The following is a 287,394-nucleotide window of genomic DNA, read 5'->3' on the forward strand; positions in this document are numbered from 1 at the left end:
AGTCATTACTTATTCCACACTGCCCTGGACTTAGGGAACCACTAATTTACATTCTATCTCTACAGATTTGCCTAATTTAGAATTTTCATATAAGTGATACCATATAAAATGTAACTTGCCAAATGTCACAAAACCTGGGAGTGATATAGATTAAATTTAATGCCACTCCTCTTGGTTCTCACAGCAGTCTCTACACTTAGAGGTTTTCTATGTCATTATAATTACATTATCTCCTATCTGCCTCCAATTATTCAATCATTCATTCACTCACCAAACTATTCATTCCCCAACTATTTATTTTTATAAAAAGATGTGCTTATTTATTTATTTATTTATTTGGAAGGGAGAAAGAAAGGAAGATCTTCCACCCACTGGTTCACTCACCGATTGGCAACAACAACTTGGCTGGGCCAGGCCAAGGAGCCAGGAGCCAGAACCTTCATCCAAATCTTCCTCAGGGGTGTCAGGGACTTAAGCAGTTGAGCCATCTTCTGCTGCTTTCCTGGAGCATTATCAGGGAGCTGGATCAGAAGTGGCGGGGCTGGACCAGCACTGTGATATGTGATGAGGGCGTCCCAAGTGGTTGCTTAACTCTGAGTCACAGCATCTGTCCCCTGAAATATTTATTTATGGTTTACTTTACATCAGGCACTATGGCAGGTGTTAGGGGCATGGTGCCAACAAGGTACACAGTTGGGGGATAGGGAGGCCCTGGAGTTGTGATGCAATGAGCTTAGCTGCCGTCTGCCATGCCAGCATCCTGTATTGGAGTACTCGTTTGAGCTCCAGTTCTGATCCACCTCCCTGCTAATGTGACTGGAAAAGCATCGGAGAATGGCCAAACTTTTTGGGTCCCTGACACCCATGTGGAAGACCCAGAAAGAGCTCTAGGCTCCTGGCTTTGGCCTGGAGCAGCCCTAGCTTTGGTGGTCATTTGGGGAAGTAAAACAGTGGATTGAAGATCTCTCTCTCTCTCTCTCTCTCTCCTTCAAGTAAATAAAAAATATTAAAAACAAAAGCAAAAACAAAGTATACATGGTCTCATACAGGATCTTATTGAACTTAGAGTTTAATGGGGTAGCCTTACGAACAATTTAATTAAATGAATACATGCTATGGCAGCAAATAGCAACTCAGTTGTTAAGGAAACCAGAAAATGATTTTGAAACTGATAAAGATAATTGTGGGTTAGTGAGATAAGTCAAACATTTTGTGATCTTTTGCTTATAGATAATTGGTAGCATACTATATTACTTATTTTTAAGTCCCCAGATTTAGCGGCTTAAGAAACAAACATTTAATATCTCACCATTTTTGTGGGCCATTGGGAAGTGGCTTAATTGTGTGGTTCTGTCTCAGGGTCTCATGAGATTACTATCAAGATATCATCCAGGGCAGCCATCTTCTGAAGACTTGACAAAGCATCACTGGACCATATGCTTCCAAGATGGCTTTGGTCAGGAGACTTGATCACTACAGAAGTCTCTTCAGGGCTACTTAAGTGTCCTGGAGACCTGGTAGCTTCTCCAAGAACAAACCATCCAAGAGAAAACAAGGAAGAGGGCACAATGCCTTTTATGACCTATCTCAGAAGTCAGCATCATTACTTCTACTACATTCCATTCATTAGAAGTGAGTCACTAAGTCCACCCCACACTTGCGGGGAGGAGAATTCGGCTTCAACTTTTTTTGAAAGGTGGCATATCAAAGGGTTTGTCATCATATTTTAAAGCCATCCCATGCATCCAGGGAAATGACCAAAAAATTTCAGCATGGCCAGGTTTAGAGTGGAAGGAGGCTGATGACTGATGACGAGACAACTGGTGAGTGATGATGGAAAAATTAGTAGAAGTCATGTTACATATTGTCCTCTTCATCTTATTGATTGAGCTTCTTATTTTAAGGGCAATGAAAAGCCATTGAAGAGTTTGGGTTTCTTTTTGGTAACAGCTTTATTGAGATTATAATTAATAAATCGTCCAATTCAACCATTTTAAGTGATAAATTCAATGGCTTTTAACATATTCACAGAGATATTCATCTAGGGGTAGACATTTGGTGCAGTGGTTCAGACACTGTTTGGGACTCCTGCATCCCATATCAATTGCCTGTGTTTGAGTCCTGGCTCTGCTTCCAATTCCAGCTTTCTGCTAATGTGCACCTTGGGAATCAGTAGGTGATGGCTTAAGTGATTGAATCTCTGTCACCTACATGGAAATGTAGATTGAGTGCTGGGCTCTAGCCTAAGCCTGTCCCAGTTTTGGCTATTAAGAGCATTTGAAGAATGAACCAAGGGATGAAAGATCTTTCTCCATCTCTCTGCTTCCAAATAAGAATAAATAAATAAATGGCACAGAAGATAATTTTTTAAAGATTTATTTATTTAGTTGAAAGTGTTACAGAGAGAGAGGATGAGATAGAGAGAAAGAGAGATCTTCCATCCACTGGTTCAATCTCCAAATGCGCCAACAACCAGGGCTGTGCCTGCACATTGGTGCAGGGACCCAAGCATTTGGGTCATCTTCCACTGCTTTCTCAGGCACATTAGCACATAGCTGGATAGCAAACAGAGCAGCTGGGATTCCAACCGGTGCCTATATAGGATGCTGATATCTCAGGCAGCTTTACCCACTACACCACGTTGAGGGCCCCAGGATAATTCTTAATAATAATAAAGATAATAGTACATCTATATCCACATTCAATTTTAGAACATTTTCACTATCCTCCAAATAAACTCAGTGTCTGTTCATTGTTACCTTTCACCCCTATCCTCCCTATCCCTACACAGCCATCACACTATTTTCTTGTTCTATAGATTGGCCTATTCTAGGTCTTTCATATAGAATCATATGACATGTGGTTCTTGGTGACTGACTTCTTTCACTTAGCATAATATTTTCAAGGTTTATACATGTTGCAACATGGATTAATATCTCATTCTTTTTTTAAAAGATTTATTTATTTATTTGAAAGAGTAACACAGAGAGAGAGGAGAGGCAGAAAGAGAGAAAAGTCTTCCATCTGCTGATTCACTCCCCAATTGGCCACAACGGCTGGAGCTGCTCCAATCCAAAGCTAAGAGCCAGGAGCTTCTTCCAGGTCTCCCACACGGGTGTAGGGGCCCAAGGACTTGGATCATCTTCTTTTTTTTTTTTAAAGCCTTTATTTAATGAATGCATTTTAATAGGTACAACTTTAGGAATATAGCAGTTCTTTCCCCCATATGCACCCTCCCGCCCCGACTCCCATCCTACTTCCTACTCCCTTTCCTATCCCCTTCTTCATTATGGTTCATTTTGTTTGATTTTATATACAGAGGACCAACTTTATGTTAAGTACAGATTTCAGCAGTTTGCACCCACACACACACAATATGTAGAATACAGTATGAGACAAGATTTGCAGTTGATTCTCATAGTACAGCTCATTAAGGACGGAGGTCCTACATGGGGAGTAAGTGCACAGTGACTTCTGTTGTTCCTTTAACAATTAACACTCTTATTTATGATGTCAGTTAAATCCCGAGGTTCTAGCCATGGGCTGCCAAGGCTATGGAAGCCTTTTGTGACCATAGACTCCATCAGTGTTTAGACACGGCCATAAGCAAAGTGGAAGTTCTCTCCTCCCTTCAGAGAAAAGTACATGACTTGGGCCATCTTCTCAGGCCATAGTAGAGAGCTGGATGGGAAGTGGAGCAGCCGGTACTCGAACCAGCGCCCATATGGGATGCCAGCATTACAGGCAATGTGTTTACCCACTAGACCACAGCACTGGCCCCTCTCATTCCTTTTTATGACTGACTAACCTATTGCATAGACTTGCCACGTTTTATCTATCTTGCAGGGGAGGGAAAAATTTTCTTCCACCCTTTCATGGCCAGCAGGCCTGGGAATTAAACTGACAAAAAGCAGATTAGAGAAAAGCACACACATTTATTCATTTTTAATCTTACATATGCAAGGACATCACAGAAAGAACTGGGTAGGGGCTGGCACTGTGGCATGATGGGTTAAAGCCCCGGCCTGTGGCACCTGCATCCCATATGGGTGCCGGTTTTGTGTCCTGACTTCCAATCCAGCTCTCTGCTATGGCCTGGGAAAGCAGTGGAAGATGGCCCAAGTTCTTGGGGACCTGCACCTGTGTGGGAGACCTGAAAGAAACTCCTGGCTCCTGGCTTCAGATTGGTGCAGCTCTGGCTGTTGCCATCATATGGGGAGTGAATTGGAGTGAACCGGCTGATGGAAGACCTCTTTCTCTGTCTGCCACTGCCTCTCTGTAACTCTGTCTTTCAAATAAATAAAATAAATCTTAAAAAAAAGTGAACACCCAAAGGAGTGGAAAGATTTTTTAGTTTATTTCCACCTTAATAGAGGAAAGGGAGGGAGGGGTTGGGGAAGAGGAGAGCAAATGAATTCCAGGAAGGATAAGGGGTCCTGGAGAGGAGAAGTGATGTTGGTGACAATGTCCGGCCAGGTGTGATGCCAACTCTGAGAAGCTATTCCAGCTGCTCCAGGGGAGGGGTTATGACACTTGAGTTCTTTTAGGAGATTCTGCTTTCAGGCAGAGAATTTCAGGAACTCAAACACTTTCAGTTCAAAATAATTCTTATACCAAATAATCGTATTTTGTGTGGCATATTGTAATCATATTCATATTAGTTGATCAGTTGATAGACATTTGGGTTGTTTCCTCATGAATAATGTTGCTACAAGCAAAGATTGTTTTTATTTTTATGGGGTGTATATCTAGGGGTAGAATCTAGGTCCTATGGTAACTCTATGTTTGACTTTTTGAGGAACTGTTAGACCATTTTCCAATTGGCTGCACCATTTTACATTTCTGCCAGTAACAGAGGAGGGTTCCAGTTTCTTCCACTGGTTAACTCCCCAAATGTCTACAAAGCTGGGATTGGGCCAGGTCAAAGCCAGGAGACTGGAACTCAGTCTGGGTTTCTCACATAAGTAACAGAACCAAAGAACTTGATCATCATCTGCTGCCTCCTAGGGTGTGTATCAGCAGGAAGCTGGGATTAGAAGCAGAGCCAGGACTCCAAGCACTCTGATATGAGATGTAGGGATCCCAAGCAGTTACTTTGCTGCTGCACAAAACTCCTGTCCTGTCCATCTTTTTTATTATAGCCACTGTAGTGGGTGGAACTTGATGTTGTAACTGTGTTTTTGATTTCTGTTTCTGACTTAAAGGATAGATTTTTGTATTATTCAGATATGGCAAGTTAAACAGATATAAAGATGGTTGCCCTTCAAAAGATAGTTGTTACACTCACAGGATCTTGGGATCAAGAGGAGGGGAGCTTCATGCGGGGGAGGGGGGGGGCAGACATATAGTGAAGCACCAGGTCCAGTGGAGAGGCTGGGAGGAAAGAGTGGGATATGAGCAAGAGCCTTTATTGTAGTTTCTGTAGTAGGAAGCAGGCAAGGCAGGGTAAACAAGTTTAGAATTGGGTAGTTTGAATAATTTCGTCAAGGATGAGGAGTAGGGACTGTCCTTAGTTGTTTGGGACTGGACCCAGGGGGAGGTTAGGGCAGGGGAATAGTGGCCTGAAGTGTAAAAGCTCCATAAGGGAGGTGACTGGGTGTATAGGATCTGAATTGCTTGGGTGCATATGAAGGGTGTGCTCACAGGCAAGTTCTTTATTATTTCTAGGAACTAGCTAATCCTAGGACAGACAGAATCAGCAAGGCTCCAAAATGCCAGAGCCTGGAGAACACGTGGCTAATACAATTTTCCTGATGATTAATGATGTTGAGCATCTTTTCATGTGCTTATTGGTCATCTGTATATTTCATCTGTAGAAATGTTTGCTTAGATCCTTTGCCTCTTTAACAATTGTGTTGTGTTTTTATTGTTAAGCTTCCATAGTTCTTTATATATTCTAGATTTATGTCTCTTATTTGTTATATGATTTGTAAAAAATATCTCCAATTTTGAGAGTTGTCTTTTCACTTGGTTGATGGTATCCTTTGAAGCACAAAAGGCAATGTTTAATAGGAAAATGATTTAACCAGATTTACATTTTAGAAAGAATACTCTGCAGTTTTGAGAATTCTTTGTGGGTAAGACTAGAGAAATAAAATCAATTAGTAGGCAGTTGCAATGATCCAAGAAAAAGAGACTTGTGGCCCAGAATAGAGTAGTAGCACAATAACAGAAAGAAGTGGGGTTTAGTAGGAGCCAGAATTTTTGGAATTTAGAAATTGATTGCCTATTGATGAAGTAAAGGATTGTAATTGAGAAGAATCATGAATGAAAACACGGATATCCTTGGCTTAGGCAATTTCAGAACACATTGCGACTATAATTAAATGAATGATGGAAATGGGTTTTCCTCATATATTTGGTACTTCATATATTTAAATCTGATGGTGATGGGACAGGCATTGTGACATAGTGAGTTAAGCCACTGCTTGGGACAACCACATTCCATATCTGATTGCCTGAGACTGAGTCCTACCTCTGCTGCTATTCCAGCTTCCTGCTATTGTGCATCCTGGGAGGTGGCAGATGATGGCTCAAGTACTCTGCCATCTATTCTGGGAGACCCAGATGGAATTATTGGCTCCTGGCTTTAGCCTGGCCTAGCCCTGGCTGTTGCAGGCATTTGGGATATGAACTCGTAGATGGAAAATCTTGTTCTCTCTGTGTCACTCTGCCTTTCAAATAAATAAGAATAAATAAATAAGCATTTAAAAACTGATAAAGGGTTAACATCCAAAAATATATTAGAAAAAAAACCCAAAATATAAAAGAAGCTCAGGCCGGTGCCGCGGCTCACTAGGCTAATCCTCCACCTGTGGCGCTGGCACCCCAGATTGTAGTCCCGGTTGGGGCGCCGGATTCTGCCCCGGCTGCTCCTGTTCCAGTCCAGCTCTCTGTTGTGGCCCGGGAAGGCAGTGGAAGATGGCCCAAGTGCTTGGGCTCTGCACCCGCATGGGAGACCAGGAGGAAGCACCTGGCTCCTGACTTCGGATCAGCACAGTGCACTGGCCATAGCAGTCATGGAAAAGAAAGACCTTTCTCGCTGTTTCTCTCTCTCACTGTCTAACTCTGCCTATCAAAAATAAAATAAAATAAAATAAAGAAATAAAAGAAGTTCAAATAATTGAATAGTAAGAAAGCCAACAATTTGATTAAAATGTGGGGAAAATATGTATAGATATGTCACATAAGAAGACATACAAATAAAGGATGAGTGTTTAGCCTAGTGGCTAAGATACCGTTTAAGACACCTGTGCCCACATAGGGGTGCTTAGGTTCAATTCCTAGCTCAAGCTCCTGATTCCAGCTTCTTGCTAGAAAGCAATGATGGCTCAAATAATCAGGTTCCCCTACCCATATCGGGAATATTGATTGAGTTTTTTGCTCCTGGTCCTGGCCCAGCCCTGAGAAGTGTGGATATTTAGGAAGTGGACCAGCAGATGGGGGCTCTCTCTCTGTCTCTCAGATAAATATATAAAAAATAAAAACAAAAAAGATACACAAATGGCTGAGATATATATGAAAAATGTTTAATGTCACTAATGGAAAGAGAAATGCAAATTAAAACCACAACGAATACTGACAGGGATGTGGAGAAAGGGGAACCCTTACACATTTTTGGTGGGAACGTAAATCAGTACAGCCATTAGGGAACAGTATGGAAATTCCTTGAAAAGTTAAAAATGAACAACCATAATTAAACTTGCTGAGTCAAAGTTCAATCGAAGATTGGCTAATAGTCATTTGGATATATGATTCTGGTGCCATTGGAAAAATCTAAACTGTAATTAGATTTTTGAGTCATTTTCATATAGATGATAATTTTTTTAATTAATTAATTAATTAATTTATTTTAACTTTTATTTAATGAATATAAATTTCCAAAGTAGAGCTTATGGATTACAATGGCTTCCCCCCCATAACGTCCCTCCCACCCGCAACCCTCCCCTCTCCCACTCCCTCTCCCCTTCCATTCACATCAAGATTCATTTTCGATTCTCTTTATCTACAGAAGATCAGTTTAGCATACATTAAGTAAAGATTTCAACAGTTTGCTCCCACACAGAAACATAAAGTGAAAAATAATAGATGATTTTTTAAATGATGATGAAATCAGATCAGACCTATTGTCATGTTTAATCCCAGTGAGAGTCAAGCTGGGAATTGATCATTTCTTCTTCTTCTTCTTCTTTTTTTTTTTTTTTTTTTTTTACAGAAGATCAGTTTAGTATACATTAAGTAAAGCTTTCAACAGTTTGCACCCCCACAGAAACACAAAGTGAAATATACTGTTTGAGTACTCGTTATAGCATTAAGTCTCAATGTACAGCACGCTAAGGACAGAGATCCTACATGAGGAGTAAGTGCACAGTGACTCCTGTTGTTGACTTTACAAATTGACACTCTTGTTTATGGCCTCAGTAATCTCCCCATGCTCCAGTCATGAGTTTCCAAGGCTATGGAAGCCCCTTGAGTTCTCCGACTCTTATCTTGTTTAGACAAGGTCATAGTCAAAGTGGAGGTTCTCTCCTCCCTTCAGAGAAAGGTACCTCCTTCTTTGAAGACCTGTTCTTTCCACTGGGATCTCACTCACAGAGATCTTTCATTTAGGGTTTTTTTTTTTTTTTTTTTTTTTTTTTGCCTGAGTGTCTTGGCTTTCCATGCCTGAAATTTTCTCATGGGCTTTTCAGGCAGATCGGAATGCCTTTAGGGCTGATTCTGAGGCCAGAGTGCTGTTTAGGACATCCGCCATTCTATGAGTCTGCTGAGTATCTCGCTTCCCATGTTGGATCACTCTCCCCTTTATTTATTCTATCGGTTAGTATTAGCAGGTACTAGACTTGTTTATGTGCTCCCTTTGACTCTTAGTCCTTTCATTATGATCAATTGTGAACTGAAATTGATCACTTGGACTAGTGAGATGGCATTGGTACATGCCACCTTGATAGGATTAAATTGGAGTCCCCTGGTATGTTTCTAACTCTACCATTTGGGGCAAGTCAGCCTGAGCATGTCCCGAATTGTACATCTCTTCCCTCTCTTATCCCCACTCTTATGTTTAACAGGGATCACATTTCAGTTAAATTTCAACACTTAAGAATAACTGTGTATTAATTACAGAATTAAACCAGTCATATTAAGTAGAACAGACAAAAAAAACTACTAAGAGGGATAATGTATTAAGTTGTTCATTAACAGTCAGGGCTATGCTGATCAAGTCACCATTTCTCATAGTGTCGATTTCACTTCAACAGGTTTCCTTTTTGGTGTTCAGTCAGTCGTCACCGATCAGGGAGAACATATGGTATTTGTCCCTTTGGGACTGGCTTATTTCACTCAGCATGATGTGTTCCAGATTCCTCCATTTTGTTGCAAATGACTGGATTTCGTTGTTTCTTACTGCGGTATAGTATTCTAAAGAGTACATATCCCATAATTTCTTTATCCAGTCTACCGTTGATGGGCATTTAGGTTGGTTCCAGGTCTTGGCTATTGTGAATTGTGCTGCAATAAACATTAGGGTGCAGACCACTTTTTTGTTTGCCAATTTCATTTCCTTTGGGTAAATTCCAAGGAGTGGGATGGCTGGGTCGAACGGTAGGGTTATATTCAGGTTTCTGAGGAATCTCCAGACTGACTTCCATAGTGGCTTGACCAGTTTGCATTCCCATATAGATGATAATTAACATTGGTTAGATATAATGAGATGATTCAGGGTGCTGGTGAGTCCAGTAAGCATTGAAGAAGGTGATGAAAGAAATAGGGCAGAATCAATGTGCAAGGGATAAGAATTTGGAAAAATAAAAAGTCAAAAGGATTTGTGGCCAGCGCTGAGGCTCACTAGGCTAATCCTCCACCTGCAGCGCCGGCACACCGGGTTCTAGTCCCGGTCCGGGCGCCAGATTCTGTCCCGGTCGCTCCTCTTCCAGTCCAGCTTTCTGCTGTGGCCCAGGAGTGCAGTGGAGGATGGCCCAGGTGCTTGGGCCCTGCACCTGCGTGGGACACCAGGAGAAGCACCTGGCTCCTGGCTTCAGATCAGTGTGGTGTGCCGGCCACAGTGGCCATTGGAGGGTGAACCAACGGAAAAGGAAGACCTTTCTCTCTGTTTCTCTCTCTCACTGTCCACTCTGCCTGTCAGGAAAAAAAAAAAAAAGATTTGCTAGAGAAGTATTAGAAAAACCATAGCATCAAAGTCAAAAGAAAAGTGTGATGGTTAATTTTAGGGGTCAGCTTGACTGGCTTCAGGGTATCTAGAAAGCCAGGGAAGTATTATTTCTGGATATGTCTACAAAGGCATTTCTGGAAGAGGTTGGCATTTATAATTTCTTTTTTAAAAAAATTTATTTAAAAGAGTTACACACAGAGAGAGGAGAGGCAGAGAGAGAGGTCTTCCATCTGCTTGTTCATTCCCTAATTGGCCGCAACGGCCGGAACTGTGCTGATCAGAAGCCGGGAGCCAGGAGCCTCCTCCGGGTCTCCTACGCAGGTGCAGGTGCCCAAGGACTTGAGCCATCTTCCACTGCTTTCCCAGGCCATAACAGAGAACTAGATTGGAAAAGGAGCAGCCGGGACTAGGACTGGCGCCCATATGGGATGCTTTCACTTCAGGCCATGGCATAAACCCGCTGAGCCACAGCGCCAGCACCAAACATTTATAATTTCTTAGCTCTGTTCACTAAGATGGCCTAGGACCAGTAATACCCCAGTAGCAATGAGCATACCTAGCGCCCAGCTCTTGGTTCCTCAATTCTAGTCTTTAATAAAAGGAACCAGGGGCTCTTTGGAGAGGAGTTTGATTCCAGGGCTTGGACAGGATGAACCTAGAACATTTTGTAAAATAAGAAAACAAAGAAATGCTTAAAAAAGTAAGGATTCAGGGGGCTGGTGCTTTGGATAGAGTGTGTGATGGAATTCCAGGCTTCATTGCAGCCTTTTGGGGAATGAACCAGCAAATGGGAGATTTCTTTCTTTCTTTCTTTCTTTCTTTCTTTCTTTCTTTCTTTCTTTCTTTCTTTCTTTGACAGGTAGAATTACAGGCAGCGAGAGAGAGAGAGAGACAGAGAGAAAGGTCTTCCTTCCGTTGGTTCACCCCCAAAATGGCCGGCTGGCGCACTGCGCCAATCCAAAGCCAGGAGCCAGGTCTTCCATGCGGGAGCAGGGCCCAAGCACTTGGGCCATCCTCTACTGCCTTCCTGGGCCACAGCAGAGAGCTGGACTGGAAGAGGAGCAACCGGGACTAGAACCCGGTGCCCATATGGGATGCTGGCGCCGCAGGCGGAGGATTAACCAAGTGAGCCACAGCACCGGCCCCGGAAGATCTCTTTCTATTTCTATCTCTCCCTTTCTCTCTCTGTTCATTCTGCCTTTCAAATAAATAAAAATAAATCTTTAAAAAAGTGAGAAAAAACAGGGTGTTTGCATAGTATTATACTATCTCCTCTATGATATTTATAACTACAGGGGAGGAAACAATAGCACAACTTAACCACAAGGTTAATATTAGCAGTTAACGATGTATTGACATCATGTACCTTCTGATGCACTAAGCAAATGGTATCGTTTCTACCAGACTTAAAAAAAAATTTATTTGAACAGAGAGGTAGAGATACAGAGAGAAAAATCTTCCATCTGCTGGTTCACTCCCCAAATGGCTGCAATGGCTGGAGATTGGCCAGGCCAAAGCCAGGAGCTAGCAACTCCATCCAGGTCTCCTATATGGGTTCAGGGGCCCAGGCACTTGGGCCATCATCTGCTGTTTTCCCAGGCACATTAGCAGAGAGATGGATCAGAAGTGGAGCATTCAGTTCTTGAAATAGTGCCTATACAGTATGCTGGCATTGCAGGTGGTGGCTTAACCTGCTGTACCATAACAGTGACCCTAATTTCTGGTGGATTTTTCTAGAAACCTATTACCTCAACCTAATTATGAGAAAATATCAGAGAAATCAAATTGAGAAACTTTCTACAAAATGACTATAGGTGCTCCTTGACTTATGATCGGGGTATGTCCTGATAAACACATCTGTGATGGTTAATTTTGGGTGCCTGCTTGACTGGATTGAAGGATGTCAAAGACTAAAACAACAGCATCACTTCCGGTTTGTCTTTGAGGGTGTTCCTGGAGAAGACTGCATGTGGATCAGCAAATGGAGTGGGGAAAGAACTGTCCTTAAGGTGAGCAGGCACCATCCAGTTGACTGAGGATCCAATGGAAAATGAAAGGGAAGAGGAGAGAAATGCTTTCTGTTTCTTTCTTTAGGTGCTGCATCTGTTTTCTCCTGCTGTTGCCCTTGGACATCAGACTTCAGGTCTTTTGGCCCTTGCACTCTGGGACTTGCACTAATGGCACACCAGGGATCCTGGGGCCTCGGACCTAGGGCTGCAGCATCTGCTTGCCTTTTCTGGGACTGCTTAGACTGAGCCATGCTACTGGCTTCTCTTTCTCCAGCCTACAGACATCCGTTGTGGAACTTCTTAGCATCTGTGATTCTGTGAGCCAATCTGCTAATAAATCCTCATGTATACAAAGTGCTTGTATGTACAAATATAAGAGGTCTTCAAAAAGTTCATGAAAAATGGGTATTATGGAAAAAATTGCACGCCAAAATAAGCTTATTTTTAAACCCATTTTTCCATGAACTTCTTCTCTTTATAAAAAAAAAAGATTTTTATTTATTTATTTGAAAGGCAGAGAGAGAGAGAGAGGAGGGAGTGGAGAGAGAGAGAGAGATCTTCCTTCTGCCGGTTCACTCCCCAAACAGTGGCAATGCCTGGGGCTGGGCCAGGCTGAAGCCAGGAGCCAGGAGCTTCTTCAGGGTCTCCACGTGGGTACAGGGGCCCCAGGATTTGGGCAATCTTCTGCGGCTTTTCCCAGGTGCATTATCAGGGAGCTGAATTGGAAGTGTAGCAGCCAGACTCAAACTGGTGCCCAGATGGGATGCTGGCACTGCAGGCAGAGGCTTAACTTTGTATGCCTCAGTGCGGCCCCAACCATGAACTTTTTTAAGTACTTTGTTATTGGGACGTACTAGAAGGTTGGCTTTGTAGTGTAGCTGGTAATGCTGCTGCCTGCATTCTATAGGGGCACCTGTTCAAGCTCTAGCTACTCCACTTCTGATCCAGCTCTGTTAACGTGCTCAAGAAAGCAGCAGAGGATGGCCTAAGTACTTGGGCCCATGCACCCACATTGGAGACCTAGATGAAGCTCCCAGCTCTTGGCTTCTGCCTGACCCAGGTGCAGCTGTTGTGGCCATTTGGGGAGCAAATTAGCTCTCTCTCTAACTCTGACTTTCAAATGGATGAATAAATCTTTAAAAAGAAATGCACTGAGTACTTCTACACTGCCTTACAGCACAGCTGAGGAACACACCATGCCGTAGGGCATTGGTCATCTTCCCTTATGATTGCTGGGGCTGACTGGGAGCTGTACCTTCTGCTGCCACTCAGCATTTTGAGAATATGCTGTGCATATTGTTAGTCTGGGAAAATATTAAATTCAAAGTTTTAAGTATAGAGGCTGGTGCTGTGGTGGAATGGGTTAAGCTGCCACTTGCAGTGCCAGCATCCCATATGGGTTCTGGTTCAAGTTCCAGGTGCTCTACTTCTGATCCAAATCCCTGCTAACGGGAAGGTGGTCCAAGTGCTTGGGCCTATGCACCTACATGGGAGACCTAGATGAAGCTCCCCACTCCTGGCTCCACCTGGCCCAATCTCAGCCATTGTGGCCATTTGGGGAGTGAACCAGCTGATGGAAGATCTCTCTCTGTCTCCCTTCTCTCTGTAAGTCTGCCTTTTAAATAAATAAATAAATATTTTAAAAAGTTTTAAGTATAGTTTCTTCTGATTCATATTGCTTTCACACCATCAGAAAGTTGAAAAATTGTAAATCAAGCCATTGTGAGCCAGGGACTATACTAATACTCATCAAGAGTGTCAAGGTAAAGAAAGAGAAGAAAAAACTGAAGAATTGTCATAGATTGGAGGACACAACGACAAAGTGCATTGTGAGATTCTGGATTGGATTTTCAAATAGAAAAAGGACTTCAGGTGAAAAAATGGCAAAATCTCAATGAGGTATATGATTATTTCATAGCAGGTTTGCAATGTTAACGTCCTGGCTTAGTGATTGTACTATGGTTATGAAAGTTGGTAACATTAGCAGAATCTGGGTGAAGAGGTGTATGTGGATTCAGCTATTTTTGTAGTTTTCCTGAAAGTATAAAATTGTTTAAAATAAAATGAAAAAAAAAAAGGAGGGTGGTGTTTGGTATAGTAGTAAAGATCTACATCCCACATTGGAGTGCTGGGTTTGAGTTGTGGCCCTGCTGCTGATTCCAGCTTACTGGTAATATGCACCCTGGGAGGCAGCAGGTGGTAATTCAAGTGGTTGGGTCCTTGCCACCCACATGGGAGACCCAGATTGAACTCCTGGCTCCTGACCTGGCCTCAGCCTGACCGGACCCCAGCAGTTGTAGACATTTAGAGAGTGACCCTGTAGATGAGAGCACTCTTTTGGCCCTTTGCCACCCAAACAAATAAATAAAAAGTGTAGAAAAAAGGAGAATAAGGAGAGGTGGGATCTAGACCACAGGAGAAACAGGAATGTTCCTTAGGAGGAGCAATGTCTCTTCCATGGAACTGAAAGAGCGGCACAAAGCATAAGTGGTCATGTGGGTAGGCTTACTAGTGTGGTGGCAGGAAGCTGATGGAATTCTTCAGTGGCACAATGTAGCTGCACACGTGGTGCCAATTCACAGGGTTTACCACAGAGGGGAGACTCAACAATGTTTACTGAATCAAACTGGCCTGAGTTTGAATCATGACTCCATTATGATTAATATCATGTGTCCTAGCTATGGGGCATTGGGCAAGTTACTTAACTCTGCCTGCATCTCAGTTTCTTCTGAAAATGGGAATAATCTGTCATTGGGCAGAGATTAATTTGTACTCACTGTAGCTGACTGGTACTTCATTACCTTCATTGTACGTTTGTTGAAAGAATAAAGCAGCTATTTCGGGCATTGAAAGCTGACACTGTGGCAAAAAAAAAAAAATGGCCTACATGAAAGATCTCCATGAGTGAGATCCCGGTGGAAGGAAGGGGCCATGAAAGAAAGAGGTACCTTTCTCTGAAGGGAGGAGAGAACTTCCGCTTTGATTATAGCCTTGTCTAAATAAGGTCGGATTTGTGGTCTCAAGAGACTTCCATAGCTTTGGTAACTCATGACAAGAGCCTCGGGTGATCACTGACATCTTAAATAAGAGTGTCAATTGTTAAATCAACAACAGGAGTCACTGTGCACTTGCTCCCCATGTAGGACCTCTGTCTGTGATATGTTGTACTATGAGAATTAGTAAAACTAGTAAAAACTAATCTTCAAACAGTAAAACTAGTAAAACTAGTCTTCAAACAATACTTTATACTTTGTGTGTCTGTGTGGGTGCAAACTGTTGAAATCTTTGCTTAGTATAGAGTTGATCTTCTGTATAAAAAGATAACTAAAAATGAATCTTGGGGCCGGTGCTGTGGCTCAGTGGGTTAACGCCCTGGCCTGAAGCGCCCGCATCCCATATGGGCACCGGTTCGAGACCCAGCTGTTCCACTTCCAATCTAGCTCTCTGCTAAGGCCTGAGAAAGCAGTAGAAGATGGCCCAAGTCCTTGGGCCCCTGCACCCACGTCAGAGACCTGGAAGAAGCTCCTGTCTCCAGGCTTTGGATTGGTATAGCTCTGGCCTTTGCAGCCAACTGGGGAGTGAACCATCAGATGGAAGACCTCTCTCTCTCTCTCTCCCCTCTCTCTGCGTAATTCTGACTTTCAAATAAATAAATAAATCTTTGAAAAAAAGTGAATCTTAATGAAGAATGAAATGGGAGAGGGAGTAGAGGTGGGATGGGAGTTGGGGGTGGGAAGAAGGGTATGAGGGGAAGGACCACTATATTCCAAAAGCTGCACGTATGAAATTTATATTTATTAAATAAAAGCTTTCAATAAATAAATAAAAAGAATAAAGCAGTTGACTTGCTCCATGATAAACCTTGTTGGGTTGCCAGTTCTTCTTTATCTTGATCCAAGAGGAAATTTTGTCTGGCCGTGGAAGTGGTTAAGACTAAATGAAAATTTCCAACAGATAATTTGTCATAAGGAATATGACTGGTTTTACCTAGAACTAATTGCTAATGACTAATCCTTCCCTAATTATGAGCCATGGAGAAAAGTCATGTGTTTTTTTTTTTTAAGTCATGTATTTTTAATTCCCTGACATTGGGCAGAACTGGAAGAAAATGATAGTTGTGGAAACGTTTTGCTGGAGTGTTTTCCTCCCCCCTCCCCCCCACTCCGTAGCCAATTTGAGTGCATGGGATTATGAGAGACAGTATGAGGTATGTTGTGGTTAGAGAATGGGAAAATTGAACTACAACTCATAAGAAAATTGCAGGCCACTTAGACTGGTCTAGGGTTGTATAACCTTGGAATAAGTCATCATGGCTCCGATTCAACTTTTCCAGCACAGTAACAATACAGTTAAATGAGCAAGTTAAATATTCATTTAATGGGTTCTCATGCCAACCAGAGTTATGTGAGTGCTGGATTCAAGTTCCAGATCCAATCCTGATTCCAACTTCTTGCTAATTTGAACTTCTGCCTGTCTGTCTCTGCATTTCTTTCTTTCTTTCTTTTTTTCATTTTATTTATTTATTTGAGAGACACAGTGACAGAGTGAGGGAGAGATAAAGAGAGTTCTTCCTACTGCTGGTCATTCCCCAAGTACCTGCAACCCAGGTTGAAGCCAGGAGCCCGGAACTCCATCTGGGTCTCCCACATGGGTGACGGGAACCCAAGTACTTGGGCTGTTAACTGCTGCCTTCCTTTGCTAGACAGGGAGCAGAGCAGTAGGTTTCAAACTGGCATTCTAGTGTGGGATGGAGGCTTTCCACAACACCACAACACCTGCCCTACTTTCTGCCATTCAAATAAGTGAAGTAAGTAAATATTTTAGAAAGTTAGATGGGTAATCTTAAAGGCCAAGGTTACCAAGTTATGATAACTAAACTCATTTCGGTAGTAAGAATAGAATTGCTAAAATAGAGTTGCCTTTTCTCTCCTTTTCTACTCCTTTTTGTCCACTGTTTCAAGGTTGCTTTTTCTCTCCTTGTATTCTCTGTCATGTCGATTGAGCTAGAATGGTGTAACTCCTAGCTGCTTGCTATCCCTTTATCCATTTCATACCAGGGACTTATCTGATTGCTAAATCAGAAAGAACAACCTAGGCTTGCTTGTCTCAGAGTGTACACTCTCCTTCCAGGATTTAAGCCCTGGTCCTATGTATTAGCCAGGGCCAAGTTCTCCACTATAATACTTTCAGAGGTCCATTAAAATGTTTTAATTTCTTTTAAAATAAGCAGGAAAAATGAATTTGTAGGTCAAAGAAAAATGTTTTAATATATAATGTTAATATTTATACCAGTGTAGTCATAAAATATAATTTATTTAATTTTTATGGAGGAATATTTATTTATTTTTTATTTTTTTGACAGGCAGAGTGGACAGTGAGGGAGAGAGACAGAGAGAAAGGTCTTCCTTTGCCGTTGGTTCACCCTCCAATGGCCGCCGTGGCCAGCGTGCTACGGCCGGTGCACCGCACTGATCTGATGGCAGGAGCCAGGTGCTTCTCCTGGTCTCCCATGGGGTGCAGGGCCCAAGCACTTGGGCCATCCTCCACTGCACTCCCTGGCCACAGCAGAGAGCTGGCCTGGAAGAGGGGCAACCGGGACAGAATCCGGCGCCCCGACCGGGACTAGAACCTGGTGTGCTGGCGCCGCAAGGCGGAGAATTAGCCTATTGAGCCACAGCGCTGGCCCTATTTATTTATTTTTAAAATGTTCGTTGAGTACGCCCTGTGTGTTAACGCCACGCCAGGGATGGGTGTATCTGGGCACTGGTACCAACAGCCATATGCATTTTTTTTCAGATTTATTTGTTTATTTGAAAGTCAGAGTTACACACAGAGAGAAGGAGAGGCAGAGAGAGAGAGGTCTTCCATCCAGTGGTTCACTTTCCACAATGGCTGGAGCTGGGCTGATTCAAAGCCAGGAGTCAGGAGCTTATTCTGCATGGATGCAGGGGCCCAAGCACTTTGGCCATCTTCCACTGCTTTTCCAGGCCATCAGCAGGGAGCTGGATCGGAAGTGGAGCATCTGGGAAGCATCCCATCTTCGCACCAGGTGCCGCAGGCAGAGGGTTAACCTACTATGCCACAGTGCTGGCCTCTAGGAATATTTTTCTTAAGAAAAATCAGTATATTACTTATCCCTCCTCCTTACCTAGTTTACCTCATTAAAAATTCTGTAAATAAAAATAAATAAATAGGAGGCTGGCATTGTGGCATAGTGGGTAAAGCTGCTACCTGCTATCCCGGCAACCCACATGGGCATTGGTTTGAGTCCTGGCTATTTTGTTTCTGATTCAGCTCTCTACTAATGCACTTGGGAAACCAATAGAAGATGGATCAAGTACTTGGGCCCTTAAACCCACATGGGAGACCTAGATGAAATTCCTGGCTCCTGGCTTCAGTCTGATCCAGCCCTAACTATTGCAGTCATTTGGGGGAGTGAATCAGTGAATCTCTCTGTCTCTTTCTCTCTCTCTCTCTGTCTTTCTCTCTCTCTCTCTGTAACTCTGCCTTTCAAATAAACAAAAATTAATCTTTAAAAATAAATAAATACATTTTAAGGAAAAAATGCTGTATGCTTCAAGTTTTAGTTTTAAGGCAATTAAAGTTTTGATTCTCAAAATGATTAAAATTTTAGCTAATTTCAATTTCAAAATTCAATAATAAATAGAACTAAAATATTGTTTATAAATAATTCAACTGTGGAATAAAATAATATGTTTTTAAAATATTTATTTATTTGAAAGTCAGCGTTACAGAGAGAGATGAACAGAAAGAGAGTGATCTTCCATCTGCCGGTTCACTTCCCAGAAGGCCCCATGGCTAGGGCTGGGCCAGGTGGAAGCCAGGACCTTCATCTGGGACTCCCATGTATGTGGCAATACCCCAAACACTTGGGCCATCTTCTGCTGCTTTTCTGAGGCAGGGAACTGAATGGGAAGTGGAGCAGCCAGATCATGAACCATGCCCATATTGGGATGTTGGCATTGTAGGTGGCAGCTTTAACTGCTGTGCCACAATGCCAGCTCTTAAACTGATATTTTTCAAGCACCTGACCTGTAGCAAGAATTTACTCAGAGAGACCAGGGCTGTGCTGTAGTGGCAGTGCGCTTGCAGTGCCGGCATCCCATATGGGTGCCAGTTCGAGTCCCGACTGCTCCACTTCTGATCCGGCTCTCTGCTATGGCCTGGGAAAGCAGTGGAAGATGGCTCAAGTCCTTGGGCCCCTGTGCCCATGTGGGAGACATGGAAGAAGCTCCTGGCTCCTAGCTTTGGATGGGCCCAGCTCCAGCCATTAAGGCCATTTGGGGAGTGAACCAGCAAATGGAAAACCTCTCTCTCTGCCTCTGCCTCTCTGTAACTCTGCCTTTCAAATAAATAAATCTCAAAAAAAAATTTACTCAGATATTTTGCATTGCATCTAAACTGTCACATTTAATTCTTTTTTCCTTAAAGATTATTTATTTATTTATTTGAAAAATTAACAGAGAAAGAGAGAGAAAATGAGAGAGAATCTTCCATCTGCTGGTTCACTTCCCAGTTGCCCTCAACAGCCAGGGGTGATCCAGGACAAAGCCAGGAGCCAGAAACTCCATCCAGATCTTCAATAGGATGGTAGGAACCCAAGTGCTTGGGCCATCACCTGCTGCCTCCAGACACGTTAGCAGGAAGCTGGATCAGAAGGTGGAGGCAGGACTGCATCCCAAGCACTCCGATTTGGGGTTAGGGTGTCCCAAGTGGCCACAACATCTGCCCCTGTCCAATTTAATTCTGACAATAGTTCACAAGATTAGCACCCTTATCCCCACTTTACAATCAAGGAAATTGAGGCTGAGAGCAGTTATGCATTCTTGCAGAGATCATGCATTGATAGCATGGCAGAACTAAAAATTCAAACTTACACCTAAAGTTTTGTGGCTCCCCCTCTTCGTGGAGGAACGACACAGGACCCTGCGCTGTTCTTTTGTCTGCTCGGCCCTCCCCGGGTTTGCTGCTGGTTCTTCCCGGGTTGGCTACCGTCCCTTCCACCTCCGTGGAAGGGCGGTTCCCCCTGCCACATTCCCCACTTCTGCGGGGGAGCGGCACACCGCCGGCCGGCTCTCTCGGGGGCTGCTCAGGTGTTCCTCTTAGATGTTCCTGGTGCATGTTGTCTCTCTCCTCCTTTATAGTCCTCTTCCACCAATCCCAACTCGGCTGCCCACACGCCGAGTACGCTGCTCTCCTCCAATCAGGAGCAGGATCAGCTCCTGGAGGTCATCACTCAAGTTGGCAAGAGGCAGCTGTGTAGAAGCTGTTTTCTCCTCTCCCAGCGCCATATTGTGGGAAAGCAGATGCATAGAATAAGTCTTAATTCCAGTAACTCAGTCCAGTCCGGGTTGCTCCCCACAAGTTTAAAAGCCTATGTCGGGGCCAGTGCTGTGGCTCAGCAGGTTAAAGCTCTGGTCTGAATCCCATATGAGCACCAGTTCAAATTCCTGCTGCTCCACTTCCGATCCAGCTCTCTGCTACGGCCTGGGAAAGCAGTAGAAAACGGCCCAAATCCTTGGGTCCTTGCACTGGCATGGAAGACCTGAAAGAAGCTCCTGGCTCCTGGCTTTGGATGGCCAGTTCCAGTCATTGCTGTCATTTGGAGAGTGAACCAGCAGATGGAAGACCTCTCTCTGCCTCTGCCTCTCTGTAACTCTGCCTTTCAAATAAATAAATAAATCTTAAAAAAAAAAAAAAAAGCCGGCGCCACGGCTCACTAGGCTAATCCTTTGCCTAGCGGCGCCAGCACACCGGGTTCTAGTCCCGGTCGGGGCGCCGGATTCTGTCCCGGTTGCCCCTCTTCCAGGCCAGCTCTCTGCTGTGGCCAGGGAGTGCAGTGGAGGATGGCCCGGGTGCTTGGGCCCTGCACCCCATGGGAGACCAGGAAAAAGCACCTGGCTCCTGGCTCCTGCCACCGGATCAGCGCGGTGCGCCGGCCGCAGCGCGCCGGCCGCGGCGGCCATTGGAGGGTGAACCAACGGCAAAGGAAGACCTTTCTCTCTGTCTCTCTCTCTCACTGTCCACTCTGCCTGTCAAAAAAAAAAAAAAAAAAAAAAAAAAAAAAAAAGGGAGGGGGACCGGCGCTGTGGTTCAGCAGCTTAAAGCCTTGGCCTGAAGTGCCAGCATCCCATATGGCAGTGGGTTCTAGTCCTGGCTGCTCCACTTCTGATCTGGCTCTCTGCTTTGACCTGGGAAAGCAATAGAAGAAGCAGTAGAAGATGGCCCAAGTCCTTTGGGCCCCTGCACTCATGTGGGAGACCCGGAAGAAGCTCCTGGTTCCTGACTTTGGATCAGCTCAGCTCTGGGCATTGCGGCCATTTAGGGAGTGAACCATCTGATGGAAGACCTCTCTCTCTATCTCTACCTCTCTCTGTAACTCTGTTTTCAAATAAATAAATATATCTTAAAAAGAAAAGAAAGCCTATGCTGTGCGGCTGGTGTTGTGGCTTATCCTTATCCGTCTACACTGGCATCCCATATGGCTCCAGTTCATGTCCCAGCTGCTCCACTTCCCTTCCAGCTCCCTGCTAATGGTCTGGGAAAGCAGCAGAAGATGGCCAAGTGCTTGGGCTCCTGCTACCATGTGGGAGACCTGGAAGAAGCTCTTGGCTCCTGGCTTCGGCCTGACTCAATCCTGGCTGTTGTGGTCACCTGGGGAGAGAACCAGAGAATGGAAGTTCTCTCTCTATCTCTCCCTCTCTCTCTGTAATTCTGACTTTCAAATAAATAAATATTTTTTTTAAAAAAAAGGCTTATGTCATTTTCCACTTCACTACATAGTTCTCTTAGAATAATGATGTTCTTTGTATGTCTTATCACACAGCTAAATTACCCAAAGCTCCATAAGGACAAATGACATACCTTATACTTTTACAGAATCCTTAATAAATTTTCAGGGAATGTTGCTTGAAGGAAGAATAATATCTCCTGGCATTTATATAATGTGTAATTTTCAGTGGGATTTAAATGATAGAAATTTATTAGGCTCTTTTTTTTTCTTTGAAGATTTTTATTTATTTATTTGAAAGTCAGAGTTACAGAGAGGGAGAGCAGAGGCAGAAAGAGAGAGGTATTCCATTTGCAGGCTTACTTCCCAATAGACTGCAACAGCCAGGGCTGGATCAGGCCAAAGCCAGGAGCCAGGAGCTTCATCCGGGTCTCCCACATGGGTGCAGGGGCCCACGAACTTGGGTCACCTTATGCTGCTTTCACAGGTGCATTAGCAGAAAACTGAATTGGAAGTGGAGCAGCTGGGAATTGAACTGGTGCCCACGTAGGATGTTGACACTGCAGGTGGCAGATTCATCTGCTAAGCCACAGCACTGGCCTCTTCTATACCTTGACATTTATAATGCAATTATTCTTATTTAATATTAGAGATTTCATGCTGTTTAAATTCACCTTATATAAAAGATGTATCCACCTATGTGGAGCTTCTATGCTGTGATTTTTAGAACGTACATTGTGATTCCGTGTTCATACAAAATATATTTAACTCTGAGTTGCTTTATAAATACCATTCTGGGGCTTGCAGGAATTTTCTTAAGCACTTCTTACCTGTTCAGTGAAAGGATAGTTCTATCTATAGATTTGAAAACATGCACAGGGAAATGGATACTACCTTCCGAATGGAGTTAGCCTCAAAGTGTTAAGTAACCCTAGATCTTGTAAGCTCATGTTTAAATATGCTAAAATGATTATCAGCCAAGGAGGTTTCTTTATCCTGGGATTGGTACTCTTCCCCTAGCCCAAATGCCTTTCCTATCAAAATACAAACTAGGCTAAACCAACCAAAAATGCCCTTCAGTCTTTCAACTGCATCCTGCTTAGCAAAATTCATGAATTTATCTTTCAGGCAGGACCTCATTAGTTGGTGTTAGTTACCAAATATTAATTGAGAAGTCTAAGAGTCTAAGAGTCCTAGAGGAAAGTCTAGTAGGTGGAATGTGCTAGTTGGTCCCAGGCCCAGTTCATATTTCCATCAGCAAATACTGCCTTAGCTTAGGGTGAATGTCTTTCCAAATACCCTTGGACTTGTGGACTTGGTCTATTTATTTGACAGGCAGAGTTACAGACAGGCAGAGGCAGAGAAAGAGGCAGAGAGAGATATCTTCCATCTGCTGGCTCACTCCCCAAATGGCCACAACTCCTAGAGCTGGGCTGATCTGAAGCCAGGAGCCAGGAGCTTCTTCCAGGTTTCCCATGCCGGTGCAGGGGTCCAAGCACTTGGCCCATCTTATACTGCTTTCCCAGGCCACAGCAGAGAGCTGGATTGGAAGTGGAACAGCCAGGTCTCGAATTAGCACCCATATGGGATGGAGGCACTTGCAGGTGGCAGCTTTACCCTCTACACCACAGCACTGCCCCTCCCCCCCCTTTTTTCTAAGCAACAACAATAACATTGAATTGTTACTTTTAGAGAGAGAAACCGATTCCTATTTGTTGGTTTACTCCCCCAACAAATGACCCCAACAGTGAAGGCTGGGCCAGGCTGAAGCCAGGAGCCTGGAACTCAGTTTAGGTCTTCCTTGTGGGTAGCAGGGATTCAACCACTTGATTCAATACCTACTGCCTCCTGGGTTGCACGTCAGCAAGAAGCCAGAATCAGAAGCAGAGTAGGGCCTTGAAGTCAGGCACTCCAGTATAGGACTTGCGCATCCCAAATAACATTCTCAGTGCTTCATCAAATACCTGTTCCTACATTTTCATTTAAAAAAAAAAAAAAAATTTGAGGGCCGGCGCCACGGCTCTCTAGGCTAATCCTCCGCCTGTGGCGCTGACACCCTGTGTTCTAGTCCCTGGTTGGGGCGCTGGATTCTGTCCTGGTTGCTCCTCTTCCAATCCAGCTCTCTGCTGTGGCCTGGGAAGGCAGTGGAGGATGGCCCAAGTCCTTGGGCCCTGCACCTGCATGGGAGACCAGGAGGAAGCACCTGGCTCCTGGCTTCGGATCAGCATGGTGTGCCAGCCGCAGCAGCCATTGTGGGGTGAACCAACAGAAAAGGAAGACGTTTCTCTCTGTCTCTCTGTCTCTCATTGTCTAAGTCTGTCTGTCAAAAAAAAATTTTATTTGAAAGTCAGAGTTACAGAGAGTGAAGAGATAGAGCTAGATCTTGTATCTGCTGGTTTACTCCCCAAATGGCCACAATGGCCAGGCCAAAGACAGGAGTTAGGAGCTTCATGTGGGTCTCCCACATGGGTGCAGGGGCCCAAACACTCGGATCATCTCTGCCGCTTTCTCAGGCACCTTAGCAGGGAGCTGAATCAGAAGCAGAGCAGCCTGGACTGGAATCTTTTATCTGATTTGGAATGTCGCCTTGAAGGTGGTGGCTTAACCCATTGTGCCACAATCCCAGCCCCTAGCTGGATTGTCTGTGGATACAACTATCAGAAAGCGACTCAAGTCAGCTTAGGCAGAAAGAATGCTTGTTATAAAATCATAGGAATGTTTTAAAGAAATATTTACTAAATAAAAAAAATTAAAAAAAGAATTATCTATATTGATCATCAGTAAATATTTTTTCTTGATACATTTAAAAAACAATTCTTTTTGGAATTTGAAAACTCAAAAAAAAATATTTATTTATTTATTTATTAGAAAGCCAGAGTTACAGAGTGGAAGACACCAAGAAAGAGCTTCCATCCACTGGTTCATTCCCCAGATGGCCTCAACAGCCAACATTGGGACAGGCTGAAGCCAGGAGCCAGGAGCTTCCTCCTGGTCTCCCATGTGGGTGGCAGGGGCCCAAACATTTGGGCCATCTTCCACTGTTTTTCCCAATCTATTAGTAGGGAGCTGGATCACAAGTGGAGAAGCTGGGACATGAACCAACACCTATATGGGATGCTGGTGAGCAGGCAGTGGCCTTACCACTATGCCAAGCGCCAGCCCCAAAATAATGTCTGCAGTGGTCTTTCTACTTACTAATTGTCAAATTTTTTATTTAGTGTAAAATTAAGCTTGTGATTATAAATTAAATAGAAAGTATGTCATTGCGGCCAGCACCGCGGCTCACTAGGCTAATCCTCCACCTTGCGGCGCCTGCACACCGGGTTCTAGTCCCGGTCAGGGCGCCGGATTCTGTCCCAGTTGCCCCTCTTCCAGGCCAGCTCTCTGCTGTGGCCAGGGAGTGCAGTGGAGGATGGCCCAAGTGCTTGGGCCCTGCACCCCATGGGAGACCAGGATAAGTACCTGGCTTCTGCCATCGGGCCATGGCGCACCGGCCGTGGCGGCCATTGGAGGGTGAACCAATGGCAAAAAGGAAGACCTTTCTCTCTGTCTCTCTCTCTCACTGTCCACTCTGCCTGTCAAATAAATAAATAAATAAATAAATAAAAGAAAGTATGTCATTGCAAAAATTAAAAGAAAAATAAGAAAATAGGGGGGAGGGTGGGAGCTATAATTATGCTCTTAAAACTTTACATATGAAATACGTGAAATCTGTTCTGCTTATACAAATAAACAGAAGTGACAAAAAGAACAAAAAAAAAAAAAAAAAAAAAAAAGAAACCAAGGAAAGCTGGCCCCCAGAAAAACTGGAACCAAGTTGTTGAGAGCCTAGATAGTGTTTTCTCTCCATTTTTTTCTCTGCTTGTCTGCTTGATTCTTCCGTAGAACAGCTTCCTGCGCTCTCCAGGCCGTTCTGCTCTCCATGCAGAATACAGCTGACCCCAGCTTCTAAGTTCACTTCATTCAGGCTCAGTAGCAGAAAGGACCAGGATATCTCTAGAACTCCACATATTTTATTCTAACTTACATGTTTATTTATATAAACATATCAAATAGATTCACTTGATTCAAAATTGGTACAGTGAAAAGTCTCTCTAACTTCCCTCTGGTCACCTACTTTGCTTTCTCAAACCATTGGAGTGGTTTGTCCCATCTCTCTCCAGAGATATTTTACGTATATGTTAATGTCATACTTCCTTTTCCTCCCTTCCTATCTATTCTCCTCTGTTTTTTTTTTCTTTCACATGAATGATTGCATACCACATATTCATTTTTCACTAAGCAACCTACCCTGGAGATGGCACAGTCTCAGTACTTAGAGAATGCCATCATTCATTTATGTTATGGAATTCCTTGATTTTGTTGTAACATCTGGATTTGTAATGTGTGGATTTAACCAGTTCCCTATTGATGGGCATTCAGTTTTCTTCTCAGTCTTTTGCTATTACAAATAACATTGGGATGAAATTCCAGGCATATATGTAATTTAAAAATATGTTTAAGAGTAATTTGAGGCCCAAGTGCTTGGGCCCTGCACCCCATGGGAGACCAGGAGAAGCACCTGGCTCCTGCCTTCGGATCAGCGCGATGCGCTGGCCGCAGCACGCCAGCCATGGCGGCCATTGGAGGGTGAACCAACGGCAAAAGGAAGACCTTTCTCTCTGTCTCTCTCTCTCACTATCCATTCTGCCTGTCAAAAAAAAAAAAAAAAAAAAAAAAGAGTAATTTGAGTTTCTTTTTATGCAGTCAGTCTTTTTTATGTTTTGTACTTTTTTTTTCTATTGGGTAGTTGGTCTTTACTGATTTCTAGGTCTTTCTGTAGTAGAAAAATCAATCTTTTGTGTCTGATGTGAATTGAGTTTTTTATTATTTGTTTTGATTTTCCTATAGTTTCTGCCTCAATTTTCTCTATTAAGATTTATTTTTATTTATTTGAAAGGCTGAGTCACACACAGAGAGAAGGAGAAACAGACAGAGGTCTTCCATCCACAGTTTCACTCCCCAGATGGTCTCAATGGCTGGGGCTGGGCCAGACCAAAGCCAGGAGCTTCTCCTGTGTCTCTCACATGGATGCAGGGCCCCAAGGACTTCAGCCATCTTCTGCTGCTTTCCCAGGCACAGTAGTAGGGAGCTGAATTAGAAGTGGAGTATCTGGGATTTGAACTGGTGCCCACATGGGATGCCAGCATTGCAGGCGGTGGCTTAACCAGTTATGCCACAGTGCAGGCCCCTCTTTGTCTCAATGCTAAAATTTCTCAGAACGAGAATAAATACATACATCCTTGGTTAGATAATTGTGGTCAGGGAGGGAAAGTGATTTTTCAAAACCTTTGAGTCCATCCTTATGTAAAGGAGCAGGTACAACTGAAGGGGAAATTGTGAGCCAGGAAGGCATCTATCAGATTTCTCTGTGGATACATTTCCATGTCTGATGGAAAAGGGGTCACAGTTTTAGTGAAGATATACATCAACAAATAATCACTGTTGTAACTGAGAAAGAGAAGTATGAACACATCGCTATGGGCAGAGAGGAAGAGACAGTTCTTTTTGGGCCGTCCGGGAAAGCTTCACAGGAGAAAGTGCACTTGAGCTGGGTTGTATAGATACAGAGAAGCGAAAATGAATGACCAAGTGGGCCAAAGGGTCAGCATCACTGGGAGTAGGAAGTGCATGATAGTCTTGAATGAATGCCACCCACAGAAAGACATTAACAAGTATATTTACAGGATATAAAGTTTCCTTATTGGCAAACAATGTGAAACTTACATAAAGCTATAACTATTACAGTATGCTTCCAGACTGAGGTATGGCTTCTTAGAACGATACTCACAAAGATGGAGAACTTACTTACAGAAGGAGGTTTGTCCCAGGAATGAGGAAGTTATTCTTGGCATTATTATTTAAAAAAATAAAAAATAAAAGAACTCACTTTGCCAATTCCATCTCCACCCTTTCCTGTCAAGTTTGTAGACTGTCTCAGGCCCGCCCACTTAACTTACAGGGAAATTAGGTAAAACCAAGGCCAATTTCTCAGACCCAGGTGTAAGGCCTATGAGGTCCCTTTCTTGTAGGAGGAGTAGCAGGGTTTGGAAGCAAGGACTAAAGATGCTGGATTTTATCTTCAAACATACAGACAAATGGTTCCTCCCGCAGGATGCCAGTTTATATTATATCCTAGGGGTGGGTAATTTAGCAGAACTGTTAAGTCACCAGTTGGGATTAGGATCCCACGTTGGAGTGCCTGGGTTCCATTCCCAGCTCCACTTCCAATTCCAGCTTCCTTCTAATGTGCATGCTGGGGGCGGGGGTGGGTGGCTCAAGTACTAGGGCCCCTGTCATCCATAGGGGAGACCTAGATTGAGTTCCAGGCTCCTGGCTTCAGCCAGGCCCAAGACTGGCTGTTGCAGGCATTTGGGGAGCAAACCAGATGGCAAATCATTTTGTCTCTCTGCCTTTCAAATAAATAAAAGGTTGAACTGCTCTTAAACTTACAAACCATATGTCCTTGACATTTTCCATGAATAGACGAGTTGTGGTCAAGTATGTTTGGAAATATTTACTACTACATTCCTTTCTTAGAATTCATAAGCATTTTGCCATATTAAAATCTCTGAGACTTTATTCAAAGGAAAAGCAGAGTGCAATGAGAAGCCCTCCAGTTTAAAATAAGTGTATAACTTATTTACATATTTTCTGACATGTTTATTACAATTTTCAGAAAAGTTTATATTGGGTAGCATTTTTTCATTGTTTTCATTCAGATAGATGCCATAGTTCTTTTAACATTTTTATTCATTTGAGAGGCAAAGGGAGAAAGGGAGAGGAGAGGGGAGGAGAGCGAAAAGGAGAGAAGGGGGAGGGGAAGAGAGTAGAAGGGAGAGGAAAGGAGGAGAGAGAGGGGGCTCTCATCTGCTGGGCCTTCAATGGTTGGGACTGGGCCCGGTGGAAGCTGGGAATTCAATCCAGGTCTTCCATGTGGGAGGCAGGAACCCAATTACTTTGGCCATCATCTGCTGCCTCCCAGGGTGTACATTAGCAGGAAGCTGGAGCCCCAGTTGAATTCAGGTACTCCAATGTGGGAGGTAGGCATCTTAACCACAAGGGTAACCATCCACCCCGTTTTCCTTAATTCTTTAAAATTCTCTCTTCTTGGTAGATGTTCTTAGTACCCCATTTCCTCCTTCAGGAGAATTAATTAAAAAAAAAAAAAAAAAACAAAAAAACCACAACAGCCTTAGGCCGGTGCTGCGGCTCACTAGGCTAATCCTCTGCCTGAGGCGCCTCACCCCAGGTTCTAGTCCCGGTCTGGGCGCCGGCTTCTGTCCCGGTTGCTCCTCTTCCAGTCCAGCTCTCTGAACATGCAAACACATGGAGACTAAACATGCTCCTGAATGAACAGTGGGCCATAGAAAAAAATCAAAGGAGGAATTCGAGAAACAAATGAAGATGACAACACAACATATCAAACTTATGAGGTACAGCAAAAGTAGTGTTAAGAGGAAAGTTTATAGCAATTGGTGCCCACATCAAGAAATTGCAAAGTCACCAAATAAATGAACTATCAACGCCATCTCAAGGATAGCGAAGCCGGCGCCGTGGCTCAATAGGCTAATCCTCCACCTTGCGGCGCTGGCACACCGGGTTCTAGTCCCGGTTGGGGTGCCGGATTCTGTCCCGGTTGCCCCTCTTCCAGGCCAGCTCTCTGCTATGGCCAGGGAGTGCAGTGGAGGATGGCCCAGGTGCTTGGGCCCTGCACCCCATGGGAGACCAGAAGCACCTGGCTCCTGGCTTTGGATTGGCACAGTGCACCAGCCGCAATGCGCCGGCCGTATCGGCCACTTGGGGGGGGGGGGTGAACCAACAGAAAAAGGAAGACCTTTCTCTTTGTCTCTCTCTCTGTCTCTCTCTCTCTCACTGTCTAACTCTGCCTGTCAAAAACAAACAAACAAACAAAAAACAAACAAAAAAACAACAGCCTTCATGCCTGCCTTTTATAGACAAATAATTGCACAAAGAAAATTATTTTTTCCTTCATGATTGAGTCCACTAATATCGATAAGCAATAGGACTGCCATTTATGAAGCCTCCACTTTTACATGTATTCATTATTTTAACGAATCAGAAAGCAGATATTGAGAATGCCATTTGATCGATGAAAAAACTGTGTCTTAGAGAGTTTAAGTAACTTTCCCAAGGCCACAGAGCTTGTAGCACCTGTTGAGTGAGTGTGGTAAAATGATTTTAGATAAAGATAAACCCATTGAAACTTACTTTAGATAACAGCAATATTAGCTACTATCCAGTTTCCGTCTGACTTAAAATCAAAACATACAGGAGTTCTAGCATATGTTGGCAAAGTTCTAGGAACAATGCTATTCTAAGTTTGATTGGGAATGAAAATGATTTATCAGCCGTTACGCAGAGGAGGAGAAAAAATCCCGAGACAGCTTTTCTTTTGATTTGCCATATGCTGTGTCATAGAGTAATGTTCACTCATTCTTTCACTTAGCAAACATCCACAGAGTATTTGCGTTGTACTAGGCTCTGAGATTGGCAATGAGGAATATAAAGCTGAATGGGGAACAAAGCCTCTTTAAGGGATTTATGATCTAGTAAGGCGAATTACAAAATATGTAAATAATTATAACTAAGTGGAATGCCTCAAGTCAAAATCAAAGTAACAAATATGAAGGTGGCATTGATTACTTCTGTTTGGAAGAAAATCATAGTCATACTAAACATAAACAAGCGCATTTAGAATTTTGTCATTCAATCTAGCCATTTGTCTAAGGCTGGCTTTAGATAAACATAAAAGGCTTATTTGTGCCACCTTGGCAATTATTTTTAGAAAATTCCAAGACATTTTCCAAAATATGTTATTTCTTTGAGAGCCAGACTAAAATGCCAAGATTCACCTTAAAATGTTTTACTTTTGCCATTCCTGAATCATTCCGCATTTTAGAGAATTAAATATGTGCATTGTGGCACCATTCTAGTGTGGCCAATTGTGATACCAACTGAAGACTACAAAGTGGAGTCGGAGCAGAAATAGCACCCCCATCAAAATAGTGTTCAGTAATTCAAATATTCCAACATCTTTGCAATGAACATACATGACCTTGGGTGAGAATGAACATGATAAACAATCCATTTATCCCATGTGTTAACTTACAGCGAGGTCTCAGGCTTTCAAAGATGTGTTGTACTTTTCCCATTGGCTTAGAATTTGAACCAATAAGGAAGGAGGAAATCTTGATAAATATTCATAAAAGTCTGGCATTGTGAATGTTGAGCAAAGATTGCTTTGTTCTTCATTTGAGTCTGACTTTAAGAGCTTTATGGTACTGCTGTCTTCCTTTTACTGACACAGTAAGCAGATTTTTAAATATTTAGCCTGGTTACTGTCTTTGTGCCCTGAAATATATTCACCAATGTTAAGAACACCTTATTTCTTAATGTTCAGACTTAATGAATTCTTGTGTTCAAAGGAAAATCGAGAATTTAAATGCAAGTTTTTATTATCATGCTGAACATATTTCATATGAACAAAATTAATATTAATTTGCTAGACCTGTTTAAAGTTTATAATTACTAGGGTTCTTTCATTTCGAAAGTGCCATATATTACAGTTATTAGTCTCCTTTAATGGATGTTTAGAGGCAGAGTTAATGTTAGGTTCTCAGCAACAGCTATTTATATCTTGAGTCTGGGTTATAACAATTTTTTTGTCTTTTTAAATTTGATAAAAGTATTACTACAGGTGTTGGCATAGTCATTTCTTAACACTGGAACTCAAGGGATCTATAAAAAGACCAAAAATAAATACAAAAGGAAATCTTTCCCCCTTTGAATTTTTCTCTGGATTGGTAATTTTATCAGACTTGCCATCCTTAGGTTTCTGCTGAAATATTAGTGGTTTCTAGAAAAAGAATGTTCTCATTAAGTATGAGTAGGTGTTCCAGTTAGCACTAAACGAAGAAAAAACTCACCTGCCCTCTCCTCGAATTTACTCTAGGTTTAAAGCAGTTACCATAACAACACTGACAGGTAATGTTTTCTTCACGCAAAGGAATACTTTGCGTGTATGTTTGATAAACACTGAAAGTAGAATAAAAATTAACTGCAAAGGGAGGGAGCAGAGGAAGGCCAAAATAGGCAAAGCCACCACCACCATATCCCAAAAAGCGAGGGCAAAAATCGGCGTACTTTTCAGACACTAAATATTTAAGAGCACACAACACTAAACCAAGGAGAGCAGTTGAGGGGGGAGAAAAATGGAGCAGGCGTGGGGGACGGGCTAGTAACACAGCGACGGCAACAGAGAAATAACACCGTGAAACTGGTGTTGTGTGTGTGTGTGTTGTTTTTTTTTTTCCCGGCACCCGAAACTCCAGCTCCGAAGCGGGGCAAAGGCCAGCGCCCGCGGCCCTCCGAGCAAGCGTGCACACATTTCTGGGTCTCCGCCAGCGAGTTGGGACCGAGCGCCCGCAGCCTTCGTCCGGGCCGCGGCGGCTGCCGGCCCTTTTGTCTCCCGGCCGGGCTCGGGGCGGCCACGCCGAGTCCGCCGGCCGAGCGCCCGCCGCCCTGGCCTTCGGGGCCCCGCGCCAGCAGCCCCCGCTGGGCGGATCGGAGGTCGCCGTGCTCTGCCCTCCGTCCCCTCCAACTTGCCGCCGGGACGCCGCGCGCCCGCGGGCCAGTCCCGGCTCCCGTTTCCTCCCTCACCTGGAGCGGCCAGGTCGACCTTGTGTTTGTTTTGGTTTTCGGGCTAGAGAGAGTGCGAGGAGGGCCAGAAGCAGCTGCGGTTTACCGCGCCGCTTTTTTTTTTTTTTTTTTTTTTGGCACAAACTCCGGGCCCCTTGGCTCCTGCCTGCTCCCAGGACCAGACACACAGACAAGGGGCTTTTGCTTCCCCCGGGTGACCGCCTGCGGCCGGGGGTCCGATGCCGCAGAACCGGTCAAGCCGGGACTCGCGCTCCTGAGGGAGCCCGAGAGGTGGCAGCGCCAGCGGGCTCGGGTCGCCCAGGCCGGCCCCGCGGGGCGGGCCGACGCGCCCCGGCGGAGCTCTGGGACGAACCAGAGGTCGCGGCGGGAAGCCGGCGGGTGTGGGGAAGGGCGGAGGGCGGCGATCCACCTGGGCGACGTGGCAGCCATTACCGACTCGCGGAGACCCTCCCCACTCGGCCGCCCACCCGCCCTCTCGCGGCTGGCTCCTGTGAGGCTGCTCTTCCCCGGCCGGACGGAGAGCGGCAGTGTCTCCCCGCCGGGCGCGCTCGCCGCGCGTCTCCCCCCCTTCGGCCGCCCCAGCTCGCCAGCCCTGCGCCGCGCCGGAGAGCGCAGTGGCGGCGGCGGGAAAGGGCTGCGGACCCGCGGCGCCGCGTCGCTCACTCGACGACGCGGCCCCGGCCTCGACGCCCTCTGCCGGCTCCAGGAGCAGGTAAAGGCGGCGGGTGGGCGGCCGGGCGGCGGGTCTGAGGTGAGGGCCCCCCGGGGGTTGGAGCGCGGGTGCTGGGAAGGGGTCCCGGGGCGACGAGCCGAAGCCGAGGGCCCGAGGCAGCGGCGGGCGGCGCTTGCGAGCGAGACCCAAAGCCCCGAACGTGGGGGCGGGCGCGGGCCGTCTCTCGTCCGGTCCGCGGGCCTCGCAGCCCGGACGGAAGGGAAGTGAGGCGTCGGCGAGAGGCGGGCCCTGGCGCGCAGCCGGAGGCCGGGCGAAGGTGGGGGCCGCGGCCGCTTCCCGGGCCTCTCTGCCTGGCGGACCTTCAGGCCCCGACACACCCCTCTTCTCGCCCCCCGGGGCCTCCTCCCTGTTTGTTCCCGCCGGGACTTGACCTTGCGCCTCTCTGGGCGCCCTCGGTGTTTCCCAGGCGGCGTCGCCTTCTGAGAACTTCAGGCCACGTTCCCGAGCACGGAGTGCGAGCAGAGCTGTTTATTTACTCACTTCTTCCAGCCCCAACACACAGCCACTCACTGCACGCGTTCCGGGTTCGGATCCTGCGGGAGACATCGCGCTCCCCTGGGATCGCCTCGCCCTTCCCCTCTCGGGGACTTTGGCCCTCGCTGGGACCCTCCCTGAGCCCTGCTCCGCGGGACCCTCTCGGCGCTCTCTTGGAGATCAGCCTTGCATGGAGTGAGGCATCCTAGCAGGGGCACAGCTTGCCCCTCAACGCTCTTTGAGTTAAAACAGTTTTCTCCCCGCGCAAGAGTCATCTGACAAACGTGGGTGGCTAGGGCGCGGGCAGCCTCGGCCGGCCCAGTCCTGCGGCCGGCGGCCGGCGACCGCCTTTGGAACTAGGCGCCGGTCTGGGCGGCGCGGACGGGTTTGTACACATTCTCGCCATGCAGCGGTTGTACGGGCTCCATGGCGCAGTTGTGACTGGAAGGCGGGATTGGCTGGTTTTTCTACTCGGCATCTCGGAGCCAATCAGGAGGCGCTGCTTGCCCGGAGACTGGTTAACTCAGGACCGGCGGCGATTGGCTGAGCCGGAGCAGGGGCTCCTGGCGACGAACCTGGCCTCTCCGAAAACAATGACTGCCCCGCAGCTGCCTCTCCTGGTGTTTTGTTTTGTTTTGTTTTTAAATGTTATCTTTTAATCCCCACAGCAAGCTTTCACTTCCTATCGATTATCGCTAGTGTTTTTCTTGCAAACATCAGCTCTCTCTTGTAACTCATTTTAGCTCGCACCTTTTAGTTTTTTTTTTTTTTTTTCCCTGAAAGCATCCTTACACGCTGTAAGAAAGGTAACCTGCAGTTTTGTGTTTTGATGAGTGTGTTCACTTTATCTCCTTACGTTGGTCGTTTTGGAAAGGTGTGAAGTGCAGGCGATTTTTAGGCTCTGTGCCTTTATTATAAGTGCTGTTGCTGGGATGGAGGGGTGTGGAGATGGTGGGAAGGGAAGGAGGCTACAGTTTAGTTAATGACACAGACCACAGACCAACAAAAACAACAACACAACCACAACAATGAAAGCCCCTGCAGATGGGCACAGGGAATGTCAGTTTGGGTACTTGTTGACTTTAGTTGCTTGGAATGGAGTGAGAAGTACTGGACGTTATGGAAATGGTGGGCTTTTATCTGTATCTTTTGATCATCTGTTGAGCTAGCTGTGTTTCGTAAGACTGTCCAAGTTCCAGGTATATCACTGTTAGTGTCTTTTTTTCTAGAAGCTATTTCTTTAGTTTGTGGTTGCTGTTTGGTTGTTTTTAGTTTTCATAACATTTTAAACCTTTATACTCACAGCCATTTATCATTCTAGTCCTTTATCATTCTTCATTCTTCTAAGTTGACAAACGTCCTGTTGTACAGATGTGAAAATCAGTTATTTTCTACTGTTCCTAAACTTAAGTCTTTATTAATTTATTTTACTACAAGATGTGAAGCCTCTTTTTTTTGTATATTATTATTATATAAATTTTAAAAAATAGGGTAGGGAATGACATTCTTTTTAAAGAAAATACTTATTTTCATCTGTTTGAAAGGCAAAGTAACAGAGAGAGAGAGAGAGAGATTCTTCCATCTCCTGGTTCACCCCCCAAATGTCTGCAACCTCTGGTCTAGGCCAAAACCAGGAGCCAGGAGCTCCATCTGGGTCTCCCATGTGGGTGGCAGAGGCACAAGCACTTGAGCCATCACGTACTGCCTCCCAGGATGCATTTGCAGGAAGCTGGATTGGCTGTCTGACATGAAATTCAGGCTCACAAGTGGCAGCGTAACTTGCTGCAGCACAGTGCCCGCCCCACTATTAAATAATTTTGACACTTTATTAAAAGGCACTGTGGTGTAGGGGTAAAGCTGCTGTCTGCAGTTCTGGCATCCCATATGGGTGCTGTTTTGAGTCCTGGCTGCTCCACTTGCAATCTGGCTCTCTGCTATGACCTGGGAAAGTAGTAGAAGATGGCCCAAGTCCTTGGGTCCCTGCACCTGTGTGGGAGGCTGAAGAAGCTCCTGGCTCCTGGATTCAAATAGGCCCAGCTCCGGCCATTGCAGCCATTTGGGGAGTGTACCAGCAGATGGAAGACACTCTCTCTCTCTCTCTCTCTCTCTCTCTCTCTCTGTAATTCTACCTTTCAAATAAATAAATAAATCTTTAAAAATTAAAAAAAATTTTTCTTGATTTAGAAAGCCTGACATTTAAGTTTTATGATATAGTTAGGACTATTTCTGGCCTTTGCAATATTAAAAAAAAATTTATTTGAAAGGTAGAGAGAAGGAGGGAGAGAGAGAGACATAGACAGACTGAGATCTTCTATCAGCTGGTTCACTCTGCAAATGCCCACAATAGTCAGGACTGGGCCAGGCCAAAGCCAGGATCCAGAAACTTAATTCAGGTCTCACACATGGGTGGCAGGGACACAACTACTTGAGTCATCACCTGCTGCCTCCCGGTGTGTGCATTAGCAGGAAGGTGAATCAATGGAGCTAGGGCTCACACCCAGGTACTCCAATATGAGATGTAGGCATCTCTAGTGATGTCTTAACTGCTATACCAAATGCTGGACTCTTGAATTCTCTTTGTAGTTCTTTCATCTTCTATTGGATTTTTGTAGCCATAGCACTTACATTCATTATGTTACTTTCAATAATATGCTTTAGTAGGATGGATCTCTCCACATGTCTTTTGTTTTATAACAGAGAAGTCTTCTCTGTTCATTAAATTCAACAGTTTGGAGATTGACATGAATAATGTTTAATTTTTCTGTTCCAAAGCAAAGCATCTGTTTTTTGTTTTGCTTTTTAAATTCTCTTCTGTCTTTGAGTTATTGTTTCTTCTGTCTGGAGCTTCTTCCCTACTCTCCCTGTCCTCCTCTCCCACTCTTTGCTAACCTACTGTAAGATGTAGACAGTATTTGCTGTAAAGTCTTTTTCTTTCCTTCCCAAAGCAGAGATCGTTATTTATTTCTTTGTATTATTTTTGAAACTTTGGTATATTTCCAATTTGTACATACCAATGCATTGAGCTACTTTTTTTATTTCAAGATTTATTTCTTTATTTGAAAGGCAGAGTTAGAGGGAGAGAGGGAGAGATAGACAGATCTTAAACCTGCTGGTTCACTCCCCAAATAGCTGCAATGGCTGGGACTGGGCCACACTGAAGCCAGGAGCCAGGAGCTTCTTTCATCCCAGTCTCTAACACGGGTGCAGGGGCCCGTGTGTTTGGGCCATCTTCCCCTGCTTTCCCTGGCACAATAGCAGGGAACTGGATTGAAAGTGGAGCAGTTGGGACATGAACCAGTACCCATATGGCATGCCTGTGTTGCAGATGGCAGCTTAACCTGCTGTGCCACAACACCGGCTCAAGCACTGAGCCACTTCTTCCATTCACTATGCGCTGCTTGTAGGTTGGGACTGAGTCTCCTCCTCCCTCCCTTCTTCTCTTCCCTCCCCTTCCTCCCTCTATCCTTCCCTCCCCTCCCTTTCCTTCCTTCTCTCTCTCTCTCCCTTCCTCCCTCCATCCCTCCCCTCCTTCCGTCCTTTTTTTGTGGTTTAGCACCATTGCCAACACTCTGCAGATATATAGGTATTGAATAAATGTTGGCCTGAATCAGAGGTATTTTGTGTTTAAAAATATTCCCCCTCGCTAGGCTCCTGTCTTCTGTCTTTATGGTCTATGTATTTAGGTGTTCCTGTAGTTTACTATAGACTCAGCATGTCCAAGCCTGTAGTTACATCAACTCTTCCATCCCCAAAACAAAACAAAACAAAAGTAAAACCAATTCTGCCTCTTTTTCCGTCTTGTTTTGGGAAGATTGGATAAGCTTGTGTGGTAAGAGTTAGTATGAGGATACTTCAGAAACTTGGTGGAAAAATGGAATTAAAAAATAAACTTATTTGGTGCCCCCAAACCCTAAAATCCATTCATAGTTTTTTTCATAATATGTGTTTCCATGACTTTACAATTTTTTTATTTTACTTTATTAGAGACACAGAGAACTTCTATGTACCAGGTGCCTGGAACTCAATCTCCCACTTGGGAGTTCTCACTGTTGCCTCTTGGGGTCTGCATTAACAGAAAGCTGGCATTAGGAGCCAGTCCTGGAGTCAAACTGAGGCTCTCTGAAGTGGGATGTGGGCATCTTAACTGTCAGACCCAATGCTTGCTCCTCCGTGAACTTACTGAAGTTCCCGATGGTACGTACTACTGATAGTAGCTTGCATAAACTTGGACAACTTTTTCCTTTTACATATATTCTGATTAATCGGCGAACGCTACTGGATTCTTTCTCCTTAATTTCTTGAATCTGTTTCTTTTCTCTGTCTCCACTGCTACCATCCTACTCCATGGTCAGTGTTACAGTTCACCTGGATTGCTGCAGTAGCCTTCTATCTGGTCATCCTTACTTTTTTTTTTTTATTTATTTTTTTTTAATTTTTGACAGGCAGAGTGGACAGTGAGAGAGAGACAGAGAGAAAGGTCTTCCTTTGCCGTTGGTTCACCCTCCAATGGTCACCGCGGCCAGCACGCTGCGGCCGGCGCACCGCGCTGATCCGATGGCAGGAGCCAGGAGCCAGGTGCTTTTCCTGGTCTCCCATGGGGTGCAGGGCCCAAGCACCTGGGCCATCCTCCACTGCACTCCCTGGCCATAGCAGAGAGCTGGCCTGGAAGAGGGGCAACCGGGACAGAATCTGGCGCCCCGACCGGGACTAGAACCCGGTGTGCCGGCGCCGCAAGGTGGAGGATTAGCCTATTGAGCCACGGCGCCGGCTCTTTTTTTTTTTTTTTTTAAATAAGAAAAGATTTATTTATTTGAAAGGCAGAGTGACACACAGAGAGGGAGAGAAATAAAGAGATCTATCAGTGGGTTCACTCTCCCGATGGCAGCAATAGCTAGGGCTGGGCCAGGCCAAAGCCGGTTCTTTTGCATGGGCAGCAGAGGTTTACGTACTTGAGCCATCTCTTGCTGCTTCCGGGGTGCTTTGGTGGACAGCTGGATCGGAAGCTGAGCAGCTGGGACTTATCCTTGCTTCTAATTCATTTTTTCACCATGACTAGAGTGATCCATCTAACACATTTGAGCATGCGACTCCTCTGCTTGAAATCTTTTTCTCGGTTTTCCATTGCCTTTAAGATAAAGTTCGAACTTCTTGATTTGTCTTTCAGGATCCACATGATATATCTTGTATATTTCCCTCTTCATTCTCCTGTCACTTTCTTCCTCTTAGTGTGTGACTCTGTCTGACAGCTGTTTGATACATTTCTTCCTTCAGATGCTAACTTCATTAAATCTAGGCCCAAATGCAGATGCCTTTGTTGGTCTGGAATACCTTCCCTGGTTCCTTCCTTCCTTTCACTTTTGCTAATTCCTGCAGGTCTTTCATGGCTTCGTCTGGACCACACTTCTTTGGGAGAGTCCTCTTTGATCCCTCAAGTCTGAGTTACACAACGGGATCTGTTTGTTTCCCTAGCACTATGTTCTCCACCCCCCCCACCCCCCCCCCACCCCCCGCTCCCCTGGGGGTGTGTTTTGTGACTGGCAGAAATCCGGGAACCGAAGGCAGATCAAAAATCCTTGAAGGGGCCGGCGCTGTGGCTCACTAGGCTAATCCTCTGCTTGCGGCGCCGGCACACCAGGTTCTAGTCCTGGTCGGGGCGCCGGCTTCTGTCCCGGTTGCCCCTCTTCCAGGCCAGTTCTCTGCTGTGGCCCGGGAGTGCAGTGGAGGATGGCCCAGGTGCTTGGGCCCTGCACCCCATGGGAGACCAGGATAAGCACCTGGCACCTGGCTTCGGATCAGCACAGCACACCGGCCGAAGCGGCCATTTGGGGGGTGAACCAGCAGAAGGAAGACCTTTCTCTGTCTCTCTCTCACTGTCCACTCTGCCTGTCAATTAAAAAAAAAAAAATCCCCGAAGGGAAAACAGAGTCACTGGAGGAGCACCATGTAAAGCCTGAGTCATGGCACCAATGTAAGGCCACCACAGAACACACCAAATACCGGAGTAAGGGAAAGGGTTTATTGGCGGGGAAAACCAACAGACTGGAGGGAAAGGGCCAAAGAAGAGAGCTCGGGAGAGATCAGGACACAGAGAGAGGGAGAGAGCGGCACTGTGTTCTCTTAATCATGGTGTATAGGCTTATTTGTCATCTCACCATGTACTGGTTAGAATGTAATGAAGGAAAGAAGTAAATTGGCTGCCTTGAAAGATATAATCTGCGTGGGGTGTATTAAAAGGGAATTAGGTGCTGGTGTTGTGGTGCAACAGGTTAAACCACTGCCTGTGATGCCAGTATCCCATATATGTGTCAGTTTGACACAGGTTGTTCTGTGTCTGATCCAGCCAGCCCCCGCCAATGGGCCTAGGAGGGCAGTGGAGGTTGGCCCAACTGTTTGGTGCCTTGGCTCATCCATCCAAGTGAGAGACCTGAATGGCTTTGGCCTGGCCCAACTCTGGCCATTGTGGCCATTTGGGGAGTGAACCCATGGATGGAAGAACTCTTTCTCTCTCCTCCTCTTTGCCTCACTCTAACTCTTCCTTCACATAAATAAATAAATTTTTTAAATGGAATTAAATAGTAATTTTGTGATTTACCTCTTAGGGAAAGTAAAGAGACATTGTTTTTGACAAATGAATATTTTCTAAGTCAAGAAAGGCATCCTATGTCTTTTTATAGCCTGCATGAGAAATATCTTTTGACATCTAATTTCTATCTATTCAGTTTCTCTGTTTCTAACTTAGAACCTTCTGGTGTATAGATACCAGAAATACAACTTGAAATGGCCTGTGGGAGGCAAAGCTATTGTTCATATAACTATAGAGCAGAAATTGTATGGATAGAGATAGCTGTGAGGAGCTAGGTTGGGAACTTGCCCCTAGTCAGGCCCTTCCTATATTTAATAGTCTGTATATATGGGCTCTATTTCTCTATAGTTCTAGATAGTTCTATACATGGTGGGACCTGGTCCTTGCTTCATTGGCTTATCTACTTAGAGTCTTATGTCAGAGGCTCTGGATGGATTTAGTCACATTTTCATCCTTTCATCATTTCCTACAGTTGAGGGGGTGAGAAACTATGCTTAGTTTGACTTAGGTCATGTGATATGATTAATCACATGGCCAGGATCTGTTATCAGAAAACAGGATGGTATGGGAGGGGCAAGAGTTCTGGGTAGACACAAAAAATATTTATTGTAACTCTTAGCCATCCTTCTGATTATGAATCTGTTTTTCAGAAGCTTTATTCATGGGAAAGAGGTGCTTTGTATATGGACCTGAGTATTACAGATGCTGAACTGGTAAGTCCAAAATTTGGAAGAACTAAGAAGCCTTTTTGGACTTTAGTTTGTACTGACATATAAGAAATACGTATTGGGCCCTTATTTGCTAAATAAGGCACATACCTTGTGATGCTTACAGACTAGTAATCTAGACAAGTAGGTGCTAAGAGTAAGGTCTACCTGGGTACAGTGGAAGCTCTGTCTAACTCAGATTTTGGGATAGTGAAAAACTTCTGAAGGAAAGTTAAGTCAATAAGTAGAATTAGGAGGCTTATGCTGTGGTGCATTGGGTTAAGCTACTACTTTCAGTGCCAGCATCCCATAACAGCACTGGTGTGAGTCCTGGCTGCTCCACTTCTGATCGAGCTTCCTGCTAATGTGCCTGGGAAAGCAGGAGAAGATGGCCCAGGTCCTTGGGCCCCTGCACCCACTTGGGAGACCCAGATGAAATTCCTGGCTTTGGCCTGGCCCAGTCCTGGCCATTGTGGCCATTTGGGGAATGAAACAGCAGAGGGAAGATTTCTCTCTTTTTTGTTTCTCAATCTCTGTAACTCTGCCTTTCAAGAAGTAGGATTGGCTGGCGCTGCGGCTCACTTGGCTAATCCTTCGCCTGTGGCGCCAGCACCCTGTGTTCTAGTCCCGGTTGGGGCACCGGATTCTGTCCCAGTTGCTCCTCTTCCAGTTCAGCTCTCTGCTGTGGCCTGGGAAGGCAGTGGAGGATGGCCCAGTTCCTTGGGCCCTGTACCCGCATGGGAGACCAGGAGGAAATACCTGGCTCCTGGCTTCGGATTGGTGCAGCGTGCCGGCCATAGCAGCCATTTTGGGGGTGAACCAATGGAAAAGGAAGACCTTTTTCTCTGTCTCTCTCTCTCTCACTGTCTAACTCTGCCTGTAAAAAAAAAAAAAAAGGATTGAGTAGAATTTGGTAGGTGGGCTATGGACAGGGCATATATGAGGCACAGAGATAAGAAATGGCCTTCCTTGTGAAAGAAACAGATACTAAGCTATAGGTGAATAGAGAATACCTAGCCTTGGTCATAGAAATCAAATTAGAGGCTGGTGCTATGGCACAGCCAAATAAGCTGCCACTGCAGTGCCAGCATTCCAAATTGGTGCCGGTTTGAGTCCTGGCTACTCCACTTCTGATCCAACTCCCTGCTAATATGCCTGGGAAAGCAGCAGAACATTGTTCAAGCCCCTGGGCCCCTGCCATCCATGTGGGAGACCTGGAAGAAACTCCTGGCTCCTGACTTCAGCCTGGCCCAGGTCTGGTTATTGTGGCCATTTGGGAAGTGAACCATCAGATGGAAAATCTCTCTCTCTGTCTCTCCTTCTCTCTGTGTGTAATTCTACCTTTCAAATAAATAAATAAGACTTTAACAAAATCAAATTGGAACTTGATCTTGAAAGCAGTAGAGGATCAGTCAAGGATTTTCAAGCTGGGCTCCTCAGGCTTGACTATCCAAATGCATTTGGCTCTCAGGCTGTTAACTGTAATGGAGTTTGGGAAAGAATTCTTGGCTGGAGTGACACTTGCAGGTATTGAAGCCCTGAGTTTAGATGTACCTAGAAAAAGTTAGTGGAACAAAAGGTTGCGGACAGAACCCAGGGGAATGGGGCTGGCACTGTGGTGTAGCAGGTAAAGCCACTGCCTGCAGCACTGGCATCCCATACGGGTGCTGGTTCTGGACCCGGCTGTTCTTCCGATCCAGCTCTCTACTGTGGCCTGGGAAAGCAGTGGAAGATGGCCCAAGTCCTTGGGCTCCTGTATGCATGTGGGAGACCCAGAAGACTGGCTCCTGGCTTCAGATTGGTGTCGCTCTGGCTGTTGCGGCCATCTGGGGAGTGAACCATCGGATGGAAGATCTCTCTCTCTGCCTCTCTGTAACTCTGACTTTGAAATAAAGAAATCAATCTTTTTTTTTTTTTTTTTTTTTTTTTAAAGAACCCAGAGGAAGCAATGACATAGAAAAACTGAATAGAAGAGAAGAAATTCTTGGAAACTGAGTAAGGGTAGCCAGAGAAAAATCATTACAGTAGCACTTGTCCACTTACCTGCAGGGCATGTGTTCCAGGACTTTTTTTTTTTTTTTTTTTTTTGACAGGCAGAGTGGACAGTGAGAGAGAGAGACAGAGAGAAAGGTCTTCCTTTGCCGTTGGTTCACCCTCCAATGGCCGCCACGGCTGGCGCGCTGCGGCCAGCGCACCGCGCTGATCCGATGGCAGGAGCCAGGAGCCAGGTGCTTTTCCTGGTCTCCCATGGGGTGCAGGGCCCAAGCACCTGGGCCATCCTCCACTGCACTCCCGGGCCACAGCAGAGAGCTGGCCTGGAAGAGGGGCAACCGGGACAGAATCCGGCGCCCCGACCGGGACTAGAACCCGGTGTGCCGGCGCCGCTAGGCGGAGGATTAGCCTAGTGAGCCACGGCGCCGGCCTGCAGATAGTATCCTGTCTATATGCTATGTTTTTTCCTGTATGAAAGCACTTCAGAAAGTTCATGGAAAATGAAGTTAAAAGATAAAAAATATAAGCTGTATTTTTTAACATAAGCTGTATCAAGATCAAGATACTTTTGTAAGTGATGATGCCAGATATTTAGTCCCTGTTCAAGGAGCTTTGGGTCCTGGAAATGTAACCGCGTTTATGTACTCTTTTTTTTTTTTTTTTTTTTTTACATTATTAACTGAAGAAAATGAGTCTTTAAAGACTTTTCAAGATTACAAAGAAAAATAGTTAAAGGAGCCAAATCAGGGCTGTAAAGTAGATGCCTAATGATCTCCATCTATATTCTCAAGCTTGCACTTGTTCTATGAGAGCAGTGAACAGGTGCATTGTTGTGGCTAGAAGGACTGTGGTGCAGCTTTCCTGGACATTTTTCTGCTAAAGTTTTGGCTTAACTCTTTTTTTTTTTTTTTTTTTTTTTTTTGACAGGCAGAGTGGACAGTGAGAGAGAGAGACAGAGAGAAAGGTCTTCCTTTGCTGTTGGGTTCACCCTCCAATGGCCGCCGTGGCCGGCACGCTGCGGCCGGCGCACCGTGCTGATCCGATGGCAGGAGCCAGGAGCCAGGTGCTTTTCCTGGTCTCCCATGGGGTTCAGGGCTCAAGCACCTGGGCCATCCTCCACTGCACTCCCTGGCCACAGCAGAGAGCTGGCCTGGAAGAGGGGCAACCGGGACAGAATCCGGCGCCCCAACCGGGACTAGAACCTGGTGTGCCGGCGCCGCTAGGCGGAGGATTAGCCTAGTGAGCCGCGGTGCTGGCCTTGGCTTAACTCTTGACACTCTCCATGTAAGCAGATGCTATTGTTCTTTGGCTCTCCAGAAAGTCAGCAAACAAGGGCCTCATGCATCCCAAAAAACAGTTGCTATTAGAGCTGGCATTTGCCGTAGTGGTTAGGACTCTGGTGAGGATGCCCATGTCCCACACTGAAGTGCTTAGATTCAACTTCCAGCATTGCTCCTGTTTCCAGCCTCCTGCTAAGGTGGACCCTGGGAGGCAGTAATGATGATGACTCGGGTGATTGGATTCCTGCCATCCACGTGGGAGGTTTGGGTTGGATTCCAAGCTGTATGTGGGCATTCGAGGAGTGAACCAGAAGATGGGATCTTTCTGTTTCTCTTTGTCTCTCAAATAAATAAAAAAAAATGTACGTTAACATGTCTTGAAAGTAAAAGCTATTGCCGTGTGACCTTTGCTCTTGACTAATCCACTTTTGCTTTGACTGGATAACTTCTACTTCTTGGTAGCCATTGCTGTGTGCTTTGTTTTCAGGATTGTACTGGTAAAGCCATATCTCACCTCCTACTCCAGTTCTTTGAATAAATGTTTTACGATTTGATCTTATGTATTTAAATTTCCATTGAAAGCTCTTGTCTGCAAGGGATTAGGGCAAAACAGTTTTGTCAGCCATTGAACTGTAACACTCTACATTAATTTTTCAGTCAGAATTGTGTAACCTGAACAAATTGAGATGTCTTTGGTGTTAGCAGTTGTTTGTGCTGTTGATTTTTGGTCTTTGGGGCCAGGCTTTGTGGCATAATGGGTTAAGTCATTGTCTGCAATGCAGGCATCCCATATGGGCCCTGGTTTTAGTCCCGGTTATTCCATTTCTGATTTAGCTCCCTGCTACTGCCCCTGGGAAAGCAGCAGCAGATGTTCCAAGCCCTTGGGCCCCTGCACGTGTGTGGTACAGGATGAAACACAGCCTGGCCCAGCCCTAGCCATTACGGCAATTTTGGGAGTGAACCAGCCATGTAACATCAATCTCTGTCTGTCTGTCTTTCCCTCTTTCTTTCTGTAACTCAACCTTTCAAATAAATAAAATAAATTTTTTAAAAAAATTGGTCTTCAATTAGGGCACAAACAAGTTTAATTTTTTTCCACAGATGGATGTGGATGGTCTGCTGCTGCTTTTATCTTCAACATTGTATTTTTTAAAAATATTTATTTATTTACTTGAAAGTCAGAGTTACACAAATAGAGAAGGAGAGGCAGAGAGAGAGAGAGAGAGAGAGAGAGAGAGAGAGAAGTCCTCCATCTGCTGGTTCACTCCCCAATTGGCCGCAACGGCCAGAGCTGAGCTGATCTAAAACCAGGAGCCAGGAGCTTCTTCTGGGTCCCCCATGCGGGTGCAGGAGCCCAAGGACTTGGGCCGTCTTCTGCTGCTTTCCCAGGCCATAGCAGAGGCTGGATTCGAAGTGGAGCAGAAAGGACTCGAACTGGCAGTCATATGGGATGCCAGTACTGCGGGCAGTGGCTTTACCCACTGCACCACAGAGCCGGCCCCTCAACATTGCCTTGTCCCTTCTTTTATTTATTTATTTTTAAATATTAATTAATTTATTTGAAAGGCAAGGCAGAGTTACAAAGAGAGAGACAGAGATTGTCCATCTGCTGGTTCACTTCTGGCCTCAATGGCTAGAATTGGGCTTATGTGAAGCCAGAAGCCAGGAGCCAAGAGCTTCTTCCAGATCTCCCACATGCGTGCAGGGGCCTAATCACTTGGGCCATCTTCTGCTTTCCCAGGCAGATTAGCAGGGAACTGAATTGGAAGTAAAACAGAGGGAACTCAAACTGGTGCCCACATGTGATGCTGGCACTGCAGGTGGCGGCTTTACCTGCTTTGCCATAGTGTCAGTCCCATCTGTCCCTTTGTAAAACGAGTTATCCATTTGCAAACTGCTGATTTATTTGGCACATTGTCACCATAAACTTTTTGTAAAGCAGCAATGATTTTACCATTCTTTCATCCAAGTGTTGCCATTATTTTGATACTTGTTCTTTTCAATTTTAGTAGAATTCATGTTGCTCTGATAGGGACTCTTTTCAAACATTTTATAACAAGTTACTCTGACTTTGTTTTGGTGCAAAAAATTTGAAATCCATGCATAGTTGTTTCATAATATGTATTTTCCATGAACTTTTTCTTTTAAAAGCTTTATTTATTTATTTGAAAATTAGAGTTACAGAGAGAGGGAGAGACAGAAAGAGAGGGATCTTCCATCCGCTGGGAACTTGTGGATACTGGGGCCCAAGGACTTGGTCCATTTGCTGCTGCTTTCCCGGGTGCATTAGTAGGAAGCTGGATTGGAAGTAGAGTAGATGGGATTTGATCCAGTACGTATGGGATGCTGATGTTGTGGGCAGTGGCTTCAACTACTGTGCCGTAACACCAGGACCTCCATGAATTTTTTGAAGACATCTGTGTATCAAGGATGGGGAACATCTGACCTGTCAGCTGTGAAGTCATTTGGTCTGATCTGCCAAGGCAACTGCAGGCAGACTTGAAAATTCAATGATTTATAACAGACTAATTGTTAAGTTTATAATTTTTAAAAAGATTTATTTATTTATTTGCAAGTCAGAGTTACACAGAGTGGAGAGGCATAGAGAGAGAGAGAGGTCTTCCACCCGATGGTTCACTCCCCAGATGGCTGCAATGCCTGGAGCTACACCATTCTGAAGCCAGGAGCCAGGATCTTCTTCCAGGTCTCCCACATGGGTGCAGGGGCTCAAGGACTTGGGCCATCTTCCACTGCTTTCCCAGGCCACAGCAGAGAACTGGATCAGAAGAGGAGCAGCCGGGTCTCGAACTGGTGCCCATGTGGGATGCCGGCGTTTCAGGCCAGGCCGTTTACCTGCTGCGTCACAGTGCCGGCCCCAAATTTATAATTTTGTATGGCCTGCAAGTGATGTTATAAATATGCAGATGGCCATTGGCAAAAAAAAGTTCCCTACCCCTAACCCATGATAAAATTTAATTAATGAATTAGTCACAGTAAAATATTAACCATAACTAATAATCAAATAGAACAATTGTTAGGGCTGGTGCTGTGGCGTAGTGGGTAAAGCCTTTGCCTGCAGTGCCGGCATCCCATATGGGCGTCGGTTCGAGGCCTGGCTGCTCCACTTCTGATCCTGCTCTCTGATGTGGCCTGGGAAAGCAGTAGAAGATGGTCCAAGTGCTTGGGCCCATGTACCCACGTTGGAGACCCAGAAGAAGCTCCTGGCTCCTGGCTATGGATCGGCGCAGCTCCGGCCGTTGTGGCCATCTGGAGAGTGAACCAGTGAATGGAAGACTCTCTCTCTCTCTCTCTCTCTCTCTGCCTCTGCCTCTGCCTCTGCCTCTGCCTCTGCCTCTGCCTCTGCCTCTGCCTCTTCTTCTCTCTCTGTGTAACTGTGACTTTCAAGTAAAATAAATAAATTAAAAAAAAAAAAACACAAATAGAAGAGTTGTTATGGTATACTACAATAAGAATTATATGAATGTGGTCTCTTTCTCTCAAAATATTGTACTGTACCCAAGCTTCTGTTGACACTATGAGATGATGTGAGGTGAATGATGCAGGCATTGTGACCTAGCATTAAGCCACTGTTGTCCTTCTCCATCCATCCCTGGGAAGCTGTTCTGAGTAACATGATACATGTGAATTATCCTTTTATCCTGTATAGCCACACTGTTTATTTGCTACCCTCCAGTTTATCATTTAATAGTCATCTTCTTTACCTGATCAACTGCCATAGTATCACACTGCTTGTGTTCAAGTGATCTTCAGCATGGTGTGCACTTTAAAATTTATGGGGGTGGGTGTTGTGGCACAGCAGATTAAACCATAGCTTGTGATACTAGTGTCCCACATTGGTGTGCCAGTTTGAGTCCTAATATACTTTTTTTTTAAAAGATTTATTTATTCATGAAGCAGAATTATAGACAGTGAAAGGGAGGGTGGGGGAGAGAGAAAGATGAGAGAGAGAGGAGAGAGAGGTCTTCCATCTGCTGGTTTACTCCTCAAATGGCTGCAATAGCCAGAGCTGGGTCCATCCAAAGCCAGGGGCTTGGAGCTTCTTCTTGGTCTCCCACATGAGTGTAGGAGCCCAAGCACTTTGTCTGTCCTCTGTTGCTGTCCCAGGCCTTTAACAGAAAACTGGATTGGATGTAGATCAGCTGGGACTTGAATCGGCACCCATGTGGGATGCTAGTGCCGCAGGCAGAGGCCCAGCACTGGCCCCTAATGTGCTTCTGATCCACTTCCTGCTTATGCATCCTGGGAAACAGCAGTGTGTACTTGGGACCCTGATACCCATGTGGGAGATGTGGATGGAATTTCGGGCTCCTGGCTTTGACCTGGTCCAGCCCTGGCTATTGGGGGCATTTGAGGAGTGAACCAGCAGATGGAAGATGGAAAATCTCTTTGCCTCTGTCTCTGTCACTTTGCCTTGCAATAGATGAAGGATAAATGAATAAACGTATGAACTATTTAGTTGTGGAGTTTTCCGTTTAATATTTTCATTCTGATACTCTTGAGTCTTGGTAACTGAATGTGCAGAGTAAAATTGTGGATAAGGAAGGACTACTGTAGATGCTGGGAGATGATTGCATTGGGTCAAGCAGTCAATAGAAAATACAATGTTGGAGGGCTGGCGCTGTGGCGTGGTGGGTTAATGCCCTGGCCTGAAGCACCGGCATCCCATATGGGTGCCGATTGAAGGCCCGGCTGCTCCATTTCCAATCCAGCTCTCTGCTGTGGCCTGGGAAAGCAGTAGAGGATGGCCCAAGATTTGGGCCCCTGTGCCCACGTGGGAGACCTGGAAGAGGCTCCTGGCTTCAAATCCGCACAGCCTGCCGTTGCGGCCAGTTGGGGAGTGAGCCATCAGATGGAAAACCTTTCTCTCTGCCTTTCCTCTCTCTGTGTGACTCTGACTTTGAAATAAATAAATCTTAAAAAAAAAAAAAAAAAAGTACAATGTTGGAACAACAAATGTAAACTATGTTTTATTTTAAGAAACTGAAAACCATATAGGAAACATTAGAGGTTTGTTTAGTATGATTTAACAATTCTCCTGATCATTATCAATTCTAGGTGCATTGAGAAAATAAAATTTCTAGATAATTCTTCCAATGTAGGAAATCGAATGTCTTAGAAATTTTTTTAAAAGATGTATGTATTTATTTGAAAGTCAGAGTTACAGAGAGAAGAATGAGAGACAGAGAGATCTTCCATCTGCTGGTTCACTCCCCAAATGGCCATAACACCCAGGGCTGGGCCAGGCCAAAGCCAGGAGCCAGGAGCTTCTTCTGGGTCTCCTATGTGAGTGCAGGGACTCAAGTACTTGAAACCTCTTCCACTGCTTTCCCAGGCACAGTAGCAGGGAGCTGGATTTGAAGTGGAGTAACTGGGTGTCGAATCGGTACCCTGGGTATGCCGGCGCCACAGACAGGGACTTTACCCACAACGCCACAATGCCAGTCCCATGTCTTAGAAATTTTTTTTTTTTTTTTTAATTTGACAGGTAGAGTTAGTGAGAGAGAGAGAGAGAGACAGAGAGAAAGGTCTTCCTTCCGTTGGTTCACCCCCAAAATGGCCGCTTTGGCTGGCGCACTGCACCAATCCGAAGCCAGGAGCCAGGTGCTTCCTCCTGGTCTCCCATGCAGGTGCAGGGCCCAAGGACTTGGGCCATCCTCCACTGCCTTCCCAGGCCACAGCAGAGAACTGGACTGGAAGAGGAGCCACCGGGACTGGAACCCTGAGCCCATATGGGATGCCGGCGCCGCAGGCAGAGGATTAACCAAGTGAGCCATGGTGCCGGCCCCCATGTCTTAGAATTTTTAAAGACAGAAAGGGGAGAGTAGAACATTTCTTGGTGGATGGTGTTTGGGAGGAAGGAAGTGGATGAATAGGGCAAATGGATATTATACTTGCTTATGCACAATGATTTATTGGAGAGTGCAGGTACCTGGTAGATAATTTTTTTAAAAATTTATTTGAGAGGTAGAGTTGCAGACCGTGAGAGGGAGAGACAGAGAGAAAGGTCTTTATCTGCTGGTTTACTCCCTAAATGGCTGGGTCTCCCATGCTTGTACAGGGGCCCAAGGACTTGGACCATCATCTACTGCTTTCCCAGGCCATAGCAGAGAGCTGGATTGGAAGAGGAGCAGCCGGGACTAGAACTGGTGCCCATATGGGATGCTGGCACTGCAGGTGGAGGATTAACCTACTGCACCACAGTACTGGCACCGAGAATTTTACACATAGTTTCAGAAGCTATCCATATCCTGTTTTGTCAGGGGACACAGAGTCGATGACTGCGTTGCTGTAATCACATTCTGTTCATTTCCCAGGATTTCTGTTTGTCATTGTCTTTTTTATTCTATTTCATCTGTTTATTTATATATTTCTTTATTTAAGGACAGAGTATAGAAGAGGGAAACAGATATTCTACCTGGTGATTCACTCCTCAAATACTTGTAATGGCCATGGCAAGTCCAGGCTGAAACCAGGAGCTGTAAACTCTGTCCAGGTCTCTCATGTGGGTAGCAAGGACCTAAGTATTTGACCTGCTGCCTCCCAGAGTGCACATAAGCATTAGTGTTGGAATTGGAGTGAAGGTGGAACTTGGTCCCAGACACTCTGATGTGGAATGCAGGCATCCCAAGCAGTGACTTACAATGCACCACAACACCTGCCCCAGTTTTTTTTTTTTTTTTTTTAAAGTATAGTCCTGTCTTTCCTACCCTCTTACTTCCTTCTCTGCCTTCTTTCCTCTTCCATGATGTCAGCTTACCAGCCCTGAGGAGATTTTATTGCATTTTGCGTGACTGTTTCTTCAAGGTGTAGTAAAACTTCTTCCTTAGTCCCTTATATTCTGTAAACTGTTAGTTAAATCCAAAGGTATACATTGACTCAGTTTAAACAAAAAAAAGATTACTTTTTTTTTTTTTTAAAGATTTATTTATTTATTTGAAAGGCAGAGTTACAGAGAAGGGGAGAGAGAGAGAGAGATATCTTCTATACGCTGGTTCACTCCTCAAATGGCCACAGTGGCTGGAGTTGGGCCCATCTGAAGCCAGGAACCAGGGGCTTCTTCCAGGAGAGAGAGAGAGAGAGAGAGATCGGTCGGTCTTCCTTTTCTGTTGGTTCACCCCCCGAAATGGCCGCTACGGCCGGTGGGCTGTGGCCGGCGTGCTGCGCTGATCCAAAGCCAGGGGCCAGGTGCTTCTCCTGGTCTCCCATGCAGGTGTAGGGCCCAAGGACCTGGGCCATCCTCCACTGTACTCCTGGGCCACAGTAGAGAGCTGGACTGGAAGAGGAGCAACCGGGACAGAATCCGGCATCTCAACCGGGACTAGAACCCGGTGTGCGGCACCGCAGGTGGAGGATTAGCCAAGTGAGCCGTGGCCCCGGCCAGTTTCAGTCTTCTCTTGTACAGATGAAAGGATCACAGACCAGATGGGTCCTGGGGGTTAGGGATAGGTTGAGCTGTGTGTTGCTGAGCCAGGGTGGGAGGAACAAGAGGAGAAGAGAGGCTGGGGGTTTGGCTGGTAGTGGACCAAAGGGGGGTCTTGAAATACCAATACTTGGTTTAAGGAATAGTACAGTTCTAATAAAGCAAGACAAACACACACACACACACACACACACACACACACATATCATGTGACTTTTCTCCCTTTTCATCCATGATTCTCAATCAGTTATTTATGAATAATGTTCTTTCTTTTTTTAAAACAAGTTATTTTATTTATTTGAACGGCATAGTTACAGAGAGGGAGAGGGAGAGACAGAGAGAGGGAGAGGTCTTCTATCTGATGGTTCATTCTCCAAATGACTGAAAGCCAGGAGCCAGAAGCTTCATCTGGGTCTCCCATGTGTGTGTAGGGGCTCAAGCACTTGGGCTGTCCTCTGCTGCTTTCCCAGATGCATTAGCAGGGAGCTGGATTGGAAGTGGAGCAGCCTGGACTCCTAGCTGGTGCTCATATGGGATGCCAGTGCTGCAGGCAGCAGCTTAACCTGCTATGCCTCAGTGCTAGCCTCTCTATTATTTCTTTTACATTTGGTAGTTAGCTGCCTCTGTAGAGACAAGGTTTTCCATAACAACCAGGGCTAGTTTTTACAGTTTACTTATTTAATCTTTATTTTTTTCCCCAAGGGCTATTCCCAATTTATATTCAATTGGATCAACACAGAAAGAAGCTATCACAATCCTATTTAGACAACTCTGCTTTACTTGATTTACTGGTTTAGTGGCTTTTTTCCCCCCTTCAATTTATCTGAAAGGCAGAGGGACAGACGGAAAGAGAGGAAGTGATCTTCCATCTGCTGGTTCACTTCCCAAATGGCCACAAGGGCCATGACTGGGCCAGGCTGAAGCCAGAAGCCAGGAATTCCATCTGGATCTTCTACATGAGTGGTGGGAGCCCAGGTAGTTGGGCAGTCCTCAGCTGCTTTCCCAGGTGGATTAGCAAGGAGCTGGATTGGAAGCTGAGCAGCTGGGGTTGGAACCTGCACTCAGATATAGGATGCTGTTGTAGCAAGTAGTGACTTAATCTTCTGTGCCACAATACTGGCCCCGGCTAGAGCATTTTTTTTTTTTAATTTTTAATAGAAAGTTTTATTTACTAAATATAAATTTTGTTAAGTACAACTTTTGGATTATAGTGGTTCTTCCTTCCATACCCACCCTCCTACCCCCAAACCATCCCACCTCCTACTCCTTCTCCCATCCTATTCTTCATTAAGATTAATTTTTAGTTATCTTTATATACAGAAGATCAACTCTATACTAAGTAAAGATTTCAACAGTTTGCAGCCACACAGACACACAAGTATAAAGTGCTGTTTGAAGACTAGTTTTACTGTTAATTCTCAGTACAACACATCTGGACAGAGGTCCTACGTGGGGAGCAAGTGTGCAGTGACTCCTGTTGTTGATTTAACAATGACACTCTTATTTAAGATGTCAGTGATCATCCAAGGCTCTTATCATGAGCTGCCAAGGCTATGGAAGCCTCTTGAGTTCACAATCTCTGACCTTATTTAGACAAGGCCATAATCAAAGTGGAAGTTCTCTCCTCCCTTCAGAGAACGGTACCTCTTTCTTTGATGGCCCCTTCTTTCCACCAGGATCTCACAGAGATATTTCATTTAAATCCTATCTTGGTTTTCCATGACTGAAATGCTCTCCTGGGCTTTTTAGCCAGATCTGAATGCCTTTAGGGCTAATTTTGAGGCCAGAGTGCTGTTTAGGGCATTTGTCACTCTAAGAGTCTGCTGTATATTTGCTTCCCATGTTGGATCGTTCTCCTTTTTAATTCTATCAATTATTGTTAGCAGACACTTGGTCTTATTTATGTGATTAGGGCTGTTTTTTAATCTGGAAGTAGTGTTAAAATGCAGAGTGAGTGCTTAATTCTTATCTTTTGTGTATTTTCAGAGTGTGATAGTTGCCTCCAGGTCTTGTCTTTTTTGTGGTTTTCTTTTTGAAATACTTTGTGTTTTTATAATACAAATGTTCCATTTATTTGATACAGCATGCTTTTAATATATAACATTTTATTTTATAGTAAGAAGACATGTTGGATAGTAGGAAGAATTGCCGAGTTTGTGGATATCAACCGTGGCCTTACTAAGCACGTTAATAGCATCAATGACAGACAGACGGTAAGTATTATTAACGCTGTAAAGTATAAACACTTTACACATATATTTTCAGGTTTTTATTTACATATTGGAGTGGATTAAAAGCTTTCATGAGAGGGACTGGTGCTGTGGTCTAGTGGGTAAAGCTGCTTGCAGTGCCAGCATCCGTATGGGCGCCAGTTTGAGACCCGGCTGCTCCACTTCTTAGCCAGCTCTCTGCTATGGCTTCGGAAAGCAGTAGAAGATGGCTCAAGGGCTTGGGTCCCTGCACCGCATGGGAGACCCAGAAGAAGCTTCTGGCTCTTGGCTTCGGATTGGCCTAGCTCCAGCCATTGCAGCTATTTGAGGAGTGAACCAGCAGATGGAAAATCTCTCTGCCTCTGCCTTTGCCTCTGCCTCTCTCTAATGCTGCCTTTCAAATAAATAAATACATCTAAAAAAAAAGCTTTCATGCAAAGAAAAATATAATCATGGATTTTGTTATTTTAATTTCTTCTTTTTTTTTTGACAGGTAGAGTTAGACAGTGAGAGAGAGAAACAGAGAGAAAGGTCTTTCTTCCTTCCGTTGGTTCACCTTCCAAATGGCCACTATGGCCGGTATGCTGTGCCAATCTGAAGCCAGGAGCCAGGTGCTTTTCTTCCTGGTCTCCCATGCAGATGCAGGGCCCAAGCACTTGGGCCATCTTCCACTGCACTCCCGGGCCACATTAGAGAGCTGGACTGGAAGAGGAGCAACCAGGACAGAATCCGGCTTCCTGACCGGGACTAGGACCTGGGGTGCCAGCGCCACAGGTGGAGGATTAGCCAAGTGAGCCATGGCGCTGGCCCTATTATTATAATTTCTAAAACAGTTTATGGCTTAGAAATTATGGTGGTAAAAACCATGTTGATTCAGAAGATCCATAGAACTGTATTGTAATACCAATTTTCCCATTTAATGAGTGTTTCTGTACTTCTAAAATGTTACTTTTTGGGATGGGTGTTGTGGTACAGTGGGTTAAATCATTGTTTGGGATTATTGCTTCCTAAATTGGAGTACCCGAGATTGCTTCCAGCTTCTGCTTCTGAACCAGCTTCCTGCTAACATCCCTGGGAGGCAGTAAATGATGACCCAAGTGCTTCAGAGTAGCTGGGATGCTAACCAGCACTCTGGAATGGGATGCGGGGGTTCTAAGAGACAACTTTGCCTGCTGTACCACAATTCCATCCCTATATTATATTTTGGTAAAGCTGGTAAGACTCACATAGTAAAAAAGAAATTCCAAGTGAGAAATACTGCTCTCTTTGTTTTTAATTCTTTTTAATTTTATTTTTTATTTATCCCCCCGCCCCCGCAAAGAAACCTTTTATTTAAGGAATATAGACTTTATGCATTTCGTAAGTACAACTATAGGAATATAGCAGTACTTCCTACCATACCTGCCTTCCAACTCACTCTCCCTCTCTTCCTCTTCCCTCTCACATTCCCATTCTCCACTAAGATCCATTTTCGATTAACTTTATACGCAGAAGACCAGCTCTATACTAAGTAAAGAGTGTAACAGTTTGCACAGAAAAAGAAACCCAAAAATCAAATAATAAAGCAAAAGAAATCTGTTCCTCAACAGTTGAGACAAGAGCTGTTAAAAGCCATTGCATCTTGAAGTTAATTTCACTTTTTCTTTCTTTTTTTTTTTTAGAAACTTAATTAACTTTAAAGAAGCACCCAAGAATGATACATGCTTTGCAAGCACTTAGACATAATTATAATACAACTCTTTGAGGACAGAGGTCCTGTATGGGCTAGTTGGTGCAAAGTGACTCTTGTTAATTTAACAATTAACACTCTTCCGTATGACATCAGTGATCACCCGAGGCTCTTGAGCTGCCTAGGCTATGGAAGCCTTTTGAATCCACAAACTCTGTCAGTGTTTAGACAAGGCCATAAGCAAAGTAAAAGTTCTCTCCTCCCGTCAGAGAAAAGTACCTCCTTCTTTGATGACCGTTTCTTTCCACTTGGGTCTGACCCATTGAGGTCCTTCATGTAGGACATTTTTTGCCACAGTGTCTTGGCTTTCCATGCCTGAAATACTCTCATGGGCTTTTCAGCCAGACCAGAATGCCTTAAGGGCTGATTCTGAGATCAGAGTGCTATTTACAGTGATTGTCCTTCTGTGTGTGAGTCTGCTGTGTGGACTGCTTCCCATGTTAGAGCATTCAGTCCTTTTTAATTCTATCTGTTATTATTACCAAACCCTTAATCCTATCCATATGATCACTTTAACACTTAAGATGGTATTTTTAACACTCAGCTTAAGGGGATTTTGGGCCCCAAGGCAAGTTTTTAAACTGTATCCTTAGAAGTAAGTCTGTAGGAATGTATGCAGAACTATCCAGCTTTATAGTTACAAACTTCATACACTTAACGGTGATTCTCCCCACCGTGCTGACCCTCCCACCCATACTCCCAACCCCTCGTTCTCCTCCCTCTCTTATTCCCAGTCTTATTTTTTACTGAGATCTATTTTCTTTCTTCCTATTTTTTTTTTTTTAAGATTTTATTTATTTATTTGAGAGACAGAGTTATAGACCGTGAGAGGGAGAGACAGAGAGAAAGGTCTTCCTTTCATTGGTTCATTCCCCAAATGGCCACAATGGCCAGGGCCATGCTGATCCAAAGCCAGGAGCCAGGTGCTTCTTCCGGGTCTCCCACACGGATGCAGGTGCCCCAGGACTTGGGCCATCTTCTACTGCTTTCCCAGGCCATAGCAGAGAGCTGGATTGGAAGAGGAGCAGCTGGGACAAGAAATGGTGCCCATATGGGATGCGAGCACCACAGGCGGAGGATTAACCTACTGCGCCATGGCGCTGGCCCCCAGAGATCTATTTTCAATTGACTTTATACACATATGATTAACTCTAAGAGTAAAGAGTTCAACAGGTAGCATGAAGAAAAAAATAAAAAATAAAAAAAATAAAGTATGCCTCAGCAGTCAAGACAAGGGCTGTTCAAGTCATTGCTTCTCAAAGTGTCAATTTTACTTCTATGGATCGCCTTTTAGGTGTTCTGTTATCACAGGTCAGAGAGAAGATGTGGTATTTGTCCCTTTGGGAGTGGATTATTTCACTAAGTATAATGTTTTCCAGATTCATCCATTTTGTTGTAAATGACCAGATTTCTTTTTTTTTCCTAACCACTTTGTAGTATTCCATAGTGTACATGACCCATAATTTCTGTATCTGTTCTTCAGTTGATGGGCACATAGGTTGATTCCGTGTCTTAGCTGTTGTGAATTGAGCTGCAATAAACATGGGGGTTTGGATAACTCTTCTATTTGCTGATTTCATTTCCCTTGGGTAAATTCTAAGGAGTGGGATGGCTGGGTCAAAAGGTAGGACTATATTCAGATTTCTGAGTTATCTCTCTACTGTCTACCATTGTGGCTTTACCAATTTACATTATCACCAACAGTAGATTAGGGTACCTTTTTCCCTATATCCTTGCTAGTATTTGTTGTAAGTTGATTTTTGTATGAAAGCCATTCATTCTGGGGTGAGGCGAAACCTCTTTGTGGTTTTGATTTACATTTTCCTGATGGCTGGTGATCCTGAACATTTTTTCCTGTGCCTGTTGGTCATTTGGATTTCCTCTTTGAAAAATGTCCTTGCCCATTTCTTCACTGGATTGTTTGTTTTCTTGTTATTGAATTTCTTAATCTCTTTATATATTCTGGTTATTAATCCTTTAACAGTTGCATAGTTCGCAAATAATTTCTTCCATTCTGCCAGTTGCCTCTTTCCTGAGTTTTTTTTTTTTTTTTTTTTTTTTTTTTTTTTTTTTTTTCAGTACAGAAGCTTCTCAGTTTGATGTAATCCTATGTGTTAATTTTGGCTTTGAGTTAGTTCTTCATTAAATGTTTTGTAGAATTCAGCAGTGAAGCCATCTGGTCTTGGGCTTTTCTTTGTTTGGAGGGTCTTTTTTACTGATTCAATTTCTGACTTGGTTATATGTCTGTTTAGGTTTTCTATGTCTTTATGGCTCAGTTTAGGTAGATTGTTTGTGTCTAGGAATCTATACATTTCTTCTGGGTTTCTCAGTTTGTTGGCATACAGCTCTTTGTAGTAATTTCTGGTGATTCTTCTTTATTTCTGTGGTGTCTGTTGTTACATTTCCTTATTCATCTCCAATTTTATCAGTTTAGTTTTCCTTTTTTCAGTTAGTTGGGCCATCTTTTTTTGTTTAATTTTGTTGTTTTCTTCTCTAATTTTAATTATTTATTTTCTCATACTAGTTCTGGGTTTGGTTTGCTGTTGTTTTTCGCTATCCTTGAGATGGCGTTGATAGCTCATTTATTTGGTGACTTTGCAATTTCTTGATGTCGGCACCAATTGCTATAAACTTTCCTCTTAACACTACTTTTGCTGTACCTCATAAGTTTGATATGTTGCGTTGTCATCTTCATTTGTTTCTCAAATTCCTCCTTTGATTTTTTTCTATGGCCCACTGTTCATTCAGGAGCATGTTTAGTCTCCATGTGTTTGCATGTGTTCTAGCGATTCCTGAGTTGCTGATTTCCAGCTTCCTTCCATTGTGGTCTGAGAAGATGCATGGTATGATTTTGATATCTTTTAATTTGCTGAGACTTCCTTATGGCCTAGCATGTGGTCAATTCTAGAGAAAGTTACGTGTACTGGTGAGAAAATGTGTATTTTGCAACTGTAGGATGGAAAGTTCTATAGATATCTGTGAGGTCCATTTGGTCTAAAGTGCTGATTTAGTATGCTATTTCCTTGTTGATTTTCTGTCTGGTTGATCTGTCCATTGCTGAAAGTGGGGTACTGAAATCCTCCATTACTATTGTATTTGAGTCTGTGTCTCCCTTTAGATCTCTTAACATTTCTTTTAAATAGCCAGGTACCCTGTAATTAGGTGCTAATATGTTTATAATAGTTATATCTTCCTGTTGACTTGATCCCTTAATTGTTACATAATGACCTTTGACTCTTTAATAGTTTTTGTGTTAAAGTCTATTTTGTCTGTTATCAGGATGGCCACACCAGCTCCTTTTTTGATTTCTTTTAGCATGGAATATCTTTTTCCATCCGTTCACTTTCAGTCTGCATGGTGAAATGTGTTTCTTGTAGGTAGCAAATAGATGGGTTTTGTTTTTTAATCCATTTAGCCAGTCTGTGTCTTTTAACTGGAGAATTGAGACTATTTACATTCAAAGTGACTATAAAGAGTATTGACTTTGACTTTGCCCTGCCATTTTTCCATAAATACTCCTTTTTTTTTTTTTTTTTTTTTTTTTTACTTTGGAGTTCCTTTGTACACTCATTGGGAGATTTTTTTCCTTTATCTTCTTTCATAGTGATTACCATGTTTCTGCGTTTCTGTGTGCAGCACATCCTTAAGCATCTTTTGCAAGGCTGGGTGAGTGTTTTCAAATTCTTTCAGTTTCTGTTTGTTTTGGATGATCTTTATTTCACCTTCATTCATAAATGAGAGCTTTGCCGATTACCTTATTCTAGGTTGACAGTTTTTTTCTCCTAAGACTTGGACTATATCTTGCCATTCTCTCCTAGCCTGTAGAGTTTCTGATGAGAAGTCTGCTGTGAGTCTAATTGGAGGTTCTCTGAAAGTAATCTTTTGTTTCTCTAGCGCACATTTTATAATATTCTCTTTATGTTTTACTGTGGAGAGTTTGATTACAGTGTGTTGTGAAGATCTATTCTGGTCATGTCTATTAGGAGTTCTTTGTGTTTCCTGTACTTGGATGTTCCTTTCTTTCTCCAAATTAGGCAACTTTTCTGTTATTATTTCACTATAAAGGCCTTCTAATCCTTTCTCTCTTTCCATGCTTTCAGGAATTCCTAGAATCCATATGTTGAGTCATTTGATAGTATCCTGTAGATTCCCATCCATGTTTTTAGTTTTCTTATTTCCTTTTCTTATTTTTTTGACTGTATAATTTTCTGCGATTTGTCTTCTAAGTCAACTATTTCTTCTGTTTCACTGATTCAGTTATTAAGGTTTTCCACTGCATTTTTAATTTATTCTATTAAATTCTTCATTTCTAAGATTTCCTTTTCCTTTCTCTTGAAGATCTCAATTTTGTGTGTGACATTTCTTTCGTGTCATATATGGATTTCATTAGTTCATGCATTTGCTTCTGATTACGTCTGTGTAATGTTATGATCAGTTTTTTGAATTCCATTTCTGGCATTTCTGCAAAATCTTCATCTTCGCAATCTAATATTGAAGTGTATTCTTTTGGGGGCATCTTGTTGTCTTCCTTATTCTTGTTTATTTAATTGGTGTGTTTATTATTTGGTGTTTGTGGAGATACTTGTTGGTTTCTTTGGTGTTTTTTTTTTTTTTTTTTTTTTTTGCTGTGGCAGCTTTTTTCTTTGGACTATGTGTGGATTAGTGGAGTTCTTCTTTCAGGGAATACCTAGAGGTTTGTGGTGGGTGTGGCCAGGAAGCTCTGTTCAATGCCCCAGGGTGAAAGGAATGTTAAGGTGATACCGAGATTGGGTGTGGTAAATCTTCTCTCTCTCTCTCTTTTTTTAAATCTGAGGGGAGGTTTTTCAGTTCTGTTGGTGTAGACTCAGCTCATTTCCTCTCTGCAAAGGAGACCAGTGCCTGGGCACTAGCCCCTGTGGGTATAATAGTCATCCACACTACCACAAGGAGCACATAAAGGATCTGTGCAGTCCTTGGTAGAAGCAGATTCCCCAGCAGTGTGTCTCACAAGGGAACCAGGGAGCCCTGGGGGTGTGGAGTCTCCCACAGTGACTGCCCAAAGTCCCAGCCACACCCTGAGGCTTCCCACACAGCCTCAGTGTTTTCCCAGTCCTGACACACAAACCTCCCACAGTCATGAGCACCCAGCCCCACTTCAGTTCTCCCTACTAGACTCAGGATTCTCAGCTCAGCTGGGTGCTGGGTGTGGACATGAGGTGGTGTAGCTGTTATGTATGTCCAAAATGGCACCTGCTCTCTATCAGCTTGTTACAGGATGCTGTGGCAGGGTGATCAGGGAGAGAGAAATGTGCCTCCTTACCCCCCCCCCCCTTTCTCCTCTAGTTTGGCAAGTACACCATCCCCCACAGGGCTCCAAGCTAGATTCCCTCCAGGCTTTTCCTGCAGCTTTATCGCCAGTGGCTTGGGCTGATGCAGTCTGACTTCGCCTCTCTCCAAAGCTGGTGTGGAGGCTCTCTGCTGCTGGGGTCCTGATTTGTGCAGGCTTACACCCTCCACGTAGGTGCACTGTGTCCCTCTAATTTGCGTGGCGTTTCCTCTGCCATTTTCTCCCTAATTCTTCCCTGAGACTGCACTCTCTCCACTTTTTTAAAGCTTTCTTCTCCTAGACTGGAGTGGTAAGCTCCCTCCCTACTCCACCATCTTCACCTCCATCGCTGTTGCCTTTGATGCAAATATCATTGGTGGAGGTGATGAGAAAAGCTTGGATTATAAATGTATTTTGAATGTAAAACTAGCAGGTTTGCTGAATTATTTGAGATACGAGGAAAAGAGGAGGTTTTTGACTTTAGCATCTGGAAATTGCTATTAATTGAGTTTGTGGAGACATTAGTTAGGACAGTTATGCAGTGGAGAGTAATTTTTAAAAATAATTAATTTAGGTGAAAGGCAGAGTGATGGCTGGTGCCGCAGCTCACTAGACTAATCCTCCACCTGTTGCGCCAGACCAGGAGGAAGCACCGGGCTCCTGCCTTTAGATCAGTAAAGCTCTGGCCATTGCAGCCATCTGGGGAGTGAACGAATGGATGGAAGACCTCTCTCTCTCTCTGCCTCTGCCTCTCTGTAACTGTACCTTCCAAATAAATAAATAAATCTAATTTTTTTTTTCACAGGCAGAGATAGACAGTGAGAGAGAGAGAGACAGAGAGAAAGGTCTTCCTTTCTGTTGTTCACCCCCAAAATGGCAGTTACGGCTGGCGTACCGCGCCGATCCGAAGCCAGGAGCCAGGTGCTTCCTCCTGATCTCCCATGCGCGTGCAGGGCCCAAGCACTTGGGCCATCCTCCATTGCCTTCCCGGGCCACAGCAGAGCGCTGGACTGGAAGAGGAGCAACCAGGACAGAACCCGGCGCCCCAACCGGGACTAGAACCCGGGGTACTGGCGCCTCAGGCGGAGGATTAGCCAAGTGAGCCGTGGCGCCAGCCCAGATGGACTACTTTTAAAAACTGAATTAATTAATTGAGAGGCAGAGAGAGAGAGAGAGAAAAGGAGCGACAGATAGACAGGCACAGAGAAAGAGTTCTGTTCCCATATGTTAGTTTTCTCTAATATTTGAAGCAGCTAAGGTTGGGCCAGGCCAAAGCCAGGAGCCAGGAATTCAATCTAGGGTCTCCCACATGGACCCAACTATATGAACCATTACCTGCTGCTTCCATGCCCCCATTAGCAGGAAACTGGAGTTAGGAGCTAGAGACAGGCTTTGAACCAGACAATGATGTAGAAAACATGCATCTTTACCGAATGCCCACTCTGTATACATTTTTATTTGTGATTTCCTATTTATTTTTTTCTTATAAAACGTCTCACTTTCCTAAGATGGCTGTTTTCTTCTCCTGGAACTCACAGTCTAGAGCAGTGCTGCACTGATGCAGAAAAGTGCTGGCACTGTCACTATTTGTGCTGTTCAGTGTGATAGTCACTTAACCACACATAACTTTGGAGTGTTTTAAAATGTGACTGGCTTGAATGGAGCCTGAGTTTTAATTTTACATCGCCCGGAAATGTTCTGAGAAACAGGTCGTTAGACGATCTTGTTGTGCAAACATCATAGAGTGCACTTGCACAAACTAGGATGGCTACGTCAATAGGCAGTGTAAATGTAAGTCTGCTGTTGACCGAAATGTCATTAAGTGGCACATGGCTTGTACTTTATCCAAAATGAAGCTTCTCATTTTTAGATAATGTAAATTTACACATGGCTGTAATAAGCAATAGAGAGAAATCTGTGCTCTTCACTCAGTTTTCCCCATCGTCCAAGATCACAACCAGGATATGGTGTGGTGCAGATGACTTCTGTTACCACGAGGATCCTACAAGCTGCCCGGTCAGAGCACACCCCATTCTCCCCTCCCTGAGCTTGGCACCACAATCTGTTCTCCATTTCTGTCATTTTGCCATTTCAAGAATGTTACACAAGTGGGTATTCAGTGTTACTGAATGACCTCTCAGGATTGGCTTTTATTATCTAGTATAATTCTCTTGAATTTCATCCAGGTTGGTGTACATATTGATACTGTATTTTTTATTGTCAACTTGTATTTCATGGAATGCATATATCGTAGTTTGTTCAACCATTTACTCATTAAAGGACATCTGAATTATTTTCATTTTTTTTAAATTGAAGTAAACATTTGTGTATAGGTTTTTGGGTGAATATACGTTTTTCATTTCTCAGAGATAAATACCAGACATCCAATTGCTGAGTTGTATGGTAGTTACAGATTTAGTTTTTTAAATAAACTGCTAAATATTTTCCAGAATGACTGTTACCATTTTACATTTCCATCAGTGACATGACAGTCTAGTTTCTGCAAAACCTTGCCATCATTTGATGTTGCCACTATTTTAAATTTTAGTCTATTTGATAGGTAAATGATTTCTCATTATAGTTTTAATTTGTATTTACTTAATGCCTAATGATGCTGAGCATCTTTTTGTGTCTTTGCCATTTATATGTATTCTTTGTGTAATTTTTTTCCTCTTTATTTTTTTGCTGATTTCCTAATTATATGGCTTTGTTTTTACTGTTGAACTTAAGAATATTTAAATTTTTAATTTAGACATGGTAATCATACATATTTATGGGAGTACAATGTGACATGTGTACAGTGTATAAGATCAGAACAGGGCAATTAAAACATCCATTACCTTAGACATTTATTCTTTCTTCCTGTTGGGAACATTCAAAATCTCTGCTAGCTATTTTGAAATACTTAATTAATGTTTGCTAACCATAGCACTGCTGAATTGTGATAAACTTTTTATCTAGTCTGTATTCTAATCCTTAGTCATGTGTGTGATATGCAAATATATCTTCCCAGTCTAAAGCTTGTCTTTTCATTCTCTTAACAGGGTCTTTCACTGAGCAAAAGTTTTTATTTTGATAAAGTGCAATTCATCAGTTTTTCCTTTTGCAGATTGTGCTTTTTGTATTTTTGCATAGCCCTAGATCTTGAAGGTATTTTTTTCCCTAAAAGTTTTGTATGTATAGTGCTTTTAAGAATGCAACTTTTTAAAAAGATTTATTTATTTATTTGAAAGGCAGAGTTTCAGGGAGAGAGAATGGGAGAGACTGAGAAAGAGATCTTCCATCCGCTGGTTTAGTCTCCAAATGGCTGTAATGGCCAGAGCTAGGCCAGGTCAAAGCCTGGAGCCAAGAACTCCATGCAGGTCTCCAGTGTGGTGGCAGGCACCCAGATACTTGAACCATTTTTCACTGCCATCTCAGGTACATTGTAGGGAGCTGGATTGGAGGTGGAACAGCTAATACCCAAACCAGTGCTCATATGGGATGCCAGCTTAACCCACTCGACCATTCATTTTGAGTTAATTTTTCTGTAGAATGAAACTGAGGTCAAGTTTCCTCTTCTTCTTCTTCTTCTTCTTCTTTTTTTTTTTTTTTTTTTTAACATAGTCAGTGTTTGTTTACTATTGTTTGTTTCTTTTTTAGAGATTTATTTATTTATTTGAAAGAGTGATAGGGAGAAACAGGGATCTTCCATATGCTGCCTCACTTTCCAAATGCTTGCAACAGCTGGGGCTGGGCCAGGTCAAAGCCAGGAGCTAGGAACTCCATCCAGGTCTCCCACATGAGGGGCAGGCACCCAAGTCCTTGAGGCATCACCTGTTGTCTCCAGGGTGTGCATTAGCAGGAAGCTGGATCAGAAGTGGAGCTGGGATTTGAATCAGGCACTCTGATAAGAGATGTGGGCATCCCAAGTGGCAATTCAACCTCTGTGCCAAACACCCACCCAGACATTGAATTCTGAAATGATTATCAGTCTCATCCACGTGATAAAATAGAAGTATAGACTGTAGTTCTACTCCAGCTATGAGTCCCTGCCCTTGTGGAGCTTACCATTTACTGGAGTATGGGTAATAAGTACAATAAATAAATAAAAGTGTACTATGTTGAAGGTGATAAGTCCTATGGAGAAAAGTCAAGCAGGCAAGAGGGCTGGCTAAACTATGGGGGATTGAGTTCCTGAGACAGTAACATCTGAGTAATGAGAAGAAGGTGGTAAGGGAGTGTGTCTTACAGATAGCTGGGAGGGAGAGAGTATAAGAGAGAACCAAATAGAAAAGATTTCCCAGGTAGGGACATGACTGGTATAGCTTAAGAAAAGCAAGAAGGCCAAGTGTGAAGTATGGTTGGAGTTGCATGGATCAGGAATGAAGATTTAGGGATGACAGTAGAGAGTTAACATTAGCTTGTCTGGATTGTGGGCCATTTTAAGGGCTCTGTCTTTTATCCTGAGTGAGATGGAAAGCTAGTGGGTAGTATAGCAGAAAAGAGGCATGATTCAACCTATATATAGCTTAACTGAGTCACTCTGGCTTTTGTTCTAAGTAGACTCAAGTGGTAAGGGTGGTGGCAGGGAGATTGGTTAGTCTGTTAGAGTAATCTAGGCAAGAGGTTGTGATAGCCACATTGAGGGTGCTAGCAGTGGAGATTGTGAGGAGCTGTCATATTCTGGATGTATTTTATAAATTGCGTTGACAAAATTGGCTTACCAGTTGGATGTGGGATGAAGAATCAAGAATTATTCCATAATTTTTACATGAGTCATTGGAATGATAGAGTTTGATTAGCCAAGATGGGAAAGACTGGGAAGAGCAGGTGTGCAGTTTTGAACATGTTAAGTTTATGATACATTGATGCATATTAGACATCCCAGTGTAAGTGTTTAGTAGGTATTACTTAATTACATTTATGGATACTATTTTGTGTTAATAAATGAAGTAATGGTATTGAAACAGTGTACTCACTGTTCTAAAATATGTTATATTTTGTTAGTATCTTAATTTCTAACTTAGTCAATCCTGGTAAAGCCTGAATATTTTGGAGAGAAATTGTTTGATTTTTGGCTTTGCTGCCAGAGTTGGTGGTACTTTGAGTTAAGTTGCCATTCCGATTTTAGAAATGGAAGTATAATTCTATGGTCTGAGTGTTTTTACTTGCTTTCTATTTTAGGTCCTATTACTACTGGATTGTGCAAGATACTTAACCCTGTTTTATTTGAATTATGACTTAAATATCAAACATCTTTTGTAAAAAAAGGGAAACATTTTAGTTTTGGAAGTCAGAATGCCAAGGAAAAGGAGAAATCTTGGGGGAAATCCTTTTCGGAAGACTGCCAACCCTAAGGAAGTTGTCGTGTCCGGTGTTGCTAGTCATGAGGAGCCAACCACTGCTCTCCCTTCCATATGTGAGACAAAAATTGATCAGGAAGAACTCTTCACCAGTATGTCAGAGATGTTTTCTGATCTGGATCCTGATGTAGTATATTTGATGCTTTCTGAATGTGATTTCAAAGGTGAGAAAAAGTTTAGTTTTAACGCTTTGCATCTTTTAAGAAGGCTTCATCATGTATTATGCCATGACCAGTAGTAATATAGAAAAATGACTTTCTGTTCATCTGTTTGTTCATCACTTATTAAGCCCCTGCTGTGGACAAGGTGCTAAGTTTGGTATTATGAGGGTTGTGAAGAAGAATCAAGCGTAGTTTCTGATTTTAAGAATTGTACAGTTTTAGATATAAGATGTAAATATAGGTATCATCTGCTGCATTTGTGTTTTTATCTTCCCTCTAGAACAGGTTGGAACTATTAACATTTTGGACTGGATACTTCTTTTTGTGAATGGCTCTCCCATGTGTTATAGGATATTTGGCGGCATCCTGACCTGTAACCATTAGATGCCAGTACTCCTGTCACCCCACCCGCTCCATTTGTGACAATCAAAAATGTTTCCATATATTATTTATCTCCTGGGAGACAAAATTGTGCACAATTAACAACCTATGTCCTAGAATGTAAGCTCCATAAAGACAGAGATTTTAAAAAACTTCTGTTTTATTGCTATATTTCTGGTCCCTAACATAGCAAATGACCCATAGTAGGAGCTTAGTAATTACTTGAGTGAGTAGATAATCATAGTTATGGAAATAGGAGTTGATTAAGAATTGAGGCTAGTAGAGTAATATGGTTTCAAAATATTGGCTTTGGGGTCAAGACACCTGGGTTGGATTTCCAGCTCTGCCACCTACATCTCTAAGTCTTGGTTTTCTTATCTGTTAACAAGAAAACTCACAGTTTGTGCCTTATAGAACTCTTTAGGTGAGGATTCAAGTATTTGATTTTTGTTGTCAGTATAGTAAGTTATGAATAACTTGTAATAAATTATTTAGAAATGTGTTTGCAGATAGAGAAGAATCAATCAGTATGTTGACTGTATGAATAAATTAAATGTTGATGCTCAGTATTATCATAGTGACCATGTTTAATAAAAGATAAAATTAATTTAAACTTGGGAATTTTTGGTAATGCATAATGTATTTCTGTTTTTAGTCATTATGTGATTTGTAGTGTGAGCATATCTTACCTATCTGGTTATGATATGTGAAGAAAACTAGGTTTCAGCAGTACTCGTGGTCCCAGAAATGATAGTATGTAGAGTTTTGTGACTTAAGCCTTTTTATTTTCTTATTTTAATGTCTCTGTATTTATTGCAGATAAACTAGCACATCAATGGGAAATTTTAAGTAAAGTATTTTATCCTATATCTTAACAAATACCTTATTTTTCTTTTCTAGAATGTTCTATAGATCCTGTAAATATTTGATATTCTGAGTAGTTTAAATACTAGAATGGATGAGACTTTATACTCTTTTTTTTTTTTATAGTGTTGCTGCAGTCATTATGTGTATTTTTAAATTATTTTCTGGTACTCCACAGAATTGTACTTTGATGTTTTATATCTAATTTTTTCATGGATAACAAATATGGTAGAGAATATGTTGGTAAAAATAGCCTTTTCTCTTCTTTTGGCTTTTCTTTCTTAGTCTGAAAGTTTTAGTATCTTGCATCACAGGGTAAGAACTCTTTTAGCTTTTGGAAATATACTGCTAAATTGAGTACTAACAAGGTGTTGTTATTTGTAATACCAGTACTGGATAAATGTAGTGGTTTACCACAACATTTCCATTATTGTGTAGTGTTATTTGAAAATTTTGATATGAATAAAATTGTACCTTTTCTTTTTTTTAAATAAATAGATATAGAATATTTTTATACCGATTATTCATTAATTATTACATTTTTGTGTTAGTTCTTCATTTTTATTTGTTGTTCTCATACACTAGTTTTAGTTTTTTTCAACAGTCTATGTAAGGGTTTTTCTTTTCTATAATAACTATCCTGGTCATTTATTTTTATTTAATGTTTTATCACTTATACACTTGTCAATTTTTATTTGATCTCTTTTGGTTTTTCTGTCACGTAGTTTTTTTCATAGAAATATCTCTTGTATTTGTTTTCTTTTCTTTTTATTTTTTTCTTCCTTATTCCCATTTGTAGGGCATCTAGCCTTTGTAGTGTTGCTATGATCTCCTAATTGGTCTTTCTACCAGGCTTGCCCCTCCAATCCCTCTTTGTTTTTCTTCTTAAGGGAACATTAATTGGGTGCTTACTAGGTGCCAGTCCTTGTGTACAACACTTTTTCATGGATTATCTCATTTAATCCTCACAACAGCCTATGAGGTAGGTACTTTTATTATCCCCATATTATAAATGAGAGGCTTGAGGCTTAGGAAAGTTAACTAATTTCTTCAAAGTGTCATAGCCAGCAAGTAGGGATTTAAATGCTGGTATTCTGACTCCAGACCAGAGCTACTACTTACTCTGCTGTGCTGTTTACAGACTTGGCTCCTTAAAAAGGAAAAAGAAAGAAAAACACAAACAAAACAAAACAAAACAAAACAAAAACAAAAATTTCCAAATTTCAAATGTTTAAAAATTCTAATGGCTCTATTTGTATCCTAACAGAATGAGCTCAGCATTGGAGTCAGACACACCAGTTCTGGCTCTGTCACTTACTATTTGTGTGACTTGGGCAAGTTAATGTACTTTTTGAACTTCATTTTCTTCATCCATATGCTAGGAATAATATACCTCATAGTATTAGTTGAGGATTCAGTGAGGTGATTTGTATAATACTTCTGGCACAAATGCTATGACTGGTATTTTCCTTTCAAGTTCTCTTAAGCAATAACATTAACAACTTAGCATGACTTTGGTAGGACCCTTCTCAGTTTCTTCCACTCTCCCTCTCCCATTTTATCTTGTTCTCTTTATCTACCTGCATACACTGTGTGCCCACACTCCAGCCAGTTTCTGTTAACACTTTAAAATATGCTTTGCATTTTCAAGCCTGCCTTTGCGTTTTCCCCTTTGGCAAGTTGCTTTTTAATTTTCAAATTCCCATTTGTGTATCACCTTATGTGAAATCTTTTCTTATTCTCCTCTATGCTGGTATGGCATTTGTACATTATCAAAAGTGTGTATTATTTAAAATGTATTATTTCATGATGTGATTATCTCCTGATGTACAGTCATTCTTCTGTATCTTTGGGTTCTGCATGCATGAATTCAAGCAACTAGATTGAAAATATGCAAAACAAATTATATTGAACATGTACAGATTTTGTTCTTGTCATTATTTCCTTAACAATTCAATTCAGCAATTGTCTACATAGCATTTGCATTGTATTAGAGATGACTTAAAACATACAAGAGGATAATATAGATAATATGTAAATACTGTGCCTTTTATATAAGGGACTTGAGCATTTACGGATTTTGGTGTCTGAGGGGAGTCCTGGAAGCAATCCCCCACAGGTACTGAGGGATGACTGTAATTATCTTTGATCTCTTCCTTTAGATTGCAGAAATCTCTTGAGTATAATAAAGTTTATGTCTTGGTCATTTTGTACAAAGTATTTCTGTTATGTAGTGCATGCTCATAAATTTTTTTTGTATTAAGTGAAATTGACAGCACAGATCATACAAATTTAGATTTGCTAGGAGGATACTTAATACTTACAAGGACTTGTAGAGGTAAGTACTTGTTGAATAAATTAACTGGTTTTAGAACCTTTGTAAATAACCCTAATACACTTCATTTTGGATATTTATACATTTCCTCAATAAATTCATCAAAGAATATGTGCTTAATGATAGTTTATTACTGTTTATATGAAAGAACAGCATCGTATATTTCCATCATTGAAGTCTCTCACAATTTATAGATTAGTAAAATATCAATTTTTAAAAAGTGATCTGAATATTTATAAATTTCTCTGTGTTCTATTCAATGCAAAATCTAGTATAATTTTCCTGGGTTTTATTAAAATTATATATTTTTTCTATCTGTATATATTTTGTTGTTGTTGTTGTTATTGTTATACAGTTGAAAATGCCATGGATTGTCTGTTAGAACTATCAGCCACTGATGCCAAGATAGAAGAATCAACTTCACAAAGCTTTGTTGTTCCTGAGAACCAAGTAAGTGCAGCAGGAAGTGGAATAATGGAGAAGTATCCTCTTGAAGAAGAGAGTGAAGATTCAAAAATGGATTCATTTTTGGACATGCAGCTGACGGAAGACCTGGATTCCTTAATACAGAATGCTTTTGAGAAATTAAACTCTTCTTCTGATGACCAACTATACTCTTTTTTGCCTTTGCAAGATGTGAATAGTCTTAATGGCCCAAGAGAATTTATAAATTCAGATTCAAACAATATGACTCCTATTCCTTCTACACAGAATGTGGATTCGGACAGGGAAAATTTAGAGAATTCTGCCTCTACTTTAAGTTCAAACACATTAACTTCACATATGGCATTGAATGAGCCAAAAAGTTTTACAAAGGATAGCATATTGGCATTGGAAGATAATTACCCAGAAGATTCTGTTCTTAATAGTTCTTTAAATCTAGCAAGTGACTCTATTGTGGATTGTAGCACTCTGAATCAAAGACAGAATGAGCTTTTAGAATCTGAGTGTGTCGAGACTCAGTTCTGTCAGACTCTTTTAGAGTCTGATGCCAATGAACTTAAGGCCCCTTTAAATCTTCCTGTGCAAAATCCAGGGCTTGATATACCAGGTACAGGTGGGGACCAGAAACCCACTTCTGTTTCAGATGTGTTTGTGTCTCCTGAAGGGTTCAATTTCAAACCACACAAGCATACTGAACTGCCTCCAAAGGGGAAGGATGTGAATTACTGTCCAGTACTTACCCCTCTCCCGTTACTACTGCCGCCGCCTCCACCTCCACCCATGTGGAATCCAATGATTCCTGCTTTTGACCTCTTCCAAGGAAACCATGGCTTTGTAGCCCCTGTGGTAACCACAGCTGCACACTGGAGACCTGTCAACTACACGTTTCCACCCTCGATTATTTCTCATCCTTCCCCAACAAAGATATGGAGAAATAAAGAGGGAACAAGCGCTTATCAAGTACAAGAAACTCCAGTTTCTCAGACTGTAAGAAAGAAGACGACATCTTATGTTGGACTAGTTCTTGTTCTTCTCAGAGGGCTTCCAGGATCAGGAAAATCTTACTTGGCAAGGTATGAGGTTTTATTTGAGTTTTAAAAACGAGTATAATGCATGAATCTGGGTGGATAGTGTAGATACGAAAAATTCTTTGCTTAATAGAGATGCTTAATAACCTCTAAAATCCTTTCTCTTTACTAGCTAGTAACACTGTTTTCCTTAGACATTTTTATGGAATTTTTATTGTCTTGAAATATCTTTTTGAGAGGTGGAAAGGAAGAAAAACAGTTAAGGATGATTCCAAGATTGTGAACTAATTTGAGTTCGACTTTGATCATAAAGTTAAAGAGCCATAGTGGATTTTGCATTCATGGATGAAAAGCCTTTTTTTTTTTTTTTTAATTAATTTATTTATTTGAATGCCAGAGCTATAGAGAGAGAGGACGAGACAGAGACACAGAGAGAGAGGAGGGAGGGAGGGTAGGTGAGAGAGAGATCTTCCATCTGCTGGTTCACTCCCCAAGTGGCCACAATGACCTGGATTGGGCCAGACCGAAGCCAGGAGCTGGAACTTCTTCTGGATCTCCCACATGAGTGGTAGGGGCCCAAGCACTTGGGGCATCCTCTGCTGCTTTCCCAGGCACATTAGCAGGAGCTGGATTGGAAGTGAGGCAGCTGGGTCTTGAACCAGCACCCATATGAGATACCTACATTGCAGGTAGCAGCTTTAACTGCTACACCATCATGCCGGCCCTGGAAAGTCTTAAATACATGAATTCTACTGGTAGCTGGAAATTTGAGATTATGGTGTGTTATTAAGTAAGTTTTAGAAATGTGTGATTTTTGGGGCTAGTGTTGTGGTGTTGTGGGTTAAGTAGCCGCCTGTGATGCCAGCATCCCATATGGGTGCTGTTGGAGTCCTGGCTGCTATACTTGGGATCCAGCTCTCTGCTAATACCCCTGGGAATGCAGTAGAAGATGACCTAAGTCCTTGAACCCCTACACCCACGTGGGAGACCCACATAGAGTTCTGGGCTCCTGGTTTTTGCCTGGGCTGGCCCTGGCCATTTGCAGCCGTTTGGGGAGTGAATCAGTAGATGGAAGATCTCTCTCGCTCTCTGTCTATCCTTCTCTCTTTGTAACTCTGCCTTTCAAATAAATAAATAAACTTAAATATATATATATATATTATTTGTGGAAAAAAGGTCATGAATGGATATCTAAAAAATAGTTTCATTGATCACAAAGCAGTGAAGGGAAAGAAGTTGGGTCATAGCTGAAAAGGGTCTCAACTGATAGCTGAGAAGAGGAAGTGTCAGAGGAGCAAAAGCTCAAAAGAGGTTAAATACATCATTAAATGCATCAGGGTCAGGTGAACTTTCTCTAGAATGTTAGCTCCTTGAGGGCAAAATTTTTGATTGCAGATGTATATTCAGTGCTTAAAACGGTGCTTGGGACTTGATAGGTGCTAATAGATAAATTCAAAAGATGAATTTTACCTTTAGATATGTTTATACGTATATTAGGAGGAAAAGAGTAAGTGGTAATATTTTATAAATGGTTAAGATTGAGGGCAATGCAGTATCTGGATTTTTTTTTTTGCTGAGTTTGTGTGTATTCCACTTCTGTAGAAGGTAAATTCCAGAAACAGGAAAGAGAAATGTCAAAGAGAAAAATGAAAAACAAAAAACAAACCACAAAACTATCTTCAGTTTGTAAATTTTAATTATTTATTATTTTAATTATTTAAATATATGCTCTCTTTCTTAAATAAAAATTAGAAAAAAATTCACTGAATGTGTTTTGAGAGACATACAACTTTAAAAAAAATGTGTATATGTAATTAACTTTATTCTTATACCTATAAATACATATGAAATTAAAACCATACTTGGCCGGCGTTGCGGCTCAATAGGCTAATCCTCCGCCTTGCGGCACTGGCACACCGGGTTCTAGTCCCAGTCAGGGCGCCGGATTCTGTCCCGGTTGCTCCTCTTCCAGTCCAGCTCTCTGCTGAGGCCCGGGAGTGCAGTGGAGGATGGCCCAAGTGCTTGGGCCCTGCACCTGCATGGGAGACCAGGAGAAGCACCTGGCTCCTGGCTTCGGATCAGCACGGTATGCCAGCCGCAGTGGCCATTGGGGTTGAACCAATGGAAAAGGAAGACCTTTCTCTCTGTCTCTCTCTCTCACTGTCTATAACTCTACCTGTCAAATACATTAAATTAAAAGAAAAATAAAGCAAGATAGGCCTGCCTTAGGTTGTCTTTTTTGGGAGTTAAACTCCTGCTTAGAGGATTTTTAATATAATTTATATGACTATCACAATATTCTCTCTTTTAAATGACAGTGCTTAAAAAATTTTTTTTGAATTATGAGTATAAAAATTAGAAAAATTAATGAAAGCAATTTCATTTATCATTTACAGGACTTTGCAAGAAGATAATCCAAATGGAGTCATTCTTAGTACTGATGATTATTTTTACATAAATGGACAGTACCAGTTTGATGTAAAGTACTTAGGAGAAGCACATGAATGGAACCAAAATCGTGGTAAGAATAGAGCCTGATTCTGGGTAATATTAAGAGAAATTTAGAGCAAAAAATTCAGAGCAGGTGTTTAGCCAAGTGGCTGAGATGCCCATGTCCCACATTAGATTAACTGGGTTTGCTTCCCAGCTCTGGCTCCTGACTCCAAGCCTCCTGCCAGTGCAGATCCAGGAAGGCAACAATGGTGACTTGAGTGATTGGGTTCTTGCCACCCAATGTGGGAGACCTGAATTGTGTTCCTGGCTCCTGGCTCTGGCTTTGGACAATCCCAGGCTGTTGGAGAGCCTTTAGGGAGTGAGTGATGGGAACTTTGTCTCTCTCGACACACATGCTCTCTTTCTTAAATAAAAATTAGAAAAAAAATTTCGCTGAATGTTAGTGTTTGAGAGACGTACAACTTTAAAAAGATATGTAATTAACTTTATTCCTATACCTATAAATACATAGAAATTAAAACCATACTTAACACTAATTCTTATGTTACATAATAAGAGGTAAACAAGATAATCTTACCTCATAGGGATGTTTTGGGAAGTAAAAGAGGTTTTTTTGTAGATACTTACAACATTGCATAACTTGTTTAAGTTTTATTGAATGAGTGAGAATCTTGTCAGAAGTAAATCTGATTTTCTACTTGGATCTCAGAGTAGCTCCAGGAGCTTACTGGTATGTTCTGGTCTGTTTTCTAAAGTGGAATTTGTGTTGTTAACTACTGATGTTACCTAGGTTGGTTTAATTTTTATAGAGGATAGTGTGAGAGTAACAGTGGTTCTCTTCAAACTGAATTTGCAGGAAATTCTTAGGTGAAACTGTAGTTTACATATTAGTATAACGTCTGTTCACCAAAGATGACTTTATCATTAAATGTTAAATGATTTGTGTAGGAGCTGACATTGTGATCAGGTGGGTTAAGCCATGGCCTTCGATGTCACCATCCCATATGAACACGCTTTTTATCCATGCCCATGGGGCCAGTGCATATGGGCACCGGTTGTAGTCCCGGCTGCTCCACTTCTGATCCAGCTCTCTGCTATGGCCTGGGAAAGCAGTGGAAGATGGCCCAAGTCCTTGGGTCCCTGCGCCTACATGGGAGACCCACAAGAAGCTCCTGGCTTCTGGCTTCAGATTGGCACAGCTCCGGGCATTGCGGTCAACTGGGGAGTGAACCAGCGGATGGAAGACCTCTCTCTCTCTCTCTCTCTCTCTCTCTCTCTCTCTCTCTCTGCCTCTGTCTCTCCTTATCTCTCTGTGTAACTCTTTCAACTAAATAAATAAATCTTAAAAAAAAAATCTATGGCCACAACAGTTGCTGCTCTGCTTCCATTCCAGCTCCCTGCTAATGTAGCTGGGGAAGCAGTGGAGGATGGCCCAAGTGCTTGAGCCCCTGTACCTATGTAGGAGACCTTGATGGAGTTCTGGGCTCCTGCCTTCAGACTGGCCCAGCACTGGCTGTTGCAGCCATTTAGGGAGTGAACCAGCAGATGGGAGGTCTCTTTCTGTCTATGTCTCTCCCTCTCTGTCTCTGCCTTTCAAATAAGTAGATATTTATTTATTTATGTATTTACTCAAAGAATTACTTATTTATTTGAAAAGGTTACAGAGGCAGGGAGAGATAGAGAAAGAGAGAGAGAGATTATTCATTTGCTGGTTCACTCCCTGAATGGTCTCAATGGCCAGGGCTGGGCCAGGTGGAAGCCAGGAGCATCTTCTAAGTCTCTCATGTGGGTGGCAAGGCCCCAAACTTTCCGCTGTTTTTCCCAGGCCATTAGCAGGGAGATGGATCAGAAGTGGAACAGCTGGAACACAAACTGGTGCCCATATGAGATGCTGGTGTCAAAGGTGGTGGCTTTGCCAGCTATGCCACAATGCTGGCTCCTGCAATAAATATTTTAAAAAGACATTTGCATAGTGTTTTTTTTTTTTTTAGTGGAGGTTTCTTAATATAATATAGAGAACATTTTCTATCGATTTTTTTTTTTTTTGAGATTTCTTTAATGGGAAGACTGACTAATAGACGGGATGGTGGGAGTGGGGAGATAGAGCTATCTTCCATCCTCTGGTTCACTCCCCAGATGTCCACCAATGGCTGGGGCTGGGCCAGGCCAAAGCCAGGAACTAAACTCTGTACTTTCTTTCTTTTTTTTTTTTTTTAATTTATTTTTTATTTATTTATTTGAAAGAGTTACAGAGAGAGGTAGAGACAGAGAAAGAGGTCTTCCATCTGCTGATTCACTCCTCAGATGGCTGCAATGGCCAGAACTGTGCTAATCTGAAGCCAGGAACCAGGAGCTTCTTCTGGGTCTCCCATGTGGGTTCAGGTGCCCAAGGACTTGGGCCATCTTCTACTGCTTTTCCGGGCCATAACAGAGAGCTGGATTGGAAGAAGAGCAGCTGGGACTAGAACTGGCACCCATATGGGATGCTGTGCTCCAGGCCAGGGCTTCAACCTGCTGTGCCACAGCGCCAGCCCTTGTACTTTATTATTTCCAGTTAGGTCCTTTTGTGTTTCAGAATCCAGTTCAGGAAAACATGTTGCTTTTAGCATGATATAATTTTCTCTGATTACTATATAAATTTCGTACTTACTATTCAACATTTACCTGTGTTTTTATATACTAAGTAAAATTATCACATGCCCACAGTGTTCAAATTGTGAAAGCAGTATCAGATTTTTTAAAAAATGAAGGTAATACTTAATATTATTATAAGTAATATTTTTGTTGTATTTTTCAGCAAAAGAAGCATTTGAAAAGAAAGTATCTCCTGTAATAATAGATAATACAAATCTACAGGCATGGGAAATGAAGCCATATGTTGCTATGGTTTGTACCATAAATTTTCCTAGGTTTGTAACAGTAGGTTTGGAATTGTTGGGGAGTGTTTATTATACAGGTGGGTTTTAAGTACTTAAGAATCTCAGTACAATACAAATGAGGTTTCTGAGATTGTTTTTGTTTCTTGGTATCTTTTATGAAATTTTATAAAATTATGATCTTATGTCATATATATGTGTGTGTGTGTATATGTGTGTGTGTGTATATATATATATATATATATGGACTTTAAGATGTGTGTGGCAAAACAAAATTAAAAGAGAGCGTGGGAAGCAGTTTAGCCTAATGATTGAGACACCTGCTTCCTGAGTTCAATTCCCAGCTCCAACTCCTGACTCTAGCTTCCTGCTAATGCAAACCCTGGGAGGCAGTGATGATGGCTCAAGTATTTAAGTGCCTGCCACCCACATGGGGACCTGTATCCGGTTCCTATCTGCTGGCTTTGGCTCCCCAACAACTCTAGTGGTTGTAGGCATCTGTTGGGGGAGCTCTCTTTTTTTCTCTGAAATAAAAAGTGCAGACTTTCTGTGAACATCTTAAAAAATATAAATTTTTGAGAGACAGAGATACACAGAGAGAGACAGAGAGACAGACAGATCTCCCATTGGCTAGTTCACTCTCCAAATGCCTGTAATGACTGGGGCTGGGCCAGCTGCAATCAGAAACTGAGAACTCAATCTGGGTCTTCTATGTGGATGGCAGGGACCCAATTCTTTGAGCCATCACTTGCTGCTTCCCAATGAACAGCATTCCTGAATTAACAGGAAGCTGGAGTCAGGAGCCAGAGCTGGGCCTCAGACCCACGGACTCCAGTGTGGGATGAGGGTGCCTCAAGTGGTGTACTCACCACTGAGCCAAATATCGCTTCCTCATGGCCTTTTGAATCCCCCTTGGGTATGTGTATGTGCATAAATGAAGGAATCTTGGGTGTTAAGAATATTGTGTGTAAAGATTTTATGTGTTAAGAAAAAGCTATATATGGATTTCAAAAACATTTTTTTGCATTAAAACTTATCTGTTAATTTCATTTCCAATTAACTTTTTGAAGTAGTTTTGTAACAGGCCAATGGATTGAATTTGATTTTAAGTCATTTATATATTCTTGAGCTTTGGACTACCGTTTTATTTATCATTGAATCTTCAAGGTATAACCCTGTAGTTGACATATAGCAATTATATATATTTGAGTAAGTGGGTAAATGGGACTTTTTTGAATATAGACTATTTTTTTGCTTGTTCTTCATTATTAGTACATGTCTGGTACATGGAAACACAGTTTATGCTTCTTTAGTGACTGTAGTTTGTATTTCCTTTTTTTGTTCTTAACATATCAATACCATGTTTACCTCCTTGGCTATACCCAGTGTATTTGTGCTGCTTAGTAGATTGAGTCTTTACATTGGTGAAGAAAATTGTGTCTTTTGAAAGCAAAAGAGATTTTCCTTCTGTGCAGGGGCAGTAGAGGAAGTAGAGGAAGGTTTAATTTTACTGCATTGGGAACTGACATTTGGTTTAATTTCTGGCCTTGGGAGTTCGTAATTTCTGGGCTAATCTATTCACTGTAGGGGCACGCTGTCCCCCTTGCCTTTATGTAACTTCTCTGTAGTTCTTCCTTTGCTTTCTGCCATCATCTTAGAAGGTTCTTCAGTATTTATTTTCCTATGTAGAAGATAAAGAAAGTCTCACATTCCTGTGTTTTTTACTTTAATTTAGCCTTCAGTCTTTGATAATATTTTTCCTTCCTTTTTTTTATTACCTAATACTTCAAAATATAAAGCTATTTTTCTAGTTTTTTTTTTTTTAAGATTTATTTTATTAATTTGAAAGAGTTACAGAGAGAGTTAGAGACAGAGAGAGAGAGGTTTTCCTTTCGCTTGTTCACTCCCCAAATGGCCTCAGTGGCTTGAGCTCAGCTGATCTGAAACCAGGAGCTTCTTCTGGATCTTCCACATGGGCACAGGGGCCTAAGGACTTGGGCCATCCTCCACTGCTTTTCCAGGCACAATTTCAGGGAGCTGGATTGGAAGTGGAGTAGTTGGGACTCAAACTGCTGCCTATATGGGATGCTGGAGCTTTAACCCACTACACCACAATGCTGGCTCCTGTTTTTCTAGTATTGATTGGTTGCTCTTCCCAACTCAGAACTATAAAGGTCTAAACATATGGAAATGGAGAAGCAGTTACTGTTGAACAAAGGATTTCTTTTAATTTCTTTTAGTAGCAAGATTATCAGAGTAATAGTCTGTTACTACCCTGACTTACTTGCAAAATAGCTAAGTAGTGAATTGGGGATAAATAGGGGAGCAGTCAAGAATTCTTTGTGACAGCAGCCAAAAGTTATTACTTTGCATTAAACAAATAAAAAAAAAGTGTGTGTGTGTGTGTATATGTGTGTATATATATATATATATACATGCACACATGTATAGAGAGAGTGAGCCTAGCAATTTGGATGCCTCCATCCTACACTGAGTGCATGGATTCGATACTTATCTCTGGTTCCTGACTTCAGCTTCCTGCTAATTGTAGACCTTGGGAGATAGCAGTGGTAGCTCAGTTAACTGGGGTCATGCACCCACATGGGAGACCTGGATTGTGATCATGGCTCCCCAGATATGCATCTTGGTCCAGTCCTGGTTGTGGGAATTTGGGAGGAAACCAGTGGATAGAAGCATTGTCTGTCTCTTTCTCTCTCCATTCTTCAAATAAATTAAGTAAATTTTATAAGAAGGATGAATTTTACAAATAAACATTGCTTCCCTTCTGGGCTGTCATACAATTTGATGTGTCAGCCAAATTCCAAATAGTATATTATTAAGATTTTCCTTTTCATATGAGAGTTGAAAAGGTCTCTAAACTCACATTCTCTTCTTTCTCTTTTGTGTTTGTGTGTGTGCATTTAAAGTTGTTTTGAGGGGCTAGCATTATGGGGCAGTGGGTTAATCTGCTGCCTATGATGCCCGTATTCTGTCGCTGGTTTGAGTCCTTGCTGTTCCACTTCCTGTTCAGCTCTCTGCTAATGTGTCTATCATAACAAAGTACTGAGTGGCTTCAACAACAGAAATCACTTTGCTCACATTTCTGGTGGCTAGAAGTCCCAGATCATGTTGCGCAGTGCTGGTTTCTCGTGAGGGCTCTCTTTTCAGCTTACAGATGGCCACCTTCTTGCTGTGAGAAAAAAGCACAAGTGTATGAACACAAGCGAGGACGTGAAAACTCTGGTATTTTTGCTTTAAAAGGTTCTAATCCTGTTGTATCAGGGCCCCACTTTTATGACCTCATTTCGTCTTAGTTAACTGCTGAAAGGCCCTATCTTCACATACCATCACTTTGGATATTGGGGTTTCAGTATATGAGTGTGAATTTGAGGGGGACCTCTAACAGGATTTTGAGCACGGTAACGTCATTTGAGAATTAATAAGATTTCTGTAGTACAGTGTTGAGAACAGACTTGGGGACAAGACTAGAAGCAGGGAGACCAATTGGAGAACTATAGCAAAATTTTTTTAAAAAACTTTTATTGGCTGGTGCTGTGGCTCACTAGGCTAATCCTCCTCCTGCAGTACTGGCACCCCGGGTTCTAGTCCCGGTTGGAGCGCCGGCTTCTCTCCCGGCTGCTCCTCTTCCAGTCCAGCGCTCTGCTGTGGCCTGGGAAGGCAGTGGAGGATCGCCCTAGTGCTTGGGCCCTGCACCCTCATGGGAGACCAGGAGAAGCACCTGGCTCCTGGCTTCGGATCAGCGCGCTGTGCTTCGGATCAGCGCGCTGTGCTGCGCCGGCCATAGCAGCCATTTTGGGGGTGAACCAACAGAAAGGAAGATTTTCTCTCTGTCTCTCTCACTGTCTAACCCTGCCTGTCAAAAAAATATATTTATTTATTTATTTGGAAGATACAGTTACAGAGAGGCAGAGGCAGAGAGAGAGAGAGGTCTTCCATCCACTTGTTCACTCCCCAGATGGCTGCAATGGCCAGAGCTTTACTGATCTAAAGGCAGGAGCCAGGAGCTTCTTGCAGGTCTCCTACGTGGGTTCAGGAACCCCAAGGACTTGGACCATTTTCTACTGCTTTCCCAGGTCATAGAAGAGAGTTGGATTGGAAATAGAGCAGCCAGGACTCAATCCAGTGCCCATATGGGATGCTGGCACTGCAGGCGGTGGCTTTACCCACTATGCCACGGTGCCGGCCCCTGTAACAGAATTAGTATAATAGATAATGTGGCTCAGATTAACATGGTAGCAGTGAAGCTAGTGAGTAGTGATGAGATTCTAGACGTCTTTTGGAAGGCAAGCCTACTGGATTTCTTGTTAGCTTGATTTGAATGGGAAAGAGTTAAGTGCCACATCAAAGTTGGGTTTTGGCCTGTGTGATTTGAGGTTATCATTAGCTGAGAGAGATAGGGAATCACATATAATAGTTTTGGGGTGGATATGGTGTATTGGGATTCAGAAATTTAGGTTTGAATGTGTTAAATTTGTTAAGTAGTTGCACTTATAAGTTTGGAGTTCAAGAACAAGTTCAAGGCTACTGGCATAGATTTGAGAGTTATTAATATACAGAGGTTCTTTAGAGGGTTCATGGAGAAATGGCATTAAAAGATAAGTATTTGGGTACAAAAAATTGAAATCTGATGCTTATATTTTTAAGATTTTATTTATTTGAAAGGTAGAGTTACATATAGAAGGATAGAGAGAAAGGTCTTTCCATGCACTGGCTCACTCCCCAAATAGCCACAATAGTCAGAGCGAGGCTGATCCAAACTCAGGAGCTAGTAGGGGCCCAAGCACTTGGGCTATCTATTGCTGCTTTCCCAGATTATAGCAGAGATCTGGATTGGAAGAGGAGCAGCTGGGACTAGAACCCGCTCCCATATGGGATGCAGAGGCTTAGCCCAATCTCTGTCACAGCGCTGGCCCCTCCTTTTTTTTTTTTTTTTTTTTTTTAAGATTTATTTATTTATTTGAAAGGCAGAGTTACAGAGAGGCAGAAGCAAAGAGAGAGAGAGAGAGAGAGAGAGAGAAAGAAAGAGATGGCTGCAACAGCCAGAGCTCCACCAAACCAAAACCAGAGGCCTGGAGCTTCTTCTGGGTCTCCCACGTGGGTATAGGGGTCCAAGAACTTGGGGCATCTTCTACTGCTTTTCCAGGCCATAGCAGACAGCCAGATTGGAAGTGGAGCAGCTGGGATTCAACCTGGTGCCCATATGGGGTACCAGCATTGCAGGTGGCAGCTTTACCTGCTATGCCATAGCACTAGCCCTGGCCCCTCATTTTTGAACAACGTGTATTTTGTGTGTGTGTGTGTGAAGTTTTTGAAGTACCCTCATATGATATTTAAAGACAAGGGAAGGAGTGACATTACCAAGGAAGTGAGTTGTAGACAAAGAGTGGTGGACCAAGGGCTAATCTGAAGTGCTCTGTGTGTGCTCCAGAGAGAGGACTAGCACAAAAGATTGAGAATACTCCATATGGTAGTGAGAGTAAGTAATGAAGAAAATAGAAGAGGGAGTTATGCTGTTTTTGAAGGTCAAGTGAGAGAAGATAGAGAATAATTTCCTTTTCATCATTTTCATTTATTTCAAAGGTCCACAGACACAGAGATCTTCCATTGACTGGTTTACTCCCTAATGCCCACAGCAGTCGGGGCTCTGTCAGCCCCAGGCCAGGAGCCTAGAACTCACTTTAGGTCTTGTACGTGAGTGGCAGGGACCTAAGTGCTTGGCTGGCCACCTGCTGCCTCCCAGGGTGCACATTAGCAAGAAACGGGAATGGGAGCAGAGCTGGGATCTGAATACAGGCACTCAGTAAAAGATGCAGGTTTTTTAAGCAGTATCTTAACCACGGTGCCAAACGCCCATTCCAAGCCTTGGTTTTTATACTCAATTTTGATGGAGGAGTAAAATGGAGTGTATTTAAGAGAAGCTAGGAGAGGAATTGGAGATAGAATGTAGTAATTTTGAGACATTTTCTTCACAAGGGAACAGGGGAAAGACAGATATGACTGGCAGGGGAAGTGTAATGAGGAGTGAGATAAGAGAAATAACTGGATGGGTGTACGTCTGTTGGTGGGGTTGATTCAGGAGGGAATGAAATTGTAATGATGCCTCAGAGGGGGGAGAATTCCTAAGCTCAGTTATTCTGAAGAGAGGGGATGAAGCCAGTGCACAAGGGTAAGATTTGACTGTTCCATTGTAGAGCTTCTAAAAATATGAGCTGTTGTTTGAAACATTTTTTTGTTATTTTTTTTTAGTATTTTTTATTTTATTTGAAAGACAGTTACAGAGAGAGGTAGAGACAGAGAGAGAGGTCTTCCATCCGCTGGTTCGCTCTCCAGATGGCCGCAATGGCTGGAGCTGTGCCGACTGGAAGCCAGGAGCCAGGAGACGCTTCCAGGTCTCCCACGTGGGTGCAGGGGCCCAAGGACTTGGGCCATCTTCCACTGCTTTCCCAAGGCTGCAGCAGCGAGCTGGACTGGAAGAGGAGCAGCCAGGACTAGAACTGGCACTCATATGGGATGCCGGCGCTTCAGGCCAGGGCTTTAACCTGCTGCGCTACAGCGCCCTCCCCGAAACATTTTTAAAATTACAAAACTTAACGCCTGTGTGTGTTAAATATCCAAACTGTAAGAGTGAATGTAGAGGCTTTTAATAGTATTTCTGAGGATCTTTCCAGAAAATTTTTTTTTTTAAAGATTTATCTATTTATTTAAAAGTCAGAAAGGAGAGAGAGAGAGAGAGAGAGAGGTCTTTCATCCAATGGTTCACTCCCCAGTTGGCTGCAATGGCCGGAGCTGTGCCGATCTGAAGCCAGGAGTCAGGAGCTTCTTCCAGGTCTCCCACGCAGGTGCAGGGGCCCATGGTCTTGGGCCATCTTCTATTGCTTTCCCAGGCCATAGCAGAGAGCTGGATCAGAAGTGGAGCAGCTGGATCTCAAACCAGCACCCATATAGTATGCAGGCACTGCAGGCGGCAGCTTTACCCACTATGCCACAGTACTGGCCCCCTTTTAAAAAATATATATATTTATTTGAAAGGCAGAGTTACAGAGGGAAGAGGAGAGATGAGGGACTGGGAGGAGAGAGATCGATCCATCTGCTGGTTATTCCCCAAGTGACTGCAGTGGCCAAGTATGGGCCAGGAGCTCAGAGCTTCTTTTGAGTCTCCCATGTGGGTGCAGGGGCCTGAGGACTTGGGCCATCTTTTGCTGCTTTCCCAAGCACATTAACAGGGAGCTGGATTGGAAGTGGAACAGCTGGTTCTTGAACTGGTGTCCGTATGGTATGCCGGCGTTGCAAGCGGATGCTTAACCTGCTACACCACAGGAAGTTTTCTATGCATCTCCAAATGTGTGAATAATCCTTTTCGCTCAAGTGAAAATTCTTTTTATTTACTTTATTGATCTGAGAGGCAGAGAGACAGAGAGGTAGAGACTGAGGAGAGTCAGACGGATCTCCCATCCACTGGTTCAGTTCTCAGATACCTACAGTGATCCTTGAGGCCGAGAGCTCAATCCAGGTCTCCCTTGTGAGTAGCAAGGACTCAACCCCTTGAGCCATCATCTGGTGCCTCCTAGGGTATGTGTCAATAGGGATCTGGAATTGGAAGTGGAGCCAGGAACCAAATCAAGGCACTCCAATTAGTATGTGGATGTCCCTAATGGCATCTTAACAGCTAGGCCAGTTGCCCACCTCCAAGTGAAAATTCTTTGCTTTACTTTTTTAACAATTTATCTTGTAGACCTTTTCTCATTAACACATGTAGAATTTACAGAATTATTGTGTAATACTTTTATTTTATGGTTGTATGTTAATTTATTTAGCCAGTTCTGTATTAATAATCCCTGAGCTGTTTGTATTCTTTTGCTATTACAAATAAGGTGAACTGGGTATTTTTGTTCATATGTTTATCTCTGCACTCTTATATAAGTATTTATCAGTATGTAAATTTCTGAAAGTTAATTGCTGGGTACAAAGGATTGTGTATTTTGTCACTTTCACACATCATGAAGATTAGATGATCTTTGAGATTCTTTTCGCTTTTAATCTGATTTTGAAAACAATCTAATTATATGGAAGTAATTATTTTTAAATGTTTTTGTCATTTTTGTAGTCTCAAAAACATAAATATAAGGTCCTTTTCCGGGAACCAGACACATGGTGGAAGTTCAAGCCAAAAGAACTTGCAAGGTAAAACAATAGAAAGTCCAACTAGACTTTTTTCTCCTCACAAATGATGAATAAAGCAAAATTGATTTAGATATTAAGCTTGACATTTTAAAACTGGTAATAAATTTTTCGTTGTTTATGAGGAATTTATAAAGTTTTATTTCTAACAAATAATTCCAGTTATCTTATAAAGTCAGTACTTTATTACCTTTTAATAATGTGTTAATATCTGAAGCTAGAACAGACTTTCAGATTTGGCACACTGGAATCATGTGCAGTTGGGACAGGTAAGTTATTGTAGCTGCAAAGTGACTTAGAATACCGGTCAGTGGTAGTACAGTGGTATTTCATTCCCCTCCCCTGCTTTTTCCTTTATTGGTTGTTTGACTCAGGGTATGGACAATGCAATGTTATTGCTCTGTTTTGTATTCTCTGAGACATAGCCCTAACAATTTTGGCTGGGCTGTTTTTCTTGGTAATTTTAACTCATTTCAATATTAAAAAAACCATTTTAAGTATTATTCATGATGTTGTGTGACCATTACCACTGTCTAATCAGAACATTTGCATCTGTTCAAAAAGAAATTCCATACCTGCTAGCACTTACTTCTAGTTCCCTATCTCCCACCCCCATTTGGCAATCATTTATCTGTTTTCTGTCCCTGTGGAGTTTCCTATTCTGATCATTGCATATAAATGGAATCATTTGTGGCCTTTCATGTCTGTCATCTTTCACTTAGCATAATGTTTTTGAGCACCCATATTGTGACATATATAAGTACTTAATTTTTTATTAACCTTTTATGACATTGCTGGATTTGGTTTCTGTTTAGGATTTTTGCACCTGTGAGAATGAGTGAAATTGACCTTTAGTTTTTCCTTCCTTGACCTGCCTTGCCTTGCTTTGGTATCATGGTTCTAATTCAAAAAATTAATTGGCAAGTTTTTTTTCTCTTTTCTGAATTTATCTTAGTTTGAATGTTTGATAAAACTTACTTGTAAAGCTGTCTGGAGTTGATGTTTGTTTTATGAGAAGATTCAGTTGCAATTTCCTCCTCGTACTGTAGTTCTCAATTTTTTTTTGAAGACTTTATTAAAACAATTATAGTTCTCTATTTTTACATCCCTGTTGAGTTAAAAGTTCCTATTGTCAATCCTAATCTGTTCACATAATCTTCCTTGTTAAGAAATTTTTAAAATTATCACCAGCAATCAGTTTTAGAAATTGACCTTTTCAAATAACTCTTGGCTTAGTTGATCTTCTTTAATGTAAGTTTGTTTTATGTTTAATTCTCTTCTGCTTCTCTTTATTCTATCTTCTTTACTTTTTAAAAAATCTGCTTTTTTTATTCTTTTTTTTTAAACTTCTTTACATGAGAGTTTAGAACATTTTCTACAATGAGAATTTGATGGCATAAATTTCCCTATTACTACTTTAGCTGCTCTCAGAATGTTAATATATGTTATTTGTTTTATTATTAGTTATTCTCTAGTTTATATTTGGTTAGTTTTATTCTTTAAGTCTTGGGTGGTTATTTATAACTGCTTTTAAATTTCTTGAACAGATGAGTGTTTATCTTTTTCACAAATTGATATTCAGATTAACTGCAACAGGTCAGATTGTGTGATTTGTGTGATACTAAATTCTTAATATTTTTAAAGATTTTATGCCCTGGTTTATTGTCAACTTTTTATAAATGTCCCATGTTTGCTGTGTAGATATGTATGCTGATTATAGCATATGAATGTATCCATTAAATCAAACCTTTAGTTCTGTTGCTCACTTTTCCTTTCACATCTGCTTTCCTAATTTTTTTATTCTGCCTGATGTATTACTATTTGAGAGAGAAATGGTGAAATCTCCCATTGTGAGAGAACGGGAACCTGTATTATGTTGACCATGTCAGTTTCTCTTTACGGTTCTGCCCATGTTTGCTTTATATATTCTGAGTGTATTTGTTGAAGTACATGCAAGCTTAAGATTTTATATCACTCTAATTGAACCTTTTATTTGATGATTTTCCAGTGATTTTCTTTTATCTTTAAGGGTAAATTTTGTTTTACAGTCTAATTTGTCTAATAGTAGTAGAACTATACCAGCTTTCTTGTAGTTAGTATTTGAGTGTTATTTCGTTTTCTTACTTTTACTTTCAACCTTTGAATATACTTATATTTAGTTGTATCTCTTGTAACCACTATGGCTGGGGTTTAAAAACAAAATCCTCTACCCATCTTGGTTTTTAATAGGTAAAGTTACTTCTTTTTGATATTTTGGTTATTCATATAACTATCTGACTCTGTGCTTCATTGTCCAGAATGTAAAGACAGTGTTTGTTTTTCCTTCTCCATGTAGTTACTGCTTTGTGCTTCATTTTCTCCTTCATCTAGGCCTTTCATCTGGGAATTTCCTTCTGCCTAATACTCATCTTTTAAAATTTTCTTTATAATGAAGGCCTGCTTGGGGAGAGTCACACTCTCTCTTTTTTAACCTTAAAATCCTTGTATTGCCTTCATTCTTTTAAGATATTTTGCTGTATTTATATATTCTTGGTTGACAGTTATTTTCTTTTATTGAAAATAACTTTTAACTCTCTTCTGACTTCTATTGTTGTTGTGAAGTCAGCTGTCATTCTAATTGTTGCTTCCTTTCTAGATGACTAGTTAATTTTTTTTTTTTTTTTATTTCTAGTTGCTTTTAATATCATCTCTTTGTCTTTGGTGAATGACAGTTTCAGTACTGTGTTTCCAGTTGTGAATTTCTTCTTATTTTTTTTTTTATCTTGTTTGGATTTGTTGGGCTTCTGAAATGAGAGGATTAATCTTTCATCAGCTCTGGAAAATTCTTGGCATTTTTCTTTAAATTGCTTCTGTCCCATGAACTCTCTTCTCTTTCTGGGACTTGGATTTGATGCATATTAGAACTTTTTGCTCTGTCCTCTGTGTCTATGTCTCTTAACCTCTCTTTCATATTTTCTATCTCTTTGCTTCTCTGTGATCTGAAACCAGGCAAGATTGAGGTAGGTAAATATGAAAGCCAGATTTGTCTAAATGGCAAACACAAATATTAGCTGTGAGATCTAGACATGAAACCTTGAATCCAACCCAAGATACGAGAGTTACAAGTGAGATATATTCTTTAAGACAAGTTGCAAATGATATTTTCATTAAGACAGGGCACTGGAGGACTAAAGCATATCATCTGGCCTCCTGGCAAAACAAATCCCATAGCTGTATAAATAAAAGCTCCTCTGTTTAAGGCCTCCAGATACCCTTTATTTAAGTTTAACCAAATATGACCTCATAAGTAAAAACTTACAAAGAACTTAGCACCATGAGCAAAAACACAAATAACAGACTTCATAATTGGACATGTAGAGACTTCAAATACTAGGAAGTTTTTTCTTTGTTTGAACTTAAAATGTAGTAAAACCTATGTTTAGTTTAATTCTTGGGACCTAGTTTTATTGTAATAAGAGGGCCCTTTGCGACATCTAGTTTGCCATACTGGCATATATGGAAGCCTATACATTGGTATTTTTTTTGTTTGTTTTGTTTTACTACTTAACAGTTAATTAAAGCTTTGAAATGATTGTCATGTTCTTAGATTTTTTTGGAAAGCTTGAGAATAGCTTTTTTAAAGTTAACTCAGTCCTGGTAGTTGTATTTGAGTTGATAAAGAGTGTTTGGAAAAGATTATGTAGAATGATTAAAAAAGTGGCAGTCTAAAAAATCTTGGCTAAAATGAAAGTTAGAATCAATAGTATATTTTGTGTCATACTGAACTAGCTTTGGTATTCTTATATATCATTGTTCTGGATGTTGTGTGTTTTGATTTTTTAAAAGCTTAATTAATATTCTTTCTACCTTTTTCTTCTCTGAAATTTTCAGGCGTAATATTCATGGTGTAAGCAAAGAAAAAATAACAAGAATGTTGGAACATTATCAGCGTTTTGTTTCTGTGCCAATAATCATGAGTTCTTTGGCTCCAGAGAAAATTGAACGTATTGAGTTGTGTGCATATTCTTGTGAGGATGGAATTCCTAGGTAACTTAAACTGCCTTGTGTACAGAAATTCAATCTGAAATAATATCTTTTCAAAAATTATTTATTTTCATTTAAAAAAATAGTTTATTTATTTGAGAGGTAGAGTTACAGAGAGTAGGAGAGACAGAAAAATCTTCTGTCTACTGGTTCACTCCCCAAATTGCTGCAACTACCTGAGCTGAGCTGATCTGAAGCCAGGAGCCAGGAGAGTCTTCTGGGTCTCCCATGCGGGTGAGGAGGCCCAAGCGCTTGGGTCATCTTTCACTGCCTTCCCAGGCCATAAGCAGAAAGCTGGATTGGAAGAAGAGCAGCTGGGATACGAACTGGCACCCATATGGGATGTTGGTGCTGCAGGCAGAGGCAGAACCTACTTACTACATCACAGCATCGGACCTTTATTTTCATTTTTTTTGAAAGGCAGAGAGACAGACAGATGAAGAGATTTCTCCCATCTGTTGGTTCATTCCCCAAATGCTGGCAACAGCCTTGGTTGGGGCAGTCCAAAGCCAGATGCCTATAACTCAGTCTGGGTCTTTCAGGTGGGTAGCAGGGACCCATGGTCTTGAACTATCACCTTCTAGGTTGCCTTCTAGGATGCACATTAGCAGAAACCTGCATTGGAAGTGGAGATAGAATGGAACCCAGGCACACCGAAATGCATGCCAGGGTCTTAACAGCTGTGTCAACTTTTTTTTTTTTTTTTTAATATGGTAACTTTGGAGGTTGGAAAATCATTGCTATTTAACTTTAAAAGTAAGGCATATTTTTGTTATTTGTAAGGATTTCTTGTGGGGAATAGGTCCACTGAATTATGTTATGGGAATTGAGAGCCCCAGCTGGGCTCAGAAAGACTCTGAGCTAGGTTTAGTCCAGATTGTTGTCTTCCTGTGTGCACGATTACAATAGGAGACATAGAGGTAAGAAGAAAAACAGGACTTGAAAGGCAAAGGGATAGTACATACTCAGACATGAATGTGGGCCACTGCCCCCCTTCAGCCTGGGGTGGTCCTTTTTATGGTGCAGAGACAGTGCTCAGGACAAGGCCTGATTGAAGATTCAAAGGAGGCAGGGTTTGGGGTGAGACTGCAGCTTACATGGTGATTGATCTCCAGGGAAGAGTCATGGCATCTGGTAAGGCTTAGCTGCATGATGAGGAGTGGGTGTGCTGAGTCTGCAGCCATGTTGAATTGGCACAGAAGGTGATGGGATTTGGGCAGTGCACACGGCATAGGAGTTGGCAGTTTTTAGCTCCTCATCCCTGACTGATTCCCTGCTTAGCTCACAACGATTTTTGGTGTAGTCTCACCTGGAGTGGGATATGCATGTAGATATAAGCAAAAGAAGTCAGTGTGTGTGTGAGAGGTGACACGAGTTTTTTTTCTTGTCCTCAAGGTTTTGAGAATTTATGACCATACTGTGAAAACACCTATCTTCCTTAAGTAATTTCCTGTTGTTCCAGTATTTCCCTTCTCTCCTCACTGTTGTTATTTTGCATGGACTCACATCACTTCTCAATTGTCTTAGTTTTTAGAGAAAAAATACTCTTTCCAGCTAGTACCATAACAATTATTATAGATGGTATGCTTCTACTAAATAATAGAAGTCATAGCCTTTCAGCTATGGGATAGTACCGAGCATTTAAAACATATAAACAATTGAATACGTGAGTAAAGAAGAACCTAAGGGGTGGACCGATGGTGCAGTGTTTCAGACGCTGGTTGGGATGCCCACATCCCATGTTAGAGTGCCTAGTTTCAAGTCTGAGCTTCGCGTCCAGTTGATGTGAATTGTGGAAGACACCAGGTGATGGCTTGGGTCCCTGCTACTTGTGTGGGAGACACTTTTGGATTCCTTGGCTGTTGTGGGCATTTGGGGAGTGAAAAGGTAGATGGATGATCTTTGTCTCTGTCTCTCTGCCTTTCAAGTAAATAAAGATATATGAATAAATATTAAAAGAAAGAAAATACAAGCTCTTTAGAAAATAAAAGAAAAAGAGCCTAAATATATGTATAGGTCTAACTTGCCCAAATTTTATGATGGAGGAAAGAAGTTTTGTTTAAAAGTAATTCAGAGTGGGGCTGGCGCCGCGGCTCACTAGGCTAATCCTCCACCTTGCGGCACTGGCACACTGGGTTCTAGTCCCGGTCGGGGAGCCGGATTCTGTCCCGGTTGCCCCTCTTCCAGGCCAGCTCTCTGCTGTGGCCCGGGAAGGCAGTGGAGGATGGCCCAAGTGCTTGGGCCCTGCACCCCATGGGAGACCAGGAGAAGCACCTGGCTCCTGCCATCGGATCAGCGCAGTGCGCTGGCCGCAGCGCGCCAGCCGTGGTGGCCACTGGAGGGTGAACCAACGGCAAAAGGAAGACCTTTCTCTGTCTCTCTTACTATCCACTCTGCCTGTCCAAAAAAAAAAAAAAAAAAAAAAAAGTAATTCAGAGTGGAAAAGGCAAAATTCATGAATGTTGAGAAGCAGTGTTACAGAGATTTCCTGGGTACAAGTCCCAAAGCTTTGTAATCTTTGACAAGTTACCAAATCTCTGTGTGCTTCAGCTCCTCATTGCCAGAAGGCAATAATAACACTGTGTTCGCTGGACTCTCAAGAGCATGAATTCGTATGTGTAAAGGATGTAGATAGCATCTGACATCTAGAAAACTTCAATTAATGTTAGGCATGATTTCATGTAGGAAAGCTTCATGGGAAACTTGGGCCTTGGAGAGCTTCTAGAATAAAGAAAGAAGGAAAAATGAGATGACAAATTGAATAGGAAAATATCACTGAAGTGAAAGTGTTATGTAGATAGAAGTGCTTGAGTTTGAAATTAACATCTGGGGATGGTTTTAAAAATTCTAACAGCCAGCACCTGCGGTGCCAGCATCCTGTATAGGGGCCGGCACTGTGGTGTGGTAGGTAAAAGCCACCACCTGCAGCACCGCCATCCCATATGGGTGCTGGCTTGAGTCCTGGCTGCTCCACTTCTGATCCAGCTCTCTTCTAGGGCCTGGGTAAGCAGTAGAAGATGGCCCAAGTCCTTGGACCCATGCACCCATGTGGGAGACCCGGAAGAAGCTCCTGGCTCCTGGCTTTGGATTGGCCCAGCTCTGGCCTTTGTGGCCATTTAGGGAGTGAACCAGAGGATGGAAGACCTCTCTCTCTCTCTCTCTCTCTCTCTGCCTCTGGCTCTCTGAATTCTGCCGTTCAAATAAAAAAATAAATCTTAAAAAAATTTTCATAACAACGGGTACCTCAAATAAGAATTCTCTTGCACTGTAGGCGACAGCTTTACCTGCTATACCACAGCGCAGGCTGCTGTTTTGGTTTTTCAAAGATTTATTTTTTTATTTGAAAGGCAGAGGAGAGAGAGAGAGAGAAAGAAAGAGAAAGAGATCTTCCATCTGCTGGTTCATTCCCCAAGTGGTTCCAATGGCTTGGGCTAGGCCAGGCTGAATCCAGGAGCCAAGAGCTTCATCTGGGTCTCCCACATGGGTGCAAGGGCCCTAGGACTTGGGCTATCTTCCACTGCTTTCCCAGGTACATCAGCAGGGAGCTGGATTGGAAGTGAAGCAGCCAGGACTCGAATTGGCACCCATATGGAATGCTTGTATTGCAGGTGGCAGCTTAACCTGCTGTGCCACGGTGCTGGCCCCAGACCTACTAGTTTTACAAGTAGTGTATTTAAATAGTTAAAAAAGAAACTAGACAGGTGATGTCCTCTCCTAAGAACAAATTTCTATCTTCAACTTTAATATTTAATGCATAATAAATACTAAACATTTGTTATTAAGATTTGAGTGCTTCATATTGCCAAGCATTGTGTCAACTATTGGGATTACAATGAAAGATTATATTCATAGTGTATTAGGCAAAGATCAAGATTATTATAATTTTACTCCAGTTTATTTCTAGAATAGTAAATGTTAACTGCCTTAAGTTGAATGCTTCTCTAAATTGTAGTACTTATGATGACATTAAGAGAATTTTTTTATGATACTTTAAAAAAAAATCTTACAGCTCAAGAATCAGTGACGATACTACCTCTGACAAAGAAGAAAATGTTTTATCCTCACCTTTGCGGCACCTGGAGTTAATTGAGCATAAGACTCTTGAAGTGACCAAAGGAACTACGCTGCCTGAGGATGTTCCGCATCTCCTTAGTGCAGATTTAAACAGAGAAGGAAAAGAAATAAGTGCGATGAATACCCAGGGTGCTTTCATTCAGGAAACTTCACATATGCATTGCTCTGCCTCTGAAAGCAAGCTTGGAACAACAGACAAAAGTGAAAATGAAGAACAAGTAGAAACGATGTCTGAAAAAGAATGCAGTACAACTGATGTTGATAGTTCTATAGAGAGAGTGTCATCAAATAGTTGCTATGATGAAAGTAATCAAGAAGACTGTGATCCTGCAAATACTGTACCACTTCAAAATGAAAAATCTTCACCTGATGAAATATTGGAAGAAAGAGCCACAGTAAAGAAAAAAGCATTTGCTAAACAAAAAAGCAAATCCACTTTGGAAAAGTTCCCAAGACAGGAGCTTCCAAATTTTGTTGGTGACTGGCCAGTTGACAAGACCATGGGTCAGAGAACAAAAAGGAACCGAAAAACTGAAAAAGCCTCATATGTACAAAGCGACAGAAAGTTCAGTCGCCCTCAGTCACGCAAAGTGTCAGATAGTAGTGTATCTGTGAATACAGACCCTACCCAGCAAGGAGGCTCTTCACATGAATGCACAGGGGATGGCAGGAAGTCACAGTGTGATGATGCCTCAGAATCCTTCCATAGCTGTAAATACGAAACTTACCAAAATACTGAGAGCAACTCATTCAACGTTGTGGGTGACTGGCCTTCGCCTGAGTCTTTAGCTCAGAGAGAGCATAGATCAAGAATGCCAAGGTCTGGTTTAAATGAACTCAACCCAGACTTTGGAACTAATGACGATGTGAATGAAATATCTTTATACACAGCACGGGAGGCCTGCTGGGAAACAAGCCCTGAACTAAAAACATTCGGTAGCTGCACTCTAGGAAGTTCGGAAATGTTACCCAGTGAGGTGAGCTGTGAAACTCAGACTTGTGGGGAACACTCACTGCCTTTTACTTTCACCAGTAGTGCATCAGCTCTTCCTGCAGTAGTAGGACCACAGACTGTAGCAGAATTTTCTGAGGGGATGCCTAAAGGAGTTCCTGGAATAGAAGTTGGCGTATGTACCCAGACTGAGCCACAGGATTTTGCTCTGTTATGGAAAATAGAAAAGAATAAAATTGGTGTTTCAGATTCTATCAAAGTATTAACAGGAAGATTAGATGGGTTCAAACCAAAAACTTTCAATATTAACACAAAAGCAGATGTTCAGGAAACAATTCCATATAGGGTAATGTATGATAAAAGCACGTATGTTGAAGAAAGTGAGCTCACCAGTGCTGATGAATCTGAAAATCTTAACATTCTTTGTAAACTATTTGGGTCCTTTTCATTAGAAGCCTTAAAAGACTTATATGAGAGGTGTAATAAAGATATTATTTGGGCCACAAGCCTTTTATTGGATTCTGAAACTAAATTATGTGAGGATACTGAATTTGAGAATTTTCAAAAATCATGTGATGAATCACAAATTGGGCCCTTTTCCCTGGGACTGAATTTGAAGGAGATTATCAGCCAAAGAGGAGCTGAAGAAGATTCCAATTCTTCTGCACCAGAATTTAGCCATGGTGTTGGTGTCAGTAACACTAATACACAATCTCCCGGTGATGCAGAAAGAGAAAACTCAGAGCAGGCAGAAATAAGCACTACAACTCCTGAAAAACCTGGATTAGCGATGGGTATGTTCCCTAGTGCTGCTGTTGATGCAAAGAGTAATGATGAAATACTTCCAAATAGTCAGGTAGAACTTCCAAGTTTATACAACTTCAAGCCATCTTTACCAGCTGTCCTAAAAGCTGCTTCCTCTGAAGATGTGAGTGAAACAGACAATAGTCTAGTAGCCACAGAAACTGGAGAAAATGTTCATTCTTCTTTAAATTTGTCTGACATTTTAAACTCTATATCGAACACTTCAAATCTTGAATTAAATGAAGAAATTGATTTTACTGACTCTTTTGAAATAAAGAGAATGGAAAATCTTCCGAAGGAATATGTAAAATTTGCAAACACAGAAGAATTTACCACTGAAGAAGAACAGGAAATGGAGAAAATTCTAATGGCAGGGAGTAGTTTGTCAACTGGCCTTAGTGAGGAAGATAAAACTGAGATGTTGAATCCAACCCCAGTGATGGCCAAATCTCTGACCATAGACTGCCTAGAACTTGCATTACCCCCTGAACTGGCTTTTCAACTCAATGAATTATTTGGTCCTGTTGGTATTGATTCAGGTAAGGAAAAAGTAGCTTACGTACATGTGTATCTTTGGGTGAATAGAATGTAGAGGGTTCTGTTTTGATTACAAAATTATCCCATGAATTAACTGAAATGTAAAAGTAATTAGCATTGCCTGAGCATATTGCTTATTTTTGATACATGTTTCTAGAGGATTTTAAAAGATGTAATTTGAAGAAGTAGAGAAAACTTATTTAGAGCTTTTATTTATCATATATATATATATATAGAGAGAGAGAGAGAGAGAGAGTGTGTTTTCTCTGGTGTTTACTTCTCGCTTATTTGTACACATAAACCTTTTTGAATTCTTTCTGGTGCTATTCCAGATACATTTGAGGCAAGAATTAATTTCTTAAAATACACTTATTGCAAAGTCTCAAGTAATGGACAGATATGAATTAATTAAATATATTTAAACTAATATAAATGAATAACTTAAATAGATTTATTGTGAAGCTTTGTATAATTGCACCAGTCAAGAAACGTGAAGACAATGCAATATAATGTAAAGAAAAATACTCCATGAGATTTAATAAATAGAAACACAAGTTAGAAATTAAGACTACAAATTAGTTTTATGATATATATGGTGATTGAGTATATTTCTTGTAAATGTGTAATGAGTAATGATTGCATTTTCTTTTCTTTCTCTCTCTTTCACTAGGATCTCTAACAGTTGAGGATTGTGTGGTTCACATAGATCTGAATCTGGCTAAAGTGATTCACGAGAAATGGAAAGAATCTGTCATGGTTGGTAGGCTTCTTTTCATAAGGAACTTTTGTTTCCATTTCATCACACTTTTTTTTAATATTTATTTTATTTATTTGAAAGAGTTACACATAGAGAAAGGAATTGACAGAGAAAGAGAGATCTTTTATCTGCTGGTTCATTCCCCAAATGGCTGTAATGGCCAGGGCTGGGCCAGGCCAAAGCCAGGAGCCAGGAGCTTCATCCAGGTCTCTCTCATGGGTTCAGGGACCTAAAGACTTGGGCCACCCTCTGCCACTTCCACAGGCACATTAGCAGGGAGCTGGATTAGAAGTGGAGCAACTGGGTCTTGAACCAGCACCCAAATGGGATGCCGGCGTTGCAGATGGCAGCTTAACCTTCTGTTCTCCAGCGTCTGCCCCTATCATCTTTGCTTTTCAATGAAATCTGTCATGTTATATGAGAGAGTTCTACTTTATTTTGCCTTTGAGAGAGGATTAATTTTTAATAGTTAACAGATTACTGATTTATTTTCTTTTTTAATATTTCAGATATTTCTAGTCTGGCCAAATTATATAATTAGCCATGGAACTCAATGTGATTGTTGACAAATGATAGTTAACTGCCCCCATACTGTGAAGGTGATTGATTAAATTTCAAAACAGTTTATAAAAAAAGCACCAAAGAGCTCTAATGTTAGACAAAGCTATATAGATGTAGCCATACTTTATAATTTTTAAAAAAAGATTTATTTATTTATTTGAAAGAGTTACAAAGAGAGAGAGAGAGTGAGAGAACCATCTGCTGGTTCACTCCCCAAATGGCCACAATGGCCAGAGCTGAGCCAATCTGAAGCCAGGAGCCAGGAGCTTACTCCAGGTCTCCAACGTGGGTGCAGGGGCCCAAGGACTTGGGCCGTCTTTCACTGCTCTCCCAGGCTATAGCAGAGAGCTGGATCGGAAGTGGAGCAGCCAGGTCTCAAACTGGCGCCCATATGGGATGCCGGTGCTTCAGGCCAGGGCATTAACCCACTGCACCACAGTGCTGGACCCCAAACTTTATAATTTATCTTATTTTGTTTAACTTAGGTTTTAGTAGGAATGATTTATAGTTATACAAGCAGCAATATATAACTTCTGGAAAAAATTGGGATGACTTTGTAGTCTTGTTTACTAATTAGCCTTCCTATGCCAATCCCCATTTGTGTTTAGGAGCGACAAAGACAAGAAGAGGTATCCTCTGGCAGGTTAATGCGAGGTAAAGCACATTATGTTTACTTCTAATGTTCTTGTCTTGATGTTGAGACTTGGGGTGTGTGTGTGTGTGTGTGTGTGTGTGTGTGTTTGTGTGTGTGATTTCAACTCCTCTCCAAAGATACTTCCACAAAGTAAGTTACCCATGGATTTTGATTTGCAAATAGAAGTTCTTCAAAAATGTTTAATGTTGATTATTAATGTAAAATTAAATGAGAAGAAAAGGCCGTTATAATATGTAGTTAGCTTCTGCAAGTGCTTTGGAACACTTACGGTGTACTCTAGTGCATATAGTCACAAGAGTGTTAAGGCTTTGCACTATGTGAAAGAAAATGTTTTATTTTGAGGGCAATGAATTGTTCATATGTTTGATCAAGAGCATCATTAAAATATTATGAAATTTTATGGATGTCAATATTAGACCACAGAAATAATCTGCTTTTTTTGTACATTCTAGCAATTTGAGAATATTTGGCCCCAGTTGACTTCTTATGTAGTGTTCCGATTACTACAGGGTGGATGGCAGACCTTTTAATGAAGGTCTTCCTTTTTTAAAAAAAATTGTTTATTTTGAAAGGCAGAGTTATGGAGAGAGAGGGAGGAAAGGGGAGGGAGGGAGGGAGAGAGAGAGAGAGAGAGAGAAAGAATATGAATGAATATGAGGTCATCTATCTGCTAGTTCACTTCCCAAATGGCCACAATAGCTGGGACAGATCAAGGCCAAAGTCACGTGCTTGGAACTCCATCTGGGTCTCCTACATGGGTGGTAGGAGCCCAAGTGATTGGACCATCCATTGCTGCTTTCCCAAGCACTTTAGGCGGGAGCTGGATTGGAAGTGGAAGAGCCAAGACTTGAACTGTTGCTCCAGTATATGATGCTGGCATCCCAGCTGGTGGCTTAACCCTCTGTTCCACAACACAACCCCCTGGGGTCTTCCTTTTGTGCATAAGTGTCTCCAGATGCCTCTTTTATCTTCTCCACACTGGGACCAAGGCAGGAAGCTCCAGGTTGAACATTTTTAGGATATGCTTTACTTCAGACCTGAGCTAATGTTGTAACTTCAATACCTGAAGCTGTTTGAGGGCAGAGTTGCCAAAGGGGTATCATGGTTGTGTGAATTCTGATGTCTTTTTTTCTCTTCATCCCCCAGGGAAGCACAGAAATGCATCCGATGTGTTGATGTCTCTTAGCGGAAATGTTGCACATTAAATTTCTCTGTTGTAAACCTCCTGGAGTGTTTAGTTTCATATTTGGAATTTCATTTATTCAACATTTATTGTGTGCTTCAGGAGTTGCTCCTCTCAGTCCTTAGAGTGGCTGGGCAGAGCTGACCAGTGCTGTTCTCCTTACTTCCAGCTGACTATAACTTCCTCTGTTTACCAGGGTCCTGAATACATGTTGCGATTTTTGTGTTGATGTGATATGAAACAGTGAGAAGCACTGAGTCAGTTAATTGTAATATCCAGATCCTTGAAAGAGTCCTGCACTTAACGTGTGTCATTTCTTTCTGGAAATTCTATAAAGGTGTATTTTGAAATTTCAGAGTTGTATTATATTTACAAACTGAAAAGCAGAAAAATGTTCTTTGGTCTCTCTGAGTAAGAGGAAATTGAATGAATGATGTTTAATTTGTACCTTAATTTTTGAGGGTATGACACTGTTTATACTGCTTTTGTAGATCCTTCCCTGGTTGGACAAATTGGTCTTGATAATCCTGAGCAAAAATCATCTCAGAGAACAGGCAAAAAATTGCTGAAGACTTTAGCAGCTTCTGAAATGTTACCCTTAATGGATCATTGGAATACTCAAACCAAAAAAGTGTCACTTAGAGAAATAATGTCAGAAGAAATTGCTTTGCAGGAAAAACACGACTTGGTATGTGTTAGTATAAACATTAAGCCTTTGTCTCTGACTCCAGTAGGCCTTGTGTGTTTACTCTGTGATTGTCATTTGGTTCTGTATTTTCTAGTCTGAAATCCATACTTAACCTGATTGAAGCTAGCATTAAAACTGAAATAATTTGAAACTGGAGATTTTTGCTTCTGGGAAATTAGTTGATATTTTCTACCAATATGTCATCTGTGTTAAATTTGTGTTGCTTTGGATTTAATTTTGCAGGTGATGGACCTAGATCTTTTTTAGCTTTTAACATTTACCTCTGATTTTTTTTTTCTAGAGAAACATGAAAGAAAAATTTCATTTATATGTAATTTCTTACATAAATTAATACTAAGAAATGTCTGTCTTGCTATTAAAAATATCCATCCTTGGCCGGCGCCGCAGCTCACTAAGCTAATCCTCTGCCTTGCGGCGCTGGCACACCGGGTTCTACTCTGGGTCGGGGCGCCGGATTCTGTCCCGGTTGCCCCTCTTCCAGGCCAGCTCTCTGCTGTGGCCCGGGAGTGCAGTGGAGGATGGCCCAAGTGCTTGGGCCCTGCACCCCATGGGAGACCAGGATAAGTACCTGGCTCCTGCCATCGGGTCAGTGCGGTGTGCTGGCCGCAGCACGCCGGCCGCGGCGGCCATTGGAGGGTGAACCAATGGCAAAAGGAAGACCTTTCTCTCTGTCTCTCTCACTGTGCACTCTGCCTGTCAAAAAAAAACAAAAAAAAACAAAAAAAACAAAAAAAAAACATCCTTGTAACAAAATTTTTTAGAGAAAACTTTTAGAAACTTATGCATTTGAATTAAAAAACAAATACTTTTCCTTTTTTATTCAATGTTTTAATCAAGTTTAAACAAAAACTTCACTTTTAACTTTTTTTTTAAGGATTTTTTTATTTAGTTTTAAAGTCAGAGTTACAGAGAGAGAAGAGGAGAGAGAGAGAGAGAGATTGAGAGATTGTCCATCTACTGGTTCATTCACCAGATGGCAACAAGGGCCAGTGCTAGGGGTAGGCTAGGCCAAAACCAGAAGCCAGGAGCGTCATCTGGGTCTCCCATGAGGCTGGCAGGGGCTGAAACACTTGAGTCATCTTCACTGATTTTCCCAGGCCATGAGACGGGAGTTGGATCCAAAGTGGAATGCCTGCATTGCAGGCAGTGGCTTTACCTGTTACACCACAACATTGGCCTCTGAACTTTATTTTTTGTTGCTTACTTCAACATATATAATTAAGTAAAGCCATAGATAAATTTGATTTCTTTTACATTTCTTCTTCTAAATCATTTTGGAATTTTGAAAATGAAAAATCAAAAGGGGAAAGTCATTGGATTTAGTTTAATCCAGTTCTCAAGGGAAAAAAAATTCTTAGATGGTGATCTTAAGGCATTTTTACTCCCTTCGTATTTGACTACTCAAAGGAGCACATTTATATTTGTCTGTAATACGTAGAATTGGGGCATAAGAAGAATGATGGATTCCTCTGCTTTGCTATTTTGTTTTCCTAGTTAACTTCTTATTTAAATTGGGAATATGAAAGCTTTCCTGTCTTTGCATTGTTAACATAATCCAAGGAAAAATCTGTTAAGTGAGATCTTATAATTTTAGTGTTTCAGAAATCCTATTTTTTTTTTTTTTTTCAGAAATCCTCTTGAATCTATACATGTAATAAATTGGAGGATGGGATTTTCTTAAAAAAAAAAAAAGAAAGAAAGAAAAAAGAAAGCCTAATACTTAAGCCCAATGATGTAATACTTTTTGTTAAAATGCCATTTTCCGAGGCTGGTGCTGTGGCGCATTGGGTTAAGCTGCAGTATACAGTGCTGGCATCCCATATGGATGCTGGTTCCATTCCTGGCTAGTGTTCAGAACTGGTGTTCTGATCCAGCTCCCTGCTAATGCACTTGGGAAAGCAGCAGAGGATGGCTAAAGTCCTTGAGTCCCAGTACCCACATGGGAGACCCAGAGGAAGCTCCTGCCTGGCCCATATGGGGAGTAAACCAGTAGATGGAGAATCTCTTCTCTCTGTCTCTCCTCTCTCTTTGTAAGTCTACCTTAAAAAAAAGTAGTAAAATAAAATGTCATTTTCCATTACTGAAACTTACCTTTATTATTCTAACCTGCCTTTTTACTCTCTTAGTTTAACAGTGAACAAATGAACATCTTTGAGTTCATCATTAATGCTTTTTTTTTGTATCAGTGAGTTTTGCTGGCTTTCTATGTGCTAGATAATAGAGGCAGGACAACTTTGGTCCTCTAGAACCTCAGTAAGAGAATTTCTTGATGCTTTCTCTCACTCTTTGTTCTCAAAGGAGAAGTATACTTTGTATATTTTTCAAAGCAAAGGACATATAATGAACTTATGCATAATAGTAGATAATTAATTGCAAATTGCAAAATGACTAAGGTAATGTATTTTCAATTCATTGATGAGAACTTGGAATTTTTTTTTTAAGATTTATTTTATTTATATGAAAGAGCTACAGAGAGAGGTAGAGACAGAGAGAGAGAGGTCTTCATCTGCAGGTTCACTTCCCAAATGGCCGCAATAGCTGGAGCTGGGCTGATCTGAAGCCAGGAGTCATGAGTTTATTGTGGAGCTCCTACATGAGTGCAGGGGCCCAAGGACTTCTTGGGCCATTCTGTACTGCTTTTCTAGGCCATAGCAGAGAGCTGGATTGGCAGTGGAGCAGCTAGGACTCAAACTGGACTCAGACCGGTGCCCATATGAGATGCTAGTGCTTCAGGCTGGGGCTTTAACCTGCTACGCCAAGAATTTATGGTTTAGAAACTTTGTCCCTGTAGATTGCTAATAAATCTGATACTTGAGTTTTTTTATTAAGTTCAGATCATAATGTGTGTCTTAAATGAGATGTGAAATAGTTTGAATTCTTAGATGGCTTATTTTCATATTATGATGTGTTCAGCTTTATCAGCCCTTTTACTGATCAGATTTTTACCTGTCATAGTTCCTGTTTCATCACTGCTGTTACAAATGGCCTAAATATGGTTATAATTCAAAACAACTAACTATTGTAGGATTTTCCTGGACTGTTGTGATTTTTTAACTTAAAAATTTTCAGCATCACCTGCTTTGAAATGGGAATTGTTGGTATTCTTTTCCCTCCTCCCTTCACCCCTCTCCTCCTTGTTTATTTATATTTATTTCTGTGAGTGGCAGAGACACACACACAGAGAGGCAGAGATAGAGAGAGATCTTTCTTCTGTTGGTTTACTCCTCAAATACCTGCAGCCTCCAGGACTGGGCCAGGCTGAAGCCAGGAGCCTGGGACTCAGTCTTCATCTCCCATGTTAGTGGTAGGGACCCAAATACTTGAGCCCTCAGCTGCTGCCTTTCACAGTACCCAGCTGGAATGGAGAGCAGACCCAGTCTCAGACCCATCACTCTGAGAAGAGACGTGGCTATTCCAAGGGCCAAGTGGTGTGTCGACTGCTGTGCCAACTGCCCATCTTAGAGGTTGTTTTCAGGCCTTAAGGTCCTCCCAGCAAGCGCATCATGTAATCACAGCACGGGGCTGATGGAGTAGAGGTCACTGTGAGCCGCCTTCAGAATATTTACCATAATCTTGGCTTAGATTTAAGTGGCACACTTTAGGAAGCTTCTTGGCCTGGCAGTTTGAGCAGAAAGATATGAGTGGTAAAAAATAACAATAAAAATTTTTATTCAGTTATTTTCAAGTAAATGTGCTTGTGAAAAATTACAAAGTAATTTTGGATTCTAGGATTTTCTGTCAACCTGAATCTTCCACTTATTTGTACATCGTAGTTTCTGTACCTGGGGAGAAAACGTTATTGAGGATGTTGTTCACAGCATCATACTGTATTCCTTTTATGAGAACTCATGGGGGAAATTTCTCTCAGGTCTCAGTACCAGAAAAAGTTGTGCTTCTTTTGAGTAATTGGTTCGTTTTTGTTGTATGGACACTGAGCATCTTTGTTTCCCTCTTTGCTTTGGACACTAAGAGGTTCAGAGCCGAATTTGTGGCCCACATTTAGCAACTGTAGGATTTTATGGCATGCGTTAATATACTAATTTTACTTGCTAGCTTTATCTCATATTCTTCCCTTTATTTCTCTACTCTGTGAGTTCTTCATTTATTTATATCCTGTTTACTTAGGTATATATCTTCATCCTTTTTAAATAGTATGACAGAATGAGTTGCGTGTGTATAAGGGTACTTCAGAAAGTTCATGGAAAATTGAGTTACAATATTATTTTGGGGGCAGGTGCCGTGGTGCAGTAGGTTAATCCTCTGCCGGCGGTGCCTGCATCCCATAGGGGCGCCGGTTCTAGTCCTGGCTGCTCCTCTTCCAATGCAGCTCTCTATTATGGCCTGGGAAAGCAGCAGAGGATGGCTCAAATGCTTGGACCCCTACACCCATTTGGGAGTCTGGGAGAAAGCACCTGGCTCCTGGCTTCGGATTGGCGCAGCTCCGGCCGTTGCGGCCATGTGGGGAGTGAACCAGTGCAAGGAAGACCTTTCCCTCTGTTTCTCCCTCTCACTGTCTGTAACTCTACCTCTCAAATAAATAAATAAAATCTTAAAAAAAAAAGATTATTTTGGTGAAAAAAGTTGAAATCTATGCAGAATTTTTTCATAATACATGCTTTCCATGAAATTTTTGAAGAACCCTCATATATGTGAGTCTGATATATATTTGTATGCACATGCACAGACTGAAATATATGTGATTGTCTAGGTGTGTATAAACATACATTTTGGCCGGCGCCGCGGCTCACTAGGCTAATCCTCCGCCTAGCGGCGCCGGCACACTGGGTTCTAGTCCCGGTCGGGGCGCCGGATTCTGTCCCGGTTGCCCCTCTTCCAGGCCAGCCCTCTGCTGTGGCCAGGGAGTGCAGTGGAGGATGGCCCAGGTGCTTGGGCCCTGCACCCCATGGGAGACCAGGGAAAGCACCTGGCTCCTGGCTCCTGCCATCGGATCAGCGCGGTGCGCCGGCTGCAGTGCGCTGGCCGCGGCAGCCATTGGAGGGTGAACCAACGGCAAAGGAAGACCTTTCTCTCTGTCTCTCTCTCTCACTGTCCACTCTGCCTGTCAAAAAAAAAACAAAAAAACAAAAAAAACATACATTTTATGAGCAACTTGGAGTTCCAAAAAATGGGATATAAGTAATTACTGCAAGAATACTTATATTACTAATTTCAGCCTTAAAGCTGTGAAGAAAATCTGATTATTTTTAAATTATTAGTCTTTTTGCAGCAAAATAACATGCTTTTGGTCATCATTGTTAATATTATAAATTCAATCTGAAGGATGATTTTTGTGTTTTTGTTTCAGAAAAGGGAGACATTTATCTTTGAGAAAGATTGTGCCACTAAGCTAAAGGAGAAGCAGCTCTTTAAGATATTTCCAGCCATTAACCAAAACTTTCTGGTGGACATTTTCAAGGACCACAAGTGAGTTCTGGGAGGACTGTCTGTAGTTTCTGTTATGATGTTTTTGAAAGTGTTTGCCATACATGGTAATCCCTTATGTTTTTTTTTCTGATAACAGAATAATTTAGATGAATTATAAACAGTTCAAAATGCAATGTATATAATGTAGAAAGTGTTCATATTCCTCTCCACTTCTTTTTCTTATGGATCTACTAATATGTGTGTGCATATGTGTATGCCTCTTTGCTTTTGTGTACATACATACATGTGGACATCACCAAAAAGAGGTTATATGTGGGGTATTTTGTAGTTTTGTTGCACATATGTAGTAATTAGCTCTTTTTCAAGTCTGCAGGGAATTACATAGTAGGAAAGCACTATAATTTATTTTAAAATATCTATTTGTGAAGATGTTGACTCTGAGAAAAATTGAAAACCATGTTACAATGAATATATTTAAAAAAAAAAGATTTATTCATTTTATTTGAAGTGCAGTGAAAGAGAGAGAGAGGTCTTCTATCCTCTGGTTCATTTTCCAAATGGCCAGAGCTGAGCGGATCTGAAGCCAGGAGCCAGGAGCTTCTTCCGGGTCTCCCATGTAGGCAGAGGCCCAAGTATTTGGGCCATCTTCTGCTGTTTTCCTAGGCACATCATCAGGGAGCTGGATCGGAAGAGGAGCAGCCAGGGCTCGAACTGGTGCCCATATGGGATGGCAGCACTTCAGGTGGCTTTACCTGAAGAGCCTCAATGAACTGGCCCCAGTGAACATCCTTAAATACACATTTTGTGTATTCATACATGCTATTATAGGTGACAAATGAAACTGGTGGTTTAGAGTGTATAAATTTTAAACTTTTACAGATAATGCCAAATTTAAGTAAGGTTCTCTGTATCAATTGTGTATGCACTGATAGTGTAACCTCCCTGAATATTAGTCGTTAAATTATTTTTCATTCTGATGAGAAAAATTATATTTCAGTATTATTTCTATTTCTATTTTTCTGATAACTAGCAATGTAACCTAGGGCTGCAACCCTCCCAGCACCAGTAGCAGAGACTGACTGCCAGCCCCATGGGAGGGCTGATGATCAGAAGGGCTAGCAAGGATGTGGATAATTGCTGATAGTGTCCAGACCCTAGGAACCCTTCTCTTAGGATGCAAGATGAGAAGGCTGATGGGGAATTGGGAATCCCAAATGGCTCCCCTTCAAAGATTGTCTTTAATAAACTGAAGCAAAGCAGAATATCATGCTATTTTGTATAGCCAGTTATTACAGTATGAGGCCAGTGGAGAGGTGAACAGTTTGAAACAATGAGCAGTATAAAATCATTGAAAAGAATTTCTTTAGATACTAGAACATGAGTGTATCAGATGTTTGTCAATATGTAGAATTTCATGCTAAAGGTAATACAGTATCACCATGGAAACTTAACCTGAGTAATACAGGAGAGAAAGGTAGGATGGTGTTCACTTTTTTTTTTCTGTATCCTTCCTTGCCCAGAATTTCTTTGACTAGAATCCCATCATAGAAGTCAAGGTAGAATTCAATTAAAAAAAATGTCAGTTTAAAGATCTGAGCATTTAATTTTAGTGTTGAAAATTTAAAAGTAAGCCAGTTTTCTGTATTCGCAAATGTTTAAAGATTATTTATGTTAATACCTCCAGATAATTTTTATTTTCACTTACTGACATATTTACTCTTGAATTTTCTACAGCTATTCATTAGAACATACCGTGCAATTTCTAAACTGTGTTCTTGAAGGAGATCCTGTGAAAACAGTTGTAGCACAGGAGTTTGTTCACCAGAATGAACAAAGTACTGCACAGAAGTCTAAAGAGAAAAAGGTATGAAGTTCCTTACTTTTACTGTCGTGGTAGATGATTATGTCAGAATATGGTTGATTTATTGAGAGTAATAATTTAATGATTATTTCTCACCATTTTGACTAGATTGGAAATTTAGCCACTCATAAATTTGGTGTAGAATATCTAAACACTCAAAATAGCGAATTTATAGCTAATTATCTTTTTTTCTACATAGACACAGAAGAGTATCAGCCTTAATTTAAATAGCAGTAAGTTTGTATAATATGATGGATCTTAAAGTGTAAATACGTGGAAAGAAATATTTATCCTTTTAAGAAAGTACCCATCTTTTCCCAAAGTGGTTTCATCATTTTACACAAGAGTTTTTGGGTTGTTCATTGCAAATTCATAGAAATGCAGTTGATTTTATATGTTAATCTTGTATCAGCATTAGTCTTTTTATTTTTTTAAATATTTATTTATTTATTTATTTGAAAGGCAGAGCCACAGAGAGGCAGAGAGAGAGAGAGATATCAATCTTCCATCTGCTAGTTCACTCCCCAAATGGCCACAAGAGCTGGAGCTGAGTAGATCTGAAGCCAGGAGCCAGGAATTTGCTCGGATCTCCTACTCTGAAGTGCTTTCCCAGGCCACAGCAGAGAGCTGGATCGGAAGTAGAGCAGCTTGGTCTTGAACCAGTGCCCATATGGGGTGCCAGCAATGCAAGTGGTGGCTTTACCCACTACACCACAGCGCTGGCCCCTGCATTAGGATTTTTTTTTTAAGATTTATTTATTTTTATTTGAAAGTCAGAGTTACACAGAGAGAGAAAAAGTGGAGAGAGAGTGAGAGGTCTTCCATCCATTGGCTCACTTCCCAATTGGCTACAATGGCCGGAGCTGCGCCTATCCGCCAGGAGCCAGGAGCTTCGTCTGGGTCTCCCACGCGGGTGCAGGGGCCCAAGGACTTGGGCCTTCTTCTACTGCTTCCCCAGGCCACAGCAGAGAGCTGGATCAGAAGTGGAGCAGCCAGGTCTTGAATTGGTGCCCAAATGGGATGCTGGCACTGCAGACCAGGGCTTTAACCCGCCGCACCACAGTGCCGGCCCCCGTTAGGATTTTTAACAGAACTTTTATCATCTTACTATTCTCGTTTATTGAAAATTCTACTTAGGAATAAACTGTATGCTCCTTTTCTTTTCTATGAATATTTCTTTATCAATTTGTTGATAGAAAGGACTTAGGTAATTTTGGTGCTCATGTGATCTGTGTTAGTGTACATGGAACAGGAACTGTGTGATACAGTGGTGCATCTGTCCATCCAGGAAACTTGGTATGATGGATGGAAACAGGCAATATATTATAACATGCAGAGAGTGCACAAGGATGATGATGAGACCTCCTAGGCCTGCTTGGGAATTAAGATTGCTTCTCATGCCTGATAATATGCAAGACATGGTGCTGGTCATTATGGTGATGGGAAGAAGGTGTGCTTGTTCACAGCGCACCTGATTGGAAAATGTGGCAATCATTAAAGGAGCTTTTGTGAGTTATGTAATTCTTGACCAAAATGTAAGTTTTAGGTTATTCTGTAGATTATTCTTAGCCTTGCTCACAAAATGTAGTTAAGTATTATAAAATTGATAAAAGTCTTTTAAGATTTGTGAGCAGAATAATGTTTCTTTGTTATTCCAATAATGTTTCTTTGTTATTCCAAAGCTCTGAGGAAACACAGTTACCAGAGTGATATCATGGTACCAGTAACACTGTGGATTGTCTGTTTGTTTGTTTGTTTGTTTGTTTGTTTATTTATTTATTTATTATTTTTGACAGGCAGAGTGGACAGTGAGAGAGAGAAAGACAAAGTCTTCCTTTGCCATTGGTTCACCCTCCAATGGCCGCCGTGGCCGGCGCGCTGCGGCCCGCGCACCGCGCTGACCCAATGGCAGGAGCCAGGTGCTTCTGGTCTCCCATGGGGTGCAGGGCCCAAGCACTTGGGCCATCCTCCACTGCACTCCCGGGCCATAGCAGCGAGCTGGCCTGGAAGAGGGGCAACCGGGAAAGAATCCGGCGCCCTGACCGGGACTAGAACCCGATGTGCCAGTGCCGCAGGTGGAGGATTAGCCTATTGAGCCACGGCGCCAGACTGTCTGTTTTTAAGAAACCAACATTTGGGGCTGGCACTGTGGCATACTGGGTAAAGCTACCACTTGCAGTGCCAGCATCCCATGTGGGCACTGGTTCAAGTCCCAGCTGCTCCACTTCCAATCCAGCTGTCTGCCGTGGCCTGGGAAAGCAGTAGAAGATGGCCCAAATGCTTGGGCCCCTGCACCCATGTGGGAGACCCAGAGAAGCTCCTGGCCATCTGGGGAGTGAAACAGCAGATGGGAGATCTCTCTTTCTCTCCCTCTCTGTCTCTGCCTCTGCCTCTCTGTAACTCTGCCTTTCAAATAAATAACTCTTTAAAAAAAAATGTGTTTGAGAAAGCATCTTTCATTTTATATGTATATAATATGTATATTTTTTAAAGATTTATTTATTTATTTGAGAGGCAGAATTACAGACAGAGAGGAGGAGAGACAGGTCTTCCATCTGCTGGTTCATTCCCCAAATGGCTGCAACAGCTGGAGCCAGGAGCTTCTTCCAGGTTTGCCATGCAGGTGCAGGGGCTCAAGCACTTGGGCCATTTTCCACTGCTTTCCCAAGCCATCAGCAGAGAGCTGGATTGGAAGTGGAGCAGCTGGGACTCAAACCAGTGGCCATATGGGATGCCGGCACTGCATGCAGAGGTTTAACCTCCTACACCACAGCACTGACTATAAATTTTTTTAAAAATAAAAATTTTTTTTTTTTTTAAATAAGAAATGAAAGATTTCTTCCTAGGAAACCCAATATGATGTATATTTTAGAAAAATGTTTAAAATTTATTTATTTTCATTTTATTTGAAGGGAGACAGACAGAGAGAGAGCTAAAGAGACAGAGGGAGATATTCCATTTGGTGCTTTACTTCTTAAATGCCCACAACATTTAGGGCTGAGCCAGGCCAAAGCCATGAGCCCTGAATTCCACCCAGGTCTTCCATGTGGGTGGCAGGGACCCAATTACAAGAGTCATCACCTATTGCCTTCCTAGGTATACGTTAGCAGGAAGCTGGATCAGAAGTGGAACTGGAACTTGAATCCGTAGTACATGGGATGTGGGTGTCCCAAGCATTGAATTAAGCTGCTGTGCCAAAAGCCCACCCCTTAATTTATATTTTTTAGTATAAACACCAGCAGAGACCCTAATGTTTTGAAGTATTTATCATAGTCATAGTATTAGGCAATGTGTGGTTGTAAGTCTTTTTTATTTTATAAGGGAGACAAGCCATGTACTTATGGAATATTTAAACATTAATAAAAAAAGCTTGTGTTTAAGCACTGGTGAGTGATGGTAGGTATTATGGCTGGCGCCTTGGCTCACTAGGCTAATCCTCTGCCTAGTGGCGCCGGCACACCGGGTTCTAGCCCTGGTCGGGGTGCCGGATTCTGTCCCGGTTGCCCCTCTTCCAGGCCAGCTCTCTGCTGTGGCCCAGGAGTGCAGTGGAGGATGGCCCAAGTGCTTGGGCCCTGCACCCCATGGGAGACCAGGAGAAGCACCTGGCTCCTGCCATCGGATCAGCGTGGTGCGCTGGCCGCAGTGTGCCGGCGGCGGCCATTGGAGGGTGAACCAACGGCAAAAGGAAGACCTTTCTCTCTGTCTCTCTCTCACTGTCCACTCTGCCTGTCAAAAAAAAAAAAAAAAAAAAAAAAAGAAGAAGAAGAAGAAGAGGTAGGTATTATGAGTATTTAAAAAAATTATTAGAGAGACAGAACTCCCATCTGCTGGTTCACCCCCCAAAATGCTCTCAATGGCCAAGGCTGGATCAGGACCAAAGTTGGAAGCCAGGAGCTCATTCTAGGACTCTTATGTGAGTGCTAGGAACCTAGTTACTTGAGCCCTCATCACTGCCTCCCAAGGTCTGCGTTATAAGGGAGCTGGAGTCAGGAGCCAGAGCCTGGTATCTAAGTCAGGCAGTTCAACGTGGGCTCCTGGCATCTAAACACGCTTCTTGTCTGCTAGGCTAAATGCCCACCCCTGACTCTTTTTAGATTAAGAGATGTCCTTGTGTTCTATTGTGGCTTTTTTAAAATTAATTGTTTTATTTATTATGTATTTTTCTTGCTAAAGCAAGCTAGGTATTTGTTGGACAATGAATAGACTGATTTCAGATGTTAGGCTGTGGACATAAGTTAGAGGTGTGGTGATGTCTTCATTTTCTTTTGCTTTTCTATAACTCAAATCTCTAGCCTTTTATTGGCTAAGTAAGCAAAATATAATGAATGAAGAAATTACATATAACCAGCTACTCTTATATATTTGACTGTTTTTTTCCAACCTTTCCTGGCTTCTGAACTCTGTTCACAGATAGAAAATTTTTGACTTTTATCAGGTCAGCACAGTAGCCAGTGGCAGTCAGCTGGTTGAAACTGCCCCATAAATATACTTGAGATTTTTATTGGTGACCAGATGTCACTCCTCATGCCCTACTGTTTTAAAGAGAAGATTGTTCAGTGGCCGGTGCTGTGGCACAGTAGGTTAATTCTCCGCCTGCTGTGCCGGCATCCCATATGGGTGCCGGTTCTAGTCCCAGCTACTCCACTTCCAGTCCAGCTCTCTGCTATGGCCTAGGAAAGTGGTGGATAATGGCCCAGGTGCTTGGGCCCCTGCACCCATGTGGGAGACCGGGAGGAAGCACCTGGCTTCCGATCGGCACAGCTCCAGCCATTGTGGCCATTTGGAGAGTGAACCAAAAAAGGAAGACCTTTGTCTCTGTCTCTCCCTCTCACTGTCTGTAACTCTACTTCTCAAATAAAATAAATAAAATCTTCAAAAAAAAAAGAGAGAAAATTGTTCAGTTTTATTCTTTCTTTATTTTTTTGACAGGCAGAGTGGACAGTGAGAGAGAGACAGTGAGAAAGGTCTTCCTTTTGCTGTTGGTTCACCCTCCAATGGCCGCCGCGGGCGGCGTGCCACGCTGATCCGAAGCCAGGAGCCAGGTGCTTCTCCTGGTCTCCCATGGGGTGCAGGGCCCAAGCACTTGGGCCATCTTCCACTGCACTCCCGGGCCACAGCAGAGAGCTGGCCTGGAAGAGGAGCAACCGGGACAGAATCTGGCGCCCCGACCAGGGCTAGAACCTGGTGTGCCAGCGCCACAAGGCGGAGGATTAGCCTATTGAGCCACGGCGCTGGCCTTAATTCATTTTTAAAACGTAGAAATTAAGAAATGCCATGACATCCTTCAATGGCTAAATCTTTGAATAGGTTTACAAATTAAAACTTGAAATTTTTGTACTGAATAAATAAGCTTTGTTCTTTGAATATCTTATAGTCTTTTTTTTTTTTTTTTTTTTGACAAGCAGAGTGGACAGAGAGACAGAGAGAAAGGTCTTCCTTTGCCGTTGGTTCACCCTTCAATGGCCACCGTGGCCAGCGTGCCACTTCTCCTGGTGCTTCTCCTGGTCTCCCATGGGGTGCAGGGCCCAAGCACTTGGGCCATCCTCCACTGCACTCCTGGGCCACAGCAGAGAGCTGGCCTGGAAGAGGGGCAACTGGGACAGAATCCGGCGCCCCGACTGGGACTAGAACCTGGTGTACCGGTGCTGCAGGCAGAGGATTAGCCTAGTGAGCTGTGGCGCAGGCCTGAATATCTTACAGTCTTTTTAAAATAAGATTTCATTGTTTTAGACAAAAAAATTTATTTATAAGACAGAGAGCGAGACAGATAAAGAGAGGGATCCTCCATCTGCTGGTTCACTCCCCAAATGGTAGCCACAGCTAGGTTTGGGCCAGGCTGATGGCAGAAGCCAGGAACTCCTTCCTGGTCTCCACATTGGTGCAGGGACCCAAGTACTTGGGCCATCTTCCACTGTCCTCTTATGTGCTTTAGCAGAAAGGTAAATTAGAGTGGTGCAGCCAGGGCATGAACAGGCACTCTGATATGGGACGCTGGTGTTGCAAGTGATAGCTCAACCCCCTGCGCCGCAATGCTACCTCCTGTATGCTATCTTTTGGCTTGACTATGTGGCCTAGTCACATTTTGATAACTTTAGACAACTCTTGAAATGAGTGGTTGGCCAGCGGCACGGCTCACTAGGCTAATCCTCCGCCTGCAGCACCGCCATCCCATATGGGCACCGGGTTCTGTTCTGGTTGCCCCTCTTCCAGTCCAGCTCTCTGCTGTGGCCCGGGAATGCAGTGGAGGATGTCCCAGGTCCTTGGGCCCTGCACCTGCGTGGGAAACCAGAAGGAAGCACCTGGCTCCTGGCTTTGGATCAGCACAATGTGCCAGCCACAACACGCTGGCTGTAGTGGCCACTTGGGGGGTGAACCAATGGCAAAGGAAGACCTTTCTGTCTGTCTCTCTGTCTTTCACTGTCTAACTCTGTCAAAACAAATAAATAAAAAAGAAAAAGAAAAAAGAGTGGTTAATGGATGGGTAACCTTATTGGCCTTAGAAAGCCAATGGAAGTGGTGCCAACTGACAAGGTAGATAGTGGGAGAGAATCTGTTTTTTTTTTTTTGCCAAGAAAGAAAGAAAATACGAGAGCCAAGTTTTCATATACATATTCAGAAGGTAGGATATGTGTGTTTGATTTTTTTGCCTGTTACTTAATGTGTAACATCTTTTAGGTAAAGAAACCCAAAGAGACTGAAGATATACCCAGCGAACCATCTTTCCAGGACTTTGAGTACCCTGAGTATGATGACTACCGGGCAGAGGCTTTCCTGCACCAGCAGAAGAGGACAGAGTGCTACAGCAAAGCCAAGGAGGCCTATCGGATGGGGAAGAAAAATGTCGCCACTTTTTATGCCCAGCAGGTAAACTGGAAAACTGATGATCGTTTTTCCTACTGTCAGTTAAGGTACTTAAATAATCTTGAAGCAGACTAACACCGAGACTGCATTGTGACAAGAATGAATTATTCTGGGGAATGTAGAGATCATATATGTGACAAAATAAGGTATCATGATATAAAAGAAATGGATTGTCCTGAGAATTTCACCTCCCTTGAATGCCAGGTTTCAGTGGTTGCTTTTGTCCTTATGGCTTACATGAATTATAGTTTATTCCAGCAGTTTATTATATTTCTCTTTTTTTCATTCAGTGCTACTTCTTGACAGATTCAAATTATCTGGAGGAAAGAGCAAAATGTTAATATGCATCATTTCAGAGTAGAAATATAGGGGTCTCATGCTTTCTAGCATGTTTTCTTTTTTTTTCCCAAAAAACCGTTAATTTAAGGAATACAGATTTCATAAGTACACCTTTAGGAATATAGTGATTCTTCCCACCATACATGCCCTCGCACACACACTCCCACTCCTCCACCTTCTCCCTCTCCCATTCCCTGTCCCATTCTCCATTAAGATTCGTTTTCAATTAACTTTATACACAGAAGACTAACTCTATCCTAAGTTAAAATTTCAATAATTCACACACACACATACTCACAAAAAAAAAAACCTGTTTGAGAGCAAGTTTTACAGTTAACTTTCATAATATAACTCATTGAGGACAGAATTACTACATGGGAAGGTAGTGCACAGTGACTCTTATTGTTAACAATTAACATTCTTATGTATGATGTCAGTGACCACCCGAGGCCCTTGACATGAGCTGCCTAGGTTATGGAAGCCTTTTGAATCCACAAACTCTGTCAGTATTTAGACAAGGCCATAAGCAAAGTGGAAGTTCTCTCCTCCCTTCAGAGAAAAGTACATTCTTCTTTGATTGCCACTTCTTTCTGCTGAGGTCTCACTCACAGACATCCTTCATGTAGAACATTTTTTGCCACAGTGTCTTGGTTTTCCATGCCTAAAGTGCTCTTATGGGCTTTTCAGCCAGACCAGGATGCCTTAAGGACTGATTCTGAGGTCAGAGTGCTATTTAGAGTATTTGTCATTCAATGGGTCTACTGTGTGGACTGCTTCCCTAACATTCTCTCCTTTTTAGTTCTATATATTATTATTACCAGACACTTGATCCTATTTATATGATCACTTTAACACTTAATCCTATCCATGTGTTCACTTTAACACTTAATATGATCACTTTAACACTTAAGGTATTTTTATCACCCAACTCAATGGGTTTTGGGGTCCCATGAGAAGTTGTTAAACTGTACCCTTGGAAGTACGTCCTTAGGAATGTATGCAGAACTATACAGCTTTACAAACTTCCTCCTCCCTCTCCTAATCCCACCCTTACTTTTTACTGAGATCTATTTTCGATTGGCTTTATCCACTTGGATTAGCTCTATGTTAAGTAGAGTTCAGTAAGTAGTATGAAGACAAAAAAACTGTTCCTCAACAGTCAAGACAAGGGCTGGTGAAGTCATTGCTTCTTGAAGGGTCAATTTCCCTTCTATAGATTTCCTTTTAGGTGCTCTATTAGTTATCACAGATCAGGGAGAACATATGGTACTTGTCCCTTTGGAACTGGTGTATTTCACTAAGTGTGATGTTTTCCAGATTCATCCATTTTGTTGCAAATGACCAGATTTCTTCTTCTTTTTTTTTTTTTTACTGCTGTATAGTATTCCATAGTGTACATATCCCATAATGTTTTTATCCAGTCCTCAGTTGATGGGCATTTAGGTTGATTCCGTGTCTTAGCTGTTGTGAATAACATGATGGTGCAGATAACTCTTTCATATGCTGATTTCATTTCCCTTGGGTAAATTCCCAGGAGTAGAATTGCTGGGTCACATGGTAGGTTCTGTATTCAGATTTCTGAGGTATCTCCATACTGTCTTCCATAGTGCTTTACCAGTTTACATTCCCACCAACGGTGAATTAGGGTACCTTTTCCCCTATATCCTCGCCAGCATTTGTTGTGTGTTGATTTCTGTGTGAAAGTCATTCTAACTGGGGTGAGGTGAAACCTCATTGTGGTTTTGATTTGTATTTCCCTGATGGCTAGTGATTTTGAACATTTTTTCATGTATCTGTTGGCCATTTGGATTTTTTCTTTGAAAAACGTCTGTTTAAGTCTTTTGCCCATTTCTTAACTGGATTGTTTTGTTGTTGTGTAGTTTCTTAATCTCTGATTATTAATGGTTATTCTGGTTATTAATCTATTATCAGTTGAATGGTTTGCAAACAATTTCTCCCATTCTGCTAGTTGCCTCTTCACTTTGCTGAGTGTTTGTTTTGCAGCACAGAAGATTCTCAATTTGATGTAGTTCCATGTGTTAATTTTGGCTTTGATTTCCTGTGTCTCTGGGGTCTTTTCCAAGAACTCTTTTCCTGTGCCAATGTCTATAAGGGTTTCCCATTGTTCTCTAATAATTTTATGGTGTCAGCTTATAGATTTAGGTTTTTAATCCATTTTGAGTGGATTTTTGTACGAGGTGTAAGGTATGGATATTGCTTCATACATTTGCATGTGGAGATCCAGTTTTCCTAGCACCATTTGTTGAAGAGTCTGTCCTTGCTTCAGGGATTGGTTTTAGCTCCTTGGTCAAATATAAGTTGTTTATAGATGCTTATATTGATTTCTGGTGTTTCTGTTCTGTTCCATTGGTCTATCCATCTCTTTTTATACCAGTACTAGGCTATTTTGATTATCACTGCCCTGTAGTATGTCTTGAAATCTGGTGTTGTGATGCCTCTGGCTTTGTTTTCATTATATAAGATTGCTTAAGCAATTCAAGTCTCCTGTATTTCCATATGAATTTCAGCATCATTTTTTCTATATCTGAGAAGAATGTCTTTGGTATTTTGATTGGTATCACAGTGAATCTGTAAATTTCTTTTGGGAAAAAAAGGACATTTTGAAGATACTGATTTTTCCAATCCATGAATGTGGAAGATTTTTCCATTTTTTTGGTATGTTCTTCTATCTCTTTCTTTAATGTTTTATAATTCTCATTGTAGAGATCTTGGACCTCCTTAGTTAAATTTATTCCAAGGTATTTGATATTTTTTTGTAGCTATTGTAAATGGGATTGATTTTAGAAGTTCTTTCTCAGCCATGGCATTGTCTGTGTATAAAGTGCTGTTGATTTTTATGTGTTGGTTTTATATCCTGCGACTTTGCCAAACTCTTCTATGAGTTCCAATAGTCTCTTGGTGGAGACTTTTGGATCACCTATACATAGAATCATGTCATCTGCAGATAGGAATAGTTTGACTTCCTCTTTCCTGATTTGAATCCCTTTGATTCTTTTTTTCTTGCCGAATGGCTCTGGCTGAAACTTCCAGGACTATTGAATAGCAGTGGTGACAGTAGGCATCCTTGTCTGGTACCAGAACCCAGTGGGAATGCTTCCAAATTTTCCCTGTTCAATAGGATGCTGGCTGTGAGTTTGTCTTAAATTGCTTTGATTATGTTGAAGAATGTTCCTTCTATACTCAATTTACATAGAGTTTTCATCATGAAAGGGTGTTGTATTTTATCAAATGCTTTCTCTTCATCTATTGAGATAATCGTATGGTTTTTGTTCTTTGGTTTGCTAATTTGATGTATCACATTGATTTGTGAATGTTGAACCATCCATACATACCAGGGATAAATTCCACTTGGTCTGGGTGCATGATCTTTCTGATGAGTTGTTGGATTCTATTAGCTAGAATTTTTTTGAGCATTTTTGCATCTATGTTCATCAGGGGAATGGGTCTGTAGTTCTCTTTCTCTGTTGTATCTTTTTCAAATTTAGAAATTAAGGTGATGCTGGCTTCACAGAAAGAATTCCCTCCCTTTCCCTTGTTTTGAATACTTTAGAAGCATTGGAGTTAGTTCTTTAGATGTTTGGTAGAATTCAGCAATAAAGCCATCTAGTCCTGTTTTTTTTTTGTTGTTGTTGTTGGGAAGGTCTTTATTACTGATTCAATTTCTGTTGTGGTTATGGGTCTGTTTTAGGTTTTCTATGTCTTTATAGCTCAATTTACGTGGATTATATGCATCCAGGAATCCATTTCTTCTGTGTTTCCTGGATTTTTGGCATACAGCTCTTTGTAGTAATTTCTGATGATTCTTTTTATTTCTCTTGTATCTGTTAACTTTTCTTTTTCATCTCTAATTTTATTAATTTGGGTCTTCTGTCTCCTTTTTTGGGTTAGTTGGTGCAATGGTGTGTCAAATTTTTTTATTTATTTATTTTTTTTTTTCAAAAAAACATGGCTCTTCATTTTGCTTATCTTTTTGTATTGTATTTTTGGATTCAATTTTGTTGATTTCTTCTCTAATTTTAATTATTTCTTTTCTCCTATTAGTTTTGTGTTTGGTTTTCTGTTGTTCTTCTAGATCCTTGAGATGCATTGAAAGCTCATTTGTTTGGTGCCTTTCCAATTTATTGATGTAGGCACCGGTTGCTACTAACTTTCCTCTTAACACTGCTTTTGCTGTATCCCTTAAGCTTTGATATGTTGTGTTGTCATCTTAATTTGTTTCCAGAAATTTTTTTATTTCTTTTTTGATTTCTTCAGTGACCCACTGTTCATTCAGAAACATGTTGTTCAGTCTCCATGTGTTTGCAAATTCCATTATGGTCCAAGAAGATGCTTGGTATGATTTTGATTTTTTTCAATTTGCCGAAACTTGCTTTATGGCCTAGCATGTGGTCAATCCTAGAGAAAGTTCCATGCACTGGCGAGAATAATGTGTATTCTGCAACTGTAGGATGGATGTTCTGTAAATATCTGTTAGGTCCATTTGTTCTGTAATGTCGATTAAGTCTGCTGTTTCCTTGTTGACTTTCTGTCTGGTTGATCTGTCCGTTAAAGGGTAGTCTTCATGAGCGGAAGATGAAAGAAGCCAATCATCTCGCCGCTGTGGAGATCTTTGAGAAAGTCAATGCCTCCCTGCTGCCACAGAATGTTCTAGATCTCCATGGCCTGCATGTGGATGAGGCGATAGAACACTTGATGACAGTTTTACAGCAGAAAACTGAAGGTAAGATGGTGATGATGACAGAGTCGATAGAAAACGGCCATTGTTTGTATTGATGTAATCCGGGAATTCTAGTCTGAGTGTAGAGGCTGAGGATACCTGTGCCACATTTGTAGATGTTTACGTTAATCATTCTTCAGGAAGGGATTCTCACTGACATGGCCGTTAACATTTTCCTGTTTCGGTTGTTTGTATTTCTTTTTGGTGTTTATTTATTTAAGATTTATTTATTTATTTGAAAGAGTTACACAGAGAGATGAGAGAGAGAGATCTTCCATCCCACTGATTTACTCCCCAGATGACCACAGTGGCCGGGGCTGGGCCAGGCTAAAGCCAGGAGCCAGGAGCCTCTTCCAGGTCTCCCACATGGGTATCAGGGGCCCAAGGACCTGGGCCATCTTCTGCTGCTTTCCAGGCCATTAATAGGGAGCTAGATCAGAAGTGGAGCCCTTATGGGATGGCATCATTGCAGGCATGCCTGCACCACAATGGCAGCCCCATTTTGGTATTTATTAAAAGGAGAGAGGGGCCAGCACCATGGTGCAGTAGGTTAATCCTCTGCCTATGGCGCTGGCATCTCATATGGGTGCTAGTTCTAGTCCCAGCTGCTCATCTTCCAATCCAGCTCTATGCTGTGGCCTGGGGAAGCAGTAGAAGATGGCCCAAGTCCTTGGGCCCCTGCACCCGCGTGGGAGACCCAGACGAAGCTCCTGGCTCCTGGCTTCGGATCGGCACAGCTCCAGCCATTGCAGCCATTTGGGGAGTGGACCAACAGAAGGAAGATCTTTCTCTCTGTCTCTCCCTCTCACTGTCTGTAACTCTACATCTCAAATAAATAAATAAATTCTTTTTTTTTTTTTTAAAAAAAGGAGAGAATAGTGTAAGTACCATAAGTGTGACTTAAAAATGGGAATTTTTAGGAATATTCTATGTCTTTGTTCAATAGATATTTAACTTAGTAGATAATTATTGGATATCAATTGTTCAATAGATAAGTAATAAAATACAGAAGTAAATAAGGTGATGGGACTTTTTTGAAAGGTAGGAAGAGATCTTCCATCTGTTTTTGTTTGTTTTTAAATACTTATTAATTTATTTGAGGAGTTTCACAGAGAGAGGTCTTCCATCTGCTGGTTCACTCCCCAATTGGCTGTAACGGCTGGAGCTGCACCAATCCGAAGCCAAGAGCCAGGAGCTTCCTCCGGGTCTCCCACATGGGTGCAGGGATTAGAAGTGGAGCAGCAGGGGCTCGAACCGGCACCCATATGGGATGCTAGCACTACAGGTAGCAGCTTTACCCGCTACACCATAGTGCCAGCCCCCATCTGTTGTTTAACTCCCTAAATAGCTGGTACTGAGCCAGGCTGAATTGAGGAGTTGGGAGCTGGGACTTGTACCAGCGTCTGTGTGGGATGCTAGCATCAGGCGCTTTACCTACTATGCCACAACGCCAGCCCTGCTTGCCTGTTTCTTTCATATACTTACTGTATGTGTGCCCATCCATATTCAGTATGTAGTTTCTTAGTTCGTAGATTGTCCTGTAGTTTTAATTTGTCTGATTATTTCTTCATGATTAGATTCAGGCTAAAATACTTTTGGTAAAAATACTTTGGAGATGACATTAAATTGTCCTTCCTTGGTGAATGCATAAATGGACATATATTGTCCACTTGTCCCATTATTGATGGTAACTTTGATTTCTTAACGAAGGTAGGATATGACCATATTTCTCTGTGTAAATGTATCTGTTACCCATTTGTAGGTAATTAGCACTCTTTGGTGATTGATACTTTGAGTTTCTGTGAATCCCTGTTTGTGATATTTTAGCATCCATTGATGATCCTTGGCAGAATCATTACATTGGTGTCTGCAAAATGGTGTTTTAAAAAATTTAGAGCCGGCACTGCGGCTCACTAGGCTAATCCTCCACCTGCGGTACTGGCACACCGGGTTCTAGACCCAGTCGGGGCGCCAGATTCTGTCCTGGTTGCTCCTCTTCCAGTCCAGCTCTCTGCTGAGGCACGGGAGTGCAGTGGAGGATGGCCCAAGTGCTTGGGCCCTGCACCCACATTTGGAGACCAGGAGAAGCACCTGGCTCCTGGCTTCGGATCAGCGTGGTGCACCGGCCGCAGCGGCCATTGCGGAGTAAACCAACAGAAAAGGAAGACCTTTCTCTCTGTCTCTCTTTCACAGTCCACTCTGCCTGTCAAAAAAAAAAAATATATATATATATATATATATATATATATATATATATATATAATCAGTACGGGCTCATGGGTATTTGTTTCGTAATTTGGGCTATCATCCAAGAGTACGTTAAAAAAGTGTTTTAACAATACCTGTGTGTACTTTACAGTATGACATTGCAATACATGTGTACAGTGTGTACTGAAATAAATAAGACTGGCTGGCACCGCGGCTCACTTGGCTAATCCTCCACCTGCGGCGCCAATACCCCGGGTTCTAGTCCTGGTTGGGGCGCAGGATTCTGTCCCGGTTTCTCCTCTTCCAGTCCAGTTCTCTGCTGTGGCCTGGCAGTGCAGTGGAGGATGGCCTAAGTACTTGGGCCCTGCACCCGCATGGGAGACCAGGAGGAAGCACCTGGCTCCTGGCTTCAGATCGGCGCAGTGCGCGGGCTGTAGCGGCCATTTGGGGGGTGAACCAATGGAAGGAAGACCTTTCTCTCTGTCTCTCTCTCTCACTGTCTAACTCTGCCTGTTAAAAAAAAAAAAAAAAAAAAAAAAAAAACAAAGAAGAAGAAGAAAAAAGAAAAAGAAAGAAATAAAACTAATCAACATTTCCCCTTCATTGATAATTACTTTATGATTGGAACCTTGGCTTGCCTTTCTTGTGCTTGGTTGTAAAATATATAATAGGTCATTGTGAACTATAGTCACTTTACTACTAGGAACTTATTCCTTCAGTCTACATCTGATTTGGTACTTATTATCCAAACTCCCTCCAACCCCCTGACCCTTCCAGCCTATGGTAATCTGTTCTGTGTTCAGATTGAGCTTTTTTTTTTTTTTTAAATTTTATTTATTTATTTGAGAGGTAGAGTTACAGACAAGGGAGAGACAGCGAGAAAGGTCTTTGAACTGCTGGTTCACTCCCCAAATGGCAGCAATGGCCAGAGCTGGCCTAGTCCAAAGCCAGGAGCCAGGAGCTTCTTCTGCATCTCCCACACAGGTACAGGGGCCCAAGCACTTGGGCCATCTTCTTCTGCTTTCCCAGGATGTAGCAGAGAGCTGGATCAGAAGAGAAGCAACCAGGACAGGAACTGGTGCCCTATAGGATTCTGGCGCTCCAGGTATAGTCTTTGCCTACTATACCACAGTGCCAGCCCCTAAGGTTTTTTTTTTTTTTTTTTTTTTTTTTAAGCATCCACATGAGGGAGAACATTTCAGTACTTGTCTTTTGTGTTTCTTCATTCTATTTTTATTAGCTGAAAAAGACACAAAGTCACTGTTTTGATAGAATTTACCATGTAGTGGGGTAGATGATGAGAAACACAGTTACATAAATAAGTAGCATTGTGATAATATATAGATTTCCATGTTGCATTGAGGATAAATTGAAAAATCCTTACATGATATGTTCCCGTCTGCACCCCCAGTCTCTAATTTGGTGTTGCCTTTCCTCCTTTCTGTGTGTTTAGCCATATTGTCATTCCTGAACTTCACACTCATTAAGCTCTCCCTTAGTAGCTTCCTTTAGAAGGCCTACTTATCACAGCGTTTATTAAAAGCTTGTTGTTGGGACTGGTGCTGTGGCCTAATGGGTAAAGCCACCTGCAGTGCTGACATATGGTATGGGTGCGGGTTCAAGTCCTGGCTGTTCCACTTCCGATCCAGGACTCTGCTGTGGCTGGGAAATAGTAGAAGATGGTTCAAGTGCTTGGGCCCCTGTATCCTTGTGGGAGACCCAAAAGAAGCTCCTGGCTCCTGGCTTTGGATTAGCCCATTTCCAGCCCTTATAGCCATCTAGGGAATGAACCAGTGGATGGAAGCCCCCCCCCCCCCCAATCTTTCTCTCTCTCTTTAACTCTGCCATTCAAATAAGTAAATAAACCTTTAAGGGAAAAAAAAAAAAAAGCTTGTTGTCTATCCTTTTGGCCAAGAATTGAGTCACTGGTGATTATTGAATCATCATCGTGTAGTGTTTTTCATTTAATACTCAAAAAAACTTGGATAAAGGTAAAGTATTCTTATTTTTTTGGCAAATAAAAATTGCATGTATTTACGGAATACAATGTAGTGATTTGATATACATTGTGAAATGATTACCATGATCAAGTTAGTAATCCATCATCTCATATAGTTACTGTGGTGTGTGTGTGAGATCTAACACTTAAGATTTACTTTTTGGGGGCTGGCGCTGTGGTGTGTAGCATCCCATATGATTTTTAGTCCTGGCTGCTCCTCTTGCTATCCAGCTCCCTGCTGATGTGCCTGAGCAAGCAGTGAAAGATGGCCCAAGTACTTGGCCTCTCAACCCAAGTGGGAGGCCCAGAAGAAGCTTCTGGCTCCTGGTTTTGGATCAGCCCAGCTCTGGCCATTGCTGCCATTTGGGGAGTGAACCAGCAGATGGAAGAACTCTCTCTGTCTCTGTCTCTTTTTCTCTCTCTAACTCTGCCTTTCAAATAAATAAATTTTTTAAAAAATCTACTTTTTTAGCAAATTTCAAACATACGCTACAGTACTTTTTAAAAAGTTTTATTTTATTTGAAATGCAGTGACAGAGAGAAGGAAAGGGAGGGAGAGAACAAGAAAGAGATATCTTCCATACACTGGCTAACTCCCCAAATGGTCTCAGTGGCTGGGGCTCGGCCATGCAGAAGCCAGGAGCCTGGAATTCCATCCAGATCTCCTACATGCGGTGGCAGGTGCCCAAGCACTTGGGGCTTCCTCTGCAGACTTCCCAAGAGCACCAGCAGGAAGCTGGATTGGAAATGGAGCAGCCAGGCCTCAAGCCAGCACTCCATCCTGGGATGCCATTGTTACTAGCAGTGGCTTAACCCACTGTGCTCCAGCGCCGCCCCAGTGCTACTGTATTAATAATAGGTAGTATGCTGTATATGAGATCCCCAGAATTACTCTGATCATCACTTTTTACCCTTTGACCAGCATCTCCCCATTTACCCTGGCTACTGGCAGCCACCATTCTACTCTCCTTCTCTAAGTCTGACTTGTTTTAGATTCCATACATGTGTGAGATCATATAGTATTCATCTTTCTCCTTCTGGTTTATATAACTTAGTGTAATGCTTAGATTCACTCATGTTGTTGCAAATGGCAAGATCTCCCTTTTTATTACTGAGTAATCTTTGTAATATGTATGCATAACAGGTTGGTTGTTTCCATGTCTTGTGGTTGTGCTTAGTGTTGCAATGAACATGGGAACACAGATAATCTCTTTGAAATTCTGATTTGTTTCCTTCAGATATATACCCACGGATGCCTAGATTATACATCAGATCCAGTTTTAATATTTTGAGGAACTCTAAACTCATGCCTCCCCTTTTAAGATAGGAAACTAATTGCATAAAAAGCTTAATAACATGGGAACACAATCAGCATTGTTCAGAATGTGGAGAAAACTGTTACTCTGATATATTGCTGTTAAGCTTGTTAAATGGTGTAGCTGCCATGGAAAAATTATACCCAGCATATAGCCCTGCTTAGCATACAACCCTGCTTCCTGGTGTATATTCCAAGAGAATTGAAAACACAAGTCAACTTTGTAAAAACTTGCCCATGATTGTTCATGATAGCCAAAAAGTGGAAACAACCCAAATGTCCGTCAACTGATAAATGGATTAAGAAAATGTATTAGATCTATACAGTGGAGGAACCTTCTGAGCCTTATGTAAAAGAAGCCAAGTACAGGGGCCAGCACTGTGGCGTAGTGGGTAAAGCAGCCACCTGCAGTGCCAGCATCCCATATGGGCTCCAGTTTGAGACCTGGCTGCTCCACTTCGAATCCAGCTCTCTGCTATGACCTGAGAAAGCAGTAGAAGATGGCCCAAGTGCTTGGGCCCCTGCACCTGCGTGGGAGACCCAGACGAAGCCCCTGGCTTCACACTGGCTCAACTCCAGCCATTGCAGCCATCTGGGGAGTGAACCAGTGGATGGAAAATTCTCTGTCTGTCTGCCTCTGCCTCTGCCTCTGCCTCTCTGTAACTCTACCTTTCAAATAAATAATTAAATCTTAAAAAAAATGAGAAGCCAAATACAAAAGGTCACATACTGTATAATTCTATTTTTAAAAAAGACTCATTCATTCATTCATTTATTTATTTGAAAGGCAGAGTGACAGAGAGAGGGAGATCTTCCATTTGCTGATTTACTCCCCAAAGGCCCCATCAGCTGAGGCTGAACCAGGCTGAAGCTAGGAGCTTGGAGCTCCATCCAGATCTCCCACCTGGGTGCCAGAGACCCAACTAGCTTGGCTGTCATCTGCTGCCTTCCCAGGCACATAAGCAGGAAGTGGAGTGGCCAGGTCTTGAAACCATGCTCTGATACAGGCTGTTGGCATCCCTAGTAGGCGCTTAACCTGCCATGCCATAATGCCCACCCCTGGAAAATTCCATTTATATGAAATACACTGAATAGACAAATTCCTAGATACAGAAAATAGATGCGTGAGGGCTGGCCTCATGGCACAGTAGGTTAAGCTGCAGCCTGCAATGCCAGAATCTCATACGAGCTCCATTTTGAGTCCTTGCTGCTCCATTTTCTATCCAGTTCCCTGCTCATGTTCCTGGGAAAGCAGCAGACGATGGCCCAAGTATGTGGGTGCCCTGCCACCCAGTTGGAAAACCCAGGTGGAATTCCAGGCTCCTGGCTTCAGCCTTGAGTGTTTCAGTCTTTTAGGGATTGAATTACATTTTTTTTTTTTTGACAGGCAGAGTTAGTGAGAGAGAGAGAGACAGAGAGAAAGGTCTTCCTTCCGTTGGTTCACCCCCCCCCCCCCCAAATGGCTGCCATGGCTGGTGCTGCACCGATCCGAAGCCAGGAGCCAGGTGCTTCCTCCTGGTCTCCCATGCGTGTGCAGGGCCCAAGCACTTGGGCCATCCTCCAGTGCCTTCCCGGGCCACAGCAGAGAGCTGGACTGGAAGAGGAGCAACCAGGACAGAATCCGGCACCCCAACCAGGATTAGAACCCTGGGGTGCCGGTGCTGCAGGTGGAGGATTAGCCTAGTGAGCTGTGGCACTGGCCAAGGATTGGATCATCTTATGATTGATATTCTCTTTGTCTCTCTCTTCCTCCTTCCCACCCTCCCTCGCTCAGAATCTCTCTCTCTTTGTAACTCTGCCTTTCAAATCAATCAATCAATCAATCTTTAAAAAGAAAAATAAAGATTAGTGGTGGCTGGGAATGGGGAGTAACTGCTAAACAGACACAAAATTTATCTTAGTTAATTATTTTATGTGAAAAGTACAGAGAGAGGGAGACATCCTCCATTTATGTTCACTTCTCAGTGCCTGCAACAGCCAGAACTGGGCCAAGCCAAAGCTGGGAGCCAGGAACGTAATCGAGATATCCACATTGGAGGCACAATCCGAGTATTTGAGCTATCACTTGCTGCCTCTTAGGGTGTGCATTAACGAGAAGCTGTTCAGAAGCCAAACCAGGACTCGAACCCAGGGACTCAGATATGGGATGTGGATGTCCTAAGCAGCAACTTAACTGCACATCAAGAGCCTACCCCAGGCATAGAATTTCTTTTTGAGGGGCCAGTGTTGTAGTGTAGTAGATTAAGCTGCCTCCCATGACCCTGGTATCCCATATGGGTACCAGTTCGAGTCTTGGCTGCTCTACTTCTGATCCAGCTCCCTACTAATGTGCTTGGGAAAACAGTGAAAGATGGCCCAAGTACTTCAGCCCTTGCATCCACATGTAAGACCTGGAAGAAACTCCTGGCTCCTGGCTTTGGCGTGGCCCAGCCCTGTCCATTGCAACTTTTGGGGAGTAAACCAATAGATGGAAGATTCTCTCTCTCTCTCTCTCTCTCTCTCTCTCTCTTTCTCGGACTCTGCCTTTCAAATAAATAAATCTTAAAAAAGAAAAAAAAAATATTTTTTAGGTGATGGGATTTTCTGGGAATTAGTGGTATTGTTTGTACAACTTTCTGAATACACTAAAAGCCTCTAAATTGTACATTTTAAAATGATGAATTTTATGTGAATCTTATGTCAAAAAGATTATCAGAAAAAAAAGTTAAATAACTTGCCCAAGGTGACTCTCAGACCCAAGATACAAACCCTTTCTGGAAGCAAAGGCCCATCTTGTGCGGGCTGACACTTGTAACCTGTAGTCACTGTCAGTCACCATCAGATGGTAGCATTGTCGAATAGAAGTGTGCCTAGTGGAAAATCTGTGACTGCCCTGCCTTGCAGTGATGACATGTAGAAACAATTGTCAAAATTGGGGATGAATAAAAAAATAGAGACACCTGGACCTTCTCTTCTTGTGATTGAAATACATGCTACCACCTATCAAGTATTTTTGTTCCCAGATCTAACCAGGTATAGATCAAACCTTTCAATTTGACTACTAATTTATAGGGATGCATAGGAGACAGAGGAACATGCTAAACAACACCACAGGGATACACCCAGGAAAATATAAACGGTGAAAATTTAAGATAAATTATCTAGTTTTTTTTTTCTTTAAATTATAGAGAAAACATAAGAAGAGGGAAAACCTTTAGATTAAAAGTTACTGAAGAAATATATCAGCCAAGGCCAGCGCCGCGGCTCACTAGGCTAATCCTCCGCCTAGCGGCGCCGGCACACCGGGTTCTAGTCCCAGTCAGGGCGCCAGATTCTGTCCCGGTTGCCCCTCTTCCAGGCCAGCTCTCTGCTGTGGCCAGGGAGTGCAGTGGAGGATGGCCCAAGTGCTTGGGCCCTGCACCCCATGGGAGACCAGGAAAAGCACCTGGCTCCTGGCTCCTGGCTTCTGCCATCGGATCAGCGCCGTGCGCCGGCCGCAGTGCGCCAGCCGCGGCGGCCATTGGAGAGTGAACCAACGGCAAAGAAAGACCTTTCTCTCTGTCTCTCTCTCTCACTGTCCACTCTGCCTGTCAAAAAAAAAAAAAAAAAAAAAAAAAGAAATATATCAGCCAAATGCATTGTTTCAGCCTGACTTAGATCATGGTAAAAAAAAAAAAAAAAAAACACCATTTTTTTGAGATGATTGGGGAAATTTTTAGAAATTACTGATGTTGGGCCCGGCGCTGTAGCCCGTCCTGGTTTGAAGTGCCGACATCCCATAAGGGCGCCGGTTCAAGACCGGCTGCTCCACTTCCTGTGTAGCTCTCTGCTATGGCCTGGGAAAGCAGTAGAAGATGGCCCAAGTCCTTGGGCCCCTGCACTCGCGTGGGAGACCGGGAAGAAGCTCCTGGCTCTTGGCTTCAGATTGGCACAGCTTCGGCCGTTGCGGCAATTGGGGAGTGAACCATCGGATCGAAAACCTCTCTCTCTGCCTCTGCCTCTCCTCTCTCTGTGTAACTCTGATTTCAAATAAATAAATAAATCTTAAAAAAAAAAAAAAGAAATTACTGATGTTAAGGAACTATTGTTAATTTTGTAAGCTGTAAAGGTGACATTATGGTTAAGCTTTCAAAGGAGCCCTTTTTTCCTTGAGATATGAGACTTGAAACACCATGTGAATGGCTGGCACCACGACTCACTTGGATAATCCTCCCTCTGTGGCGCCGGCACCCCAGGTTCTAGTCCCAGTTGGGGCGCTGGATTCTGTCCCGGTTGCTCCTCTTCCAATCCAGCTCTCTTCTGTGGCCCGGGAGGGAAGTGGAGGATGGCCCAAGTGCTTGGGCCCTGCACCTGTATGGGAGACCAGGAGGAAGCACCTGGCTCCTGGCTTCGAATCGGCGCAGCGCGCGGACCATAGCAGCCATTAGGGGAGTGAACCAACAGAAGGAAGACCTTTCTCTCTGTCTTTCTCTCTCAGTGTCTAACTCTGCCTGTCCAAAAAAAACAAAAAACAAAAAAAAACAAAAACAAAAACAAAAACAAAAACCATGTGATTGTGGTTCTGCTGAAGTATTAGGGCACTTAATGAGCAAAATATAGGATTTTAATTTTAAAAAAAGATAAGAACTGTCTTCCAAGAGGAGTTTCTCATGTTAGTTGGTTACTTTTTTTTAAAGATTTATTTGATTTAATGTATTCATTTGAAAGGCAGAGCTATAGAGAGACAGAGAGAAATCTATCTTCCATCTACTCCCCAGATGGCCAGAATGGTTAGGACTCGGCCACGTGAAAAAATGGAGTCCAGAACTCCATATGGGTCTCCCCCTTGAGTGGCAGGTACTTGTGCCATCTTCTACTGCCTCCCCAGGCACATTAGCAGGGAGCTGAATCCAAAGTGGGGCAGCCAGGTCTTGAACTAGAGCTGTGGGATGCCAGTATTGCAGGTGGCGACATTAACTCACAGTGCCACAAAACCAGTCCCAATTGATTATTTTTAACAGTAGGAGTATAATTAGTCCTAGTATTAGTCCTGCTATAACTAATGGATTTCCTAGTATCTATTTTGGGAGTTAGCAACAGGCACAGGGAGCCTAAGTATGTTTTTCATGGTCTCACAGTCCTGTTGTGGCAAAATTATGATTCAGACCAAAGCTTTCTGGCTTCAGGGTATTTAATTAATATGGTCATTTTGAAGATTCTTACTTAATAAATGCAACTCATTTAAAACATAGCCTGCCTGACTCAATGTGTATAATAATTGCTAGACATCAATAATATTATTGTCATTATCATTATTTCAGAGGGATCTTCCAGTAGCAAAGGGAGATTTCCCTCCCTATCTGGGATGAAGTCCCACTCCTTTAGATGGGTAGATTGGGGCTGGCATTGTGGTGCCATGGGTTAAGCTGCCACCTGTAATGCTGACATCTCATATGAGCACCAGTGTGAGTCCCAGAAGCTCCACTTCTGATTCAGATGGTTAGATTGCTGAGGCTATTTATGTTTTAAAACGTGAATGTTGGGGTTTTCTGAGATAATGTCTAAATCCCTCTGAAAGCAGTTTAGTTTGTCTTTGAGTAGTTGAGGTTTGGTTTCTATTGAGAATGCAGGAAATGAAGTTTAATGCTTCCAACTCCTGTTGTGACAGAATGCAAGCAGAGCGGCGGGAAGCCTTATCTTTCTGTGATCACAGGGAGAGGAAACCACAGCCAGGGAGGAGTTGCTCGCATCAAACCAGCCGTCATTAAATACCTCACAAGCCACAACTTCAGGTGAGTGTGGGTTCTGTCAGCACAGGATGGCAGTTGCCCAGAGGTTGCTGGGCCAGCATTCGCAGAAAGTGCAGCTGAGTGTGTAGCAATAGTTAACTGAAGTTCACCATCTGATTTTAGCCACAAGCTCATGCTTAGAGTAGCATATAATTTTCTCTTCTGGGTTTATGTTGTCTGGTAAGCCAGAAATAATGAAAAATGTGTTGTCAATCATCTGATAAAACTTCTCTCATAAACTTAAAATTCTAAAGGAAAAATACATTTGTATTTTGCCATGGTAATATATTATCCAAAAATAATTATATTACACATACCATAGTTTAACACTGACCATTCTTTTGAAAAGAAACACATATTGTGGGCTTCAGATAGAATGGGTGGACTTCTGCTGCAGTGTAATATGGGTATGTTTAAACTTCAACAGAAATGCTCCAGTTGATAGGAATTTATGTCTTCAAAAGTTAAAATGCCATTAATGATTTTTGCTTTGATTCATGTTTGCTTGCCAGCATGAAATGGTTTTTTTCATTAAAGTGATCATTACTCAGTAGCAGAAATTGATAAGATGAATCCAAAATTAAAGATATGTTGATTGGTTCCCTGGGGATGTGCATCATTTAGTTGGTCCTCCCTTCCAGTGTTCATTAGTGCAGCGTATGTTGTTTATGCCATGTAATAAGATGTTATTTGATTACGTTATAGAAAATGGCAGCATTGTTGTGGAGCATGAAAACGGGTGACGCTTCACAGTTAGTTTTGCAGTGGCTAAACCAGCATTATCATGATGAGATTGATGGACCATGGTAGAGACTCCAGTGTTCCTTGAAATATTACACTGAGAGAGGTGAAAGCGTTGCGTGGCCAGATGAAGCAGTCTGCCCTGCTCCATCAGAGACTTGTTGGTATTCTCTCGCACAGAAGCCGTGTGATGCGGACACTGTCTTACCCTTCAGGCAGCATACTCTGTGTCAGGCAGGTCAATTTCCACCTTGAGAGGTTTTGAAAAATCTTTACTTGTATTCACTACTAGGTTAGAAGTAATCCCTGGCTTTAAGATTGTATTTGTTTGGATAGTACATTAAAAGGAGCATAAATATAGGTATTGATTCTGGATATTGACTTATTAAAGAGAGTACTTTGATGGTAAATATTATATTAAGCGTGGATATGTGGAATTGATTCAAGATCTATTTCTTACCCAGTTTGGAATTTTTTTGTTTAAAATAACTCTTTTCTCATTTTTGCAGGTTCTCTGAAATTAAACCAGGGTGCTTGAAAGTCATGCTAAAGTAAACTAAACGTCCTTGATTTGGAAGTGTGAAAGTTTATAGATTAAAGTTAGTTTTACTTGCAGTAATTCAGTCAGTTCTACTCTAAATAGTGTTTATTAGAAGTCATGTCCAGTTCTATAGCAAACAGTTGATGTTTTTCAAAACTCAAGAGAAATTTAATTTTTTACTGAATCAAAATGCCAAATGTTACCTGTTGAAAATATTAAAGGGGATTTTTATTGATACAGAACATTTCAGAAAAATTACCAGCCGCAGTTTTTAAAGTCTGAAGTGCTCTGAATATTGCTCAGAGAAAATGTTAGCTTTGTGTTAATTGTTTGACATTTAGTGAAGTCCTAAAGGCTTCTGTGGAGAGCATGTGAAGTGCTTTGAAATCTGGCTCATGTTCTTCAAAGGCAGCGTGAATCGAAGAAGTAGTAGTACTAGTACTAGTAGTAGTTGTAAAGAAAGAAAGGATTTCTAAGAAAACACTTGAGTACTTACCTCTTGCTTTCAAAGCTAGATGCATAAACTCATTTCATTTTGTCATATCCTGCAGGAAGGAAGACTTGCTGTTGCACTTTATTCTGCTTTGTATTTGATCTTGATCTCTTTCCTTTCGTTCTGTTGTTCTGTGTGTGCGTTTTCTGGGAGGCAAGTTGGGTCTGAGATTGTATTGCAGTTTTTTATCTTCCATAGTCAGAAAAGTTTTCAGAGAAGGAGAAATGGTTAGATATTTACCAGGTGTTGTTGCCTTATGGAACTACTTCGAGGACTGTCTGTTTAAGTGATATTTCAGACAGTACTAAATAGCTGTGTTTTAAATTTGATGCAAGTAATTTGTAAACTGTAGTAGATCAAAATCCTATGAACTAAAAACTAATGTAGAAAGCATTTTTGTTAATAATCACAAAAGGAATCCTTATCATTTAAAAAATCTTTACCTTTATTTTGAAAAAGAGCCAACTTTCTAAAATGGAACTTTCACTGACTTCTGTTGTTTGGTTAGTTAATAAGTCCTGTAAGTATGTAAATTATAATTTCCTTTATACAGGCTTAATGTGGTAAAGTACAATTTTCCAGTATAATACAGTGGCTTAAATAAATTTGACTTTGACTAGAGAATATTGCCAACATGTATGTAATTTTAGTGAACATTTTTGATGCTTTTTGTTAGGTTTAAAAAAATTATTTGGATCAGGAATTAATAGGATTGAGTGGTTATTGAACAAATCTTGAAATATAGAATGCTTTCCAAAAAAAGCAAACATTTTAATGAAAATAAAACTCAAAAATACATGTTTTTATATATCTTGAAAGCATGCTTTTAAATGAAGAGCCTTATCATTGAAATTTGTTTCAAAAATAAGAATCTATGTATTTTTAGAGATGGTTAATGACTGGTACTGGAGTATTATACACATTCTTATGTTTGTAATAATTTGTTTAAACAGTACCAACAGTTTACCACACTTTTTTGTGCTACCTAGAAGTGTTGTATACATTATAGATGAAGCAGTTCCCTTTAATGACTTCATAGAAAGCTATAGTTGTTAATGAAACAAAATATTCCTATGTGTAAATTAATATAATTTGAAAGATGTGAAAAACCTGGTGTTACTGAGTGTATGCAGCTGCACACTCATTTTCTGTGTTTTCTTTATTTCTTCACCTGGTTTTAAAAACATCACTTTTAAATACTTCAGCTAGACTTATTTTAGTGTAATTAATGAGGGAGCAGTCAAAAGAAGTAGAGGTATGGTCTTCTAACAGAAACAAAAGGAAAGGAGCTATGTTCTATACTGTACAACTTTAATTCTATGCCTTATTTTGGCAAATCTAGTGGTATTTCTTAATCATTATTCATAAATACACAGGCAAAAATTTAACAGCATATGTACTTTTATAAAATTGCTTAATCCTGAAGTAGCTCCTACCTCTACTAATTAGTATAGTTTAAGCACTGTATAGTTATGAGACAAAATTTATAATCCCTCCTTCTTTTGCCCATTTCTAAATCTTTTCTGTCACAGGTAAAGATAGTCTGAAGTTGATCCAAGTTTCTATGTATTGGTATATTTATGCAAGTACATGGTCATTGCAATGACTCTTTGTAAATTTAATTAATCTTTTAAAATATTTTAAAATACAACACTTCTATAGTTTGGAAAGTTTTAGTAACAGTAATAGTCTCTTACCAGTTTGCCAGAGATAAAAACAGAACTAATGTAGAAACCACAATGGGTGAGTGGTTGGACCAGGGGGACTCTTAACAGTGTTTTTAATCCATGTGACAAATGGAAGCTTGTTTTCTTAAATTTGTGGGCTATTCATGTCTGTATTATTTTCAAGGTGAAGCTTCTTCTGTTTGTTAGTACTTCCATACTCTCTGCAATTATTTAGCTTTTATAGGTAGGATACATTAAATGGTAGAAGTTTTGACTTTATAAAGCATCTTGGGTATTATAACACATCTTGAGAAGAAAAGCTTACAGTTGTTTTGCATAGCTTCCTGTCTTTTATATTTCAGTCTTTCTTTTTAAATCCAAGTGTTTTATATGCTTAGAAAAAGGACGCGAATAAAACCAGATTAGTTATTTCTGAGCTGGAAATTGGAAACTTTTGAAACTCAGGAAATTGCTCTGACAATGTTTTTAACTGCTCTCAAGAAAATTACAAAATGTATAAAAAAGACAAAAATAATTGTGCTGTTTTTTCTAAGTGCTTTTCCTTTGTGCAATGAGGTAAAGTTTGATAATGTTCCTGTGTAGTGGTTAAATATTGCACATTTTATTTACATGTAACGAAAACAGATTTAAATGTGTGGTCAAAAAATGTGTTGTTTAAAAGCTGAATAGGTTTATGTAGAATGTATGTTAATGGTGCTTATTTTTAAAATGTAATTCAAGTTTACAGTATTACTTAATGCCTCTTTATAGAATTTAATAAAGAAACAAGTCTAGAACACGTCTACATGCTGAAGAGCCTTTTATACATAACTTCACATTATATGATGACAAAGTTTATTATTTTCCTTAAAGTTGAACAATTGATTTTTATGGTCCAAATGATAAGTCTGTTATTACTAGATGATTGAATTAATCGTGAGGCTTCTTGTTGAAGTACAATATTGCAGCTATCAGTTGGAGAATATATTATAGAATTTTCAGATGGTATATCAGAGATAAATGTTTTATTTGTACTATAAAGAAAATGTAATTTTGCTGTTAACTCTGTATTTTTTTTATTGAAAATGTTTATAACTGATTTTAAAATTTCTTATGAAGCCATTTGCAAATTACATACTTAATTTAATAAAGTACTTTAGCCACAGTCCAGTGTGAGGAAATCCTTCGTTTGATGTGAAAGGGCTAGTGATTTAAATATTTAAAATATTTTTAGTATAACTGTAATTTTAGATGAGATGGGACATAAAAATTTTATTTCGGTACCATGGGCTTTCTTATAGTTTAAATTATTTTGCTGCAGCAAATAGTTATGATTTCCCTTTTCACCTATCTTTTGACTGACATTCGAATTAGGAATCATGTTTCTAAGAAGCTCAAGTATTGTGTTTTTAAATAACATTAAGAACCCTTGAAGTTTATTCAAACCAAGAGCAGAATAATTCACTCATTTAACAAGGACTTAAGCATTTATTCAACAGATACTTACTGACCACTTGTTACTGGGGTACAGTATGGGACAGGCAGGGCTTCTCTCCATAGGTGTCTCATAATTGCTCTTGTGAACCATTACGTGTGTAGTGATGTGTACTGTGGAACACTTTGACGTATGGTATACTTTCTTACACAGGTGGTGCTATCCCTGTTTAATGAATAAAGGCTTAGAGAAGTTAACTAGCTTGCCACTTACTGGCAGAGGTACAATTAGAAAATAGGTTCCCTGTCTGCTAGTACAGAGTAGCTGCATCCATTTTAATGGTAAGAGTATTTACTCAACAGGAGACAGTCCCCCGTCAGACTCTCCTGAAAGAGATGCAGCACCATGTGAAGGTCTGCTGTTTGGGAATCTGCTGTCTTCTTTCGTCCAAAAGAAAGCTGATATTTTGGAAGAACCTGAGATACCAATGGCAAGAGACAAAGATTTGTTTCTCTCAATAGAAAATCTCAGAAACAGAGTCTGGGACTGATGTTTCTATGAAGATTTGGGGATATAGGGTCTTCTCTGTCCCAGGTGTGACCCTCATTTTCCTGGCCCAGTGTGGGTGACTAGACTCTTAACTATTACATCAACATTCTTCTTGTGGAAGGACAAGGAAGCCAGAATAGGGCCATGTGCCAAGGCTCTGAAAAATGATATTTAGAAGCTGCCAGAGGGCACTTCTTCCTCTTGGCCAGAACTTAGTCACGTGGTCACATCTGGTTGCAAGGAAGGTTGGCAAATTGTCTGTTTCAGACTACTATATGTTCAGCTAAAATTGGGTATACCTCTGGCAGAAAGAGAGCAGATATTAAGGGTAACAAATAGCAATCTTTGCCACATAATTTTTGAATATTATGTAAATATGCAAACCTTGCTAGGAATAATAAAATAGAAATCACAGTTGTGTATGTTGTAACTTTAAAAATTCTAATGATGTTAGTAGCCAAAAGGGTGATATAATGGACTTTCATTTGATGATTTATGGAATCACTTTCAGTATGATCACACAGTTGTGGCAACTAGATTATGTCTGACAGTACTGCTTAGTTAATATATTTGCATACTGACTTACTGAATTAAGCATTTATTAATCAAATTCATGTGCAAAAAGCTCAGTACTTGGTGTGAGTGATTTAAAGCTAAAGTGCACCAGGATAGGGAGATATAAACACGAATGTCTTACGAGCTATAAAACAGTGTAGAGAGAGCTGTGAAGGTGCCAAGGCAAGAATGGTTGCTTCTGTTGCAGCTGGTGACTATGAACTCCGCCCTCCTGCTTGAAGTTTTCACATGACTTTCAGCAGGAAAACAAGCATTTTAAGTTCATGGCTTTTGTGCATATGAAAGTGTACAATATTCATACGTTCTAGAACTTCCAGAGCATTACTCATGGAAATCTTGACTTATTTAAGTTTAATTTGTTGTGGGTTGTTTAATAACCAATGAAATATTAATGCATTAATATTAATTATCAAAACACAAACAAATTCCTTGGACTGTATTTTGGGGTAGAGAAATGGCAAAGGACAAGCTCCAGCCAATAGTCCTCTCTTTGGTCAGATGCAAGAGCATCTCTGCAGGGTGTAACAAGGGATGGGGGGCAGTGAAGAAAATGTGATGGAATGATGTTGTTTACAAGATGTCACAGAACAAGCCATACAGAATATGCTTTCCTTTCCATTGGATTTCAGGATATCAGAGGAAAATATCCTTTAAGCAGGAAGCTTTGAAAACATGTAAATAATCTGTGTTTTGTTATCTCAATGGAATAACACATGGAATTCTGTTAAAAATTAGGTTCCAGAATGTTTTCCTCTCTTGTCAAATTTTGAAACTTTGAATGCCCTCCAAGACAACAAGAAGCCTGAATAATTTTTAACACTGGACTTGGGGCAGTGAGGGAGAGTTTGTTTGGGGAAGTTCAATCTGTAGGAGCTGGCAGTGCTGTGTCACCCTGTCTGTTTAGTTATGGGATGTATGTATTTCATAAGTGTTTCTGATCCTCCCACTGAGGAAGTGGGGAAACTAAAAATTCTGGCTGACAGTATTTAAAACGCCCTAAAGCATTGCACAGTTGATAAGGTACCAAGGGCTCAGGCCAAAGATCTAAGTGAAACACTTAGAGGGACTTGAGCATAAGTGCCTCTGATCCTGACTCACCTGGAACTTGGGGTCTAGGGACAGAAGACAAAGGCCAGCGTACTTGGAGACTGTTAAGAGACACCACATAAAGCTGGCACCGTAAGGGGCTTCCACTCTTGGTGGGCATTAGGATGAATAAAATAATTTTACTTTCAGAAGATTGCAAGAAATATTTCCTTGGCCCAGAGCAGAGCAGATTTAAAACAAAAAACTGAGATGCAGTCACTATTGTCCCTCACAGATTAACAGCCCAAAGTCACATCATCCAGGGTAGTCAAAAGAACTTCAGCCCCTGAATTGAGTTTATTTATTTTTAAAAATTATTTATTTATTTGAAAGAGTTACACAGAGAAGGAGAGGCAGAGAAAGAGGTCTTCCATCCGCTGGTTCACTCCCCAGTTGGCCTTAATGACTGGAGCTATGCCGATCCGAAGCCAGGTGTCCAGATCTTTTGGGTCTCCCACGCGGGTGCAGGGGCCCAAGGACTTGGGCCCTCTTCTACTGCTTTCCCAGGCCATAGCAGAGAGCTGGATGGGAAGTGGAGAGCCAAGTCTTGAACTGGTGCCCACACAGGATGCTGGCACTGCAGGCAGTGGCTTTACCTGCTGTGCCATAGCACTGGCCTCCCAAATTGAGTTTAAAGAGGTGCCCGCCTGATAATGCCAGCAATAGCTGCCTGCCAGAGGCAAATGCGGATCTTTTCTGGGAGAATGCATCTTTAGAGGATTAAATCTGACCAAGTTTGCAACAACCAATTTATAGGAATTACAGAGGACAGAGGAATATGTCTACAGCCACCATTGCAACAGTCACCAAAACCTGGACTGTGGGCAACTCTAATAACTACACAGTTTCTTAAAAAAAAAAAAAAAAAAAACCAAGAAAATAAAACCACACAGATGGAAGAATTTAACAAGCATGTCAACCAGTTTCAATTTGTGGACCTTACTTGGGTACTGGCTCAGCGAAAAAACAGAAACAAAACCCTATATGACAATAAAAGACAACTGGCGATGTGAACATTGACTGGATGCTTAATTATATTAAAGAAATAGTATTTTTTTTTTTAAAGGAATGATGTGGTTATGTTTTCTCCAGAGTCTTTAAAAAGACATCCATGCTGAACTATGGAATTTACTTGCCGGAAGTGGGTGAGAGGCACTTAGGAAACAAGATTGGCCATAAGTTCCTATATGTTGAAGATGGGTGTTCACTATACAGCAGTGTCTACTTATATTAAAAACTCTATGACAAGTATTTCTTTAAAGTTAATGGACCTGAAGAAGTGGATTCTCGACGTGGCTCCGGGAATAACTTCCATAACATTACAGGGTTATGCATGGAAGCTGCTACCTCGGCCGTAATTAAAGGTAAGGAATCTGGAAGTCGCTGTGGCAGCACTGCCCCAGCTCTCCCTCAGCTCGCCCGGACCTGGTGACTGGGCACCTGTGCAGTGTGGCACAAAAACCTGCCATTTCCACAGCCTGCCTCTTCAGCATAGTGAGCCTTAGCAGTGGACAGATGACTTCCACTGTAAGTCTGCCTACCAGATCTCATTGGAGTGCATCTAATTCATGGAAGCTGTGTTCTATAGGGAATTTTACCCGGCCAGAGGATTGGGGGAATGTAGTTTCATTTTATTATTATTTAAAAATTTATTTATTTATTTGAAAGACTGACTGAGAGGGAGGGAGGGGGGAGAGAGCGAGCTTCAATCAATGGTTAAGTCCCAAGTGGCTGCAACATTTGGAGCTGGACCAGGTTGAAACCAGGAGCCAGAAACTACATCTAGGTCCAAGCACTTGAGCTGTATGCTGCTTTCCCAGGCATATTAGCAGGAAGCTGGATAGAAAGTGGAGCAGCTGGAACTTGAACTGCTACTCCGATATGGGGTGCTGGTGTCCCAAGTAGCAGGTAGCGTATTGTGCCACAACACCGGCCCCAAAATCTGTACTCTTTCTTAAGTTTACATGAAATAAATTTATTTAATCCTCATAATAACTTTTAAAAAGATTTATTTATTTATTTGAAAGAGTGACAGAGAGAAAGGGAGAGACAGAGATCTTCCATCCGTTGGTTCACTCCCCAGATGACCACAGCGGCCGGGGCTGGGCCAGGCAGAAGCCAGGAACTTTATCCAGATCTCCCATGTAGTGGCCCATGCACTTGGGCCATGTTCCACTGTTTTCCCAGCGTATTAGCAGGAACTGGATCAGAAGTGGAGCAGCCGAGATTCAAACCGGTGCCAACGTGGGATGCTGGTGCTGCAGATGTCAGCTTTACCCCTGTACCACAATGCCAGCCCCCCAAGGGCTGTCTTCAATAAACCTGGGAACTTTCCTGTCCTCACTGGCACTTTGATCAAAGGCCATCAGGCTCTCTTCAAGTTTCCGCTAATTTCTCCTGAAAGTTCTTAAAGTTTTTTTGCACTCCCGATTCCAAACCTGCTCCCCCCACTTTTGGTATCAAAATCTATTATTTATTGTGATGTGAAGTTGCCCCCAGACTTAGTGGCTTAAAATAATAATGAGTTTCTCAGGATTCTGGGAGTGGCCTAGCTGGGAGAGTCGTGAGTGGCATCAGTCAGAACTTTACTGGCTGGGAATCCAAGGAGATGTCTCACTCGCATGGCTCCTCAACTGGTGCTGGTTGTTGGTGGGAGTCCTCGATTTACCCCCACATGGCCCTCTCCGAAGGCTGCTTGGGTGTCCTTAGAGTATGGCAGCTGGCTTTCCCACGCTGCAATGCTGTTTGTGTCCTAGTGTTCGAAGTCTCACTTCATTTTCTGCCAAATTTCTATTTGTTAGAAGCAAGTTCTGAAGTTCAGTACACATTGAAAGGTAGGGGAATTAGTTCTACCTTCTAAAGGGTAAGTAAAGAATTTGTGGACATAGTTGAAACCCGGTTTGTCCAGGCTGGGCCAGGCACTACTAGGGACTTTGCCAATGTTCCCAGTATAATTTTTTTTTTTAACCAATTGCAAGTGAAAGTATTTTATTATTATTATTATTTATTTTTTTTTTTTGACAGGCAGAGTGGACAGTGAGAGACAGAGAGAGAGAAAGGTCTTTCTTTGCCGTTGGTTCACCCTCCAATGACCGCCGTGGCCGGCGCGCTGTGGCCGGTGTACCGCGCTGATCCGATGGCAGGAGCCAGGTACTTCTCCTGGTCTCCCATGGGGTGCAGGGCCCAAGCACTTGGGCCATCCTCCACTGCACTCCCTGGCCACAGCAGAGGGCTGGCCTGGAAGAGGGGCAACCGGGACAGAATCCGGCGCCCCAACCGGGACTAGAACCCGGAGTGCCGGCGCCGCAAGGCAGAGGATTAGCCTAGTGAACCGTGGCGCCAGCCCCAGTATAATCTTTCTAACCATATGGCAGACACTGGCGGCCTACCTGTCAGGTATTCTTTTGTGCTATCACAACTTCATGTTCACATACCTGGTGACAGTGTGCTGAGGGAGACCGCCCCATTCTAGCGTCACACCAGTTGTAGCAGTTGCATTTCTGTTTGCCAGTGATTGATTAAAAGGTGACTATTTGACCACATCAAGGAGAAGTTCACTAGAATGGTTGCAAGTTTTCCTAATAGAAGCACGTGGGAGGAAGCACTCTTTCTCAGTAGGGCTTTGTTTCTATATGTGATGCCTGCAGTTGGCAGTTGCCGTGTTGAAATCAGGAGGAGACAAATGAAGACTCAAGGCAGTGTGCCGAGGATGGTTGGAGCACAGGAAGACAGAGCCTCTGTGCTTGCTGACGTCATTGAGCCCCTGAACTAACCCTGGAGCTGACCTTTAGCTGTCTTGTTATGGGATACATGAGTGACTTTTGCTTAGGTTTTCAGATACTTATAGCTGAAAGCATCCTAATGGACATATCCAGTTCTAGAGTTAAGGGAACAGATGTGCAGAGAGATTGTTATTTGCCCAGACTTTCCCTGCTAGTAAATAGCACAGCCAGGTTTCAGACAGAGCTGTGTCTCTTAAACACCTGATGCTTCTTTGTTGCATCACTTACGCAATGCTTTGGGGTCAGGAGAAACAGATATAGTTGGGGTTAGTCTGTGTTGGTGATTGGCAAGCAAGTATGGACAGGAGTCAGAACGGGCAGGAAGAGAATTCAGGGTGCTGGATGTGAACACTTGGAATGGCTGTCTGAGACGCAGGCTCGGTAAGAGGTGGGATCCAGAGGAAGTGATGGAGATTTAGACAATTTTAGGGGAAGGTCAAGTCGACGGTGGTTGTAGGGAGGGAGAGAATTTCAGAGGTCAGGACATGAGAGATGCAGGTTTTTGTTCCCAGCAGAGTTTGATTTGTGGCTGAGCGTGGAGGTGATGGTCATCAGAGAGGAGAAGGTCGCAGGACTGACATCAAACACAAGGTGACAGGCAGTGGAGTGGAGAGGAAGACTGAAAGCTCACCAGCTTAAAGTACAGGTGAATTAAAAAAAATTTTCCCCCACAATCCACATCCTTCAAGCCATTAGGATCTGACACAACACAGCCCCACCCTGAAGAAAGATTTATAAGGATTGTTCCATTTTAGTCTGCTGTTTTGCACCGACTGCAGAGATGAGATGGATAGGGTCACTGAGAAGAGCTGAGACGGTTGTAAGAAGTGGACTCATTCCCAGGCCTTTCTGAAATTGTTCTTTACAGTGGGACTTCTCTGTGCATTTGAAGTCCCTTTGTGGTTTATCTATTTATGGAAGCCAATAAGATATATTTTAAAAAGTTATCCACTAGTTTGTGTTATTGCAGCCTTTATTTCCCTTAAAGATTGATTTATGTATTTGAAATCTGAGTTTTATATATATATAGAGGGGTCTTCTATCTGCTGCCTTGCTCTCCAAATGGCTGCAACTGCTAGTGCTGGGCCAGGCTAAACCCAGGAGCCAGAAGCTTCATCTGGGTCTCCCACATGGGCAACAGGGGCCCAAGCACTTGGGCCATTCTCTACTGCTTTTCCCAGGTGCATCAGCAGGGGGCTGGCTTGGAAGTGGAGCGGCTGGGACTCAAACCCGTGCCCATATAGGATGCCAATGTCGCAGGCAGCTGCTTTACCTGCTGGACCACAACCTGAACCGCAGGTTATTGGAGTTTATAGAAACAATTGAGGATACATGACAACTCTCTTGTAACACTGCTAATTATCTCAAGTGGGTGGGGCTATTTAGGAAGAAGGGCTTATTTTTTAAACTCTGGACGAGGTTTTCTGCATTGTTCTTTCTTAGAATTAATTTCTTCCCTTTTGAAATAATGTCTGGCAGTTGGTTACTTTGGAACCTATTTTTAAAGCATCTCATTAATTTTGTATTACACCCATGAAACGATTAGCTAGAATTTCTGAAAATAGTAATTTCTCCCTTGGACCTTCTATTTCTTGGTTCCTGCCCTTGGAGTCATGTTAAAAATTTTAGGTCATATGTCTGTGGTTTGTATTATAAGTTAATTCAAATCTTTGGAAGCAGGCAGGATAAAAATCTATGTTTTTAAGGGAAAAAGAAGTCAAGTACAAAAGTACTCACAGTATGGTCCTATTTTTGTGTTTTTAAAAGGGTATGTGTGTGTAAATAGATCAACCTGTGTTCTCTACACCTTTCTTTGTGTACATGTATAGGTGTGTGTGTGTGTGTGTGTGTGTGTAAGCACACACATTACCACAAATCCAGTGTGCGCAGAGTGATTCAATTTCAGGAGATGTCATATTCAGAAGACAGTAAAAATCATTCTGACCTTTATTGTGTTCTTCAGAGAACCTCCACGAGACTTGCTCTTTATGTAGCACATGCTACATGCTCTTTATGTAGGTCATGTAGGTGCAAGCTGGCCAAGCGTCCCTGTAAGTCTGCCTTCCCCAGGCGCGCTCTCCCCACTTCTCTACCCTGGAGACTCCCCACAGCCTTTCACCACAACTCTCTTGGTATCTCTAGTTCCAGGCCTCCCCGTCATCCTGTCCTCTTCCTTTGCAGTTTTCCCCTGCAGTGTAGAACTCAGGGCCTGCTGGATATCAAGCTCCCATCCAAAGGTCCTTGGTTCTTAGAACACGCCTCTCTTCCCACTCATGCTATCTGCATCAGGGCGCAGTGGGAGGAGGGCAGCGTGCAAATGGCAGGATTGTTTCGTTGGTAGGCAAGAGGAGGGAAGCTGTGAATACTCCCACAGTAATCATTTTTGTCCTTGTTACACATGAAGAATTTCTGAAAGACTTGATAAGAAAGAGAATGCAGATTAGCCTCGGGATCGGCTGGGGAGTCAGAGGCAGGAGAAGGAGAGTTCACTTTCGTTGTCTGAAATGTTTTCCTTAGAAAAAACACAAAAAGCCCTGTGGGATTGCTTTTAGGAAACCATTTTAAAAATACAATTAATAGATGTATATTTTAAAGTATAGTGAAAATGTATTGCTAGAATGTGTTACGTAGTGTGCAATTTTATGTATTATATTTCACCTTTGGCTGCTTTCTGATACCAGATATTATAATGAGATCATTAAGCTGGTATCTGTGATGGTCTAATATTTTCTGGAAAGGCGTGAACCTACTTTGTCAAACTCTTACGTTGGCACTGCTGGGAGAAGGGAGGATAGCAGAAGGAAATCTACTCAGATGAGTCACAGGAATGCCAGAGTGGGTTATAAGGGAGCAGTCAAACTTCACCGAAGCAGATTTCCTGGGCCAAGTAGTCTTGTAATTGTAGGTTCAAAGTACACACTCAGTTTAGGCAGAACTGATGAGGAAAAGCAGACACCTAAACACATTCTGACAGAATTCCTGAATCTCAAGGTCTTCTAAGTTTCTAGACAGAAAGGAGAAGTTATTTGCAAGAGGAAAAGATCTGAACAGCATTTGATGATGTGGTCATATTTTCACCTATCGAGAGGAACGAGAATGACCCAAAAAGCCGCTTTCCCACTTGCCAGGGGAAAGAGAGGCTGGGATGTAAGGACTTCCAGAACAAGTCACTCATCTTTGCCCATCTGAAGAAATTATGAAAAGAGGACCCTAGAGAACAAATTAATCACGATGAGGAAAGTAGAAAGGAAACACAATGAACGGTGAGCCTTCTCCCCTCTGTGGATCATGATGGGATGACTGGAAATATACTGTGTTAGATGAAGACTAATATACTAATATACGTATTAGATGAAGACTCTCACCCATTGAGACCCTGGTGGCAAAAGTTGCAAAATTTCTCAGAAAAACCCAAGAGGAGAGGTTGAAGGAAGAGGATTAAGAAGCAAAAAGATTCTAAAAGCATTATTGGGGTTCAGGGAAGGAATCAGGGAATAAGTGAATTTATGGGATACAGTATCTTTTCACATAGCAGTAATAAAGTGTGTGTTTGATGATGCGTATTGAGAAGGAAGAGGATAACTAGTGGAATGGGAAAGCACAATATCATTTTGCATTTGTGGGGCAGGGAGGAAATGAACTGTAACTTGACCGTGCCAGTAAAGACAAAGAAAAGGAAGAAGGAGAACTGATGAAGTACATCCGATAGTAAGTATGAGCAAGACAGAGGGAATAGAATCAAGACTCCCAGTGACTATACTAGACCTTAATGACCTCAATTTTCCAAGAGTTTTTTCAGAGATTGTATTAAATGCAAATGAGCTAAATTTTCTCACCAAGAGACAGGAATAGATTTGGATTAGAAGCAAAAATAGCTGTATGTTGTCTTCAAGAAACATACTTAAAGTAATAGTTACAGAGAGAGGGGGAAAGACATATATGTAGAGAGATCTTCCATCTGCTGGTTCACTCCCAATGTGGCTGCAATGGTTGGGGCTGGGCCAGCCCAAATCCAGGAGCTTTGGGTCTTCCACATGGTGCAGGCTATCCTCCACTGCTTTCCCTGGTGCATTAGCAGGAACTGGATCATTGCAGATGGAGGCTTAACCCATTATGCCAGGGTGAGCCCCAATTATTTGTAATTTAAGACCACTCTCCTAAATAATCTTTGGATCAAATTAGAAACTAAATTGCAATCTCTGTGAAGCAAAGAAGGAAAACCCATTATAACCAAACTTGTAAGACTTAGCAGAAGCTGTCCAGAAATACAAGAATTCAGTGCTCACCTTAAAATACTAGAAAACAACCAGCAAAAAGAAGAGAGAAGAGAATTCATGCAGAAAAAGGGCTCAAATTAATGAAATGTATAAGGTAGCAGAAAAGACATTAATAAATTTCCTCTCAGAAAAGATGGGCTTTTCTGAGCCAAGCCTTATTAGCTTCAGGATAAAATAAAAACAAGAAACTATTGAAGACTAAAGTACATATTTAGCTCAGCAGTTGTACTCTACAGTTCTCACGGAAGCGAAAGCAGAAGTCTCAAGGTGTGTATCAAGGATATCTCTGGGCCGGTGCCACAGCTCACTTGGCTGGTCCTCCGCCTGTGGCGCCGGCACCCCGAGTTCTAGTCCCAGTTGGGGCACCGGATTCTGTCCCGGTTGCTCCTCTTCCAGTCCAGCTCTCTGCTGTGGTCCGGGAAGGCAGTAGAGGATGGCCCAAGTGCTTGGGCCCTGCACCCGCCATGGGAGACCAGGAGAAGCACCTGGCTCCGTTTGGGGAGTGAACCAAAGGAAAAGGAAAACCTTTCTCTCTGTCTCTCTCTCTCTCACTGGCTAACTCTGCCTGTCAAAAAAAAAAAAAAAAAAAAAAGGCAGTAAATGTGGAAGCAAAGTGGGTGCCTTTGCCGAGGGAACACTTGAACAAGCTGTGTTGTATATGGCCAGATGGTGAACCACTGGGCAGACATCAGAAAGGAGCGGTTAATCCTGTCCCAGTCACCTTTTGTCACACAACCTGGTTCCCTGCAGCTTACTGACAGGCGACAACAACTTTCTGACACTCATGGATTCTGTGGGCAGGGAGTTTGGACAAAGCACAGCGGGGATGTTCTCTGTTCTCCATGGTGTCTGAGGACTCATTAGAAGACGCAGGGGCAGGGGGCTGGAATCACCCGAGCCACATCACTCACAGATCTGGCTGTGTGGCTGTTGGCTGGCTCCTTGGCCAGCTCCGTCTGCCAACAACTTCTGCACGTGAGCTCCAGTGTGGCCTTGCTACCCTTGCCACCAGAGCCACAGGTGATTTTGGTGGGGAGATTGTAGTGTCACTTCTAACCTAGCTTCAGAGGTCACACAGGATCACTCGTTCCACATTTTGTTTGCCCTAGAGTGACAGCTCCACTCAGGTCCGAGAATGGGGGAAAGATTCGGCATATTTACAGGCGAGTAGACAAGTATTTGCAAGGCTGTATAGCATGGGACATATTCTCTCGGCTGGCTTTGAATAATACAGTCAGCCACAGATCTATAGCAGTCACCTGGGAGGGCATCCCAGGAGGTACTACTAAGCAAGAGAATAAAACATGAAACTGTTCATGGCAAATCGTATGTGTGTATTTATGAGTCTATGAACAGAAGGCTTTATAAAGGTAAACAGCGGATGTTTAACTTTGGTTGAGGGTAATGGGGCCAGGGGGAGGTCAGAAGTTAACATGGAGATACAAGTGCGTGATCTGTCTCCCTGCATACGAGTAAAAGTGAGTGCTAGCAGGAGAGAGAGTGTGGAGAGTGGGTGTGGCAGGGTTGTGTGTGTGTGTGTGTGTGTGTGTGTGTTTTGAAGAAAATGTTGAACAATGGAAAGGACTGTGCTATGGACCAGAGAGCGCTTTTCACAAACAGCACTATCTCTAGGTAGCTCTTGCAATTAATTAAGATTGGGGAATTGGCAGTTCATTGCCTGTACTAATAGCAGTAGGCTTGAGTCCAAATGCTGATGCTATTATCAGGGCAAGCAATTTTGTTTTTCTTAAAGAAGAGGTTTCCCCTCCTCATTTTATATTTTCTTTGCTGAGATCTTCCATCTGTTCATTCACTCCCCCAAAATGACTACAACAGCTGGCGCTGGGGGACGGGGTTGGGCCAGGCTGAAGCCACGAGCCTGGAACCCCTTCTGGGTCTCCCCTGTGGGTGTAGGAGCCCAAGCACTTGGGCCATCTTCTGCTGCCTTCCCAGGTGCATTAGCAGGGGGCTAGATCAGAAGTGGAACAGCCAGGACTTGACCTGGCACCTATATGGGATGCTGGTGCTGCAGGTGGTGACGTAACCCTGTGTGTACTACGCTGGCCCTGCTCTGCTGTCGTTTTTGGAAGAAGCTTGTGTCGGCCGTCTTTTGCTTTAGTTGTCCACCTGTGGGTCTGTGAGGCTAATGTCTGAATAGGTGACATTCTCTTTATGGTTTCACAGTTTCTAGTCCTATTATTTGTAAATGATAACGGAAGACATACTGCTGCTGTCGAAATGCTGTCTTCCTCTCGGTGTATCAGTATTGCTTTGTATCGGAACACTATTATGTGTAAGTGACGGCTCTGCACTTGTTAGCATTGACACGGGGACCAGTGATCCACAGCTTTATTTCTTCTCTCGCTTGCTCTGGGGTTTTATCTTCTGAAGAGTTTGGGGAGAAGAAGGCAGAGGAGTCTGAACTTCAACCCCAGGACCGTTGTTTGTCTTGGGTTCTTGGCGCAGGCTTGCTTGCATGAGGCTTGAAATCAGCCTTTGAGCAGAAGTCAGCCGAGGGTTTCCCTGGTCTCCACACCTGTGATCAGAGACGGATTTTTCTCTGAGGTTGTGGATGACTGTTTTTCTTATAGTCCGTACAGATGGATTCTCTCCCCGAGGACAGCAACAGTTCAGGATGGAGGACGCTGTACTTGTAGCTTTGCCACTAGAGGTCAGAGGTTAGCCCGTGCATACTGCGGGTGGGTAATGCCTGATGTTGTTTATTGTGTGGTTCCTCCTGACGAGGTTCAGAGTATCCACCAGACACCTCTGGGCCTGAAAGGATCTCCTGTGTCCTTTAGACTAAGTTTTAGCGACTGGACTAGGGCTCTTCACTGTCATCTGCGCTCAGTCATTAGCTTTTTTTTTTTTTTCTTCCTACTTACTGCTCACACTGACCATCCCAATTCAGTATTTTTGTGTGTGGTAATGTATTTAAAGATTACAAATAAAAAAGAAAATGAGCCAGGTAGACTTCTCGTAAGGACACTTGCGTCATCTCAACAGATGAAACCCGTTTCTGTGTTCTAACTGGAACTATTGACTGTGCATATTTTTTCAGTTTTTTTTTTTTTTTTGCATGATAGTATCAAGAGATAATCTTCAACAGCTATTTCAGGTTACTCACTAACTTAAATGACTGAGTTAATATGTCACGCGCCATTTAAGACAGTGCAATTGTATTTCAGATATCTTTATTTGCTCAATGATGTCTTTTGAGTTTCTCTGTGTATAGCGAAACTACGAATACAGGATGTGAAATATGATTTTGGAATGTTTACAGTGGAGAGATTTATTGACTTTTCTGGGAACTTGTTTGAGAATTTAATGTTTCAGTGAAAGCAGACTGACATATTAAGTGGTGTCTGGTGATTTTATCAGGTATATTGGAGTTTGGTGGAGGCATTTAGACACAGCTTATCTTGCAGGGTTGTAGATTTAAAGGACTGGGCTGCCAGCTTTCTCATGGTATCACCTTCATGGTTTGCCATGGGCTCACGCCCCTGCTCCCAGGAACTACATAGGAAGACAGGAGCCAGGCCCAGAAGGCTGCAGCACCCCTTGTTTCTCACCAATTGCTGCTGCGCCTGGTGTCGCTACTGCCTTTGCTCCCAGGGACAGTGCTGGGTGGTGTTTGCCTGCATCTTTGCCAGAGAGGCCATTCTGTGCCCTCTGATGCCATCTGGGTAGGGGTGTCATGGGTGGAATTATGTGCTCCCCAGATTAACATGTGGAAGTCCTTCAGAGTGGGACCTTAATTGGAGAGAGGTCTTTACAGAAATAATCAAGCTAAAGGAGGTCATGTGGGTGGGCCCTAATCCAGTGTGACTAGCGTCCTGAGGCAAAGGGGGAAATCGGACACGTCGAAATGTGTAGAAGGAAGAAGACGTGAAGAGACCCAGGGAGAAGACAGCCCCCCAGCAAGGAGAGGCCCGGGTCAGACCCCTGCTGCGCAGCCTCAGAAGGAACCCACCCTGCTGACATTTTGATTTTGGGCTTCTGTCCTCCAGAACTGAGAGATGATAACTATCTGTTGTTTCCGCCGCCCGGGCTGCTACAGGCCTGGAAAACTAGGATGCTGAGGCTGAACCATTTCAACTCAACCGCGTGCTTAAGTCTGTGAGAGTGACTGTTCCGCTGCAACCTTCCCAACAATGTGTATGATCATTCTTAAAATTGCACAAGCATGTGCTTGGCTGAAGTGCTCATGTGTGTTAAATAAATAAATGAATGACTATAATAAATCTGTGAGCTTTTCCTTTTTGCAAAAGCACCCTCCAGGAGTCCTGCAGGCACCTCTGAGGATGCAGCCTTGATGTTGACCATTCGCTCGCCCCACCCGCCCTCCTGTGCTCAGTGCTCCTCCCACCCCAGCCTGGAACAGCGGCCCTCTCCCCAGCACTAGGGGGCGTCCCTTGCACTTCAGGTCAACTTCCCCTTGAGCCCCTGGTCTCTCAGAGAGGCTGGTTGAGGAAAGCTCTGTTCTCCTGCCTCCTGGCTGGAGCTCGGTAGTAGTCCGAAGTTGTGAACAGTCAATGTACCGCCCTAACCCCAGGGACTTTCTGCCAGGCACGCTGTTGCTTTGGATACATCTGGGGGAGGATGCACTGTGACTTCTGACATAAAGGGAGCCTACAAACAGGCTGCCCTTCGTGGCTCCCAGTGCACGCAGGCCTGTGGGTTGCACTCAAGGGTTTCTCCCACATGGAGCACAGGCTGCCCTCCTGTTGATTTTTTGCACGTCACCCTCCTGGCAAACCAACACCAATTGCTTTTCTCTGCATTGTTGCTCTTTCTCTCCTCTCCTTTCCCATTCCCTCTGTTCTTCATTTATCTTTCTAATTTCTCTTCTCATTTTGCCTTTTTTTTTCTCTCTAGAAATGATTTCAAGAATTAGAAGGTATAGATTTGAGGTTTATGCCCATAAACTTCTCCTGACGTATTTATGTTTAGAAAAGCAATAATGGCTGTGAGAAAAAGACTAAAAATACAAAAAAGGTATAAAGAAAAAAAATTGTAGATGTCTCCATGAATTCTATTCCAAACAAATAATTGGATAGCTATTATCAAAAAGACAAGTGATAACTAGTGTTGGAAAAGAGAGAAGCCTTAAACACTGCTGATGAGAGCTCAGAGTGGTGCAGCCATCATGGGAAACAGTGTGGAGTTTCCGAAGGAAATCAAAATCAGAATTATTGTATGATCAACCCAGCAACCCCTGTTCCAGGTATGTACCCAAAGAAGATCACCACATCATAAAGATAACAAGGAAATTTCCACAGCATCATGGAAAAGTTGAATTAAAAGGTTTATTTTGGTACAAAATAAATTTGAAATCCATGCATAGTTTTTTCATCATAAACATTTTTCCTGGCGTTTTGAGGACTCCTGGTATCTGCAGCCCCATGTTCATTGCAGCATTATTCTCAATAGCCAAGACGTGGACACGACCTAGGTATCTGATGACAAATGGATTAATCAACTGTGGTGTATACACACACACATGCACACACACACAGAATGGAGTATTATTCAGCATTAAAATGTCAGGACATCCTGCCATTTGTCACAACATGGATGAAACTAAAGGACATAAGCCACGCACAGAAAGACAACTAATGCCTGATATCACATATGGAATCCCTTTAGCCCCTCCAAATACAGAGTGGAGATGAGACACTGGTTATCAGGGTAGGATGGAGTGGGATGGAGGAAATGGGGGGATTTAGACCAAAGGATACAGAGTAGCAGACACATAGGATGACCCCAATACACAACAGGAGCACTCTAGTTAGCAGTAGTGTATTGCATCCAGAATAGAAAAACCATGGACATTTTGGTGGCCTTTCCATCCAGGTTTTCTGCTGTGTATATGAATTAAATACTTTCATAGTGGTGATCATATTTTATATATCCTGATTTTTGTAATAAAAGTTGAACCATACATCTTTCCTGATGGTTTAACAAACAATTGTAATAGTTACAAACATACCATATAATATATCATGTATTTCTCTCCTGTTGTTGGACATTGACACTAATCAGAGGCTTCATGATTAATAAATGATGAAATTTTTTCTTTATACATTATTTCCATCTCTTATATAGCCCCCTTTCCTTAATTATACCATTGTTTATAATCTGAGGAGTGTTGAATACGTAGCTTTTTGTTTTGTTTTGTTTTGTTTATTTGAGAGGGAGAGAGAGGGAGAGACAGAGAGAAAGGTCTTCCATCCCCTGGTTCACTCTCCAGATGGCCGAATTGGCCAGAGCTGGGCTGATCTGAAGCCAGGAGCCAGGAGCTTCTCCTGGGTCTCCCATGTGGGTGCAGGGGCCTAAGGACTTGGGCCATCTTATATTGCTTTCCCAGGCCATAGCAGAGAGCTGGATCAGAAGAGGAGCAGTCGGGACTAGAACTGGCACCCATATGCAGGTGGAGGATTTACCTACTGCACCACAGCGCTGACCCTGAGTACATAGTTTTGACAAAAACATCCTCCAGCGTGCCTCTCTCTCCCCTAATTCTGGCTAAGAGCTGCACTGTGAAGTCAGTGACACTGGAAGAAAGCACGAGGACAGCAATCATCATGAGGGCTCCAACGATGGTGCTGAGCCTTTTGTCACTGAGTTATTTCAGGTACTTATGTTCCCTGTGCTTGCATTTAGAATTGACAGTCCTGGCCGGCGCCGTGGCTCACTAGGCTAATCCTCTGCCTTGCGGCGCCGGCACACCAGGTTCTAGTCCCAGTCGGGGTGCCGGATTCTGTCCTGGTTGCCCCTCTTCCAGGCCAGCTCTCTGCTGTGGCCAGGGAGTGCAGTGGAGGATGGCCCAAGTGCTTGGGCCCTGCACCCCATGGGAGACCAGGAGAAGTACCTGGCTCCTGCCATCGGATCAGCGCGGTGCTCCAGCCGCGGCGGCCATTGGAGGGGGAACCAACGGCAAAAGGAAGACCTTTCTCTCTTCTCTCTCACTGTCCACTCTGCCTGTCCAAAAAAAAAAAAAAAAAAAAAAAAAAGTCAAAAAAAAAGAAGTGACAGTCCTGGCAGAGGTTACCAGAGTGTCTTCTTTTTCTTTTCTTTTTTTTAAGATGTATTTATTTGTTTATTTGAAAGTCAGAGTTACACAGAGAGAAGGAGAGAGAGAGAGAGAGAGAGAGAGAGAGAGAGAGAGAAAGGTCTTCCATCTCCTGGTTCACTCTCCAGATGGCCGCAATAGCAGGAGCTGTGCCAATATGAAGCCAGGAGCCAGGAGCTTCTTCCGGGTCTTCCACGCGTGCGCAGGGGCCCGAGGACCTGGGCCATGTTCCAGTAGTGTTTTCGTGGTGGACAGCAGGGGAAAGCTGGGCTGTTCTCCTTTGCTTTCCAGAACTTTCCTCCATGACTAACCTGGAGGGGAGGAGAGGGGCGGGGGCAGTGCCCAGCTGAAGCTCAACTTTGAAAGCAGAATGCACCCCGTATTTCATGCTCTGGTCGATTATGAAAGAACCAGATAAGGAGGTCCTCTGGGGGTATCAGGTGATCTGGCACCATGCAGAGAGAAGGACAGGCCCAGGGAGTTCTTTATTGCCTTGCTTTTTAAGATTTCTCGCCCAACCCAAGCACAGCTTCAGAGTGGGGTTAGCTGACTTTGTAATAGCAGACGTCTGAGCTCATTGTCTGGCCTTCCAGGCCTTCTTTGTGGGGCACAGGACTCTGGTCTTCCTCAAGGCTGTTCCGGGTTCTCAGGTTTTTGCCATTTTCTCTGTAGTCATCTCACACACACAGACTACTTTTGAGATAACAAGTGCACTTTCATAAATCAGAGGTAGCGTAGGCGTGTGCCGGCGTCATCCTGGCCTTTGCAATTCACATAAGATTGCTTCAAATACATGCTTTTGTAATGAAACAAGAGTAACAGCAATGAAAGGGGCTGAGCATTTAGCCAGAGAACCAACAACAAAGGAATTCAGCGAAAGTAGCAGGGAACATGAATTCTTGCCTGCCTTCACTCTCACCTGTCAGTGTCAACACGAATGAGATAGACTCAGAAACAAACAAATTAGAACATAATAACAGAGCAAGCGTTGGTAAATAAAAAAGCTGTTGCCTAGGGAGAACACTGGCAAGACCCACCCAGGGAATAAAAGACAGAAAAGAAATATTAAAAATTCAGCTTTAGATGCAGAAAAGATCTTCACAGATATTTAAGACGCTGAAGAACTGCAAGAAGAATTAGGGGCGACAGGGCAGCTGCTGTCATGTAGATTTCAGCAGTAACTAACAAAAACCCAGACACCCTTCATCATTGTAAGAACAGCCAACAATCTAGGTCTTCCAGCCACCAGGTTAACAAGGATGATGAAGCTCTCTAGATAACAACATGAAGCTGGCCAGGACTAAACGATTTGGAAAACTCTGAAAAGACTCCACCTGCAAAGTTACCCTGAGTCATTCCCTCTCCCGGCTAACCATATAGGGAGCCGCCCATTTGCCTTTGAGGGGACAAGGACAGGTGCTGTCAGCGCCCTGGCAGGGCAAGACTCCCAGCTGAAGTGCGAGCCATCTCCTTTCTATGCTTCAGGTTGGGTCTAGCTTGTGGAAGGTTTGCAGCTGCTACTTGTTTTTGCCTTGCCATCTGCTCTTTGCTGACTTCAGTTGCAGAGTCTTGCTTCACACTGTGGCAGAAGGTTAAGACCTTTTATAAGACAAAGACGCATTTGTGGAACAATTATTTATGGGTCAGATTTGATAGTAGAATATTGTGAAAAACTACTGTCATGAAGTCACACAAAAATAACAGTCACTAATGTTTGCTGAAACCTGCTGTGTTGCCAGGGGTGTGTTAAGCAGTTGGGTGGTACTGATATGTTAAATTCCCACAGGAGCCCTGTGAGGTCTGGATGCTATTGTTACTCCCATTGAACAGAGGCACTCAGAAACTTAACTACTTCTTGAGGTTACACAGCACAGTCCAGATCGAATTCAGAGGGTGGGGGTTTGCTTGGCAGTTACAATGCTGCTTGGGACTCCTGCAGCCCATATTGGAGTGCCTGGGTTCGAGTCCCGCTCAGCTCTGGATTCCGGCTTCCTGTTGATGCACGCCCTTGTCAGCTCTGGATTCCAGCTTCCTGCTGATGCACGCCCTTGCGAGGCAGAAGATGATGGCTCAGGTATTTGGGTCCCTGACACCCACTTGGGACACCTGGATGGAGTAGCTCCCCGGCTGTTGCAGGGATTTGGGAAATGAACCAGATGGAAGGTCTCTATCGTGATCTGTCTCTGTCTTAAAAAAACAACAACAACAACAACAACAACAACAACAAAACACCTCTTCTGACCTTATATTTTAAAAAGTAAAAGTAAGATTTGAATTTGAATTCAGGCAGGTTGGTACCAGAGACTGTGCTCTGAACCATTGAACTTTCTTGCTGTGTGAAAGACCAGGGATTCATACATTCTAGGGAACTGGTTTACATTGCAGAGTGATCGACTCTTTCCAAGCAGTCTCTAAAATTAAAAAGAGGCCTGACGAAAGACACCATAAACTAAATTCAAAGACACATGACGGCCAAATCTTTGCCCTCTTTCCCGTCTCCCAGGCAGCTGGTGGAGGCTGTAGCTTCGCACCATGCGGCCAGCCCCAGCTCTTTCGCCTTCTGTTTTTCCCTTTGTGACCTAGCTTAAGACCCCCAACTTTCTGTTCATTTCTTTTGGAGAGTGATTCAGTGATGTTGTCATCCCTCTTCTAAAAGCAGTTTTTAAAATGATTTATTTATTTTATTTGAGAGTTTACTGAGAAGGAGGGGGGGGGGAGGTTGCATCTGCTGGTTCACTCCCCAAATGGCTGTAATGGCAGGAGTTGGGCCAGGCTGAAGCCAGGAGTCAGGAGCTTCTTCCAGGTCTTCCACGTGGGTGCAGAGGCCCAAGCACCCATGTGCTGGGCCATCTTCTGCTGCTTTCCCAGGCCACAGCAGAGAGCTGGATTGCAAGTGGAGCAGCTGGGACTTGAACCAGCACCCATGTGGGATCTGATGTTGCAGGCAGCAGCTTTATTTGCTACTCCAGAATGCTGGGCCATTTAAAGGCATTTTTGCTGCTAGCTCATCTTGTAAGTTAAACTATCAGTTAGGATTAGGCTAGGATGCATGTGACAGAAGCCTCCCCCAAACAACAGAGGACTCTGTGAGATGGAAGTCAGTTTCTCTTCTGTGGAAATGAAACCCACAGGTAGGAGCTGCAAGGCTGGTGTGGTAGCAGTGTGATCACTAGGGACTTAGCTCTGCTCCGTCTCGCTCCACCACGCTCTGCTCATGGCTTTCACTTCATGAGCCAAGGTCACTGCTCAACCTCGAGCATCTAAGATGGAAGGAACAGAGAGAGCACCCTTCTCTGCTGATGCCATTCCCAGAGGTGGCTTCCATCCTGCTGGCCAGATCTAGCCTCATGGCTGCAGGCAGCTGAGAGGAAGACTTGGCAATACAGCTTCATTCTGGGCTACCACGCACCCCGTTGAAAACAATGTCCTACCGTGAAGGAAAGGTGTTCGAGGGGATGACTTGTACTCATCCCACAGCCAACAGTTTCGCCTTGCACACGGGCAAGGCTTTTGAGGCTGTGGCAAGAGCATGCCCCAAAGCATGGAAGCGTCTCACTGGCCTGTGTGCGTGTGTGTGTGCATGTGTGTGTGCCTGGGAGGAGATCATGCAGGAAGACAGGCAGAGGCCATGTTAGGAAAGGCTTTGAAAGTCAGGTTCCGCTGGCGCCGCGGCTCACTAGGCTAATCCTCCTCACTAGGCTAATCCTCCGCCTGAGGCACCCTGGGTTCTAGTCCCGGTCAGGGCGCCGGATTCTGTCCCGGTTGCTCCTCCTCCAGTCCAGCTCTCTGCTGTGGCCCGGGAAGGCAGTGGAGGATGGCCCAAGTGCTTGGGCCCTGCACCCGCATGGGAGACCAGGAGGAAGCACCTGGCTCCTGGCTTCAGATCGGCACAGTGCCAGTCGTAGCAGCCATTTTGGGGGTGAACCAACGGAAGGAAGACCTTTCTGTCTCGCTCCCTCACTGTCCACTCTGCCTGTCAGAAAAAAAAAAAAAAAGTCAGGCTGAGCAGTGGATATAAATGCTTTGAGGGATGCAAGCTGATCACGTGTTAACTGAATGACTTTTTTATGTTTCCGGGATAAACTGCAAGCTTTGAGGCCCAACATTTAGAAAACAGAGAAATGGATGAAAACGCGCGGTTGGGCCTGCCGTCACCCTGTGGCAGCTCCTGTCGTGGCTGGGCAGTGTCGCCTTGCAGGGCTGGTTGTCACTGCAGTGCGTGAGCCATCCAGCCCTGTGTTCCGTTTTTCTTTCCTCATCCTCCTCACGTGGCCACCTGATCTTCCTAAGTATTACTATGTCTATTTTAAATGTTATTTATTTGGGAGAGAGAGACATAATGGGAGGAGTGAGAAAGAGAAAGAAGACAAGGGGGAAGGCTAAGAACAAGAGCGCTCGTCTTGCCTGTTCAACCCCCAAGATGCCGGCAATGGCTGGCGCTGGGCCCCTGAACCAAAGCCAGGAGCCAGCAACTCAATCTGGCCCTCTCACGTGGGTGGCAGGAACCCAAGTACTTGATCTGGCACAGCTGCTCCCTTCTCCCCCTGGGGGCCTGCACTGGCAGTTGGTGGGAGTCAGGCAAGACCCAGAGTAGGGACTCAGACCCAAAGGCTTCAGTGTGGAATGTGGGCATCTTAACTGCACGGCTACACACCCACTCCCCACATTTTCTTTTTAAATAATATACCAGGAAAATAATCTACTAACCATTTCCATGTTGGCCATTTAGTCGGGGATTAGCTAAACTCTTTTATATTCTTGTAAGATGCTGACAGCGTCAACTTCAAGTTTTTGTTATTTTTCGCTACATTTTTAGACATCTGGTTTCAAGTACTAGAATAATGAACTGAGGCTTAGATAATACAGGCATTGATTGTCTCACATCGTGAACGCTAAGAGGTGGGGAGTGCGTCCACAGTGTCGCTCTCGGCAGTTCTCTTGGCCCTCCAGCTCCTCCCTGGATGGCTTCTGTGGCGGTCAGAGCACCACGCCCTGGGCAGAGCACCATCCCTGGAGGCGAGAAGACTTTGCAGGAGACCTCGTTAGCCAGAAGTGGGGAACACAGCCGCCCAGAGCTGCAGGGGAAGCTGAGAAGCCAGCACTCAGAAGGTTCTCGTCCACTGTCTTCGTGCGGACGCGTTGGTCCATCTTTTGATCCATCCCCAAATAGAAGTTCTTCCAGCAAGCAACAAGAAGACGTGACTACTGGGCAGGTAGTCACCTGCAGAGAAAACCCCAGAGTTTTCAGGTTAAGTTCTTAAAACCTGCTCTGTGTTGTACATGAGTGAGAGTGGAGAAATACAGCAGCGTGAATTCAAGTTATCTTTTTCTTTAACATGCCTTTATTTAAATAAAAAAAATTCCCAGCAACCAGAAAAACTGAACTGAAACCAAATACATTAGTGAATCATCAAAGAGACTAACCTTTGTCTATAGCACTTTATTAAAAATAGATTTAAGTGTTTATCTGATTACTTATTATTAAAAATTTAGAGTCCCCAAAATTAAAAATCAGAAAATATTGTCTCTAATTTCACCATTCAGAGACATTACTGTTACAATTTGGTAAATTATTTTTTAATGGATTTATTTATTTACTTGACACACAGGGAGAAAGAGAGAGAGAGATATCTTCCAACCATCGATTCACTTCCCAAATGGCTGCAATAGCCAGAGCTGGGCCAGGCTGAAAACATCTGGCTCCATTGTGGTTGGCAGGAACCCAAGTACTTGGGCCATCTTCTGCGCTTCCCAGGTGCGTTAGCAGGAAGCTGTAGTTAGCATTAGCAGAAACAGAGCAGCTGGGGCTCGAACACAGGATTCCAGCACTACAAGGGTGCTTTGACCCACTGTGCCACAATGCCTGCCCTGGTATTTAGCCTTTCAGATATGAATACATTTTTGCATATGAAATTGGGGTTTTATTGTATAGTTCGTTTTTTAACGTAAATTTATTTATTTATTTGACAGGCAGAGTTAGAGAGAGAGAGATATTTTCCATCCACTGGTTCACTCCCCAAATTGGACAATGGCTGGGGCTGCGCTGGACTGAAGCCAGAAGTCAGGAGCTCCCTATGGATCTTCCACATGGGTGGCAGGGGCCCAAAGCCATCTTACATCTTCCACTGCTTTCCCAGGCACATTAGCAGGGAACTGGATTGGAAGTGGAGCAGCTGGGACTCGAACCAGTGCTCATGTGGGATGCCAGCATCACAGGTGGCAGCTTAACCCACAGTGCCACAACGCTGGCTCCATAATTTAGTTTTGTATCTTATCTTTTGTACTGATAAACCTATGATCCTTTAGAAATAATGCATTCTCTATTTTTTTGTATGTCTCTCTTCAATTTTCTGCATATCTCTTATGCTATAATGAATTAATTAGGAACTTGAAAGGCAGAGTTACAGAGAGGGAGAGAGGGAGAGAGGGAGAGAGGGAGAGAATCTTCTGTTCGCTGATTCACTTCCCAAATGTTCACAACAGCTGGGGCTGGGCCAGGCTGAAGCCAGGAGCCTGGAACTTCATCTGAGTCTCCCACATGGGAGGCAGGGGCTCAAGTACTTGGCCATCCTCTGTTGCTTTCCCAGGCAGATTAGTGGGAGCTGAATCAGAAGTGGAGCAGCCAGGACTCAAACTGGTGCTCAGATGGGACGTTGGCGTCACATGTGGCCGCTTAACCCACAATTTTTTTTTTAAAGATTTATTTATTTATTTGAAAGAGTTACACAGAGAGAGGAGAGGCAGAGAGAGAGAGGTCTTCCATCCGATGGTTCACTCCCCAGATGGCCACAGTGGCCGGAGCTGTGCCGCTCCAAAGCCAGGAGCTTCTTCCTGGTCTCCCACATGGGTGCAGGGGCCCAAGGACTTGGGCCATTTTCTACTGCAGAGAGCTGGACAGGTAGTGGAGCAGCCGGGTCTTGAACCCGAGTCCATGTGGGATGCCTGTGCCTCAGGCCATGGCGTTAACCCACTGCACCGCAGCGCCAGCCCCAATCCACAATTTGTTTTTGAAAAGGGAAAATACAGTGGAAGTAAATCTTTTCCAGAGAGTGCCCTCATGCTTTGGCCTGTCTGAATTTTAGTTTCCTCATTAGAAAATGAAGATATTGATAATAATAATACAGGTTTCTGCTATTCTGTGATAATCATATTCATTTATAGTCATGTATTATAAAAGCATATTATAAATTAAATCTGAAAGGTAAAAAATTCAAAGTTAGAAAAAAACTTAGTAATGCTAATATCCTTTGAAGGTATTTTTTAAAATCCCATTATTTAGAAGATGAAAAGCTAGGAATTAGAAAGCAAAAACAATTTTTTGTTTTATATTTTGAAAACCAATACCAGACATAATTTTGCTCAAAATTGTAAAACTATTATGTTTGAGAACTTAAAAATTTTATTTGGATAAAAGTTTCAATAGAAATTATGCTTTTTAAAATGTTAATATGATTTAAAAAAGAAGTAAAAAGAATAGACATGAGTAAGTGACCAATCTTGAAATCTTAAGTATGATTTTAATGTCTTTTCAGCAGGAAATGCTAATTTGGAAGAATTTACAAAAATAATTCCCTTTCGCCTAAATGATTAAAAAATGTACGACTATAATAATTTAGGTAACGATAACAAGAAAACAGCCAGTTTCATTTGAAATCAAGTCTTGTAATCCTTGACTGCACTTGTCACAAACATGTTTTCCTCTAATAAGCATCAACCATTTCCCACTACCTCTTTCTTTTTGAGCTCAGCCACTGAATTAATTTCTGGGTAACCTCATTCTTTTATTTCTGAATTTCTCATGGGAAGACAGAGCTGCTACCTAGCCCAGGATGTCTTTCCCAGGCTTGGTTTCCATTTTAAGGGAAAGCTAGGGCTTTTAAGAAATTTAACACAAAAACCTCTGGAATCCCTTGTTGTTGGAGTCCATCTGAAATTGAAATTTGCATCTGGTTGGAATCATTTAAATGTGACGCCACATAGGCCAAGAGACAAAGAAGATGACTTTGCCATGTTCAGCTCTGCTTCATTGATTCTCCTCTGAGAACCAACTGCGAGAGAATCACTTGTTCCTACGCAAAACACATTGTGGCTGAAGCAACAACAGGGTGTGATACAGAAAGCTTAAAGCAGCTTCTAACAAAAAGAATTAGTTTTCCATCTGGTTCATATAAATAACAGATGCTTATAATGGAAAATTAAGGAGATACAGAAAAGTAAAAATAGAAAAATTGTTCATGACCTCTCACCTAGAGGTCATCTCTGTGAACATTTGGAAAGCATATATAGTAACAAACTGAACTCCAATTCAAGTTTTGCAACCTGCTTTTTTCACTTAACAGTATGTTGTGTCTTTCTGTACATGGGAACAGTATTCTCACTGAAGAGTCTTTGAATTACAGTGAGCTGACATTGCCTTAGGACTGAGCCACAAATGCACTGAGTGCCTTCTGGAAGAAGGCGACTGCATCTACTGCCCGCACTCATCACGCTTTCCCTGAGCCCATGACTGTTTTTCCTGCAGGGCAGTGGTTCCATGTCTCCGCTGGAGATGATTTTTTTTTTCTAACCTATGAACCAGATTGCAATTTATACAGAAGTCTAAACTTTGACACAGGTGTTTTCAAGCTGGTTTCTGAACGCTGCATCAGTAATCAAGTGAATGGAATTCGGTTTTACTTAACTGATTGAACATTTATTTCTATCCTGAGCCAGTAGAAATTTCCAAATGAAGAAGTTAACTGGGAAGGCAGAAAGGATATTCTCATCTGAATTTGGTTTCCCAAAGCTCTGAATTGTATCAGGTCTGCCAACAGAGCAGATGTACATTTCCTATTGAAGTCAAGAAAGCTTAAACAGTATGCTACTTCATGGTGAACTGTTTTTTCTTGACCACGTAATACTGTAAATGGAACCTTTAGAAATAAACAAAACCTAGGGCTGGTTTTGTTTTTGTGGTCAGAGCAGGTGAAGCCACTGCTTGGGATGCCATAGTTCTTATCTGAGTGCCAGTTTAAGTCCCAGCTACTCCAGTTCTGATCCAGCTTCCTGTTAGTGCATCCTGGGGGACAGCAGATGGCTCAGGTTCTCAGGCCCTTGCCAGCCAAGTGGGAGACCTATATGGAGTCCTGACCTCAGCCCAGCCCAGCCCCAGCTGCTGCTGGTATTTGGAGAATGAACCAGAGGAGGGGCCATCTTTCTTTCTGTGTTCTCGCTCCCTCTCCTCTCTCCAGTAGATGAAAATAAGTAAATAAATATTTAAAAAACCACAAAAGCTGCTTTCGTCCAAAGCCAAAATTCTGCAAGTATCCTGGGTATTTGTGCAAAAAAAAAAAAAAAAAAAAATTAAACTCAGGGCATTACCTGGCTTTCTTGTGTGGTTGCACGTTCCTACAAGATGCATTTTTATCCACTTAAAAGTACCTGTTTGCATTGTAAACTATGGGCCATATTAATTCTAGTGCTGCGTGACTTTCAGAAGATAGCGACACACCTAATCTACAAATCAGTGTGTGTCTGCAGTAAGCTCTCAGCACTTTTGAGGCGAGCCAAATAAATAAATAAATAAATAAATAAATAAGCCATTTCCACACATTTCCTTCACGTCGGCAGTAGACGCGTTCAGTAGTGGTGAAGTTCCTCTTGCTTATTTATATAGCAATCATAGCTGATTAAAAAAGCACCTAAAAACAAATGTGTCACAAATTCATGGCATATACACTAAAGCTGGAAACCAGAGGCATCTTAAGGGGAAAAAAAAGATAAAAAGAGGAAAAACATTATTTTTGAAAGTACAAGGAACAAAGAAAACGGGCAAAGGAAAATGTATTTTTTTCAGGAAGGCTGAGAATGGTAGTAGCCTTTGAAGTTTAAAACCAGTCTTTGGGAGGGAGAAGGGAAGTATCATTATATTCTGAGAACTGACGTTGAATCTGTTCTCTTTGTATTAATATCACATTAACACTGATAAGAAAACAAATCAGTCTTCATGGAATTCCAGATCAGGAGAGCCAGCTTGAGGGGCGTGGGTGCTCACCTGGTGTGAGACCTAGCAGAGAGGCTCCACAGCTGCACCCTGTAGTCAAGTCAAGGATACAAAAACGGATCTGCAAAACATAAGCAGCTGGCATTGGCTAGAAGCGCTAGGACCGACCACGGACTCAGCAGTGCCATGTTGCCTGCATGACCCTCGGCAAGACACTGTGCCTCAGTTTCCTCCTCCTCAGACATAAAAGTGATGCCTGCCTTATGCTGGTTGGGATGGGGTAAGAAAATGCATAGAAAACACATGTTAAGTGCTCAATACATGGGAAGCCCGGGTGACTTATTATAAAGTTTTCTTACGGTTTGGATAAAAAGGATCTAGAAAGCAGAGAAGCGCAGGTTGAAGAGGAAAGCGGCAGGGTGCAGTTGTGTCTTAGAGACAAAAACAAAAGAAGTCCTAGTGCTCTGGCATTTTCCGTGAAGTACTTAGTTCTGGTTGTTTCTCTCTAGGTGTCAGCAGCCTGTGATGAAAAAGACTTTTTCAAGGATTTCCAAGAGAAACCCAGCAAGGACCAGGAAGGCACGGTGGCGAGCAGGTTGCTGGAGAGCTGTGGCTCACAGGTGAGCCCCTGCTGCCTGTCTGGGAAAAGCTGCCTGGCAGAGCCGTGTGGTCAGCTCCTCTGCCTTGCAACTAGAGGCAGAAAAGGAAGCAGGCCTTCCGCAGAGAACAGGTGGTGCACAGGACTTTTGCTGATGTTAATAAACATTAAAATGGCTATTGGATTTTTAAAAAAATCTCTCCCTCCCTTTATCTCCCCCCTCCCCAGGCCTCCAGTGGCCACACTGGGTAAACATGCACCCCCTCAGGCTTCCTATCCCCCCTCCCCGATTTCTCTTCCTTCCTAATGATTGAGCACCCTGCCGCACAGTGCATTGCCGAAGCGCGTGGTTATTGCTTAGCCTCCCAAGTGAGCAGGCTATTACTTGTTCTTTCCTATCTCCCCTGCGCCTCGCACAGTGCTCAGTAAATACAGCAAATGCTCCACAAATATTTGCCAAACAGAGGGAAAGGACAACTGCTCCTTTACCTTAAGTTGCTTGCAGTGCGGCGAGCGCAGGTGACCCTGAAGATTCTGCGATTGTTCGGACGATGCAGAAGGAACGAAGGATCGCGAACACCCTGGTTTCGAAAAAGTCTGGGGCCTTCTAACCCACTGAGACAATGAACGCGTGCCATTAGAATCCCATGTACAACGTGCAAACCTGTATGACTGCTCCACCAGAATTTGGGCACTGGCAAAGCTTCTCAAATTTTGCGATTCGACAGTTGTTATTTAAAGAGGGGGTAGGGACGTGCCGTGGCAAAGCCGTTAAGACGCCGCTCGGGACACCTGCATCTCGTGTGCCTGGGCTGGGGTCTCGGCTTCACTCCCCCCTGGTTCCAGCTTCCTGTTAATGCACTCCCGGGGAGACAGCAGGTGATGGATGAGGTCCTGTGCCCCTGCTCCCCAGGGATGGAGTTTTGCAGATGGGAAGGAAGATCAGGCCGTCATCTTTTGTAAGAAGTGGACCTGGATTTAAATCTTGCTTTGCCCGTAATCAAATTTCTACTTTCTCCCAAAGTTTAGATTGCCTTTGAGTGTAAGCTTCAACTTGTGCCCTCCACATCTGTGCAAGAGGCCTATTGCTTCAAAAAGAAGGCAAGTTAGCACTCAGCCCGCCTGCCTCACAGCTGAAACGTTGGCACCGCCTGCTCTGAACAGATGTGCTGGGTTGCAGTTACCCTGCGATGTTTGTGCCCAAACCAAAGATCCCTATCAACACGCCCCGAGTAAAACCCGAGTGTGAGATACAGCCAGGGCCTCCTTCTGCAGCTTCTTCTTTACACAAAGCAGACCTCGGCATTCACAGTGATTCCCCAGGAGGTCAGGCGCCTCCCCAGAGATGCTGCTCTCACTAACAGCTCCTCTCCTGGACTTGTCTCAGAGCCTGCAACACAGTCTTTAAACACTTCGTGCATGAGCTCAAATCTTGGTTCTTTAAGAATGGCTTTGGTTTTAGGAGGCAGCCCTTTGGAGCTACGTCCAGCGAATTTAAGGTGGGTGAAGGAGCTGGATCGTACTTTGTCAAAGACAAGTTGTGGTCGAATGCAGTGATACCGGTTTTGTTTGGTTTCTGAAGGATATTGCAAAAAAAAAAAAAAAAAAAATCCTCAAAGCGCTTTGACTAACATCTGGGCCAAATGCATCACCCACCAAGGGACTGTGTTGAAGGCAAAGGGGCATTTGGCGACGTCCGCTCTGATCTGATGGCCTCAGAAAACAAGAGGGGCTGTAACTTCAGAGCCACGGCTTGAAGGATCATCGTGGGTGCTCTCATCTTCTACAATAAGACCTGCATTGCTGTGAATTATAGCTCTACAGAAAACAAGAACCAGGATGTGACTGTTTGCTAGATACATACAGTTACACAGGGCAAACAAAGCAGGGGGAGAATGGCCCGGGAAGCTGATATGCACGGAAACAAAAAGCAATATGCTCTGTTCTATTTTCTCCTGAAGTAGTTTAATGGATGATGAGGATAACAGCAGGGGGAAATGATGTTTTTATGGTTATGGCTATAAGAGGGACGCTGGATGTATAAAATGATTTTCTTATCTGATGTGGGAGGCTGTTGTTTATAAGGAATTAAAATGCACGAGGAGACAGTCATTCATGGGAAAGCCAGCCCGTGGCACTCTGAAGATATTTGGAATATTTAGAATTGTAAAGGGTGTTTCTAATACGTTGACACTGAGAGCCACACATCAGAATTAAGATCTTTCTCCTAAGGAGAGTTAACCTTTCATATTCTCCATCAGGAGAACTCTCAGTCAGAAGGAAGGGATATCTTGTTTCAACACAGTTGTTGACCACTGAGTGGTGAGCAGGATAGGAATAATCCCAACCTGATGGATGCCCTGGTTTCAAACTCCAAGCATTCAGGCGAGATTTCAGTCCATACTTTCCACCTTTAGAACTCACGAAAATATTTTATTAGGGGGCAGCTCACAAATGAGTGCCTGCTGTGGACTAAATCTAAATCATTTCGGCTAACGTGGAGAGGGTAACAAAGGGCAGATGTCTTACCCAGGGCAGACGCGGTGTAGTAAATGCTTCGTGCATCAAGGGCGCCAAGATTTCTTCTTCATCACAACTACAGTTGTCACTAAGAGCTCTGTCTGCTATAAATGGCCGAGCACCTGTGCACGGAGCAAGAATACCATCTAGGTGTGAGTTCAGGGTACACAGCTGTACTACAAGGAAGCACCAAAAAGTTCACGGAAAATGTGTACTGTGGGAAAACTATGCCTAGATTATAAACATTTTTTTGCACCCAAAGAAATTTACCTTTAATTCCATTTTCCAAAAAAGTTTTGAAGTACCTTCATACTTAACCGCCCCTCCTCAATAAGTGAGGTCATTGTTATGAGATCCTTAGAGAAAAAATTAAGGTGTTTTACCAAAGCAGAGAGCACCTCAAATGAAGGTGTTTTTGAGAAACTAAGTCTTTGTGTGTTTCAACCTTGGCCTGTAGGTGATTGTCTGGGAGCTTCGGAGGGTGGCAGCACACAGGACAGACAGAACAGATGTTGGCTTCTTGGTGGCCCAGCCCTCTCCGACCCAACGGGAGGCCGTGGAGAGGCCAGCAAGGACTGGTGGGGGAGAAACCGCTCTGCTTTTGGTAGCCTGTAGGGTTTCATGCAAATAATATACCCAGTTGAGATCTGTTTGCTTCGCTGTGAAAACACTTTCAAAATGTCGACGGCACAGGGTGGTTGTTGGCCAGCAGGTGGCTATGGAGGGGCTGTTCAGTGCCTGGCTGCCTTCCCGGAGCCAAGCCAGGTCTCGACCTCCAGGCTTCCGGCCGGGAACCGAGGGGCTGCCCGGGGCACGCTCTGGCAGGGTCAGCACGAGGTGCTGTGGGGCTTACAGCAGGGGCGCGCGGGGGGCACAGCTCCTGCCCGGCGGATGTGTCCCTGTGTCCTCCTGTCCGCCACTCCGAAGGCCCCAGGGCCGGACCTCGGCGTGCCGGGAGGGACACGCCGGCAGGCTGGGGGGGTGCATGTGTGCCTTTTAAGTCATTCGCTTTCTCTCCTCCACACTTTACCCGTGGCGGTTGAAAGTCTTGTTTTGAGAGGCAGAGGAACACCAAAAAGAATTATAAAAAGACATTTCCAGGAAAGGAAGAGAGCGAGCTCCCCGCGCCGCCTACCCCCAGGAGAATCCCCTCTGAGCTCGTGAAGATGGAAGGTGTGGCTGAGGCAGGAGGGGGCCGCTGCTGGCAGTCAGGAGCCGGGGCGAGCAGCAGCTCCGCACACAGAGCCTTCCCGGGAGGAGCCCGGGTCAGCCGCCAGCCTGACCCGGAAGAAGTCTCTCTGCCGGCTACGCCATTTTGAACGTGAAGGAGGCCTGAGGCTCCTGAGCTCATGAGTCGTGCTCCTGGCGCCTCGCGCTTTGCTTTCCCAGGGGCAGAGCCTGGCCGCATCTTCTTCGGGAGGTCCCTGCAGGCTGCTGTCCGGGTCCCACTCCTTTGCTTTCTGCAAAGACAGCAAGAAAACCACGGGGTCTCTTGCTGGAGGTATGACCGATTTTGGACTCTGCCACCCCAAATCTGTCAGAAGCTTGAGTAAAAAAAAAAAAAAAAAGCAAAGCTTTGATGCTGACTTTCTAGAAGCACACGTGAAGTCAGCCATGGCTGAATTAAATGGGAAGGAGTTCCCCCAGATAAGCATTCCCGCCCCCTCTTCCCCCCACGCCCTGGCCGTCTCAGGGGACTCTTAGGGGAGATGGAAGGAACCACCTCACAAAGCATGTTGCTGGCTGCCTGTGGCCTAAGGACAGTGCTTTCCTTCGGCCAGCCTGTCTTCTGAGAATCCAGGGGCAAAGTTCCTCTTTAGTCTCAGCCGTGCGGAGCCAGGAAGGCCCTGTCATCCTGAGCAAGGCGTCCGTTGGGGTCCAGAGGGCACTGAACTTTCCCTGCGGTTGGGTTCCTGCTTCATCCTGATTGCTGCGAAGCTTAGAGCCACATAGCATACATTGTTTGTATTAACCTCACCTCTGGTTTTAGCTTAATTTTGTTTCAATTTCTCTTGATTTAAACATCTCTTGTTTTTAATTTTTTGTTTCGCTAAGATGCTCTAAATCCTTGAATGAACAAAACCATATCTTATGCTCACCTAATAATAATATGGCAAGCCGGCTTTCTACAGAGAATTTTCTAGAAGGAGATAATATGCCCATCAGAGAACAGAAAGTTCTCAGTTGGCAGTTCAAGTTCATACTATATTAACAAATTGATATTTGGGGCCTGTAAGTCTCTTGTGAGCTTGGTGCTCATCCAGTGCTACTTATTCCTTCTATCACTACACTGCAGACACATTAGTCCCCTTTCCCTTCATTGAAATGCCAGCTGTTTACCACCTCAGGGCCTTTGCATATGCATTTGGAATATTCTCCACCCCCCCCCACCCCCCGGGCTGCCTCTTACTCACCCACTAGGGCCGAAGTAGCACTTTAGAATAATTGGAGGAATTTAAAATAATGTTGATGTGTGCAGGCGTCAACCCTGACAGTTATAGATTCTCTGCAGTTGGAGCCCAGGCGCTGATATCTTTAAAAGTGCTAATTTCACCGAGGGCTGAGAGCTACGGCTTCAGGGTTCAGCTTTTGAATGGCAGCTGTTCAGAGGCCTCCTTCACCACCTGTAGGTTATAGATAATGGTTTGTCATCTAGCACAGCTTCTCTGATTGCTTTGTAGCAGTTGTTGTAATTTGTCTCCCCACAACCCCCCGAAATCTGGGTACTGTTAGGAAGCAGAGCTGCCTGCATTGGTCTTTGTGCTTTTCTCCCGTGCATGGTGGCAGGCACACAACAGGATTCTGTGACCCACCCCGTCCTCCCCCACCTCCCGCCCCGCCTGGCACCGAACACTGCCATCCTGCACACTGTCTCAGTGTTTGCTGAACTGAAGAGAGTTGACTTTCTCCTTACAACACGTGGGTATTTTGACCAAGATGGCACCCTGGGCCGTATCCCGAGGTTGCGACCCAGCTGGTCATGACCACAGCGTGCATGTTGAGTTGTTGGTTTAGGCTGGGATTCAGCCACTGATCTAAATGGCTGCAGATGGCCGGTACACCTGGATCGCTCAGGCGGCCAAGGAAATGAGTGTTTTTAGGCAAAAATGAAACTTGGAGGAGTCTGAAAACAACTCGCAGGCAAGCACCTCCCGACACAGGTGCCAGCCCAAGCCAAGGCGGATGTGTGGAGGGCTGCCTGAGCTCTCACCGTGGCTGGGTCTGTTCTTGCCAAATTGTTTGCCACTTATTAAGAAAGCCAAGCAAATGACCCACCTGCTCTTTTCCTGCGAGTTAGTGGCTTCACCAAGCCGATGGGTAAATTCCAAGGACCTGTGTACTGAGCTTGAACCATCCAAGACTGGTCAGTGAGCGCACATTTTACTTTTCGGGGCAGGGGAGCGGGACTTAGTTTGGTTCTCTAGGGAATCATCTTTTTTTTTTTTTTTTCTAACTTTTCCTTTGCTCACTTTTCTGTAGATAATTTGCTGGAGGAGAGTGGCAGAGAGAGAAATGGGAAGGGGCCCATAAATGAAACCTGAATCCAACTGTGCGGTCCACGCCTCTTTCTGCCTCTCACCTGGACAAGTTTCGTGTTCTCATGGGGAGAAACGCACGTGCACACAAGTGCCCCTTAGCCCACACAAATGAACCCCCCCTTGCGCAGAAGCCGCTACAGGAAACTGACTGGTGCACAGGAACTTGCTAATCTCTTGGGTCACATTCAGATTGTTCCTGCTGCCCCAGTCACCGTGCGCACCAAGCCCAGGCGTCCTGCACTGACGTCTCCGCCGGCCCAGCTCTGATGCCGTTTGCTCCTCCGTGTCAGTCAGGCGTGTTCTTGAGGAGGAGGGAAAGGGTGATCTAGAAATGAAATCACCACGGTGAAAAGGCTTGGGCTGCTTTGGTTTCTTACCAACGCTGTGCTGAACAAATTTGACTTCCGGAGTCGGGCATTTTGGTGTCAAGAAGTTTCTACAACATTCTACGACAGGTAAGACTTGTGCGCCTTTAAAAACTCCTGGAGTGTCAAAAGGAATCTTTCTGATGCTGAATCTTTCTGATGGAGTAGTTACTCTGTTCTCTACCTGCAGGAAAGACGGGAATCAACTTGGAGCAGTGGTGGTGGTGGGGAGGCTGCTTCGCTCCCCCAGAGTCCTCCTGAGATACATTTAGGTTGTGAAACATTAAAAATTAGAATAGCTGCCTTTTTGGTTTTCCAGAGATTTTCCTAGTGCTTGTGAGGGCCCGTGAAGGAGCTCAACCACACGGTCATTTAACACGATGTTGGGTGAAATAAACCTAAAGATCCTTTAAGCATTTTTCTTTCTTGTTTAGAAAGGAAATGGAACCAAAATCTAAATGACAATGATTTGGACCTGGATTTCTTAGCTTATTTGTTTCCCTGTTGTCAATGCTGAAGTCCACCTTTTAGAGTAGTGATATATATATATATATTTTAATGAAGTTTAGATTTTTGAAGTGGATTGGTTTGGAGACATGCTCTTGAGGTTCCGGTCAATAGCCTGGATTGTAACTAATGAAAGGATGGGAAATCACCAGGTTTAGGTACTTTACCGACTAAAAGCAGCCCTTGAAATATTCAGGCAGGCAGCAAGTAGTGGATGGTTGCTTATTGGTTCCAGGCTGCTGCCGTAGGGGGTTGGAGAAGTGTAAAGAAATTTCTACTCTGAAGGACCGTACAATCTCAGAGTCGTGGCACGCGTACAATTTAGGAAGCAGTGCGAGGTGGGAAGTAAGTGATGAATGGCTTGGCTTGCGCTTTAGGAGTTACGGGAGTGCCGAGAAGGGGCTTTGAGGGTGAACTGGCAGGGGCGGGAGAGGGGCTTTGGGCCGCCGTGCATTTTGAGTGCGTGGAGAAGTGGGGAGGGTTGACTCAGTCCGGAAGGACTACGTGGGAAAGGCACAAAGACTGCCGTGGAGATGATGAGCCCAGCTGAAGATTCTGGAACCAGAAAAGAAGACAGTTTATCTTTCACCTTGCAAGAGGTAAAATGAGAAACTTACCGGGTGGGCAGGTGAGGCGGTCCTCGCGAGGCCACCGAGAGCAGACGCCATTCCACAGTCTGAGGATGCGTGGTGATGGTCGCCTCTCACCTGGGGCTGCTCCGTCTGTGGTCCCCGTTTGTCCTTTAGGACATTGTTCATGTGGAGACAGGTTTGCGTGCTTGGGGAACCCATCAGCCCCCACTGCTGGGGTCTTCCTTTCCTGGCATTTGTTTAGTCATCTGGTAGTGACAGTGACCTTCCTCTTGGAACTTCTTCAGTGCTCAGATTTGAAAAAAAAATTCTGTAAAACAGCTCTAATGACAGTAATCATAAGAATACCTCCATCAGGAGGTTGTAGAGAGACAAATGAGATCAGAAGTTGGAAAGCACTCTGTCTGGTGCCTGGGATTCAGTCAACTCTCAGTAGACCGGCCAGTAAGACTTTCATTGAGGACTTGGCTGTGCACACAAATGGAGATGCTCAAACCCATGGCCGTGAAGCAAGGTGCCCGCAGCCTGACTTTTCCAATGACAGCATTCCTTTCAGAGGATCGTGGGAGGCACAGATGGAGGCTGGGATTAACATTTTTTGAGCACCAAGTGTAGACTAGGCATCCAGGTTGTGGGTGCTAGAGTGATAATGTATGGGGGTAGAGGAATAGAGGATTAGAAACCTGCTTGTCCAGACTTCCCATGCCTGCATCTCCGGCTCACCTGGGCACTTCTGCATTGCTCGCAGGCATCCCTGGGTGCCGCTGCTTTCTGAATCCTTCGGGTGGAATCATCAAGGTGCTGGGAGGTTTTCCTTTGGGCAGTTTAAATCAAGTTATTTAAGTTACAACATTTGCATTGTAGTGTTAGCAATGCTCGGGTACAGCTCTAGTTCTCCTTGGGAGTCGGGGACCATTTTGACAATGGGTGTTCGAAGTGCTCTGAAATGCTTGGATCTGTGGGAAAGCCAAGTTGAAAAAAAAACCATTCCGCTTCCCCGGGGCCACCCTCTAGATTCCAGACTCTTCTGCATCAGAAAGCTCCCCTTTAGAGGTGCCCATAGAGCAGGAGTGTTAATGCTGCAGGGGATTCTCACTTAGGTGTGCAGAAACCTAGAGTGAAGTGGCAATGCTGTTTTCCTCCAAGAGCCCTCCTAGAAGGCCTTGGGTGGGGAAGGGGCTGGGCAGGAGTCAGGGCTGGGGCACCACGGTGGAGGCTGGAGGCAGTGGGATGAGTGGGGGGCGGGGAGCGGCAGTGAGAGCAGGAGGGGTGTGCAACACAGGAAGGGTGAGGAGAGCCAGGGCGGAGGGGGCCAGAGACACCTGAGCCGCCTCTGACCGCTCAGTCATTTGATTGTAACGGCAGCTCGGATGCCCTCTGCGAGTTCTGGATGACGCGCTCAAGAACAGCCGTGGTGTTCCCTGGGTGTGGCCAGTAGTCCAGAGGTGACATTGATCTATCTGGTCCTGCCTGGCATCCCAGTTCCCAAAGCTGGCTGGACATGAAAACCTCCTGGAAAGCCTTAAAGAAGTCGAGGCTCCCACATCTCACACCCCTGCCCTGGGGGGGGGGTCCAGAAGTCTGCGTGGTAAAGGAAATCGCAGACCAAAACAACTTGGAGGCAGCGGCTTTATGTTTGGGAGTTTAGAAGCCATTAATCCAGGAGTCTCCTCCCGGGGCCCCAAGCACCGAGATGGGAAGTTAAGTGCTAATATGAGGCGAATCAGCCTTCTCTCTGACGTGATGAACATCTCCACAGAAAAAGCATTTTCCTTTGTTTTGAATTTATTTCTTGGACTGATTCCTGGGGGTGGGCTGTCTGGGTCAGGAGTGTGAGAATAGTAAGCTCAATTACGTTTACATTAAACATCAGGCACCACTTAAAAAAAATCCCTCTGGGGTAGAGGCTGTGTGGTGTTGCTTGGGGAGCCCCGAGGGAGGCATTGGCTTTCAAGGGGAAAATAGTGCCAAATCTCTCTTTTTCTTGTAAAATAGAATACTAATGAATTACTTTTGGAAGAAACGTCCAGAATGTTACTGAATGTTCAGTCGCTTCTTAGAGCGTAATTTGGAACCCTCTTATCTCTGCACTTAGTTTCTCGTAAAACTGAAGTCAGCAGTGACCTCTTCCCTATTTCGTAGAAAAGAAAACCAAGGAAGAGAAGAATGGTTATGCAACCTGCAGTCTGGTTCTCATCACATTTGCCATGAGAAGGACACAGTCATCCATTCAGTTCGTTGTTGGAGAGGTGCTTGTATACATGACCTCATGGAAAAAACCCTGTAAAGTGGGTGCGTGGGAGTGGGCAGGCAGGCTCGATCCACCCAGATGGGAGTTAGCTGTCTCACTCTTTCCCTTTTCTGCATTCCATTTTATTCATTATTTGCATAACCTGTTGACTTGAAAGCATGTTCATCATTTATTGCACAGATGGGAATAAAGTGAATTTTCAGTTGTTTCAATGAAAAAAAAAAGTGCTCTTATAAAATAGCAAATGAAGTATTTACTGTGGTCCTTTAGAAGCAGCCTGTACTTGCACGAGCTGATTGTAGTATTTTCAGAAATTATGCAAGCCAGTGATTTCCTTCTGTTTATCTGTGTCATGGAAATACCATATGATGTGCTACTTGAGCATCTCTTTTCAATCCTGTGTTCAGTGATGCCATGTAGGTAGCTTGAAATTGGCCACGGTAGGAGTAATTTACACTACAGAAATCCGCAAACACGATACATCAGGTTTGCTGTCCCAAGCTTTCTGTTTTGCTTTGTGTTGAGTGCCAGCCTACACTACGGAGGAGCTGTGTAAAATACAATCATCTCTTCATGCCCAGGGGAATTGTTCCAGGCCCCCACAGATACCCAAATCCAGGAGGCTAAAATTTCTTTATAACACAGGTTAGTAGGCTGGCACCACGGCTCAATAGGCTAATCCTCTGCCTGCGGTGCCTGCACACGGGGTTCTAGTCCCGGTCAGGGCGCTGGATTCTGTCCCGGCTGCTCCTCTTCCTGTCCAGCTCTCTGCTGTGGCCAGGGAGTGCAGTGGAGGATGGCCCAAGTGCTTGGACCCTGCATCTGCATGGGAGACCAGGAGAAGCACCTGGCTCCTGGCTTCGGATCAGCGCGGTGCGGGAGCAGCAGTGTGCCGGCCGCAGCGGCCATTGGAGGGTGAACCAATGGTAAAGGAAGACCTTTCTCTCTGTCTCTCTCTCTCACTGTCCACTCTGCCTGTCAAAAAATAAATAAATAAAAAGATTTAATGTCTTAGCTTGACATAAATAAAAAAAAAACACAGGTTAGTGTTTGCATTTAAGCTACACACATCCTCCTATGTAAGTTAAACCATCTCTAGCTGACTTATAATGGCCTAAACCATGGGACTGCTGTGGAAATTGCCTTTATACTGTTTTGTTTAGGGAATAATGACAAGAAAACAAAATGTTTGCATATTCAGTACAGGTGCAGCTTTTTCCCAATTTCTTTTTTAAGATTTATTTGTTTATTTGAAAGGCAGAGTAACAGAGAGGAAGAGACAGTCTTCTATCCACTGGTTCACTCCCCAAATGACTGCAGTGGCTATAGCTGGGCCCATCTGAAGTCAGGAACCAGGAGCTTCTTCTGGGTCTCCCACGTGGGTGCAGGGGCCAAAGCACTTGGGCCATCTTCCATTGCATTCCCAGGTGCATTAGCAGGGAGTTGGATCGGAAGTGGAGCAGCCAGGACTGGAATTGGTGTCCATATGCTGGGCAGCACTGCAGGCAGTGGCTTTAACGGCTATGCCGCAGCACTAGCCCCCCCCCCCCCCCCAATATTTTTGATCTGCAGTTGGTTGAATCCACGGGTGCAGAACCCACAGATGCAGTGGCCAACTGTGCAAATATGGCAATTTGGCCATGTGTATCAAGAGCCATTAGAATGTTTATATGCTGTGAACTGCATCCCTGGAAATTTATTCTAAATAAATAAGGAAGGAACAAATGACATGCCTGAATACATTTCCTGTATAATTTATTAGAGCAAATTCTACAAGTAACCTCAATGCTAAGCAGTAGGGGCTCTGGCAGCATTAACTCCATGGACTATTGTTATTATAACTGATTAAAAGTCACAGAACAGCCATGAAATATACTTGTTAACGATATCAAGTTATAAAATCAGGACTAGAAAATTTGTTTCCATTTAGATTTTATTATGAGTGAGAATTTAATGTGCGCCATGAAAGAGGACAGCATTCAGTGCGTTAGAATGGCAAGAGAGTAGAATTCGGATTTTAGGCCATGGTTCGTGGTCATGATATGTGTGCGTTTAAAAATTTTGTATCGTGCCCATAAAGAAGCGACCTTGGATAATCTTCATATTGCAGAGGACCCCATCAGGCTTGCCTACAGCCTGCCGATACACACCCTGATTCCCCAGGCAAGGTATCGTGGAGGGAATTTGGATCCAGGCAGAACGGAGTTGTGGGTGCTGACAGCCGGGAGGGGCTTCTCTAGGGCAGCCCAGAGAGGGGGAGGGAGTGACTGCTGAGTCCTGAGGACTGTAGAGATGGAGAAACAGCCCAGAGGAAAGCTACTGCTACAGGAGAGACGGAGACCGGGATGTTTCTTAGGGAGAGACAAGGAGCTGCTGATGTTAGAGGTGAAGAAGTTGCAGGTGAAAATGGCTCCGTTTTGCTAGGGAAACCACAGGTGCTCAGACCAGAGAGGAAATGATTCTTCTAAACGGGGAGTTGTCAAGTGGTGGTGTGTGGAGGTCCCCCGGGTGGGTGGGGGCCCAGTGCTGATTGCAGTGTCCTAGCTTGTGTGCATTCTGCTCTGGTCTGGGGTAGGGGTGGCAGGACTTATTTAACAAGTCCTCCACTAAGATACTCTGATGGGTTGATCTGCCCATCCTATTTTGAGAAACACTAATGGATTGAAGGTATTGATTTGGTTTGGTCTGAGGGGTGTGTGTGTGTGTGTGTGTATATGTATGTGTGAGGGGGCGGTAAGTGAGGCTGTTAGCTGCAGGCTTTGAATCTAAGGGTTTATGATGTAAAACGGTTGTGACAACAGGGAAAGTCCCAGAGGGAAACATTATTTATTTGTTGTAGAAATAACCTAAAAACAGGAGGCTGTACTTGTGATAGTCCTTAAAGGAATATAGTTTGTACCACAAAATTCTTTTTCACACTGAAATAACTTTGTCAGGTCTTTGAACCAACTGAGAGAGCAGCTGTGAACAGGGGAACTATGAGTACCGAGTGAGGTGGCCTTGGGGAGAGTCCTGAGCCCGTAGACACTTTATTTCAAAGCACTGAGCAGTGTTAATTAGGAATAAAACTAGAGTAACGTACAGAGGGGCTATGTCCAGAAAACACTGGGGGCCTTAGAGTATGATCGCGTTGAAGAAGGAAAGAAAGAAAACGTATTTTCTATATAGAACTCTAGCACTCAAAAGACTGATAACACTTAGACATAAGTGTGACAGCAGTGTGTCTTGAAATAAACACACTGCTGCCGCAGAACCCATGGCCCAGAGATTACCTGCTGTAGTTGGCATGGAAGCTCCAGTGACTGTGATCCACTCTCACAGAAGTCCAGGATAAATCAATAATGTACCTGCGTGTTGCTCCGTGCTCAGGTGTGCTGCGGGCCAGCACCTGCTGCCGGTCCTGCTCCTCACCTAACAGGCTTTTCATGGACGGATTGGCTTAACTTTTTTTTTTTTTTTTTTTAAGATTTACTTTATTTGAAAGGCAAACTGACAGAGAGAAGGGGAGAGGTCTTCCATCCTCTGATTCACTCCCCAAATAACCCCAATGGCTGGGGCTGGGCCAGGTTGAAGCCAGGAGCCTTTTCCGGGTCTCCCACATGAAAGCATAGTCCCAAGGACTTGGGCCATCCTCTGCTGCTTTCCCAGGCCACAGCAGAGAGCTGGATTGTGACCAGCTGGGACTCAAACCGGTGCCCACATGGGATGCCAGCACTGCAGGCAGTGGCTTTACCGGTTAAGCCACAGTGCCGGCGCTACGGGTTACACTTTAGAGCAGTGTTTCCTATCACTTTATTTTTTTCATTTATTTATTTGACAGAGTTAGTGAAGGAGAGAGACAGACAGAAAGGTCTTCCTTCCTTTGGTTCACCCCCCGAATGGCCGCTACTACCCCCCAAATGGCCAGAGCTATGCCGATCTGAAGCCAGGAACCAGGAGCTTCTCCCCTGGTCTCCCACATGGGTGCAGGCGCCTAAGCACTTGGGCCATCCTCCACTGCCTTCCCGGGCCACAGCAGAAAGCTGGACTGGAAGAGGAGCAACTGGGACTAGAACCTGGTGCCCATATGGGATGCCAGTGCCGCAGGCAGAGGATTAACCAAGTGAGCCATGGCGCTGGCCCTCCTATCACTTTTTTAAATCAGATTCTGTTGCGATCTGATGAGCCCCAAAGACCTTCTCTGTGGGAAAAGATGCATAGTCATATACAGGAACATACTCATTTGCTGCAGAATTTTACAGTATTTAGGGACCCTCTGAAACCCATCCCTGGACTCTTAGGAATCCAGAGGTGTCAGGTGAGGGGCTCTAGCCTTCAAGGCTGTTAATACAGCAATGGAAGCATTGCAGGGGCTGAGAAAGTAAGGTCAGTGCCAGATTAGGTTCCTAGGGCAGCAAGGCGGACTCTGCAGCCGGTGGCTGAAATGAGACTAGGATGGCAGCCACGTGCAGAGCTCACGGCAGCAAATCCTTAACTGAGCGGCGCGTGGGGCTGGAGCGGGTTCCTTCCAGAGCCTATGTGATGAATGTTTTAGGCCCCTGATTCTGAAGCCTCCTGTGTGAAGCCAGCGAGTGTTCTCATTTGGGAAGCAGACTCTCAGGATACCACTTCAGTGTCTTTACCCACTGTCCTGCATCACTTTGGATGGCACCGAAAATGCGGGTGGGTGGGAAGACCTGGGCAAAGTTGGGTGCCGAGAGGGAGATGGGGTCCACTGACACCCTTGGGGAGTACTGGATACCCAGCCAGGTTGCTTCTGGGGAGTGGGGGGGGGGGCATTGGCGGTGTCGAATGTGTTGGCTTCTGAGTCTAGGATGTAGGTTTGCTTATCTGAAGTTGAACATCTGGCTAGGCCCTGATGACTTGGGAGATAGTCCCTTTTTTGTGTAGACTTTGGTCACAGGAGCCCACTGGGACATCTTCCGTTAGTGGGTATCTGACTCTCAGTCTGGGGAACTGGGTACTTCCAGTTAATCTCTTATCTGCTCAGATTGTGATAAAGCCAGGGCCAGGAGGCTCTAAAACCCGTATGTTTCAATTCGCCAACTCTGCTGGGAGTGCTAAGATCACGTTATCAGCTGTGGTCGCAGAATGGGCTAACACAGGATAGGGAGGGAGGTGCAGCCCATGTTCAATCCTCCCGAGAAAAAGCATAAGAAATTGGCTAAATTGAAATGAGGGGTTTCCAAAAAGTTCATAGAGAAACTATGCATGAATTTTTTAAAAAGTTATTTATTTAAAGGTGATGATGAGAAAGAGATCTTCAGCCGCTGGCCGTTTCTCAAATGGCCTCAATGGCTTGGACTGGGCTAGGCTAAAGCCAGGAGTCAGGAGCTTCGTCTAGGTCTCCCATGTGCATGCAGGGACTCAAGCACCTGGGCCATCTTCCAGTACTTTCTCAGGCACATTAGCAGAGAGCTGGGTCAGAAGTGGAGCAGCCGGGACTCGACTACAGTCCTATTCCTGATATCTGGCAGTATCAGAGAAGTATCTATAATAATATTCCCTTTTAAAATATCAGTAATACATGTCCACTATAGCAAGTGTAGCATATGTCTTTTAAAAAAGTCCTGATTAACATGAAATACTTTTTACATTTTTATGGGTAGTGTAAACACATGTATTCTGGCATGTGTGTGTGTGTGTATTTTAAAGATTTATTTATTTGAAAGTCAGAGTTACACAGAGAGAAGTAGAGGCAGAGGCAGAGGCAGAGAGAGAGAGAGGTCTTCCATCTGCTGGTTCAACTCCCCAGTTGGCCTCAATGGCCAGAGCTGTGCTGATCTGAAGCCGGGAGCCAGCAGCTTCTTCTGGGTCTCCACACGGGTGCAGGGACCAAGGACTTGGGCCATCTTCTGCTTTCCCAGGCCATAGCAGAGAGCTGGATCAGCAGTGGAGCACCCAGGTCTCAAACTGGCCTAAAAGGGGTGCTGGCACTGCAGGTGGTGGCTTAACCTGCTACACCACAGTGCTGGCCCTTGGTATAAATCTTTTAACTTGATGATTGTGTGAATTTTATTTGTACAAACTTTATTTGTGAATCCTTAAGTTTTTTATTTTTAAAATGGATTTTCAGGCTGGTGCCATGGCTCACTTTGCTAATCCTCCGCCTGCGGCACTGGCACCCTGGGTTCTAGTCTCGGTTGGGGCACCGGATTCTGTCCCGGTTGCTCCTCTTCCAGTCCAGCTCTCTGCTGTGGCCTGGGAGGGCAGTGGAGGATGGCCCAAGTGCTTGGGCCCTGCACCCACAAGGGAGACCAGGAGAAAGAACCTGGCTCCTGGCTTCAGATCGGTGCAGTGCGCAGGCTGTAAATGGCCATTTGGGGGGTGAACCAACGGAAGGAAGACCTTTCTCTCTGTCTCTCTTACTGTCTAACTCTGTCAAAAAAAAAAGATTTTCATTTCATTTGAAAGGTAGAAAGAGGGAAAGAGACAGAGACAGATCCTCCATTCACTGGTTCACTCTCCATATGCCTGCAACAGTTAGGGGTGGACCAGGCCAAAATCAAGAGCCAGAAACTCCATCTGGTTCACCAGTGTGAGTGGCAGGGGCCCAAGTACTTGAACCATTAGCTGCTGCCTTCCAGGGTGTACATCAACAGGAAGCCGGCTCAGAAGCAGAGCCTGAACTTGAACCTGGCACTCTGATATGGGATGTGGGCATCCTAAGCAGCATCTTAATTACCAAAGGCACACCTGCGTCTTTTAAGATATTATGTATTACCATTGTTTTCATTCCAGTGTGTTCCCTCCACTATCTGCAAAATCTATAGAAAGCAGCCTGAACATTGCTTCCTAATGTATAAGAAATACAGCCAATCAAAGGATCACTTGGTTTAACGAAGGGCAACCACAACTATCATTTCTGAGGCCTACCCATATCCTGTCTTTTTGTCTTCTGTATCTCAGGAGAAGCAATTCGAATGCAGATTGTGACAGTTCTATCAAATTCTACAGCCATGGAGCACGGATAGTTTTCCATGGCAGCAGAGAGTTCTGCATAAAACTTAGATGGAAAACTCAAAACCCAGACCAGTAGATTTTGATTTTCCCAAGGGCTATGCATCTGACATGTCATTCAGGAAAGACTCATGGCACACATATATGGAAAGAAAAATTCAGGTTTCTCTTTCAACAGGGGCTAGACGTGTGTGGTTTCACTTTAAAAACCAGATAGTGCAATTAAGAAAATATTGTTTTCAGCTGCAGTTCATGATGCCTTATGTGTTCTAAAAAATTTATTAGAGGAGCCAGCGCTGTGGTGTAGCGGGTACAGCTACCGCCTGCAGTGCCAGCATCCCATATAGTCACCGGTTCAAGTCCAGCATGCTCTACTTCCCATCCAGCTCTCTGCTATGGCCTGGGAAAGCCCTGCACCCACAAGGGAGACCTGGAAGAAGCTCCTGGTTCCTGGCTCTGGAACCCAATTACTTGAGCTGTCCCTGCTGCCTCCCAGGGTCTGCATCAACAGGGAGCTGGAGTCAGGAGCTGAAACCTGTTATTGAACCCAGGTACCCAGATACTCTGATGTGGGATGTCAGGGTCTTATGCACTAGGCCAAACTCCCTCCCCTGTTTTTTGCTTTGACCTGTAACTAGTCAACCTTATGAAGGTATATTGTCTTAAAGCTTCCTCTGATTTACTAATCTTTTTCTGGAAGACTGAAATGGTTGTATTTTTTTAAGATTTATTTTTATTTATTTGAAAGGCAGAGTTACAGAGAGGCAGAGGAGGAGACAGAGAAGGGTCTTCCATCTGCTGTTTCACTCCCCAAATGGCCGCAATGGCCAGAGCTGAGCTGACCCAAAGCCAGGAGCTTCTTCTGGGTCTCCCATATAGGGGCAGGGGCCCAAAGACTAGGGCCTTCTTCTGCTTTCCCAGGCCATAGCAGAGAGCTGGATCAGCAGTGGAGCAGCCGGGTCTCGAACTGGCACCCATATGGGATGCTGGCACTTCAGGCCAGGGCGTTAACCTGCTGTGCCACAGTGCCAGCCCCAGTGGTATTTTTTTTTTTTTAATGTTGTATGTTCATTCATGCTACTTGAAGTTTAGATGTTAGTGCTCTTTCCTTTATAAACTTGACCGTGATTGGAATATACCTGTGTGTGTGTGTTTTTTTTTTTTTTTTATTTGACAGGTAGAGTTAGACAGAGAGAGAGACAGAGAGAAAGGTCTTCCTTCCATTGGTTCACCCCCCAAATGGCCGCTACGGCCCGCACGCTGCGCCAATCCGAAGCCAGGAGCCAGGTGCTTCCTCCTGGTCTCCCACGTGGGTGCAGGGCCCAAGCACTTGGGCCATCTTCCACTGCCTTCCCGGGCCACAGCAGAGAGCTGGACTGGAGGAGGAGCAGCTGGGACTAGAACCTAGCGCCCATATGGGATGCCAGCGCCGCAGGCGGAGGATTAACCAAGTGAACCACCAAGTGAGCGCTGGCCCCTTGTTATTATTTTTTAAAGATTTATTTATTTATCTGAAAGGCAGAGTTATAGAGAGGCAGAGGCAGAGAGGTTGGTTGGTCTTCCATCCTCTGGTGCACTCCCCAAATGGCTGCAACGACCAGAACTGGGCCGAACTGAAGCCAGGAGCCAGGAGCTTCTTCCAGGTCTCCCATGTGGGTGCAGGGACCCAAGGACTTGGGCCATCTTCCACTGCTTTCCCAGGCCACAGCAGAGAGCTGGATCAGAAGTGGAGTAGCCGGGACTCGAACCGTTGCTCATAAGGGATGACGGCACTGCAGACAGTGGCTTTACATAAAATGCCACAGTGGCCCCTTAGCTTGTTATTCTATCCAATTTTGAGAGTGCTTAACAACTCTTAAGTATAGTATCATTAACAAATTAACAACCAGGGTAAAATGGAGACTAAGGAACAATCTCAGTTGACTTTAAGGTTTGATTAAAAACTTTTACATTATTATCAAGTTTCTATTTTTTCTAGAAAACATTTGCCACAATACAATTTATAAACAACATCCTTAACCACTCAGGGAAAAAGCACCTAATAATCTCTTATCATCTCTTAATATGCTCTATTCAAAATTGTTATTTTGATTTCTTTTATAAGGCTTTTTTAAAAACAAGTTTTATTTTATTTCTTTTTATTTTTCTTGAGAGGGGGAGGAATGAATTTTCCATCCACTGATTCATTCTCCAAATGCCTGCAAAAGCCAGGGCTGGGCCAGGCTGAGATCAGGAGCCTGGAACTTGGGTAGGAGGGGCCCAAGCACTTGAGCCCTCACCTACTGCCTCCCAGGGTGTGCGTGAGCAGGAAGCTGGAATTGGAAGCACAACAGCCGAGACTTAACCCAGGCACTCTAATATGGGATTTGGGCTTCTCAAGTGGCAACTGCTGTGCCGAATGCCTCTCCTTTAGACGGCTTTTGAAAAGCCTCTTTTCAGAAAAGTTCCAAGTAGTAGGGCAGCATGAATGATTAATCCTTAAATGTTCTTAGCCTTTGACTGCTTCTAAGAATTATTCCAAAGAGAACAATACAATGAGGTATTTTATTATAAAAGCAAAGCTTTTCAACACAGTGGCTTTTTAAAAATAATAGATAAACCTAAAGCAACACAAAATGTTAAGCAAAGATGGGATTAAACAATTTCTCAGCCTAGTAAGCATTCATTGCAGTATTTTTTGAAGAATGTTTAATGACAAGTAAAATAAGAGTAGAAATTATATACTTTTGTACATATAAAAAGGCCTTATGGAGTATGCATTTGGCACAGTGGTTAACATGCTACTTGCAATACCTGTATCCCAATATCAGGGTGCCTGGTGTCAAGACCCAGTTCTTTTTCTAAGCCCAGTTTCCTGCTTGTGCACACCTTGGCAGACAGCTAGTGATGGCTCAAGTACTTAGGTCCCTGCTGCCCATATGGGAGACCCGGGTAGAATTCCTGGTTCCTGGCTTTGGCCTGGCCCAGTCGCAGCTGTTGCAGAAGTTAAATAGCAAATGGAAGATCTCTGTCTCTGTGTGTCTCTCTGCCTTTCACGTAAATAAATTTAAACCCTATATATATTTTTTTATATAAGCACACGGATTCAGATATGAATTCAGATTCAGAATGAAGATAAATAAACCAAAATGTTAAGTTACCTAGCTTGTGATAAGATTACATATGACTTTTAAACATCTTTTTCACCTTTTCTTTTCTGTATTCACAGAAAATTTGCAGAATTGCCATATATATTAAAAAGGCCAGTGGGGCTGGCGCTGTGGCATAGTGAGCTAAGCCCCCGCCTGCTGTGCCAGAATCCCATAAGGGCTCCAGTTCTAGTCCCGGCTGCTGCTCTTCTGATCCAGCTCTCTGCTGTGACCTTGGGAAAGCAGTAGAAGATGGCCCTAGTCTTTGGGCCCTGCCTATATGGGAGATCCGGAAGAAGCTCCTGGCTTTGGATCAGCTCAGTTCTGGCCATTGCATCCACTTGGGGAGTAAACCGGCCGATGGTAGACCTTTCCCTCTGTCTCTCCTCTACCTTTCAAATAAATAAAATAAATCTCAAAAAAAATAAAAAGGTCAATAATTCTTATTCAAAGGATTAATTTTTTGGTGTGAGGTTAGCAATTAAACTAGTAACATGATTCTAAATGAAATTTTTGATATTTGGAGGGAAACCCAACTCTATGAAGGCTGTAGGTCTGTAATTAAATTCATTTTTAAGACTTAGAGGATCTTTAAATATTTTTTATTTACTTATTAATATTTATCAATTTGAAAAGCAGAGCTACAGAGAGGGAGAGGCAAAGGCAGAGAGAGAGAGAGAGAGGGAGAGAGAGATTGATTGATTGATCTTCCATCCACTGGTTGACTTTCCAAATGGCTACAATGGCCAGGGCTGGGTCAGACCCAAGCCAGGAGCTTCATTGGGGTCTCCCACATGGGTGCAGGTGCCCAAGTACTTGGGTCATCTTCCACTGCTTTCCCAGGCACTGCAAGTGGAGACTTTACCTGCTACACTGCAGCACCAGCCCCTAGATGATTTATTGTTTATTTGAAAGGCAGAGCAACAGAGAGAGAGAGAGATAAATTATCTTCCATCCACTGATTCCCCAAATGGCAACAACAGCCAGGACAGGGCCAGGCCAAAGCCAGGAGCTAGGAACCCATCCTGGTCTCCCACATGGGCGACAGAGGCCCAGGTACTTGGGCCATCTTCTGCCGCCTTCCCAGGCACACTAGCAGGGAGCTGCTGCATCAGAGCAGCCAGGGCTTGAACTGACTCCCTGATATGGGATGCTTAACCCACTTGCCACAATGCCATGTCTCGAGGACCTTTAGATTCAGAAAGATTTCAAGTTTCTTGGGTCTTGAATCTGGATAAGCATAGAAAACCACTTTGAATTAGAGATATTGGAGTTATTTAAATAGATTTGTGAGTGGTTTATGTTTTTAAGAGCATTAACTTTAGCTAGTATTAGAATTTATGCAAAATATAAAAAGTTAAATGGTTGATATAGATGATTATTCCTAAATTTTTAATATGTAAAAAGATTCCCAAAGGCATCTTCTAAGAAGCACATTTTCCTTTAGCATTTTAAATGTTCAATTTGGAAATAATCGACTTTCACATTTTTTGAAAGGCATGTCTACTTAGCAAATAACAAATGTGGTTATTTTGGTGGAAAATTACTTTGTATCTTTCACGGCTAGTTTTATTTTTTAAAGTTTTATTTATTTATTTCAAAGGCAGAGTTAGAGAGGGAAAGACCAAGGGAGAGGGAGAGAGAGATATCTATCTGCTGGTTCATTCCCTAAATAGCTTCAACGGTAAGGTTTGGGCTAGGCCGAAGCCAGGAGCGTCCTCTGTCTCCCACGTGAGCAGCAGGGGCCTAAGCCATCTTCTGTTGCTTTCCTAGGCACATTTGCAGGAGCTGGGATGCAAACCAGTGCCTGTATGGGATGCCAGCATTGCAGGCGACAGCTTAATGGGCTCTGCCACAACACTGGCCCATTTTTATTTTTTTAAAAAATGTATTGAGGAAGAGAGGGAGAGTGAGAATGATAGCACATGGGTGCACGCTAGAGAGAGAGTGAGAGCATGAGAACGAGCACACTTATCCACCGCTTCACTTCCCACATGCCTGCAACGGCTGGTGCTGGGCTGGGGCAGGCCCCAGGAAGCAGGCGTACAATCCAGCTTCCCCACGTGGGTGGTAGGAGCCCAGTTACTCGAGCCGTCACTGCTGCCTTCCAGAGGTGCACGAGTCGGAGCGGGGGACCGAATCCAGGCCTTTGGATGTCAGATGTGGGAGTCTTAACTGCCAAGCCAAACGGCTGCTCCCACGGCTGTGTATACAGTATATACAATAACCCCGAATATCCAAGCTCGTTCATTTAAAATGCCAAACATCAGCTGGAATATTATAAAAATTCTTTGAAAAGTTGATTCGTGAAGGAGAGGGTTTTTCTGTTATGCAAGAGTGAAATCTCCTGATTGATTTGTGTAATATTCCAGATTACATGTCTTGTTTGCTGTGCACTTCTTTCTGATTTTGGTTTAACAATAACTCATGCTTCTGTTAGGGCGACTGTTGTTTGTGAGACACAGAGCCTATCAGTCAGCAGCGCTTTCAGCTGCGAGTTGTATAATACCTGACTGCAGTGGTCTACAATAGCCAAGGTTCATTGCTGCATGTAACAGGGATGTGGGGTTCTGATTTCCTGGCTCTCACGCAGCAGCCGGGTGTTCACTGTTCAGCCTATAGCCTTGGGCCTCAGTTCTGAAGGCAGGGGGTTTGATGGAGGGCGAAGGGAGGATGGGCTGGCAGTGACTGTTTCTCTTTCCAGGAAAGCAACAACTTTCCCAGGCATCACCCAAAGAGATACCAGCTTCCATGTTGCTGGCCAGAATTGGGTTACATGGCGACCCCAGCAGAGACAGTAGGGAAGCAGGAAATAGAATTATTCTTATTATAATCTTGTGTTCTTTTTGTATTTATTTTTTTGAGAGGCAAAGTGATGGAGATACAGACAGAAAGACAGAAAGCTCCCATCTGCCAATTCACCCTCCAAACACCCACCACGGCAGGGGCTGGGCCAGAGCCGAAGTCAAAAGCTGGGAACTCTATCTGGGTCTCCCACAGGTGTGGCAGGAACCTGATTTCCACAGTTGAATGCCTGCGCCAGAGCCGGCCAGCGGCTGTCCTTCCTTCCCTCCTCTGAGAGTGATTTTCCACTGGTTCATTTGCTAAATGCCCATCTCAGTCCAGGTCTCCCACCTGGGTAGCAGGGGCATAAGCCCTCGTGGCATCATTCACTGCCTTCCCAGACGCATTAGCAGAGAGCTGGGCGGGAAGTGAACAGCCCACTGGGAATTGAACCGGCCCCCATATGGGACGCTGGTGCTACAGGCCCCAGGAAGTGCGTCTTACTTGGACATTCGTCTTTGTGCGTGGGTACACTAGGTCCTTGGTTTATGTGTTTTGTAGGGTGAATGGGCCAAAAGACGTTTTACTCAGAATTGATCACCTGCCACACTGCAGTCTGCACACATTTCCCTACCCAAAGGCCTCAGCGGCTTCCAGCCACATAGAGGCACACCTTCGAATTCTTGTTTCCTCCCACTTCCTCACCTGTCATCTGGGGTCCAGGCACAATGATCTGTTTGCTCTCTAAACACACTTTCGCTTTGAAATTTTGCTTTGTTCATTTTCATTTTATTTGAAAGGCAGAGAGACAAAGACAGAGATCTTCCATCTGCTCACTCACTCCCCAAATGTCTGCAACAGCTGGAGCTAGGACCGGCCAAAGTCAGGAGTCCGGGACTCAGTTTAGGTCTCCCACATGGGTGGCAGGGACCCACATATTTGCTGCCCCCGCCCCCCATGCATTAGAAGGAAGCTGGGTCAGAAGCAGAGGAGCTGGGAGTTGAGCCCAGATGCTCTGGTTTGGGATGCAGGCTTCCCAAGAAGCGTCTTAACAGCCGTGCGAAACACCTGCCCCACGTCTGCCTTCAGTCCTGTGTGGCTTTGTGCGTGTGGTTCTCCCTCCTCCTATCTGTCGAACCCGTCCCCCTCCAGACTGTTTGACTGACGTCACTTCCTCTGTGGAACGTTAGGCATTCCCATCACCGCACTCTCCTTCCTCTCCCCAACCCTTCAAATCCTTCTCTTCCTAGCTACTTTAAGTCCTGCTTCCTCCGTAAATTCCTGGCAGTGCCCCCAGCTTGTGCCCAGCTCCATCCTCCATAAATCTTATCCCGTTTCCAGTCCGTTTCAGGTGTCTGATGCCTTCACTTGTTACTTGCCAGCTGAAACGTCTGTCTCTTGTTCCCACAGGAGACTCAATTCCTGGAGAACAGGGACTCTCCCACAATGCCCAGAGCAGGGCTCTGTGTATAGGAAGCAACGAAGGAGAGCCATAAAATCAATAAATAGTAGATAAAATGAGAGCCATCAAGGCACTGGAAATCCCAGTCTCTGCAGTTCTAAAGCCCATCGTATCTGTGTTTCAGCACAGATAGACTCGCTGCTATGGGGAGTCCCTCAAAGAGGAAGGGTTGGAGGCCTGACCTGTTAGCCCTGGGTCTCATCATCTCAACTCTGTCATGGGTAGCTGGGCACCCAGGGCAAGTTGTTTGTTTCACAGGCCCCAGTCACATGGTGTGTAAAAAGGAGGTGATGCTATCTGCCGTTGAGATTGCTGTGGGGATAAAATGAGATTATGTATGAAAGTGCCTCCAAGCAGGCCTTTGGGTTAGTGAAGCACCCCCAGCCCACATGGAAGTGCATGGGTTTGATGCCTGGCTCTGCCTCCTGCCTCCTCTTTCTGCCGACGTGGCCCATGGTGGGCAGTGGTAATGGTTCAAGTGATTCGGTTCCTGCTGCCCATGTGGGAGACCCGAGCTGAGTTGTCCCAGCCCAGCTCTGACTGTTGCAGGCAGTTGGGGAGGGAACCACTGGATGAGTGTGCGTGTGTGTATATATATAAAATTAGAAAGGCTTGCTTTGCGACCTAGTACCCTGTAAACTCTCAGTAACTGATGCTGTGGACTGGTCTATTAGCCTGATGTTCTGGAAGAAAAAAAATCTGTTTTACTGAGTTGCCTCACAATATTCCCTTGAAGAGCAGAGATCTCATTTGAAAAGTATGTCTATCCAAGGTGGAGGAGTGAGAGTTATTTCTCCATGTCGTAGCATTTTGAGCTGGGAAGAAGCCTTCTTGTTGTATGACACAAAGTCCCAGAGAGGGTGATGGACTTGCTCCTGGTTACAAAGGCAGTGGCAGTGAGGACATTTAACCCAGTTATCCTGAATCCTTATTAGCACTTTTTATTTTTACTAGGGTTGTCAGATTTAGCAAATAAATATATAGAATGACAGTTACCTTTTTAATTTCAGATGAACAACCAATGATTTTTTTAAAAGATTTATTTATTTTATTTGAAAGGCAGAGATCAGAGAGGTAGAGGCAGAGAGAGAGAGAGAGGGAGATCCATCTTCCATCTGCTAGTTCACTCCCAAGATGGCCACAATGGCTGGAGCTGTGCCGATCCAAAGCCAGGAGCTTCCTCTGGGTCTCCCACATGGGTGCAGGGGCCCAAGGACTTGGGTCATCTTCTACTGCTTTCCCAGGCCATAGAAGAGAGCTGGATTGGAAGTGGAGCAACCAGGACTTGAACCTGTGCCCATATGGGATGCCACCGGCTCTGTAGTTGGCGGCTTTACCAGCTATGCCACAGCACCAGTCCCCAATAAGTAATTTTTTCATGTGAATATGTTCCATGGCTGTTAAAGAAAAATGAAGCACCTTGGTTGAAGAACAAATTGGGAAAGAAGAGATGGGTGGGGGATTTCTGATACACAGGGAGGTGCTCTGGGCTGCTCCTGCAGCAGACATTGAGAGCTTATATCACAAAGGGAAGACGGCACACTGGGGAAGCCAGGCTGTTGATGTTTAAGAATTTGCTTTATGGCTGGCACCGCGGCTCACTTGGCTAATCCTCCGCCTGCGGTGCTGGCACTCCGGGTTCTAGTCCCAGTTGGGGCGCCGGTTCTGTCCTGGTTGCTCCTCTTCCAGTCCAGCTCTCTGCTGTGGCCCAGGAAGGTAGTGGAGGATGGCGCAAGTGCTTGGGTCCCTGCACCCTGCATGGGAGACTGCACCTGGCTCCTGGCTTCAGATTGGCGCAGTGCGCCAGCCGTAGCGGCCATTTGGTGGATGAACCAACAGAAAAGGAAGACCTTTCTCTCTGTCTCTCTCTCTCTCTCTCACTGTCTAACTCTGCCTGTCAAAAAAAAAATTGCTTTATTATAAAAAAATTTCAAAGGGACTGGCATAGCTGGTTAAGCTGCTGGCTGCAATGCCAGCATCCTCTATGGGCACTGGCTCATGTTCCAGCTGCTCCACTTCTGATCCAGCTTCCTGCTATGTGCAGGAGAAAGCAGCAGGAGATGGCCCAAGTGCTTGGGTCCCTGCCACTGACATGGGAGATCTAGATGATGTTCCTGGCTCCTTGCTTCAACCTGGCCCAGCCCCAGCTAGTGCAGCCATTTGTGGGATGAGCCAACAGTTGCAAGATCTCTTTCTGTCTCTCCCTCTCTATATGTAAGTCTGTCTTTCAAATAAATCAATCTTTAAAAAAAATTACACACCTTTAAAAGTAAAGCAAGTAGTAAAACCAATCCCTTCATGCCCATTGCCCAGATTTAGTAATTGTCAAGATATTGCCATGCAGAGGCACTTCAAAAGGTTCATGGAAGGGATGGGCGTTTGTCATGGTGGTTAAGATGCCACTGGGAGTGCCCACATCCCATATTGGAGTGCCCGAGTCTGAGTCCTGCTTCTCCTTCCAGTGCAGTTTCCTGCTAATGCACATCCTGGGAGGCAGCAGATCACGGCTCATGAGACCTGGTTCCCGCCTCCCGTGTGTGAGACCCAGATGGAGTTCCATGCTGCTGGCTTTGACCTGGCCCACCTCTGACCGTTGGGGAGTGAACCATCAGATGAAAGATTGATCTCTATCTCTGCCTTTCAAATAAATTGAAAATAATCTTAAAAATTTTCAAGTTCATGGAAAAATAGAGTTAAAAGGTTAAGTGTTGTTGTGTTAAGTGGTTGTTACATCATAGAATTTTTCCATGGACATTTTGCAGCCCTTTTCTATTTGTTTTCCTCTTTTTTCATCTTTGCTGGAACAGTTTTAAAGGGAAGCCAGACATGTCCCTTCACCCATCTCTTCTTGATTACCATGTGCCTTCATGCCATGTAGCAACATTAGCAGGAAGCCTTGGGCATTTTGTAATACCCAACCAATAACGGTATTTCCCCGATTGTCTCAAAAGTACCTTGTGACACTTGGCTTCTTTCATTCAGCACCCAAACAATGACCTTGTAGATGATGTACAAAACAAAAGAGGTTTTGCAAACTTGGGAGCTGTAAGTGACTGCGTGATAAGTAGCTCTGCTAGTTCACTACTTTGTTAGAGATGAAAATGAGAGAGGAAGGAGAGACATTTCTTGGTTTGTTTTTTGGCCTGTGTGTGTGTGTGTTTGTGTGTATGTGTTTCTGTGCCTAAGCTGCTCCACTTGCAAAATGGGGGTGATACTGCGCCTTCCTTACTGCCCCGATCCCACTGGGCGTGTGGCAGGCGGTCTGGGAAGCCGCCCTGAAGCTGTGTCGCACACAGCTCCTCCCCGACTCTGCTCCTCTCACTGCTTTCAAAACCCAGCTTCCCAGGCCTCACCTACTTCTGCATGAGAACATTCCCATGAGGACCCAGGGAAACATTTGGAACACCCTCTCGGGATGATTTTGGTGATCCAATCTGGGGAATCCGCGATGCCCTAGGGCCCCTGGATGGGGAGCAGTACAGCGAGGAAAGGCCAGATGCTTCCTGGGTGCCTGGGGTGTGGGTGGTTCTTTGGACCCAGCTGCGCCCCATCCATTCACTGGAGACTCTGGGGTGGGTTAGAATTTCTCAGCTTGCTTTGTCCCCTGAGCAGCATCCAGGACATTGCCGTGTATCATCAGAGTGCCACACGTTTCTGAAAGAGGAATTTGGTGGGTCATACTGACAAAGGAAACAGGAGACTGCTAATTCTTGAGGATGCCAGGATGGGGATGGGAATGGGTCAGAGACTGGGATAATTGTCTAATCAAATGTGTCTTCTGATGCCTCACCTCTGACGTGTGCACAAGTGTGTTTTATTTATTTTTAAAGATTTATTTATTTAATTATTTGAGAGGCAGCGTTATAGACAGAGGAAGAGATAGAGACAGAGAGGTCTTCCATCTGCTGGTTCACTCCTCTGGTAGCTGCCATGGCCAGAGCTGGGCCGATCCGAAGCCAGGAGCCAGAAGCTTCTTCCTGGTCTCCCATGAGGGTGTGGGGGCCCAAGGACTTGGGCCATCTTCTACTGCTTTCCAAGGCATTAGCAGAGAGCTGGATCGGAAGTGGAGCAGCCAGGACTTGAACCAGCGCCCATATGGGATGCCGGCACCATAAGTGGAAGCCAACCTACTAATCCACAGCACTGGCCCCAAGCGTGTTGTTTTAGAAACATGCTCCTCTTGGCTTTGAGGAAAGAATAAGACTAGAAGCAAGTCACAGAAATGTGGAAATAGTTAAAAAAAAAAAAAAAAGGCTCTACTTTCCAAAGATATCCGCATTGCAGCAGAGCACCAAGCCGTAAGAGAAGGGCTGTCCCAGGGAGGGAGGGAGGAGAGGTCTTCTCCCCTTTCCTGTCGGCTGGCACCTCCGGGTAAGGCTGGCCCCTGCCAGGCGCCTGTTGCACCAGCTAGTTCAATGCTTGGACTTTCTAGTTCCATAACAGTGGGGACGGTGGCTGCTCTGATAGACTGGGGAGCTGCTGCTTTGCCCTCCCACTCGGGAGGAGGCGCCTACACTGAAGCTCCTGGTAGTCCCAGACCAAGAAGGCTGCTGTTGGGGTTCTCATTGGGTGTTTCTGAGTCACGGTCCTTTGTCTGTTCGGCCTCCTTCAGAGTGAGGGTCACAGGGCCCTCTGTTAAAAGCTGCTTGGCAGTGATGACTCATGCCTGTGGGGGCACTGGCATTTAGCCCAGACAGTACCACTGGAGGCAGAGGAAGAGATAACGGACTTCCATGTGATGGAGAAAGGAAGCCCCTCTGTCACGTGCACAATGGTGCACAGAGGAGGGGACACCGTGTGCCCAGTGGTTGTTGGCTCAATGACAGTGGGGCTTCCCTCGATTTGGTTTAGAAAAGTGGTGGGTGTGGGTCTCACCCTTCTGGTTCCTGATTTCACACACACCACACACATACTCACGTGCACACATACATACTGCTACCCCCCCACACCTGTCCACACCCCCACATATACCTGCCCATACCCACACATACACCCCAAACCCCTCCACACAAACACCCACCCACACTTACACACATATACTCACACATACACACATGCATACACACACATACTGCTACCCCCCCACACCTGTCCACACCCCCCCACACCTACCCACACCCTCTACAATCACCCCCAAACCTCTCCACACACACACCCACCCACACTTACACACATATACTCACATATACACACATATGCACACACCCCTACCTATACCCAGCCATACTCATACAGCCATACACACACACCCATACAAACACACACACACATACACACACACCTTGGGCCATGTCAGTAAGGCTTCATGGAAAATGTAACACAGAAGAGTCTGCTGGGAGGTTTCCCTACTTAATCTTACTGGGTCAGATTTATTAACACCAAACACACCCTTTTTGAGATCTGAGCGAGAAAAATGACAACACTCAGAGGCAGTCTGATCGAAGAGGGGGTGGAGGCAAAAATTCTAGGTGGTACCTAGGGAGAGGGATTGCTCTCAGCTACTGCTGTTCTTGTACCTGTCTGTTGTGATGGCCCTTCCTCTAGGGTCTCTCTTTTATTTTATTTTATTTATTTTTGAGGTGGAGTTACAATGAGAGGGAGAGACAGAGAAAAAGGTCTTCCATCTACCGCACCACAGTGCCAGCCCCTGGGATCTTTGTTTTAAAAACTTAAAAGGGACCAGGCATTTGGCCTAGTGGTTTGGATGCCGCTTGGGACACCTGCATCCGTTATTGGAGTGTTCAAGTCTTGGCTGTAGCTTCCTGCTTTGTGTTACCCTGAGAGGCAGTAGGAGGGTCCCTGACAGCTATGTGGGAGAGCTGGGTTGAGTTCCCAGCTCTGGGTTTCAGCCTGGCCCAGCCCAGGCTATTGTGGGCATTTGGAGGCGTGAACCAGCAGGCGGGAGCTCTCTGTCCCTCTGCCTCTCAGATTAAAAATTACTAATAATAAAAATAGAAGGAAAAGCCTAACTGTACAAAGCACAGAGTAGTGTGTTTTTGAGCCTACTCATGGGTGAGCAGGCTGTGTGGCCAGTGGTTCTTGGGGTGGTGAAGCAGGAGCAAGCTTGTCGGGTCTCTGCAGTGCGTACGTGTGCGTTACAAGATGTGGGCGCAGCGGACGCTCACAGACGTGGTCTGACCTCTAAGGAGGGGAGCTGAGGTTATGTGATCATCATCAAGTGCATTTCAGTTCACCTCGGGATTATGGGTTTCAGGACACTGGCTAGTGCCCGTGTCCTGGGGCGGCTCCTTTAGAATTCTGCTACGGGGCTGGCGCCGCGGCTCACTAGGCTAATCCTCTGCCTTGTGGCACCGGCACACCGGGTTCTAGTCCCTGTCGGGGCACCGGATTCTGTCCCGGTTGCCCCTCTTCCAGGCCAGCTCTCTGCTGTGGACAGGGAGTGCAGTGGAGGATGGTCCAAGTGCTTGGGCCCTGCATCCCATGGGAGACCAGGAGAAGCACCTGGCTCCTGCCATCGGATCAGTGTGGTGCGCCGGCCGCAGCATGCTGGCCGTGGCGGCCATTGGAGGGTGAACCAACGGCAAAGGAAGACCTTTCTCTCTCTCTCTCTCTCTCTCTCTCACTGTCCACTCTGCCTGTCAAAAAATTAAAAAAAAAAAAAAAAGAATTCTGCTACGGTCTCTTGACAGTCACTTCAGGCAGGCTTGGGCCCACAAGGCAAGGCCCAGGAAGCCTGGGACGTGAAGATGGCTGGCGAGTCATCACCCGGGAAGGCAGATTTTTATGAAGAAGCACTCATCAGAAAAAAAGGAGGTTGATCATGCATGGAAACATAGGAAAAGAGCAAGTCTGAGCTTTGGCACTACCTGTCCATGCCTCGAAGTAGACAAGAATCTCAGATTCTTGATTCTCAAAGCTCGCTGTGGTTTGATCCTACAAACAAGACCAAAGAGAGGGGGTGAGCCCTGGACTCAAGCCTGCGCTTCTGTCATTCAGCTCCCACCTCCGTCTGCAGCCCTGCTGACAGCGGACTTGCTCCTTGTAGTCTGGCTGCCTAGCAGCTCACTCAAGGAGGAAAGACGAACAGACCTGTGGGTGGCATTCTAGTCCAGGTCAACGAGTGAAGTGGCATCCTGGTTTGCAAACAGATCTGTGAGCTGGGGTAAAATGAGCTTCCCCCCAGATATCAGATAGCTCTGTTGACAATCAGATTTCTTCCTTTGTCTTTCCTTTCCTCTCTTCCTCCCTACCTCCCTTAAAGACTTATTTATTTGAAAAACAGAATGACAGAGTGAGAGTGAGAGAGACACACACAGACAGACACCTTCAATTAGTTCACTCACCAAATGGGCACAACAGTCAGGACTGAGCCAGGCGTCCTCTGCTGCTTTCCCAGGTGCATTAGCAGGGAGCTGGATCAGAAGTGGAGCAGCTGGGACTTGAACCAGTGTTCCAATATGGGATGCTGCTATTGCAGGTGGCAGCTTAACCTGCTGTGGCACTATGCAAGTAGACAGAATCAGGGTTCTGAGGCTATGAGGTGAGGCCAAGAGCCTTGGCAGACAAAAGCTGTGTAACAAGGCTGCCCACTTTCTTTCAGACTGCAACATGGCTACTCAGGCTCTTCCCCTTCAACACCAGAGCGGCAGAAGCGGGAGACTGCTCGATCGCACCACGGAGGCCATCGGTTCCCTTCTGCTTTAGTCACCCCAGCCATAGGGAATGCATAACTGTAGATGACAACAGTGTCATCTTTGTGCTCTTCACTGCTCTTGAAAAATTATTTTTATGGGGTTCCCAGGGCTGGGATGAAACCGTTTGTTTGGAAAGGATTTGAAGACTTGGGCCAGATGCCCCCTGGGCTGGATTACAATCTCTCCAGGACTGCTTGTCTTCTGTTCCCCCATTCCTCCTCCTCCTCTCCCTCCCTCTTTGCTCCTGACACAGTCTAGGGAGTGCCACCTCTATTTCCTTGAGATAGACAAGGGGGAAGGTTTACTTTTTAAAAAAGATTTATTTTATTTGAAAGGCAGAGAGAGAGAGAGAGCGAGCTTCCATCTGCTGGTTTATTCCCCATATGGCTGCGATATCTGGCGCTGTCTCAATCCAAAGCCAGGAGCTTCTTCTGGGTCACCCACATGGGTGCAGGGGCCCAAGGACTTGGACCATGTTCTGCTGCTTTCCCAGGCGCATTAGCAGGGAGCTGAATCAGAAGTGGAGCAGCCAGAACTGGAACTGGTGCCCATGTGGGATACAGACACTGCAGGTGGCAGCTTTTCCTGCAACACCATAGCACAGGCCCCAGGTCTACTTCTGATGCGCACTTATCCCCATGGTGTGCCTCTGGGCCTCTAGTTAAAATGTCTGTGTCGGGGGTCATTTGCTTGTCCCCCCCAGGTGGAGTCTGCACATCGACTTCTGTCATCCTGGCCCGCGAGGCCATCAGAACTGCAGCTCCATTTTCATTTCCTGCAGCTTACAAAATGGTGCTGCCTCACTGAGTCGTCCCTTTCTCCTGGGCCGGCAGCCCCTCGCTCTGCCATCAGTTCCTGGATGCTTTTCATAAGGTGGCGTTCATATTTCAAACAGACCTTTAGCTTATTTTTTCTTTGAAATTTTTTGAGATTCTGATCCAGATCCAGATCTCCTTGGCCACACTGTCTGGAAAGTGATTATCCAGTGATACCAGGAAGTGGGATTTCTTTCTGGGAAGGAATTTATACTTTCCTTTACAAAGGGTCCAAAGATTTCATTTTGACCACTGTTTGTTAGAGAAGTAGTATATGTTTGGCCGGCGCTGTGGCTCACTAGGCTAATCCTCCGCCTGCGGAGCCGGCACACCAGGTTCTAGTCCCGGTTGGGGCGGCGGATTCTGTCCCAGTTGCTCCTCTTCCTGTCCAGCTCTCTGCTGTGGCCCGGGAGTGCAGTGGAGGATGGACCAAGGGGGACCAGGAGGAAGCACCTGGCTCCTGGCTTCGGATCGGCGTGGTGTGCCGGCCGCATCGGCCACTGGGGAGTGAACCAACAGACAAAGGAAGACCTTTCTCTCTGTCTCTCTCTCTCACTGTCCACTCTGCCTATCAAAAAAAAAAAAAAAAGTAGCATATGTTTGTGAAGGACATTTGGAAAATGTAGATAAACGTGGGCACATGCACAGATCTGTTGTTGTACCAGTGTGAGCATTGCCAACATCTCGGTGTCAGCCCTTGCTTTCTTCCTCTGCCTATTTTTATTAGGAACTCAGGACCACATTGTACATACTGTTTTGAACGTGCTGTTTTTCTTGCCATGATGCTGTCATATACTTTTGTCCACGGTAATCATTTCCACAGGAATGTGCTTTCTGAATGTCCCTGCTGCTGGAAACGGATTGAGGATTATACCTGCTGGGTTGCAAATGTCGGTAATAGGTGTTTTTTTTTATTTATTTAATAAATTATGAATTTACAAAGTGCAACTTTTGTATTGTTGTGGCTCCCCCCACCAAGGTAATAGGTGTTTGAAGGCCTAAGAACACCCAGCTCTGGATAGGAGCAGTGAGCTCTGGGCAGTCTAGAGGGTGGGCTTTTTAGCAGGCATCCCTGGGGGCAGGGTTGGGAGTGGTGAGGAGGATGTGGAAGGCAGAGCTGGAGGAGGAGCTGGCGTCGGCATTGCACCACATTGCACAGACGGTACAGATCCCTGCACCGGGATCTCCGAGCTGACTGCTCTGTCATCCTCTCTCTGCTGCCGTCTGCGCTCAAGGCAGCACATAGCATTGTGCTTTCAGGAACACGAGTGTCAGCCGGGGAGGGGCTCAGAAGCCCTTCCCATTCAAGGTCAGATTTTATAGATGAGAAACAATGTGGTCCAGAGAGGCCACATGGCTTTGGCTTGAGCGAGGTCCCAAGCTTAGTGGTGTAGCCACTTAGTGTTCAGGCCTGGCCCTCAGTCCTGGGCTCCGCCACTGCGCGCTGCCTCTACATATAATACAGTGAGAAAAGGTCTCAACCGCCGCATGTAACGCTAGGTTCCTGTGTATATTTTAAGATTTATTTATTTTTAAAGATTTATTTTATTTATTTGAAAGACAGTTACAGAGAGAGGTAGAGACAGAGAGGTCTTCCATCAGCTCGTTCACTCCCCAGACGGCTGCAACGGCTCTGAAGCCAGGAGCCAGGAGCTTCTTCCGAGTCTCCCATGAGGGTGCAGGGGCCTAAGGACTTGGCCATCTTCTACTGCTTTCCCAGGCCATAGCAGAGAGCTGGGTCAGAAGAGGAGCAGCCGGGACTAGAACTGGTGCCCATATGGGATGCCAGTGCTTCAGGCCAGGGCTTTAACCCACTGTACCACAGCGCCAGCCATATTTTGATTTATCTGTAACCAAGGAAAAATGGCTTTATCCTCTACTAAAAGAATTTAGAAAGAACCGGGCAACTCAAAGTCTACTGATAAAGAGCTTTGTGGCATGCTGTACATGAGAAAGGCATCAGGGAGTACTGTGCTGTTGGTATATAAACAAGGATGTGTATGTGCAAATGTATGATAACCACACACACGTGTGTGTATAGATACATCTAATAACATAATAGTGCTGGGACAATGCAGAAGCAACTTTGTGCAATGGTCCCCTCTTGGGAAGTGGCTGGGAGGTAGGCCTAGGAGGGAAATGTACTTTTCAACTTTTGTACTTTCTGAGTTTTATTGTAGGTGTGTTACCTATTAAAAAAATGTCAACGTAAAGAAGAAAAATCATGCCTATTTGGGAAGGTCTCGTGAAGGAGGTGGCATGTGAGCTGGGCTCTGGGACAGGTGGACGTTTACCGGGAAGAGTGAGGGATAGAAGGGCTGTATTTTAGAATAGGAGACGGGCTTGATGCAGGTTGCTGGAGCAGGAAAGGGCAGGCGAGCTTGGGGGATGTCGCCTTCTACAGAAAGAGCGGTGGCCAGGTGAAGTGGGGGGCAGGCAGGGGACAAAGAAAGGGAGAAAGGTAAGGGGACAGGAGGCTGGGTGTGGGCTGTTTGATACTTTATGTGGCTTCAAAGGCCCCTTGTACATCTGCTCCAGTGTAGGCCGGCACCGTGGCTCACTTGGGTGGCTCACTTGGCTAACCCTCCGCCTGCGGCACAGGTACCCCGGGTTCTAGTCCCAGTTGGGGTGCTGGTTCTAGTCCCAGTTGCTCCTCTTCCAGTCCAGCTCTCTGCTGTGGCCTGGGAAGGCAGTGGAGGATGGCCCAAGTGCTTGGGCCCTGCACCTGCATGGGAGACCAGGAGGAAGCACCTGGCTCCTGGCTTCGGATCGGCGCAGTGCGCCGGCCGTAGCAGCCATTTGGGGGGTGAACCAACGGAAGGAAGACCTTTCTCTCTGTCTCTCTCTCTCACTGTCTAACTCTGCCTGTCCAGAACAAACAAACAAAAAGAACAAAAAACATCTGCTCCAGTGTCTCCTTCCAGCGTCACTGCCCACCTGCCCATCTGCTGGAAAAGCCAGCTTTCACCACTCCGAATCACCAGCCTCTCCATGTGGGAGCCTGGGCCACAGCCACTCCCTCTCCAGGATGTGGGCCACTGAGCTCTTTTTCCTTCTCTCTTCTGAGGCAGCGTACAAGGCCACTCCTCGCCGGCCCTCGCCCCCAGTGCCCTGGAACACTTTAGCACTCTGTCCTCTGTGTTTTCTTGGCATTTTGCTTTTGCTTTTATTATCTCGTTTATGCATTTGCCTTTATGATCTCACTGGTGCATTTAAATTGTGATTTTTGGTGGGGCGAGGCTGAGAAGAGAGGAGAGGTATGTGCAGAATGTTGCTTGTCTTCTCTCAGAGTTCTGTTCCCCAAGCTCCGTGCTGGAAGGCACCTGATTCCGTTGTAGCCTAGCACAGCCATTGCTTTTGCATGGCCATCGCATGACAACTCTCCATAAGATCATTACTTCTATAGAAGAAAACCAAAAGGTGAGGGTCAGAGACATTACTAAGTGAAAAAAGAAAAATCTTTAAACCTCTAGGCCTAGTCGAAACACTAACATTTTATTTATTAGCTTCTGTCCCTATTAAGCTCTTTAAAAGTAGGCCTAGTTGAAAGCCAGTTAAAGGATGATATTGTGTCATAATTTTTTCAGACTTCTATAAACTTTTGGAATTTAATGTTAATGTAACATTATACCTGTCTGTGCAGTGGCTTAAACCATTGAAGAATTCTGCACTGGAGTATACCGGCAGTTTCAGGGACATTGTCAATTTGTTTCTGAGTTTCTTCATCTTTCTTATTAAGTTCTTGATTAGAAGCTGAGCACCCAGGGAAATATTTAATCCCATGGCTGTGCATAATCTCTGCCACATAATGTACATTAAAAGTACACATGGGAGGGCACTGTAGTGCCGCAGCTTAGACTGCTGCTTGCGATGCCTGCTTCCTGTGTTGGAGTTCTGGTGTGAGTCCCAGCCACTCTGCTTCCCTTTGAGCTTCCTGCTAAGGTATCTGGGAAACAATGGGTGATGGCCCAAGTACCAGGGTCCCTGCCTCCCACGGGGGAGATCTGGATGGAGTTCCTGGCTCCTGGCTTCACCTGCAGTGGCACAGGTTGCTGTAGTCATTTGGGGAATACATCAGTAGAAGGAAGACCTTTCTCTCTCTCTCTCCTCTCCCCTGCTACCACCTTTCATATAAATCAGTCTTTTTCTTTTTCAAGTATACACATCTGTGTTCCTGAAGGGGATTTTTAAAGTCTAAAAGAAATCCGCTTAAACTTACGTTTTTAGGTTACTCCTCTTTGTTCCTTTTCTCCCACAGACAAACTAGGAAGTGGCTGCCGTGTGTCTAGCATAGTTTTTCCTATAGAAGGCCAAGTATAGGGCAACTGGGAGTTCCCAGCAAGCCTGGATTTGCCTGTCATGGCACAGATGCCTTTCTCTGCCTGGACCGGTGTCGGGAAGGGACAGCAGGGCTCAGTAGAGCAGGTTTGCCCGTTGACTTTTCTGCATGAACAGGATCCTTTCCCTGATGGCCCATCACTTGCTTTTGTTAGCTGCTAATCTCTCGAACCTTCTTGGGCAATACAAATAGGCTGACCTGAGTTTGTTTTCCTGAGGCCGTACTGGATTCCACTGCGTGGATGTGGCATCACTAATTCAACCACCACCTCTTCCTGGGTCTTCCCACTATCTCCAGTCCTTTCCCTTCTGCTGTTGTGAATAATGCAGCAGCGGGTGTGCGTGCTCATCTTGGTGACTCCTGTAGTCCATGAGGACAATATGTTCAGAGAATGAGAACTGCCGAAATAAGAGGCACATGCGTCTGAAGCTTTTGATAGATGCTGGCAGGGAAAGAAAGGATGGGTGGTACAAGGCAGTAAGGGAGTGAATCACTCAGAATTGAAAAACAGCGAGAGACCAGCACAGTTCCCTTTTTATCGGCCCCGTGTGCTGGCATGATCAAGCCAGGGTAAGTTTTTACTGCTGTAGACAGATTCCACTGGAGCTTTAGGGGCAGGTTTTGTCTCTTCCCTCTCTGCTACTGCATATTCCCAAGTCTGAACAGTAGATTAGAAATTAACGATAGCATAGTGAAACAGAATTAGAGTTGCTTCAATCCTATTATTCTGTTGAGCTCTTAAGAGTTTTTAATTTAAATTTAAAACAGGGAAGGGGCCAGTGCTGTGGTGTAGTGGGTAAAGCCACTGCCTACAGTGCCAGCATCCCAGATGGGTGCTGGTTCGAGTCCTGACTGCTTCACTTCCCATCTTCCCATCCAGCTCCCTGCTAATGCGCCTGGGAAAGCAGCAGAAGATGGCCCAAGTCCTTGCGTCCCTGCAACCATGTGGGAGACCCAGAAGAAGCTCATGGCCCCTGACTTTGGATTGGCTTAGCCCTGGCCGTTGCGGCCATATGGGGAATGAAGCAGCAGATGGAAGACCTTTGTCTGTCTCTCTCCCTCTCTCTCTCTGTAACTAACTTATCAAGATAAATAAATAAATCTTAAAACAAACAAACAAACAAAAAAAACAAGGAAGCAGAGCACAAACTGTGAGGCATAATCCTTTTTGATTGGTAGGTGTAAATTTTTGTTCACACAGGAGATATTAAACTGATTTTAATAATCTTAAGTTCACATTTATTTTTTCTTGTAAATTCTAACTTGCTTGTTTTCAAGTTAAATAATGAATTTAGAAAATAATGGTTGTTCCTGACTCCTGCACCTTAATGCCGGAAGTAACTTTGTCATATAAAGGAAGGGGGTTGAAAAGTGACCAGCCCCGGGCTTCAGACGCACTTAAGAATGCCCTTGGAGTCCGCTGAATGGCTCGCTACAAAGATGGAAGTTTCTGGCACATCTGCTGGGGTGTGTGTGTGTGTGTGTGTGTGTGTGAGAGAGAGAGAGAGAGAGAGAGAGAGGGGTCTGTTTAAGAAAGAAATCTTCCAAATGCTGTTAGAAATCAGGCTGAGGTCAAAATGCAATCACCCACCAGCGAGAAAAGTGTCTTTCCAGTTCTCCCTCCTTGCCTTTTGCCTTTATTGTGTAGTTTTGTCAGGGCTGCACACGGAGATGTATGAATGGGCTCAGAGGCTACACTGCCAGGTTCAAACCCAGGTCCGCTCCTCACAAACTTGTCATCTTGCACGAGGGACTGGCTTTCTCTGGCCTCTGTGTCCCAGCTGTAAAGTGAGGCAGAATGGTACTGATCACGTGGCGTTGCTGGAATGGTTAAGTGCGGCAATTTTCATAATGCATCTGAAACAGTATCTGACAGACATGTTTATTGTCTTTATCCACTAAGTGTCAGGCATTCTGCTAGGCAAGGGAGATCAGTTTTTTTCCAGTGCCTTAAAAAACCCTGCAAACTCTGCATCCCTGTATGCATTTTTTTTTTTTTTTTTACAGTTCTGCTTGTGTGACTTTCCAAGGCAATCTTGCTAATGCATGAGCGAGGCAGAATCGAACGGAGATCACCAGTCCCACAATCTGAACCTTCTGTAAGTGACTGAATATTGACAGTTTTATTTGCTGAAACTAAAACTAAATCACCTGTCTCCGTTTAGTGCTCTGGGCTAACTATCCAGAACAGAATACCTGGACTTGTTTCGTAGTTTAAGCAATTCATGAATTAAAGGTTTATCTTTCTGGAGAACACTGGGAAGCTCAGTGATGCCCTAAAGAGACATTAGCCGTCTTGAAGGAGCACTGAGAAAGGAACAGCTCTTTGGAGAGTATTTTCTATTAAAATGAGAGCTACTTTTTTTTTTTAATAAAAAGCCACGAGAACACAATAAAATCTTGTTTTGGAAGAAGGCAAGCCTGGTGGTGACTGTGTGAATAATTTGAAATACGATTGTGGAGTGCACAGCGGGGTTTCCGTCAGTGGACAGCATGTGCGATGGCAGTCCGACAAGGTGACATGGCTCAGTGACACCATAGCCATCTTAGTTTGTGAAGTATACTCTAGGATGTCTATTCAGTGACCATCACCCTAGGGGTTTTGTTTATGCATTTCTCAAAATGCATCCCTGACACCCAGCTATGCTTGGCTGGATCTATTTTGCTCCCCCTATGGACTTTGTGCTCAAAATAGTAAGGCGATGGAGTGTGGGGTGCAAAAGGCAGACGTACTGTGTATTTGAGTGTGTGTGTGTGTGTGTGTGTGTGTGTGGTGTGTGTGTGGAAAGTGTGCTGACTCAGCTGGTTCCATTGCTGGGCCTCAAGCCGGCCCAGCAGCCACCCTGGGCTAGGGGAAATGAGTGGGTCGGGTTAGGTGACCTTTCAGGCCTCTTGGCTGTTTCCTTCCATTCAGCTTCGGGGTTGCTCCGTGATGGGGGAGTACCAGGAATCGGGGGAATTCCCAGAACACGTGGGCACAGAACATCTTTAGAAAATTTTGCAACACCTTTAACTAAGAAAAGATTGATATTCTTAACCTGTACAGAGATGAGAGAAGTCAATAAAAAGTGATGACCACCTTGCTAGGAAAGTAGGTAAATCTGATGATGTACAGAAGAAAAAATAGGATCTGAAAACCAATGAGAGAATGTTAATTTTTGCCAGTTGTAAATGAAAGTCAAAAGGAAACAAGTTGACCTGGCAAAGATTATACCCAGTGATAGCCGACCTTTTGAGTGTGATGAGATGGTAGTCACGCATGGTGCTGTTTATATGGGCCGCTTGTCAGCGCTTTTGTTCCAATGATTGCACTCATGTCTGTTTACTCATAGAAACAATCATGTGCTTATATTCACACACGTTTACATGAAAGTGTTCACTCAATGTTATTACAGCAGAAATTGGGGATAATTAAAATACCCAGCATTAAACATTGGTTAAATAAATGATGCTATGTTCATATCATGAAATTTTTTAAAAGATTTATTTTTCTGAAGGTCAGAATTACAGAGAGAAGGAGACATCTTCCATCCACTGGTTCACACCCCAAATGGCTACAACAGCTGGGGCTGGGCCAAGCCAGAGCCAGGAGCCAGGAGCTTCTTCCTGGTCACCCTCATGGGTTCAGGGGCCCAGACACTTGTGTCTTCCACTGCTTTCCCAGGCGCTCTAGTAGAGCGCTTGATTGGAAGTGGAGCATCTGAGACTCGAACCAGTGCTCAAATGGGATGCTGACACTGCAAACAATGGCTTAACCTGCTATGGTACAGCACTGGCCCCCAAATCATGAAATTTTAAACAGTCATTATAATTGTATTTAAAGAATCTTGATATATGATGTATTTCATATAAATATAAAATGAAAAAGCATGCTGGACTGTATATGAAATACAATGTTAGTTTTGGAAAAAAGGTGATGCATTGAAAAAATTGAAAAAATTTAGTGCCAGGTGGTAATTGATTTTTGCTTTCTCCTTTGCATCATTCAGTGTTTTCAGAATGTTGTGTAATGTGCAACTATAGCTTTTAGCCAGATGAGGAGGTCAGCTCCAGTCTGATGGGACAAGTAAATAACAGATGGAACTGTTGTTTACCCACCAAAGACTCAAATTTGTTTGTTGGGAGATGGTGGAGGGGTGGGGAGACTCGGGGATGTGATGTTTTCTTGTCATGAATGGGGCTGTGGAGTGGGACTTGGGAGGTCTGTCTGGCAGATTTCCTATTTTCACCATAAGGAGAGATCAGGCAAGGAGCCTCTTTAAGTCTGAGACAGAAACCCCCACTGCCCCCTCACCTTTGCAGATCAAAGAAGACCCCCAGGGCAGAGGATCTTCCTCACTCTTGCAGTTACTTTGATTTCTGATCTGGTTTTGTGTGGGTAACACGTTTTCACTCCTGAGTTTCTTGTCTTTGCTTTTTAAGCTACTCTCATTTTGATTTTTCGCTTCTCTGCAAATTGCTAGTTCTGCAGATTTAGGTTGGCGAGGGCCAGGGAAGTTGGTGAGTGTGATGACAGCAGCAAGCGGTTCCGAGTTGTGCTGTCTGGGGCGGGCTGTGCCGGTGGCCCTCACCTTGCAGAGAGAGAGCTTGGCCCTGAGATGCGGGTGGGGTCTGTGTGGGAAGCACGAAGTTTGCTTGGACAGGCAGTCTGGGATTCCCTCCTGGGACTGGGGCTCTTCCTGCTGCTTCCCCTCCACCAGGAAGCAGCCTGTGTGCTGTTGGTTCCTTTGTCATCTGCTCTGGGACATCCCAGCAACATTCCTTCAAATACTTGAAGTCACTGTAGCAGAAAGTAAACTTTCTTTGTTGGAGATAATTTTTTTTAAAGATTTATTTATTTGAAAGAGTTACACAGAGAGAAAAGGAGAGGCAGAGAGAGAGAAGTGTCTTCCATCCAGTGGTTCACTCCCCAGTTGGCTGCAGCTGCTGGAGCTGAGCCCATCCAAAGCCAGGAGCCAGGGGCTTCTTCTGGGTCTCCCACGTGGGCGCAGGAACCGAGGACTTGGGCCATCTTCCGTTGCTTCCCAGGCCACAGCAGAGAGCTGAATCAGAAGGGGAGCAGCCGGGACTCCAACTGGCGCCCATATGGGATGCTGGCACTGCAGGCTGTGGCTTTACCCAATATGCCACGGCACCGGCCCCTGTTGGTGATAATTTTATGCTGTATTTCTTTAATTAGAGAGTGAGAATAAAAATAAATCCCATTTTTATTTGCCTTATATCTGTATCAGATAAGAACTTCAAAAATATATTCAGCTTGAGAATTCCTTATTGGATATCTTGGCACCGAAGTGCTTTGGAGTTCAGATTTTTTGTTTTTTTGAAATTTGGGGATTTGCATATATATAACAGAGTATCTTGGGTATGGAATCCAAGTCTAACACAAAATTCATTTATATTTCATATACACCCTATAATACACATAGCCTGAAGATAATTTTATGCAACATTTTAAATAATTTTGTGCAAAGTTTCATAATGTGGAATTTTCCACTGTGGCATCATGTCAGTGTTCAACAAGTTTTGAATTTTGAAGCATTTCAGATTAGGGACATTCAACCTATATAACCACAACCTAGTTATCACTTAATAAAATTAAAAATAGTTCCTTATTGTGATTTAACAGTTAATATTCCAATTGTTTTGAATATTTGCAAATGTATCAGTGTGAACATTTAGTGTAGTTAGGAGCCGGTTAAAATGTATATTAGGGTGCCTGGGTTTGATTTCTCCCAGCTCTGACTCCTAACTCCGGCCTCCTCCTCATACAGACCCGGGAAGCTGTGATGGTGGCACAAGTGTTTGGGTCCCTGTCCCCTTGTGGGAGACTTGGACTGAGTCTTTGGCCCCAACCTAGTTCTGGCCATTGCAGGCATTTGGGGGCGTGAACCAGCGGATGAGAGTACGTTCTCTCTGTGTGTATCTATTTTTCTGATGCAAAATAAACAGATCAATCAATCCATCCATGTAAAGGCTTTTGAAAACTATGAGTAAGCAGACAGCAGACAGGCCCAGGCTCGGGGCAGAGGGTAGCTGCGGACAGGGGCGGCAGAAGAACAGAATTGTTCAGCTCTGCTCGTTTCCTGTCTAAGAAGGAGAGGGTGAACCGGACTTTTAAAAAGCTGGGGATGGGGCTTCAAGGAATTTTACACAAATCCACCTGTCCAGACCCAGAAGGTTCTTACTGAAGACAATGAGGGGGTTCACAGGAATTCTCTTTGGCTTCAAGGCATCAGCTTACTCTTTTCCTTCTTTTCTGAGACAAAAGTAAAAGAAAAAAAAACAAAACATACACAAAGCATTCCTTCAAAATGACACAGGTAATACATGCTTGTGCAGATACTTTAAAAAAAAATTTATTTCTTTATTTATTTGAGAGGCCGAGTTAAGAGAGGGAGAGATATAGAGAAAGGTCTTCCATCTGCTGGTTCACTCCCCAAATGACTACAACAGCCAGGAGCCAAGAGCTTCTTCCGGGTCTCCCACGCAGGTGCAGGGGCCCAAGGACTTAGGCCGTCTTCCTCTGCTTTCCCAGGCACATTAGCAGGGAGCTGGATGGGAAGCAGAGCAGCCAAGACTCAAACCGGTGCCCATCTGGGATGTTAGCGCTGCAGGTAGAGGCTTAACCTACCACACCACAGTGCCAGCCCGACAGATACATCAGCAAGAAGAAAACGAGGATCACCTCATTCCCAGGATCGAGAAATAGTCCACCCTCGCGTGCCCCACTGCAGCCTTTGCCGTGTCTATGGAGCCACGCGGAGCACCCCATTTTGAAAGCTGCTCCCCTGCCCTGAGCTGGGGAAGTATTTTCCTGTGGTTGTCAATAGACTTGTGCTTCATTGCTTTAAAGACTGTCCATTGTAGGAACAAACTAGTGCGTCCAGGAACCCCAGATTCTTAGATGAAATTTTGTCAGTGTAAGCAACACAGGGACGAGCATTCTTCCAGCTGGTTTCACGTGGCAGTCTGTGAGAGGGTAAGGCTGTCCTTGCCACCTGCCATTGCGTCCCACTCGTTGGCTGAGGGGAACCTTGTCACGTGGCCACAGTTCCCTCGGCTCTCCTGAGATCTCTCTAGCTCATCAGCAGGCTCGGTGGCCTGAAATGCCCTCACAGACCTGCCTCTCCCCTCCCACATTCCCTGGCTTTGCTAATGACTTCCTCCGATAGCCTGAGAATTGCCTCGTCAGTGACCGGCCCATGTGTCTTTCTGCCTCACCGAGGTTGCTGGAGTCTTCCCGCGTCTCCTCTGGCTGAGGCCATCCTTGTTCCCAGTCTCTTGTGCTAACTGGGGGGTCTTTTCCTCCCGTGATCCCGCCCACCTTGCCACAGGAAGCAGCCCTCCGAGGCCCAGCATCTTCTGCCCCTTGGGAGCTTCCCCCCTGCCCAGCAGGGCAGCTGCTCAGCTTGCTACGTGCCCCAGGCTTTTCCTGCCTGGGTCCTGTTCCTCCTGCTCTTTCCTCTCGGTGCAGCTGTTCTAAGGGGCCACGTTCTAACACCACGGCCTCTGTGAAGCCCTGTTGGGTTCTTGTCACTTGCAAGGAGCACTCTGTTCCTCTGTGGGCACTTTGCGTCCCTCTTAGACCGCTGTTGGGGATTATGGCTTGCCCTGCCCTTGAGACTGCACGTTTCTTAAGGCAGAGCCTGTGTTGTTGAACTTAACAGCCTCATGCTATAGCACAACGAATGCCTGACACAGGACGGGCATTCAGAAAGTCTAGTGGGCGAGTGATATTTAAGTTAAAAGAGAGTGGATTGGTAGCAGTCTATGTGGCAAAGACCTAGGGATTTTAATTGATGGTGGGGTCAACTGGAGCTCATAGTATACTGGGAATGTAGATGGACCTAAAGCAATCTGCATTAAAATACAGCCTCATCTCCCACTGTCCACTTCCTGCTCCCCGCCAAGCGTCCCACAGTGCAGCCTTCCTGAGCTACTCTGCTTCCCCAAGGCAACCATGTACTTGCCTGCCCCTCGGCCTTTGCACATGCTCTTCCTCCTCGTCCACCCCCCAGGCACTTCTGCTCCTTTGCTTGCCAACATCTTATTATTCCTGCAGATTAGATCTTACTGTTTAAATGCTGGATTCTCAAATCACTGCTCTCTCTTCCCATCTCAGAGAATTAATTACTTCCTCTTCCAGGTGTCTATGGCATTGACACCTTAACAGCTACTCTTTGCTGATGCTTGTTGTGTTCCAGGCACTGTTTTAGGCTCACGACACACACTGGTTCATAATGATCTTCGAAGAGCCCGTAAAGGTAATTCATAATAATAGCAAATATGTCTGTAGTCACCTCCGTGCCAGGCACTGTTTTAGGTGCTTTATACACAGTCCTCACTTAATCCTGTGCAAGCACTTTTAAGGACGAATCGTAATCATTGCCTGTTTACAGTTGGAGCGTAAGTTACACTGGAGCCAGCACTTGTATGGGATGCTGGCATCGTAGGTGGCTGCTTAACGCTCTGTGCAACGATTCACTTTCTTCACAGCAGGATTGGCAAACTTCTGTAAGAAACCAGGCTCTGTGGGCCATTTAGTGTGCACTGCAAGTCTGTGTTGTACGGGAAAGCAGCCATAGACAGACAGTATGTGAACGAGTGAGCGACAGTATATGAATGTATGAGTGTGGCCGTGCTCCTGTAAAACTCTCTCTGCAGACTCTGATAGTGAACTTCATGTGTTGTCTACATGTCATGAAATATTTTTCTTCTTTTGATTTTTTCCAATCACTGAAAAAACATAAAAATAATTCTTACTTGGTGGGTCACCCAAAGAAATGGCAGTGAGTGGGCTGTCATTTGGTCCCCTTGCTTTGTAGTGTAGTGACGTCACAGGATGATTAGACACTCACCCATCTGCCTCTGTGTCCTCTCTTTCCTTGACTGATTCAGCCCAAGCGCCAGGCATGCATACCCAGCTAAGAAAATGTGCACATTCCTTAGAAGTGCAGAGACCACGTGGCTTTCCTTGAACTTGACCTTTGGGGGTCACAATCTCAACTCCAAACATTTTTTCAGGGTGTTCTTGTAGCTACTTTGACAGACATTTTGGGAAACATGTTTGGCCATCACCTGAGTTTTGAGGTGAAGCTCTAGTGTCCCTCAGGGTACTTTGGGCAGCTGCTTGCCTGGCTGGTCTTGTGTCTGCCTCTGGACTTGGGCTATGTTGAGAACTGGGGACCCGAGGTGACAGTATGGTGATTATGCTCTTGGAAGCCGGAGTGAGGGGAGGGGGACCCGATTAGAGCAGGGTGGCTGGAAGGGAGGAGGGGGAAGGGGCTATGTTCCTGCTAGAACTGCAAGGGACAGGGCTCAGATACTTTGAGGCTTAGGACCCTGGAGGAATCTGAGATTTCGGGGGTTGCAGGGAGATGTTCTGTTTTATTTTTTATTTTATTTTTTCTGAAGATTTAGTTATATGAAACACAGAGTTAGAGAGGGAAAGATGGAGAGGTCTTCCATCTGCTAGTTCACCCCTAGATAGCTACAAGAGCCAGGGCTAGGCCAGGCCAAAGCCAGGAACCTGGAACTCTGTGTCTCCCTTGTGGTTGGCAGGGGCCCAAGCACTTGGGCCATTATCTGCTGCTTTCCCAGGTGCATTAGCATGGAACTAGAGTGAAAGTGGAGCAGCCAGGATGCAAACTGGGGCCCAAATGGGATGCCACTGTTGCAGGTGGCAGTTTAACCTGCTGCGCCATAACATGGCCCCAAGATGTTTTGTTTTAATTCAGCTGTGATGGGGCTAAATATGCTTTAGGCTTAGGGATGTAAATACTGCTTAGAACTTTGACTCTGGGGAACAAGTGTTAAAAGTTGCAACCAGAGGGTGGGTGTTTGGAATAGTGGTTAGGATGCCAGCATCCCATGTCAGAGTGCCTGGATTTGAGTCCTGGCCACTCCTGATTCCAGCTTTCTGCTAATGTGCACCCTGGGAGGCAGCAGCTGATGGCTTAAGTGCTTGGGTCCTTGCCACTCAAATGGGAGACCCAGACTGGTGCCAGGCTTCCAGCTTTGGCCTAACCTAGCTCCAGCCATCGTGGGCATTTTGGGAAGTGAACTAGTAGATGGAAGATCTCTCTCTGCCTCTCAGATCAGCATTTATAAAAAGTTGCAGCCAGCATCTTACAAATGAATATTTAGAACACAAATCTATTTGGAATAGAGATGGTCTGGTGTATAAAAATAAACTAACTTAAAGATTATTTCTTTTTGTGATTTTTGAGGAGCAATTTAGTCATTTGTAGCAATTAGCAACTGCTTGGAAGGAATTATTAAAGTAGTACCAAGAATTAGTGAAAAGAACTCTTGCTTAAGATAAAACTTGAAATACCACTTGAGAAGACATCCACTACAAGGCAGCAGTCTTTATTTTTTTATTTTTAAATCTGCACACAGAAAAGTGGACACACTGTATGTCCATGGGTTGATGAGTTCTCACAAGTGAGCCCACTGTGGAATCAGCGTCCATCTTGAGAGACAGTGCCCTCCTCTAAACATCTCCAGTGCTGGTCTGTTTGTAGGAAGAGAATAGGCTGGGAGGGAGAGCGTGGGAAAATGTCTTGCAGGTGGGTTTGCGTGGGAAGCAGTGGATCTGAGATGCTGTGGCGAGGGCTCGTGGGAATCACAGGTGTGGTGACACAAGGAGGTGCCCGCACTTGATCTGGATCCACCTTCGTCTCTGCCATTTCCTCGCTGTGTGACTAAGACAAGCTCCTCAGCCCCCAAAGTTCTTGGAGTTGTGACAGAGTCTCCATGAATACAGTTGTCGGGTCCTCAGGACCTGTCACGATGCATGCCTGTCACCCAGGATGCCCTGAACGAATGACAGGATTAACGACTAATACTAGCCGAGTACTAAGTATAGTACTAAGTATAGTACTAAGTATGGAAGATGCTCAGGAAATGGGAAGAAGCCACAAAATGACCTATTGACCCCATAAGGCCTCACACTTGTGAATACGTCCCCCAAGAAAAACACCCCACCTGAAGGTGACACCTGAGTGTACACATGCATATCTAACATTCTATAGCATACACACATAAAGTGATAGAGGGAAGTACTGGGACTCACGCGCCATCCTAATGAGCAGTAACTGCAATTGTGAATTTCTGAAGCAACAGGAAAGCTGTTTAGCTAAAAACTGGCAAGTGTGTAGACTTTGCTGGAATAAACAAAATTTTAAATCTGAAATATGTTTAGAAGACATATACATGTGTGTGTTTACTAGAGAGTACAACGGAGTGACAGTCTGGCGTGGGGAAGTTTAGAGAGGGTTCTGCTTTTTTCGAGGATGTGCCCTAAGATTTTGTGCATTGATCCTCTCTCCCCGCAAGGCAAAGAGATGAAAGCAGAGCGCCCAGACCCTTGCCAGGCGGGGTCTCTGCGGGAGTTCTGCCGTCCTGGGCCGGCTGTTGCCGTCATGTCCCCGCATGGCTGGGGAGCAGAGCTGGCAGAAGGCACCGGCAGAGATGCGTTGCTGAGGGCAGTGATGACTTCCTAGCCATCTAAATGGGCATGGTTCATGCACACGGACTCCGAGTGAATGAACCAGCTGCGGCCAGTGCCAGGCCTTTGCCATCCAAGGCTCTTAGAGGAGGGCATTTCCATGTGATCTCTAACTGACAAAGCCATTGCTGGCTGCTGGCTGCTGGCTGCCGGCCGCTGTGGGCTCCCAAACGATGACTCTGTCAAAGTTTTGAAATACACCACCTCCTACAAACCCCAGCCACCCCGAAAACTGCCAGTAGCAACAGTTAGCTGATAATACCCCCAGTGTCACCTTGGTTTTTATCATGCGGTTTCACTCTAGAGGGACCTTCTCCCCAAACAAGCCAGCATTTCCAAATGGATGAAGCGTCAGGTTCAAGCACAAATGATTGCCTTGTTCTCGCTTCCACCCGGTGCGCCCGTGCTCCCTATGAAGCGGCTGGCGCAGATCTCACTCCCGTTTCACCAGTGGAGGGCAAACACAGAAGCCCAGCCACTTCAGCAGGGCAAGAGGATGTCTGCAGCATACATTGAGGGTGTTGTGGCCATGCAGTAGGGGCACCTGGGCTGGTGGGGCAGGAGCGTGGGGTTGGCCCAGGAAGACCTTCCAGGAGGGCTGGAAATTGGGGAGGGGTCGGGGCCAGATCCCTCCAGGCACACAGAGAGGCACAGAGTGTGTCTGCAGGCAGAGAAGAGTGGAGGCCAAGGTGAAACGAGGATTGCCACAGGGCAGGAAATGGATTTTGTCTGCCTTTGATCCTTTACTGGCCACAGTGAGTAGAGGCACCAAGGCTCTGCCCTGGAGGGAGCCGCCTCCCCTGTGTGTGAACCCTGGGGCCAGGACAGGCACCCTGTGAAAATGGTGGAGCAGGAGAAGGGGCCAGAACAGTCCCGTTCCTGAGGCCCTGGCGGCTCTGAGATCAAAAGGTTCCTTAATTCCAGTCTGATCCAAGCCCTGTGAGGAATAGCCTCAAATAGCCTCAAGGGCTACCCGTGTCCTCACACGGGACACTCTCTGGAGGCACTGGCCAGAGCGCTTCCGGGCAGAGAGCCATGTCATTGGGCAGCCCTGCCAGTGAGCCAGCCCCGCCCCCCACCAAACCTTCTTTCATCTTCCCCCAGAAGTCCCTTCGGCTTAAAGGGGGAGACCCTCTTGCAATCAAGCCCATCAACCATATGCCCGTGACTGCGTGAGCCATAGCAGGCCGCGCGTGGGCCACGTGTGCTGCTGTGCGGGTTCGCTCCTGTCCACGTGGGGTGTGGCTCTAAGCCAGATGGAGCGGGCTCAGCCGCGAGCCACGCCTCTGGCCATCTCCTGGGGTCCGCGGGTTCGCCGCTGTCCTGGCCGCTGGCCATCGGGCAACGGGTTCTGCGCGTGTGTTTGCTGTGGCCGGGGCTGCTTTACCAGATCCCAGGAAAGCCTCACCTTGTCTCTCCACGTTTGCACCTGGGGACACCCAGAACCTGAGAGCCCAAGCCAGCTCGGGGGGCTGCCTGTGTCACCCCTGACTGGGCAGAGCTCTGGCTGGCAAAGCTCAGACAGCAGTGTCTTTGGTCCATAATCTTTGTGTTTTTACCCTACAAGAAGAACTCTGTTTCTTGTGGTCATGGCTGGGTGTAGGATACACAAAGCAGCCTTCGCTGGAGAATTCTCTTTAGTGTTCCTTCAACTTCCACTCCTTAGTGAATAATTGTGCATCATCATATTTAGTAATGATTATTTGGCAATATTATTCATATAGCATGTTTATATTATCCATTATGCTAAAGATCCTTGCTGTACGTTTAATCATAATACTCTCAACAGCTCTGAGATCGTGCGATGTAGACGTTATCCATACATTTTACGTGGGAGGAAACCGAGGTTTACAGAAGTTAGGAAAGTTTTCCAGAGGCGTCTCCTGGCCTGGTTGACGCAGGTGGTCTTGGGGCAGACTGGAGTCCATTCCACGTGAACCCGATTTTCAAGTTCATGTTCTTATCATGCCTTGTTGACTTCCTTTCACTGAAGATGTACACGGAGAAATCTGGCATCAGCTCACTCTATAAGAAAGACATCACTGGAGTAACCAACCGTCTGATGTATGCACATTCTCAGTGGTTCTAGTCTTGCTTCATTGGGATCAAAACAAAACTTAAAAATGTCTTGAGCTGGCCAGCGCCGTGGCTCAATAGGCTAATCCTCCGCCTTGCAACACCAGCACACCAGGTTCTAGTCCCGGTCGGGGCGCCGGATTCTGTCCCGGTTGCCCCTCTTCCAGGCCAGCTCTCTGCTGTGGCCAGGGAGTGCAGTGGAGGATGGCCCAAGTGCTTGGGCCCTGCACCCCATGGGAGACCAGGAGAAGCACCTGGATGCTGGCTTCTGATCAGCGCGATGCGCCGGCTGCAGTGCGCCGGCCATGGTGGTCATTGGAGGGTGAACCAACGGCAAAAGGAAGACCTTTCTGTCTCTCTCTCTCACTGTCCACTCTGCCTGTCAAAAAAAAAAAAAAAGTCTTGAGGACTTGGCTCTGGACTAATCGCAAATCCATACACTTAAGTTGCCCCTCCAACCTAAGGAGCTAAAGTCTGAGAGCTTACAAACCACCTTCCTCAAAGTCTGATTATAAATGGGTGTCCAGGACCATGGTGCATGAGGATAACCGGTAGGAGTTTTAATTTAAAAAAAATTTGTTTATTTACTTAAAAGGCAGAGTTACAGAGAAGCAGAGAGAGAGAGAGAGAGAGAGAAAAGTCTTTCATCTGCTGGTTCAATCCCCAAATGGCTGCAATGGCCAGAGCTGGGCCTATCTGAAACCAGGAGCCAGAAGCTTCCTCCGGATCTCCCACGTGGATGCAGAGGCCTAAGCATTTGGGTCTTCTTCCACTGCTTTTCCAGGCCATAGCAGAGAGCCAGGACTCGAACCAGTGCCTGTATGGATGCTGGTGTTGCAGGCAGCAGCTTTACCCACTGTGCCACAGCGCCGGCCTCCGGTAGAGTTTTAGAGTGTAGCTGAGCATCTGGCATCCCAGCCCCCGTGTGATGGACAGTTGCTATTTGGTCTTTTAAGTCAATAACAGGAAAAAGAGCTAACAAGACAGCTCCCTACAGAACTTGTTTTTATGGGAGAACTCAACCTCAGAGAGGTTAAGTCACTTGTCCGAGGTCGCTCAGCTTATGTGGGTTTAAAAAAAAAAAAAACATAAAAATCATGTGGCTCATTTATTTGACTTTCCCATTTATAAGGTTGATATGTATAATTAAACAATGACTGTGGGTTTACAGGGATTAAAACATCCTGGAAGGGAAAGTCAGGATTTAGAGGGGTGATTGTAAAAGTTCCATCTTGAAGCAGACCTGCAGGTGTCTTCTCGTGGCTTTACGAGTGACACGGCAGGCGGAGCCAGCGCTGGAGATGCTACACCCGGAATGCAGTAACGGCCTTTGCTCGGAATTGGGTCCGAGGTGCTTTTTCTCCATCTGAGGCTGGGCTGGCCTTGAGCTAACAGGTGCAGCTGGCATGTGGGATGCTGCCTCCAGGGCTGAGCTCCTTGTGTTGCTTGTGGGTAAGAAAATGCCAAGGACAGGCCATTATGACGGTGGCCAGTTTTTAGGGAAAAAACCTGCAGGCAAAGACCATGGCAAACTGCTAAGATTCTGGCAGTTTCTTTCTCCTGCCTCAACACGAGCTCCTGCGTGAACCAAAGACTTGGTAGATGAAGGGGAAAGCATACGGTGTCTGTGGCTCATCACCACGTGTCTCTCTCGTAGTTCCCGAAGCCGCTGGAATCTCCTGGAAACTGAAGCCGCCTAGAGCACACTCAGCTGCCTCCCCCACTTCTCGGAGCTGAAGCTGAACACGTCTGACCCACCCCAGGTTGCTACGTTGTTTTTTGTTTGTTTTGTAATGTTGCAATCAGAGCGGCTGATTTTAGAGATGAAACCAGCTTTTGCCTCTGGGTGGGCAGGCACCGTGGTCTTAGCTGTCTTTGCGGATAAGCGGGTGGTGCAGCTACCTGAGATGGGCCCCCTATGTATCAGTTTGCTGCTGAGGAAGCTCCTTGTCATCAGAAATGGGAAACACAGTACTCAACCTCCCCCCTTGTCTTTCTGTTGCAGTGGCACACTAGACTTCTTGAAGCTTTTCAAAGCAGACGGCCCATCTCCCGTGCCGCAGGGGCCGGATGGCGTTGGCCCCCGCGGCCCACTGAGAGCTCCTTTTCCTGGGATCCTGCCCTTGACAGTGGGACACCGGGCGGGCAAGATGCTGAGCTCTATCAAGTGCGTGCTGGTGGGCGACTCCGCCGTGGGCAAGACCTCCCTGCTGGTGCGCTTCACCTCTGAGACCTTCCCCGAGGCCTACAAGCCCACGGTGTACGAGAACACGGGCGTGGATGTCTTCATGGATGGCATCCAGATCAGCCTGGGCCTGTGGGACACGGCGGGCAATGACGCCTTCCGGAGCATCCGCCCCCTGTCCTACCAGCAGGCGGATGTGGTGCTGATGTGCTACTCTGTGGCCAACCACAACTCGTTCTTGAACTTGAAGAACAAGTGGATTGGTGAAATCAGGAGCAACTTGCCCTGTACCCCGGTGCTGGTGGTGGCCACGCAGACAGACCAGCGGGAGATAGGGCCCCACAGGGCCTCCTGCATCAATGCCATCGAAGGGAAGAGACTGGCCCAGGATGTGAAGGCCAAGGGCTACCTGGAGTGCTCAGCCCTTAGCAACAGGGGGGTCCAGCAGGTATTTGAGTGTGCTGTTCGAACTGCAGTCAACCAGGCCAGGAGGCGGAACAGGAGGAGGCTGTTCTCCATTAATGAGTGCAAGATCTTCTAACCCCCAAGACTCTTCATCCACCACCCTCGCACTCACCCCAGGACTGATGGGGAGAGGGAGAGCGGGCACACCGACAAGGGCCAAGTGTCTTAAGGGCATCCCGAGTGACCTTGGTTACCCACTGGACTTGACCACTGGACGATCTTCCTAACCACACTCTGCAGATGAGCTCCTTGCCCCCAGTCTGGCCAGAAAAGTCCTTGGGAAACTGTCACGAGCATTTCCTCTAGAATTAAAAAAAGCAAACTCAGTGTCCCAAATAATGTCCATCATTTTGAATCACAAAGTTTGTTTTCCAAAATATTCTGTATTTAAACACACATTTTATTTAAATAACAACGAAGTAGATAGCTTTGGAATCCCATTAGTTTTCCCACTTGGAATGCTTTTCCCCGCGTACTCACGCACACCAGCTACTAGATGAGTGACACGAACCTCCCAGGGCTCTGCCGTGCGTTTGCAGTGTTAGTGTTTTTGCCTGAAACAGTCATTTTGTTGGAATTACTAAAATGACCATAAACTGATCCTGGAAATTCATTTTCCACCTCCCTGTTATTCAGAGTTGTAAATAGAAGACAGCTCCATAGCTAAGATATTTTGGTGCCGCCTAACGATCCCAACGTTACCACTAGTTCTGTGTAGTTACAGAGGAGCCTTTCTTATTTACAACATTACTTTTCACTCACAGAACTCCGGTCACACACTAAGTATTTCCTGTCTCATCCACCGAGATGTCGAAGGAAACCCTTGTGAGTAGAGAATCAGACAGCTGTGCGTCTAGCTGCAGAACCTGGAGCAGAAGTGAGAAGCAGGAATTCCAGCTGCTGCTTCCCTCGTCTGATCTGGTGGCTCCTAACTGGGAACAGGGCTTAGGAGAGCGGACAGGTTCACTTGACAAGTTCACACTCATTCAAACTCTCAGCTCAGCTGGCATGGCAACATAAGTTATTAACTTGAGGAACTAATCGGAATAGTTGGGAAGGTGTCTACCTATATGTGTATAAGGAAAGAAAAGTACAACTTACAGCTTTTATTTTTTCGTGACTGTGAAGTGCCTGAGTGAAAGAAAAGCACAAGTTCTAAGCACAGGGAATCTAGAAAGCTATGTAGCAAATGCTCAGGTAACACAAAGTTATCAGGAGTAACACTGAATATATAGGGACACACACACACCCACACACACCCACACCCTTCACACCCCATTCTCTCTAACAGCTTTAGAGTGATGATGTTGCTCATCTGTAAAAGTAGAGAACAGAAGACAATGTAATTTGAGGAAGAAGTTATGAAAATGTGTCATTTACTGCCCTAATCAAGTAAAACTTAGAACCACTCTGAACTGCGTTTGTGAATATGTATATCATTATGGTGTAACATGACCATTACACACAAAAGGAAAAGCAGTTGCAATAAATGATGAGGGCTAGAATTAAGCTGACATAAGGAAACCAATTTTTCAGTTTCCTGATGTGGCCAATTCTTTGTAGCTGTAATCAGTGTAAAAAATCAAGTTTGTGCTCATCTCCACACTGCGTTCTCCTTCTGTCTCCTCTCTTCCATATCCAGTAAAAAGCCTGGGACCCAGATCTTAGTCTCAGGTGAAACGGTTCCCTCAATTCTTTGGTGTTGACAGATTTGCCTTCACCCAGACATCTCAGGCCTCCAGTCCTATGGCTTGCCCTTGACTCTGGGTCACCATGTCCCTTGATCTGTCTCCAGCTCTTGGTGTTGGTATCGGAGGGCTGAAGAGCTGACCAGGAAGGGGAGGAGATGGAAGCTCATATCCCCTGATATCCCTGTGATCCTGCTGCTGTCCCTCACATACCAAAGGGTCTTAAATAACTAACACAGGTTTTTAAGACTTATCTTTGGGGTGTTTAACATGTTAGTAGGGATGCGTTACTACTCACTGAAGTTGGCCATCCCCTAAGCTGTTCCTTCCTTCTTATGGAAGGGAAATGGGAGTCTGCAGCTGGGAAGTCTAGATCTGAATGAGGAAGGAGGTGGTGGTTCCGGGGTATGCAGAGGAGGACAGGAAGCCCATAGAGGGCAAGTCAAGTGGTTCTGCCATCACCTGGGCAAGAGCACACCGGTGACACCTGTGACTGCAGCAACAGCCAAGCTTAAGGGCTCCCCCGGGGAACCCTCAGAGGTCAGACAAGGAATCAGTGCGAAGACCTCCCCAGGGATGGGACTCGCATCTGCCTTGCTACACTACACTTTCCTGATTGTAGAGACATCTCCGAATCACCAAGAAGCAACCATAACTAAACCAAGCTGTGTTGAACTGAATTAGAAGGACAGGAACTAGGCTTCTGTGCTGAGTGGTTATGGGAAGGAAGCAGGCCCTCACCAGCCTTGAAGGCATAAGAAGTGAAAATAGGTCATCTTGGTGCAGTCCCTGTCATGTATGTTTTACATGAGCACAGATTGATTTTTGCCTGCTTGTTCACAGGCATGTGTTTCTCTCACTTCAGAATTTGTGGTACCTTTTTTATACAATGTCTACTCTTAACTCTTCCATGTTGCAACATTAAATATGCTCTTGTTTACCTTGAAGAATTTATTTGGGTAGTTGAGCAATTCATCCTGACTCAATTATTCTGGTCTGCTGTAATGGAATACCATGGACTTACGCAACAGATGTTAATTTCTCACAGTTCTGGAGACTGAAGTCTGAGATCAGGACTGCAGCATGATCAGGTTCTGGTGCAGGCCCTCTACCTGTTGTGTCTTCACATGGCAGAGAGAGAAAGCACACATTTGTCTCTTTAAGAGCACTAATTGCCTTCTGAGGCCCCACTTCTGAACACCATTACATGGGGGATTAGGCTTCCGCATTGAATTCAAGGGGACATGAACCTTCCACTAACAGGAATGCTCTTGTTTTTATACCAAATCTTTGGGGCAGCTGAATTTGGTGTGATAAAATCAGGCTGAGTAACAAGAATGCTGAAAGTGTCATAATGGTTAAAATTCATTGAGTGCTCTGGCTGTAATGGGCACTGTATTAAGCAAATGAATGTGGGTTGTATCAGCACACAGTATTTAGATGAATTCCATCTTAGACGAGGAAACTGAGGCCCAACCTGCTAGTTTAAAAAGTCCAAGGTCATATAACAGGTGAGGGCAGCACTGGGAGTCTTGAGCAGGTCTGTGTGGCTCCAAAGCTCTGCTCAAAACCAATGGGCCCCACTTCCAGAGCAGCCCGACTGACTGGCCTTGTCACATCCCACCTCCACTACCAGTCAAGTAGCCTGTATTTTAAGAACTCTTGTTAAATATTCCAAGTCTGATCCTAGTCCTCCCTTTGATTTTTTTCTTTCTGGCAATGAAAATAGGACCCACCTAAGTCACTTGGTCTTTCTCCAACCCTTGGCTTTTAGGTGTAATTTCATAAGCTGCTTATATGTGAGTCACATCCTGATTTCACCATGATTCACCATGTGTGTGAAATATACCGTGATCTGATGCTTATAAAGCTTGGGAAATCTCTTATCTCACTTTTGCACCTCTCTGGTTTCAGATAGTGCCTTCAGAGGAGGAACTGACGGGGAGGCGGGGAGAGGAGAACCTGGTACTTTGAAGAATGTGGAGCTCAGGAAGAGTACTTTGCCCAGGGAGAGAGGGGCTGGAAGGACTCCAGCTTGCCTCATTGGCCTGGACATGATAGGACAGAGGGGGCAGCATCTGTGAGTGTTTGTCCCCAGTGCTGAGGAAGCAGTCTTTACTGCATTGAGTTAGATCAGCACAACTCAGTGGTGGGGATTTTTTTTTTTTCAGAATTATTTATTAAAAGATTTACAGAGAGAGAGAGAGAGAGATCTTCCATCTGCTGGTTCACTCCCCAGATGGCTGCAACTCCCCCTAGGCCAAAGCCAGGAGCCAGCAGCTTCATCCAAGTCTCCCACGTGGGTGCAGGGGCCCAAACACTTGTGTCATCCTCTATTGCTTTCCCAGGCCACTAGCAGAGAGCTGGATCAGAAGTGGAGCTGCTGGGGCTTGAATTGGCGCCCATGTGGGATGCTGCATTGCACGGCGGCTTTCCCCGCTATGCAATAACACCGGCTCCTACGGCGGGGATTTTCCCCCCGAGATTCTGTTTCTTCTGATAAAGCAAAGAAACATAATCATGAGTAGTCTTTCACAGGGAAAGATAAACCATGGAAATGACGTGATATAAATTCACAGGTAGTGCTTGGTTAAACCTCATGTTCACATTAACTGTTTGGTAGATTCTAAAATATGTCTTTAATTCTCAGTGGTAGATAGGAGGTCGCAATGAGGGGGAGTCAGATGATTGTGATGTACTTGTGGAGTCAAAAATTGGTTGTGTCCCTTTAAATCTCAGTTTTCCTTTCTTAAAATAGCAATTCCTGGATACCCTTAGTGTATTGGTGCAATCAGGATTGTGGAAATGCTTTGCATTTTTTTAAAGATTTATTTATTTTATTTGAAAGTCAGAGTTACACAGAGAGAGAGAAAGAGAGAGAGAGAGAGAGAGGTCTTCCATCCACTAGTTCACTCCCCAGTTGGCCAAAATGGCCGGAGCTGCGTCGATCCAAAGCCAGGAGCTGGGAGCTTCTACCTGGTCTCCCACGTGGGTGCAGGGGCCCAAGGACTTGGGCCATCTTCTACTGCTTTCCCAGGCCATAGCAGAGAGCTGGATTGGAAGTAGAGCAGCCGGGACTTGAACTGGCACCCATGTGGATGCTGGTGCTTCAGGCAAGGGTGTTAACCCGCTGCACCACAGTGCCAGCTTCAATGCTTTGTATTTTGTAAACTATAGTTTAAATGACAGTACTATGTTTTTGGTAGATCCCTATGAAAGTCTATAGGCTGAATATTTTAGATCAGGTTAGAATTTTCTAGAACCTGTCATTAGTAGACCATGTGATGTGAAATCCATTCAGAAGCAGGCTCCATTTATAACATTGTCATCTAGTGTGTTCTGAGTCAAATGACATGTAGGATGGTGCCAATAGCAACAGAAAACAATGAATGCTTGCTGGTTCCAGTCCCCACGTTAGGCACTTCATATCTATCATCTCATTTAATGCTTGGAGCACACTCACAGGAGAGCGGTTCTCTCTACGTCGGTAAGAAGCAGGCTCAGATAAACAGGATATTTCCCTTTCATTGTTACTTTCCTAAACATCCCAGCTTTGCCATGTAATTTCGGTATAAACTTGACCTGCTGAGAGTTCTGGAGGAATATGTTGAGCGTTCATTGCACCTGCTCATCTTGCCAAGGCGGGGAGTAAGATCCCTGCTACGAGCTGCGGAGGCAGCTGGATTGAGGCAGCCTTCCTGCGTGTGCTTCCTTTTGTCATTCGTCGTCTACAAGCCTCAGGTGGATCCTAGCCCACCATCTCGGCTGGTCTCTGCTTGCTGTCCGATTTCCATGTTCCATCCTTCCCTGCCCTCCTCTGTGTCCAGGAGGCTAACCCTGTGGACTGGACCTCAGGGTCTCTGCCTGGCTGGCTTCCGCTTGGCTCAATGAGAGCTTCTGGTGGGAAATATGAGTAGGAGGCGGGAACAGTTGAGGGTGTTCTGCCTGCGCCTTTCCTCTTTGGTGTTGCTTACTTGGAAAATGATGGGGGGTCCCTCCAGGGCTACGGCTTCTTCTGGACTCTTGGACAGCATCAGGGGGATTTTGAAAAAGTTCATGGAAAATGTGTATCATGAAAAAAAAAAAACCATGCATGGATTTCAAGGTTGGTTTTTTTCTTTTTTTCGTGCAAAAATAAGCTTCTCTTCTCATTCCACTTTCCACGACCTTTTTGATGCCCCTTGTGTTTCCTCCCACCGCGCCTGCGGTGCTTGTCATGGGGCAGGCGCAGCACCATCCTGCTGTGATCTCTGACCCCGCACCCCTGCAGGTAATGCCAGCATTCAAGGGCTTTCCTTCGAGCTGGTTGGAATGGTGCTGGTACACTCTCTCACTGCTAGACGGCCTCTGTGCGTTCTGGCATTCACGGATTCCTCAAGTCCCTGTGAAGGGATGGGTCTGCAGCTTGCTGACTGCCATTTCTGGGCGCCCAAACCCAGGCAATTCCACTCTCGAGGTCTGTTTACGTGGACGAGGAAGGAGTGTGTTGAGCAAATGCAATCTGAATAAACAAAGGCACAGCCCTGGAGTAGCAATATGCAAGGACTATGGGTCTTCTAATAACATGGTCATACTTAAGAACCTCTGCTATGATTTCTAATGTGTAAAGAGCAACTATGAATCCATGAGAAAAACAGCCCAATTTCAATGCACATTTTTTTCAGAAGAGGAACTATGCATGACTAATAAACAATAAAAAGCGTGCTTAATTTCATGTATATTTAGGGTAATGCAAAAAACCAAGCCATCAAGGAGACACCATTTTCAAACAACCACATTGGCAAAAGAATAGAAAAATATGACAATATCAAGCCTTGGCAAGGACATGAAACAACAGGAACTCACAGACAACTCATGGGAATGTCAACTGTGAGTAGCTCTTTGGCATTACTTAGCTAGGATGAATACCTGCATACCCTGGAGATGTCCTTGTGTAAACTTCCTGGGAGACCTGTATGAGAATGTTCTCGATAGTACTGTAGGTAATAGCAAAAACTAGACACAACCTAGTTATCAAGAGAGAATGGCTAAACAACTGGTGTATCCACCCAGGGAACCCCGGCAGTGCCAGTGAATGAACTGTGGCTGTATGCATTCGAGTGAGACAGTGCCAGGGGTGTGTGTCTCCTTCGGCTTCAGTTTCCCTTTCTTAAGACAGAGATGGTAATTCTGGGATGGGGCCAGCATTGTGGTGCAGCAGGTTATACCACAGCTTTCATCACAGCCTTCCCCGTTGGGGTGCCAGTGCAAGCCTTGGCTGTTTTGCTTATGATCCAGCTTCCTGCTATTGTGTGTGGGATGGCAGTGGAAGACGGTCCAAGTTCTTGGGCCCCTGCTACCCATGTGGGAGACCAGGATGGAGTCCTTGGCCTGGCCCAGACCTGGCTGTTGCAACCATCTGGGGTGTGAAACAGCAAATGGAAGATTCTTGATCTCTCTCTCTGTTGCTCTACCTTTCAAATAAATAAATATTAAATAAATCTTTGAAAAATAACTCCTAGGCCAGCTCTCTGCTGTGGCCCGGGAGTGCGGTGGAGGATGGCCCAAGAACTTGGGCCCTGCACCTCATGGGAGACCAGGAGAAACACCTGGCTCCTGCCATCGGATCAGTGCTGTGCGCCGGCCACGCCGGCCATTGGAGGGTGAGCCAACGGCGAAAAGAAGACCTTTCTCTCTGTCTCTCTCTCTCACTGTCCACTCTGCCTGTCAAAAAAAAAAAAAAAGAAAAAAGAAAAAAAGAAAAAGAAAAATAACTCCTGGGATACTCAATTAGTATTGGTACAACAATGAATGTGGGGCCAGCGCCGCGGCTCACTAGGCTAATCCTCCGCCTTACGGCGCCGGGACACCGGGTTCTAGTCCCGGTCGGGGTGCGGGATTCTGTCCCGGTTGCCCCTCTTCCAGGCCAGCTCTCTGCTGTGGCCCGGGAAGGCAGTGGAGGATGGCCCAAGTGCTTGGGCCCTGCACCCCATGGGAGACCAGGAGAAGCACCTGGCTCCTGCCATCGGATCAGCGTGGTGCGCCGGCCGCAGCGGCCATTGGAGGGTGAACCAACGGCAAAGGAAGACTTTTCTCTCTGTCTCTCTCTCTCACTGTCCACTCTGCCTGTCAAAAATAATAAAAAAATAGAAATAAAAAAAATGAATGTGGAAATGCTTCATAGCTGTACATCAGGGTTCAAGTAGTGGCATGATCTATTTGGCAGATCCCTATGCAGAGAAAAACAGCAAAAAAAACAAAACAAAACAAAAAAACCACCACCACCATGTGTAGCATGATTCCACTCAAACGCAAGCAAAACTGAATGATGTCACACTCAGGGTTCAAAACCCTTCTCAGCACAGCAGTCACCATCTCGGGGGAGGGAGCAACACGACTGAGCAGGCACCAGGGGTGGCACAGGCTCTGGGCGCGCTCCGCTTCTCAAGTTTACAAGTTGGTACTTGAGTGTTCATCAATCGCTTTCTATTATTATTTCTCAAAATATTTTTGTTTTGTGTGCATAATTAATCATTTAAAAATATTTTAAGAGTTCAGGTTTTGCAGCCAAATTGCTTGGACTTGAAGGCCAGCTCGGTCATTCACTGGCTCAACAACCCCGTGTGTGTTAAGCAACCTCTGTGTGTCAGTTTCCTTACCTTAAAATGGGTAAAGTCGTATTGTGGGGTAGTGAGTATTAAAGGAGCCAGTACAGGTGAGAGCCGTACAATGCCAAGTACACAGTGAGTGCTCAGCAGGAGGCAGCTGTAGCCATCAGTGTATTATGCACCTTGAATCTGGAGGACCATGCTGTCTCCCCCCTCCCCGCCCTTTCTCTCCCTTCCCTTCTTTTCCTTTCATTTGTTTATGCTCATTAATGTCAAAGGCAGAGAGATACAGACAGATCTTCTCTCTGCTGGTTTATTCTGCCTGTAACATCTGGGCCGGGCCAGGAGGAAGCCAGGAACCAGGAACTCGAGTCTCCCATGTGGGTGGCAGCAACTCAGGCGCTTGAACCACCACCTGCTTCTTCCCATGGTACACACTGGCTGGAAGCCCAATGGGAAAAGGAGGCAGGGAGAACTCAGGCACTCTGATATGGGGTGTGGGCGCCCCAAGGGCAGTCCAGCGCCCGCCCCCATGCTGTTCTCTGGAGGAAGGAGCTGAGATCCCTGTTGGTGACTTGCCTGGAGCCCCAGGAGTTGGTGGCAGGTGCAGAGCACCTCACCCTGGGTGGTGGGAAGATCACTTTTTGGGTGCTCTGTTCTCTAAACTTCGTAAGTACAGAGGGTTTTTCAGTTGTTCATTTTCTATGACTTCATTTTCCAATCCACTCCTCCTCTACTTTATAATGTCTAGTGCTGTTTCTAAGCACAAACAGCAGCCTTTTCATATCTTCCAGAGGGGTCAACAGACGCTCGGTTATACGTGGAAGTGGATCTCCATCCACTTAATTTATTCACATTAACTAAACTTCCTCCCCCCCCACACACAGGCAGAGTTAGACAGTGAGAGAGAGAGAGACAGAGAGAAAGGTCTTCCTTCTATTGGTTCACCCTCCAAATGTCCGCTACAGCCAGCGCGCTGTGCCAATCCGAAGCCAGGAGCCAGGTGCTTCCTCCTGGTCTCCCATGGTCTCCCATGCGGGTGCAGGGCCCAAGCACTTGGGCCATCCTCCACTGCCTTCCTGGGCCACAGCAGAGAGCTGGACTGGAAGAGGAGCAACCGGGACTAGAACCCAGTGCCCATATGGGATGCCAGCACCGCAGGCGGAGGATTAACCAAGTGAGCCACGGCACCGGCCCCAACATTAGCTAAACTCTTGAGGTTCTTCATGGGGTTGATTCAGACAAAGCCGAGGACTCAGTCCCTTCTCTCCTCACTGCACTTACCATGCTGTTTCAGGGTTGTTTTTATCTCTGGGGGAGGACATTTGGTGTACTGTTAAGATGCTGCTTGGCGGAAAAAAAAAATTTGAAAAGAAACCCTGTCATTTGCAACAAAATGGATGAATCTGTAAAACATCATACTTAGTGAAATATGCCGGTCCCAAAGGCACAAATACCATATGTTCTCCCTCATCTGTGATAACTAACAGAGCATCTAAAAGTGATCTACAGAAGTGAAATTGATGCTTAGATGCAATGACTTCGAGCAGCCCTTGTCTCGACTGTCGAGGAATAGTTTTTTTTTAAATTTTTTTAAAGATTTAATTTATTTATTTGAGAGGTAGAGTTACAGACAGCAATAGGGAGAGACAGAGAGAGAGGTCTTCCATCAGCTGGTTCATTTGCAAATGGCCACGACTGCCGGAGCTGTGCCGATTCGAAGCCAGGAGCCAGGAGCTTCTTAAGGGTGCAGGGGTCCAAGCACTTGGGCTACCTTCTATAGCTTTTCCAGGTCTTTAGCAGAGAGCCAGATCAGAAGAGGAGCAGCTGGGACTTGAACCAGTGCCCATATGGGATTCTGGCGCTGCAGGCAGAGGCTTAGCCCACTATGCCCCAACGCCGGCCCAGCAGTGTTTTTAATACTATTTGTTGAACTCTTTTTTTTTTTTTTTTTTTTTTTTTTTTGACAGGCAGAGTGGACAGTGAGAGAGAGAGACAGAGAGAAAGGTCTTCCTTTTGCCGTTGGTTCACCCTCCAATGGCCGCCGCGGCCGGCGCGCTGCGGCCGGCGCACCACCCTGATCCGATGGCAGGAGCCAGGAGCCAGGTGCTTTTCCTGGTCTCCCATGGGGTGCAGGGCCCAAGCACTTGGGCCATCCTCCACTGCACTCCTTGGCCACAGCAGAGAGCTGGCCTGGAAGAGGGGCAACCGGGACAGAATCCGGCGCCCCAACCGGTACTAGAACCCGGTGTGCCGGCGCCGCTAGGCGGAGGATTAGCCTAGTGAGCCGCGGCGCCGGCCAGAACTCTTTTCTTAGTGCAGAGTTAATCATACGTGTATGAAGTTAATTGAAAATAGATCTTGGTAAAAAAAATAGGAATGGGGGTGGGGGGCGGCACGTGGTGTTGCAGGTAAACCACTGTCTGCAGTGCCAACATCCCATATGGTTGCTGGTTCAAGTCCTGGCTGCTCCACTTTGATCCAACTCTCTGCTATGACCTGGGAAAGCAGTGGAAAATGGCCCAAGTGCTTGGGCCCCTGTGCCCACAAGGGAGACCTGGAAGAAACTCCTGACTCTTGGCTTCAGATTGGCCCAGTTCTGGCCATGGTGGCCATCTGGGGAGTGAACCAGCGCATTGAAGACCTCTCTGTCTCTCTGTCTCTGTCTCTGTCTCTCTCTCTGCCTATGCCTTTCTGAAACTCTCTGCCTTTCAAATAAATAAACAAATTTTTAAAAATAATAAAAATATTAATCAGAATGGAAATAGGAGAGATAGGAAGAAGAGGGGTGGGAGTGTGGGTAGGAAAGGGGGTACAGTGGAAAGAATCATTATGTCCCTAAAGTTGTATATATGAAATGCATGAAATTTGTATTTCTTAAATAAAAGGTTTATGGGGGAGAAAAAGAAAAGAGAAAACAAAAGAAAAGATGCTGCTTGGGATGCCTGCATCCCATATCCGAGTGCCTGGGTTCATATCCCAGCTCTGCTCCCAATTCTAGCTTCCTGCCGATGTGCACCCTGGGAGGCAGCAGGTGATGGCCCAAGTGCTTGGTTCTGTGCCACTCACATGGGAGACCTGGACTGAATTCTTGGCTCCTGGCTTCAGTCTTGCCCAGCCGTGGTGGGTGTAGGCCTTTGAGGGGCACAACAGTGGATGGGAGTGCGTGCTCTCTCTCCATTTCACAAAATAGGTTTTTTTTTTATATAAATTCCCAAACATTTCCATCTCTCCCGTTGCACCATGGCCTACTTAGCACGAAGCTGTGCCGGTAGACAGAGCTCCTGCTGTCCCAGAGCTCAGGATGTAGCTGGGGCTGGGTGTGCAGACAGGAAGTAGGTCAAGAAACAGATGAGATCCATGCAGGGGTGTGATCAGTGCTGTGAAGGAAAGAAGTTAGGAAAAGGGGGAGACGGCTTGGCAGCTTGGTGGGAGCGAAAGGCCCAGGGGAGGAGAGGCCTGGATGAGCTGGTGCTCTACGTCCCCGATTCGGTGTGATGTTGCCCGGCCCCCTTCACTGGGGATTCCTTTATATATGTGTATGTATGAAATTATATGTTCAATGTATTGATATATTATTAATGTATTATATATTAATACATTATTGATGTTATATATTTTTATATGATTAAAATTTACTCACTTATTAAAAGGAAGAGTTAGAGGGGGGAGAGAGAGAGAGAGAGAACTCCCCTCCACTGGTTCACTCCCCAAATGGCCACAACTGCTGGAGCTGGGCCAGGCTAAAAGCCAGGAACCTAAAACTCCATCCAGGTCTCCCACATGGGTGCAGGGACCCAAGCACGTGGGCCATCTGCTGCTTTCCCAGGAGTATTAGAGGGAGCTGGATTGGAAGTAGAGCAGCCAGGACTTGAACTGGTGCCTATATGGGATGCTGGCATAGCAGGGGGCAGCTTAACCTACTGAACCATAATGCTAGCCCCTTTGCTAGGAGTTCTAACCCATCTGTCTGTCTTTGAGAATGACTGAGTTAGGGCCCCTGCTGGAGGTGGATTAGCAAAGAGACTGACCTGATTCAGAGAGGCCCATGGTGCAGGTGGCTTACCTGGGCAACTGGTTTCCAATAGCTTGTGGCCAAAAAGAGGGAAATGACTAGAACTCAGGGTAGGACTGCAGGTGGAGTGGAGAGCTTGCCTGCCGGGCCCGCGGAATGGTTCTGGAAGCTGCAGGCGGTGCACGCACCGGCTGTGTGGCCCAGGGAAGCAGCGAGGTCCAAGCCTGCTGCAGCGTCTCTTGGAGCCCTTGGCCGTGCCTGGTCTTTACAGCCCTGTGGCTACGGAGAATGCAGGCAGGCGGCCCAGGCTGCCTACAGAGCTTTCACCCTGATCGAAACAGGCAGGTGCAACTCAAGCGAGTGCCCAGAATTCACCCCGGAAGACCTGTCCTGGCAGGGAACTCAAGATTTACTTAGGACTTGGACTCACAATTATTTTTCCAAAAAGTTTTCAGAGAGCCCCAGATAAAGCACTGGCTGTGTGTACCTCTCAAATACGTCTCTTCCCCCTGCTGCCCCACCCCTCCTCCCCCTCCTCCTCCCTCTTCCCGGCAGCCAGATGCCCTCTGACCTTCTCTGAGATGGTGCTGGGCCCCAGGAGGTGTGGAGCCACACTTCTGATCTCACTGTCGTGAGACACTTGCCTGTTTTCCACACTGCTCTTCCATTTCTTTTCATTTTCTGTTTTTACTTTCCAGAAACCCATCAGGTTGTTTTTCAAACAGGCCTGGTCGTTTTGAGTGTATGTTGGACAGACAGGTAGGGAGTGGGGGAGACAGGGAGAGAGATCTTCTGTCTGCTACTTCACTCCCCAAATACCTGTAACAGCCCCGGCTGGGCCAGGCCGAAGCTGAGTCAGGAACTCCATCCAGGTCTCCCATGCGGGTGGCAGGAACTTGATTCTCTGAGCCATCCCTGCTCCCTCCCAGATTCTGTGTTGGCCAGAAGCTGGAGTCAGGAGCTGGAGCCGGGACTCCAATCCAAGTACTCGAAGGTGGGATGTGGGTATTTTAACTGGCGTGTTAACTGCTAGCTAACGGCTGTGGCTTCGCTATTGCTATGGTGGTTGCCCGTGTTGGGCTGGCGCTGCACAGATGACAGATTCACTGCTTCGTGTCTCCTGCAGCACCACAGGGCTGTGTGTCACTGGCACTGTGCTCATTCTGCAGGCAAGGAGGACCTGGCTCAGGAAGGCAGCAGGACTTTCGTGTAGATTCTTGGCTTACTCTATGCTGTCTTCTGACACCAAGGAGGACCCAGTAAGGGATGCATGGGAGAGACGAGACCCAGCAAGGTGATGTGGCTTGTCCAGCTTGCACACACAGTCACTGACCCAAAGAGAGGCTCCCCATTCCCAGCCCTGGAGGTCACTGTTATCTTAAGTGTCAGAATTCCACTTTTAATTGAAGTTAGACACACAGCTATATGGCTGCCTGCTGTACACCTGCAATGGTGCGAATGACGGCATCTACCAGAACTCCCGCGTTGGACCCCACTGTGATGATGCTAAGAGGTTGAACCTTTAGGGGCGGCTTCCCGAATGGGATTAGTACCCTTGGAAAGGAAACGTGAAGGCTGGGCCTTTAGCCTAGTGGTTAAGGTGCCGGTGCTCCTTACTGAACACCTGAGTTCAAAACCCACCCCTGGCTCCTGACTTTGCTTTTCTGCTTTGTATACTCTGGAGGGCAGTGGTGAAGGCTCAAGTGATTGGGTTCCTGCCACCCGGGAGGGAGACCCGGATTGAGTTCCCAGCCCAGCCATTGCGGATATTTGGGTTTTAGGTCAGTGGATGGCCGTGTGCTCTCCCTCCCACTCTCAAATAAATACATAAAAATGTCCATACAAGGACACTTCAGGGAGCCCCATGGCCCCGTCTCCCATGAGAAGCTACAGCACAAGGACACCTTCTAGGAGAAACCCTTCTCCTAGATGTGCCTTCACCAGACACTGAATCTGCTGCCACCTTGATCTTGAACTTCGCAGCCTCCGGAACTCTGAGGAGTCTCCATTGTTTATAAGTTACCCAGTCGATGGTGTTCTATCACAGCAGCCAGAGTAGGCTGAGCGAGCAAGTCTGAAAGAAGAAATGCTCTGTAAAGCCAGACCCCACGCCACTTGTACCTGAATTCTCTGGGCACTGCAGGCCAACCCATACACATTTCTCTCTCTTCTTTGGTTCATGCACAGGCTTCCATCCAAGGCCTAATAGCAAAATCGATGTGGCCAGAACATTCTCTTCTACTCCTCAATTATTTACTAGACTCACATCTGTGGAGTTGGAACAGACCTCAAGAGGATTTAGCTCTACCCATCTGTCTACAGAAGAGGAGACCGACTCTCTTGGTTGTCCCAGGCCCCAGCTGGCTGCAGACAAAGCCGGACTCAGGGGCCAGGCCGTGGCTCCCAGGGTCCCTGTTGCTTCTGCAGCAGGTCCCAGCCCTTGCGGCCTCTGCCTTGGAGCTGAGGATTCTGTGCCTGTTTCAAGCATCAGTCGTGAGAGTTTACAGGTCTATCCTTTGCTTAAAATGTTGGGGGGCATTGGCAGGGGATTAAACATTAGAGAGAGAGAGAGAGAGAGAGAGAGAGAGAGAGAAATGGGAAGGAAGGTCAGAGGCAGAGGTCAGCTCATGGAACCAGAGAGTAGGGGAGCGAGAAGACACAGGCCGTGACAGCCAGCAGCAGCATGGAGCTATGGGCTCTCAACAACCCAGCTGGTGCTTCATGGGTTCTGGGAGCCTCAGCGGTGCTCTCTCCCTCCTCGGGAAGAAAATCTGCAGCCCAGCTCGGCTGGAATGTGTTAACAGAATCAAGAAGAATAGAGGTTCTTTATACAGGGGTTTTGTGCACCTGCCCCCACCTTAGGTGTACAACTATTTCATGCTTACTGTCAGGAGAGAAGCCATAGGCTCTCTGATAAAGCACACAGATAAGCCCGGTTACGTCACTTTTTTGTCTATCCTCCCAGACGTTTTCTTACCCACATTTGTGTGTATTTTGACAAAAACCTGAATCGTATGGTGCACTCTGATTTGCAATCTGCTTTTCCACTTGTTACATGGTGAAGAGCTTTCAGTGTCAGCGTGGTAATGAACACACATCCTCCTACGGGGCCCAGTGTAACGGCAGTGGGGCAGCTCGCCCGGATGTCCCCCGGGATGCGGAAGCACGTGCTTGTGCGTTGCATCCATGGGCTTCTATTGAACCTCAGTGTGGAAAGGGCACGTGTGCGTGTATCTGTGCGCGAGAAAAGGTGCACACACATGCCCTTGCTTAGAATCACCCTAATAACCTCGGATAAACCTGGCACTGTGTGCTTTCCATATTTTAATTAACTTCCTTCTCGTAAGCACCCAAGTACTAATATGACCCATATTTTGCAGGTATGGAAACACCCACGGTCAGGTACCTAGCACGTGGCTGAGTCAACATTTAGCTCAGGCGCTGTGGCTCCCAGCTTGGCCTCCTGACGCCACACTTCCAACAGCGGTTCCACCTACTTAGTTTTCTGCTCTAAAGGGCACATCTGGTAGCTAAAGGGAATATCTGTTGCAGACAGCTGTGCGGGCTGGAGGCTCCTTGGCCTCCCCTTCAGGTCGCCTGTAGATGCCTCATAGGGTTTGACCGTCTGTCCAGCTTGGGTCTCTCGTGTCTTTTCTGTTTCTTCCACACCATCTGCCCTCCCTCACACCCTGGCTCCGTGCTAAGGGACTGGGTCACCCCCATCCCGTCCCTGGAGGGGGCTCAAGCCCTTGAGGTGCCCCTGAGCAAGCCAGCTAGGAGGCAAGCACAACTCTCTCTCGCTGCTGCTGACAGCTCGCAGGCTCTCTGGGTCACTGTGCGCCATCTCACCAGACTTCCTCCCAGGAAGGGCTGGCAGGGGGCTGGGGGAGGAAGGAAGGAGGGCGCCACGGGGAAGAAACCCCCATCCTGCCACAACACAGGGCCTCGGATTGGGCTCAGCTTTGATGCACACGTCTCTGATCCTCCCCGGTTCCTTCTGAAGTTTGGGGTGGGGTAGGGAGGAGGACCTGTGAGCGCTGAGCCTCTGAGCCACGGCATAGCTCCAGGAAGCCTCAGATGAGGAGCCCCGAGGGACATCTTGAATGTCCCCGCCATGGTCAGCGGGGACGGGGGGCTGCTGCTGTTGGGTTTGACTGAGGAAGGTTTGTGTAGGGAGCTCGGGGTCTCTTGCCTGCTGGGCCATTTTCTTAGGAGCACAGCGTCTCGTGTGCTAAAGACGCCTTCCAGCATCTCGTGGCGCTGCTCTGGTGGCTGACTGTTTTTATTCTAATTTCCAATCACTGCAGATCAATACTATTTAACATCGCAGTGCATTCCAAGGAAGAAAGGAAGGGGGAAAAAAAAAGACAGAGTTGGTTCCAGGAAAGAAGTAAAATAAAAAAAGGATATTTGATAAAATGCAAGTCTTTTTTTAAAAAAATTGTTGTATTCAATAGGCATTGTCCAGTTTCTATAAACTTGCCTGGGGGTAGGTGTTTGACCTAGACGCTGGTCGCAACACCCACGTGCCGCACTGGAGTACTGGGCTGGACTTGGCTCCAGCTCCTTACTTCAGCTTCCTGATAGTGCAGGCTGCGAGGGCCAAGTAGTTGGGTTCTGGCCACCCATGTGGGACACCTGGATTTAGTTCTGCCTCCTGGCTTTGGCCCTGGGCATGTGGGGAGTGAACCGGTGGATGGAAGCGCTCTTTCTCTCTCTCTCTGCCTCTCAAGTAAATTTAAAACAGCTTTCTGAATGTGTGTGATGTCGGTTTCTGTGCTCACACTTGCTGTGGCGTAAGTGGCAACTTGTAGAGCTGTACTCTGAGCACCTCTGGTGCCACCTGCTCGTTTCTTCTCTGTTTAGGGAAAGCCATTCAGTCCCTGGATACACGTTCATTACATATGTGTTAGAGGTCAGGCCTGTACACGGAGCCCAGTTGCAGCTGGATTAAGAATCGTTTTGGGAAGCCGGTAGACCTCAGGCCAGCATTCTTTGCTTTCTGTGCTGGCCTCCCAGGGACCGAGTGGCTGTCTCTCTGACTTGGAAGAAGCGCTGCGGGAGAGTCACGGCATGGATGGGCTGGTGGAGCTGGTGGGAGCCAGTGACCCCGAGCAAGCCTGAAAACACTGCTGAGTCTTGGTTTTCTCACTGTTGATGGTGACAATGGGCTGTGCCAGTGTGAATGGGCTGGCGCGTCTCAGTGCACCATAAACATGCACCATTCTGATGACGGTGACCATGGCCCCTTGGTCTCTGGAGGAGCTAACAATATGCCAACCAAATTGTGCTGCCTGGGCACACTGGCCCTTTAAGTTGAAGGCTCTGGGAAGCCAGCAGGGGCGAGAAGATCACGCTGACATTTGCGCTGCTTCTTAGAAGCAGAGGGAAGTTTCCAAGTGATGATGTGCCATTCTGACCCCCAAGGGTGAGAAATCGAGACCAAGAGAATTCTGTGCAGAGCTTCTTCAAATAACTCTTAGTGTGTTTTTTTTTTTTTTTTTTTTTTTTTTTTTTAGATTTATTTATTTATTTGAAAGAGTTACACAGAGAGAGAAGGAGAGGCAGAGAGGTCTTCCATCCACTGGTTCACTCCCCAGTTGGCTGCAACAACCGGAGCTGGGCCAATCAGAAGCCAGGAGTCAGGAGCCCATGTGGGTGCAGGGGCCCAAGCACCTGGGCCATCTTCCACTGCTTTCCCAGGCCATCACAGAGAGCTGGATTCGAAGTGGAGCAGCCGGGACTGGAACTGGCACCCAGATGGGATGCCAGCACCTGTGGCACCGCTACGCCACAGTGCTGGCCCCAATAACTTTTAGTTTGTAAGCCTCCCCCAGGTAATTTAGCTGCTTCTTCACAACCAACTCACTGCTCTCTGCCCCATTCAGCATCTAAGTAACTCACTGCACGGCTTCTTCAGCTCTTCACTTCCGGGGAAGGCCCCGTGCAGCTCAAACTTGTATTCAATAAACGTGTGCTTCTCTCTTGTCCGTCCGATGTCCATTAAATATGCAGGCCCAGCTGCAACCCTATGAGGACAGACATGGTGTGTGGGTGCCCGTAGGCCCTTAGAAGTAAAGACTGGGGCCGGTGCCGTGGCTCTCTTGGCTAATCCTCCGCCTGTGGCGCCGGCATCCCATATGGGAGCCGGGATCTAGTCTTGGTTGCTCCTCTTCCAGTCCAGCTCTCTGCTTTGGCCCAGGAGGGCAGTGGAGGATGGCCCAAGTGCTTGGGCCCTGCACCCACGTGGGAGACCAGGAGGAAGCACCTGGCTCCTGGCTTTGGATCGGCATAGTTGCAGCCATTTGTGGGGTGAACCAACAGAAGGAAGACCTTTCTCTCTCTCTCTCTCTCTCTCTCTCTGTCTGACTCTATCTGTCAAAGAAGAAGAAGAAGAAGAAGAAGAAGAAGAAGAAGAAGAAGAAGAAGAAGAAGAAGAAGAAGAAGTAGTAGTAGTAGTAAAGACTGGGAGCGCTGGGACACTCTAGGTCTTGGTCTTGGCTCACTTCCGGGCCTGAGAGTAGAGGGAACATGGCCACCAGGGCCGCAGGTGCCAGGTCCCTCGGTGTGCGGAGGGGGCATCCTGGGCCCACAAGGGGTGACCTCACATTTCCCATGCTTTCAAAGCCCCTCCTAAGGTGGCTGAGCGGAGCCTGGGCTGCAGCAGGTGTGCGAGCTGGCACCTCGCCAAGCCTGCTCACCCCGGCTGTGGGCACAGGCAAGGCCTTCCTGTGGTTTTCACTCTGTGGCTGGTGTGGCGGTACCTTTCCTGGGCTGTCCTTTTTCACAACTTGCCTCGGAGCCCGAGGCTGGGGCTGAGGGCAGAAGGGAGGCCACTTGTTCTGGCTGGCTCTGTTTGCTTCCTTCCGCTGTCATTGGAAGGAGCCCGCTGGTCCCACGAGAACTCTCCTCAATGTACTTTCTCTGCGAATGTGAAGTTGTGAGTCACCGGCTCTGGGACGTGGAGGAGCAGCATGGAGGGCGAGCGAGGAAGAGGGCTGGGGAGCAGGGCTGGTGGCCCCACCGTGCCCCTGTGGTGGAGGGACGAGGAGGCAGTGGGAGAAGAGAAAGCAGAGCACCAGCAAGGGCCAGCACAGGCTGGCATTGCATCTCCAGGGTCCTCTCAGTGAGCAGTCTGCACAACCACGACCAGCAGTCCTGACTGGGGAAGGCTGCTCCCAAATGTTGCAGAACACGAGGGCTCACAAGGAACTGAGCTAAGTGAAGAGTTCAAACCTGCCCTTGGCCATGGCTGCACTGAGTGTGTGTGTGGGGGGGGGGGGGGTTGGGGGAGGGAGTTGGGGTGTGATAGGAAGGCACAGTCCATTTTCAGGGAGTGTGGCTCTGTATTCTCTCCATCACCAAGGCAACCATCAAACCCTACGTGGTCTCTCCCTCTCTTCCGCCTACCTTGGACTCTGAACTTGCTTCCTTGGCCATGTTGGTTCCTTTCTCTGCCCAAGAAGAGGGCTCCCAGGCTTCAGAGTGAATTTCTACCTCACTTTCTGCTGCGAATGTTCATCACCTAAAACAGGAAGCGCCAGGTGCTTCAGCCCGCCTGTTGTCCCCCCTCCCAAAATAATACCGCCTTTTTCAGAAAGAAGAGAAGGAGGCATGAGCAGGGCGGAACCTGGGGGTAGAGACGATCCTGCCTGGTCACACGCTGTTTTGGTTGCTGTGGTTTTAATTCATTTTCGTTTCTTGGAGAGAGGATCTAAGGCCATCATCAGACTCTCGAAGGAGTCCGTGGCCCCAGATTGCAATGAGCTGCTGTGTAGAAGCACGCATGGAAGCCTCTAGGGACAGGCCGTGGAGAGTTCAGGCAGGGGTTATTACGTTTATTTTGTCCTACCGCCTGAATTTCAGCAGGTTATCTAATTTCCTGGTGACCACGGGCATCAACATTGAGGTTTATTTTCCTGCCTGACTTGGATGGCCCCCAGAATCTTGTTATCCTAATTGCCAACTAGCACGCGTCCCATGCTCCAGCCCATCACCCGCCCCCTGTGGCCAGGGCTGTATCCTAAAGCGTGCCTTTCATCGTGTCCCCAGCCGACTCCAGGCGGCTCCCTCACTGGGCTTGATCCCCTCCACCCCCGCTTTCGGGCCTCTCTTGCTTGGTTCTCTCACTTGGTTCTCCAAGGCCACTCCTCGTCATGCTCTTGTCACCGCTTCTCCTTGGTTCTCAGACCCTTCCTGTCACTTGAGGCCAGCTCTTCTGAAACAGGGGGCCCTGCCGCTGTGTTCCAACAGCACGGATCCATCGCTGTGTGCTCCAGCTCCTGACTGCCCCATGATCTGCGAGTTTCCACGGGATAGGGCCTGGGTCTTGGTCACTGGTGCTTGGAGTACAGCATGCACTGGACGAACGTTTGCTGAATGACTGAAGCTGTCTCTGACCATTGCAGTTCATTTCAATCCTGCATTTCCCCAAGCCTCTAGTTTTTCTTTTTACCAGCATCTGATGATCAGAAATTATTGGAGGGGTTCGTCTAAAATACAAACTCTCAGAGCTCCATCCCACCTCTGCCAGTAGGCCCATGACCTTGATCACTGCACGGGGCAGGGCCTGGGATGCAGTGGAGACTCAACCCCATGCAGGGCTGTGGAGGGGAGCTGTTACGTTCAGCATGCCCATCTCTGAAGGGGTTCTCCAGGCAGCCTTGCTAGACTGGAGCTTTCTAGAGACGAGGAGAAAGCTTGGTTGAGAAGAACGGAAGCTGTTTCACACACGGACCTGTACAACAGCCTAACGTCCTAGGATTTCAGTGACCTGAGGTCAGCTGCAGTCTGAAAACACCTATGCAATAAGTTATTCCGAGCGAGGGACCACACCCACATAACTGTTATCACAATGCATCGCACTAACTGTTCTATTTTGTAACCATTTATTGCTGCTAGTATTTTATTGTGCCTAACTTTTACACTAAACTGTATCATAGGTATGTATGTATAGGGAAAAACCCAGCATATATAGATTACCTGGTATTGTTTGCTGTTTTGGGCATTCATTTGGGGTCCTAGAATGTGTCCCCCACTGTATACAGTCAACTGAAGCGCAAATATTCATTCAACAACTACAAAGAACCCTGGTCCGTGTTGGTGTTAACCACTAGACCTTTGTTTCTGGGGGCACTGATAAGCCCCTCAGTCAAGTGACACTGCTTTCTAGGAATTGAAATTTAATCCTGTCCGGTTCTACTGATAATTCACATAGGAGAGAAGAGAGACTCGTCCGTTGGCGTTATCGAGGGGGTAGTTGACTTATCTAGAGCACTTTCAGCCAAAGGGGTGGGCAGGAGCTTGACTGGAAGGTGCTCCCTGCACAATTTCCCGTTTGTGTTTAATTGAAATTTTAGACTGTGGAGAGCCGTCAGTCCCCCCTTGGGATGCCCGTGTCCCCTATCAGCAGGCCTGGATTTGAGCCTGGCTCTGCTTCTGATTCCAGCTTCCTGCTGATGTGCAGCCTGGGATGTAACAGGTCATGGCTCAAGTGCTGGGGTCCCTGCCTCCCATAGGGGAGACTCAGGTTGGGTTCTGGGCTCCTGACTTCAGCCTAGCCTGGCTTCAGCTGTTGCACATTTCTGGTGAGTGAACCAGCAGGTGGAAAATCTCTCTCTGTGTCTCTCTGTCTCTGTATCTGCCTCTCTCTCTCACTGCCTTTCTTTCAAATACATTTTTTTTTTTGAGAGGCATAGTTAGACAGTGAGAGAGAGACAGAGAGGAGAAAGGTCTTCCTTCCGTTGGTTCACCCCCAAATGGCCGCCACAGCCAGCGTGCTGCACCGATCCAAAGCCAGGAGCCATGTGCTTCCTCCTGGTCTCCCATGCGGGTACAGCACCCAAGCACTTGGGCCATCCTCCACTGCCTTCCCGGGCCACAGCAGAGAGCTGGACTGGAAGAGGATCACCTGGGACAGAATCCGACACCCCAACCGGGACTAGATCCCGGGGTACCGGTGCCCCAGGCGGGGGACTAGCCAAGTGAGCCGCGACGCTGGCCTCAAATTCTTTTTTTTTTTTTTTTTGACAGGCAGAGTGGACGAGACAGAGAGAAAGGTCTTCCTTTGCCATTGGTTCACCCTCCAATGGCCGCCGCGGCAGGAGCTAGGTGCTTCTCCTGGTCTCCCATGGGGTGCAGGGGCCAAGCACTTGGGCCATCCTCCACTGCACTCCTGGGCCATAGCAGAGAGCTGGCCTGGAAGAGGGGCAACCGGGACAGAATCCAGCGCCCCGACTGGGACTAGAACCCGGTGTGCCGGCGCCGCTAGGCGGAGGATTAGCCTGTTGAGCCACAGCGCCGGCCTCAAATTCATTTTTAAAAATTAAAAAACAAATTTTAAAAGACCAAGGCCTTCATTGGCTAGATCTCTATAGATGTCTGTATTTGGCTTAGTGCTATTTTGTTTCTTTGCAACTGCAGGAATCCGTGCAAAACGTGGAGATGAGATTCTCTGCCAGCTCCTCAGGCATCCGCTGGCTGCAGGTGCCTCCGGGCCAGGGACCTCCTCTCTCTGCAGGCAGAGAAATTGGCCTGTGGTGTGGTGGGCTGAGAGCAGCTCAGGCCTGGGGGCCGTCACAGCCTTTAATTAAAGCTCACGCCGGCAAGCCTTCCGGTCCCGCCGTGCGCAGCTCTGTGAAAGCACTCAGCCCAGCTTGCACACAGTGCTTGGTGATGACCATGACCCGGGGCCAAGGATGTGGTTGGTGGGAGGGTGAGGTGGAGGGGAAGGAAGGAGAGAGGGCAGGTGAATTCTGTAGTGCTTCCAAGAAGCATCTGAGCAGAGATTAAAACCCAGCAGAGAACTTCAAGGAGGCCTTGCAGAACCAGGCTTGGACGACGCGGCTTCCGTGTGGCCTTCCCCTGACCTGCTGACCTGGTTGCACTTCTTCAATCACAAAGGAGGCAACTGGTCTCCAGGACTGTGGGAGCCCCTTCTGGGGCTCTGGGCTGGCCCCGCTTCAGACATGAAGTTTGTTTTGGAAGCCTACACTGCATTCAAAGATGTGGTCTTGTGTTTTCCTGACTATTCTAACGTCTCTACAATTTCTTTTTCTTTTTTCTTTTTTTTTTTTTTTTGGATACTCCATGTGTGTCACTATAGTGTTGTATAAGTTTACATCAAGGAAGTTTAAAGCCAGGTCTGGGCATCAGCAGATGGATCTGAGTTCAAGTTCTTTCATGGCCATGTGTTGGGCTGTGTGACTGAGGCAAATTATACAGCTGCTCTGAACTGCTGTTTCATCAAGTCTATGATGAGGATAACACAAAGGCTTCTCGGGGTTTCTTTGCGGGGACTCAGTGAGAGAAGTGAACATTAAGAGCTTGGCATGCAGTCCGGCCCACAGTGCACACTCAGCTGCCGTCAGCAGCACCACCACCTACAAAAAGAATCAGACAGGGAAACGGGAGTCCACGTTCAACTGGCAAGAATCAGGAAGAGGACTAGTCCCACCAGCGTCATCAGCTACGCTGTCTGCAAAAGGAACCGCAGTCACATCCATGCGTGTTCTCGTGCCTCTGGGAGACGGTTGGAGCCGATGGGGGCTTCTACTCGGTGGAAACACGCAGGAGGAGGGGGGTGATCCTTCCATGTGCAGCCACAGGGGCGCGCCGGAACCTGGGTGTGCCCCAATGCACCGCAGCGTGATGTTCCCGCAGGTGCCTCAGCACCAGGGCTCCAAGCCCGGGGCACGGGAAGGTGCTGTCTCTCACAGCTGGCTGAGCACAGCCTCTGACCCTCACTGTAGAGAACTGGCCAGGACGCAGCCTTTGTTCATTTCTTCTAAAATACTGGAAGGAGTTGACCTTATGTTCTATCCTTTTTTTTTTTTTTTAGGCTTTTATTTATTTATTTGAGAGGTATAGTTACAGACAGTGAGAGGGGGAGACAGAGAGGAAGGTCTTCCATCTGTTGGTTCACTCCCCAATTGGCCACAATGGCCGGAGCTGCCCTGATCTGAAGCCAGGAGCCAGGAGCTTCTTCTGGATCTCACACATGGGTGCAGGGGCCCAAGCACTTGGGCCATTTTCTACTGCTTTCCCAGGCCATAGTGAGAGCTGGCTCGGAAGAGGAGCAGCTGGGGACTCGAACCCATGCCCATATGGGATGTAGGTGCCACAAGCTGAGGATTAACCTACTGCACCACAGTGCCAGCCCTCCTCTTTGGTTTTTAACCACAAGGACAGGGATCTGGCATTGTGCTCCCACAGGTTAAGCCACCTCCAGTATCTCACATTGGAAAGCAGTTCAAGTCCTGGCTGTTAGACTTCCAATCCAACTCTCTGTGAATGTCCCTGGGAAAACTGAAGAAGGTGGCCCAGGACCTTGGGCCCCTGTTACCTACTTGAGAGACCCAGATAGAGTTTCTGGGGTTCTGGCTTTAGTCCAGTTCTGGTTGTTGCAGCCATTTGGGGAGTAAACCAGCGGATGGAAGATGTCTCTCTGCTTCTCTCTTTCTCTCTCACCTTTCTTTTCAAATAAGTAAAATAAATCTTGTATTACATGGCTCCTGATCTCTTTGGTATACACCTCTCAGTGGTCATTAGAACAATTTTAGTCTACCGTCATTTGTTGCTTACCAACAGCAATCCATTCTGAGAAATGCATTGTTAAGCAATTTCATCATTGTGTGAACATCACAGTGTGTACTTACACAAACTGAGACAGTCACAACACCACTAAGCCATGTAAACGCATGGCACCACTGTAGGATTTACGATCCATCATTGAAACATCATTTTGTTGTGCACGATTACATGTGTGACCCAACAATGGAAAAAACCCACAGCTCAGTGGCAACTATCACTCAACTCCTGTGTCAGAGAGACAATAGAGAGTGGCAGGAACGGTGGAGAGTTGCAAAATTCATGACTCATCTCCAGGGGCCACTCAGTCCCAGCTAGTGTTGCTGTGAGGGACAGCAGACGCAACAGGGCCAGGAGCTATTGCTGTGCAAGAGTAAGTAATAAATATATAAGTGATAATTAAAGTAATAAGCACGTATTATTGCCCATAGCCTATGGATCAGGTGGGTGGTTCTTCTTGTTTTGGCTGCATCCTGTCATGTGGGCTGGCTGGGGATTGGCTTTGCTAACCTTGGATGGGCTCTTTCGCGTGTCTTGGGTCTTGGTTGGGACAATTGGGACACCTCTTGTTTGTTGGATGTGACCTCTCAGCCCCCAGCAGGCCAGCTCATGTGTGTTCATCTGGCGTCTTGACAGATTCACAGAAAGAGAGACAGGAAGTGCATGAGGCCTCCTAGGTCCAGGCTCAGAAGTGCCACACGGTCCCTTCTGTCACATACTGTTGGCCAGCGCAAGACACAAGGCCAATGCAGAGACAAAGGGCGGAGTTACAGACTCCACTCTTGATGGGAGGACCAGCACAATGACACTGCTGAGTGTTAGGCAAAAGCAATGGAGGCCATCTTTTGCCTCAAGTCTTCCACGTTTTCCGAAGACAGAAATTCTGGCCTGTGAACCCTCCCAGGTTGGAAATGTTGTCAGCTAATGTGCAAGGTTTTAAGGGTCTGGCGGGCCTCACAGATCCTGTGTGAGCTGGATGTGGTTTGTGGGCCCTCGGTTTGTAAGCGCTGGGTAAATAACCTGCTCGGGCTTGCACAGCAGTCGACTGAGGAGGATTGAACCTGGCCTGTCCCGAGTCCTGTTTGCATCCTTTTAGCAAACATCTGTGCACAATCCCACCTTCTCTTTGTGTGAGACACCTGCTGGTGGGGGCACATCCCTCCCCATTCCTGAGGCCCCCCCCCCGAAGGGAGCTTCATGAACCCAACTCTGGGGTCTCTCTCTCTCCACCTGAATATACAGACATGCTTTGGCAGTGGGGCGACTTACCTGATGGTGAATTTGGTGAAACCGCTGTGTGTGCTGAGCTCAGTTCTTCTCTGGATTCTCTTGGGGCCAGGCCTGGCACAGGACAGTGGGATTCGCCCTTGCTCCTCTGTGCTTTAAGTCTTCACAAAGCCTGGGCCTCTTCCCTCTGGTGCCCCGCTGAGCTCGGCTGAGAAGGGTGGGAAACCTCTGGTGCGGGTTCAGGGAGCAGTCTCATGGAGGTCTCACACCAAGCCTTATCTTCTCCCCTGACATCTTGGCCTTTAGCCTTTAGCTTTCTCTTCTATTTTCTTTCTTTCTCTCTTTCTCTCTCTCTCTTCTCCTTCTTCTTCTTCTTCTTCTTCTTTTTTTTTTGGACAGGCAGAGTTAGACAGTGAGAGAGAGAGAGAGACAGAGAGAAAGGTCTTCCTTTTCCATTGGTTCACCCCCGAAATGGCTGCCATGGCTGGCGCGCTGTGCTGATCCAAAGCCAAGAGCCAGGTGCTTCCTCCTGGTCTCCCACGCAGGTGCAGGGCCCAAGGACCTGGGCCATCCTCCACTGCACTCCTGGGCCACAGCAGAGAGCTGGACTGGGAGAGGAGCCACCGGGACAGAATCTGGTGCCCCGACTGGGACTAGAACCCGGGGTGCCAGCACCGCAGGCAGAGGATTAGCTAGGTGAGCCAGGGCGCTGGACTTTCTTCTATTTTCTCAACAGGTTGTTGGCACATTCCAACATGGGAAGGGAAGAAAAATGCTATTTATTGGTCTCCCACTGGGAGAGACCACTTCAGAGGCGCTATGGTTAGTGTGTATATAGTCACACCCAGGCAGGAGGGCACCAAAAACGTTTCCGGATTAGTGAAATTAAAAGATAAGTTTAGAGGCGGGCACTTGGCCCTGTGGTGAATGAAGCCACTGCTTGGGATCCCTGCGTCCCATTTTGAGACAGGAGAGAAGCAGGATTCCAGACCTGGCAGTGTCCATCTCCCACGAGAACATCTCAGACCGCAGGTAGCTCCACCCAGCTCCAAACCCAGGAGGTGCAAGCAACATTCATGCCCTAAATGCAAAAGACCCCCTCTACTGCCCCTTTAAGGACTTGCCCAGCACAGCCCAATACGGCCAATATAGGACCTCCCTGGGGTGGTGCTAGTGAGCACCCCCACCATTTGGAGTGTGTAAAAAAAGGACCAGCACCTGTATAGAACACTGAGCTAGGTGCAAATTGAAGTGCCCTGTGCCAAGCGGGCACCCCCATGCATCCCCACCCGATTAAGAACCCCTGCCCAGCTTTCCTCATTGAGCCAGTCTGGAACCTCTTCTCCCACGGTGCCTCCCACTTGCTGCAGCACCAGCCTCTGGCAAATCATGTCAGTTACACATTAGCCCCTTGTGAATCTATTGCAAGCAAGTAAAAGAGTCCCAGCTCCACTCTGCATTCCAACGTCTTGCTAATGTTTACCCTGGGAGGCAGCAGATGATGGCTCAAGTACTTGGGTCCCGGCCATCCACGTAGGAGACAGATGGAGTTACCGGCACCAGGCATCAGCCCAGGCTGTTGCAAACATTTGGGGGAGTGAATCAGTGGACAGGAGATCTCTCTTGGTTTCTGCCTGTCTCCCTGCCTCCCAAATACAATAAAATAAAAATTTTAAAAGATGAGTTTATTTTGGGGCCAAGGAATGTTGAAATCCAGATCTGCACATTTCTCATAAGGGCTCTTTCTAAGGACTCTTCATATTAGCCACCCACACCCATCTGACCCATGAGGGCCCTGGCTGCGCTGACCCTTCCACCTGCTGCCTACAGGAACTCAACCTGCACAGCCATAAGTCTCCTGTTCAAGCAAAGGAAACAGAAACGTTAACTCAGATAAGAACCAGCAGGGAAATTGCCGCAGCCCTTATCACATACCAAAATCACCCGGTACATTTCCATGCCTCCTTTCCCCCTCAGGAGGGAGGGAGTCTCTCCAGGCATCGCCCGCCCAGCTCCCACTGTAACTTCTGTTTTTGTGTTTCCGGGCTTCAACTTCCTTTCTTTGTAAAGACTTCATTTCAGGCTGTGGCACGGAAGGTTAAGCCTCAGCCTGCAGCGCCAGCATCCAGGCACCAGTTTGAGTTGAGTCCCAGCTGCTCCACTTCCAATCCAGTTCCCTGCCAATGCACCTGGGAAAAGCAGCAAAAGATGGTCCAAGTGCTTGGGTCCCTGCCCCCATGTGGGAGACCTGGAAGAAGCTCCTGACTCCTGGCTTCGGCCGGGCCCATTTGTGGCCATTTGGACAGTGAACTAACAGATGGAAGATTTCTCTCTCTTGCTGTCCTTTCTCTCCATCTATGCCTTTCAAATAAATAAATTAATTTTAAAAAAGATTTAATTATTTGAAAGGCAGAGTGATACAGGAAAGAGATCTTTCATCTGTTGGTTCACTCCCCAGGGGCTCACAACAGCCTGGGCTGGGCACTCCAACCAGGCCTACCATGTAGGTGGCAGGAGCTCAAGCACCCATGTCCTCATTCAGTACCTCCCAGGCTCTTTAGCAGGGAGTCGAGTCGGAAGCCGAGCAGCTGGGACCCCAGCAGGGGCTCTGATACGGGATGCTGGCGTGGCAAGTAGGGCTTCTGCTGCTGTGCCATAGTGCTGGCCCCCACGCCTGTATTTTCTCAAGCGAAGGGTGTGTGTTTCCAGGAACAAGTGAGTTTTACTCTAGACTCCCTTCCAGGTCTGGGAATTCTGCAAGTTCATTCATCAAAGGGTGCTGAGCGTGCAGGAGGGGCTGGGTCCTGGGAAACCAGGGACCTTGGAGCAGCTGCCCACGCCCCCAGGCTGCGTAGGGCTCCCCAGGCAATGGGAAGCTGAGAGGAGACAGCCAGTGCACTCATTGTGTGAAGACTCAGGGCCAAGGAACACCAGGTACTCAAAGGGAGACCCTCTCATTCCTCACTTCCCGTAGTTTTTCTTTTCTTTTCTTTTTTTTTTTCCTGGTAGCGCTCAGCGTCTGGGGCACTGCGGATGCCAGGCCCCACCCAGCTCTGCCTGCAGAGTCAGGGGCTTCAGGTCCCTCTGCCTCCCTGCCCGTAGCAGGGAGCTCCCTGCGTGCTCCTTCCTCCCTGGGTTCTGTGGCCAAGAGGAGCTGGAATGAAGGGCCTCTCTTCTGCCCAGTTTAGTAAGACCACAGTAGAATATGGCGCTGCAGCCGCTGGGGCGTGCGTGCCTGTGAGCCCAGTTGGGGAGGGCCATGTGACCACATGCGCCTGCAGCAGCTGGGGGTGCGTCTGGGCTGGCGTTGCCAGCAGGTTGACACAGGTATCCATGCCGGGGACATTCGAGTGTCCCTGTGACGACATGACCCACGGCATGCCCCGCTGCCCAGTCGGCTCTGGGCCCAAAGACGGTTCTGATCTAATGGTTCCCCCAAATGTCTCCACCCATTCTTTGATGGCACCTGCAGGTCATGGCCATGCAGTCAGGGGGTCTGACTTTAAAGAGATCCGGGGTCAGGGACCAAGCTTTCAGAGTACCAGGTTCTTGTCCTGTCAAATAATGTTTGATCGGATGGGGTCATCATGGTTCCCACCTCGTACTGGTCACAGGTCAAGGAGGCAGTGTGTGTCAGGCACTGAACACGTGAAAGGGCCACCTGGGTGCTCTGAAATGGTCACCCCTGGTGTGTCGGAGGTGGCCCCATTTGCAGACCAGCCGTGTAATAAAAGGGGTGGCAGAGGCGCCCCTCCATTTGCAGTTTGTTCTCACTGTATTGAAATTGAAAGACTTCCCTACCAATTAGGTCTCGGGGAGGAGGGTGAGCGCCTTAGGGAGCCAGGGCGGAGCTCAGTGGGTGTGTCTTCTCCCCCAGGAGGCAGCAGGTGGAGGCAGAGCTCACCTTGCCCGGCCATGCAGGGTAGCGTGGGAAGGACGTGTTTTCCTAGCCCTTGAGCTCGAAGCACCCAGAGAAAGAGCCCATGAGAGGGAGCGTAGGGCAAAGGAACTGGAGGGTGGGTGGTTGGAGAAAGGGGGAGAAGGAGCGAAATGAAGAGGGAGAAATTAGAAAGAGCATTCTCACCTCCTGGAGCCCGGGATTTTCACCCATGGCCCCTTTCACAGAGCCGTGGGAGTGGGTTGCTATGGTTATGCCGGTTTTGCCAGTGAGTGCTACGTGGCTTCTCCCATGCCATGCAGCGTTCGTGGCTGACTTTCACAGGATCTCCTCCTCCGAAATGCTGCACCGCGTTGGGGGAAGATTCGGGGACACTGAGCAGCGGGGAGGTGGGTGGATTTGATTTGAAGTGGTTTGGGCTTTAGCCACAGACCAAAGGCGGGAAAGGGGTGGGGGTGGGTGTGTGGAAATAATAGGGCTTTGGAGGGTGACCGCTCAGTCTAGAGACCAAGCTGGTCCGTAGCACCCAGGCGACCTCCAGCAGCAGGCTTAACCCCCTAGGGGCCCCAGGACCCTCACAGCATGCCCTTCGTGGTGAGAGGATCAGAGCAGTGACTCGCGAGCCATGGAGAGCTCCCAGGGACTGCTGTCCCTCTGGTGCTGTCATCCACACAGGATAACCCTGGGTGTTGGTCAGTGCCGCCTGGCTACTCCAGGGGAGAGACCTGAAGCCTCCCTTGCCAGAGGTTAGGACCGCATGCACCTGCCTCTAGGACTTCGTCCCCTGGCACTGCACGCGTCCACACCTGCTGCTGTGGACTTGTCTCTGGGAGGAGGAGCGTGGTGGGGGCAAGAAGCATGGAGTCACCACACAGACCCCAGGAGTCAGGTGAAAGCAGGCCCAAAGCAAGCAGCCTGCAGACTTGTTTATTTCAGTTGCTACAGCTGCTTGTATAGCCAAGGCAGCCAATCCAGTCAAGGGGTGGTCTATGCCCTAAGCAATCACACCCTGTTGCCAGGCAGACTCTGCTGTCATGTGGTTTCCGAAACCATCCAATCACAGCCTGTTGCCAGGCAGTTTCTGTTGCCAGCGGCCATCTTGGCATGGCCTTCTCATTCCACCACATTTCCCCCTTTTCGTTTATTTTTGAGCAACGGGAGGCATGATTCTTGGCCATACCATTGTTGACCCTGTTTCCATGTGGTCTCCGTACGCGGCTGTGCCAGTCTTAGGTTGTCCCCCAGGGGATCTTACCCGTTGACTAACCAGCGCTCAAAACGGTGACCACAGGAGTGCTTGCTCAGATAGGGGTAGGAATGAGGAACAATGTTAATCAGGAATGGCTGTGGGCCATTTGAGTGGCTGACCAGAGCTAATGAGGGTATAAAACAGTAATGGATGTGGCTATGGGCAGTTCCTCAGGGTAGGATGATAGGGCAGGTGCATCCGCTAACAAGGCGGACTCTCAGTCTTGTTCAGCTGCTTCTGGTTGGCTGTCAGGTGCAGACTTGATGTTTCTAGCTGGTACCCAAATGGGCTGTCCCGCATTCTCTGGAAAGACACAAGCATATCCTCGACCCTTGGTTAGCAGAGGATGTGGTCCCTTCCATTCTCCTGTCAGGGGGTCTTTCCACCTCACACCAGCCTCTGTGCCTGGCCCCTTCCATGCCAGGAACTGCTGCTTACTGTCCCCGCCCCTGGGGCCCCCTCTTCCCTGGCTTTTTCCAGATTCTTTCTTGGGGTGTCACCCCGGGCCCCCTTCTGCAGGCCCATTCTAATCAATCACCCGGGTTACTAATCTCTGATTTCTTACACTACTCATTATCAGCTGAGGTTATTTTGTTTATTGTCTTTAAATAACTCATCGCAATCTGGCATGGTCATAGGTATCATCAACCTGCTCCAACTAGAAGGTGAGCTCCTTTTCCTGCTCCATTCCCCAGATCCCATTAATCCTGGGAAGGTTCTGGGTCTGTGGATAGAATCTGTGAGTTTGGTTAGGAACAAAAAGGATGACTTTATTTTCATTCACTGCCTAGATTTAGCGTTTCTTTCCATCATAAGTGTTGACAAAAAACCATGGGAGTAGGGTGTGCACTTGGGACTTCCTCACACACTGCAGTTTTGTGTCTGCCTGGAAACACGATTACACTGATCACTAACAGGAAGTTACAGTATTTTTATGACCCACCGCTAGATCTTGATATGTAATATCATAGTCAAGAAACCTGTATGTTACTGTATCACAATTTAAAAACATTTTGATAAGTTTCAATCCATTTGGTTTCTTTTATAATCTTCTGAATTTATTTTATTGTTTCTAAAAAGCTTTGGCTGAGAAGGGTCCAGGACATCAGCAGGTGGCTGATAGGGTTCATGACCCCCACTGGGGCCCCTCCATGGCACTGGGCACGTCCCAGGAGCTTGATGGTGATGCTTTTGGATGAATGAGCTGGCTGGCTGAAGGCAGGCAGCGGACAGAGGCCGCCGTGGGGGGAGGAACAGCATTCACAGGCAGGGAGCTCTGTTTTAGAAATGGGAGCGCATGTAGCTGGTGTTCAGAGAGCCGGCAGAGTGTGTTAAGTGGAAGCGCATGGGGCAGGTGAGGCAGGTGCGTCGACTTGACTTTGGGGCAGCGGGAAGCTGCGGAAGAAGCAGGGACAGCAATGATTGCATCTGGGTTTGGAGAAAACTTTTTGGCTGCTGATAAGACAAATGAGAGACAGGTGTGGATGCCAAGGCAGAGGCCGGTGCGGTGGCTTGAAGTGAGCTTCTGGCAGTCGGGAGGAGGAGAAGCGAGGACTCTGAGAGCGCCTTCCGGGAAATCGACACGCTTGGGGGACCGGCTGCTCAGTCGAGGGAGCGCCGGAAGGACGGACGGACGGACGGACAGACGGACTGCAGCTTTCTTGCCCACCCTGGGTGGATGGGATGGTGAGTTGTTCACTGCGGGAGGCGACACAGGGCAGGTCCAGGCAGCCTGAAACTCCAGGAAAGTGTTGTTCCTGGCCTGGCTTTGCAAAAATACCTTGAACTCCATTGATCGTGACCCCAGTTTAATTTGTAGTTCTGCTGCAACTTGCATCTCAAACACGGCCTTGAATACTATGTCCACCCTCACCCCTTCAAATTCATGTGTTCAAATCCTCACCAAGGCTTTCACTCCCACAAGGCCTTTATGCTTCCAACAGGTTTTATCAAAAGTCAAAAGGTTTATCATGTAGAAAATGCAAATTTTATTAAAAGATTTACCTCTGGTTTTCAAAAGCCTCATGGTAGTTCCTGCCATGAGTGGCATTTTAGGCTAAGCTGCTAGAAACAATATCCGCTCTCCCATCCCCAACAAACTGGTACCTTTGTCTTCGCGCCCTGCGTTCAGAGAGAAGGAACCCCGGGCTGAGTGGCCTGTCCCCAAACCACGGCTCCTCTGTCTGGTGTCCTTACTGTTGCCCTGGCATTGGCTGTGTCTTTGTCTGCATGGGCAAAGCTGGGCCAGACCACCCATCGGAAGGGGAGCAGAGGCCAGAACACGTCTGTCTAAGGAAGCAGCTGTGCTGCCCGTTCCAGCTCGTACTGGCAGGAGCGCAGTCACATGGTCCCTCGGGGTGCAGCAGAGTCTGGGAAATAGGGTCTGTAACAAGGCTGGGAGGTGCAGAGCTGGAACACGTGCTAAGCATGCAAGCAGGGGCGACGGGGCTTGGCGAGAGTCCGCTGGAGGCCTGCACGCTTCGGTCAGCCTGGGTCCCAGCCTTCTTCCCCTCCTCTCGCTCTCCTTGGGTCTCCGCTCGCTCCCTCTGTTCCCCCCAACACTCTTACTTGTTCCTGAAGCAGAACAGTGCAGCCATCACTCACGTCCCCCTCCTGTTCTCTCGTGTCTCAGGGTCTCGCTTGCCATCCCGAGTGCCCTATTTAAAACTATGCCCCAAAAGAAGACGTTTCACACTCACATTGGAAGTCTAGCACCAGCTGTTAAGATTTTTTTTTTCCTGTTACTGTGTCACACAGTAAAAATAAAGCAAGATATCATTTTTCCCCCAAAAAGACAGTCTCAGTTTGAAGAAATCCCTTGGTGGGTAATGTAAACATCCCGAATCACAAAGGATTTAACAAACCCTCAAACCCCCAGGCTCTTCACTGCCTAAGATGAAATCATTTCACACTGCCGCAGAGCGTGGAAGCTGGGCTTCCAGGGAAGAGTTTAGAAGGGCAGCTGTTACTCTAATTACCTGAAAAGGGGAGAGACTTTCGTGAGAGTTCTACCCTCTTTTTCCTGCCTCATGAGGGACCACCTGCCCTCTGTTCAGCCAAACCACACGTGCATTTAATATTGGGCTGAAGTCATGCCCGATGCCATTTTATCGGGCAATGCCAGTTCTGTGGACAAGCCCAAAGCCCAAAGAGCAGGAACTCACCCTTCCTGGCAGCAGGCCTGCAAGTCACAAGGCAAACGACACAGATGTACTTCTCACTGGGGCACAGAGCGACTCTCAGGGCTACAGAAATGGATTCACCGATCCAGAGACGGATGTCCAGAAATGAAAGTGGAATCCAGGGCCCAAGGATCTCTGAGTGTTAGGCCATGTCATCGGAAGTTTATTGGACAGCTAAAGAAAATCACTGGGAGACTTGGAGCAGAGAGGAGATGTCTTGAGAGCCATGCCAGGTAAGAGCGTGGCCTCATCCTCTGCGCAAACACCACACTGGGGGAGGAGTGTGGTGGAATGGGGTCAGCATATCTGCACAGCTCAGCACTGCATTCCACCCACAGCTCCCTCCCCAGCCACCTGCCAATGGGACGAGCCGTGGCACTAAGGCTCTCCTGAGAAGAAGAACCAATGGGATCCATCTAGTCCTATCTGGGCAAGTGTCCTTTAAGTGGTTCATGGGGAAATGGAATTAGGAGATGCTTCACTTGGTTCAGTTACAATTTTGAATCTATGCACAGTGTTTTCATAATGTGCATTTCTACCAACTCTTGGATGACCCTTTGTGTATCTGTATGTGTGGTCATCTGTTCCTATCTGTCTCTCTGTCCGTCCATTAAGACACATCTGTGTAAGGAATTGGCCCAGTGGATTGTGGACTCAGGGAAGGTCAGCAGACTGGAGACCCATGGAGGAGCCGGTGTGGCAGCTGCAGACCGAAGGCACCTGCAGGCAGAGAGCCCTGCTCCCCGGAGGAGTCGTCTTCTCTCTCTGAGGCCCATCAGCTGGTCGGATGAGACTTAACACCATCGAGTGCCCTTGGCTTTACTCATTTAAATGTTAATCTCACCCATAAAAAAATATGTACGGCACCTTTAGACTGTTGTTTGACCAAATATCTGGGTACCATGAGCTAGCCAAGTTGACCCCTAAGATAAGCTATTACAGCCACCTATCTCTTTGTCTTCATCTTGCAAATAGGCCTTGATCCTGCTGGGCTGATGAGATGGCTGGGAAAGAGGTGAGTGTGAGGGACAGGTGGGCAGGAGATCCCTGACCAGGGCTGACCTCCGCCTTGGGCAGCCAGGCCCTCTGCTGGAGGAGAACCGTCTCCTGAGAGTGTTAGGAAATCAGCAGTGGTTTTAGTGTCTCCATGGCCTCCCTCCTTCCTGGCTGTAGCCTCTGCCCTGGTCCGCAGGATGAGGATTAGGGTCCTTTCCCTGGATAAGGACACCTCCATCGCGTGCTGCCACTCCTACCCACAAAGCACACAGGTGAGCACAGACCCCAGTGCACACCTGGTGAAGGCCAATCACATCGATCTCTCCAAGACCTGAACCCGACCTGTAGGAGCTTGAGGTGCCACGGCCTGCCCCGTGGGCCACTCTGGGCACAGCATCCCTACACAACCAGCCGCCTTGAGTCTACTGCCTTCCCACCTACCATCGTTTTTGTTTGAGTAAAGGATTCTTTAGGGGAGAAAAGACGTTTGAAGCATATTCCTTTTTAAAAATTTGAGTATTTATTTAGCTTATTTAAAAGGCAGAGAGCCAGAAAAAGAGATCACCCACAGGCAGATTCACTCTCCAAATGCCCACAACAACTGGACCTGGACCAGACTGAAGCCAGGAGCCCAGAACTCAATCTAGGACTCCCATGGGCAGCAGGGACCTAGGTGCTTGAACCATCTCCTGCTACTTCCCAGGGCACACGTCACCAGGAAGCTGGAACTGAGTGTGGAATTGGGACTCGAACCCAGGCACTCCACTATGGGATCCAGGTGTCCCGAGCAGCATCTAAACTACTGCACCGAACACTAATGCCTTGAAGAGTATTCTCTTGGAAGCACCGAACTGCCCATGGATTCTGCACACACCACGTCGTCTCACACCCCTGGTCCTGTTCATGCTCTCTCTGCCTCTGAAGATGCCAGGCCTCCTACTCCTGGGGCTGCCCCTCCCTCGCCACGAATGCATGCCCCCAGACTCAAATGGTGAAATCCTAACCCCTAATGTGAGGCTATCCGGGGGTCAGGCCTCTGGGTGGTCATTGGGGCACAAGGATGCAGCCCTCATGAGGGGATCTGTGCCCTGCTAAGAAGATGAGGAGTCACAGAGCTCTCCCCACACTGGTTTCGCCTCCTGCGTGAGAACACAGTAAGAAGGTGGCTCTTTGCAAGCCGGAAAGTGAACCTTGGGGTATAGACTCCCAGCTTCTGTACCTGTGAGAAATAAACACCTGCGCTTTAAGCCGTCAGTCAGTGGTGTCTTTTACGGAAGCCAGAGCTATGACATTTCCCAAGACACTCCACTTCCAAGATGCCGATGGACTGACGGCTGTGCCCGGCTCATGCTGAATCCTGTGTGTGGTGCCCTGTGGACAGTTGCTGTGTTAAATGGAAAGACAATGTGTTTACGTGTGTACTTTGCACATTAGGACGTAAACTCCTGGTGACAGGGATGGTCTCCATTCCCTCAGCACCAGCGTAGCTGAAGCTCAGAACAGCGTGAGTGTGTGTGTATGTGAAACATGTGGAACCATTCCTCCCATGTCTGCTTCCAGCACCACCACCTCCAAGCAGCCTACCATGACTGCATCAGCCCTCTCAGATCTCCAGCTAATGAACTCTGCAATGTCTTGCATCCGGAACATCTTGCTGTTCAGTAGTTCATCCTCCATCTTCATTTTTCCAAGACCGGGAAGTTCTCACTGATTACATCCATTGTTAAAATATTGAACACTACAGACTAAATTTAAAATTGGAAGTTATTTGCAATCCTACCATGTTTGCAGTAACCACTTGTTCTTTTCTATTTAGATTTCCCTGACAGTTTTCAATGGCATGGTGTTTTAAAAAGTTAGTAAAATAAATACAGGTTCATTATAAGATATCTTGAAAGAATAAAAGAATATAAGGAAGAAAATAGAAAGCATTCATGATCGCACAGCCCAGAGATAGCACAGGAAATCTTTCCGTCACTCTTTCCCATCTCTTCTGGGTTCTGCACGCACACACAATGGTTACTGTAAGAACCAATATTCACTGAGTGTGCTATATTCTCTTGCTTTAAGTATTTTAAGCTCATTTATAGTTCAGCAATGCTATGATGAAAGTAGTGTTATTGTCTTTACTTCAGAGAAGAAAAAACAGACACAAAGAGTTTAAATGATTTGTTCAAGACACACAGTCAGGGACTGGTATTGTTGCATACTGGGGTTAGGTTGCCACTTGAAATGTTGGCATCCCATATGGCACCTGTTTGAGTCCTGGCTGCTCCACTTCCAAGCCACCTCCCTGCTACTGAGCCTAGGAAAGCAGAGAAAGATGGCCCAGCACCCATGTGGGAGACCCAAATGAATCTGGCTTTTGTCTGGCCCAGCCCTAGCCATTATGGCCATTTGGGGAATGAACCAGCAAATGAAAGATCTACTCTCCACTCCTCTCCTCTTCCTCACCTTTTCCCTCTCCTCCCCTCCTCTCCCTGTCACTCTGCCTTTCAAAGAAATAATTTTTTTTTAAATACCCACAGCCAGTACTGGCACCCTGTGTGTATGTGTTTGCATAAATATTGCATGTATTAACATTTATACAGCTACCAGGTTTTGTAGCTGCTGGGGGCTCTACTTTTTACTTCCACAGGTGTTAAGGACGAGATTAGCTCCTGGAAAGCACGTGGCACTGCCTAAGTGTGTGGGGACAGAGCTGATGTTACTATTTCAGGGGCTGGGGGGCTGGAGCTGCCTGGGGATCAAGGCTCTGCTTCTCTTCCAAGAGGACTTCAGGGACAATTCATTCTAAAGATTCCCCATTAAAAATTATTTTATTTGAAAGGCAGAAAGAGAAACAGATGGAGACAGATCTTCTACCTGCTGGTTCATTCTGCAAATGCCCACAGCTGAGCTGAGCCAACCTGAAGGCTAAAGTCATGAAGTCAATATGGATCTCACAGATGGGTAGTAGGAGCCCAAGTACTTGAGCCATCACCTGCTTCCTCCCCGGGTGCTCATTAGCGGGAAGCTGGATCAGAAGCAGGGCAGCCGGCACTCGAACTGGGCACTCTGATATGGGATGCAGGCATCTCCAGTGCTGGCTTAACCACTGCACCAAACCTCCACTCCAGGCACCCCCATTTTTGATGACTTAGAGAGCTAAAGGGTTCTGTGTAGCTTTCCGCCCTCCGGAGAACACGTGAAGTAGCTTATATTCCGCCTCTTATTACAGAGTCGCTTTAAAGAAATGCAGTGATTACCATGAATAATAAAAAACATTTGGTAAGCACTTAACAAACATGTGTTATGTATCACAAAACTAAGTGCTAAGCCAATAGTTCCTAAGCGTCATCCTATGTTGGGACGTGAAGCAGCCCACAGATGTGGGGACGTAGGCCGTGCATGCTGTACATTGTCCCCCTTTCTGACTGTATCACACACGCAGAGGCGCAACACAACAGCCGCTCCTTGGTGACTGGGCTTTGGAGGAGGCTCTCGTTTGGGGTCTCCCTGATGAGGCTGCTCTCACGGAGGGCCTGGGACATCTGTACTTGGCCTCTCCATGGCCACTTGGGCTTCCTCCAGCCATGGCAGCCAGCACTGAAGAGCAAGCACCCCAGGAGAGGCAACCAGGCAAAAGCCGGTTCCATGTCCCAGTACTGAGTCTCTCGGTGTCACGAAGTCCAGTCCATATTGCTGGGTAAGGGAATCGGAAGGCACCTCTAAATGGGGGCAGCGACGAAGAACTCGTGGACGCGGTCTAAAACCATCATATGCGGAATTTCTGCAGACTTTATGGTGCTTATCAAAGAATGGCCACTCTTTCTCAGCTCACTAGTGCCAGAGGATTTGTTGTCTAAAAGGCCCCGAAGCACGCATAAATCTTCAGCTCGCCACTGGTTCTCAGAGGTCCTGTGTGTGGGGAGCAACTGAGACTAGACTAAATTACTGGAACTGCTAGGACTAATTCTGTGCACCTGATCTCCCATCATGTGGCGCTGAGAGAGAATAAACAACTTCCACACAGCTGCCTCACCAATTCGACTAACAAGCTGCAGGAGCTGATCCTGCCCCTGATTGGAGAGCAGCGTGCTCGGCGTGTGGGCAGCAGAGTTGGGATTGGTGGAAGAGGACTATAAAGGAGGAGAGAGACAACATGCACCAGGAACATCTGAGCAACCCCTGAGAGAGCCGGCCGGTGGTGTGCCGCTCCTCTGTGGAGGCGGGAGGTGGGACTGGCAGCAAACCCGGGAAGGGCCGGGGAAAGAGAACAGTGCAGGGTCCAGTGTCGTTCCTCCGTGAGTGGGGGAGCGACACCATGTAGCTGGAGCACCCTGTAGGACACCAGCTCTGGGTTGCCCTCTACCTCCGAGGTGTGGTCACTGTCCTCAAAAGTCCTCTGAGACAGAGAGAGGAAAAGAGAGCAAGAGAGAGGAAGAGAGAGCAAGAGAGAGTGAGAGAGAGTGCTTCCATCTTCTCATTCATTCCCCAGATGGCTGCCACAACTGGGGCTGGGCCAGGCTGAGGCCAGGAGCTCCCACCAGGTCTCCCATGTGTCTCCCACTTGGGGCAGGAAGACGAGTTGTTCTCATCTGTGCACTTCCCTTCCCCAGAGCGGTGGACAAGGTTAAATGGGAGACTTTGTGGAGGTCGACCATGACAGCAGAGCAGAGCACAGCTTTCCAGAATGGCTCATAGAGAGGGAGCAATTCAATCTTCAGGCTGTGATTACGCTGCTGAAGACATAGCATTTATAGAGCTCCTGCTGTATGCCAGGCACCATGTACAGTACTTGATGTGCATTGCTCTCTTGGCTTCTATTCTTATCAGCCCTGAGTGGTCAGTGCTATTTTTATGCTCCCTTTACAGGTGTGAAAGCAGGGGCCAGGGTGGTCACGTGCCTTGCCCAAGGGCTCACATCTACCGGCAGAGAGAACCTGGGCCTGAACTCAAGTCTGTGTGACTCAGAAGGCGGCGTCGTGGTTGTGAGTTTGAATGTGGGGGTCAGACCACTTGGGCATGGATGCTTGCTTTGGGTAAACTTTGACATTTAACCTCTTTGTAGTTCGATTTCCTCATTGGTGGAAGGGGGGATGATAGATACACGTGTATAAACCTCATAGTGGTTTCAGTATTGAATGGCGTAAGTCAGTGAAGGTGTTTAGCACTCAGATGTTAATTGTTCCTCCTTCTGCTGGAGATGGTGAATTATTCAGGGGAAGCACAGGCTGAGGACTCTGCCAGGGGCTCGCCGTCAGACACCGGCAGCTCCTACCGACTCTGAGTTTGCATCTGCAAAGTGGGCACCGACCGGTACTGTGTGAGGACAAATGCAGCACCCAGCACACCTCCCCGCCACAGCCTCGCAGTCCCTTCTCTCTTTCCAGATCTGATATATTTGCCAGCCACTCGCCAAGCCAAATGCAAGCGACACATAAAGGTGTGCCCATCTTCTCGCTGGGCTCAAAGCACTGTGGAGTGGACAGAGTGGCTGGAGGTTGGTTTTTTTCTTTCTGGGTTAAAACCTAGACAGTGAGGGTAGGACTTCCTGAAATGTCCTGAAGCCAAGTTTTGTGATCTGTTGCAGGCAGTTTTGGGGTCAGTGCAGCACCCATGGTTGGGGGGAGGTGCGTGTCCTTGTCCGTGGACATTGCCCAACTCCAGCTTGGCCCTGTCTTCTAACCTCAAAGAGGCCGGGGGGGTGCCTGCAGAGGCCCCACGCTGGTGGGTGTGGTTGAGCCCCCTCCCAGGCAGGCTGATTTGTGAACGTGCTGAACTCCAGCGCACCGGCAGCCTGACCACAGAGCCGTGTTTTGTTTCTCTACCGGATACACCTGCCCAAGAGGCAGGGTTCACTCCTGCTGCAGGCTCCCGTTGGTTCTACTTTTGAAAAGATCGTACCCTGCAGATAAAGCGCAGGGCACAATGCTGTGCGCGAGAAGCTGCTGAGGTGGAAAAGCAGTGAACCTGACTTTCTTTATTTTCTTTCGGGGGTGAGGAACAATTGTACATGATCCCCCTCCCCCCCCCCATGGCGATGGGCGATCTCCACTTTTACATCAGTCATGGTTTCCCAAAACTGACTCCCATGAGGATTCTAGGGAGGTGTCACGCACCAAGTTAGTCCCTTTTCAGGCTTTGTCAACAACAACAAAATCCTGGTTGGAAGCCGGGACATCTTTAACACCAAACACTTGCTTAGACAGAAGGTCCACAGCGAAATGATCCAGACCTCTGATTAGTGAGCTCTAGTATCTAGCTCAGGGCTATGATAGTGTCTGAGGAGAATCGGATGGTATTGTTTTGGTTCTGCACAAATTATTTTTTGGATTACCTTTAGTTTACGGTGAGAGATAGCAGTTTGCCATCTATTTTAGGGATATGTTTCCTCTCAGGAAAAAAAGATTCAAATGTTTTAAAGTTGGCTCATTTAAAGAAAACTATGAAGTAAATAATTGTACAGGCGCTACTCAGATTAGAAACTCGCGTGATGGTAGATGGAGATATTTGAATATAGCAGACACGGGAAGGAGAGTTCACCAATATTTGCTGTGCGAGCAGCCAGACTTTGGAGCCAGATACACTGGAGCGCGAATGTCTGTCACTTTCCAGGAGGGTGACCTGACCTCGGTTCCCGACTGTGAAACCAGCAGAACAGCCGTTCGCGACCTGCCTTAGGATCCTTCTGAAGAGGCCACAGGTGGTAGTGGCCCCAGAATACAGCATGTGCTCCTTGAACTGAGCCTTCGGGGCCTGAACGTCTAAAATCAGAAACCTTCTGAGCAAAGCCACGGTGATGCTTTCTGATGCTTCCGTGTCTCCACGCTTTGTTTCATGCACAAAATTATTGAAAATATGGCACAAAATGACCTTCAGCCTATGCGTATGAGATGTGCATGAAAGATAAATGAATTTCACGTCTACACTTGGGTCCCTTCCCTAAGATATTTAATTATGCGTATACAGAGAGTCCAAAATCTGCAAAAAAAATCCCAAGTCCGAAGCACTTCTGGTGCCCCCCATTTTGGGTAAGGAGAATGCCGTCTGTCTGTCACCCAGGCTGGTTCACCTGCTTCTCGGCGCTGTGCTTGTGCACACCCGGCACCTGGCAGGCCATCGGCCCCCAGACTTGCTGCTGTTGTCACTAACATCGTGTGTGAGCTGGGGTCCACTCAGAAGCGGATGCCAGGGCGGCATCAGATAGGCACGAGATGTAAGAGGGCAAAACCGAGGAACGATGGAGGATGGAGGGCTGGGTGGGAGACTCTCAGACTGTAGCGTGCTCGCAGGAAAGGTTTGGCTGGGCCTGTGAGGGGGCCTGGGGCTGAGCCGACCGATGGGGTAGCCCCTGTGCTGTGCTCCATCGATGGCTGGGAGCAGCCCCCAGGAAGTGTGGGCAGTGTTGTGGAAACACAGAGGTAGACCCTGAAGGGGATAGTTCATAGCACTCCCCGTGGCAGGGGTTTCCATGGCTGCCCCCACATCTTCTCTGTCTAACGCGTGGGACAGGGGGGTTCCCTCCAGCACCTGACTCCCTGGCGGCAGCTCAGAGACAAACCTGATTCCACACCTGTAAGTGTCTGAGGGCAGAAGAAGTGCTTCGTGCCTCACAGTTTCCTTTGGCTTCAGGGGCCATCGGCCAAGCACACACATTGCTCACGGGCATGGGTTTGTCTGGGCCCCCGCGCTGTACGAATCCTATTTGCCTCTCAGCTCCAATTTTGGATTTCAGTAGTTTTGCATCTCGGGCAGAGAGGTGAGCACGATTGGCACCCTCATGCAAATCAAGTCTGATGTGGGCCCTGCATGGCAATTATCAGGCCATATCCAGCCTGTAGATACATTTGAACCACATGGTGTCAAGACAAGTATTTTTAGACCGAAAGATTTCGTATTCTCAAAAATGTTAATTTCTGACTTCTTTTGCCAACGGGCAGATCTGGACACCAGGCCTGAGTTTTTCCATGACGGTATTGTCACCTGGGGTGAGGCTGGCTGTCCCTTGCAATGGACTGGTGGGCTTATGCTCCACCATCGCATTGCCTTCACCGTAGACTTGGGCCGTAGACTTGGCAGGATTTACTGACTTATTCTCCTGCAAGTCCTCCATGCAGAGAGGGCTAGCTGTCCCCTGGTGGAATCGTCTCTCCCTCTGTGGTGATATGCGAGCCTGGACTCATGCCTGCCCGCCTAGGACTACGCTTCCCAGCCTCCCTTGCAGCTAGATGACCACGTGACTATGTGATTAAGTTCTGGCCAAGGAGCTGAAATTGGAATTGATGTGTGGAGCTTCTAGATTGTGCTTCTCAAAGAAAGGAGCGTGTCCTCTCTTGCTCTTTTTCTTTTTGCTGCCGATTGGAAAGTGGACCTGATAGTGAGAGCTAAAGCAGCCTCCTAAGACAGAAGCCATGTATTGAGAATTGCAAAACCACGAGATCGGAGGCGACTGATTCCCCAGTGCTATGGGGCTCCATGCCAGTCCTGGAAAGCTTGTGCTCAGACTGTTAGACCAGCAAAGTAAACTTCCATTCCTATATTTTTTTTTTCTTCGTAGCCTCAACTGTGTCTTAACTAATACGTACTGTTTGCAGTGAGGTCCCTAGTCCCTGGCTGGAAACTTGGGAACTTGAGGTCTAAACGAACAGGCAGTTCATGATTTTGCAAGTTGTTTTCCTTGCAAATTGAACTTAGGCATGCAGCACCAACTCAGACTGCAGCGCGAGCTGTGGTGGGGCGCAATCCTCTTTCTGGTCAAAGCCACAGTGAAAACGCTGTGGAGCTCCGAGGCTCCGTGTGCAGGTAGCACGTCGCAGGTGGCTGCGAGCTGGTTTGTCCATTGGCTCTATAGGGGGCTCCCCTTCGCCCTTGCCCCGTGCCCCAGGCTCACAGGCTACCGTGCCACATCCTCGCCTCTTTTCACCTCCACTTTGTCTCTGAAGGCCCCACCTGAGCAGGCAGCCCTCCCACCTTTTCTTGGCAGTGTCCTTTGAGTGGGAGCAAAGTAGAAACTTCTCGTTGGCACTGTTCTGGCTCCCAAGCGACCGACAGAGGCTTCCTGGTGCTAAGTGTGAAACCAGCGAGGCTCCTGCCAGTTTCGATCTGAGCAGACAGGACTGTGTTATGTGAGGGTAGAGGGCCGGTTATGAAAATAATCTGTGACAAAAAGCAGCTCTCTCCCCAGAGACAGGTGCCAAAAATGACATGTTATTGTGTTCTTTAGAATGATGAATGAAAGTGTTGAATGAAATCTGGGTGATTAATAATACCAAACTAGTTAGTGTAGCCTGTGGCAAAAAAGTCTTCCAAGCCAGGACTATTTGGGGGATCGATGGGGCAAAGAAAAAGAACTTTTATTGACTGAGCACAGCATGTGTCGTAAATCTTTTCTTTTAGTCATCTCCAAAATCCTGTGTGGGGAAGACATTTGCCTAATGGTTAGGATGCCCATGTCCCTCCCACATTGGGGTGCTTGGTTCGATTCCTGGCTCTGACTCCTGGCTCCAGCTTCCTGCTAAAGCAGACCCTGGGAGACAGCAGTCGTGGCTCAAGTGCTTGGGTTGCTGCTACCCATATGGGAGATCTGGATTGAATTTCTGGGTCCTGACACAGCCCTACTGTTGCAGGCAATTGGAGGAGTGGACCAGTGGAAGGGAGCTCTCTCTGCCTTTGCTGTCCTTGTCCCTCTGCCTCTCAAAAAAATATAATAAATAAATAAAAATCCTTGGGACAGGTGTTTGGTACAGCACCTAAGAAGCTGCCTAGGATGTCTGCATCCCATATTAGAATGCCCGGTTGGAGTCCTGGCTCTTTTGCCTCCAACAGTTTCCTGCTAATGTGCACCGTGGGAGGCAGCAAGTGATGGCTCAAGTAGTTGAATCCCTGCCACCTATGAGGAAGACTTGAATTGAATTCTGGGCTCCAGGCTTTGGTCTGGCCCAGCTCTGACTATTGCAGGCATTTGGGGAGTGAACTAGTAAATGGAAAAATCTCTCTCTCTTTGTCTTTCTCTCTGCCTTTCAATTCAGTAAAAACAAATAAACAAATAATAAATAAATAAATTGAAAATTTTAAAAATCCTATGAGGTAGTATTATAAAGACTTCTTAGAGCAGAAATGCCAGAAGTTAAATAACTTGATAAAGTTTGCACAGCTGAGCAGTAAAAAGCCAGGATTTTTTATGTCAATCTAGCAGCTTGTGTTAATTCCATATCACGCAGCTTCATGGGTGTTCTAAGGCTGGTCTAATCAGGAGACAGCCTGTGAGATCATGGTCAAAACCACGAGGGATAGAAGTTACCCATGACGGGGTGGGGTGGGGTGGGGTGTGTAATGGATACAGGAGGGCAAGAGAAGAAGTGGGCGAGAGCCATGTGGCAAGGGCTACACGCCAGCATCAGATCATCCAAGGACCCCGTGGGTCATGGAGAGAGACAAGTGCCGTTCCAGGGGCCTCTGGGGGAGGAGGGACTGGGCCAGAGGCGTGTGGCAGATATGCCTGGGGAGGGCTGACTGGACAGCAAGATGAGATAAATGGGGAAAGTAAATTCTACAGTTCTGTACGTGGAAGCCTCTTTCTGAGTAATTGGCAGATCTGATAGGGAGTAGAGAGGGAATTACAACTTAGTAGTTAGCCAGACGGAGGGAGAAATGGTTGTGCCCGTCTGAATAGGTGCACTTTCCTCACCCCCAGCACGTTCAGGTTTTACCTATGCACTCACTGATCCTGTTGTATAAGTGGCCTTGATGCCCATTCATACCGTTCTGCAAGATCAAAGGAGAAAATAATTCCCAAAGCAAAGTTCCAGACATTGAATGCCTGCAAGCACCAAGCGAAATGGTGTCAGCTTTCCTTGCGTTTCCTTTTTTAAATGACTTCTTACCTTCTACCTCTTCAGAGAGGCAGCTCAGTTTTATTTTTGCTTAGGGGTAAAATAGTTCCCAAGAGCCTCAATGAGATCCCATTCAAAGTCCATGGCCAACTTTTTAGGCACAAGACGAATGCAAGTTCTATGTGGCTCACAGATCTCTTCATATGTATATTTTTCTCTCAGTCGTTGGTGAGTCTTTGACAGCTCCAAACTCCAATACTACACCGATTAGTTAGAAACAAATCCTCAGAAATTTCTCAGAAGTCGCCGTTTCATGCTGCAGGGTGGGGGTGGGTGATGGTGGTGTGTGGGTGGCAGGACAGGGTCCTGGGCATCTGGATTCAGGCTTTCCTAGAATAATAGCCCTCCCGGGCTCATTCGAGCTCTTTCTGCAGTAGAGTCTCCAGCCATTGACTGCTGGTCGCTGGAGCAGGGCAGGGAAGGAGCTAGAATCGCCACACGGATGATGCTCCCAGGGCTGTCTGTCCTTCTGCCAGGCATGCGTCTGCGCCTAACGGGAGCAGGTGAGGCTGGGGCTGAGGCACGGAGAATCATGGGGGACAGCAGTGGTTCCAGGAAGGGCGGCGACACCAGGTTTCAGAGCGCTTCTTGGGGAGCTGATCAAGGCGAGCTGCCCAGAGCCGTGTGTGGCTTCCTTCAGCTTGGGGACTTTTCCTTCCCCCTTTTTCTCTGCTGTTCTCAACAGGTGGGGACTTCACAAGTTCATGGGAAAAGTAACTGGAAGATGGCGGTTAGCTGCCCAAGGTGACTCATTCACTGGTCATTTTTAAAATTTTTATTATTTTTTAAAGATTTATTTATTTACTTGAAAGGCAGAGCAACTGTGACCTCAGGGTGAGTGGGAGGAAGTAAAGAGCTATCCCTTCTTCCTGTGGGGTTTTAGTGAAGTGTGTGTGTGTGTGTGTGTGTGCGTGTCTATATTGTGTGTTTTAAGACTATTTATTTGAAAGTCAGAGTTACAGATAGAGAGGCAGAAAGAGAGAGGTCTTCCATCTGTTGGTTCACTCCCCAACTGGCCACAATGGCCGGAGCCATGTGGATCCAAAGCCAGGAGCCTGGAGCTTCTTCCAGATCTCCCACATGAGTGCAGGGGCCTAAGCACTTGGGCCACCTTCCACTGCTTTCCCAAGCACATTAGCAGAGAGCTGGACTGGAAATGAAACAGCCGGGACTCAAACCAGCGCCAATACAGGATGCCGGTACCGCAGGCGAAGCCTTAACCTACTACATCACAGCGCTAGCCCCTTAGTGAGATGCTAAATGTGAGACAGAGATGGCCAACATGGCTGCGGGCAGGAGTGGCTGTCATCAGGACACCCTGGGCTGATGGATATGGGAGCAGCCAGTCCAGCCTCCTCTGCTCAGTGAGGCGCTGTCCACCCTGGTTGAAGGGAACGACTTTGGACAAGGAAAACCAGACACCCAGATGAGGCTGGAAGGCTTGGGACACCTGGAATTAGCCACCCTGGAGCAGCTGGGACTCAAACTGGCACCCATATGGGACGCCAGCACTGCAAGTGGCAGCTTTACCTGCTACGCCACAATGTCGGCCACTGTAAGAAACTTTCAAAATAGTCTCACTCTGGTGTTAGAATGCTGTCATTTTGTATGTGATCGAAAACTCCATATAACAATGCATGTAAAACAGACACAAATGCGTTTATCTCCCATGTAGACAGAGGCAACCCCAGGCTGATGTGGTGGCACCCTTGACCTTAGGTGCCTTGTATCTTGTTCTACCCCTTTCAACACATGGCTTCGGCCTCATGGCCTCAAATGACTGCCCCAGCTCCAGACCTTGGATCAGTCTTCCAGTCACTGGTTAGGAAGAAAGGGCCAGAGAAGTGTACACTCCAGTGCTTTCAAGTGCTCGCCGTTCTCCCTTACTTCCCACGAGTCAGGACCTGGGCATGGGCAGATGGTGGGGCATACTGGGGAGTATGACAACTTGTCCTGAGCAGCCGCAGGCCCTGGCGATATCTGCCATCTCATGACACAGGGATGGGAGACGGGGTTTGGAGGCAACCTGTACCTCCTGGGCAAGCCTTTTGCCGGGACTGGGATCTGATCGCAGGACTAAGAGGCGGCTCCAGCATCTCTCTCTCATCATCGCGGAAGTGCCTCTGGGGTTGGGGGTGACGCTTTCGGCCCACAGCCAGGATGCTGGGGTCCCAGTGCGGGCTCTGCCGCTAGCCACAGTTGTGGCCTTGAGAGGCACTTGCCATCCCAAGGCTGCAGTTTTTCTAAAAATGAGGTGAATTCATTTGACCTCCAGGGTTCCTTCCTGCTCTAAAATGATGACTTTTTTTTTAAAGATTTTTTTTTTTAAATTTGAAAGAGAGAGAGAGGGAGAGGGAGAGGTCTTCCATCGGCTGTTCACTCCTCAAATGGCCACAAAAGCCAGGGTTGGGCCAGGCTGAAGCCAGGAGCCAGGAGTTACATCAGGTCTCCCACGTGGGTACAGGGGCCCAAGGACTTGAGCCATCTTCCGCTGCTTTCCCAGGTGCATTAGCAGGGAGCTGGATCAGAAGAGGAGCAGCGGGGACTTGAATCGGTGCCCATATGGGATGCCAGCAGTGCAGGTGGAAGCTTTACTTCTACACCACAGCATCGGCCCCTGTTACAGTTATCTTTATAGCTGTTGTGTTTTGTTATTTCTTGTTGCTCATTTGCATCTAATTTATAAGATAGACAATCACTGGGTATGTATTACAGGAAGAGCATGAGATCCATAGGGTTCGGAGCTATCCGCAGTTTCAGGCAGCCACTGGGATCTTGTAACGCACCCGCTGGTGCCTGGGTAGACTCCTGCATAGTTCCTTCTTGGTGTTGCAAACTTTAAGCTGTGGATAATGAAGACAAGGTGAGCGGCTGCTGGCCTCCTGGTAACCTTTTAACTCTGCGGCTCCCCAGCAGAGCTCCTTCTTGCAGGAAATGGCTAGAAACAGTTTGCCCACTAAGTCCACTTTTGCCGCAGAGGGCTGGGAGCACACGGCCAAGAGGCTCGCAGTTGGCCAGCTTCTGTCTGTATCTGGCAGCAGCTGCCTGGCTCCTGCAGACACAGGAAGCACGTGCAGCCCTTGATAATGAGCGCGCTCATCTCGGGGCAAAGGGGCTCCCAAGGCACCCGGATCAGCCACGGAGCAGAGGAGCCCCTGTAGAGAGCTTTCCATGGCTGGATGGCTGGGTTTGAAAAACGCCTGGTACCCCTGCCCAAGGTGCCTGTGCTGGACTTCCTGGCTGCTGGGCCTGCAGTGCCAGCCCCTGGCCGTTTGCAGGCAGCGAATCTACAAACACAGCCACCAGCTCGCCAGTGCGGAGAGGCCAGAGAGGGACGCTGCTTACGGTTGTCACCTTGACTATGAAATACGAGTTGTCTAGTGCGATGTGACATGAGATGAGTTGGCTGGTGACAAACAGGACATCCGACTAGGAGACAGGCAGCAGACGGCACACCTGGGGGGCTCCTGGTCCCAGGCTCAGCCTTGCCCCTGGTCTCCCAGAGACTGGCCTTCTCCCGAGGGGGATGGCGCTCCCAAGTGCACCGCCTGGGGGGACATCTTCCTTCTTTCTCAGATGCTTCTCGGGGCGAAGAGGACAAGCATAAAGCAAAGAGGAAGGGATCCAGAAAGTTCCAGACTAGGGCAAGGCAGATCTGGAATGCTGATGAGTAGCTGTCTGGCTTCAGATGTGTGAGAGCCATCGCTTCCTGGGGCTGCCCTGCCTGTTGGCCTTCTTGTGCCTGGCTAAGGGGCCTGGGTCCTGCAAGCCGGCCGGATGCCTGCCCACCTTGCATGAGACTCACACCCCTGTGTGTGCTCGTAATGTGCCTGGGGCTGTTCTTTTTTTTTTGGCTTTGATTTATATATTTATTTATTTATTTGAAAGGAGCTAGAAAGACATAGAGAAAGAGAGAGAGAGAGAGCCCGCATCTGCTGGTTCACTCCCCAGATGGCCATAACTGGGCCTGGCTGAAGCCAGGAGCCTGGAATCTAGGACTCACACTGGTGCCCACACAGGATTCCACGTCATAGGCAGCAGCTTAACCCACTGCACCACAATGCCAGCCCCCACCAGGTGCTGTTCTAATGTGTGTGTGTGTGTGTGTGTGTGTGTGTGTGTAAGATTCATTTATTTGTTTGAAAGGGAGAGTTAGAGAGACAGCAAGACAGAGAGAGATCTTCTATCCATTGGTTCACTCTCCAAAGAGCCCCAAAGGCTGAGATTGGGCTGGGCCAAAGCCAGGAGCCAGGAGCTGCATCCAGATCTCCCGGGTGGTTGCAGGGGCCCACGGACTTGAGCCATCCTCAGCTGCTGTCCCAGACTCCTTGGCAGGGAGCTGGAATGAAAGTGGAGTAGCCAGGACTGGAACCGGTGCCTATAGGGGATACTGGTGTTGCAGGCAGCGGCTTAAGCTGCCATGCCACAGCGCTGGTGTCTTCTAATATGTATTTCTAATTGAATCCCATGGCTACTATGATCTCTGATTCTACAGATAGGGCGGGAGCCCAGGGAGTTTCAAAACCTTGCTCAGGTCCACACCTGACTTGCCAGGTCATAGCACAGCCGCGCCTCTAGGCCAACACTTCTAACCTCACTGCCCCTCCATCCAAGGAAGAGTTGCTGACTGCCTGCTCTGTGCGGGGGCTGCGCTTGGTGCTGTTTATGGTCCCGGCTTGGATGCCTGCTCGTCCTGCTCTGACTTGGCTGAGGGTGCAGGTGGAGCCTGAAGACCTGTTGGGGAGCATCAGGGTCTCAGCCCTGAAGGTGTCTGTCTTGGCCAGAGTGAGGGGCTGGCATTTTGCTGGTCTGCACTACTGCTGGCTGTTTTTGTCATTCTCTGTTCTGAAGGGCCCATACCCGTGCCATAGCGATTATTAATAGTGCCCTGGCAGCATGGTCCAAGAATGAATGTGAATCCTTGCACTTGATCTTGACTGAGCCAGTTCCCATGGTCCTCACGACTTGCTCTTGTCCTGTTAGGTGCCTTTTCCCTTATTTTGACTTTCTGTCTGCATTGGAATTCATGGCTCTTGCCCCATCCCCACATCAGCTCAAGCCAGGCCTTGGACTGGCTCCCCAGTTGCCAAAGGCCTTTGCCTGGGGGCACATTAGGGCAGGCCTGAGACTGAGAGCTGGTGGGGGTGGGGGAGCAGAGAGCCAGTTCTGAGCTGGGGCTACGTGCTCAAAGCCGCGTAGCCCTGGGAAAGGCTGCTGCTGTGTCACAGGATGGGGCGTGGCCCGCTGATTTCATTCATTCCTTCACATCAGAAGGACTAGAAGGAGTTGGAGGGGAGAGAAACACAAAGGCAAAACAGAAAGTGCTCAACGAGAAATAGCCGTTGAGTGAACAAACTGCTGCCTCCGTGATGAGAACCCGCCCCCCCCACACACACACATCGGGCTGGGCCCTTCTCTTCCTCCTTCCTCCTCCTGCCAGTAACTCGCTGGCTGCTTCCTTCAAAACTCCCTGGAGGGCTGCGGCTTCCTCTCCACTGCACACCTACTTACTGTATTTTATTTTTAGCAACAGCCAATGCCTACTGAGATCTTACCGCGTGTTAGACACTTTTTTTTAAATTTTGTCCTAGATTATTAACTTCTATCATATGTCTTAATTTATTCTTCTATTTTTTATTCATTTGCAAGACAGAGTGAGACAGATAGGGAGGGAGGGAGGTGGGAGTATAGGAGACAGAGAGGGAGAGAGAGAGAGGCAGAGAGAGAGAGAGATCTTCCATCCATGGGTCACTTCCCAAATTTTTGAATAGCGAGGCCTGGGTCAGGCTGAAGCCAGGAGCCATTAGCCGGGAAGTCAGTCCAGGTCTCCTTGCAGGTGGCAGGGACTCAATTACTTGAGCCATCACCGCTGCCTCCTAGAGTCAGGAGGGGGAGGTGGGTATCGAACCCAGGCACTTTGATGTAGGAACTGGGTGTCCCAGTGCAGGGCCAAATGCCTGCCCCTATATTTTCCCAGTACTAACTCTCGCAATCATTACAGCAGGGCTGTGAGAGAGATGTGTCGGAATTATCCCCAGTCTACACCTGGGGACGGCTGAGGCATAGCCTCATTAGGCAGCTTGCCTAAGTCACAGCTATGAAGAGGAAGCGCTGGGTTCCAGCCCAGCCGTTCTGGCCCCGGAGTCTGCACTGTTCACCGTGAGGCCCATCTTTGCTGTACCCGTGCAGGTGTCAGCTCCCAAGCCAGCGCGTGTGCTTGCAGCTCCCATCTCTCTTGGCTCTTGTGCCCAACGCCCAGGGCCTGGCCCTCAAGAGGGTTCAGTAACTGTCATGGTCCCTTTCCTGCTGATATAACAAACTCTTGGTAACTGGGAAATATATAAAGGAAAGAAGTTGATTTAACTGACAGTTCTGGAGGTCCATGGGCAATGGCACCAGTGTGTGCTTGACTCTTGCTGAGGGCCCCATGCTAGTAGAAGGCAGGCAGGCACCTGCAGAAGAGCAAGGGGGGTGGAGAGAGAGAGAGGGACAGGGACAGGGACAGGGTGCTCCCATCCCCCAGGTCACTCCCCACATGCCCAGGTACTCTGGTGTGGGACGCAGGTGTCTGAGCTGCTAGACTAACCCTTGGCTGTGATCACTACTTCTTTGAGAGAGTTCTCTGAGACCAGTGCTAGCAGTGAGCCTTTCCTGTGGAAAGATGGCCAGGCTGGGAGCCTCAGGGCAGAGGAGTTATCTGATGTTAAAGCCAGGACACAGAATCCACATGTACGCTCTGATGAATAGGTAAAGAGGGTGGGGGTGGGGATCTCGCTTACAGCTGAATTCCGGGGGCTAACCTGTACATGTGCAGGCGTGTTGGCGTTGGAAACGCACCATTTGCAATCACCCAAGTAAAAATTGGCTCAGGCAAGAATCATCAGTGGTTGCTACATCTGGATGAAGAGTAGAATATTTGCATGGTCTTGAAGTGCGTACTCACAGATTGCTGATTGGTTACAAAGAAGAAAAAATAATAAGTATACAGTGGAGAAAACAAACAACATCTTGATTGCGTGATCAAAATTTATAAACCTAGTGTACTGCCAGATGTGATATCCTAAAAAGGACCTGAAGTCGCTTATGTGTGTAGTGTTCTGGCCACGAATATAGAACTTGAACTCAATGATGAGGAAACATCAAAAACCCCAATGAAACAATTCTATTTAAAACCAAGGGAGAGGGGAGGCAGGTGTTTGGTTATTGGCTAAGCCACTGGTTGGCATGCCTGCATCCCGTGTTGGGATGGCTGGGTTTGATTCCTGGCTCTGACTCCTGGCTCCAGGCTCCAGCTTCCTGCTAATGCAGACCCTTGGAGGTAGCAGGTGTTCTCGCCACCCACATGGGAGACCTGGATTGAGTTCCCAGCTCCAGTTTGACCCTGGGCATCTGCAGAGTGAACCAGTGGAAGGGAGCTTTCTGTCTCTAGCCCTGTGTCTTCCCTCCCCGCTCCCTCCCTCTCTTCCTCTCAAACAAAACAAAAACGGGAGAGAGGACTAATAGTCTTCAGAACTGTCGGTATCATGACAAAGAAAGGCTGTGTAAAAATGTCCCAATTTAAAGGAGACAGGAGTCCTGACAGGTGAGTGTAGAGCCTGAACCTGAGCTTCGATGGATTCTGTGCTAAATGAAATAAAGCAGCTCACAGGGCATCACTGGTCACCTGGAAACCCAGCAAACGGATGGTGGGTCAGACAAGATCGCGAAGCTACGATGACAGGTTGGCAGCTGCACGGTGGCTGTGCGAGAGGCTATTTCTACTCTTAGGAAATCCACACTGAAGTGTTTGGGGTGCTGTGGCCTGAGTGCATCCCACAGAAGCTCATGTAGTGGCAACCTCCTCCTCAAATTCATTTGTCAGTGTGATTTAGAGGAAGGCCTTTGGGAGGTGATCAGGATTAGATGAGTTTATGAGAGTGAGGTTCCCATGACAACATTACTGGCTTTGTCAGAAGAGGATGAGAGGCTGGCACCAGCAGCCCAGTGGCTCTCACTGCGTGGGGTCCTCTGTCACCTTATAAAGCAGCAAGAAGAACCTCATCGGATACTGATGCCACACTCTTGGACTCCCAACCTCCAAACTGTGAGGCAAATAAACTTGTATGCTTTATAAGTGACCTTGTCTCAAATGATTTGTTATAGCAACACAAAATGGACTGAGACAAGGAGTAAAGGCCATAGTATGCACCAGGTAGGTAGGTAGGTAGACAGATAAATAGATAGATAGATGATAGATAGGGTGATAGATGCAAATGGAAGGAGTCCTAACTATAGATGGTATGAGACAAGAAACAGCGTGTTCAATCTACTATTCTTACTCTTGCCGCTTTTCTCTGAAATTTTTCCAAATAATTTTTTTTAAAACAGAACCCAGCCTTCAGTGGGCTCACCCTCACTGCATGATGCAGCGCCTGGGGAGGGAAAGGGCACGTGGCCTGCGTGTCACTGTCGTCCCCGTAGCTGAGGGAGGATGACAGCCGAGCTCGGGACAGGGACAGCCATAGGAGGAGGACTTGCTGATGGGTCCCCTGCGGAGTGGAGAGGACAGGAGGCAAAGGAGAGCCGCAGGGTTCCTGCCTGAGACCCTGGGAGGCTGGAGAGGAGGTGGGGGGAGCACGATTGAGGTGGAGCACTGGGAGTCTGGCTTTGCACGTGGGCCTGCTGATGTGGATTCGTGGACTATATCATCTAACCGGGCAATTAGCATTGAATTTAAATTCCTTTTGTAATGTAGAACAAATGTTTTGAATTCTGCAAAACATTATTTTAATAATTTTATTTACTTATGTAACTTATTTGAAAGGCAGAGAGAGAGAGAAAGAAACAGATCCCCTATCTTCTGGTTTGCTCCCCAAGTGCCTGCAACACCCCTGACTGAGCTAGGACGCTGTAACTGCAGCTAGGTCTCTCACGTGAATGGCAGGGACTCAGCCATCGCCTGCTGCCTCCCAGGGTGCACGTTAGCAGGAAGCCGGAATCGCCAGTGGAGCAGGACTCAAACCCAGGCACTATGATAATGGGATGCAGCTGTCCCAAGTGGCGTCATAACTGCTGAGCTAAATGCTTAGCAACCGTAAATCAAGGATGCCTATAATGCAAGCACAGGTGAATTTCCAAATTACTGTATTTTTGGTTTGGCAAGACTCTGAGTGGCCCGCAGCCCCCTTCCATTTTGATTCACATAAGAGGGGTTTTTGACAGAAAATACATATAAGCATTATAAAAAAATTATGTGTGGATTTAAAATGTTTTGGCACCACAGTGAGCTCAATTTAACTTTTTTTTTTTAAGATTTATTCATTTGAAAGTCAGAGTTACACAGAGAGAGGAGAGGCAGAGAGAGAGAGAGGTCTTCCATCTGATGGTTCACTCCCCAGATGGCCGCAATGGCTGGAGCTGTGCTGATCCGAAGCCAGGAGCCAGGAGCTTCCTCTGGGTCTCCCACATGGGTGCAGGGGCCCAAGCACTTGGGTCATCTTCCGCTGCTTTCCCAGGCCATCAGCAGGGCATTGGATCAGAAGTGGAGCAGCCAGGACCATATGGGTGCTGGTGCCACAGGCAGAGGCTTAACCTCCTACACCACAATGCGGGCTGGTAAGAGTTTTGTTGGGCAGTTACCAGGCATCCACATGTCAGCCTTGATTTGAGCCCTTCTGACTTGCTTTTTGTTTCTTAATCTTAAAAAAAAGTTTTTTTGAAGATCATCAATTTTTCTTCAGTTAATAACATAAAATATTGCAGTGACATGGCTAGATTCCCAGGACTCGCAGCTCTTAAAGGATGAACTAAATGGCTGGTATTACCCCTTCCAGAAGTGTTTTGAACTTTATGGAGCTTTTGATGAGAAATGCAGTTTACATTTGAAAATTGTTTTAAATTTTTATTTATTTATTTTTGCTTTTCTTGAAAGGTAGTGAGACAGATTTTTTCCATCTACTGATTCTCTCCCCAGATGCCTACTATGGCTGGGTCTGGGCCAGACTGAAGCCAGGGGCCTGGGGCTCCATCTGGGTCTCCTGTCTGAGTGTGAGAGAACTTGAGCCATCCCCTGCTGCTTCCCCGGGTGTGCATTGGCAGGAAGCTGGATGCCAAGTGGAGCCGGGACTCTGAATGGCATGTGACCATCTCAAGCAGTACCTTAATCACTGAGCTAAAAGGTTGCCCCTAGGGACCGGCACTGTGGCATAGTGGGTTAGGCCGCCACCTGCGATGCCAGCACCTCATATGGGTGCAGGTTCAAGTCCTGGCTGCACCGCTTCCTATCGAGCTTCCTGCTAATGCATCTGGGAAAACAGGAAGGGGCATAAGTCCTTCTTTTTTTTTTTTTTTTTTTTTTTTTTTTTTTTTTTTTTTTACAGGCAGAGTGGACAGTGAGAGAGAGAGAGAGGAAGGTCTTCCTTTGTCGTTGGTTCACCCTCCAATGGCCACCGCGGCTGGCGCACTGCAGCTGGCGCACCGTGCTGATCTGATGGCAGGAGCCAGGTACTTCTCCTGGTCTCCCATGGGGTGCAGGGCCCAAGCACTTGGGCCATCCTCCACTGCACTCCCTGGCCACAGCAGAGAGCTGGACTGGAAGAGGGGCAACCGGGACAGAATCCAGTACCCTGACCGGGACTAGAACCCGGTGTGCCGGCGCTGCAAGGCGGAGGATTAGCCTAGTGAGCCGCAGCGCCGGCCATAAGTCCTTCTGCCCCGCACCCAGAAGAAGACCTGAGAGAGACCCAGAAGAAGCTCCTGGCTTTGGCCTGGCACAACCCAACCTGGGATGTTGCGGCCGTTTGGGGTGTAAACCAGCAGATGGAAGGTCTCTCTCTCTCTCTGTCTCTAACTCTGCCTTTCAGAGAAATAAAATAAATCTTTAAAAAAAGGTTATCCCTATATTTTTATCTTATTTTTCCACAAAACTTGTGGAGTCCTCTTGAATATATGAGGGATCTCTTTAGCTGTGACAGCCCTTAAACTCGACGATTGAAATACGCTGAATTTAGAATCAGGCCCCAGAATAACTGTAATACAAGATGTGAAACCAATATTTTTAAATATAATGAAGCACATTCAACCACATTGCTCTTTTCAAATAAATCAAAATACTACTATGGTTATATCTTAAATAATTTATTATCATAGAAGTGATTTCAATGTTACTTATTCATTGTTTTTTAAAATTTATTCGAAAGACAGAACTACAGAGAGGCAGAGGCAGAGAGAGGGGTCTTCCATCCACTGGTTCACTCCCCAGATGGCCACAATGGCCAGAGCTATGCTGATCTGAAGCCAGGAGCCAGGAGCTTCCTCCAGGTCTCCCACACAGGTATAGGGGCCCAAGAACTTGAGCCATCTTCTACTGCTTTCCCAGGCCATAGCAGAGAACTGGATAAATGGAGCAGCTGGGACTCGAACCAGTGCCCACATGGGATGCCAGCACCTTAGGCAGTGGCTTTTACCTACTATGCCACAGCACAGCCCCTATTTCACCTCTAATTCAACCCACTAAGATGTCCATTTTTGTGTTTATCAGGTGAACAACATATTCATAAAGTAACATGTATAGAATATATAAGCAAACATACTAATAAGCATGAATATGGGTATATTTCAAAATTTTACTCAGTACGTGTGGAGAGCAGAAATGTTTGGCGACCCCTAGGTTAGGCAAGGATTCTGCATGCAGCCCTGCATGGCTCCAGCCTCCCAGGTCCTCGGCCCAGCTTGTGGCTGTCCCTTGCCTCACTGCCTTCTGCTCTCCCTCCCAGGAATGGTATGGTAGGAATGAGACGGCAGAGATGCAGACGCAGGCTGGACACCCAGCTCACAGAACATGTATCCAGTTCACTAAGAGGTTCTGCCCAGGGCAAAAAAAAAAAAAAAAAAAAAAGGAATGCCAGTACATCATCTAATAGAACATGGTGCAACTTCTAAAAGGAACGCGTCCATCTGGATTGACGTGGGAAGCTGAGACGTGATAAGCGGGGAGAAGCAAGTGGCAGCGCAGTGTGCAGTGGTGACCGATTGCCTGACGGCGGGGATGGTTCTCAGAGGCGAACCCTTAGATGGCGTCTTCATTGTGTGAACCTCACAGAGTGTTCTCACAGACGGCACCCATCACCACGGTGCCACTGCACAGCAGGATCTTTCGGGACCTCCCTGGTTTGTGTGGCCTGTGGTTGACAGAAGCATCATTATGAGTGTAGAGAGTCAAGCCCACCCTCTGTGCATACTCCATATCCGTGAGAATCCTCCAGTAGCAGAGGCACCTCTAGGGAGTGGTGCTAGGGAAAGAAAGAAATTTTCTCTATATAGGTTTTTGTAAAGATTTATTTATTTAAAAGTAAGAGAGAGAGAGATCTTCCTTCCTTCACTCCCTAGATGGCCACAGCAGCTGAGGCTGAGCCAGGCGGAAGCCAGAAGCCAGGAGCTCCATCTGGACCTCCCATGTAGTGGTGCTGGCTCAGTGGCGTAGTGGGTAAAGCCGCTGCCTGTGATACTGGTACCCCATGTGGGCGTCAGTTCATGTCCAGCCTCTCTACTTCCCATCCAGCTCTGTGCTAATGGCCTGGGAAAAGCACTGGAGGATGGCCCAAGTGTTTGGGCCCCTGCTCCCACATGGAAGACCCAGATAAAGCTCCTGGCTCCTTGATTCAGCCTGGCCCAGCTCTGGTCATTGCAGCCATCTGGGGAGTGAGCCGGTGGATGGAAGAACTCTTTCGCTGTCTCTCCCTCTCTCTCTTCAACTCTGACTTTCAAAATTAATAAATAAATCATTAAAAATCATTAGTGTATTAGTTCAATATAGATGTATTTTTTAATATCAAGACTAATATATGTTTTATTTTTAAAGAAGCCAGGAGCTTCTTCCTGGTCTCCCACATGGGTGCAGGGGCCCAATCACTTGGACCATCCTCTGCTGCTTTCCCAGTCACATTAGCAGGGAGCTGGATCAGAAGTGGAGCAGCCGGGACTCGAACTGGTGCCCATATGGGATGTCAGCACTGCAGGTCAGGGCTTTAACTTGCTGCACCATTGTGCCAGCCCCTACAGATGTATTTTAATGGTTAAAATATTGGGTCAGATATTTGGTGCAGCAAGTAAGATGCTACATGGGATACCCATGCACCATATAGGAGTGCCTGGATTCAAGTCCTGGCTTTGCTGTCAATACAGTTTCCTGCTAATGCAAGCCCTGGGAGGCAGTGAATGATGGCTCAAGAATTTGGGTCCCTGCCACCCATGTAGGAGACCCGGATTGAGTTCCAGCGTCAGCCTGACCTATTGTGGGTATTTGGGGGAGTGACTCGATGGATGGAAGAGCTCTCTCTGTTCTCTGCCTTTCAAAATAAAATGAAGGACAAAAAATAATTTTTAAAAGATTTAAAAATGTTCAGGCTGTTAAAAGCTACTTTTATGATTTTATCCTGAATAAATATAGATATCTATTATCTATACACACACACACACACACACACACACACTTTTTTTTTTTTTTTTTACAAAGATGGTTGTAACAACATTCCCAATGGCAGGGTTGGAAATATCCCTAATGTGTAGGATTCAGAGAATGGTTAATGTAAGATGGGTTGTAGTATAATGCAGACTTTTAAAAAGCAAGTTTCTGAAGATTTTTGCCAGTTGGGAAAATGCTGACAATATATTAAGTAAATTCAGTATTAATCTTGATGTAAAATCAGTATTACTGAGGATGTTAGAAAATGCATAGAAGAAAAAAAAAAAAAAAGCCTGGAAGAAAATGTCCCCAAATGACAATAGTAGTTGTCTCTGACAGTGAGATTGTGGGATTGCTTTTTTGTTTGCCAGACCTTTATATGTTCATATTCTTTTCAATTCATCTGCAGTGAGCAGGCATTATTGTGTGATGCAGAAGAAAAAGAAAGTAAAATACTGAGAAAACCATGACGTGCGTCCCTGGCATGAGTCAGGAGCTGAATGTTCATGTTTAAATTCGTTTCAGTAACACAGGAGTGGTTTCTAGGCAACCGGCTTGGGAAATCATGTTCATTTCCTTGGTTGCTGGAGTGTGGCTGAGTGTCTCTGAGAAAATGTCGCGGATGAAGTCTTGCACAAGCCGATGCCCGCTAAGGGGAAACCAGCTGTGCCACCCAGTTGTGGCCAAAGGGACTTGAATTACTGTGACCCTTAGAGGCACAGGGGGGCCTGGGAATTTATTATTATCGTCATCATGGCCAATGAGTGATTGATTTTAATGAGGACTGCCATAGGTAGGTACAGAATGATAGAGATCAGCGTCTCTGCATAAGGTGTGGGGAACTCGAGAGGGGAGAGCCGAGCCCTCTCCCCCTGCTACGCCGAGCACCCAGGGCAGCTCCAGATGTGAACAGGTGGCCTCGGTATCATGGGAGCCGTTTGCTGTCATCACAGACGGCCCTGCTGAGCCATGGGGCTTCCAAATCAGGAGGAAACACTGAGAAATGGAGTCAGGGGCTGAGAAACCCATGGCCCAGGCTGTCAGGCTGCAGGGGGGATGGGCTGGGGTAAGACAGTGTTTTAGCCCCAAGGGAGATGTGTCCCTCACCAGAGGTTTGCTGAAGGAGTGGAAGCCATTGCTCTTAGCCTGCAGTGTGTGTTTTGTTGACCCTGGCTGCCTTTTTCTGCAATTAGGAAAAGTTACTCTACTTGATAGATAAATGGAGGCATTAGTCAGTTTCTTGCTCCTAGGCCCCCTAGTGGTTGTTTTGCAATAAAAAAATTAAATGCAGTAAACAGCAGGTGCTTTGGGTAATGAGTTTGCTGCCTTTGACCTTGATTGCCCTCCGACTCCAACAAAACTCAGGGAAGAGGCTTGAAGACCAGGAGTTCTGGCCTCCAGGGTGAGAGAGCCATCTCCTCCCAGAGGGTGGACCAGGAAGGCAGGCAGCTTCCAACGTGGCTGGGGACAAGGTTCTCCTGTCTCCAAACCTCTGAGCCACCATGCAGCCGTCCCTGATGAAGCCCCCAGACCTGAGCAGCCTCCATGTACAATGAGAGATCCCCGGGAGAGGGAGGAGGAGGGAGCTGCCGTAGTCTGCAGGTGGTCGCCCCCAAAGACCCATGTGCCCAAAGGGTGGTCCCCAGCGTAGAAATACTGACAGGTGCAGAACCTTCGGAGGTGGGGCCGAGAGGGAAGTGTTTAGGCCATTCAGGGCGCTGCCGTTGCAAGGCAGTGGGTCAGGTCTGTGGGACTGAGTTGATGACAACGAGGGTGGATGGTTGCAAAGCCAGGTCTGCTTCTCCTCAGCTGCTCTCTTGCGTCACTCTCGCCGGGGGACACCTCTCCCGTTCTCTCTCGTGAGCCTCCTCGCATGTGATGCCATCTGCCATTTACCGTGCAGCATAGAATCCCAGCAGATGTGGCCTCCTGAGCTTGGGTTCCCCCGACTGTGAGCCAGACAAACCTCTTTTCTCTGAAACTCATGCAGCCTGGGAATTTTGTTACAGTGACCCTAAAGGGATGAAGACAGGGGCTGGTATTTGTTGCCTACATTCTGCTCCCCCAGCCTCTCGCTGGGTGGCGAGTCTGCCCTCTGAGGCACATTTTTCTTGCACTGCTTGTGTAACTTTTATTGTTACTCACTTTTTTTTCTTTAATGTGTCTTTTCCTTCCAAACAGCCAGGAGCATCTTGAAGAGAGGAACAGTTGCACAATTCTCCCACTAACTCTCTGCCCAGAAAATGTTTGCATCGGGAGCGGTTTTGGCAGCAGAGTTCTGATCGGAACTAATCTTCCAGCGTCTGTTTGGGAAACTAGGAAACAGTATTAATTTTTCTCTAGAAACATTTATTCTCATCAGAGACATTGACCCCTCTCCCCGTCGTGTGCTCTCAGATAAGCTAAGGATGGATCTCTCTTCTGAGAGGGCTTAGACTCTAGGGCGCGTACTCGGCTTGGCTGCTGCTCTGCTGGACTTGGGCCCAAGGGGGGATCTGAACTCACTTAGCTCTTTTTGTTCTGTCAGCTCCTAGCCAGACACCCCGTCCCAGCCAGGAATCTGCCCTGACGAGCCTGGACCCTGACGGGCCTGGGAACCCATAGTGAGGGCGACAGCAGGTGCACGTATGTCCAGGTTTGCTTCATCTTCTTTGGAAGGCTGCCCGGGGCAGAGCCATGCTCGGCACAGAGGGGTGAAGGCCCAGAGCACCCCGCTGCCCCCATCCCACCCCAGTGGACACCAGGCGCCGCCGTGGCTTAGGAGAGACCAGCCGAGACTGCCTGGGAGGAGGTGACTGGCACCCGGGAGGCAGCCTGTCAGGTCTGGCTCTCGCCACCACAATCATGTATTTCATGGGCACTTCTTGGGTGCCTCTTATGCAGTGCCTACAAGACAAATAGGTCATGTGGGATGCAACCCGCAGGGGCAGATGTGCATTACAGGAGAGTGTGTATCAGAAACACCACAGGCACAGAGGAGCGAATAGAGAATTCTGCCTGGGAGTACGGAGGCCTCCTGGTGTAGGCTGTTCTCAAAACGAGTCTTTTCTTTTTTTAAGATTTTATTTATTTGAGAGGTAGAGTTATAGACAGCAAGATAATGAGAGTGAGAGTGAGAGTAAGGGAGAGAGAAAGGTCTTTCATTTGCTGGTTCACTCTCCAAATGGCTGCAGTGGCCAAAGCTGGGCCAATTTTAAGCCAGGAGCCAGGAGCCTCCTCCAGGTCTCCCCCATGGGTGCAGGGGCCCAAGGACTTGGGTCATCTTCCACTGCTTTCTCAGGCTTTAGCAGAGAGCTGGATCGGGAGTAGAGCAGCTAGAACCTGAACTGGAGTCTGTCTGGGATGCTGGCGCCACAGGTGGAGGCTTAGCCTACTGCTCCACAGCACTGGCCCCCCAAAATGAATCTTAAAAGAGGAGAATGTTGGGGCTGGCACTGTGGCATTGAAAGGAGCCAAGAGCCACCATAAAAAAAATGGGGCTCCTGAGACAAACCGTTCCAGAGACGGCCTTGGGAAATGGGGAGTAAACTGGTTCACAGAGAAAGCAGTCAGCTACTAAACACCTGCCTTGTAGATAAGCCCCTTCCCTACGCTTGCTCAAGGTTAACAAAGAAAGCTGCAAGGCACGTAGCAACCTATTCCTCTCTCCTAGAGACCCCCTCCCCTAATGTATCCCTTTGACCTAGTACTTTTCCACCGACATTACCACTTTTAGACTGCCATACAAGGCCCGCTACTGAAAATTATCCAATGAACTTACGCCAGCCTATAATATGTTAATTTTGTGGTTTTGCCCTTTAAAAGCTGTGTGAGATAGCTGCTCGGGGCTCCTCTCACTTGCTTGCTGCTTGCAGCAGTAGGGGGCCCATTTGCGCAAATGAAATAAAATTACCTCCTGCTCTATTGCATCGTCTGGTCTGGAGTCTGTGTTTCTGGGGTCGTCACAAGAGGACTCCGCTTTTGGGGTCCTACAGCATAGAGGGTAAAGCCGCCACCTGCAGTGCCAGCATCCTATATGGACGCCGGTTCAAGTCCTGGCTGCTCTGCTTCCAATCCAGCTCTCTGCTATGGCCTGGGAAAGCAGTAGAAGATGGCCTAAGTCCTTGGACCCCTGTACCTGCGTGGGAGACCCAGAAGAAGCTCCTGGTTCCTGGCTTCAGATCAGTGCAGCTCCAGCCATGCGGCCATTTGGGGGAGTGAACCAACAGATGGAATACCTCTCTCTTTCTCTGCTTCTCTGTAAATCTGCCTTTCAAATAAATAAATCTTTAAAGAAAAAAATAGGGGAAGGTGTTCTCTAGTTAGACAAGAAGGGGAGGGGTATTCCTAGCTGAGGAACAGTACGTATGACAGTGTGGAAGTGTGCAGCCAACTCACCTTGTTATGAAAGCTGTGTGGAGTTGGCAGGAGAGGATTCTGGTGAGGAGGGTGAGCATATGAGGGGACCTGGTGTTTTAGAGTGGGGGCTTCCTCCCCTGGATGATAGGGGATCCTGCCGGAATTTCAGATGAGAGGGGAGTGTAATGTGGTTGGATTTCCAAAGGCCTACGTAATGACAGTGTGGAGGGGTTCCTAGGGGAGGTAGACACTGAAGGTAAGGGGCCAGTCCTGAGGGGATTTGCACTGTACACCAGAGGAGATGAGAAGAGGAGCATTTTGGGCTGAGCAGATGTGACAGATTGGCCTGAGGACAGGTGGGATGCAGTGACACGAGAGGGCATCCAGGACCACTCCCAGCTCTTGGCATGGGGGACCAGGGACTGGTGGCTCCCACCCCAAAATCAGGTGCATGTGGCAGGGAGCGGTCAGGGGTGGTGCGCTGAACTGTGCCCATGTCTGAAGAGCCATGAGCATCCCCACGGAGCTGTGTCATGAGTGGTTGGCACGTGGGAGGCTGGGTTTAGGGGAGACCCTAGGTTCTGGTGGAAAGAGGCTGGATCCAGCTTCGTCTCCCCTACAGATGCTCAGTAAACAGTGTTTTGAGGAGCTAATTAATGAGTGCGGGCGCTGGGAAAACAGAGCGAGGCCCCAGTGTGAATGTGGGTGCTCTTACAGTAACGGACTGATGGTTGCAGAAAGCTCCAGCAAAATCACACTAATTTTTTTTCAGCTATAAATAAACCTGCCTCTGCAGCCGGAAGCTTCACTTACACTGGGCAAAGGAAGGCAGCCATGGAAACGGGAGGAGGGCTACAGAGAGGGCAGGTCACGTGTGCAGGGCAGACGCGGTGGCAAGTTCCAGCCAGGCGGGATGGGGCAGGGGGCGGAGGCAGCGGGAAGAGAGGTGAGGCGGGCGCGAGTGTGGTTGACGAGCAGCCCGGGCGTGACCACGTGCAACCAGCTGCCACAGTGCAGCTGCTGTCTCAAGCTCTGTCCAGTATGACTTCACCTGGTGCTCGGGGCGGTCCTGCGGGCTGTCCTTCACGCCGTCGCCATTACAGATCGTGACCTGGACACACAGGGTTCACGTCTTACCCCAGGCCACTCTGCTGAAAAGTGGCAGCTCCAAGATTTGAACCCGGGGTCCTAGTTACTGTGCTGGTTTGCTCCTTCAGCTAAAAACGTGTGGAAACAGCGCTTTGCAGGGCTTGTGTTTTCTTATCCATCCAGGATAAGGCTAAGTGGCATGATTTATACTAAGGCCTAAATTATAGGTACTCAGGGGTCTTCAAAATATTCATGGAAAATGTGTATTATGAAAAAAACTACATATGGATTTTAAAGTTTTCTGCATCAGCATAAACCTATCTTTTAATTCAATTTTCCACGAACTTTTTGAAGTACCCTCATGTTTCTGTTGCGTTCTGTCATGATCGGTCCCTCAAGGACATGCTGTTTAAAGACTTGTCCCAAAGCCGCTTTCCGGGGCAAACTCTGGCAGTTCTGGGAGTTCTGTGAATTGTGTTCGCAGGGCAGAGCAGACGCCAGCGCCAGCGCCAGTGTGTGATTTCAGCATCAGAAATCAATGTTGGTTGAATTCAGCATAGGAAGGCTGAGCAGGGGCTCACAAGAGAGAGACACCATGGTCTGAGCCGCTGCCACGCCTGGACAGGCTACGTAAGACTCTCCGAGCTGCTTCCCGGAAATGCGAACGAGGCGCTTTGTAGAGGCACACAGAGCGCTGTGGTGAACTGTCTCAGAGCATTCACAGTCCTCGGAGAGTCGTGAAAGCACACGAACACATGGATAAGTGTGCAAAGCTGAGGGGAGGGGCTGGCGCCATGGCGTAGTGGGTAAAGCCGCCACCTACAGCCCCAGCATCCTATATGGGTGCCAGTTCAAGTCCCAGCTGCTCCACTTCCCATCTAGCTCCCTGCTAATGCGCATGGAAAGACAGTGGAAGGTGACTCAAGTGCCTGGGCCCCTGCTACCCACGTGGGAGACCTGGAGGAAGCTCCTGGCTTCTGTCTGGCCCAGTTCTGGCCGTTGTAACCATTTGGGAAGTGAACCAGAGGGTGGAAGACCTCTCTCTCTCTCTCTGCCTCTGCCTTTGCCTTTGCCTCTCTGTAGCTCTAACTCTCAAATAAATAAATGAATCTTAAAAAAAAAAAAAAGAGCCTAGGGTTTATTCCAGGAAAAAGGAGCTGCAGAAGTCGTGTGGTTAGGAAACCTGACATGTGTGATGCATTGCAAGAAGGCTAAGAAGACCTTCCTATAAATTTAGTAAAGCAATTACATAAGCAAGTAGCATTTTTAAATAGGCCAGAGTCAGTGGTTCTCTATTTGTACAGTACATTTATAGCCAATAAACAACACTTAAACTTCTTCAAAAATTTTATTTACTAATTTATTTGATAACTGAAGACAGAGATCTTCCATCTGCTAGGTCAGTTTCTAAATGCCTGCAACAACTGGGGCTGGGTCAGACTAAAGCCAGGAGCCTGAAAATCAATCTGGGTGTCCCACATGGGTGCCAGGGGCCCAAGTACCTGAGCCATCGCCTGCTGCTCCCAGTGTACATTAGCAGGAAGCTGGAATTGGAAGCAGAGCCAGGACTCAAAGCAGCACTCGATATGGGATACGAGTACTCCAAATAGTATCTTACCTTCTGTACCAAATGCTTGTCTAAAACTTAGGCTTTTAAGAAAATGATTTTCCCCATTTAAATGCTGATGACAAGCCCAAGTTCCTTCATTCAATTAATTAAAATCACAAACCCTTAAATTTTCTAAAATGCACTGAATACCTTAAAAAGCTTATAGAACATGCAAATTATCACAATGATTACAGAAATTATAACATTTTAAATTGCTGGTATCATGGATTTAATAGTTCATCTGTCTAGTATTACTCACATATGTGTTTTAATTTTTATTTTTATTCTTTCCTGGAGTTTCTATTTCTGTTTAGAACTGCAATTAATAGTCACATAGATCCCCCTTTCTTGTCACCTGCTGATTAAACTTAGACTGGTTGAAGTAGCAAAATCTTTTTCAAATTTTTTATTGCAGTATTTTATCTAAACATTATTTGAAAGGCAGAGAAACAGAGGAGAGAGAAAGAGAGACAGAGACAGACAGACATACAGAAACAAAACTTCCATCCACTGTTTCACTCCCCTAAATGTCCACCACAGCCAGGGCTGGCCCAGGCTGAAGCCAGGAGCCTAGAACTCAATAAATTTCCCACCTGGCAGGAATGCGTGTCCTTGAACCATCACCTGCTGCCTCTCAGGGTTTGCATTAGCAGGAAGCTGGAATGGAGGTGGAAGAGCTGGGACTGAGCCCCAGGCACGCTCACATGGGATGCAGGCATCTCAGTCAGTGTCTTAACCTCTGCCAAATGGCTGCCCCAAATCGCAGACTCTGGGCTACAAAATAACTCATGCTTGGCTGGGCTACTGGACCTCATAACTCAAACCCTCACAGTTAGCTCTTAGGCCGAACTCTTGTCAAAATAAAGTCTCTCCTCTGATGTTATGGAACTTTGAAGTCCCTTCTAAATTTGGTTCAATTTTGAGATTTAACACCAAAGACCACATGAATTTTTCAAAATTTGCATTCCCCACCCCCAGAGTCCTGCCATTATTGTATACTGTGTTCTATTGGTGTGATTGACAATTGAGGTATATTTTACGGGTCCCTCATTGTAACTACAGGACCATTGAACCCGTGCTGCTCAAAGTGTGGTCCAGGGACTAGCAGCATCAATAGTATGTGGGATGCAGAACCCCAGCCTCACTTCAGACTGACTGACCCAAAACCACTTTTGAACAAGACCTCTTGTGTGTCCATCTGCAGACGAGGGGTTGGGCATTCCTCTCTGAAATATGCATTTAGTTTATCGTCTTGCTCTCTCTTTCCTTATAGTTCGAGGTTCATCAAAACTGCTAAGATTTTTCTGCTGCATTGACAGAGAGGATGGGGCCAGGAAAAGAATCCTGAGAAATCCAACACTCATGGAGCCAGTAGATGAGAAGGAAAATTAGGAGAAAGCCAGAATTTTATTGTCATGGAAGTCCAAAGAAACAGCCCTGCCAGGACCCATTTGAATTTCTATTTACTAATTTATTTGAAAGGAGGCAGTGGGATGGAGGGGGAGATCTCTCCTATGCATTGGTTTATTCCCCAAATGCTGACAATAGCCGGGGCTGAAGCCAGGAGCCTGAAACTCAATCTGGCTCTACCTTTGGCCATCACCTGCAGCCTCCCAGGATGTGTATTAGCAGGAAGCTAGAATGGGGAAAGGAGCTGGGACTTGAACCCAGGCACTCCAGTGTGGGGTGTTGGTGTCCCAAGTAGTAGTTTAACTGTCACACCAAACACCTGCTGTCCAGGGCACTTCTTGTCAGCTTCTCGTTGGATGCTGTTGAGCCCATAGTGACTTAGCCAGTGTCCTTGCTGTGGCTGTTCTGGGCAGCAACTTAGCAATGAAGAATGGATGCTGTCTAGGACAAGCTGGAGAAGTTCCAAGGGATATGGTCACAGAGGTTTCTCCTGGACCCTTGCAAGGACTGATGGTCCCACTAGGGTGCTGGGCCAAGGCAGGCTTATTTGCAGAATTCACTCACAGAAAGGTAGGGTAGGAGGCAACAGTCTGTTAGTGTTGCACTTCCTTTGGAGGGGAGGTTGGGGGTGTGGAGGGAAGGGATGATGACAGCCTGAGTACACTTACTTGTAAAGCAGAGCTCAGCTGCTCTACTTCAGATCCAGCTCCCTGCAGATGCGCCTGGGAAAACAGTGGAGGATGGCGCAAGGACCTGGGCTGCTGCCACCCATGTAAGAGACCCAAACGGAGCTCCTGGCTCCTGGTTTTGATTTGGACCAGCCTTGACTGTAGCAGTTCACTGCTGGAGCGAACCAGCAGATGGAAGCGCTCTCTCTCTCTCTCTCTCTCTCCCTCCCTCCCTCCCTCCCTCTCTCTCTCTCTCTCTTTTCCCTTTCAAATAAACCTTAATTTAAAATAAGAGTATAGCTTTTCTACAACATGGTACTTCATGCACTTTCCTGCTAACATAACCTAGTGGTTTGAATATTGTTTTGTTTTGTTTTGTTTTGTTTTTGACAGGCAGAGTTAGAAAGAGAGAGAGAAAGGTCTTCCTTCCATTGGTTTACCCCCCAAACGGACACTGTGGCTGGCGTGCTGTGGCTGGCGCATTGCGGCGATCCGAAGCCAGGAGCCAGGCGCTTCCTCCTGGTCTCCCATGTGGGTGCAGGGCCCAAGCACTTGGGCCATCCTCCACTGCACTCCCTGGCCACAGCAGAGAGCTGGACTGGAAGAGGAGCAACCAGGACAGAATCCGGCACCCCAACTGGGACTAGAACCCAGAGTGCCGGTGCTGTAGGTGGAGGATTAGCCAAGTGAGCCACGGCGCCGGCCTGAACACTGTTTTCAAAAGTCCTTGGCTGAAAGAGTGGGTGAGATCTGGCCCTCTACTGCTGGAAGTGTAACTTAATCCAAGACCCTCCTGGAAGGCTGTTTTGGTTTTTGCAGAATTGTGCCTGTTAGCGATTGATCTAGCTAGGGAATGAGGAAAGCACAAAGCAGGAATGTTCTAGAAAGTACCTATACTGACTAGGACAAACTGACCTCAATAGTGTATTTCTTAGCTTCAGTCTGTTAATAGATTTTATTTTCATAAGCGTTTTCCTATTAGCCAGAAATCCTGGGTAAGTGGATACATTGCTGTATATTTGGTGGTTTGAGGCTGTTAAATTTTGCGCTGGTCTGTGTGTGTGCCATCTCTTTAGAGCTGGTTAGAAGCAGCACATTTCCCTTATGACGTTATTCTCCGTGCCCTGTGCCGAGACGAGGAGGGAGTTTATAGAGACACCTGGTGGCTGAGAAGGTGAAGTACCCTGGCTTTGTTACAGGATAAAAGACTTGAACTGTGTCCAAAATTTCTTTTGTGCCTGAAGAATCCATTCTTTCCTCTAATTCTGTTAGTAAGATTGCAGTTACATCTTTTAAAAAATAGACTTTTTTTTAGATTATTTTTAGCGCTTCCAGTCTGTCTTTCCTAAAAAAAAAAAAAAATCAACAGGTGAATGGATGCCAAAATTCTCAGTGATAGACACAGGCCACATTCTCCTGCGATATGTTTAGAAGTCAGAATTAATGTATGCACATATCAAAAATTTATATACAGGAGCAGTGTTACTGGTTTTCTCTGTTCTTTTAGCCTTCAGTTTGACTCCAAAAGGCACTGAAAAGAGCTTTGGATGCAGGCCCTCAGCCAGGCCTGGCCTGTGTGTGGTCAGTGGCCGCTGTCCCCCTCGCCACTCCCGCCCGTGTAGTCCTTTGTGGCTGCTCTGGTCTCCTTTCATTCAGTTCAAGTGTTTGGAGCTTTGGACAATGGCAATGCTGTGTGCGAATAGGATGTTACTATGTGGCTATGAGGAAATAATTTGGGAATCTCCCGGTTCGTTGCTCATGACCCCACCTCTTCCCAAACAGGCTCCCCAGAAACAGGTACCTAAGTCCCTTGCTAGGGTTTGAATGCATCCCCTGGAAGTTCACCTGTTGGAAACTGAATGCCCCCAAATGCACCTGTTGATGGTGTCTGGAGGTGGCAATTCTGAGTATGGGTGCCCTGATGGCATCAGAGAGCTGAGCTGACACTCAGCCACGTGACGTGTGGCAAGGAGAGCCCCTCACCGCATGCCGGCACTGTGCCCCGGGACTGCCCAGCCTTCCACCGCTAGGAGAAAGGAGTCTTGTTCTCTGTGCATTATTAGCCTGGGGTTCTCTGTTAACAGTGGCAGGAATCAGATGAAGACATCGCCCATCCCAGCACAGCCGCCCTGGAACGCACTGCCCAGGATGACCGTGGGGAAGGTGGTGAGAGGTGGCAGGGGGCAGGGGAGGTGATGGAGGAGAATGTTGTGTTGGGGGAGAAAGCCCCTTCTCCCTTCTTTTCTGGTTTAACACTTTAGTTCCCACCTACCAGGCCCAGCACAGGAAGTGGGGGTGGGACCGTGGGGACATGCTGCTTCTCAGGGAACCCCTGGCTGCTGGGGAAGTTGGAGACCAGTAGCTCCCAAATAGCCTGGGAAGGGTCTCAGTTTGCTTTGCAGGGGGGCTGTCTCCCTGTTCACCCTCTCCCACCCCTTCCCGAGGACTAAGAAGAGAAGAGCTGCCCCTCTTGCCCCTCCCAGCTTGTCCCTCCAGGCTCTTACATTGTCATCAGAGAGGTGGTGACCACTGACCGCAGGGAAAGGTTGTACAATCGCAATGGTCGGTCTGCTAGGAAGAGAGGAAGCAGAACCGGTGGGCTGAGAAAGGACCAGAAGCTCAAGAGCCTTGGTGGCCTCACAAGACCAGAATCACTCAGCACCCAGTGAAGAAAGACCCCA

At 45.6% G+C, this 287,394-nt stretch overlaps 2 protein-coding genes and 2 long non-coding RNA genes across 26 annotated transcripts; 3 read left to right on the forward strand and 1 right to left on the reverse strand.

Moving 5' to 3' along the window:
• Nucleotides 1-33,225: 33,225 nt before the first annotated feature.
• Nucleotides 33,226-163,855, forward strand: N4BP2 (NEDD4 binding protein 2). Of its 8 annotated transcripts, none has more exons than XR_016228865.1 (19): nucleotides 33,226-33,359; nucleotides 53,974-54,070; nucleotides 66,268-66,610; nucleotides 70,543-71,704; nucleotides 74,056-74,180; nucleotides 76,911-76,999; nucleotides 85,115-85,191; nucleotides 89,059-89,214; nucleotides 93,221-95,580; nucleotides 96,249-96,334; nucleotides 97,505-97,550; nucleotides 99,226-99,422; nucleotides 104,749-104,867; nucleotides 106,563-106,692; nucleotides 107,978-108,197; nucleotides 113,365-113,553; nucleotides 118,462-118,630; nucleotides 129,776-129,899; nucleotides 131,147-134,503. XR_016228865.1 is itself a non-coding variant. In XM_089325353.1 (19 exons), exons 3-19 carry the CDS (start codon nucleotides 66,382-66,384, stop codon nucleotides 163,736-163,738), a joined length of 5,385 nt encoding a protein of 1,794 aa, XP_089181479.1. In that variant the 5' UTR covers nucleotides 33,226-33,359; nucleotides 53,974-54,070; nucleotides 66,268-66,381; the 3' UTR covers nucleotides 163,739-163,855. The 8 variants fall into 8 exon arrangements, 5 of the variants coding, with proteins under 5 accessions (XP_089181479.1, XP_089181480.1, XP_089181481.1 ...); XM_089325353.1 differs by lacking the exons at nucleotides 107,978-108,197; nucleotides 131,147-134,503 and adding exons at nucleotides 162,610-162,720; nucleotides 163,723-163,855; XM_089325357.1 differs by lacking the exons at nucleotides 66,268-66,610; nucleotides 107,978-108,197 and adding exons at nucleotides 41,088-41,150; nucleotides 50,496-50,611 and having other exon boundaries at nucleotides 33,247-33,359.
• LOC149127722 (uncharacterized) lies at nucleotides 150,339-163,727 on the reverse strand. The gene is made up of 2 exons (XR_016228870.1): nucleotides 163,188-163,727; nucleotides 150,339-152,429 (listed from the first exon to the last, which is right to left on the reverse strand). It is a non-coding gene; the product is annotated as an uncharacterized LOC149127722 (long non-coding RNA).
• A 2,682-nt stretch (nucleotides 163,856-166,537) lies between the features above and the next one.
• On the forward strand, nucleotides 166,538-217,266 carry RHOH (ras homolog family member H). 16 transcript variants are annotated; one of them, XM_089325360.1, is made up of 6 exons: nucleotides 166,538-166,719; nucleotides 168,699-169,212; nucleotides 200,494-200,788; nucleotides 201,621-201,712; nucleotides 214,859-214,964; nucleotides 215,207-217,266. In XM_089325360.1, exon 6 carries the CDS (start codon nucleotides 215,352-215,354, stop codon nucleotides 215,925-215,927), a length of 576 nt encoding a protein of 191 aa, XP_089181486.1. In that variant the 5' UTR covers nucleotides 166,538-166,719; nucleotides 168,699-169,212; nucleotides 200,494-200,788; nucleotides 201,621-201,712; nucleotides 214,859-214,964; nucleotides 215,207-215,351; the 3' UTR covers nucleotides 215,928-217,266. The 16 variants fall into 16 exon arrangements, with proteins under 16 accessions (XP_089181486.1, XP_089181493.1, XP_089181495.1 ...); XM_089325359.1 differs by lacking the exon at nucleotides 166,538-166,719 and adding an exon at nucleotides 168,274-168,582; XM_089325367.1 differs by lacking the exon at nucleotides 168,699-169,212.
• A 31,193-nt stretch (nucleotides 217,267-248,459) lies between these two features.
• On the forward strand, nucleotides 248,460-258,203 carry LOC149127723 (uncharacterized). The gene is made up of 4 exons (XR_016229857.1): nucleotides 248,460-248,789; nucleotides 256,139-256,254; nucleotides 256,657-256,766; nucleotides 257,882-258,203. It is a non-coding gene; the product is annotated as an uncharacterized LOC149127723 (long non-coding RNA).
• Nucleotides 258,204-287,394: the final 29,191 nt, after the last annotated feature.

Source organism: Oryctolagus cuniculus, chromosome 2 (assembly GCF_051225735.1).
Source record: "Oryctolagus cuniculus isolate XC-2025 breed Fujian yellow rabbit chromosome 2, ASM5122573v1, whole genome shotgun sequence".
Classification (NCBI taxonomy): Eukaryota; Metazoa; Chordata; class Mammalia; order Lagomorpha; family Leporidae; genus Oryctolagus; species Oryctolagus cuniculus.

Excerpts from the sequence above, each read along its gene's own strand:
- RHOH (XM_089325360.1), top strand. The coding sequence starts at position 215,352 with ATGCTGAGCTCTATCAAGTGCGTGCTGGTGGGCGACTCCGCCGTGGGC.
- N4BP2 (XM_089325353.1), top strand. The coding sequence starts at position 66,382 with ATGCCAAGGAAAAGGAGAAATCTTGGGGGAAATCCTTTTCGGAAGACT. Across the intron at positions 66,611-70,542 it reads TTCTGAATGTGATTTCAAAG|TTGAAAATGCCATGGATTGT; the intron begins GTGAGAAAAAGT and ends ATTGTTATACAG. Across the intron at positions 95,581-96,248 it reads TCCTGTTGGTATTGATTCAG|GATCTCTAACAGTTGAGGAT; the intron begins GTAAGGAAAAAG and ends CTCTTTCACTAG.